Below are 288,358 nucleotides of genomic sequence, written 5' to 3'. Positions count from 1 at the left end.
TTTTTTTATTTTCTGTAGAGATAGGTCTCACGGTGTTGCCAAGGCTGGTCTTGAACTCCTGGCCTCAAGTGATTCTCCTGCCTTGGCCTCTCAAAGTGCTGGGATTACAGGCATAAGCCACCATGCCTAGCCTTATTTTATTTATTCTTTATGTAATTTCAAATGTTCCTAATATACGAAAATGATAAACGTTTTAGATGATGGGTATTCTAATTACCCTGGTCTGATCACTATATACTACAGTGATCATTGAAATGTCACTCTTTACCCTATAAATATGTGCAATTAGCAATTATTATGTCAATTAAGAAAAATGAAAAGGAAAAAATTGTTTTAAAGCTTAAAACTTTATGAAAGATTACAAAGAAATTGGGCTATGTGTTTTAGACATTCTGATACAATAAACTTGGTAAGTTATTAGGCAAATTAAACACAATCATTCATAATTTTCGTTTCTTCTCTAAAAATACATTCATGACAACATATGTAAGAAAAATGAAGGATCTAGTACTGAAAGGCTGGAAGAGTTACGTGGAATCTCAGAGGAAAGCCTGTGTGTTTTGCCTCTAACTTTGTAGGTCACCTGAACCCTATGTGTTCTTAGTTATGGGGTTGCATACTTTTTTCTTTAAAAAAAGGGAAAAACAATTTTCTTTTGGAATATAAGACTGAAATGTGCTACATCCTAAGAATTAAAAAAAAAAACAGTAAAAATAAATCTATGATTTTCTAGTACAATCCCCATTTCAAATGTTTTGTCTTGTATCCCTATAATTCACTTTTATTTCTGAATAACTATTACATGTTAGCATTGAAACTATAACACAAACTTTGTTGATTATACATGCAAGTGGCAAAAAAATACCTTGTAATGTGCTATGTCCACATTTCAAAAAAAGTATTTTTTATAAAAAGTAATTCCAGCAAAAACACATTACCATGACATATGAGAGTCCTGCAATGGCAAACATATATCCTATATATATATATATATTTTTTTTTTTTTTGAGACAGAGTCTCGCTGTTGCCCAGGCTGGAGTGCAGTGGCACGATCTCAGCTCACTGCAGGCTCCGCCCCCGGGGTTCACGCCATTCTCCTGCCTCAGCCTCCCGAGTAGCTGGGACTACAAGCGCCCGCCACCTCGCCCGGGTAATTTTTGGTATTTTTAGTAGAGACGGGGTTTCACTGTGTTAGCCAGGATGGTCTCGATCTCCTGACCTTGTGATCCGCCTGCCTTGGCCTCCCAAAGTGCTGGGATTACAGGCATGAGCCACTGCGCCCGGCCCATATATCCTAGATTTATTTAAAGTTTAATTTTGTAAAATCTGTCCTATCATTGGACTATAATTCAAACTAACCCATCTATTCTGAAGGTGGAAAAACCAGTCATTTTAAAACTGCCTAATTTTTAAAGATAAATTTTAAAATTCAACTGCCTACTTAATCTTCCTAATCTTCACTATCAGTAAGTGGTTTTGGCAAGATGGTTACTTAAAATAATATGAAAAACTTAAAATGCTAGATATGTATAAATAACTACATCAATCATTAAGTGTGAGTGGATTAAAGTCTCCAAGTATGTGACTAAGATATTAGAATAAATTAAAAAAAAAAAAAAAAAAAAACTCAAGGAGGCAGATAACTCAAGCCTGGGGTTCGAGGCCAGGCTGGGCAACATGGCAAAACCCCTCCTCTATTGAAAAAAAAAATTTTTTTAAAACAACTATATGCTGCTTAGAAGAAACGTACTATAAATATGAGGACTCGGAATGATCAAAAAATAGAAAATGACACAGGTTGAGTATCCCTCCCTTATCCAAGATGCTGAGGACCAGAAGTGTTTCAAATTTCAGATTTTGGAATATTTACATATACATAATGATATATCTTGGGGATAGAACCCAAGTCCAGATATGAAATTCATTTATGTTTCATATATACCTTATACACATAGAATGAAGGTAATTTAATACAGTATTTTACATAATTTTGTGCATGAAACAAAGTTTTGACTGAGTTTTGACCACAATCTGTTATACGAGGTCAGGCATGAAAGTTTTCCACTTGTGGCATCATGTTGGTGCTCAAAAACTTTTGAATTTTGGAGTACTTTGTATCTTGGATTTTTGGATTACAGATGTTCAATCTGTATCTGCAAACACAAACAAAAAATTGGATAGATTTTTTTAAAAAAAGTAAATGCACATCTGACAAATGGTGCTGGAGCAACTGGACATTCATAGGCAAAAAAACTGACCAACACAGACTTTGTAATTTTCACAAAAATTAACACAAAATGGATCACAAATATACATGTAAAACACAAAATTATAAGACTTCTAGGAAATAATATAGAAGAAAATCTAGATGACCTTGGACTTGATTAATTTTTATATGTAACACCAAAAGCATGATCCATCGAAAATAAATGTGTAAGTTGGACTTAAAATTTCTGGCTGGGCACAGTGACTCACACCTGTAATCCCAGCACTTTGAGAGGCCGAGGTGGGTGGATCACTTGAGGTCAGGAGTTTGAGACCAGCCTGACCAACATGGTGAAACCTCACCTCTACTAAAAACACAAAATTGGCTGGGCATGGTGGCGAATGCCTATAATTCCAGCTACTTGGGAGGCTGAGGCAGGAGAATCACTTGGAGGCAGGAGAATCACTTGAATCCAGGAGACAGAGGTTGCAGTAAGCTGAGATCGCGCCACTGCACTCCAGCCTGGGCAACAAGAGTGAAACTCTGTCTCAAAAAATATATAAAATAAAATAAAACAAAATAAATAAAATAAAATTCCTGCTATGTGAAAGATACTGCTAAGGAAATGAAATGACAAGCCACAGACTGGCAAAAAATATGTGCAAATACATACCTGGTAAAGGACTTGTACCCAAAATATAAAAAGAACTCTTAAAGTTCAACAATAAGATAATAACCTAATTGTTGTTCCCAACACAAATAAATGATAAATCTTTGAGGTGATGGATACCACAATTAGCCTGATTTGCTCATTGCATAGGTACCTCATACATACGTACAATTACTATGTATCAATTAAAAATTTAAAAATAAAACAATAAAAAACATTACAGTTGTTTTAGAATGGGCAAAAGATTTGAACAGACACCTCAACAAAGATACACAGATGACAAATAAGCATATGAAACGATGTTCAACATCATGTCATTACAAAAATGCAAATTTAAAAAATGGGAAACTATTAGCTACCTATATACCTATTACAATAGCTAAAATCCCCAAAATTAATAAAACCAAATGCTAGAGAAGATGTATAGCAACAGGAACCTCAGTTATTGCTGGTGGAAATGCAAAATGGTACAGCCACTTTGGAAGACAGTTTGCTAGTGTCTTACAAAACTAAACATTGTTTTACCGTATGATCGAGCTGTGGTACTCCTAGGTATTTTACCCAATTGAGATGCAACCTGTGTCCACAGGAAAACCTACACATGATGCTGTCAGCAGCATTACTCCTAATTCCCCAAAACAAGGTGTCATTTTAATAGATGAATGGAGAAACTAACTGTGGTACATCTACATAATAGAATATTATTTAGCAATAAAAATAAGCTATCAAATCATGAAAAGATGTGGAGGAAACTTAAATGCATATTGCTAAGGGAAAGAAGCCAGTCTGAAACGATTACATATTGTATGATTCCAACTGTAACATTACAGAAAAGGTAAAACTATAGAGACAGTAAAAAAAGATCAGCGGATGCCAGCAGTTTGGGAGGAAAAGGGAAGGACAAATATTTGATACTATTGTGTATGAGACTGTAATGATAAATAAAAAACATTATGCTTTGTCAAAGCCCAAAGAACTGTACAACACAAAGAATGAACCTTAAACTATGGACTTTGGTTAACTACAATGTATCAATACTGGTTTATTATTAAATGTCTCATGCTAGTATTAATACTAGGAGAAACTATATATCTGGGGGACATATGGGAACTCTCTATATGATTTCTGCTCAATTCTGCAAACTTAAAACTATTATTAAAAATAAAGACTATTAATGTATTTTGAAAAAGGTTAATGAAGATATGAGGTTGCAAGAAACAAAGAAAAAAAATCCCAGAGTTCAGAAAAAAGTGGAACTGAACATAAGAGTTGGAAAACCTTGATGTGATTATGCCACTGTCTGCTGTGTTTGTATACACAGCAGGTATGCATATAGACATATATAGTATCAAAAGGTTCTGCTTTGTTGTTAACATCCACATACAGGCTGAAGCCAAGATGCCTGGAAGGATTAACACTCACAGAAAGTGTACACAAGAAAAAAAAATTTTGCTCATCACTGTACAAGGAAACTTGTCCATCTTTGCCTGGGCTCTGAGGGGTAAAAATGTCCTCCTTACACAAAAAACTAGGACCATGGGGAGTCTCTTTCAGGTATGAAGTCTAAATTTGTATCACCATTCAGTCTGGCAACATGCAAACTGAGAAATTATCTAAAATTGGTTTTCAACGATCAGACCCCTGAAGTTCTAAGCTGAGGATAGAAAAAGTTACTCTGGATCTTCTTAGGCAAAAAAGAATTCTCATATAAAAACAAGCTTAAAGCCATCTAATGTTACAAATGACACAAGGAAACAAACCACTATTAAGAAAAAGTCAACATAAAGTAAAATTAGAATTTCAGAAAAGAGCAATTTGAAAACTATACAAAAATAGTATGTTTAAAATTCTAAAGATATAAAAGGGATTGAAATTCTAAAATAACAAGCTACAGTAAAAAAAGGGAAACATTTTATAAAGAACCAAACAGAACTTCTAAAGTTCAAATATAATCAACAAAAAACAAACCCAATAGTTGAAAGATTAAATATAGCCAAGGAAAGAATTGCTTTTTATAACCTACTCAAAAATTGAATTATTTTTAAGATGTACCATTATTTTATGTACCAACAAGAAACTTAAAATGCTGCCAACTCAATCAATTGTAACATGCTATCCCAATTTTGAAGATGTTAAAATGTAAAAACAAAACAGTATGTCTTAGAATTGATGAAATACAGTACAGAACTAAATGACAAACTGTAGAAATGACTCAAAATGAAAGAGGTGAAGAATTTTTTTTTTTTGAAGATGGGGTCTTGCTCTGTTGCCCAGGCTGCAGTGCAGTGGCATGACCTTGGCTCACTGAATATCCTCAATCTCCTGGGCTCAAGTGATCCTCTCACCTCAGCCTCCCAAGTAGCTGAGACTAGAGGCATGCATTACCACACCTGGCTAATTTTTGTATTTTTTTTGTAGATACGGGGTCTCACATGTTGTCCAGGCTGGTCTCGAATTACTGGACTCAAGGAAACCTCCTGCCTTGGCCGCTCCAAGTGCTGGGATTACAGATGTGAGCCACCACACCTGGCCTGAGAATTGTTTTTTTTTTAATGGGAGCATTGCAACATGCAAAGATATACAATGGCTAAGAAATCCTCCAGAATTAATGAAAGTCACACATCCTCAGATAAACCACCATAAGGCTTAGCAGGCTAAATGAAAATAAATGCAAACCTAGAAAAAAACCATACTTAAATAGCAGAACGACATAAAAATCTAACAGCAACTACAGAGAAAGGATAGATTACTTAAAAATATAGGGTAATAAGGAGAATTCTCAAAAGCAACAAGATTAGAAAGATTAGAATGCAATGGAATTATAGCTTTAAGATGCTGAAAGTGATTCTGTATCATTTAAGAGAGAAGGTAGAATTAACACATTTTCACACACAGAATCTACTCTTTGTATAACCTTTGCTGAAAGAACTTTGAAAGACTTCAGGAAAAACAAAGTTAAATCCAGAAAAGACAAGATCAAAGAAGCAATGGTGAGCAAAAAACCTAGCAAACGTGGCACTAAACAAGAAATGCCAGTATAAAACAGCAATTAATATAGAAGGTATAAGAAAAATAAAATGTTTAACAATAACATGTAAGAGATGAGATATTATTATTACCTAAGAGTTCTAAGTTCTCTGTGAATTATTTGGGAGGAGGGTAGAGATTACCTTTGACTTTTAAGGTGATATTCTAAACGTTTCACTAAAGTAAAAGAATGTATAACTTCTAAACCTGTAGCAAGAAAAAGAGAATAAAGCAAAAAAGTCTACTAGACTGGTAAATTAAAAGCAAAAAATAATATAGCAGAAATAAATCAGCTAGGTGTTATAATCCCAGCACTTTAGGAGGCCAAGGCAGGAGGATCATTTGAGCCCAGGAGTTGGGGGGCCAACCTAGGCAACATAGTGAGACCTCGTCTCTACAAAAAAATTAAAACATTAGCAGGGCATGGTGGCACATGCCTGTATTCTCAGCTACTTGGAAGGTTGAGGTGGGAGGATCACTTGAGCTGGGGAGGTCAAGGCTGCAGTGAGCCATGATTGTGCCACTGCAATCCAGCCGTGACAGAGCGTGAAAAAAAAAAATCTGAATTATCTCAGCTATCATAATAAAATCAAACTAATCACACTTCCCAGTTAAAGAGAAGCTTAGATTAAAATTTTTAGAAAATATAGCTAATAGGCCAGGTGTGGTGGATCACACCTGTAATCCCAACGTTTTGGGAGGCCAAGGCAGGGCAGATCGCTTGGCCCGAAGACTTTTAGATCATCCTGGGCAACATGGAGAAACCCTGACTCTACAAAAATTAGTGGGGTGTGGTAACACACACCTGTGGTCCCAGCTACTCAGGAGGCTGAGATGGAAGGTTCACTTGAGCCTGGGGAGGTTGAGGCTGCAGTGAGCCATGATCATGCCACTGCATTCCAGCATGGGTAACAGAGTGAGATACTGTCTTAAAAAAATAAAAAATAAAAAATAAACTAGCTATATATTCCTCTGTTCAAGATGCACACCAAAACACCAAAATAACTGGAGTAAATTGATGAGAAAAGATACATAAAGCAAACAAGTAACCAAAACAAAGCTATACTACATATCTGTATCTATTTTTCTCTCTACATGTTTACATAGCCTACCATACTAAATTTAACTATAATAAAATATAATTCAAAACTACAGTAATAAAGCTATATAAATATATATCCCAATACTAATAATACAGTATTAGTATGACTGTATATATATTTATATATACATCGTACCAGGAACAGAAGAAAAAATATTGATACATAAAATATAGCAAGAGTCCATTAATACAAAAGTCATGACATACAGCAAAGGATAGTCTAGTTTGCTGTCTTTTTGGAAAAGAATGAAATTAGATTCCTATCTCATGCTATATATAATTTTTAAAAAGAGAACATTTATGGGGATAGTGAAGGTATTTGTAAACCAGATACAAAAAGTATAAACCACAAAGGAAAAATACTGACTATAGCCAAATATTAAATTGTAAAAAAAAACTATCAGAAACAAAGATAAACAGACTAGAAAATAGGTGTAATCATAATAAACATCAACAAAAAAACTATAAATAACTCCAAAGAAATATTGACAATTCACAAATAAGAAAACCCAAATGGCTAATCAACATGCTAAAAGATGCCCAAATTTACTACCAAGCAGGAAAACATAAATAGGTATAATAACTTTAAAGAACTGGTAATCCTAGTGAGGTTGAAGACAAGACACATCACACAACCAAATGATTCAACTTCTAGGTATCTTTCCCAGGCAAACATATATACATGAGAAAACATGTACATGGATGTCCATTGCATACTGTTTGTAACAGAGAAAAGACTGAAAAACCTATCTATGAAGTAGGGGAATATATAGTCTATCGTTCATTCTACAACACAGAAATTATACATAGCATATTATGATGTTGGTTATGTTCTTTGTTTTATTAATATGGCCTAATAAATGTTAAACACTGGTTGGTTATCTAAATATCTCTAAAAATGGCCTTTAAAAATATTCATATAGAAAACATAGCATACCTATTTCATCTATAAAGATGATGGATGGTTGTAGCTTTATGGCAAGGGAGAAGACAGCAGCAGCCAATTTTTGAGATTCTCCATACCACTTATCGGTCAGTGTCGAAGGCTGAAGGTTAATAAATCGACAGCCTGCTTCTTTGGCTGTGGCCTTGGCAATCAACGTTTTACCACAGCCTGGAGGCCCATAGAGAAGAACACCTGGAAAGGAATATGTTATTTATTACCTTTAAGGGGATATTTGCTTTAATTTATATGATAATCAATAGAATATTCTTTCCACAAAAAACTTTCCCAATATTCAATTCTGCTTTTATTTAATCTTGTTTATAGTAGGTAAGACAGGAGAAAGGAAGATGCCATGTTCTAAGCTCAGTGTCAGTTAAGAGCATGTATTTGGGGATTACAGCATCCTGTGCCCTCTCCCTTCATGAAAAGGTTCGGTTTAAATGCTCACCTTGACATCCAAATTCATACCACTTTATCAACAGTTGATAAACAAAATCACCTAAGGCCCTCCACCTTCACAAGCAAACGAAGCACCACAGTGCTTTGATATTAGCCTACAGAAGGTAAACAACTTCAAAACAGATTGTGGCAAACACTGTTTTGCTGTTGCTCACAGATTAAGTTTTAGCCAAAGGACATGTGCCTTTTTCCAAACAAATAATCTTTTCCTAAAAGAAACAGAAATTATCAGTCACTCCTGTTTTAATTTCCAAAGAATAAAACTGTATTATTAACCTATGGTCTCCATTAACAGCATTTTGCTGCTAAATACAATTTAAGGTAACACTTTTAATACAAGGGATCTAGAGGCTGGGATCTTGAACATTTTGGGAACCACCATCAACTGTTTCCCAAGTAAAATGCGACAGCAATTTCTAAATTTAATAATATTAAATATATAATAACACTAAATGTATAATACTAAAATTATAATTTTACCAAATTACTAAATTCAGTACTACATGATTTGGCACCTAAACTTAGTACTAAGATGGTTATTAAAATAAACCATCTACAGACAGCCCTAACAAAAACTGTAATAGGCAGACCTCTCAAAATATTTGCTTAATTCAAAGCTCAACTTTTCCTATGAAACAGTATTTTTTAAAATGCCATCTATATAGATGGCATGCTAGGGTGAACTGGAAGGGATCTGGAGGAGTCCAAAATTTTCTTATATATAATAAAAATAAAATTCAAAATGAGAAGAAAAATAATTTTGTATGAAATTTCCCAAAAATATCTCAATTAAAAAAAAAAAGAAATCTGCACCTGATTACATAACTGTAGCAATTTTATTTTTCACATCAAACACTTCAAAATAATGTTCAAGCTCTTCCTCAAGCATATACAGAATTTTCTACTGGTCTTTATAATTCTTGAAGATTCAAGTTCTAACAGCAACTAATCCAAGTTTAATCATACGAAACTAAACTTTTCCAAAGCTGACTTTTAAATTTAAATCCATAAGCTTTACCAATACATGTTATTTGTATTTTCAAGCATTCTGCAAATTTTAATTAAGTTCACTTAGGTGCTTAAAATTTGGTTAAGTCAGCTATAATTTGAATCTTTTACTGACACTTTTCTTCTGGATGGCTCATATGAAACAATAAAGAATAGTAATCTAAAACCACTTGTTTGCAGATACTTGGAATTATCATTAATTTCATCATTTTGATCACATAATTTAATACAGAATGCAGAGCCATTATAAAACTTTTATACACGTTACTTAAATCTCCAGGTTTTTATATTGTTACACTTACTACTTTCTTAAAAACTAAATTAAATTTCAAGGTTTTTAGAACAAAGTATTTATGCAAAAGCCTCCATATTTTGTGGACTTTGCAGCTACTCTACCACTTCATAAACATATTCAGTGCTTTTAGAATGTTGTGTTTGTTTCAAATTATTCATTTATCACTTGGAATATTTCCCTTCTAGTAGTTCGGTTTTGTTACTTCTTAGCAGGATTAAGTTTTTCCTCTTCAAGGATTACAATTAGTGTTATTAACTGAGCAGTTACGAGTGTCTGGAGTGCCTAAAGATTCAATATGCAAAGAAAGGTTTTGGCTATCCTAACTTTCTGGGGACAGGCTGTAACAGAGAAGGTACACAAGCTGTCAATATTCCCTTCTTGACCTGGGTAGTAGTTACGTAAGTGTTAGCCTTATAGTTATTCAGTAAACTGCTTTATCCCCATTCCTGTGGCTCACGCCCGTAATCCCAGCACTTTGGGACGGCGAGGTGAGCAGATCATGAGGTGAGGAGATCGAGACCATACTGGCTAATACGGTGAAACCCTGACTCTACTAAAATACAAAAAATTAGCCAGGCATGGTGGTGCACACCTGTAATCCCAGCTACTTGGGAGGTTGAGTTAGAAAAATCTCTTAAATCCGGGAAGCAGAGGTTGCAGTGAGCTGAGATCACGCCACTGCACTCCAGCGTGGGCAACAGGGCACGACTCCGTCTTCAAAAAAAAAAAAAAAAGTTACACTAAAATTCACATTGCTTTGTCTGACAAATTATCAGTGAGTCTAGAGATAACATTATTTAGAGTGGCATCTTTTCTATATACTTTCCTAAAATGGTCTCCACAGTGATAATAATTATGATGGGTAACAAAATGAGTACTGCAACGAATGTGAGGCATTTGGCTTTTATTATTAGCTTTGCAACCTTTAAATTAGTTCTTTGAGCTTCGTCTGATACTTTTATAACTAATTTCAACAAATAAAAACTGTGTTTATTATCTTATGCTTCGTAGAGGCTTAAAAACTTAAATCTCTTTTTAAGATGGATGTTTTTGGTAATGGCTTTACTTAGTAAGTGCTATATGCAAACAAAAGATTTAGGAAGAGGCTGGGCACAGTGGTTCACACCTGTAATCCCAACACTTTGGGATGCCGAGGCAGGAGGATAACGAGCCCAGGAATTCAAGACCAGCCTGGGCCACAAAGTGAGACCCTGTCTCTACAAAAAATTAAAACATTAGGCAGGTATGGTGGTACATGCCTTGCAGTTCCAGCTACTCAGGACCCAGAGGCAGGAAGATCATTTGAGCCCAGGAGGCTGCAGCAGTGGGCTACGGTTACACACTCCAGCCTGGTGACAGAGTAAGACTCTGTCTCCAAAAAAAAAAAGGATAAGGAAGAAAAAAAGTATTGGGATAAACAAATCTAAATTTGAGATAATCCTCATTTGTGACAAATATTCCACCTTATTAGTGACTATTTTTCTTCTTTGGGCAACTGTTTATTGGCTTCCATATAAAATTTGTCCAAATGGTGCAAAAATACACATCCATATAAATTAAGTCTACTTAAATATAAAGTACTTGAGAAGAATATGGGTCTTTATAACAGAAAATCTATTTTTAAAATTATTTTTTTCCTTAGGTTATTCACAATTTAAAGAATGCACCAAAACATGAAGTATAACATTCACAAATATAATAAAATTTATATACCAAAATAACAATACAGAATTCAGAAAGTTTACAGAGGAAGCCATATGGTGTTCAGATGGATTTTGTTGGAATTTTAACTGTTGTAAATTTTTAGATGTTTGAGGGAAAAAAATCACTTTTTTAATATAACCATCAATATCTTATGTGTGCCCCCATTTCCCTGTCATCAATTAGCGGCATGATGGTGTGCATTAACTTCAACTTTGTGTCTATACACAATAGTTACATATGACCTCATGCACTGCATGGATACTGCACAGTCACTCTCCAATTATCTTTTTGTAGTCTATGTGAAGCAGTGATCACTTTCAGCTCGGATAGCAATAAACTGTCTAAGGATAACATACAATTGCCAATAACTCTAACCTAGGTAACCTAGTTCCAGTCCCAAAATGGAACAAATAAGGATGCACCTAATTTTACACTCTGCTTCTATACACTAATATCCAACTTATGTTGAGGATCAAAAAGCAAATTAATGATCTTCAAAACTGTTATTCTTGATTAAAAATCATCCAAAAACATAAAGGTGAAAAAGTTCAAATAGCAAAACTTTATATAATCAGAAAATATTCATGTAACTTTTAAATTGGACAATGCTTTCAAATAAGAAGCAAATTTACATATAACTTTTGAAGTATTTCCTGCATAATTTGGTATCCACTCTGCTAAATGGGTCTTTAAACTAAGTCCAACTGGAGAAATCACCCAATTACCTGGTCTAAGATAACACTGATAAAAAAAGAAGCTTTCTCTAACAGCATATAAAGGGTATTTTACTTTCCTAAATTCACTAGCATTGTCAAATTGAGAACTAAAAATGCAGAAAAGTCATTTTTTGTTCAGACTACAAATAACCTGGAAGAGGGTAGTAAAGACTTAACTAAATAATCCAACTATGGCCATACATTTTTGATCTGGGCTCAGATAATCATTGAAAGTTTTTTGGGGGGTGGTGGGAATCACAGTAAACTAAAAGTGTTTTGTTAGGAAAAACTATAAGCAGTGTTGTTATTTCAGAAAACAAAAAGAAATACCTAATAGCTTTGTTGTTTTAATAATAAAAGAACATGTCATTTTTGCTGTTAACTGTCATCCTCCACTTACCAGAAACAAAAATTATGTAGTTCATAAAAATGCACAGGTATAGGCTTCAGTTACCTTTGATATGTAAATTAATGTGCTTTATTGATACAGCTGCAAATTTAGAAAGATTATAAGCATTATAATTTAAACATACATAATGCTATTTTGATATTTTTAAAGATCCACTTTTTTGAAAAATCAATGTGACTAATAATTTGAGTTAAGTCTTGACTAACAACATATCAAACCCATATAGTTTTGGCAATACATTAGCTAAGAGCTTCCGCTAGATGAAAATAAGCTATCTCGTGAAATTTGGATCTGAACGCCATAGTAACACACACACATATCTCTCACTGTAAATTATGTACACTCCATCCGAATCACCTTTAACAAGTCTTAATTAAGCATGACAGAAATATTTGCACTAGCTGGGCACAATGGCTCACGCCTGTAATCCCAGCACTCTGGGAGGCCAAGGCAGGTGAAGAACTTGAACTCAGGAGTTCAAGACTAGCCTGAGCAACATGGTGAAACACCATCATTACCAAAAATATAAAAAAAGAGCCAGGCATGGTGGCACATGCCTGTGGTCCCAGCTACTCAGGAGGCTCAGGTGGGAGGATCACTTGAGCCTGAGAGGCGGAAACTGCAGTGAGCCAAGATCATGCCACTGCATTTCAACTTGGGTGACAGAGTGAGACCCCATCTCAAAAAGAAAAGAAAAGAAAAGAGAGAAAAGAAAAAAAAGAAATATTTGAATAAACAAGAATTACACTTAATGATGCAGTTATGAGCACATTCTTGAGTTCCAAGACTTTCAAAGTGATTTTTGAATAAGCAAATGTCTCCATCAAAGTTACATATTTAATTTCTAGTTCATCTGCAGATCAATATTTCCTGAAAAAGAATCATTACATTCTAAAAATAAGATTGTTGGAGTTGTGAAACAAGAAAAAAATGTCTTGGCTTGAAAACAAAACAAAAAACTTGTATTATGACTTTGAATCTTTATTTAATCTTGATTTTCCAAATTTTAATTTACTTGGAAGTAAGAGAAAAGAAATTGAAGGAGATTATTTTAACAAGTATTTTAACACGTAAATACAGGGAAAAAGTTTATCTCTATTTCAGAAGTTGAAGAATGAGCAATTATTTTAAGAAACTGTTCATCTAGATCTCAGCATCCTCTTGAGAATCTGATTTCACAAAAACTAGTTCTACGATGGCAGAAAGTTTCAATGTTTTATAGGATTTTAATGCTTTAGGCGAATATATATCTTTACCATACCTTTTGGAGGCTGCAGAAGCCTGGAATTCTCAAACAAATGTTTCTTTTTGATAGGTAAGATGACTGTGTCTTTCAGATCCGTAATGACATCATCTAAACCTGCTATATCACTCCAAGTAACCTGGCAAAAGTTAAGGTCAACATGAACTTTACTACAAATGTACGCTCACTAAAGTAAAAAGAACCCTCCCAAAATGGCAAATGTTAATCTGATAATTATACATAAATAAGTTAAAATCATATATTAACATGAGTAAAGACTTTTCCAAGCAGGAATGAAATAAACTGCTATAAAACTGGAAAAAGGAACTTAATAGTCAACTATCTACTATTAAAAATCTGTAAGTCAGGTACTCAAAAATCGGCAAGGGTCTAATAAGCTAAATTCATTCCACTTATAAGGAGGAAATACTCTGCCACAAGAATATTGAGAACCAGCTGAGACATAATTTAGCACCGGCTGATGGGAAAGAGCTCATCAGGAATGTACCTATTTTATACAGGATGTTGTCAAGCATCACAGAAATTAACTTTAGAAATAAGTTCTTACAAAACATGGCTTCTGAATTTTATCCATCAAAAGTAAGCCTACGGGCCAGGCGTGGTCGCTCACGCCTGTAATCCCAGCACTTTGGGAGGCCAAGGTGAGAGGATCACTTGAGGTCAGGAGTTTAGGACCAGCCTGGCCAACATGGTGAAACCCCATCTCTACTAAAAATACAAAAAAAAAAAAAAAAAAAAATTAACCGGGTGTAGTGGTGTGTGCCTGTAGTCCCAGCTACTTGGGAGGCTGAGGCAGGAGAATTGCCAGAACCTGGGAGGCGGAGGTTGCAGTGAGCCAAGATCACGCCACTGCACTCCACTCCATCCTAGGTGTCAGAGTGAGACTCTGTCTCAAAAAAAAAAAAAAAAAAAAAAACTAAATCTATGTTAAAACTTAAGGAAGTATCTTTATAAATAAAAACAGGGCATACATATTTTCAAAATAGACAAGAAAAACCTGATTCAACTTGTCCTGAAAGGACTGGCACAGTAAAGGAGCTGGAGTTGGGGCCAATCAGAAGCAATACTTTACAACAGATTCATTTCCTTCATAATGTAAAAAAAAATGATAAAAAGGGAAGGTGCAAACCAGCAGCCAGATCTGGGAAAAAAAACAAAAACTTTCATTGTAACTGCAACAAAAAACTAAGTCTGTTAGTACAGATTTATTCAGAAATTAATATAGGCAGGGTTCCAAGAAGGTACCATTGTAAATCTATAAATCAAATTCAAATGCAGGCTTAATTCTAGGGTGTGTGTATGTCTCTGTACACACAGATATTAAGACATTGCAGACTTTAATTTTCTAGATTTGGAGATGGGGCTATTTCATTCTACCTATTTATAGTAATATAACGTTAATGTATTAGGCAAATATTTTCTATTTATAGCACTTATAAATGTATACTTATTGTTACAAAATATTCATATAGGATCTTATACATTACATCAATCTCATCCTCAAAATAATCCTTATGAAGTAGGTAAAGCAGGTATTATTATCTCTAGATTATACATGAGGGAACTGAAACTCAAAAAGGAAATCATTTGCCAAGACCATTAATGGAAAACCTGGGATTTAGTATCCTGTGTTATCATACCATATTATGAAAATCTAGGTTTAAACTCTATAAAACAAACATCCACATGACAAAGCAGTACGCTTTATATACCACAAAGGCAAATATATCAAAGTTTTACTAAACAAATACGTACAGAAAAGAGTTAACAAAGTAGGCCTGAGACTGTTATTCTTAGAAAGGCATACTTGCAAGATTTGCCCTTGGCTGGCATGTGGGAACTTAGATTTCAGGAGAGTGCCACAATTTCTTGACAAGAACAGCTCAGTGTGCCTAAACTGTTTGTGCAAACAATATGGTTTATGGTGAAACATCTATTTTCCTTCTGGGAGTCTAGAATTTTGGTACATTTAAGGGAAGAGGGAAGCTATAAAACCAGCCCCCAATCAATATGTTGGGGACTGAGTCTCCAGTGAGCTTTCCTGGTGACAACACTGCATGTGTTGTCACAACTTGATGCACTAATTAAGCACTGTGTGACTGCACTTGGAATCTTGTGCCTGGCTTCCTTCAGAATTCATCCCATGCCCCCTTCCCTTTGCTAATTTTGCCTTGTATCTTTTCAGTGTAATAAATCATATGCAGGAATACAACTATATGCTGAGTCTTATGATTCAGCCTAGAGAATCAATGAACCCAGCCATGATCTTTAGGACTCCTGACACAAAATGCTAGAATCCACCCCCACCTCTAAAAAAATCTTAAATAAGATTAAAGATACATACATGCATATTAAGAGGGTCTACAAGATGAGCAGCAATACTCATTTCATATTCTGAGAGCTTCACATTTTTCACACCAATTTGCTTCATTAGTTTTTCTGCCTAGAATGAAAAGAACAAACAACCTGCTTTGATTTGATATTTAGATACTGGCACTTCGAAATAGATATATGTGAAGTCTAAAGAGCAATGAACAGATATACAAGAAATTTCCAAGGATATTCTAGGCCCCTCGATCTTAGCCTTCTCCATTGTAAGCCCTCAGGTAACGATTTGAGGCTCTATTCCACAGATATCAGGGAAATTTAACCACCTTTCAGGAAATGAGAATACGGGGTATGTGACTGAAGAGATCTTGCACTTCCAAGAGAGGCTCCCATTGTTTCAATGAGACTCTAGGATACAGCTTAGTTTCTCATTCCTAATAGGACTATCACGACGGGTAAAGGTAAAATCTCAAGATGAAAGACAGAGGAGTTAAGGAGGGCAAGAAATGTATAACTGAAGTTTCTTTAAACTGAATATCTGAAACAGATGTCCAACTTCCTTCAAATTAATCCAGGTATCTACAATAGATGGCCATACATATCCCATTTTAAATTGCTCTGATATGCTGTCCCTTTTAGGTAGAAGTCAATTCCTGGGACTAGGCAACCAGAGTTATAATAAAAATAACTCTAAATTGGCCGGGCGCGGTGGCTCACGCCTGTAATCCCAGCACTTTGGGAGGCCGAGGTGGGCGGATCACGAGGTTAGAGATCAAGACCACGGTGAAACCCCGTGTCTACTAAAAAGAATACAAAAAATTAGCCGGGCGTAGTGGCGGGCGCCTGTAGTCCCAGCTACTCGGGAGGCTGAGGCAGGAGAATGGCGTGAACCTGGGAGGCGGAGCTTGCAGTGAGCCGAGATTGCGCCACTGCGCTCCAGCCTGGGTGACAGAGTGAGACTCCGTCTCAAAAAACAAAACAAAACAAAAAAAACCTCTAAATTAGAAGTATATTTGCGTATATTCTCAAAGCAGGGCACAACCAGCATTAAACCTATGAGTTCTAGCAATACAACAAAGCTTTCAATTAAAATAAAGATAATGAAAAACATTTACTGAGTGTGCCAAATATTATGCCAAAATACAGTAAAAGGATTAACTTGTTGAATCCTTAGAGCCAATACTATGAGATAGTCATAATATTTTCCCAATCACAGAAAAAGAAACTGAAGTTTAGCATGATTAAGTAATTTGCCTTTGGTTAAAAGTTAGCCAAGAGAAGAAACAGGATATTAATTCAAGGAGTCCAACACTAGAGTCCATACTCGACTACCACACATATTTGCCCTGATTTCTTCAATTTTAAGATTGGAGTTTATAACCACGAAAGAGTCTTTAAAAATCTATACATAACAAATTCAAATTTCAATTAAGTGAACATTTTAGAAATGAAGGGACTCTGGTAAATCATGTTTACCTAAGTTTTGGTTATTACATTTTCCTAAAATGCTTTTGATTATATAGAATCTTGCTGTCTGTCCAGGGTTATGACTGCTCTAAAAGGAAATTCACACCACACAGCATCTTAGTTATAGAATGGCTAGGAGGTTAGGATAAATGTGTTTAATAGCTTAAAAAAAAAAAAAAGTACCATGGGGGCCAGGAATGGGGGCTCACACTTGTAATCCCAGCACTTTGGGAGGCTGAGTTGGGAGGATTGCTTGAGCCCAGGAGTTTGAGACCAGCCTGGGCAACACAGATGCCATCTCTACAAAAAATCAAAACTTAGCTGGATATGGCAGTACACGCCCATAGTCCTAGCTACTCTGGAGGCTGAGGGAAGAGGATTACTTGAGCCTTGGACATCAAGGCTGCAGTGAGCCATAATCATGCCACTGCATTCCAGCCTGGATAAGAGAGAAATCTTGTCTCATAAGAATTTTTAAAAAGTGCTATGAACCACATCACATAACCAAATAGAATAAATCTCCTATTTATCTTGCCACTGTAAAATTACTGAATCAATAATTTTTTGTAGATTCCTTTGTCTCTTGTAAATACCTTCTCTTTTACTGCCGTAAGTCGTTTACATGTCAGTTATAAAAGGTATCCTATTTTAGCATCTGAATAACATTTACTCTTCATTTTCATTATGCTACAGTAAATGTGAAACCCTCCCACATGTGTTCTTTTTAAGCAATGCTCGAAGACAGTGGTTTTCCCAGGGGACATTTGGCAAAGTCTGGAAATACTTTTGGTTGTCACACTTGGGGGTAGGGTGATACCAGCATCTAGTCAGCAGAGGTAGAGATGCCACTGAACATTCTACAAGGCACAGGACAGCCTCCCTTTCCCCATCCCAAATAATTATTGGCCCAAAATGTCAACAATGCCTGATCTGAGAAACCCTGTTTTATTCCCTATTAGTTAGTTGCCCTGAAAATTTTACTGTATGCCTAAATAAAGCTTTTAAAATTGTCTCTTGATTTAAAGAATAGCCTTTATTTCTATCTGGAACTTCCTAAACAAAAATGACAAATGAATAATGTTTATATAGAGACAGAAAATGTTATCTTGTCAAGTTTACCTAAGATCTCTTTCCTGCAACAGCAGTCCCACTTTAACAATCTCTTCAGGTTGTATTCACAATATATCATTAAAAGAAAAGGGAAAAGGAACTAATGGTTTTATTGAGCACCTACCATATCTAGCGCTGTGCTAGGTAATTTACAATCAACCCTTAAAATTAACCTGAGAAGTAACTATTATTATCCTTATTATTTAGATGAGGAATTTACAGGTCAGAGAAATTAAAAGATATGTCAGGATTATACAGCTAGGAAGTGTCATTAACAGAGCTCAAATACTGATTTGCCTAATTTTGAATCCCATATTTTGCTGAAACACTAATATTCTTCATTTGGGAGAGCAGAACATGGCTGGCAAATAAATGAAATGCACCAAAAAACACATCAAAACTGCCACCAAACAAACTGTGTCCTAGGAAGAAGTTATACAATTGCCTAGTTTTGAGACTTTTAAGTGAACCACTAGATAAGCAGAAAAACAAAATAATGATTAGACTACTGTAAAAATGGCTTATGTTTATGCATACTTTCTTGTTTACAGCTTAATGAAAGTTATATTTTCTGATCACCATGGTTTGCTTGCTTTTTTTTAAAGTAGGTCTCTCCAAGTGGTTGTTGTTTCTGTGGAGGGAAAATGAGTTGGATGGGGTGTGTGTGGGGGCCAAAAGAAGGAGGAAAACATACTTTTTACTGCATACCCATTTTTTTTGACTGTTCCATATGATTTTCTACCCTTTCACACGATTTTTTACCCTTTCATGCTATTTCATTTTTTTCTCCATGTAAAGTATTATTTTTTCAAAAAGATTAAGAAGTGGAACAGGAAATATTAAAATAATATTTTTGCCTGGAGTGGAGAAGGAAGAAATGAGGAAAAGCAGCAGCAAAGAAAATACTTATGAGCTAACACTCATTTCATTCAGGTTCTAAAAGATTCATAAAATTGTCCTTTTGGAAGAATCAGTTTAGAAAGTTGGACATGTCATTAACAAGAGTGAAAAATCAGAGACGAATGAATTAAACTTAAGTTAGAAACAAGGACAACCTCTGATCTTTTTACCGAGGTCACAGCTGAAGTGTTCCAATTTAAGTGTATGCAGACGAATCACTGATAGAAAGCTTTTTAAAAATGCATTTAAAAGGGAACTAACAAGGATTCTGAGTATGTAATTATCTTTATATAATAGGTATAATCATTTATTACAAACTTACACTAAAACTCTGGAAAAACATCTTCTTCTACACATGTGGAAACAGTGATCCTCTTTTAGGGTTAGTGTACTAGTATCTCTTTCCTCTCATTTTACCATTATGTATTCTGAAAGTTCTTGGGTAAGATGGCTTTGTACTGTAAAAGGAAAATAAATCTTGGGGACCCCAAATCACTAAGCTAAAGGGAAACGTGAAGCTGGGAACTGCTTAGGACAAACCTGCCTCCCATTCTATTCAAAATCACCCCTCTGGCTCATTGGGATAAATGCATATCTTACTGCCTCCTTTGGAGAAGCTAATAAGAAATTCAAAAGAATGCAACCATTTGTCTCTTATCTACCTAGGACCTGGAAGCCCTCTCCCTGCTTCAAGTTGTCCTGCCTTTGTTTCCAGTTCTGGACAGAACCCACTGTTCATCTTACATATGTTGACTGATGTTTCGTGTCTCCCTAAAATGTATAAAACCAAACTGTGCTCTGACCACTTTGGGCACATGTCGTCAGGACCTCCTGCGGCTGTGTCATGGGCCCGTGTACTCAACCTTGGCAAAATAAACTTTCTAAATTAACTGAGACCTGTCTCAGATAAGTGGAGTTCACATTTTGGTGACCATGAAGGGATTCTGAGTGGAGGTGCCCCGACCTTTGACAAATCTCCTATCGGTGCTTGACGCCAGCATGAGCTAACTTTATGGCTCAAACCAATAGTACTATTTGCTGATGTCTGTGAGTACCCCCGCCAGATAACACCTCATCTCCCAAAATTTGGTGGAGACCTAAAGTTTATTTTGCTATACGACTCCCTTTTTTTTGGAGTTCCACTTGCTTCCAACAAGGAAAGCAAGATTTCCTGCTTCCATAGCAATGGAGGGCAGGTAACTCCTTTACAGAGTTTGAGCTCACTCCTAGCAGGGAAGATGAGTTTGACTTTTTTCCTGCTTCTAGGATGTAAAGAGCAGTCTTCAGCCTGAGACCTATCCCTAGGTAAGTAGCTGAATTGGAGTTTTGTCTTGGCTAAAGTTTAACAACTAGCTGGTCTTAATTTCTCCTTACCATTAGAGCAGTCAGTGATCATATTGTTGGGTTTTTTTGTTGTTTGTTTGTTCTGGTCTTTCTCCCATCAGATTTGACAAACTTTACTTGACTTGGTCAAATCCAAGTGAGAATTCCAAATTATGGGTAACAAAGCCTCTCTAATTTGGCTAAAATTCCTCGCAGCTGCAAAAGAGGAAAGAAAAAAAAAAAACAAAAATCCATGCACTTGGTTCTGTGTTCTTTCATTTACTTTTCTTCCACCCTATACCTCCTTCCCCCTTTGCTATCTGTAGTACCAAAAAATCTAGAGAAGGTTTCTAATGACTTGAACCCATTTAAAGAATTCAGAACAAAGGCACCACTCACCCCTTTTAGAGTGTTCTGTTTTCCTTGTGGAGTTTCAAGAGTCATGGGCAGATTCTTCTTAAGTCTAAACCTCTGTCTTCCTGTATTCCATGACCTGACTTCTTTGGCTTGGGGGTACCAGAGATTACCTTGTACCATGAGAGGATTTGACCTTGGTGTGTGTAATGGTGAACGACAGCTACAAAGTTAGGGGTGGCCAAGCACAGTTTATAGGAAGTGGTCTTGGCTGTTTTTTCTCCTAGGAAGTTGTTAAGGATCCCAATTCTACTTCAGAGATGCATTCTAAAGGGTCTTCTCTATTGCCTTTTCTACCAAAATTAATCTTGATTTGGCTTTTCTGTGCACATTTGCGTGAGGAACTGAACTGTTGTTTTTGCAGGTAAATGACAGATTGAGTTTTCTCAGCTCCAAAGAGAAAGGGTGTTTTGCTCCCCCCAGCCAAAAGGTACCCCTGGGTGACCGGGGGCCTAATGGGAGTGTACAGGGGGTTAACCTCCCTCGACGTGCAGTGGCCTTACAAGAAAATCCTCAACAAAAATTAATTTTTAAAAAGGCTCGTCCAGGAAACACATATAAGGCCTGATCATCCCACGTTTTGAGCCCTCTCGGAGGTCATGGACCTCTGGAGAGAGAAACCGAGACACGTTAAGAGGGCAGAAACGACTCAGTGGTGACACACAGCGGAGTCCTGCCCACAAGCAGCACACATCGATCCACACATAAAACCCTAGGCCACAGCTCAGTTCCTCCTTTTAAGAAAAAGTGGGAAACGATCTAAGAATGAGAATGATCCCCTTTCAAGCACTCCATGAGTTTTATAGCACCACTACTTGCCAGAGTTTATGTAAAATGGAAGTAACATGGTCTTTGTGCACATTTACATTAAGGAAAAAGAACCCTAAGGTCGACCAACAAACTGCAGAGTTGCTACGTTCTCTTTTTCTGTCTTTCTTTCCTGGCTGCTTTAAATCTGCTGTTATTTTTCTACTAAGATAAAAACCACTGTTTGGATTGAACAGTTTTTTTTTTGTTGTTTTTTGTTTTTTTTTTTGCAAGCCAGTGAATTCTTATTTATCTCATGGCTAAAGTTCCAAAGTAAAAGCTATAGGATCTTTGCGTGTGTGTGTGTGTGTGTGTGTGTGTGTGTGTGTGTGTGTGTGTGTTTAAAAGGCCTTTATAATTTCCATAGCTTTATGTTTAATTGGCAATTAAATCCATTTTAATTTCCCTCTTAGCACACTAGACTTTTTCTTTCCATACTTTATGGTGTAAATTTTGCTATCTGATTTTCACCTGAGTTGTTTCCTTTAATATGCAAATTAAAGGCTATTTAGCTGACAACTGCCTAGGATAGTGAAAAAGGTTATTAAGAATTTGAAGTCTAAGGTAGGAAAATAAAAGTTTTTATGAATCTATAATATGTACTTCTATCAGCATGCCTAATATGTCTATGTATTTATGTGTTGTGTACACAATGTTTCACTACTGAAAATATATAAAAGAGCTCTAACTAATTGGCTTAAGAAAATAAAAGTGCTTGAATCAAATACTTTATCAGGAAAAAAGAAGGCTCGTCAAATGCTTTTTCAAGTTTACACAATTTAATAAAATCTTTAATAAATAAGCTAGCTTTAAAATTACTGGTAAAGTAATATTAGAAATATCTTAAGAATCGCCAACATATATTTTTGTTTGCATTTATTAATCAAGCAATTTCATACTTATCCCTGCAAAATACTATTAAGATGTCAAAATTTGGCATAGGGATTGAAAACTATAAACCCAGCCCCAAACACAATGATCTTTGCTTGCATAATTGTTAATAAATAAGACATTGATACTGGTTTAATGAAAATAGCTACATCTTGAAGTTAGTAAGATTATCATAACTTCTAATCTTGTGGCTTTAGGCAGTCTAGTCCATAGGCAGTAAAGTTTGTTTTGGGAAAAGGCTGTTATTGCCTTTGTTTCAAAGCTAAACTATAAACCAAGTTCCTCCCAAAGTTAGTTCAGCCTATGCCCACGAATGAACTAGGACAGCTTGGAGGTTAGAAGCAAGATGGAGTGAGTTAAGTCAGATCTTTTTCACTGTCTCAGTTATAATTTTGCAATGGCGGTTCTGTAACTTTAAATGATGACCATTGCAGTTTTCATAAATAATCTAGGTAAACAATTAAAATAATTAGGTAAATGCAATGGGATAATTGTAGACAGATGCATCATAATTTAGAATCTAAAGTTATACTAAATTAAATAATAGATATTTCAATAAAATATATTGTAGAAAAACATTTTTTTCTAAAAAAAAAAAGTGTGTCCTTTTTAAAAAGGTGAACAATTTTTGTCTAATTCAAAGCTTATTTAGGTCATGTATAAAAGAAGGTAAAAGGAACCAGGAAGTAAGAGACATGTAAAGAAAGTTGTAAAAATAAAGAGGGTTGTTTTGGTAAGAACGCTTAAAAAGAAATAATGAGAAAGACTCTTATATGGTAAATTTAGTCCTACAATAAAATGACTGGTTAAGAAAGAGGAAGGTCAGGACAAACTACAGAGTCCAAGCATGTCATGAATGGTCTAAGTCACAATAAGAGGATTTATTTAAATAAAAACAAACAAAAAAACTTTTATATAATTAAAGGGAAATTAAAATGGTCTTTCTGGAGATGACTGGACTTGATGTAAAAAAAAAAAAAAAATATATATATATATATATATATATATACACACACTAAATCACTGGTTAAAACAATGAAATTTTCTTAAGGGATTGATTTACTCTTAATAAATTATAAGAGATTTTAATTTTTTTCTAACCCAAACTTCAGCTTTTATTGCATCTCGCCGTTTTCAGTTTTCTCTCCCCTTTTAAAGGGTGTGAAATTGTAACACTCTCTTTCAACTCATTTTCAGCTCATGTAAGTTTTTTTCCTCGAGTTCTGTTTGTTATGGCCTGATGCTACAATGTTTTCATGAATGTCCAAAGGAAATGTTTTCTTCCAACATAATATTCTGGCAGTGCAGGTCTTTTCTGTTGCCTTTTATTAACTGGTCTAACAGATTTTATGGCTTATCGAAACAATTCTATGCCATTATGATTAAGTTTGGTTTGCTTGGGAAAAAAACTGAAATTAAAAAAAAATTTTAAATTAAGGTTATTAACATTCATATATCTTTCTATACGTTCAAAGTACCTGTGCCATTGAGTTACATGGCTTTGACTTCTGGGTCTAAAAAGGACACCAAGTCCTGCTAAATTGTAAACACTGACAGCAATTAAAGCCTCATCTTCAGGCTCCATAGAAAGTGCAAATCAAAATAAACTGCGTTTCTAAAACACAAGGCCAGAAATTAAAGCTATTCAACTCCTCAAGGCTCACGGGCTATCATAGAAGAGGCGGGCATGTGAAATTGGAAAGGCCAATTTTGAGAGAGAAAATAAGTTCAGTTTCTCTATAAATTAATCATTCATATCAAAGGCACACTAATGCAAAACCAACGTATGGGCCCCTGTGTCAGATTAACAAGGTTTTGTTGAAGCATTAACTGACTCCTTAATAAAGGTTATAAAAGCTGTGAAAGGCTTATGGAAGTTATATCTTATGGTCAAGATTAAAATTTTGGAGACTTTATAAACTTTAAAAAACAAATTGAATTGGCTTCATGCTGTTTTTATTAGGGCTTATCGTTTGGAGAATTAAGTCTCCTCTCTCAAAGAATGAAGGTTTTCACCTTTTTTTGAGTTATCACTTTGGTGAAATGAATGACTTATTTTACAATGACCTGTAGTATCAAGTTTTTTAAACCTTTGATATTTGACAAACTTTCCAAAATCAAATAAATTATGTCTTTTTTTGACCTAATTAATCCTTTAAGATATTAGGTTCCCTAAAGTACAAAAAATGACATAATTTGGCTTATTTAGTAAAAAATTTACACAGGAAACATTGTCAAATAAGAAATGGTGTTTGGTTTTCTTGGTCTGTATTTGTAGAGATGTTATTAGTATGTGTCCTAAAATTATGAGAAACTCCTATAATTCTGATATGACTTAACGTACATTATCAATAATAATTATAATTATTGTGTACCACAGAGTTAACAAATTTCCTTGTCAACTGTGTCCTTGACTATGGCTACCCTAAAACTTTTGTCATCCATGGATAATTGTTATCTTCTTTTGGTCCTCTTTAGAAGGTGGTTTTATAATCAGCTATAAAACTCTAATGGGTGCTCTTGAATGCATGTTTCTGATTGGAGATTGTGACATCAAAATAGAAGAAAAACTTTCAGGACTCACAGAGAACTGAAACATCCATGAATATCAAGCAGAACAGGAATTAACTGCATGGACTGAATTAACAGAAGACTGAAGTTATCTTTTTGATTTTTTGCTTAAAATGCTGCTGATCCTTTGTTTTGTTTTTTTCAAAGAAACTTTTCTTTTGCACTGTTGACAGCTTCTAACAATTCAGTAGACTCCTATGGACAAAATTTGGAGTATATTTGTTTCTCTCTACCTGATTTCTCTAGAATTTGAAAACTATTTGTGAGTATTCTTAACTTATGGCAATACAGTTACTTGCATAAGTGCAATAAGAATCTGTTTTCATTTGTTTCAGGACACAATTGGAGAAACCAGTTATTTTACCAAGGCTTTGACTGGAATGGTGTGCTTTCCTTTAAGGAATCAAACTTGACTTACAGAGCCAATGAAAGCCCCTTAGGAAAACTGGCCTCATACCTTGTCTACACAGTCCCTGTACAGGGTTTCTGACCTGTGGTAAGTAAAGAATGTCACTTTCTCACAGGCCCAGGAGCCCCAGGTTTATCTTGGAATCAAGAAGAGAGGAATTCACCCAATTCATAGGTATTTGATGGTACAAATCCACGGCTGGGCTTGGCTTTAAAAAAGTGTTACCTGAGATTATTTCTATGGAACAAAGTTCCATCAAAGCCAATTAAAAAGCCTATGTAGGCAGGGCGCGGTGGCTCATGCCTGTAATCCCAGCACTTTGGGAGGCCAAGGCAGGCAGATCACCCCTGAGATCCTGCCACCACACTCCAGCCTGGGTGACAGAACAAGACTATGTCTCGGAAAAAAAAAAAAAAAGCCTATGTAACAAAATAATTATTCTTGCTGCACTATATACAAATAATCAGGCCAAGTATAAGAAAGCAAATCAGTCCTACCACAATTTGCCTTTAGTGAAAATGAGAAACTGGAGACAGAAAAATTATGTTTCAAAAACTATAGTACACCTGTTGTTAGATTCTAGTCCTGCCTAATATTTTTCAGTTTTTATTATTTTCTATATTTTAGACTGAATTCAAACTTTTCTTGGCTACAAGTCTTCAAAATAATGTTTTCAATTTCTTTCCCTTCTTTTTTCCCCCATTTTTGCTAATTTGGAGTCACTGAAAACTAAGCTGTGCTTTCTTAATGCCCTAAGAACTGAAGCTAGACATTAAACTTCAGAAGAAAAGAACAGCAACTTACTTACATACATAAGCCACTTTCATACCTGCCTACCGACATATGGACTTCAGGTAATGTGGCCTATATAAATTTTCCAGGATTTGTTTTTTGTTTGTTGTTGTTTTTCTCCCTTCCTCCTCCTATTTTCTCTTCACAGGACGTGAGACTTCACAACCAGCTAAAAATGAGCTTTCCTAATAACTCGGGACCTATCCCTCAAGGAATAAACCATCCTAGCCATGAGAGATCAGATGAAACTTGAGACCAGAGACTCATTTTCTTCTAAATATGCTTTCTCCAAAAGATTTTTAAAAAGAAAAGGGAGGAAATGTGAAAGGAAAATAAATCTTGGAGACCCCAAATCACTAAGCTAAAGGGAAAAGTCAAGCTGGAAATTGCTTAGGGCAAACTTGCCTTCCATTCTATTCAAAGTCACCCCTCTGCTGAGATAAATGCTATCTGCTTGCCTCTTTTGGAGAGGCTAATCAGAAACTAAAAAGAATGCAACCATTGGTCTCTTATCTACTTATGACCTGGAAGTCTCCTCCCTGCTTCAGGTTGTCTCACCTTTGCTTCCAGCTGGACTGAACCAATGTTCATTTTACATATGCTGACTGATGTCTCATGTCTCCCTAAAATGTATAAAACCAAACTGCTCTGAACACCTTGAGCACATGTCATCAGGACCTCCTGAGGCTGTGTCATGGGTGCATGTCCTCAATCTTGGCAAAATAAACTTTCTAAATTAACTGAGACCTGTCTCAGATATTTGGGGTTCGCAGTACTATGGTGCTCTTCTACTAAGCTTGTGCAGAAAACAATACTGCAGAGTTTTTTCTCCTCCGATTTCCAGCTCCTATTGCTTTTCTTTCCTCATCACTTCTATCTACTCCCTTACCTACCTAGGCAACACTAACTGCTTGTTCCTTATTGACTCCTATCTCCATTTTATTTACTTCAGCTTCTCAGTCTTGTAAGACTCAGCTCCAGTAAAACTTGGGATTAAAAGCCACTTGACTGGCAATGGAGTTCACAACAGCTTTCTGGGGTTAACAAATGTTAGCTCTTCCAAGTTGGCATTCTGTGATAGCTGCTCTTAAAATTCCTGGCAGTTGAGAGTTCCAAGTTTTTAAAGTTTTTTCAGTATACTCCTTCACCGAATACTTCAGCTCTTACTTCTCTCAAAATAACAGAAATAGTTTTCAAGACTACAGTGTGATGATAGGACTAAAAATAGGAAGACATTAAGTTAAATAATTAACCTCATAGTATGTCACTTTCTGTGTATAACTCTGTGTATGAAATCTCTCCTGGCCCTTGACTACTAAACCACAATTTCAAGAAAATTATATAATCTCATTATTATTATTTTGAGACAGGGTCTTACTCTGTCACCCAGGCTGGAATGCAATGGTGAGATCTCGGCTCACTGCAACCTTCGCCACTACGGTTCAAGCAATTCTCCTGCCTTAGCCTCCCAAGTAGATGGGACTACAGGCACCCACGACCATGTCCAGCTAATTTTTGTATTTTTAGTGGAAACGGGGTTTTGCCACGTTGGCCAGGCTCGTCTTGACCTCCTGACCTCAGGTGATCCACCTGCCTCAGCTTCCCAAAGTGCTGGGATTACAGGTGTGAGCCACCATGCCCAGCCTATATAGTCTAATTAATATGCTAAACAAAATACTGTATTTATAAATTCCCAAGACAGTTAACACATATTCATCCTGCACTTTAAATCTATTAAAGTACACATCTCAATTAACTTAACCCACCCTTTCATCAAAAACATAGCTTATCAAAACTCTTCTACTACATCTAAATATGATCCAAGCAGCAGTATGTGCCCAGAAAAATCCCAGTCCCTGTACAACGCCATGTTGAAACCATCTCCTCTCTCATTACCAATTAAATCTCCTACCTTTCACAAACTGAAGGTTTTCCTGGCTTCAAGTCTAGAAATTTACAAATATATTGTTTAATCCAACATAACAGTATACTTCCAGGATACTGTTTCTGATTTGATGCAACTATGTCATCTTCTACCTCTCATATCAAAACCATATTGCCTTTAAAATCACATGAGGCCCATTGATTATCTGGTATACTCAAAGTGTTCTACATCTAAGCTTTTAGATTCAATGCTCTCTCATTCTGACCACAAAAGTCACACCTTCCTCCTTCCACATTCACACCTGATCCTTGCCCTTAATGTGTATTCTAATTCCTTAATTCTTTTCTATTCTCCAACTAAATTATCCCCCATCTGGTAATACTTAACTTTCTAAATGGCCTGAATCACACAGTCATTACTTTAATGATGTGCTCCTTAGAAATCCTTACACTTCTTTTTATACTAGTCAGCTCCATCCCCAATGCCAATTTAACACTACCATTCACTCTATCTGCCATCAAGTTGCTGAGTAATGCTTGAGAATAGTAACAACTGAGTTCCCAATAAATTCATGCTTTCTTCAACCATGCCCTAATGTTTCAAAATCCACAATGATTTAATCTCATTAAATACTGATCACATATTTACCTAAATAGGCCTCCAACCTCCTCCACTCACTCACTTTTAGTCATAATCTCTCCCCTTCATGCTACTAAAAATAAAACAACTCTACCCTAAAAATGTTCCCATAACTACTTACCCCAACCCCTCCTGATTCTTCTGGGACCTTCTTCCATCTATTAAATATCCTTTTAGGCAGCCCCTCTCTATCTCCTCCTCCTCCACTAACCTTTTCCCTTTTTTTTTCTTCTTTTCCCCCAACTCTAGAATGACCATGTTCTTTTACCTCAAATTATACTTGCTGCCTTCACCAAATGGAAATTACTCTCTCCAAGCTTAATTTCACTAAATTTACTAATCACTTTCTTAGATCATATTCCTCATGACCTCTTTCTTCTCTTTGACCATTCTATAACACGTTTACAATCAATTCTCTTTTGCAACCTTCTCCTTCTTTGGCTATGGTGACTTTATGCAAGTGATTCCCCAGACAGTGGGAAAGAAGTGAGAAGAGGTATAACCAAATAATCTCTGAGGTTTTAAAAAATTATATTTGCCACCCACCAACTTCCCCAAATTCTTATTATATCTTTGCAGAACATAGTGTTTCAGTTGACAGTCACTGCCACAGTGAACCACTATGACTGTCTGCAGTACTCTGTATACTTCAAGTGTATTCAGGTAGAAAAGACTATCACCAGTACCCTACACATCATCTTGGTTTTATTCTCACTCCTCTGGTCATTTTTTTTTTTTAAGTTCTTACAGTGGTTTTACTAGTAACTAGGTAGATAAAATAATATCTTAGACTGTTTAGATGAGGTATAAAGAAACACAATATAATCAACACCAATCCAGGTTTAAGAACAAGAACATTATCATTATCTTTCAAGTCCTTCTGTGAGGCCCTCTCCAAATACAGATCTTCTCGTCTCCCAGAAAAAAAATCACAATCCTAAATTGAAATCATCTCTTGCTTTTCTTTAACTTAACCATGTTTGATTCTCTAAGGTTTAGTTTTACATGTTTCAGAATGTCTACATGGGATCACACTATATGTACTCTTCTGTGACATTTTCTTCTATTTCTTAGAGTTGTTGAGCATCTGTATTTCATTCACTTTTCTCTGCTGAATATTATGCTCTGGCATGTGCAGATCAAAGTATGTCACTTTGGCATAAGAATTATTTTGAGTTGAGGGAAATTTAGAAAAAAACAGATACAAGAAAAGCTGTCTGCCCTACTCCTACTTGCCTAAAAGCAGTAAATTCACAAAAGTGTCCCTCCTCTTCTGTTTACCAGGAAGGACAAAAGTTAATCAAAGGAGACAACTTTAGACACTTAGCCAGAGGAATCTACATTAACAAACTTTACCAACTAGTCTTCATCTACCATTAGTTTCCCACAGTTTGCTGCCCCCAGGGACTCCTTTTCTTTTGTCTGATCACTTCTTTAAAAATTTGTTTCTTTGCCAAGATACTATATACACTCAAGTTCTAACCAAACTTTTGAGTTACTCATCTCTGGTACTCCTATTGGTTGCATGCTTGACACATGTTAATAAACTTGTTTGTTTTTCTCTTGTTTATCTATCTTTTGTTATAGAGGCCCAAATGAGAATTCAGAAAGGTAGAAGGAAAAGTGTTTTTCCTCTCTTATATGTGCATATACCAACATTTATACAAATATTCAGACTGGTTCCTGCTTTTTTCCATTACAAGCAGGGCTGCTATGAGCACTCTTGTATGTATCTCCTGGTTCTTGGATATATGCCCAGAATAAAACTTGTGGGTCACTGACTATGCACATTTTCAGCTTTACTAGATAATGCCAAACTATCTTCCAAATGGTTATACTAATTTATATTCCCAACAGCAATACTTTTGTTCCTATTGTTCCACATTCTCTCCAGCACATGATATTGACAGACTTAAAACTTTACAACTTGGCAGGGGTGAAAAGGTATATCAATTTGACTTTAATTTGCATTTCCTTGATTCCTAATCAGTTTGTGCATCTTTTCATATGTTTATTGACCACAGGAGATTGTTCTTTTTTAATGTGCCTATTTAAGTTTCTTTGCCCATTTTTCTATTATTTTTTTCTTACTGATTCATATGCATTCTATATATGTCCTCAGTACAAATCTTTTAAGTTACAAAAATAATAGGAAACACTTATGCAGCACTGTTATATTTTACATTATATATTTAATTTCAATAGCAACCCAACAAGGTAAGTGCTATTATTATTTATTTTACAGATAAGAAAACTCAAGACCCAAAGTAGTTAAATAAAACTTTGTTTTAGGATTGCCTTCCCTATTTATAGACTTTTGTTCTTCCACATGAATTTCAGGAAAAAATACAACAAAACAAAAATCTGCCAGTATTTTTTTACTGATGTTGAATTTAACTAAACTTTCAATAGTTTTACAATTTTCTCTATGAATGTGTTATATGTCTTGTGTTTGTCCATTGTTTTATATTTTTGATGCTACTATATAATCTTTTTTTAAATGACATTTTAAAACATGACGGGTATACAGAAACAGCTGATTTTTGTATACTAGTTTTATTCATATATATTTTAAATAAAGCAGACCCATCAAACTCTCATGACTCCTGATAGCTTGTAAACATTCTTTGGCTTTCTATGTAGATTATCATACTATCCATTAATAACGACTGTTTAGTTTCTTCTTGTCCAATCCCTACCTTTTTGACTTAGGCAGTGGCTAGTAACTCAGTAAAATGTTAAATAGAAGTAAAAGTAAACAAAGAAGTAAACAAAGTAAACAAAGAAAAGCCAAAAAAAGTAATGAAAGTAATGAAAAGTAATGAAATACAACAGGCTTGCTCCTAAAGAGAATGTTTCCAATTCTTCACTATAAAATACATTTGTTTTAGTAAATTCATTTTATCAAGTTAAAGATTGCCTGAACCTGGGAGGTGGAGGTTGCAGTGAGCCAAGATCATGCCACTGCACTCCAGCCTGGGTGACAGAGCAAGGCTCCGTCTAAAAAAAAACACAAAAAACAAAACAAAACAAAAATAACACTATCTTCTGTTCCCATTTTATTAAGAGCTTTTCTAAAACCATGAATGAATGCTTAAGGCCTTTTCTGCATTTATTGGGAGAATCATATAGGTTTTATTCTTTCATCTGTTAATGTTGCATATTATATTGATTTCCAATCCCTTAAATGAAGCCAGGCTTAAACTCTGGGATAAATCCAACTGGTCACATTATATTTTTTCTATATTGCTGAATTTAACTTGCTGACATTTAAGATTCTTATACCAATTTAGAAGGGAGAGAGAGAAATTACAGACTACTATAGGTTTTAGAACTGTAGTTACGCTAGCCTCACAAAAAGGTTTGTAAGTGTTCCCTCTTTTTCTATATTCTAGAAGAATTTGCATAAATTGGTTATTATTAATTTGTTCCTTAAATACTGGCAGAATTTGCTATAAAGTTCTATGGGCCTGAAGTTTTCTTTATAAAAAGATATTTTCACTATTAACTTATTTCATAGTTATGGAACTAACCATGTATTCTACTTCTTAAGTCAGTTTTAGAAATGCATATTTTTCTAAGGGTTTACCCATACCTAAGTTCTCAAATTTATCGACATACAGTTGACCCTTACACAATACAGGGATTGGGGTGCTGACCCTACCACACTCAAAAATCCATAGAGAACTTTTGACTCCCCACAAAACTGAACTACTAAAATAGCCTACTGTTGACCTTATCACTAACAGAAACAGTTAATAACATAGTTTGTATACTGTATTCTTGCAATAAAGTAACCTAGAGAAAGTATGTTATTTAAAAAATCATAAAGGGAAATACATTAACTTCATCCTTGTCGTCTTCGTGTTGAGTAGCGTGAGGAAGAGAGGCTGGTCTTTCTGTCTCAGGTTGGCAGACGTAAAAGAGGTGAAGGTGGAAAGAGTGGCAGAAGAGATGGGCACACTCTGTTTAACTTTCATTAAAAAAAAAATCTGCTTATGAGTGGACCTATACAGTTTAAACACGTTGTTTGTTGTTCAAGGGCCCACTATAGTTATGAACAGTCCTTATTTTACTTATTAGTTTTACTTATTTATTTTGAGATGGAGTTTCTCTCTTGTTGCCCAGGCTGGAGTGCAATGGCGCAATGTCGGCTCATTGTAACCCCCGCCTCCTGGATTCAAGCGATTCTCCTCCTGAGTAGCTGGGACTATAGGAACGTGCCACCATGCCCGGCTAATTTTGTATTTTTAGTAGAGACAGGGTTTCACAATGTTGGCCAGGCTGGTCTCAAATTCCTGACCTCAGGTGATCTACCCACCTCAGCCTCTCAAAGTGCTAGGATTACAGGTGTAAGCCACCGTACCCGGCCCTTGTTTTTAATATCTACTGCAATATTATGTCTTTTTTGTTCCAGGTAGTATTTTATTGGTAACTTTTTTCTTGTTGGTTTGACAAGTCTTGATTTTATGTCTTTTCAAAAAAACAATTTTGGGTTTTATTGATTTTTCTCTACTGTATATTCACTTTCTATTTCATTAACTTATGTTATTATTTCCATTCATTTCATTATTATGTGCTTTCTTTTACCCAGGAGTCATTTTAAAATATTTTATACTTTCCAAACTTATTTTTCTAATCACCGCTACTGTACTGCACCATAGCCAGGAATGTAATAAATACACTACCAATATTATGAAACTTGAGATTTGCTTTATTATCTAGTATTTGGTTTATTTTCACAAATCATATGTGCTTGAGATATGTATTTTGTATTTATTTTGGCACAATATACTATACATGTCCATTTTTTATTTAAGTCTTCTATATCCTTAATTTTAAAAAAATCTGAACAATTATTAGGTGTTAAAAATCTCTCACCACATTGATGGAGATGTCTATTTTTCTCTGTAGTTCTACGAAATTTTTGCTTCATATATTTTCAGGCTACATCAATAGTTACAAATAGAACTGTTATATTTATTGGTGAACTGAATCTTTCATTATTTATGTAGCAAACATTTTCTCCAATATCTTTGCATTACAATTTCTTTTTGCCCAGCCAGTTTTCTTCTTGTATTTGTGTGGTATATGCATTTTCCATCTTTTTACTTTCAACCTTTCTGAATCTATATTTTAGATGTGTTACTTCACCCAGCATATGGCTTAAATTTCTCTCTTTAAACTATTCATCTTTAAAATATTATGTCTTCATCTTTAGTTGAAATACTACAGATAGCCTTTTGGGGTTCTAGATTTATAGGAGTATCATCTATGAGACTACCTACTTTAGACTGGCCTTATGTTTTGTATACTGAGCCCCTCTGAAATCATAAAAACAGAATTCAGCAAATTCTCTCAAGGTAAAGGCTGCCAATCAAGCTCACCTTATCTTTCTGAAATTTTTGCCTTAAGTTTTTAACCTGCATTCTTTACTTTGTTGATAGCTCATGAATGCCTTTAAGATTTTTAGGCCAGGCACGGTGGCCCACACTTGTAATCTCAGCAGTCTGGGAGGCCAAAGGGAGTTCAAGACTAGCCTGGTCAACATGGTGAAATCCTGTCTCTACTAAAAATACAAAAATTAGCCAGGTGTGGTGGCATGCTTCTGTAATCCCAGCTACTCTGGAGGCTGAGGCAGGAGAATCGCTTGAACCCGGAAGAAGCAGGGTGCAATGAGCTGAGATTGTGCCACTGCACTCCAGCCTGTGCAACAGAGCAAGACTCCATCTCAAAAATAAATAAATTAATTAATAAATAAAACAAGATTTTAAAAAAATTGTCAAGATTGTTTAGCTGTTTTCAGCAGGACTCAGTCTTGTTACCCATATTGACCTATTCATTCTTCACTGGCTGCACATCATACCTTTCTACACTCTAAATGAAGGAAATGTATCAAGGCTTATTCTTCAGCTTACCAATTACGTTGCATTATACCATCTCTTTTGGAGACTTCATCACTCTTAGTATAGTCATTACCATTTATTATAGTGACAATTACATTAGAATTTCTCAAAAAATATATGTATAAATCTTGATGGTGGTGAAGGGAGATGGGGAATAGTTTGGGAAAAGTTCTACAAATGATATATACACATACAGGAATAACCATATAACCTACTCTATCCTAGGTGAGACTCACTGCTCTAATGACTTCAACTACTTATAACCATCGATAAGGAAATATACCTCTGGATTGACCTTTTTTCTGAGATTCAGACCTGCAACTTCAATTGCTGTATGAACATTTCCTCCTGAATTCCTACCACCAACACAAACCCAACATGGCCAGATCAAACGTCATCTTCTCATAAATTTGCACTACCTACCAGTTTCCAAACCTCTATAAAAGATACTATGAGTCTTTGAGGTATCCAGACAAATCTTTGGTTCATTTTTAAGATGTCCTTTTTCTTTTCCCATATCATCACAAAGTCCTTCCTGCATTCATTTGTGTTAGTCTATTTCACTCATTTCATTCCTTTTGTCACCCTCTTATTCTAAGTCTTTGCCAGGACTGTTGCAGTCTATCACCAACAGATCTTGCTTCTAGTCCCTCTTGACTCCTATTCCTTCTACATACTACTATAAGGTGAATTATCCTTAAAACATTGTATATCACCCACCCATTCAAATATATTTAATGAGTTAAGACTGCCTGCTGAAGTCTTCAATTGGTCAACAGCATATTTATTTATTTTTATTTTTTTTTTGAGACGGAGTCTCTCTCTGTGGCCCAGACTGGAGTGCCGTGGTGTGATCTTGGCTCACTGCAACCTCTGCCTCCCGGGTTCAAGCAATTCTCAACCTCCCGAGTAGCTGGGCGTGCACCACCACGTCCAGCTAACGTTTTGTATTTTCATTAGAGATGGGATTTCACCATGTTGGCCAGGCTGATCTCGAACTCCTGACCTCAAGTGATCTGCCTGTCTCAGCCTCCCAAAGTGCTGGGATTACAGGCATGAGCCACCACATGGCCAGTCAACAGCATGTTTAATAGCTGGCCAGAGATGTAGGGAAGAGAAGAGGAGGAGTAACCAAAAAGCTATAGCCGTTGGCCAAGCAAATCCCATTTCATCCTGAGTGTTTTAAACACTAGTAAATTACTGTGGAATGGGATAATGCTAGAAGCAAAAAGTATCCCTCCTTTTCAGTTGATGATAGATTCTAAAATGCTGTGTATTTTTTATCAGCCTGAGTCCACCCAACAAAACAAAAAAGGACCAAAGAAGGAAAAAGTAGTGCATTCTATTTAAAACTGTCCTTGCCTATCCTAGAGGCCAAGATCTTTCATGAAGCCATCTTCAACTACCTCAATCACTGGTGACTACTATTTTCTCTAAGAGCCACAGTTTCTGTCTACACTACTCAATAAGCAACTGGCATATGCTACTTACTATTATAATTTATATTATCATGAACAAGTCTTTTCTCCCTATCATGGGCACTATGAAGGACATAGTATCTAATACTTCATATACCTGATATTTAGAATAATACTATACACATAATTTTCAATGAATGCTTGTAGTACTTAGCATCTATATTTAGCTTTCTGTATGTCTTCTATACATGTATTCCAGGAGTTCTTAGAAGCCAAGGGGAAAAAAAAGACAAAATTATCTTTAAAAGTCACACCTGGCTGGGCGCGGTGGCTCACGCTTGTAATCCCAGCACTTTGGGAGGCCGAGGCGGGCGGATCACGAGGTCAGGAGATCGAGACCACGGTGAAACCCCGTCTCTACTAAAAATACAAAAAATTAGCCGGGCGTGGTGGCGGGCGCCTGTAGTCCCAGCTACTCGGAGAGGCTGAGGCAGGAGAATGGCATGAACCCGGGAGGCGGAAGTTGCAGTGAGCCGAGATTGCGCCACTGCACTCCAGCCTGGGCGACAGAGCGAGACTCCGTCTCAAAAAAAAAAAAAAAAAAAAAAAAAAGTCACACCTCTGCTTTTTAAAATGCTGAAACGATGTAACTTATATTTTGACATCAGACTTAAACTGACTTTCATGATTCAGGTTGGAGAAAAAAACCTGACACTTAGGTTGACATATGGACATACTCAAATTAGTTTTTCTTTTTTTTTTTTTTAAATCTACCCTGGTTAGACTTCCCAGAGACTTACAAATAGGCTGATAATATAACCCAGAACTTCAGTCAACTATTTTATAATAAAATTCAAGGAAAAAGTTCAGAATTCTCCAAAGTGCCTTTCAGATATATACTTATTGCAGTGTTTATAAAATTGTGGTTTTCACTTTTTACTGATTTAAGGGCTATGCATAACATTGTAAAACAGTCATTTATTTACATCCCTATTTCCCACAATAGCCTATAGCATTTTGAAAGACCAAGATTTATTAATCTTTTTTCTTTGGTACCAAGCAGTTGCTAGGAGCTCAATAAATGTTTATTGAATAAATCTGTCACAACTCACAGGACGGATCTAAAAATCCATGAACATCTTATTCAATTATTTTAAGATAAATTGTTATTATACCATAAGATATTCAATAAGACATAAATATTTTAGTTATTAGTGTTTAAAAAAAAAAAAAAGAGCCAGAAGGGAAAAGCCACCTAACAGCACAAAAAATTTGTAAGACTCCTTTAAGGTTTTTATGTTTTGATGACAAACAGAAACCAAATATATCACCTTTAAAAGGAAATGACCACAAGAGGCAGCAGATGAAAAGTTAAAAACTACAGCTTATATTAATAATCAACAACTTTTAGAGCAATTCATTAATTAGATTTTAGCGTAGCTTATAAGTTTAAGACTGAGAGCGTTTCAGTATTATCCACATTTCAGATGTCATACACAGCAAAAGGCTTATCATTACTGAAGATAAATATTTTGGGTTAGCGTAAAAAATTTTGTCTAGATCCTACCTTTAAAGCTGACAAAAATATTCTAATGAAGATGTTCACAATATTATATTGTTTATTCATTTTTTTCTTCTGATAAGTTGTTTATATAGTAAAAAATGACTTCAATTAATGTCATAATAAACTAGTACTTTGTAAGAGTAAAAAATTATGAGTACCAATACATTTTCATGTGGGTCTTGGAGAATTTCTCATCAATTTGTTAACTCTACCAAATTTTTAGTTTGAGGGGAAAATATTTGTTAGCCACAAGAAAAATGATCTTCAAACATTTCAATCATACCTGTTTCTGAGCTTCTACTTTTTGCTTTCTGGTTGGATCAATTGCATCTACCATCCATTTGATAGTAAAGTATGTCACTGCACCAAATATTGTCAAACGGAAAATTAAACCAACAACTTCATTCCGACTCAGAGGACGAGAAAAGGCTTCAGCATGTACCATCTTGATTGTTAACCTTAAAAAAAAAAACAGAAATGTCACTAGGTAATAACTATACTTATTAAAATTGGAAGACTAACAAAGTAGCTTAAACTAAAAAAGAAAAACTAACTTCTAGTCAAATTAAAATATTACCTACCTTAAAAAAAATGTTTCATTTTAAGGAGAAATGGATTTTTAAATGTTAAGTAAACAAATACATTTAAAGCTCCTCTTGCAAACTAGAAGTAAACTAGAAACTAAGATTTATTTGGTAGTAGAATTAATCATTTTATTTGAAAAGTACAGTAAATATCTTAAGGTATTTACTCAAACAGCTTTAAAGAATTATTTCAGAGTCTATGAAAGTATCGACTATATCCAACTGAAGAAAGACAGCCCAACAATACTACTGTGATGGTAAGAATTTCTTCTATTAACTGTAACATATACCAGGTAATTTCTGAGTGAAATTCAAATTGTGAACTGACTCACTTTTTCCTCATACCTACTTTTAAAAGTTTTCAAGACCTGCTTAAAGTTAAACATGACATTTTCTCAATAATGAGTGGTATTACATTTTTTGAGCCACACTATTGCTCCGAACAACCCGGCTAAGTAGGAAGCAATAGAACTTGGAAAAATCCTGAACTGAGACAACTACTACAAAAATACAGCACTCACCCAAGCTAAAGAGAAAAAAATGAGGTAAATGTGCCTATTTTTGCATATATCCCTGAACAGCTACATCAATCAAAGCTAGGCTTACAGAAGACATACACCCCTCTGTCAATGGCAATAACTACCCAGAAGAATAAGCTTGTTAGGGATGATATGACTATCACATTTTGGGAGATAAGATCTTAGCTTCAAATACTGCCATTATACTCTCAGCAAAGGAGTGTGCTGAATGCTATGGGATATATAAGAAAAAGAATATATATTTGCACTCACATAAACATGAAAAAAAACAGAATTTGTATGGTCAGCAGATAAAAGTTAGGTACTGCATAGATCAATATCCACGGTCCTTCGAGCTCTAAAATCCTCCTCTCACTACTATTAAAGAGCCTCTTCACCTTCCTCCCTCTAGAATAGCTCCAAGAATTTTTTATTTCCTTTTATACACCTCACCTCCACTCAAGGATATATACTGCTTCTCTCTAATCAAAAGACTCCAAAGTATTTCCTTTATACGTTTCTCAAGCATTCAAAACTATTCTAATCGAGAATCTAGCTCCAGAGTCAATTTTAAGCATTTTCTCTTTCACCCCTTTTCAAAGGGACTCTATAAATAGCTGGAGTCACTACCATCTGAAAATCCCACATATATTTTCCCTTCAGCGTATCTGTCTAGTACGCTGCATGGGCCATTTACTCTCATTCACCTAGGATTAGTCAAATTCTATCCTAACTTCAAAAATCAACTTTATCTGCTCCATAAAGCCTTTCAAATCACATGAAATCTTCTGTCTTATTAATTTTGCCCTATTACACTATCTTAAAAAATGTCTTGCTTTTCATTATTATTGACCTTTTGAGATACCTACTCAATTAGAGTTTAAATCCTTATAAACAAGATGTACATCTTATCTACCTTTATAACTGTCACACACAAAACAGACGTTTATAATTGCCACACACAAAACAGAGGCTATTCAAAAATTATCTGTTCAACAGATAAATTGCAACTGAAGAAAATCTCCCATTCAATCATTGCAACAGTCACTTCTGAAGAATTTCCAAAAGGTTCCACATTTCTCCACTAGGAGCCATTCACTTCACAATAATTAGATTTAATTTAAACTTAACAACTAAATAATTGAAAGCCTTCATTTTGGAGGAAGAAACTTTGGCCTAGGGATGTTAAGTGACTTAATTCATTCAATTAGCACTTACTGAACATCTATATATGACACCCACTATATATTGGATATACAATAATTGTTAAGATATCACCACTCTATTCAAAGAACACACTGTCCGGCTATTATATTAATTATAAAGAAAGCAAAAGAAGCCACAAAGTTGAAAATGCAGTTGAAACGTGTTATATCACTACGTGGGGTATACTCACAGAGGAAAATAATTTAGACAAGATAAGGGTTTTATTAACCTGATCTGTGAAAGGCGGTGGCATTCCAGTAAAACGTTTTCGTTTGTTTAGAGTTGGTAGTGATAAAACTGTCATCTATTGAATATTCATTGAACTACATGAACAAATTAGGGCTGTTATGAACACATCCCAGTCATCAAGATAGTAACAACTTTTAATCCCATAAAAGGTCAAGGCACAAAACCCGTTTATATCTTTCCCAATTCTGAGATTTTTAACGTAGTAAAGACTTACGTCTACTACGGCCACTTGTAAAATAGTAGTCGATCTTTTCGAATTACTTCAAAATCCTTCAATGAAACTGAAACTTGTTTTGTAGACTGTAACTATATATACTTTATTGTACACTCATGTATCATTCATTTGGTATTGATATATCTGCAATGTAAGGCTGTTACAGCAGCACCACCATTACAGCGAACATACAATAAAAGCTGCATGTGCACACAACAGCAGGGAGTGTATTTCAATCCTGTATAAACATTAGGTTCAACAAAATGAATACACAAATATGTACATATACGATGATAGTGCTGTATGCAACTAAGAAACATCCTAAAACACTATAACCTAGAGTTATTTGTTAGGCAAATATGGTATCAGGTCGTTTCATTTTAAGTTCCCCATTTCCGAGTGGAAAACTGAAATCATACTATCTCGTCTATGAGCAATTTATTGACATGTATAGCATTCATAGCATAGCATTCACTGTAGTATTTCTCTCCTAATTCATTGCAGTATTTCACAAATGGTTTCTCAAACTCAAAAGTCCCAGTTTTGCAGACATAAAGGCCCTACGAATACAGCCTATAACAATGAAGGCCTGCCAATCTTCACAAAGAGGGCAGGTTATTATTAACATCACCATATTCTGTGAAAGCGTGCCCAACCCTGATGAACCACCTTCGATTTTGCACAAGGTGGTGGCCGCGCCTGTGCGACAATCAGACCTGGTTCATTCCAGCCGCCTTCGTCTAGGTTCGCCTGATTCTGAAGTCTTCCGGGACGACCCCAAACCCCCACAGTGACCAGGATGCCGACAAAGATTCCCTCGGGAATGGCACGAGTCTTGGGGAAGAGCTAAGCAGACCCTAAGAGCCCAGGCCGGGCAGGACGCCAAGGCGAGGCCCGGGACGCCCTTGGAGGTTAATCCTCTAGATACTAAGGGCTGCGGGGCGCTTGGGGACGGCACTGAGGTGGGGCGTGGGAGAAGACCGGGGTGACCTTTCCTCCGGGGGTTCCCAGGTCCGAGACGGTCCTTAAAAGACCTCAGAAGGATACGACAACCATCCCACGAGGCCCCCACGAGAACCAGCTACTCACGTAGGAGCAGAAACAGCGGGAGCAAGTGCCCTTAGCCGGCCTCACACAGGAAGGAAATGCAACCTGGGAGAGAACGCTTCCGGCGGAGCCGCGGCCCACGCCCTCGCACGGAGCATGCGCGACCCGCGGTCGCCGGCGAGGAGGGGGTGTGCTTCCAGGCTTAGAAACTGTGAGGGAGAGCAAATTCGCGCACCCGATGCTTGCTTAACCTGCTACCTGCTGGAATGAGACTTTCTGCGAAGCCGGCGTGTCTGCGAGCAGCACTCGCTAAGGCTCTGAGTTTAACAGACATTACATTTGGGAAGGCGCTTATCACAAAAAGTCCCTGCCCTTTTCGCGGGCTGGGGGCGCAACCCTGACAAATCGGGCAGCTTTCTTGAGAGTGCAGAAATGCTCTGCGTACCCAGCAAAGACATTGTCTCCTTCCCGCTACTGTGCAAACCCTCACGCCGCGGCTTTGTGTCTGTACTTTAGCCAAAACGCAGAAGCTCATGGCCACCCTCCACTCCTCACCCCTCATCCCTCACCACCTGCCTTTCAATTCCAGGGTGAGCTCACCCTCCTCCCCCATCTCTGTGCTGACAAACACCTGGGGGTGGCGCCTGACAATCTCTCCGCGAAATGATTTAGCAGCCCACGCCAGCAGACCCGGTAGTTAGGACAGAATAGGGCATCTGGTAACAGATTTTGCATTTTGGTGATTTCCCTTTTTCTTTTACCCCTTTTCCTTTCCAGAAGGAGCGACGTGACACAAGAGGTCCCAAGGGAGCAAACCTGAAAGCCAGAGCCTCCTGAATACACAAACTGCTGTTGGGCCAGATGACATTAGACACTCCTGAGATACGAGAAGCATCACTTCCTTCAGATAGAGTCGGTGAGACTATAATGTATTGAGAGTTCTCCCTGTGTTCCTCAGGAAGGCAGTTTGTGCCTTTCTACTTGAGGCATCATCTTTGATGGCTAAAGAATTCTGCAGCTTGGCCAGCGCAGTGGCTTTTGCCTGTAATCCCAACACTTTGGGAGGCCAAGGCGAGAGGATCACTTGAGGTCAGGAATTCGAGACCAGCCTGGACAACATAATGAGAAATCGTCCCTACAAAAAAAAAAAAAGACACCTAAAAATTAGCTGGATTTGGTGGCGCATGTCTGTAGTCCCAGCTACTTGGGAGGCTGAGGTGGGAGAATCGCTTGAGCCGGGGAGATCAAGGCTGCAGTGATCAAGCCACTCCACTCCAGCCTGGGCGACAGAGCAAGCCCCTGTCTCAATAATAATAACAATTTTGCAGCCCGATTGTTAACGAATGTTACTAGTTACAAACTTGTAATAATGTGGTGAAGATAATACCTAGTGAATGTCTGCTGGGGTGGGGCAATAAGCTTCTATGTGCTTTACATGCATAACCTAAATATCTCCCCCAAAATCCTCTAAAATAGCTATCATTTTCTCCGTTTTTACAAATGAGCAAATTTTAAAGCTTAAACTTTAGAGAAAATGTTCTAAGTTCATATACTTGGGAAATAAAGGCAACAATTTCATTGGAACATAGGTCTAATTCAAACCTTGTACTTTACGTTTTTTCTTTGAGATGGTAATTTAATAACCAGCTAAACTTTAAAATCTAGTTCAAAGTAAGACCATGAAATGCCAAAATCATAAGGCTTTAAAGGATGGGATGAAAGGGATGCATGAATGTTGAAAACTATGATTAAGTTCATGGACAGGAATCAGAATGGAATTTAATACACCCATGCCGTTTTAGTATTTAAGGCTTTATATATGTGCATGCCTACGTTCCTAATTTAAAAAAAAATTGATGTGAAGCTAGGTTTGGGATTTCTAGACTAATTATTTAGAGAGATAGACCTTTGAGAAGAACAGAAAGATTATGAGACCAGGACAATGTTCATTAAAAACAAACAATAACAACAACAACAACAACAAACAGAGGCTATCAGTGCTCAGCAGACTTTCAAGAGACTCTCCACTGGGTCCTTGGATGATCCCAAGTTGAATCATTGCTTGGGAGGCTCATGGGCACATGGTTTGACAGGGCTAAAAGGGGGCAGGGTCACTAAAGGAAAGAAACAGGTTTTGTGCCCCAATAGGGTAATTATATCCACTGGTAAGGAAAATGAGCTGAGAAATTCAAGATAGTAATGGATTTTCATTCATTTACTGAGTGAAATTGGTTCAACTAAGAGCCTCACCTGCCCTCTTCTAAGGACCAGGGTGACCAACCTACCCAGTTTCAGTTTGCATGAAACTAAAAGGTTTGCTGGGATATAAAACTGGCTGACAAAGTCTCAGGCAAATCATGAGTCACTCTACTAGAGACGTCCTAAATGAATCCTACAATGAAATGGAGTTCCCAATATGGTTACATCTAATCTCAATTCATCTGCCTAATATCTGAGGGATGATTGCACAGGAAAGGAAACTGTTGAATAAAGTCATCGAGGCTGACCATAAAGAGTCTACAAGCCCGAAAAGTGCTACACCTCACTCTGTTTCCAGTGGTTCAGCTATAAACCAAATGCCTACACCTATATGTTTTGGACCTAATATTTTCATTTAGCAAATCCTTAAGAAACCTTCCATGTCTGGGCCTAAGACTTCAAGTACATTCATTTTCAGCAATCATCAAATCAATGAGGTTTTTCCAGAATACAGCAGAGTGAACATATGCTTTTCATTCCAGGATAGCTTTATATAATCCCTGGCAACACAAAATACCATATTTGGCCCACAGTAGGGGCTCAATAAATAATTCATTATATATAATATTGATCAGGAAATTAGAGCAGATTGTAGACTTTCTGGGCCTTTGCTCTTTGTTAGAATCAAGATATAAAAATAATTATTACTTTATTCTAGAAAGTTTTTGGGTTTTGTGTGTGTGTGTTTTCTGTATCAATAACTCTTAAAATAGTTATGGCAGTTCTCCCCCAGGGTGTTGAATTTTCCATTTTTGTTATTAAATGGAGTGTAGCTAGTTTGCTCTGCAACCAAGGTTAATGCACTAGATACCTGGTGGGAAGAAAGGATTCCTTAAATTAGGTGTTCTCGGCTGGGCGCAGTGGCTCACGCCTGTAATCCCAGCACTTTGGGAGGCCAAGGCAGGTGGATCACCTGAGGTCAGGAGTTCGAGACCAGCCCGGCCAACATGGTGAAACCTTGTTTCTACTAAAAAAAGTACAAAAATTAGCTGGGTGTGGTGGCGGGCGCCTGTAATCCCAGTTACTTAGGAGGCTGAGGCAGGAGAATCGCTTGAACCCGGAAGGCAGAGGTTGCAGTGAGCCAAGATCATGCCACTGCACTCCAGCCTGGTCAACAGAGTGAGATTCCTTCTCAAAAAAAAAAAATTAGGTGTTCTCAAATTTCGTTGTATGTAGATTAACTTGGCCAACTTGGCAAAATGCAGATTCCTGGCTCCCAGTCTTCAGAGACTCCCGTTCAACTACTGTAGGTTTTGGCCTAGAAATCTGAATTTTAAAATAAGCATCTGGGCTCTCTGCCATGTGAGGATGCAAGAAGGTGTCTGTCTGCAAGCCAGGAAGGATACCCTCACCAGACACAGTGTATGCCAGTATATTGGATTTCCCAGCCTCCAGAACTGGGAGAAATAAATTTCTGTTGTTTAAGCCTATCAATAAATCAGTAAACAAACATCTGAGCTGATTGGGATATAGGTAGTTTTGGACCCTATTTTGAGAAACTCTGCCCTAGTGAATGAAGACTGTGGATGTATTTTTGCAAAAATCTCTACCACCTTAGCCTAAAAGGCCTATCTGGTCAGCTGAACCATTAACCCAGCTGGAACACATCAAGAAATCAAGGCAAGGAAGCCTCATGATGAGATTCAGGATAGAACCCCTTTGGAAGGAAAAACAAATCTGAAATCTTTGAATAAGTAAACACAGTAAACCTGACTCTATTCATTGCTCATTAGAAATAATTCACTTGACAATGATTTAGAAAGAATAGAACTTCAACAAATAGGTAAAATTATATAACAGTAATTATGCCAGTATAATTCACTTGGTTACCTTGGTTCTTTTAAAAATATCATAAAAGAATAATTTCAATTATCATTTTTTAATTTTTTAAGTCATGTCTTCTGAATCATATGAACCATTATTTTGATAAGGTAAATTAAGTAGAATGGGTGGAGAAAGAAAAGTAAAACAAGAATATGAAGCTATACCTGAAGCTGTACTTGAAGCTCCAATAGAAAGAATAATATAGAACACATGGAGTACTATTCAGCCATTTAAAAAAATGAGATCCTGTCATTTGCAACAACATGGACAGAACTGTAGGACATTATGTTAAGTGAAATAAGCCAGGCACAGAAAGACAAACTTTGCATGTTCTCACTCATTTGTGGGAGCTAAAAATTAAAACAGTTGAACTCATGGAGATAAAGGATAGAATGATGGTTATCAGAGGCTGGGAAGAATAGTGGTGGGGGGTAGGAGGGAAGTGAGAATGATAATGGGTACAAAAATATAGTTAGATAGAAAAAATAAGATCTAGTATTTGATAACACAGCAGGGTGACTACAGTCAACAGTAATTTATTGTGCATTTTTAAATAACTAAAAGAGTATAATTGGAATGTCTGTAACAAAGAAATGATAAATGCTTAAGGTAATGGATACCTCATTTACCCTGATGTGATTATAACACATTGTATGCCTGTGTCAACATATATCATGTACTCCATAGATACACACACCTACTATGTACCCATAAACTTTTTTAAAAAATGGAAAAAAAGCTAAACTAAAAACTAAAAATAAGAAAGAATAAGATAGAATCAAGGAAAAAATAATGGAAATTTAAAATTTCAAAAGATTGGAAGAAGTAGAAAGATGAACTGATAACTCCATTCTGTAAAAAGAAGAGAACTTAAAAAAAAAAAAGACAACAGCAAAGTTCAAAGAACATATTGCTGTAAATCTACTTTCCATGCTTTTATGTTTTTAAACTTTACACATAATTTTAAATGAGTGTATATAAAAAGAAGTTATATATAATTTTCTTGTGTTATCAGGGTAATACTAATCCATAGTCTGCATTTCTACGTAACCTTTTTCTCAAGCAGCATTGCCAAGTGTACTTTTTAAAAACTTCTACCAAAAAATGTTTTCTAGAACTTGGAAATTTACAACCTACAATATTTTATTTAACTTTAATACAGTACTGTTCAAATAATACTATCTGTGAAAAATCAGGATTGAGCAAAACCAGAATTGCCTCAGATGTCTAACCCTACTATAGCCTCATTAGCAGAAGTTTTAAGGTGTAGATGAAAGAGTGATCTCCTTAGGATTAAATTGGGACCTTCATAATGCCCCTGCCTATTGTTTCTTAAATGGAGAGGAGGTGGGAAAGATTGAGTAAGAATAACAAAGATATAAATGCATTATTTAAAATAGAAGAAACAATAGTTGAAATGTTAATTCTCAATTCCTGTAACAACAGATTGATAGATGAGGCATAAAACAAGACCAGATGCTGTGGTTTTCAGGATGCACTTGGCTTCCCATCCTTTATAACCTAGAGCAATTTTTGCTGTAAGTAGGTCACTTGCCTGCTCTCATTTACCTAATACTAGGAAAATGCCCTTGAAAGTATTTAGAAAATAATAGGTACTGGTACTTAATATTTTAAAAATTAAGATTGCATAAAACCTTCCTCCTCCCACCCATTTCTCTAATAGCCAGAATAACTGATAACCTTGAAACATATGTGAAACTAAAATGAACGAGAATAATTTGAGGTCTTTTATCTTGTAAGCACAAGTACACTAAGCTCTGTGTCCATTCTGTTAGTTCCCGTAATTCACTTTGCTTAGCACTGGCATAGTACTCAGCTCACAGAATTATAGTTGAAGTCTTTATTTTCCTATAAGATATTATCATCTTGAAAAAAGAGGATACCTAGAACATAGGAGAGGCTTAACAAGATTTAACCTGACTAAAGAGAAAACAGGATGTCTAGGACGTAGGAGAGGTATAGATTTAACCTGATTAAAGAGGAAAAAAAAGGGAAGGGGAGAGAAAAGACAGGTGGTCCAAAGGTATGACATATGATTCAAACCATTTTACTGATGATAATTATATGATTGCCCTATCTTGATGTTTCTATCAGAAACTAGTCCAATCGGGGAGTCTTGGTATCTATAGGGTGTAAGAACGTGGACTTTACAGACCTGGGTTTGAATTTAAGATCTACAGTTTACTGACTGTGTTAATTTGGACAAGTTACTTATGTTCTCAAGCCTCAGTTTCCTTATATTTAATATGGGAACAGTAATAGTACACATGCCATGGACTTGCACTAAGAATTAAATGAGACAATACATGTACAGTGCTGAGCTCAATGCCTGGCACTTAGCAAGTGCTCAGTAAACATGCTGGTGTAATACCTAAGATGTTATTTTCATTACACAATGAGGTGATATTCTCTCATTCCTAGATTCTGTAAGGACGATGATCTTTTCATATCTCCTCTGTGTTTGCATGAGGACCTTACCTCTTCAGTTTTCAACCATGGCATCTTGTGTGAAATGTTTATCTTCTCTGACATGTGAAGAGGCTGTGCCTCTCTGTCCTGCTGACCTCTTGGTTCTCACATTCCCATTCTTAATACACCCCTCTGGCTGAGTCTTACTGATCAGTAGTCTATAAAACATTTATGATAGTTACATAAAACCTGTAAGATTTCATCCCTACGACCCAAAGATAATTAAGTTTAACATATTTGTCGATCCATGAAAATAGCTGTATGGATATTTCTCAGTTCACTGAGAAGACCATCATTAATATTGGCTGTTATTCCCATCTGTCAAGTAACAGTCATTTATTGAGTATACATTCTTTGCTTTTATGAATTTCTAAAGATTGAAACATCTTATAAAAATGCAAGTCCTCCTACAGCTGTTGATTTTAAGTTAGAGTTTTGCCCTATATTTCATTCCTTCATTTTTTGCTTACTTTTCCTTACTCAGATTGATGAGTGGATTTTGCACAAGAAAAATAATTTAGTAGATGAAAGCCAGACGCTGAACAAGCCTTGAGATTTGAGAAGTCAAAACTTTGCATGTCTTATCTTTTCTCTGCAAATCTTAACCTTTTTTTTTTTTGAAACGGAGTCTTGCTCTGTCGCCCAGGCTGGAGTGCAGTGGCGCGATCTCGGCTCACCGCAACCTCCACCTCCCGGGTTCACGCCATTCTCCTGTTTCAGCCTCCCAAGTATCTGAGACTCTAGGCGCCCGCCACCACGCCCAGCTAATTTTTTGTATTTTTAGTAGGGATAGGGTTTCACCGTGTTAGCCAGGATGGTCTTGATCTCCTGACCTCGTGATCCGCCCGCCTCGGCCTCCCAAAGTACTGGGATTACAGGCGTGAGCCACCGCACCCGGCCACAAATCCTAACCTTCCTATTAACCTCAGGGACAACTACAGCATCAGAGCTGTTATTCTACATATAACATTTAATTCATTTGAGCACAACACTTTTTTTTTTAACTTTTAGAGACAGGGTCTCGTTCTGTTGCCAGGTTGGAGTGCAGTGACTGGATCATAGCTCACTGCAGCCTCAAACTCCTCGGCTTAAGCAATCCTCCCAGCTTGGCCTCCCAAAGCACTGGGATTACAGGCAGGAGCCACCATGCCCAGCCAAGTACAACACATTTTTTTTTTTAATTTACTATGGGTAATTCATAGAAACATTCCCAAAGTTGAGGGAGCTTTACTGAGCAAAAGAAATGATATGTCCTGTTCAGACACTGAATGCACTTCTTCCAAAGGCCAGGGCAAAGCTGGCTGATTTTATGTGTTTAAGGATGAAATATCTACTAGGCCTTCTTTCACCTAGAGGGGCCCAGAAGCAGTTCACTGGCAAGCTGATGTTAAAAATCTCCCATCTTCCCCTTTTATTGTCATTGTTTCTGGAACCAGAAAACAGCAGCAGCAACAACAAAGGGGAAAAAAATCAAAGCCTATAACTTGTTTTATAGAAGTACAGGAAACTAAGTATACTAAATTGGCAGGGATGAAAGTCTCATTCAACTTCAAAATAGTATACCTGATAGATTTTCACAAACCTTTCTACTTTCTAGCCTGCTACTTATTCAGTTGAAATATCAGCAATTCTGAAACCTTTGAATGCCCAAGTAAGGCCCAGTGCCAGAGGCATGCCCCTACCCATTTCTTTATGCCTTCTGAGTTCTCAGGTTAATGAGAGATCAGAAAAGGGGAGAGTAAAGGAGAGTAGACAAAGAGGCTGACTCCCCAATCATGTTTCCTTCTTCTATAGTGTTTTGTAAAAAGCTGAAGAAATGCTAATAATTCTTAGCTGGCTAAAAGCAGCTTTAGAATCCTGTCCAGATATTCTTGAACCTCTGGCTGGACCGTGTGCCACCTTCCACATTACAGTCCCTCCATCACTTAATCCTACTTATGTTACATAAAATAGCTTTCCATATATAGTCATCATAATGTCCTCACAGGCTAGTATTTAAGAAACCTCTTCTGTCCCTCTCTCACCTCTTCCTTGGGACTCTTGGAAATAAACAGGTGAAAGAGTTTAAATGAGTGATGTCTAAAGCCATGAAATACAGTGATTGTATTTTGTCTTGTTTTTGATGACTGATCATATTTCTTCAGTTGAATCAATCATAAGGATTTGCAGCACCTGAACACACACTCATAGGCCAAAAAGAGAAGACAACTAAAAGTCTCTCTAGTGGTACCCCATTTCTTCCTCATTCTACAGGAAGATGGGATCCATGATACTTCATTTTAATTATCATTCTCAAAATCTGTTTCTGAACCCGACACAGGAAATGTATCAAGCATAGAGTGCCAGGTAGTTGAAGAACAAATATAGTCTCTGCCAAAGTAGTTTGAAGCATGCAGGATGCAGATTATGGCGGTTTTATTCAGTATTTAATATACTATTATTTACTGTTACTAAATATCATGATACTATTTATATAATGTCATAATGCTAAATATTTAATAATTTAATAAAATTATGTTGCAGTATTTATGCAGTATTTGAGAAATTCTAAATTATGACAGTACTCAATGAGAGGTACCAGCTCCGTGGCCTGTCACATGTCAGGTAGCCTTTCTGGGTCTCCTCCTCTGAAATGAAAATACAGGCATACCTCATTTTATTATGCTTCCCTTTATTGTGCTTTGCAGATATTATGATTTTTACAAATGGAAGGTGTGTGGCAACCCTGCATCTAGCTAGTGTGTCAGTGCCATTTTTCCAACAGCATGTACTCACTTTGTGTCTCTGTCTAATTTTGGTAATTCTTGCAATATTTCAAACATTAAATTATTATATCTGTTATGGTGATCAGTGGATCTTTGATGTTACTATTGTGATTGTTCTGGGCACCACAGACCACAGCCATGTAAGGCAGTGAAATTAATAAATGTTGTGTTCTGACTGCTCTACCAACCAGTCATTCTTCTGTCCCTATCCCTCTCCTCAGGGCTTGCTTTTCCCTGAGACACAACAATATTGAAATTAGGCCAATTAATAACCCTACAGTGGCCTTTAAATGTTTAAGTGAAAGGAAGAGTCACACATCTCTCACTTTAAATCAAAAGCTAGAAATGATTAAGCTTAGTGAAAAAAGGTATGTTGAAAGCTGAAATAGACCAAAAGCTAGGCCTCTTGAGTCAGACAATTAGCCAAGTGGTGAATGCAAAGGAAAAGTGTTTTTTTATTGTTTGTTCGTTTATTGGTTTTAAGAGACGGGGTCTTACTCTGTTGCCCAGGCTTGAGAGCAGTGGCATGATCATAGCTCACTGCGGCCTCAAACTCCCAGGCTCAAGCAATCATCCCACCTCAGCCTCCCAAGTAGCTTGGACTACAGGCTCACACCACTGAGCCTGGCTAATTTTTTTTTTTAATTTTTTGCAGAGATGGGGTCTCATTTTATTCCCCAGGCTGGTTTCAAACTCCTGGTCTCAAGCATCCTCCCATATTGGCCTTCCAAAATGTTGGAATTACACGCATCAGCAACTGTGTCTGGCCTAGAAAAGTTCTTAAAGGAAATTCAAAGTGTTACTCCAGTGAATACATGCATGATAAGAAAGCAAAAACAGCCTAATGGCTGACATGGAGAAAGTTTTAGATGGTCTGGGTAGAAGATCTAACCAACCACATTCCTAGAGCCTAATTCAGAACAAGTCCCTCTCCAATTCTGTGAAGGTTAAGAGAGGCAAGGAAGCTGCAGAAGAAGGATTTGAAGCTAGCAGAGGTTAGTTCATAAGGTTTAAGGAAGGAAGCTATCTTCATAACATGTAAGTGCAAGGCGAAGCAGCAAGTGCTAATGGAGAAGCTGCAGTAATTTACCCAGAAGATCTAGCTAAGATCATTGATGAAGGTGGCTACACTAAACACAGATTTTCAATGTAGACAAAACAGCCTTTTATTGGAAGAAAATGCCATCTGGGACTTTTAAAAGCTAGCGAAGAAAAGTCGATGCCTGGCTTTAAAGCTTCAAAAACAGGCTGACTCTCTTGTTAGGAGCTAATGCAACTGATGACTTTAAGTTGAAACTAATTCTCATTGGTCATTCTGAAAATCCTAGGGCCTTAAGAGTTACTCTGTATCTACTCTGCCTGTGCTTTGTAAGTGGAACAACAAAGCTGGGATGACAGCACATCTTTTTACAGCATGGTTTTCTGAATATTTTAAGCTCATTATTGAGACCTACCGTTCAGAAATAAATGATTCACTTCAAGATGTTAACTGCTCATTGACAATGCACCTGGTCACTCAAGAGCTCTGATGGAGATGTATAGCAGAACGTTGTTTACATGCCTACTAACACATCATCCATTCTGCAGTCCACGGATCAAAGAGTAACTTCAACTTTCAAGTCTTATTACTAGAGAAATACATTTTATAAGGCTATAGCTACCACAGATAGTGATTCTGCTGATGGGGAATCTGGGGAAAGTAAATTGAGAAACTTCTGGAAGGGATTCATTATTTTATTTATTTATTTATTTATTTATTTTGAGACGGAGTCTCACTCTGTCTCCCAGGCTGGAGTGTAGTGGTGTGATCTTGGCTCACTGCAACCTCTGCCTCCCCGGTTCAAGCAATTCTCCTGCCGCAGCCTCCTGAGTAGCTGGGACTACAGGCACGCGCCACAGTGCCCAGCTAATTTTTTGTATTTTAGTAGAGACAGGGTTTCACCATGTTGGCCAGGATAGTCTCGATCTCCTGACCTCATGATCCACCAACCTCAGCCTCCCAAAGTGCTGGGATTACAGGCATGAGCCACCTCGCCCGCCAGGATTCACCATTCTGAATGCCATTGAGAATATTCATAATTCATGGGAGGTCAAAATATTAACATTAACAAGTGTTTGGAAGAACTTGGTCCAACCCTCCTACATGATTTCTAGGAGTTCAAGACTTGAGTGGAGAAGTCACTGCAGATGTGGTATAAATAGCAAGAGAACTAAAATTAGAAGTGGAGTCTGAAGATGTGACTGAATTGCCGCCATCCCCTCATAAAACTTGATGAGCTACTTCTTATGAATGAGCAAAGAAAGTGATTCCTTGAGATGGAATCTACACCTGGTGAAGATAATGCAAACATTGTTGAAATAACAAAGGATTTAGAATATTAGTTGATAAAGCAGTGGCAGTGTTTGAGAAAATTTACTGCAATCTTGAAAGAAGTTCTGCTGTGGGTAAAATGCTATCAAACAGCATCACATACTGTAGAGAAATATTCTATGAAAGGAAGGGTCAAATGTTGCCTCTACCCCCAACCCTCCGCATATGCTGAGTGGGGAATAACAGTAGGACACTGGACCTAAAGAAAAATCATGCCCTTCATTTGTGGAAGGATCAGCTGACCATTAAGAATGTTGCCAAGGCTTGCAAATGTGATATACTAGTGGGAAAGCAAATGCAAGCAGCATGAAATAGCAGTATAGTTAAGGGCCAGATCAAAAGCTGAAAAAGGAAGTGTGGTTAATATAAATACATCCTATCTTTCACACCAATCATGATTTTTCAGAAAATGAGCTCATGAACAGCTGAAGGAGAAGATTCTTTTCTGCTTTATTACCAACTTTCTTGCTTTATTATCTTACGAGTTCCATATTTTCTTGAATTTTGTCAATGGAGGTTTTACCTAACATGGCACCTTTTAGGAACGTAATCATCCCCACTCTCAGTTGGTGAGAGATTACTGTAACAAATTCTGAAACACTCACATAGATTCTTATGAATCATGTTATTTTTTTCCCCGTCTTATGGTGCTGAATGAATCATGTTTAATTGAGAATTAGCTAAGGGGAGAGTAGAGTGGTAAGGACATAGATTTATCTCTATTTGTATTTTCATTTACTACTTTTATCAAGAATAATAACATTTTACCTCTTTTTTGTTGGTTTTTAAATACCACTCTCTAGAAAGTAAATTCAGGAGTAAGAAACTCCTTACCTATTCAGCATAATCCAATTTATTATTAATTCCATTGTCTATTAACATAGTAAATAACGTGTTGGCTTGTAGCACTTCCCTCATAGAAGTAACGAACCAACTTCAAATTTAAGAATGATGCCTCTTTTTTCTTGAGAAAGATACCTGTTCCAGTGGATAGAAATGGCTAGGGAAGATCTATATCTATATTTAGAAAGATGTAATTTCAGTAAATCACAGACTCTCAGGATTAAAAGGAATACTGAATGTTATTGAGTCTTTGACCAAAGGCAGTTTGGATTAGAAAGAATGTTTGCTGTGGGATTAGAGGTCCTGGATGAAATCACAGCTTTACCACTTAATGACTGCATATTTCGGGTGATTTATTTAACCTCTCTGAGCCTTGGTTTTCTCATTTATAAAAAAGGGATAGTATCTACATTATAGAGTTGGGGAGTGGATTGGAGATAAGCTACGTAAAGGAACTAGGACAGACACCATAAACATTTTAGAAATGACTGTGTTTGTTGTCATCATAATTATCTCACCAAGTGGTCATTGAACTTATTTAAACATTCTGGTGACATAGGATTCACTAACTGCTCCAGTTGTCATCCCATGTTCAGAGAACCCTTCAGTGTTACGTCTTCCCTTTACTGAGCCTAAATATTTTCCCCTAGAACTTTTATCCACGATTCTTATTCTTGCCAGTGAGGCTGCACAGATTAAGTCTACATAACTAAATTAAGTGTGAAACTAGAATGGAATATGTGCTTCAAGGGTAGTGTGACCAGTGTAGATACTATAGATTTCTCATCACAATTTAGGATCAAACTATTTTCCTTTTGCTAGTAACCACCCTTTTGATACCTATTGAATTTGTTGTTCATAAAGCCTATTCTTCACTAGAGTTTGGGTCCTGCATGCTGTACCAGTCACAATTTTGAGGGAGAGACTCAAGTGCAGAGCCTTACAATTTAATTCGTATCATATTTATCAATAAATGTTAAATTCCCTATGATACAACAAATAATTTGGCTATTTAACCACTTATAATGTCGTATGGCATACCCATAAGTTAATGTGACTGACAAGTGGTTAAGAACCTGGTACATTTTATTTAACAAACACTTGATATAGTATTTAATATATGCCAGCTACTGTTCTAGGTGCTTTACATATATCAACTCATATAATTCTCATAACAAACCTGTAGTAAGTACTATAATTATTCACAGATAAGGAAACTGAGGCACAGAGAAGTTAAGTAACTCATTCAAGGTCAAATAGTAAGTACTAAAGCCAGAATTGGACCTGGGCTGTCTAATTCTAGAACCTGTATTCATACTCATTATGCTCTGTTCCCCAAATTTTGTTACATGGATTGTTATGCCCTTTTTTTTTTTTTAGACAGGGTCTTGCTCTCTCACCCAGGCTGGAGTACAGTGACAGTGACCACTGCAGCCTCCACCTCCTAGGCTCAAGCGATCCTCCGCTTCAGCACCCCCATACCAGGCAACATAACAAGACCCCCATCTCTACAAAAAATTAAAAAAGAATTATCAGGGTATGGTGACCCATGCATGTAGTCCCAGCTACTTGGGAAGCTGAGGTGGGATGATCGCTTGAGCCCAGGAGTTTGAGGCTGCAGTGGGCCATAACTGTACCATTGCACTCCAGCCTGGGCAACAGAGTGAGATCCTATCTCAGAAAAAAAAAACAAAAAAAATATGGCTGCAGTAGGCCGTGTTTGTGTGGGACTGTTTCTGGGCTGTTTATTCTGTTCCACTGATCTTAAGTGTCTACCCTTTCACCAATACTAGATTATGTTGATTAATCTAGCTTTATAGTACAACCTAAAATCAGGTAGTTTGATTCTTCAACCTTATTTTTCTTTTTCAAACTTATTTTGACTTTTCTAATTATTTTAAATTTCTATATTTTAGAATAAGCTTGCTATATTTTAAAATTTTTAATTATAATTTATATAAAATTTAAAATACAATTTAAAATTGTATTAATTTTAAAATCAGCTTGCTATATTTTACAAATTTGTTTTGTGAGTTCTGTTGAGATATTTAGTGGAATTGAATTAAACTATAGATTAGTGTGATGGGTTGAGTCTTCAGTTTTCTTTCTTTCCAGAGTGAGAGTCTTGCTATGTTACCCAGGCTGGAGTGCAGTGGCTATTCACAGGCATGATTGTGCTACTGATAAGCATGGGAATTGTGACCTGCTCCCTTTTCTACCTTGGCTGGTCCACCCCTCCTTAGGCAACCTGGAGTACCCCACCCCTAGGAGGTCACCATATGGATGCCAAACTTAGTGCCAACACCCAAGCAGCATAGCGAACTACAGCCCAGAGCTCCTGGGCTCAAGCACTTCTCCTCCCTCAGACTACTGAGTACCTGGTATTCTTCCAGTTCTGAACATAGTATATCTCTCCATTTATTTATAGTTAGATCTTCTTTGATTGCTTTCATTAATGTTTTGTAGTTTTCAGCATACATATTCTATTAATGTTTTGTTAAATTTGTGCCTTAGTATTTCAGTATTTTTGGAGCTATTGTAAATGGTATTGTTTAAAAAATGTTAGTTTCCAGTTGTTCATTGCTGGTATATGGATGTAAAATTTTGAATGTGTGTTTACCTTTTGTCCTGTGACCTTACTAAAGTCAGTTCTAGGAGTTTTTTTTTAAATCACTTATTTGGTTTCCTATGTAAACAATCATGTCATCTGCAAATAGAGACATTTTTATTTCTTCTTTCCCTATCTGTATGTCTTTTATCTTCTTGCCTTATTACACTGAATAAAATTCCAGTATAATGTCAAATAGCAATGGTGAGTGAAGACATTCTTACCTTGTTCCTGACCTTAAGGGGTAGAATTCAGTCTTTCACCACATGTAATATATTAGATGTTGGCTTTTTGTACATGACCTTTATGAGGTTGTGGAAATCCCCTTCTACCCTCGTCTGCTGAGAATTTTTTTTTTTTTAATCTGAATGGATGTTGAAGTCTGTCAAATGTTCTTTCTCTCTCTCTCTTTCTTTCTTCTTTTTTTTTTTTTTTTTTTTTTCATGGAGTCTTGCTTTGTAGCCCAGGCTGGAGTACAGTGGCACGATCTCAGCTCACTGCAACCTCCCCCTCCTAGGTTCAAGCAATTCTGCTTCATCCTTCTGAGTAGCTGGGACTACAGGCATGTGCCACCACACCTGGCTAATTTTTGTAGAGATAGAGTTTCACCATGTTTGCCAGGCTGCTCTCGAACTCCTGACCTCAGGTGATCTGCCCGCCTTAGCCTCCCAAAGTGCTGGGATTACAAGCATGAGCCACCAAACCTAGCCTGTTAAATGCTTTTTCTGTATCAAGTGGCATGATCATGTAGCTTTTCCTCTTTAGTCTAGTAATCTGGTGGATTACATTGATTGATCTTTTGAATATTGATCCAGCTTTGCATTTTCAAGATAAACCTCATTTTGGCATGGTGTATAATATTTTTATATACTGCTGAGTTCAATTTGTTAATATTTTGTTGAAGATTTTTGTGTCAAGGTCCAAGGCAGATATTGGTGTATGGTTTTTTCTTGTCCTGTCTTTGTCTGGCTTTGGTATCAATAATGCTGATTTTATAAAAATAAATTGGTAAATGTTCCCTCCTCTTCTATTTTCTGGAAAGAATTTGTGTAGAATTGGTATTAATTCACCTTAAAATGATTGATAGAATTTGACAGTGTAACCATCTGGGCTTGGAAAATTTTTTGAGAGGTTTTAAACTATGAATTTAATTTCTTTACAGGTATGGGATTCTTCAGGTTATTTAAATTTGCTTATGTGAGTTTTGATGGTTTGGTTTTGAGGAATTAGTCTATTTCACATAGGTTGTCATATTTATGTGTGTTGAGTTGTTCATAGTATTTCCTTAATTTTAGAATACCATTGCATTTGTAGTGATATCTTCTCTTTCATTCCTGATACGTTAAGTTGTGTCTTTTCTTCATAATCTTGCAAGAGATTTGTGAATTTCATTGATCTTAAAGAACCAGTTTTTTGTTTCACTAATTTTTCTCTATTGATTTCTGTTTTTAATTTCATTCATTTCTGCTCCTAGCTTTTAAAAATTTTTTTCCTTCTGCTTGATTTGGGTTTATTTTATTATTATTAACTTTTTAGCTTCTTAAAGATCAGTGACGTGAGAACTTTCTTCTTTTTTAATGTCAATATTTCATGTTATAAACATAAATTTCCCTCTAAGGATTGCTTTAGCTGAATCCTAGTCCACAAATTTTCATACGTTGTGTTTTCATTTTCATTCAATTCAAAATATTTTTTCCTTTTGGCTTCCTCTTTGACCCATGGATTACTTAGAAGTATAATGTTTATAAATGTTTGGAGATTTTACTTTTATTTATTTCTAAGTTTATTCTATTATGATTAGAGAGCATATTTTATATGATTTCAATTCTTTTTTTAGGCTGGATTATGTTTTGATGAATGTGCTGTGCCATGTACATTTAAAAAAGTATGTATTCTGCTATTGTTGGGTGGAGTATTTTATAAATACCTATTAGGTACAGTTGGGTTGATGGTATGGTTCAATTTTTCTATATTTTTGCTGATTTTCTGTTTACTACTTCCATCCATCACTGAGAGAGGAGTATTGATGTTTCCAAATATAATTGTAGATTTGTCTGTTTCTCTTTTCAATTCTATCAGGTTATGAATCACACATTTTATAATGCCCTTCTTTATCTCCAGTAATTTTCTTTGTTCTGAAGTCTACTTTGTCTGATATTAATATAACTATTCTTACTTCCTTTTGGTTAGTGTTCACATGGCATATATTTTTCTATTTTTAACATGCCTATATAAATGTATTTTGAATTGAGTTCTTTTTTACAACACATACATAGCTCAGTCATGTTTTTGCATACATTTTACCAGCCTGTTTTAGTGGGCATATTTAGGCTTTTTTCCATTTAATGTAATAATTGATATATTCAGATTTAGGCCTACCATTTTATTTATTTGTTTTCTATTTGTTTCCTTTATTTTCTTTCATATGTCTGTTTTCTCTTTCCTACCTTCTTTTGGGGCATTTGTATATTTTTTAAAATTCCATATTTTTGTTAGTTTTTGACTATATGTGCTTGTTAAAAAAAGTTTTTAATGATTGGGATCAAAATATAAATATTTAATTTTACACAACCTACTTAGAATCAATATTTTAACACTTCAAGGGGGATATAGAAATGTTATAATCATTTAGATCCCATTATCTTCCCTCTTTATGTTGCAGTTGTCTTATGTATTGCATTTACATACACTGAAAACCCCATTAATCTTATCAGTTTTGCTTTCAAACATGAAACAAATTTTAAGGAACTTAAGAGGTGAATTGTTTATTGTATTTACCTAGATATTTACCATTTCTGTTTTTCCTTCTTTATTCCTTGTTTTTGTTTTGTTTTGTTTTTTTAGAGTCAGAGTCTTGCTCTGTCACCAAGGCTGGAGAGCAGTGGCGCAATCATAGCCCACTGTAACCTCAAACTCCTGAGCTAAAAGTGATCCTCCCACCTCAGCTTCCAAGTCGCTAAGACTACCACCATGCCTGGCTCCTCCTTTATTCTTGATGTTTCAGGTTACCTTATGATGTCATTTCTGTCTGTCTGAAGAACTTCCATTAGTAATTCTTTAGACCAGGTATGCTGACAACAAATTATCTTTGTTTTCCTCCCCCAAGAATGTGTTTATTTCAAATTTAATCATGAAGGATATTTGTGCTAAATATAGAATTCTGGGTTGACAGGTTTTTATTTTTAGCCCTTTAAGTTGTTCTACTTCATTCTAGCCTCCATGGTTTCTGATGAGAAATCTGCAGTCATTCACACTGTTTTTCCCCTGTAAATAATGTATCATTTTTTTCTACCAGCTTTCAAGAATTTTTCTTGTTTCAGTTTTTAGCAGCTTGATTATGATGTGTTTGGGCATGAATTTCTTTGGTTATACCCTGTTTGGTGTCTGAGTTTCTTGAATCTGTAAGTTTATGTTTTTTACCAAATTTAAGAAATTTTTAGTTATTCTTTCAAATATTTGTTACTACATTGTATTCTTTCTTCTCTTCTTTTAGATCTCCAATATCATAAATGTTAGATCTTTTGGTGTTGTCCCACCAGTCCCTCAGGCACAGCTTTTTGTCCCCAGTATTTTTTCTCTCCATTGTTCACATTGGATAATTTCTGTTGCCTCATCTTCAAATTCACTGACTGTTTACTCTCTCATCTCCATTCTGTAATTGAACCTATACAATTAGTTCTTTATTTTTGTTATTATATTTTTTAGTTCTGAATTTCAATTTCTTTTTTTTTTTTATTATTTTTTGCATTTCTTTCAGGAACTTTTTTTTTTTTTTTTTTTTGAGACGGAGTCTCACTCTGTCGCCTAGGCTGGAGTGCAGTGGCACGATCTCGGCTTCTCAGCTCACTGCAACATCTGCCTCCCAGGTTCAAGCGATTCTTCTGCCTCAGCCTCCCAAGTAGCTGGGATTACAGGCACATGCCACCATACCCAGCTAATTTTTGTATTTTTAGTAGAGACGGGGTTTCACCATGTTGGTCAGGCTGGTCTTGAACTCCTGACCTTGTGATCCGCCCGCCTCGGCCTCCCGAAGTGCTGGGATTACAGGCGTGAGCCACCGCGCCCAGCCCTTTCAGGAACTTTTTAATCTTACGTTCTGGTACACTTTTCTAATAACTGTTTTAAAGCTATAGTCAGCTAATTCCAGCATCTATAGCATCCTGGCATTGTCCTCTATTGTCTTTTTTTACGTGAGCTGAGACTTTCCTGGTTTTTGTACGCTGACTAGTTTTGAATTGTATCCCAGACATTTAATATATTATAAGACTGGGTTTTGTTTAAATCATATGGAGAATACTGATATTTTTGTTTTGGCAGATAATAGATCTGTTTTGGTTCAAGTCAAAAGTTCAACCAACCTTCTGTCAGTTGTAGTTTCAATGTCAATTCTGTTTTCAAAAAGAATATTTTGCTTTCCATGCTATTTGGATCTATCCTCTATGTGTACTACCAGTCAGTAGTGGTAGGGTGGTGGACTTGTGTGGTAGACTCTCCTTTAGTTCAGTCTCAAAGTCTTTTTGGTACATATCCATCCTTGTGCAACTAGAAGGTGAGTCTAGGAGGTTATAATCAACTTAACTACTACTTCCCTGAGTTCCTCCCTCTTCATGGTCTCTAGTACTTTCTTATTCCTGGGACTTCCTCTTTCGGTCCCACAGCCGGAAATCCAGTGCTTTAGTTACCCTGCTATGGTATGTACTTTCTGGGACTACACTATGTCCAGGGCTCAACAGTGGAAGGACAGAGAAGAAAAAATCAACTGGTGTTTATCCCACCCTCCTGAGGCCCCAACTTCTCCATAGAAGAAGGTTCCCCTCCCTCAGAGATATTGGAGCCTGTCGCCACCTGCTGACATTGCAGTCATTACCACTGCTTGGTTGGCAGGATTTCTAGGGGCCTGGGGCACTAGAGAATGGAGAACAAAAGAGAAGAAATTGGCAGATTTCTCCCACGCTCTCTGAGTATTAGGAAATGCTTTTCCTGCTCCTTAAGCCAGAACTGGAGGGCTTCTCCTGGGGCTCTGTCTGTCTGTGCCTATTCTGAGTTTCAGACTGCCCTATTTCTAGACTGAGGTTCTGATAGGGAAAAAACAAAAACAGAAAACTCACTGCTTGTTCAGTAGTACTTTAAATTCTAGTCTTTTTCCCCAATTCACTTGCTACTTTTTATCTTTCAGTGTCCTCAAGTAGCTGTTTCATGCATTCTATCTAGGTTTTATAACTATATTTAATGAAAAAGACAGGGTGGGCTGGGTGCGGTGGCTCACGCCCGTAATCCCAACACTTTAGAAGGCCGAGGTGGTCGGATCACCTGAGGTCAGGAGTTCAAGACCAGCCTGGCCAACATGTTGAAACCCAGTCTCTACTAAAAATACAACAATTAGCTGGGCATGGTGGTGCACACCTGTAGCCTCAGATTGTGCTACTGCAGTCCCACCTGGGTGACAGAGTGAGACTCTGTCTCAAAAAAAATAATAATAATAAAAAATAAAAAAGACTGGGTGGAGTGTGCTTACTCCTAGAGCTGGAATGGAACATTGTTTTTAAATGGCTGTTATGGATTGAATGTTTTTGTCTCCTCAAAATGCACAAGTTGAAGCCCTAACCCTGAATGTAATGGTATTTAGCAATGGGGCCTTTGGGAGGTAATTAGGATTAGATGAGGTCATGAGAGTGGGGCATCATGATGGGATTAGTGCCCTTGTAAGAGGAGACATCAGAGAGCTCATTAATATTCTCTCTCTCTCTCTCTCTCTCTCTCTCCTTTTTGTGAGGACATAGCAAGAAGGCAGCTGTCTGTAAGCCAGAAAGAGAGGCCTCACCAGGAATTAAATCAGCTGGCGCCTTGATTCGGGACTTCCCAGCCTCTCAAACTGTGAGAAAGTAGATTTCTGCTGTTTTCGCCATCCAGTCTATGGTATTTTGTTTTGGCACCTTGAGCAGACAAATACAATTGCCAACATATTCATGAAAAAATTCTTGGCACTACATATTGCCCCATTCTTCCCAATTCAGTCACTGCTTTTCCTTATAATTCTACCTGTACATGTTTTCTGCAAGATTTATAACAAATTATACTTAGCTGAATTTCTAGACAGAAATAGAAACAAATCCCCCAAAACTAGATGGATAGCTTTAGATATCCAATAATTTTGTGCCATGTAGTTGTAACACTTCAAATATATATATTTTGGTATGTCTTTTTTGAATTAATTTATTGCTTAATTGTTTGGTCTTCAGTCACCTTGACTAAATTTGCCTGATGTTTCTCTGTAAATAATCTCAAGGCTAGGTGACTTAGGTCCTGTTTGGGCCAATTATTTTTACTTTTATCTCTGAGAAGCTTGCCTCAAAGAGAACTTATGGTTAGGAGCCAACAGTCCATTTCTTTCACATACATCCGATTAAACTATAAGAAACGAGGATCGTATTGAATAAATATGAGTAGAAGGAAGATAAAGCAATTTGCTTGTCTTCTGCAGATAGTAGTTTTAAATACATTTTTATCTAATAGTAAACAGAACATGAGTAATTCTTGACCATCAAAAGAGAAGGACAAGTCGTTATAATTGGAGTGGAACTGGACTAGAACTAGGCTATTGTCTCAAGTGGGACGAAGACTCTAGAATAGATCAGTGAGCTTTGTACCTAAGGCAATTTCATGTTATGCTCTATTGCTCTCTACCAGATGGGCTTCTTTCTTTCTTCCCCCCACCCCCCAGTAATCTTTTCCATCTCATCCATTCCCTTTTCTTTTTCTCTTCCTCACAGTTTTTCTATCTGTGAACCTGGATGAATTAGTAGATTTAAAGAAGTAGTGGGATTGTAAAAAGCTGCTGATCTTGATCCTTTTTAAAAATCTGTCAACAGCTCCTATCTTTTCCTTGTATGCTGCCTTCCTATTCCTGTTCCACCTTTCCATATTGTCCTTCACTTCATGGCCAGGCTTTAGCCCTGCCAGTGGTGGCCAGAGACATGAATTAACTCTGTTTGAGTCACTTAGGAATAAAAAGATTATTACTGAACTCAATTCTAGAATAAAAATACTGTAGTTTTTCTCTCCCACACTATAATTTTACGAAAATCTTACATTGTCCCAGAGTTAATCAGGATACTCTGTGAAATTAAACATTAATTGTGATTTGGCTACTTCCATCTTAGAGAAAATTAAAAGAGAAATATTAGAAAATGATAATTTCAGGCTGGATGCAGTGGCTCATGCCTATAATCCCAACACTTTGTGATGACAAGGCGGTAAGATTGCTTGAAACCAAAGGTTTGAGACCAGTCTGGGCAACATAGAGAGACCCCGTCTCTAAAAATAAAAGTAAAAAAATTAGCCGGGTGTTGTGGTGTGCCCCTATAGTCCTAGCTACTTGAAGGCTAAGGTGGGAGGATCACTTGAGCCCAGGAGGTTGAGGCTGCAGTGAGCCATGATTGCGCCATTGCACTCCAGCCTAGGTGACAGAGTGAGACCCTATCTCTGAAAAAGAAAAAAGAAAATGATAATTTCATCAGAACTTGTTTGAAAGAGAAACGTTAGTTTCTTGAAAAAAATTAGGAGTGCACATTTGAGGGAATTTTGGCTACTTCTACTGCAACTGAGGAAACGGGTATATTACTATGTTTGATTTGTAATTAACTAGGCCTCGTAGCCCTTTTTTCCCCCCTTCAGGAACAGAATATTTCTTAAGTTTGACATTTCCTCTGTTGATGTTCCCTTTGGAACATAAAATATAAATAGTGATTAAGGTCTTTCCAGATAACGTCCCATACCAAAGTGTAGAAAGAACATACATAATGTCCCATACCAAAGCGTAGAAAGAACATAACATGACATGATAATGTAAAGTAATATATGATGATATTTTTATCTCAGGGCTATATTATATCCAGCTGATAAGTTTTATTTGTATGTTTGTTTATAATTGAAAAAGTATGTAGTCTTTTAGTCATGGAGCTTATCAGTACTTAACTGAGCATCTCTCTGATACGTAAAAAAAACTGCTAGCATTATGAGAAGTACAAAGGTACAAAGATTTACCAAGTAATTTTTTTTTTTAATCTCTAAGAAACCAGTGGAAGCAGGACTGCTTCCACTGAAGTGAAAGCTAAGATGTAGTTAGGAGTTGTCAAGCTTTACACTAGAGCCTATATGAAGTTTTGATTCTAAGTGTTACTGTACCTTCTGACAACTGTGAATGAACCTGGTTCTTGGGGAGCCCGTTCTGGTTTTCTCTTTGCACAGTTAAGCTGGGACTAGCATCATTCTAGTTTGCAGGTGACATTCTCTGGGAAGCTAGTCTACGGGGGAGATGACATCTTCTGAACCTAGTCCCCACAGAGAACTTTGAACAAGTGGAATCAAGAGGTTGCGTGCATTCTTGCTCATGTCACAATGCTGGACATGTGACTTCAGAGAAGCATGTGCCAGGTCAATATGATTGGGCTGTTCTCATAATACAAGGCCTTGACCATAGAGTGATTCAGAGGCAAATGCAGCCTTCTTAGACTCTTAACCAAAACATTGGTATGACATAAAATTATAATTAATAAAAGATATAGTTATTTCAAAAGTACTGTTTTATTGGGACATCTCAAAGGACTAAGAAAATCTTTATTTTCTTATCTCCTGTCTTTTATTTGTTGATAGCTGTTCATCGCTCATTCAGCCTTTACTGAAAGCTTATCATGTATCAAACAATATGCCAGGTGTCAGAGAGGGCAGCAAAGAGAGTACAATTGAGTTAGACAGAGTGCCTGCACTCAATAATAATAACGGCTAACACTTATATAGTGCTTTCTGTGTGCCAGGCTTGTCCTAAGTGATTTTACACACACACACACACACACACACACACACACACACACACACTCTCCCTCACTCAATCCTTATACAAACCCAATGAGAGGCCAGGTGTGGTGGCTCATACCTGTAATCCCAGCAACTTTGGGAGGCTGAGGCGGGCAGATCACTTGAGGTCAGGAGTTCAAGATCACCCTGGCCAACATGGTGAAACCCCATCTCTACTAAAAATACATAAATTAGCCGAGCATGGTGGCAGGTGCCTGTAATCCTAGCTACTCAAGAGGCTGAGACAGGAAAATCACTTGAACCTGGTAGGTGGATGTTGCAGTGTGCCGAGATCATGCCACCACACTCCAGCCTGAGCAACAGAGTGAGACTCTATCTCAAAAAAAAAAAAAAAAATTAAAAACCCAATGAGGTGGCTGCTGTTATCATCCCCACTTTACAGATGAGGACATGGGTACATAGAGATTAAGTAACTTGCCAAAGATCTCACAACTGGTAAGTGGCAGAGCAAAATTTGAAAACAAACAATCTGGTTCCAGAAACTGTACTTTTAACCTCATGAAAGCTTCCTGAGGAATTTATGATCTAAGTATACATAGTAAGTACCTCCCCTTTCAGGGTAAGGCAGTAGGTAATGGTGAACAGGGAAGCAAAATGTGACTCAGGTTGAGTAAAACAACCCCAAGCATATCTGACTCAAGGAATGCTTCAGAGGCCAGGGGTGCATGCCTGTAATCCCAGCACTTTGGGAGGCTGACGCAGGAGGATCACTAGAGCCCAAGTTCAAGACCGGCCTGCACAACATGACAAAACCCTCTCTTTACAGAAAATGCCAAAATTAGGTGGGCTTTGTGGCGCATGCCTGTAGTTCCAGCTACACGGGAGGCCGAGAGTTGGGAGAATCACTTGAGCCTGGGAGGTTGAGGCTGCAGTGAGCTGTGATCATGCCACTGCACTCCATCCTAGGCAACAGAGTGAGACTCTGACTCAAAAAAAAAAGAAAGAAAAGAAAAAGAAAGAGAAAAAAAGGAATGCTTCAGTCTGCTCCAAAGCAAAGAATGGAGTAATGTGAAGTATTAAATGTAGCAAGAGGCCACTGCAGTAGCTCACACCTGTAATCCCAGCACTTTGGGAGGCTGAGACGGGAGGATAACTTGAGCCCAGGAGTTCAAGACCAGCCTGGGCAACATAGTGAGACCCCATCTCTTAATAATAAAAAGTAAATAAAAATAAATGTAGCAAGAAATTGGAAATCTTTATCAACAGATGGCAATCCAGTTTAATGTTATGTGCATGGCTACAACCCTTATTCCACTACATCCTTCTTTCACATATATATTATGAAGGTTAATGAATACAATCATTCTGGTAACAATTTATTTTCTCCCTTTCTCCCTCCTCTGGTAGAGTACTCACATAAAGGCTGCATTCACTATTGAGGTTAGAACTTGTCTAGGCATGTCTAGTGAGCAATGGGAGGAGTCTGCTGGGAAGGTACTTTCAGAATACTGGAAACCTTAGGGAGAAAACTCCTCCTGAAGGTAGAAAATTGCAGAAATTATAATAAAGCCTCAGCTGCTATAGGAGAAGGATAGCTTTAGTACTTTTGGTAGAGAAGCAGTGTAGCAGCAAATTTTAAGAGATATATGAGAGGTATTTAAGTAGATCATGCCTGTAGGTCATTTAGTAGTAGTATGCAATCAATAAATATTCATTATTACTTGTGTGACAGTGCTCACTCCACACTGTCCTTTATAGAAACATATTTGCAGAGACCTGGGGAGAAAATTCAAACATGCCAGAGGGCTTCATAAGACCATACATACCCTTTAATGACTCCGTTAATTGTTATCAACAAATGTTAGTAATAATAAATATAGTTATTATCATTATTGTTCTTATTACAGCCTCATTTTATGTTATTACTGATTTTTTAATGGGGTCAGTGAGAAAATAAGACTTCATTCTCAAAATATTCAAATATCTAGTCAGATCCTGGCAGCAGCTGCAGCAGCTCTCCTTGCCATCTCCTTTTCACTTCTGGAAACATGGGCTCCCATGTGGCTGTCTTTGATGATGTCATCAAGGTGTTCAGTGACATGAAAGTGTGCAAGTCTTCAACACTAGAAAGGCGAACAAGCTCAAGAAGTTGCTGCTCTTCTGCCTGAGTGAGTACAAGAAGTACATCATCCTTGTGGAGGCCAAGAAGATCCTGGTAAGTAATGTGGACCAAACCATTGATGATCCCTATGCCACCTTTGTCAAGATGCTGACAGTAAGGACTGCTGCTATGCCCCCTATGACGCCACCAAGGACAGCAAGGAGAAGGACCTGGTGTTTATCTTCTGGGCCTCTGAGTCTGCATCCATTAAGAGCAAAATGATCTATGCCAGCTCCAAGGATGCCATCAAGAAGCAGCTAGGGGTCAGCACCGTCGTCTTCTTGGAGGGCAAACTTTGTGATCCCCTGCAGCCCCCTTCCTGGAGAATCTACTAGTCCCAGACCTGCCCTCAGGGATTGCAGGCTGCCCCCTTCCTGCCAGACTGGAGGGGCTGGGGGAATCCCAGCAGAGGGAAGGCACTCCCTTCACCCTAATTGCCAAACAGCCCCCCAACTCCCTGGATTTTCCTCCTCTCTCCATCCCTGACAGTTCTGGCCTTCCCAAACTGCTTGGATCTTCTGATTCCTCTTGGGTTGAAGCAGACCAAGTTCCCCCAGGAACTCCAGTTGGGAAAGGCCTATATAAATATTTTAAAAACAACCCAGCTCTCCACCTGTTCCTTCCCTTTCCCATGCTACAACTTCTAACCACAACAGTGACTCTGTGCTTGTCTGTTTAGTTCTGTGTATAAATGGAATGTTGTGGAGATGGCCCCTTCCCATGCCAGCTGGTTCCTCTCCCTTGGTTATGGCCACTAATGGAAACCAGACTAGTAAGCGACCTTTAATTTTTAAAAAAAGAAAAGACAATAAAATAATACTCAAATGTTTAAGCAGATTTCCCGAAACAGAGTAGAATAGAATTCATATGAATAAGCAAACAATTTAATTGTTACTACTGGGCATTATGTTATGGATTTTGCTTTCCTGCAGAAAATAACTCCACAACTGATTTTATTAGTATAGAATTAATTTCTTGCTAAGAGTCATTTTCACTTATCTCACCATTGGATATTTGTGAAATCACTAATATTTCTTTTATCCATCGTTCATATGTAAGTAAATAAGTACCTTACTTCCTCTTTCCAGGCAAGTAGAGGTTCCAAATATAGCCATGTGTCACATAACAGGGATTTGTTCTGATAAATGAATCCATAGACAATTTTGTCTTTGTGCAAACATGATAAAGTGTACTTGCACAAACCTAGATGGTGTAGCCCAATATACACCTAAGCTATGTGGTATAGCCTGTTGCTTCTAGGCTACAAACCTGTACAGCATGTTACTATACTGAGTACTGTAGGCAAGTGTAACATAATGGTCAGTATTTGTGTATCTAAACATACCTAAATATAGAAAAGGTACAGTAAAAATATGGTATAAAAGATAAATGGTATACCTGTATAAGGCATTTACCATGAATGGAGCTTGCAGGACTGGAAGTTGCTTTGGGTGAGTCAATGAGTGAGTGGTGAGTCACTGTGAAAGCCTAGGACATTATTTTACACTACTGTAAACTGCATAAACACTGCACACTAGGCTACAATTTATAAAAAAATTTCTTCAATAATAAGCTATTAAATAACATAAAGTTGTAAATAATAATAAATTATTATTACATATCAATAATATTTTCTTTCTATCCTATAAGCTTTTTTCTATTTTTAAATTAATTTCTTAAAATTTTTTAAACTTATTTTGTTAAAAACTAAGACACAAACACCCATGTAAGCACAGGCCTACACATGGTGAGGACCATCAGTATCACTGTCTTCCACATCCACATTTTGTCCACTGGAAGCTCTTCAGAGTTAGTAACATATACGGAGCTGTCGTCTCCTGTGATACTGAAGCCATCTTCTGGAGTACCTCCTGAAGAACCTGCCTGAGGCTGTTTTACAGTTAACTAAAAAAAAATAAGTAGAAGGAGTACATTCTAAAATAACAATTAAAAGTATGGTATAGTAAATACATAAACTGGTAACAGTTGTTTATTATCATTATCAAGTATTACATAGTGTACACAGTTGAATGTGCTATACTTTTATATGACTGGTAGCGCAGTAAGTTTGCTTGCACCAGCATCACCGCAAACTGTGAGTAATGCGTTACTCCATGACGTTAGGATGGCTAGGTTCACAAGGCGATAGGAATTTTTCAGCTCCATTATAATCATGGGACTGCCTTGGTATATGCGGGCTGTTGTTGACAGAAACGTCATTATGTCACGCAAGACTAGATGATGAGGGAATCCTTTTCCTCCTAATTGGTTATTTGAGCCGTTTAATCTCCCTTCCACTCCCAGCAAGTGTAGTCATTAAAATACCTTACATAACTATGGAGGCTTCATGATTAGAACTGCGATATGATCATGTTACATACCCACTCAGAGTTCTCTGCTTCAGGGCCAAAGTTTGGGCAATGTCACACCTATTATACTTTTTGGATGGGTTTCTCTGTCATGAGAAGAATGGGAAATGAAAGAAGGATGAGCCCAATGTAATTCTGAGAATCAGATTTAACTAGTATCTGATAAAGCTTGCAAAATTTCCATGTTGATAAGTTGATCTAATTTATTTGTTTAACCTGCTGTATAATGTTTTATCATATGAAAATATCACATTTGATTTATCTATATGGAACATTTAGATTCTAATTTTTTGCTGTTTTAAATAATATTTCCATGAATTTCCCTATACATGTTTCTGCTTTCAATATATGAAAGTTTTGCTAGAGTAAGGGTCTTAAAACTTTTTTGTTAGCTTATCCCACAAACAGTTTGGAAAAATTTTCCCTCCATACACATGGTAGAGTTAGAATTGAACTTTTTTATTGTCAGTTTAAGTAGGTGGAAAGGAAGTAATTTCCTAGTTATGTAATTTTTTTTTTTTTTTTTTTTTTGAGACAGAGTTTTTGCTCTTGTTGCCCAGGCTGGAGTGCAATGGCGCAATCTCAGCTCACTGCAACCTCCACCTCCTGGGTTCAAGCGATTCTCTCCTGCCTCAGTCTCCTGTGTAGCTAGGATTACAAACACCCGCCACCATGCCCTGCTAATTTTTTTTTGTATTTTTAGTAGAGACAGTGTTTCACCTGTATGTTTAGTAGAGACAGGTTTTCACCATGTTGGCCAGGCTGGTCTCGAACTCCTGACCTCAGGTGATCCACCCGCCTCGGCCTCCCAAAGTGTTGGGAGTACAGGCGTGAGCCACCATGCCTGGCCTATGTAACATTTAAAGTAGAATTCTTAGGTGTATCCAATATTCATAAATACCATAGTAATTTGTTGCCATTGTCCATCAAAACATTAAGAAAATGAACAAGCTTTTTTTACAATGGGAAATTTTACATCATTCTTTTTTCTCTTTGAACTTGAATTTTTTTCCAATTCTGATACAGATTTTTATTTGGATGTAATATATATTATGTGTGAATATCTTTTATTGATGATGACTGTATCATATTTCCATGCAATAAATTTTATAAAAATTTAAATTGTGTTAAATCTTCTGGACCATAATGCTCCTCAGTGTTAAAAATTATTCCAAATTATCATTAGTATTTTTGTATAATCAAGTAAATACTTTTAAATTTTGATAATTATTAAATATAAAAAAATCAACTGGGCTTAAAAGTTGGTTTATATATCATAAATGAATTTTACATATTCCTAGAAGGAGACAAGTTCAGCATTAGATCAGTTATCCCTAGTTTTTGCTTTTATGTTGTAAACACTGAATAATATTATTCACATAAGTAGATGGTGAGTGAAAGGAATCGTTTTAGCAGTGTTACTCATTTATTTGAAAACTTCCTAAATTATATGTCATACATCACTTAGTGATCTTTTTTTTAATGATTTTTCAATGAATAGTTTCAATAGGTTCTCCTTCAATTTACCAGAAAAAAAATTAATGTTAAACAGGTTAACTTTTAAAAGGGTTTGTTAGTAAAATTATTCAGCTACTTAGCAACAATATCATTATTGCAGATGATCTCTTTAGCTCCTTGCAGGTTTTTACACTTTCAGGCAGTACATCGTTTTAGCATTCAGATGGAGAGGGGTATTCCGTTTTCTTTTAAAGTGGGATAAAGAGCACTGTGAAAGGGGAGATGGGGACAAGGAACTACTAGGTCCACTTGACTACACTAGTTCTGAGGCACATCAGATTTAGGAGAAAGTGTATATGGAAGTTATGGAATTGATTCTCTTGAAACTAAGAACCTTATTTCTCTTATTTGAAGACCTCTACTCTGATGTTTATACCCCAAAGTGGAATTGCTTGTGTTGGAGTCTCCTAAGCTGTGTAACTGTTTCACCGAAGCCACATCACTGAGGACATTGCTGTGCCTCTCAAGGACTCAGGAACAGTCCCTCTGAAGGTCCATATATGTAAGTCACAGGAATCTTCTAAACTTGGGAAAATCCCTTGGTCGCCTTATTTAAATAACTGGTGACCAATGAGTAGTAATCCATCAGTGTTCTATGAGACACCAAATTTCTTTCTATAATGTGGCTTTTGACAACTTCTGGAAGTATTTTTATTCATGATTCCCACATTTCTTTCTTTAAAGGGCATCATTAGTCTACCATCAACCAAGATGTTATACAAAGACAGCATTGTAAGTCATTTACATTGAGTGCCCTGAAGCACAAATGCCTTTAAGGCCTTCTTTACTCTCTATTAATTGCAAAATAAACAGATGTCTAGTGGAGAAGGTTATTAGAAATAATTTGTGCAGTTTGGGAGAACTAGGGGTCAGGATTGCTTGACTCAGCTTCTGAAACAAACTCAAGCCCACTAAACCACCAAGGTAACTACATCCAGAAAACTGCAAACCAGAAAATGTTTGCCCTGAATAAGGTAAAGGACAAAAAAGAATAAGTGCAAACATTTTCTGGTTTGCAGATTTCTGGATGTAGTTGCAAAGGACAGTACATTTCAAAAACAGAATAATGGCCATTCTCAAGCAGGACTCAGTTTAATTCTACTTGAAAAGAGTGAGAACATTTAATGTGCCAAATTCAAGTCATAAGGAAAAGTTGACCAGTTAATAGGACAAATGCCACAACATTGTAAAATAAACAAGATTTGAAATGCAGAAAATCCTATTTTACAATGAACAAGTCTACAAGAACATAAGAATAAAGCACATCTTAATTAAGTCCTCCCTCTTACTTGTTTCAACAGGTGATATAGGAAAACAGTGGTCCCATGAGTGGCAGCAGCCAATGGCCTGGGGCTGCACCCTGGGAGTTAGCCAAGACAAAGATACCATGTCCAGAAAAGAAATTTCAGAAATGACTTATGGCTCAGAGCCATGTATGTAAATGAGGTTATTTTTTTTTTCTCTGAAAATGGTCGGTTTCTATCCATTAGCTTTCTCCCAGTTCCCTGACTTCATAAAATTTATGTTAAGGATTTGAAATATTCCCAAATTAATTTTCAAGTACCATGACTTTAGTTACAGACTTCATTTTTCTTTGGGGTTCCCTGCAATGCAAACCTGTACCTTCTTTAATAAATGTAAACATTTAAGCCGCGTGTGGTGGCTCACACCTGTAATCTCAGCACTTTGGGAAGCTGAGGCAGGCGAATCACTTGAGGTTAAGAGTTCAAGATCAGCCTGGCCAATATGGTGAAACCCTGTCTCTACTATAAATAGAAAAATTAGCCTGGCACAGTGGTATGCACCTATAGTCCCAGCTACTTGGGAGGCTGAGGCAGTAGAATCGCTTGAACTCAGGAGGCAGAGGTTACAGTGAGCCAAGATTGCCCCACTGCACTCCAGCCTGGGCACTCTGTCTCAAAAAAAAAAAAAAAAAAAAAAGTAACACATTTAGTACAATTAAATAACAAAAATCTACAAAAGAGAACTGTTCTATCATATTTAGAAAAGATAAAATTTCCCTCCTAAACTAGTTCTGACATTAGGTTTTTCTATGGTATTCTTTCTGAAGTTCCTACAAGACAGAAAAATCTAAATCAGAATAGCAGTATTTTTTGAACTTATTCTATTGATCTTAAAACATTGTTTAATAAGAGACTTATAACTGGGCAAGGTCTAGAACTGCTTTACTTTATTATTTAGTGTAACCGTGAAATTAAACAGTGGTCTACCATTGGGGACCAAGGTCAGATTCAAAAAGATTAAATATAAATTAAAGCTACTACACATTTATGTGGTTGAAAAATCAAAAGGTACAAAACAACAGCATCACATATGATATCACTTGTGGCCCTTGCAGTTGCGTAACTTGGCAGTCCTGTATATATCACCTTCCCACGGGATCTCTCAGCCATATCAGTTTCTTGTATATTAATAAGGGGAATCTTGAAAGATAGAGGTCAAGAGGAGAAAAATAGGGATTGGAAGAAAGAATGGCAAGACAGGGCAGGAGAAAGGAGAGTGGAATGATGGATGTAAAGGGAAAGACTGAGGCCTTATACAAAGGATTGGCAACTTTCTCCCAGCCCTCTCTTGCAGTTGTCCTTGGTGTGTGTGTGTATATTTGTATATGAATAGAAGAGGAAGAAATGGAAAGCTGGTGGGGGCAGGGGGAAGCCACTTAACTGAGGAAGGATAGTGGTGAGCCCTGGAGAATTTTTAACTTAGTGTATGCATTACTTGAATAAAGTTCCTTGTATTGCCTTTTCTGATATCATTTTTATCTAGACTCATCCAAGAATATGTTAGTATTTTGAGATTTAGGCTTTGGGAAAAAATTCAAAGCTAATAAGCATAAATATTTGTGCAAGAAAGAGAAGCAGATATGCAGACCTCTACCACTTCTTACCAGAGACAAACTAACCTTTCTCCAGCACACATTGGCCTGATAAAGTCTAGAATTAAGCTTTCTCTCAGCACTGACCTGCCTCAGACTGCAAAGAGGTTTTCTAACTGGTTTTGAGCCATGATGAAGGTGCTGACTGTAACTGCATGGCAGCATTTTCATTGACTCCAACTCTTCAGCAGGTGGCAGCGTTCTCCTTGCTCCCTGTGGGTTTGGTGTTTCCTTCTTTTCAAAAGAGCACGGGCCTCACAGTCCCTTTTCTGTCTGCGGTCCACATATAACGGCTGCCTCCTTTATATTCTTGTCTGAAAGACACTCTCCCAGTAATCTTAGGAACTGAGGAGGAGAAACAAATTTGCAACACGTGGCTATTCATGTTTTAATGTTTGATCCTTAAGGTATTAAGCGTCATGGGCTAATTTCAAGACATTTAAGTTTAGAGAGTGAACATCAGGAATCATTCATTCACTTATCCCTGTTTTTCTCCATCCCAAACTCTATTTATCATCTCTATTTAAGCAGTCCCCTTGTTTTCTTTGTTCACTCTTTTCCAAGCCTCGAAAATGTCATTAAAAACCATCTCTAGTCAAATTTCTAACTAACTCGTTTAGGTTTCTATACAAGCTAGACTTTCTTACCATCTTTATTCACTGATAGGGTGTATCAGGGAATTCTCCAGGCTCCAACTGAGGATCCTTCACTGAGTTGCTATGTAATCTGGGGCATGTAAACCTTTTGGGCCTCAGTTTCTTCATTTGTAAAATGAGATTGGTAAACTAGTGGATCTATGAAGTTTTTTCTAGCTCTTATGCACTGGATGATAAAGCAGTCTGCCACTCTCTTGAATGGAAGAAGATGGGGGTACTGTGCTGTCATATGATTATTTTTGGAGGACATTTTCTTTGAGCAGCAAAAGTTATTAAATAGTACAAAGAATAAAAAATAGATCTGGTCAAGACCGTTGATCTGGGGAAGAGAGGGTATTCAGGATAAGATACAGCCTGTCTACCATACATCTCTACTATGTACCATTTATGGCAGATATTCTCATGTATTTCTATGGTCCAGCAAACACCAAACAGACCCTTATGCTTAAATTCTGGAAATTCTTTAGGGTGCTCATTTATTTTAAAATAAGATTAGAATCGAGCTTCTTTCCTGGTTAATATTCTCTTGATAATAGACATATATTTTTAGTTTTAATTCTAATGGATGAAATCACCTTTCTACCTTATAAATATAATAATCATTGTAAAGAACCTTTGAACCATATAAAAAGCAATAAATAAAAAGAGAAATTTATCTCCCTTGGAAGTCTTCCCTCTCTATCCTGCCCTCAGAGATAATGTGTTATCTCATCTCTTGTTTATTCTTCCAGATAATTTGTATATATTTATGCAAACACATGTATATATATGTATTATTACTTTAGTTTTATTTCATTGAATTTTAATGAATCTTTTGGGAAATACATTAGTCCTAGAGTAGAATTATGCATGTAAAATAGATGAGTAAGCACATTAAGAAACTAGAAGATTAAGGAGCAAAATAGAAAACAACTGAAAACATTCCGTTGCTAATCAAATTATCAGCTGACAGGATTCTTAAATGACAGATATTCTAGGCAGAACTGACCTGAGAGAAGGACCATGTAAAATGGTTTGTTTTTGGAGGTTATTTATAGGGGATAGGACTAGGGTCATTGTGGAAGATGGCCACCAACAATTCCTCCATGCCGCTACGCGCATGCCACCCTTCCCACCAAAAGGAGATGGAGTGTGTTTCCCCTCCCTTGAATCTTTTCTCAGCTTCCCCAGTAGCTAGAACTACAGGCACATGCCACCATGCCCAGCTAATTATTATTTTTTTGTAGAGACTGGGGTCTTGCTAGGTTGTCCTGGCTCTCAGGCGGTTCTTCCCTCTCAGCCTCCCAAAATGCTGGGATTATACGTATGAGCCACCATGCCTAGCTAATTTGGTTTTTAAATATTTTATTTTAAAAGAATTTTTTTTTGAGGCAGAGTCTTGCTCTGTTGCCCAGGCTAGAGTGCAGTGGTGCGATTTTGGCTCACCGCAACCTCCACCTTCCGAGTTCAAGTGATTCTCCTGCTCCAGCCTCCCAAATAGCTAGGATTACAAGCATACGCCACCATTCCCGGCTAATTTTTGTATTTTTATTAGAGATGGGGTTTCACCATATTGGCCAGTCTGGTCTCAAACCCCTGACCTCAAGTGATCCGCCTGCCTTGGCCTCCCAGAGTGCTGGGATTACAAGCGTAGGCCATCGTGTGTGGCCTGGAAAAAATTTTAGACTTAGAAAAAAGTTGCAAAAATGGTATGGATTTTTTTTTTTTTTGTCTGACACAGGGTCTCACTGTCACCAGGCTGGAGTACAGTGGTGCGATCACTGCTCACTGCAACTTCGACCTCCTGGGGCTCAGGTGATCTTCCCACCTCAGCCTCCCAAGTAGCTGGGACTACAGGCACACACCACGATGCCCAGCTAATTTTTGTATTTTTTGTAGAGATATGGTTTTTCCATGTTGCCCAGGCTGGTCTCAACCTCCTGAGCTCAAGCAATCTACCCACCTAGCCTCCCAAAGTGCTAAGATGACAGGAGTGAGAAACCATGCCTGGCTTGGTGTGGAGTTTGTGTATACTTGTTATCCAGCAGCCCTAGTATTGATAACTTTTTTTTTTTTTTAAAGAGATGGGTGTCTTGGCCAGGCATAGTGGCTCATGCCTATAATCCCAGCACTTTGGGAGGCCGAGGTGGGTGGATCGCTTGAGGCTAGGAGTTCAAGACCAGCCTGGCCAATATGGCGAAACCCCATCTCTACTAAAAATACAAAAATTAGCTGTGCACGGTGGCACACGCCCATAATCCCAGCTACTTGGGAGGCTGAGGTAGGAGAATCGCTTGAACCCAGGAGGTGAAGGTTGCCGTGAGCCGAGATTGCACCACTGCACTCCAACCTGGGTGACAGAGTGAGATTCTGCCTCAAAAAAAAAAAAAATTCCCTGCTTTCAAGAGATGGGGGTCTCACTATGTTGTCCAGAGCAGTCAGAAAATTGCTATCGCTGGAAGACCAGTGAGAAAATTGCTATTGAAGGTTGGAGAAATGGTGTTAGTAGTGGCAAGATGTTTGACAACCCTTGTGGCCAGATGTATGGTAAAACGTAGAAGACAGAAAGTGTACCTAATAAACTTGTGGATTTGGCAACATTCAGGCTGAATGTTCAGAATGACAGTTGGCTTCTTTTAGGGATGTACAAAGATACACAAGTGATGTATGATGATATCACAAGAGACAGAGATGTGTTAAAAAAGGAACTATCTCATTTTTAAGCAGAGTCTCTTTATGCCAGAAAGACTCTCAAAGTAAGAAATGGCCTCAAGGGCCTGCCTGTACAATTGGCCTCAAGGTAAAGATCTTATCGAGACTTGGTGCTAAGACCTCTAAAATATTTAAGATATTGCCTCTCATCTAGACAAAAGGTCTTCTAAGAATCTTAAATGTTGTCCCACAGAGCACACCCCATAGATCACAGCCCCATTCTACACCCCACAGAGCACAGCCTGCACCCTACACCCTACAGAGCACAGTGCCATCCTACACCCCACAGAGCACGGCCCCATTCTATACCCCACAGAGCACAGCCTGCACCCTACACCCCACAGAGCACGGTCCCATTCTACACCCCACAGAGCACAGCCTGCATCCTATACCCCACAGAGCATGGCCCCATTCTACAGGTCCACGGTAGAGAGAGGTTTTTAAAATTTTTAATTTAAATTTTTAATTTTTTTCAGAGACAGAGTCTCGCTATGTTTCCTAGGCTGGTCTCAAACTGCTGGCCTCAAGCAATCCTCCCACCTTGGCCTCCCAAAGTGCTAGGACTACAGGCAGAGAGGTTTGTTTTTGAAAGAATTATAGATGTTGCTTTGCAGGCAAGAAGTGAACCCCAGTAACAGTCACAAAATTTTAAAGAGAGTTATATGGATAAAATTGCACCAGCTTGGACTAAGGAAGAGACAGTTCAAAATGAAAAAACCTTCCAAGCCCCCAACTTCCTACAGGCAGGAAGCAGGCTGAGAGAGTTATTTAACTGTAAAAGGAAGGAAGGCAGTTTCTTTTCTTTTTTTCTTTTTTTTTTTTTTGGTGGTGTTAGTAACTTTTATTGAAGCGGCAGTGTACAGCAGCAGAGGTACTGCTCCTTGCAGAGCAGGGCTAACCCACAAGCGATGTGCCCTGTGTAGCTGCTCAAAAGCAGTTCTGTGCTTATATTTATACCTACTTTATTTTTTGTTTTGGTTTTTTTATTATACTTCAAGTTCTAGGGTACATGTGCACAACGTGCAGGTTTGTTACATATGTATACATGTGCTGTGTTTGTTTGCTGTACCCGTTAACTTGTCATTTACATTAGGTATTTCTCCTAATACTATCCCTCCCCCATCCCCCTACCCCATGAAAGGCCCCAGTGTGTGATGTTCCCCGCTGTGTGTCCAAGTGTTCTCATTGTTCAATTCCCACCTATGAGTGAGAACATGTGGTGTTTGGTTTTCTATCCTTGTGATAGTTTGCTCAGAATGATGGTTTCTAGCTTCATCCATGTCCCTACAAAGGACATGAACTCATCCTTTTTTGTGGCTGCATAGTATTCCATGGTGTGTATGTGCCACATTTTCTTAATCCAGTCTATCATTGATGGACATTTGGGTTGGTTCCAAATCTTTGCTATTGTGAATAGTACCTCAATAAACATACGTGTGCATGTGTTTTTATAGTAGCATGATTTATAATTCTTTGGGTATATACCCAGTAATAGGATTGCTGGGTCAAATGGTATTTCTAGTTCTAGATCCTTGAGGAATCACCCCACTGTCTTCCACAGTGGTTGAACTAGTTTACAGTCCCACCAACAGTGTAAAAGCTGTTCTCCACATCCTCTCCAGCATCTGTTGTTTCCTGACTTTTTAATGATCGCCATTCTAACTGGTGTGAGATGGTATCTCATTGTGGTTTTGATTTGCATTTCTCTGATGACTGGCAATGATGCGCATTTTTTCATGTGTCTGTTGGCTGCATAGATGTCTTCTTTTGAAAAGTGTCTGTTCATATCCTTTGCCCACTTTTTGATGGGGTTACTTTATTTTTTCTTGTAAATCTGTTTAAGTTCTTTTTAGATTCTGGATATTAGCCCTTTGTCAGATGGGTAGATTGCAAAAATTTTCTCCCATTCTCTAAGTTGTCTGTTCACTCTGATGGTAGTTTCTTTTGCTGTGCAGAAGCTCTTTAGTTTACTTAGATCCCATTTGTCTATTTTGGCTTTTGTTGCCATTGCTTTTGGTGTTTTAGTCATGAAGTCCTTGCCCATGCCTATGGCCTGAATGGTATTGCCTAGGTTTTCTTCTAGGGTTTTTATGTCTAACATTTAAGTCTTTAATCCATCTTGAATTAATTTTTGTATAAGGTGTAAGGAAAGGATCCAGTTTCAGCTTTCTACATATGGCTAGCCAGTTTTCCCAGCACCATTTATTAAATAGGGAATCTTTTCCCCATTTCTTGTTTTTGTCAGGTTTGTCAAAGATCAGATGGTTGCAGATGTGTGGTGTTATTTCTGAAGCCTCTGTTCAAGGAAGGCAGTTTCTTATGAAAAAGGAAAATTGATTCAGAGTTCCTAGTCTAGACCCCAGAGGGTGGAACTAAGAGCTCTTGAGAACAATGCATTGGGAAACTATTCTGAGGGAGGCCAACCTAGGCACTAATGGAGAACCTGATCCTCAGAGACCTGGTAACAGTGCTTGGCTGGATTTCAGAATTGCTATGGACTAATGACTGCTATATGCCTTCCATTTCTGCCATTTTCAAACAGGCGTGTCTACTGCAGTTATCCTGTCCTTTTTTCAGCATTGTATGTTGTGTATGTAACTTGTCTTTTAGTTAACAGGTCTCCAGATGAAGAAAACCTGCATCTGAAATGCCTCATCCACATCTGGGCCTAGTATAGATTACTAGATCCTGAACTTTAACACTGATGCTATATAGAATAATAGTTTTGGAGAAAGGGAGTGAGTGTATTCTGTATGTCGTGTGTGTGTGTGTGTGTGCATACATGTGCATATGTATACTGTTGTAGCTGGAGGATGGATTGTGATAGACTATTCCCCAAATTGACTGGCAACAATTTCTCTTATCCCAGCTGCTACTTCCATCAAGGAGTATCTTTCTCTTCCTTTTGAATCTGGGCTGTCCTTGTGACTTGCTTGGCCAAGAGAATGCAGTGGAAGTGACACTCTGGGACTTCTGAACCCAGGATTTAAGAGACCCTGTAGTTTCTGCTGTCTTCCTCTTGGGATCCAGGCACTGTGTAAAGCAGCCTGGGTTGGACCACTGAATAATGAGCAACCACACAAAGAAAGGAGGCTCCTAACCATTTTTAGCTACTCTAGCTGAGGTCCCAGACATGTGGTAAGCTATCTTGGACATTCTGGACCCAGCCAAATTCACAGCTGAATAAAGCATGTCTGACCCTAGCTAATGCCATCGGGGAGATGACCTGTCCAGCTGTGCCCTTCCCCAATTGCAGAATTGTGAGGAAATAAATGGTGGTAGTTGTTTTGAGCCACTAAGTTTTAAGTGGCCCCCATGGTATCAGTTCAGGTCAGACATGTGCTTTATTCTGCTGTGAGTTTGGCTGGGTCTGGAATGTCCAAGATGGCTTCCAACATGTCTGGGACCTCAGTTAAAGTAGCTAAAATGGTTAGGGACTCCTTTCTTGCTGTGATTGCTCATCATTCAGTGGTCCAGCCCAAGCTTCTTTACACAGTGCCTGGGTCCCTAGAGGAAGACAACAGAAAGTTTTAAGGTAATTTATTATGCAGCAATAGATAATTGAAAACAATTATCCGGCCAGGTTCAGTGGCTCACGCCTGTAATCTTAGCACTTTGGGAGGCAGAGGTGGGCAGATCCCTTGAGGCCAGGAGTTCAAGACCAGCCTGGCCAACATGGCGAAACCCCGTCTCTACTAAAAAAACAAAAAATTAGCCAGGCATAGTGGTGCATGCCTGTCATCCCAGCTACTCGGGAGACTGAGGCAGGAGAATCGCTTAAACACCTCGGGAGGTGGATGTTGCAGTGAGCTGAGATTGTGCTACTGCATTCCAGCCTGGGCAACAGAGCGAGACTGTCTCAAAACCAAAACAAAATAATTATCAAATGTCAGGGTATTTTCTATTGCTTTACCTTTACTCTGTGGGCTGGGAAGAGGTTGTAACAATGTCAGCCATTGAAGTCAGGTTTTCAATGCAGACTAAATTCCATGACAGTGAACACTATATGCCATAGTAGTCACTGCTCTGTCCATAGAGCTTAGAACAGTACTGCCACTTAATAGGCTCCCAAATATTTGTTGATTGAATCATTAAATAAATGAATTGAGATAAGATCCCCTACCCTCAAGAGGATGGACAAAAAAGATTCTTTAAATGGAGTGTGGAGTCTTAATAAGGGAAAAGAAGTAAAGAAAAAGCAGATAAGCTCTAAGTCTGCCTTTTTTCATGGTCCAGGGCTATTTGTCCCGTGTATTTTCTTTTTGAAAAAGGTGCTGTTTTTTCTGATGCCTCAGAGGCCAGAAGGATGTTTTGAAGGGGAAAATTATAGGAGTTAGGCAGAGCAGGCTTTTGGCTCCTTCTCAATGTCCCTCTACCTAGACAAATTCGGGCTATTCTGCAGAGGCTGCAGTGAGCCATGATCACGTCACTGCACTCCAGCCTGAGGAACAGAGGGAGACTCCGTCTCAAAAAAAAAAAAATTCGGGCTGTTCTGTGAAGCACCTGATAGGTGTCCCAATATTTTCTTAGGTATATGGGAATTACCTTTTTCTATTATTGGAAGGTCTAAAAAGCAAACTATGTGTTCTGTATGGCTAGAGTTAGTATTAAGGGGACCAAGTAGAATAACTGGTAGCTAGTGTTAGCTTGGAGACTAACATAGTCAAAGCTGTCTTGTCATGTTAGGTCTTTTTTATTTGTATTGCTCCATGGTCCAAGACAAAATTTCTGAATGCCACTTGGACACAGTGAATACCTGGTCTGCTCTGTGGTTCTCAGGGGCAACCAACTCAACCCTTATTTCACTGAGAATGATGATTTAATACAGCACGTCTCTCTACCAAGATGTGAAAGATGACACCATGGCATCTGAAATAGCTTCAGTAGAGATTTGGGACACGGGAAGCTTGTAGACAATAATGGAAAATTCTCTTTTAGAATATAGTTACTTGTATGACCCACAGTAGTGCCTTTTGGAGAACGTCTTAAAATTATCTTTATTGAAAGAACAATAATGTTTGTTATTAGGATAAATGAAATAAAGGGAAAACCTCAGACTCTTGGAACAATGGGTTTACATTCAATCCAATGATTATTATGTTTTTATATCCTGTATTATTTAGAAAACAGTAGTTAAACAGACAGAAATAGAGAAGATTGTTTAAAAATTAAAGCTATTGAGTTAGATCCTTTTTTGAAAGGTCAGTGTATAGGAGATGAGAAAGGCACTATAGAGATCAGAGTGTTTACACAAAAGACATCTTAGCAGAGGACCTACAAAGAGCACATCAAGTATTTATATCATCCACATCAAGTTGCTGGTCATTTCGCTTATCAAAGAAAATAAGAAAGATATTTTCTTTCGACGTTATTTTGGTGTAGTAACAATAGAGTTTTGGAATCAGCTGTTAGAAACGATAATTAAAGCTGGTTTATCATGCTCACTAATCAATCTACATAGTCACCCTGAAGCTTTATATAATTGTCCCTTTGTTACAAGCTTCTACTTCTCCATATGGTATTCTGGTTCTGAATCTAGACAGGTAAAGAACTAAGGCCGGGCGCAGTGGCTCACGCCTGTAATCCCAGCACTTTGGGAGGCCTTGGTGGGCGGATCATGAGGTCAGGAGGTCGAGACCATCCTGACCAACATGGTGAAACCCTGCCTCTACTAAACTACAAAAAATTAGCCCGGCATGGTGGTGTGCGCCTGCAGTCCCAGCTACTCGGGAGGCTGAGGCAGGGGAATTGCTTGAACCCGGGAGGCAGAGGTTGCAGTGAACCGGGATCATGCCACTGCACTCCAGCCTGTGAGACTCTGTCTCAAAAAAAAAAAAAAAAAAAAAAAAAGAAGAAAAAAAAGAACTGAAGCGCTTGGAGACCAGTGTATTGTAATATCTGTACAGCCAAGCAGGTATTTTCAATTGAACTTTAAAAAAGTACTATTTTTGAAACTTTCTTTAGTTTAGACAGGGCCAGCCATTCGGGTAGAAAGGTAAAGAAAAAAATTTGGAAAAGGATGCATCAGTATTTCTTTCAGAAACAACTTAACACTAGGAACAGAAGGAGGATTTTATTCAGCAACTCCTAATAACCACCTGATGTTGCTGTCGGGCTAGCCAAATATCTGCCAACATTGATGATCCTTTCATTCACCACTAGAGAGAAGTAAAGGGACCTGATGTTTAGAGAAGCAGTAAAACCCATTTCCCATTTTCTTTCTTCAGCCAGATGGAAGTACTTGGAGGCTGGTCTCATATTCCAGCACTTTAGTGCTGGTGATGCAGATTGTCTCTGCTCCAGAGTAACTCTGTGCCATGGAATCCAAGAGGATTCTGTCGCACCAGGGACAGGAATGCACCCTTGTTTCATTTGCTTCCATGAAAGCAGATTTCAGAGATTCTCAGATGCTATGAGACTAATTGTCACTTAGGGTAGGCTCCAGGGGAGGGACAGAGTAGGGCAGTGCTAATAACAGGGACTCTGGAGACAAGATCAGCAACCTAAGAAACAAATGTGAGACATTTTACCCCTCCCTAATCTACTCCCCTTTTAAAAGTTCATCTTCATTCCCCCTTTTTCTACCACGCAGTAATTGATAATTAAACACAGCTCTGGTTTTTACCATGCAATCTAGTAGAACACCTAGACATCAGGAACTCCTTATCCTTGGTTATTTATAAAATAATGAAATCTGTAGTTCACCCTAGGCTGTGTGGACAGTATCTGCATCTCTGGAAATCAACTGGAGGCCTTTCTCTTATTCTTTTCCGGTTGCTTTCCATTTCCTTTTCCACTGTGGTCCTTGCCTTTCCCAAGCTGACCAGAACTATGCACAAAACCAGCCTTCAATAAATATCAACACTGAAGCTTCAGCAGGTTGTTAACTCCTGCAGAGCTATTTTAAATGCTGTATATAAGTGCAAAGTTTTACGGAGCCTCAGAGATCTCTAAGAACACTGTAAATATCCCAGGTTTAATTAGTAGTCCCGGAGTTAGGTAATGGCCTGTGGCTTTCTGCGCTAGGTCTCTTGGGGTTTCTAGTCTTCAGAGGTTGCCTGCAACTTTGATGTGCACATATACAGTACTCTTTCTCAAATACAGCATAAATCCTCTTTAGACTTTGCTAGGCACTTACAATTATTGAACACACATGCAGATTGATTCTCATTCTCTCAAAGTTTGAAAAACAACTCAGTACTTCAACCTAGGTCTCGTTAGATATTTTTTGACTCAAATTGTCGTCTGGAGTTCTACTTCCTAAGGGAAATGAAAAAACAATAAATTCTCAGACTGGTGTTGATGCTCATTCTCTTTAAGCGGGGCGACTACTTGCTTTGTAGATCCTTGACGGGTGGGGTGCGGGGTAGGAGTGCGATCCAACTCTCAGCATTTCTGAATCAGCTATCTCACGGTGACAGGTCAGCCCAATCGGGGCTGTAAGCAGACTTGACAGGTTTGTTCTGGGCTGACGGCCATCGACTAGGTTCTCAGACCAGATAAGTCACTTGGCTGAGTCTACAGTAGGTGGGGCGCGCTCACCAGCTCAGGAGTAGTGACTGGACATTTGTTGCAACATCGGAGAATGCAAGCTCTGGGCTGCAGCAGGAGATACCTGCAAGCACAGAACCAAAAGGGTTCACCCTAAGGGGCAAGGCATCAGCGAGGGAGAGGCCCGAGACCCCTAGCGCCCAGCTCCTTTTCCCACGTTTGGGAAAGCGCAGAATAGGTCGATGTAGAGCAAGGAGTGAGTCTCAGGTCTCGGTCCTTTGGCTTGCTCTTAGAGTAGCAGGCGAGGAGTGGCACCAACTTGGGGACTCTCTCCCCGCGTTCCGTAAGAATCGGCGGCAGCCAGCAGGCGGGGAGGCGGGGGCACGTGTTTGGATGTGGGTGCTTGTGTAACCAGCTCCCCAAGCGCCAGCCCCGACAGCGCTCCTTCGGGAGGCTGGTCCGAGCCCCTGTTTCCGCCGCGGCGTGGGAAGGGTTGGGGTTCCGCTGCCTGCACCAGGCAAGAGCTCCCCGAGCATAGGAAGAAGACTTGCCTCCGGAGCTATCACGGGGGAGTGGGAATTTGGAAAGTTCCCCAACTAGGAACACACGTGACCTCCCTTGGAAAGTAGTTCCGACTGTGGTCCGTGTATCCTTCCACCTCCTTTTGAACCCTCCTAGATCTCCTCGCCCCGCCCACTCGCTGGGCTGCAGCTTCCTACCATTCCGTACTTTACACTCAACCCGGTAACCCCAAACGTGCACGGTCCGGCCGGGGCGCGCGGAGCCTGGCCCCGGGAGATCCATCCTGCCGGGTTTTCACGGAGGCCAAGGGGGGGGCGGGGCTAGGTGGTCTCTAAGAACCGAGCTTGACTCCGACGCCGCGAACCGACTTGGAGCCCGAGGGGGAAAGATGCTCGACTCTCTTGGGGGCACCGGAGCGGGCGCAGGAGATGGCTGCGGGGTGCGTCCCACTCACAGGGATCCTCTTTCAGTTCATTTAGATAGGTGCCCTTTGGGCCCTTGAAATTCAACAGCTATGTGTTCGCGTTCAGCACGCTCGGCTGAGAGCTTTCATTTTTAGGGCAAACGAGCCGAGTTACCGGGGAAGCGAGAGGTGGGGCGCTGCAAGGGAGCCGGATGAGGTGATACACGCTGGCGACACAATAGCAGGTTGTTCTTTGTGCTAAGACTGACACCATGAGGACACAGATTTGGGGGAAGGGGGAATCTCTAGGCAAAGGTTGCTACAGTCAAACCTCTGCGAACGATTGTGATCCGACAGCAGTGCAAAAGGAAAGAGCGAATGCGGTCCACGCCGCGGAAATCTAGGGGTAGAGGCAAGGGGGGAGGGTATTCCCCTTGCAGGGACCGTCCCTGCATTTCCCTGTACACTGACCAGCGTGGTCACCTGGTCCTTTCACCTGTGCACAGGTAACCTCAGACTCGAGTCAGTGACACTGATCAACGCACCCATCTCAGCTTTCATCATCAGTCCTCCACCCCCGCCCCGCAACAGCCTACCCTGCCTCCGGCTGGGTTTCTGGGCAGAGGCCGAGGCCTAGCTCCTTATCCTCGCCTCGCGTTGCTGCAAAAGCAGCCGCGGCAAGTGCAGCTGCAGGCTGGCGGCTGAGAACCGGCCCGAGCAAGCCCCAGGCAGCCACACTGGGCATGCTCAGTAGAGCCTGCGGCTTGGGGGCTCTACGCTCGCACCCGGAGCTACCGCTCTGCCTCCTCCTACCGACCCTGCCCTGCCCTGCCCTCCCTTCGCCCGGCGCGGTCCCGTTCGCCTCTCGCTCGCCTCCCGCCTCCCCTCGGTCTCCCGAGGCGCCCGGGCTCCCAGCGCGGCGGCGGAGGGGGCGGGAAGGCCGGCGGACGGTGATGTGGCGGGACTCTTTATGCGCTGCGGCAGGATACGCGCTCGGGCGCCGGGACGCGGCTGCGCTCAGTTCTCTCCTCTCGGAAGCTGCAGCCATGATGGAAGTTTGAGAGTTGAGCCGCTGTGAGGCGAGGCCGGGCTCAGGCGAGGGAGATGAGAGACGGCGGCGGCCGCGGCCCGGAGCCCCTCTCAGCGCCTGTGAGCAGCCGCGGGGGCAGCGCCCTCGGGGAGCCGGCCGGCCTGCGGCGGCGGCAGCGGCGGCGTTTCTCGCCTCCTCTTCGTCTTTTCTAACCGTACAGCCTCTTCCTCGGCTTCTCCTGAAAGGGAAGGTGGAAGCCGTGGGCTCGGGCGGGAGCCGGCTGAGGCGCGGCGGCGGCGGCACCTCCCGCTCCTGGAGCGGGGGGGGGAAGCGGCGGCGGCGGCCGCGGCGGCTGCAGCTCCAGGGAGGGGGTCTGAGTCGCCTGTCACCATTTCCAGGGCTGGGAACGCCGGAGAGTTGGTCTCTCCCCTTCTACTGCCTCCAACACGGCGGCGGCGGCGGCGGCACATCCACGGACCCGGGCCGGTTTTAAACCTCCCGTCCGCCGCCGCCGCACCCCCCGTGGCCCGGGCTCCGGAGGCCGCCGGAGGAGGCAGCCGTTCGGAGGATTATTCGTCTTCTCCCCATTCCGCTGCCGCCGCTGCCAGGCCTGTGGCTGCTGAGGAGAAGCAGGCCCAGTCGCTGCAACCATCCAGCAGCCGCCGCAGCAGCCATTACCCGGCTGCGGTCCAGAGCCAAGCGGCGGCAGAGCGAGGGGCATCAGCTACCGCCAAGTCCAGAGCCATTTCCATCCTGCAGAAGAAGCCCCGCCACCAGCAGCTTCTGCCATCTCTCTCCTCCTTTTTCTTCAGCCACAGGCTCCCAGACATGACAGCCATCATCAAAGAGATCGTTAGCAGAAACAAAAGGAGATACCAAGAGGATGGATTCGACTTAGACTTGACCTGTATCCATTTCTGCGGCTGCTCCTCTTTACCTTTCTGTCACTCTCTTAGAACGTGGGAGTAGACGGATGCGAAAATGTCCGTAGTTTGGGTGACTATAATATTTAACCCTGGTCAGGTTGCTAGGTCATATATTTTGTGTTTCTTTTCTGTGTATTCAACCTAGGATGTGTTTGGCTAGATGGAACTCTTGACTGGTTGCAAGTGTCAAGCCACCGATTGCTTTCTTAGGCTATATGGTCTCTTCCTGAGGGCTATTGTCCGTTAATACAGAATACAGTACACTGTTAGTGGATTAGCGAGCTCGGTAATCCGGTCTCCTAAATGAACAAAAAAGTAGAGGCTTTTGAGGTTAAGCATATTTCGATTAAATCTTGGCTTAGGCCCTAGATCAAGGGTTTAGATCAGAATAAAATGAAAATTAGTGTTGCACGTACGCATATTGCATCAGAATCTTGCAGTGATTGTTTTAGTTTCCTGAGTTGCATTGATAGATTCTTTTAAAATATGACTGATTTGCATAACTTTAGAAGCAGAATCATTTTCAGTATATGTGGTGCACATTGAGGGCAAAAAGTAGTTTTGTTAATGTTTAAACTTGTTACTTACAACTTTGAACTGTATTTAGAAGTTTTGTAGTTTGAAATCAATAGTGCTATAATATACCTTATAAGGCGTTCATACTAGACCCTTGTTATATTTACCTTTTTCTCTCCCTATGGGGTGATGTAGGATAGTGCTTGAAATCTGCACTTCAGTAGCATTTAATGTTCAGTGCTCTTGTCATAAACATAGAATGGATATTGAGTAGTTTTTGATCCCAGATGATAATGTGTAGGTTCAAGGGTATTGTGTGTGGCAAGTGAAGATTGCAGAGATAAAACTTCAGTTCATGCTTGAAATTTAAGTGTTGTGATGCCAGAATTGCTGCTCACCGTTTTTAGGTTTCAGGTCCTCTGACACCTTTTGGTATTGCTAATTTTACTGATTTGTGTAGAATGTCAGGTGTATTTTACCAGCTAATATCTAGAAATGCTGTCAAGAGGGGTTTACTCCAGCTTTAGATTGTAGGTATGTTAGCTTTTTTCATACCGTGTATTAAATTTACTGAGTCAGCTTGCTGAATAAGACAGAAAGCCCAAGAATTTTAACAGTGTGTAGCTTTAGTTGTCTAAAAGTTAGGCCTTCGGGCTTCAAAAGTTAGTGGTCATCGAAAACCATTAATCTTTGCAGTTTCGGGTACAACAGACTGGTTTTGAATAGGGACGGGGATGGGGCCGTCTTTTTGCAGAATGGAAAGTATTGACAGGAATTGAGAGCTATTGGTAGGCCAGTGTATAAGGTATGTGAAAACAGAATTAAGTTATTGGTCTGAAGTGACTGAAGCATTTAGGCTCTTTCAAGGCCTAAAATTTGGTAATATGAGTTTGGTAATGCGAATTGTGGCAGTGGACAATATTTAGTTAAAATTATGTAATTGCATAAGTACTAGCACAGTATTTTTAATAAAAATTATTTCTTAGCAAATATCAGTTGCATTTTGTCTAAAGGTAGAGTGACACTACAGTGTCTATATGTCCTGCTAAAAATTGTGGGGAATATATTTTTTTTAAGACAACGTTTATATCAGGAGAGGTTTTATTCCCTTGGATTATGTTAGCTGCATATAAATGTGCACAGTTAATTTTGCCCAAGTTTTTGTTTTGAAATGAATATAAAACTTACCGAAGAAGTAGCTTCCCAAAATTTAGTTTTCTGTTAAGTCAAAAATATTATTTTAAAAGAGTATTTGCAAATTTTGAAGTTGGCATTAATTGAAAATGTTACTAAGGCTAAACTGGACCCGCTTGCCTAGAAGATAATTATGGAAAAATTCTTTTGTGACTTCCAAAGCAGTCTACTATTAGCATGAATTACTGACAGTCATCCAAATATATAGGAACAAAAAATTAAATGTTTATGTAACTTTGAAAAAAAAGCCTCTGAGAAAATAATTGAATGCTGTCTGGGAGACAGATTTCTTTCAGCACTTAAAGTACATACACACTACTTTTACTTTTCCCACTTAATTTAAAATTACCAGGGTTATTAAGATCTTAAAATTATTTTACCAGGTTTTTATATGTGAGCTGTGACATGACTGGCATTTTCTTTGATTTCAGCGTATGTGGGTCTCTACACATGAAATTTATGTGACTTAAAACTTTCTCTAAAACTGTACTTTTAGTTATGATATGCATAGAAAGCAGTATCAAATATTGCGTCAAATGACTAATAACACTTAATTTCTAGAGTTGTGGTTTTATTGAGCCAAAAGTTGATATGAAAAAAAGTCAGTAAGGAAAGTCAGTGAAGTGCTTGCTTTTTTGATAATTGCCCTCCCAATAATTTTGATATTCCAACGTACTTGGTTTGCTTGTTTTCACATTAGTGTTTTCTGTTTATTGGGGTGGGAAGGCATTAAAATGGTCATTGAAGACTTTGTCTTTGGCATGTTGTAGTATTTATTTCAGCAACTAACCTGTGAAAAGTTAAATTCCTTTATGAAAGTAGTGATTGGAGTATTTTTATCTGATAAAGAAGGATTAGTAATGAAGTTATTTCTCCGAGGAAAATTGAGGACAATAATTCAGTTTTAAAATATTATCGCATTATCGTAAAATTAAATTATTCTAAAAATTTGTTAGTAGGGTTATATACTTAATATTAGTCTGAAATATAGTGCTGAATTTGAGACTATAGAAAAATTTAGTGTATTTAGGGTATGTGGAAACTTTAGGCTTCTGTTGTATTTTTATTGTTTGGTAGATTTGCCTCTTTTCAAATAAATCTTCACAGAGAATACTTTTAACTTGTAGAGAGTACAGTGACTATTGAAGTTACCTAAATTACCTCAAGGTAAGTGATTACTGAAATTAATCATGAGGGTTTAAAAAATACTTTATTCACAACATTTATTTTACATTGTTTTGTATCTGCTAAGTTATATTTCCTGAAAAACATAACTGGACCACCTAATTGCTATATGATAACTTACAAACTTCATTTTTCATAGTGCTTATTCAAGTGTAAAGCACAGCTGAAAGGAGTAATGTACAGTTTATATGAGGAAAAAGGAATTTTATTGCTGCCAGTGTAAAAGTTTGCACAGCAGTATAGTCATCAATGCAGATTTACATTGCTTATAATATACTAAGTAAATACTAAATGATTAAAGATAATAAAATATGGTGAGGTATAACCACCTTCATTTTAAACTTAGTTTTAGAACATAGTAAAGAAAGGTTTCTTTATTACCTTCTTAGAATTTTATTTTTAATAACATGGGAAAGGCAACTGGTGATATTTTAATTTTTGTATGGAACAGTGTATCTGCTTTCTCATAGCCACATAAAATACATAAACTTCTTAGTGTTATGAAATGGCTTACTTTTTGGAAGTGAAGAAGTCTTCAATTCTTATTTTCTAATGTTATTTTGAAATTTGCCTCCATTTGCTGTTTTTTCATTTGGTGATAGCGCAACACTTAAAAAAATATTTTAAGCCACTTCTGAAGTAATCGCTTCAGTGACTTTTAATGGAGGAGTATTTGTTATGGGAAATTCACTTCACAAAGTTTTAACATTAATTCACTTGAAGTAAACGTTCTATTTTTAAATTTTCATCTCATTCTTTTTAGTAAGACGAAAGCTTAGGAAATCAATTTTATTATTGATACTGTGTGTGACTTCAGAGTTTGTAAAGATAATTGTAGAAGTGTTGCATGCATATGACAATTTTCTGCTTAATTGAAATGTGAGGCCTCTGCCATACTACAAGGATTTAGCTTCCAGAAAATGTAATATTAACATAGCTTAAGAAATGTATTTTTTTTTTTTCTGTAGAAACCATTGGGTTAAACAGTTCTGAAGTTTTATTACATAGAACCCATTAGTTCTTACTCTTGTTACCTTTTTCTTCATTTTTTCTGTTAAACTTGATTTTCACAGTCAGCATTGAAGAATTCATCTTGTGGCCCAAATTCATTAAGAAAAGATGTTAGGATTTGTTCTGAAGATAGTGACTTAGGAAATTTGTGAGACTGGGGTCAGTCAGTTCTGTTTTACAATTGCTTTCTATCTGGTAGCTTTGAAATTAATGCAGTTGCTTATCAGAGAGAATAATGTTGAGGTTAGACTAACTTAAATTGGAAAGGCATTGCTGAGCAAACTGATAACTGTAAGTCTTTTATAGGATGTTTTACTGCCACATACATGTTCTTCCATAGGTGATTAAAAGTATATTGGTCTGTGGTGATTCTCTTTGTACATATTGAATATATGCATTCACTAATGTAAAATAATTTGTCAAGAAAGGTGAAATTAGTATATTGTACTTGACTATTCACCTTTCCCCTAGTTTTTCGAATTTTTTTCATTGGTTGCAGAGGAAGTATTAGCAATTTCATTCTTTTAAAATAGTTTGCACTGGAATAAATAAGTATTGGCAAATATTAATATAAGAAGAGTAACAATTTAGGGGTGAATTAATTTTATTTGGGAAGTTTTAGTTCTGTGTAAGGCAGACTCTTCATTTGCAACAGTTGACATTGGGACATGTGTGGACATCTTCAAGGTATTAGGACATCTTCAAGGCATTACGTTTTGGCAATGTTGAGAATTTTTTTTTGAGATGGCATCTCACTCTATTGCCCAGGCTGGTGTGCAGAGGCAGGATCTTGGCTCACTGGAACCTCTGCCTCCCAGGTTCAGGCGATTCTCCTGCCCGAACCTCCCAAGCAGCTGGGATTACAGGTGCATGCCCCACACCCAGCTAGTTTTTGTACTTTTAGTAGAGATGGGGTTTCGGCCACCTTGGCCAGGCTGGTCTCAAACTCCAGACCTCAAGGGATCTGCCTGCCTCGGCCTCCCAAAATGCTGGGATTACAGGCGTGACCACTGCGCCCGGCCAGTGTTGAGAATATTGAGAGATGGATATTGTAGCTGTACCTGCCATCAAAAGAATTTTCTTGACCTCCACATAGTGTGAAAAAGAAGACTGTTTACGCATTATATTTTAAGTAATTACACACATAATTATTATCAGTACTCATCACTTCAAATATGAACAGTGAATCTAACCAGTGTTTGATTTCTGTGTGTGTGTATGTGTATACAAAGTTAGCAAACCTTTTATCTTAATATTTATTAAACGAATTTTCGTTTCTTTAAAGAAAAGACTACCTTGGAGGATATTGTTCTATAATTTTTAAATATGGTCAGATCTATTTTAAATTACGTTTAAATTTTGAGTATTATGTTTATCTATACTTTTAAGCGTATATGCATTGTTTCATTTTAGATTTTAGGGAGGCAGTGTGGGCTCTGGAGCCACACTGCTTGTTTTGTAATCCTGGATCTTCCATTTAGTAGCTGGATGACTCTGAGTAGGTTATTTAGATTTTCTCAATCTATTTTATCTGTAAAATGGGGATGATAATGGAACCTACCGCATACGTTTATCTTGAATAGTAAGTGAGATAATAATAAGTAATTCATTTAGCATAGTACCTGCCACATTGTAAATACTTAAATGGTAGCTACTGCCCTGAAAAACTGTAATTTCAGGTTATGTATGTAGGGAAATTATTTGTATTTTCATTTATGGTGTATGATTGTAACTGAATTTCCTCAGTTTGGGCCATGTTAGGATTTTAATTGTTTGAAGTTATAAGTGTTTTTAAAAATAAGGGTATTCCTTTAGGAAGTCTGGGTATGACATGTCTGCGATTTTGCTGTTTCATCACAAATGGGAAATAAATTTCTGCTAACTCAAACTGTTAACCAAAGTAAAATTAATTATGCCAATCAAAAACTATTTGCTTTAAAATATAAAAGGCAAAAACTTCCTATTAGCATAATGAAGTAGAATTTTTAAACTTTGTTATAATCTTAAATTTTCTTTAGTGTTGAAGATAGGTCAACTTAACTATCATACATTTTTATTCATATAAAGTAAACCCTGCCTCAAATGCAATAAACTTAATATGAGTTATGTAAACTTTGGTCAATAGAGGTATATTTTTTAGCATTTCCTTTTGAAAATTTCAGCTTTTTGAGGGAGTCTTGCAACTGAACGTCAAGTTACATTTATTACAATAAAATTTACACTTAATATAATCTGTAATGCATTAACATAATATGGGAACTTTTAAAGTATTCAATCTCTGTATTACTATGTCCTATTTTCACATTTGGCCAGGATTCTCAATATCATTTAGGCCCAAGACGTGGGAAGAAAGAACTAAAGAACTAAAGGATTTTTTTCTTCATGTTTTTTTTATTGAATATGGGGAAAGATGGAATAAGCTTATTTGTCCAGTAAAGGCCATTATGTGTACATAGGGATTATTTTTTTTTCCCCCTTGGGCTGTACTGATTTCCCAGATGTACCACAGCACTCTTAGTAGTGAAGCACTTGACTTCCAGTGAGTGGATTTTTTGTGTGTGTGTGTTTTATATTGCAGAGTGAATACACTGTCTGATACTATGTGACTGTCTGATTATGTGATTTTTATGCATTTTATGTGTTTTGTAAACTAGCTATATTTTTGGTCCATGTCTAGGTTGTAGAATTGAATTGTGCATTTTGGCATCTGAGCACAGCTGAGTTTTCTAAATCAATCTCTCTCCTTGCACCTAGTTTTTGCTTTGGATCACTACCTAAAACTTACTGTTGATTTAATATTAGAGCACTTAAGCATAGCTTTGACTTTTATTTCCTTTGATTTTTGTAGATTTTCAGGCTGAAGTACAATAAGGTTCTCTGTTCTTTACTAGTAATTGCAAAGATTATATTCTGTGAATTTCGTTTAATACTTTTGATATTTTGAAGAGGATGTAATTATTTAAGGTATTATGAAATGCATTGTGATTTGAATTAGATACTCTTTTGAGATGGAGTTTTGCTCTTGTTGCCCAGGCTGGAGTGCAATGGTGCGATCTCGGCTCACCGCAGCCTCTGTGTCCTGGGTTCAAGCAATTCTCTTGCCGCAGCCTCCCAAGTAGCTGGAATTAACAGGCATGCGCCACCATGTCTGGCTAATTTTATGGTTTTTTTTTTCAGTAGAGATGGGGTTTCTCCATGTTGGTCAGGCTGGCCTCAAACTCTTGACCTCAGGTAATCTGCCTGTCTCAGCCTGCCAAAGTGCTGGGATTACAGGCATGAGCCACCGCGCCCGGCCTCAGATACTCTTAATTAGATGCATTTAAAAATTTAACCCACCGTTGCTGGCATGAATAGATGTATTTTTAGAGTGATTCATAAATATCATATACATGTTTAAAGTTACAAACTTTTTGCTTATTTCAAAATGCAGGATTCTTTTCCATTTAAAATTCCCTCTCTTTGTGAGACTTCTTTTTGAGTATTCTGGTTACTCTAAACTGATTGGAGATGAAATTAGATAGAATTGAAAACTGTACTTTTAAAATGAAATTTTGGGGATGTCATTAAGCTTGATATTTTAGGTTTTTTTTTTAGTGTGTATTATAAATTATTTTACACTGTCAGCGATAAAATGGAATGCCTGGGATTTTTTAAAATTTATTTTGTTCATTTTTATAAGGTAAAAACAGTGTTTTGCTAGGCTTAATATGACCATGTTGTAAAATTTATTGTATACCTTGAAAGAATCGTTTATGAAAGATACTGAATTAGCTAATACATACTCTGTCTTATGTAGTTTTTGATTAACAATACACTTTTTAAATCATGAGCTCATTTAATTTTGCAAAGAACAGGTAACCTAAGAGGCAGACAGAACAGGCATTACTTTTCTTTTTCTTTCTAATTTTTTTTTTTTTGCACCTTAGGAATTGTAGCTCCAGTGGAGTCAGTATCTTGTTAATGGCTAGTGAAAGATTGAGTCTGAAGAAGGATGCAGGACTTTTTTGGTACTTGGTGCAGTATTCGTCCCGTTATGTTACATGAGTGGTTCTTAAACTTCAGTGTGTTAGAACAACCTGAAGGGCTTATTAAGCTATGGATTGCTTGCTCCACCCTCAGAGTTTCTGATTCAGTAGGTCTGGATTGGGACCTGAAAATTTTTATTTCTTAGAAGTTTTCAAGTGATACTGATGCTGGTGGTCTGGGGATCACACTTTGAGGACCACCGATGAACATTATCTCCCACCAAGCAAACCCTTAACATGTTATGCTCCTTTAGGTTATTAGCGTTTATACATGCATTATTTCATTTGACCTGTAAACTCTAAGTAGCTTTGCATGGAAAATGTTATCCTGATTTTATAGATGAGATAGTGAGTTTAGAAAGGCAGTATGGTGGAATGGAGCATAGATTTGGAGTTGGCTAGACCTAAAGTCCAGATTAAATCTCTGCTCAAGGCTGGGCGTGGTGGCTCACGCCTGTAATCCCAGTGCTTTGGGAGGCCAACGTTGGTAGATTGCTTGAGTCCAGAAGTTCGAGACCAGTCTGGGCAACATAGGGACACCCTGTCTCTACAAAAAAAAATACAAAAATTAGTTGGGTGTTGTAGTGTGCACTGGTAGTCCCAGCTACTGAGGAGGCTGAGGTGGGATCATCTGAGACTGGGACTTTGAGGCTGCATTGAGCTGTGATTGGGACACTGTACTCCAGCCTGGGTGACAGAGTGAGACCCTCTCTCAAAAATAAATAAATAAATACATCCCTGCTCAGCCACTTATCAGTTATGTAGATAACACTGCCTAACCTTAGTGAACCCTGTTTCGACAACTCCAAAATGGGAGTAAAAATCGTAAACTTGTACGGTGGTTTTTTAGGTTTGTTAAAAGTATAGGTGAGGTTTTTTTCAGAGTATTGGTTGCCATCTGGGAGTGATCCCCTTTTCACCTCCTCTAGGACTTTTAGCATTTTCTGGAGACATTTTGGTGGTCACAGCTGGGGTGGTAGAGTGTGCTATTGGCTAGGGGCTTGAAGCCAGTGATGCTGCTTAACATCCTATATGGCACAAGACCCCTCCCCGTCAACAAAGAATTATCTAGCCCAAAATGCTGTGTAAAATCTCTGGTATATAATAAGTGTAATATTTGATGAAAATCAGTACCTTTGCCCCCAGTTTTGATATTTAAGATGGTCAACTTACTAAATCAGTGATGGAGTTAGTCCTAACATCTGGGTTTTCTGACTGCTGCTAGGCCAGTATTCTTTATATTATAATAAGAACTTTGTCCACAGAAGATATCCCTAATAACAAAAAAGGTTTATTTGAAGAGGACTCATGTGTTCTTCGGCTGATTGTGAAAGTGTTGCTTTAAACTTCTGTTAAAAAAGGTTGAAGATGTTTTCCATAAGCGTTTTTAATACTGTACGTAGTATTCAGAAGGATGTTTAAATTTTTTTTTAAGTTTTGCTAGTAGTTTTTAAAGTAATCCTTTTTCCTTTAATTATGTAGTTGTTGAACTGTTGGGAGTTACTTTTCTCTTACTGTTTTGTTATTTAATGTATTCTTTGACCTTATGCTTTTTTATTCTAAAGCTTTTATTATAGTCAGATATGATGAAGTTAAATGTACGATGTAAAATTGCAAACTTCCAACGAGCTATACAAACTTAAATATTTTCTAGGTAAAGAAAATAGGGCTGACTCTAAGGTTCTCTGATCCATGTGTTGCATTCTTTTCTAGGCCCTAAATTTGCTATGCCAGCCTGTTGAATGAAAGTGCTTTATTTATCGAAATTAGAAACTTGTATTAAAGTGAAGTTTTAGAAAAAAAGAAACAAAAACGGAATGGAGTTTTAGGTTAGCCCAGAGATGGGAAGATGCCAAGGGGGTAGCTTTAGTGCATTCTGAATTTTTTGATTTTGTTTTGTTTTTAGGGCAGGCAAATATAATTACGAAAGTGTTCTAGGAATAGATTGCTGTGATTTTTTTTCTGTTTGCATGATTTTACAATTTGCTTTGCCTCTCACTTTTGAATGCAGAATAAAATGTCAAGGCCTTATTTCTTTTAAATTCTTAAGAAATTTAAGATTTGACTGTTAATTCTTTTTGAAATACAGGGGATATTTTGAGATACCAATTATTTAAGACAAGTAGGACTCATTGTTACAATTCAGTTGAATAAGGCTTATGATGTTTATTTCAGTATATGAATGAAAACTCTATGTGCTTATTGTACTTAAGAAAATTTCTTTTATTAAAAACATGACTAAAGAGAATTTTAAAAATCACCCATTGTCCTACTTCTCTAAAACTTAATGTTTTCATATTAGCTTCCAGTTTTGTTCATATGCATATACTTTAAAACCTAGTTCATGGTGAACTTAAGATGGTGTTCTTTTTAAAAAATAATTTCCATTGCACTTTGTCGTTGCCTTAATTAAATGGTGAAATCATCAGAAATATTTATTTTCCTATACTTATACACTTATTAAGCTTGTTGCCATTTTTTTATTTTCTGATTTTTTAAGTGGATTTAAGATAACCTAAACATAGAGAAGATTTTCATGGTTTTGACTCATGAAATTATAATGTTATACAAACCTAACTGAAGTGTTAGAGCCTTGAAGCATTTTCCCCCTGAATTACATATGGTAACTCTACTTGTATTTAATACTGAAAGCATATTTTACTTATTTAAGTGAGACAAAGTAAAATTTAGCTGAATACTTTAGATCTATCAATTTCCTTTTCCTGTTACGAGAACATTACATTGTGTTGAAATTAAAGTGGATATAGAAGGTAATTAGAATAAACTGCCGCATCATTTTTATAGTAAAGTGGTAATAACACTATTGCGTTCTGTTTTTTTAATCAGAAGGAGTATTGGCTTGTAATGATGTTACTGTTCCCCCCAGCATATTTTGAATGATACGGTTTATATTTGCACAGTTGCCCAGGTAATCAGTGTGATATTAATTGATCAATTTGCTATTTATTTGCATTTTTAATCAGTACTAGTATTTGTGCTTAAAAATTTTGCATATGTTTTATCAGATTTGATTTTTAAGTGTCAGATACTAAAACAAATAACCTTAACTTTATTAAATTATAATTTTTTATCAATGAGCTGGTATTCATTTATTCATATAGTTAGAACAAAAAATATTTAAAGTATTGAGGTAGAAACAAATTAGTCTCTTTTTAATTAAAAGCCAGATTACTTGTTAGAGTAACATTTTCCCAAATGAGGTAAAATTGTTTCGACTGTTAAACTTAAGGAAATTTTGATCTAGGTGTGGTATATACCTTCTTGTGGGGTGCTAATGAAAACAGGGATGGCAAAAATATTTTGTTTGTGAGTGTATGGATTTATGCTTTTTGACAACCTAAGAAACACTCTTACATCTGAATATCTTTCATGGACTAGCTGTAGGAAATCTATATAAAATAACTTAGTATACTGAAAGTATGACACAGTTTTACATATCTAGATTGTGGTTGTGATTATATATAATACTATAAAATATGCTAACATGCTGGTTATTAATACTATTTGGATTTTTTTAATACTGAAAAGGTCACACAGATTGTGATTATTGTGTAGTGTCCAAGAACTAAGGCCTACCATCTGTTACTCAAATGTATGAAAAAATTAAGATAATTTAGTGATATAAGTGGTTTTGACACCACTGTTTTTGGAATAATCTAATTATGATTTTTATGAAGACTAATATCAAATTTTAAACATTTGCAAAAATGAAACCTAATAGTTATACTGTTATTTATATTTATATTAAAATACAGATACTGGCTGAGAACTAAAGATTGTGTAATAAACGCCTGGCCTTCAGTCATTTGGTTTTTTTTTTTTTTCCCTCGATTGTTTGGATAGTTAACTGCACATCATGTTTTAATTTGAGAAATTAAGTTATACAAGATTTTGGTATTTTAAACTAGTTTTCCTAACTGGTTGAGATATATAAGAATTCAGTATTACAGGACTCAATCAGGGAACTGATTTAATAAGAATTTCTTAAAAATTTGTTTACATATTTTTCAAGTTCTTTGCTTCATCTTCTACAACTTAATTCTTGTCTGTATGCAAATGAGCTTCCCCATTTAAAATTTTGTTGTTGCCTTTTAGGCCACTATAGAAGTTGTGTCTTTAATTTTCACCCACAAGAATTTGGTCTTACCAAATTGTGTAAGTCTTCAAAATTGTGTATTTGGCCTAATATTATAGAATCTGATTGATTTTAATCTACCTTGTTTAATTTATTATGTTGACATTTTCTTGAGAAATTTGTTATTCCAGATGATTAACATAATATTTAAGTTTAGATATGATTTTGAATTTACATTTTCAAATGCAACTTTGTGTCTGTGGCCTATTTTTTTTTTTTTTTTTTTTACAAGAAACATCTTGCCAATTTTTAGATTAATCTGTGAGGAAAGTAGATTGGTTTACTAGACTCAGTTTGTAGACTTTGGTGAGAACTGAATTGTAGGCCATGAAAAAAATACTTTTTGAGCCTTTCTGAATAGACATATATATATAAATTATATCTCTTACATTAAATGAGGCACATATGTAGGTGAGATTTTTACCTGAATATTAAAAGTTTAAAAGTCATTACCTATTCTGTTTACTTAATAGTATTTAAAGGGTGTGAGAAGTGTTATGTGTTTCTGTCCCTTGTTTCTATCCCTCCCATCTAACTGTTGGTACTTTTATCTTCCCAGGTATTAAACTTGTATGTTTTAAAAGCTTATTTACCGGTTGAAACGGTTAACTTAGTTTTTTCTTTGAAGTTTCAGCCTAAATATTTTCTGTTTTTTTATATGTCCTTTAAATATGAAAATTCTACAGCTAATCATAATTAGTAATTTTACTTTTTCCCCTATTACAGTAACTGGTTTCATAATAAAATGGTATCCCTTCAATAACAAGCATTTATAGGTAGTTTATTAAAACTAAGGGTGTTATCTATTCAAACCAAGCAATGCAGACTTACTCTTGACTCTTAATATATTTTAAAATTTCATATTGTTAAAATTTAAAATACGATTTTGACTAGTATTTTAGTGTATGTTATTTTAGATATTTTAATAATTCACTACTTAAGAATGAATTGTCAAGTATGATTATAAAGTTGATATAATAGTTAAAATAACCTTCAGTGGGAATGGGAATCATTTAATATTGTTAGATATTTATATTATTAGGACAATCTTCTATGATTCTTACTCATATAGTAGTGAATGACAATATGTTGGCTTTCATATTTAAAAATGCACATGCATTTCTAGTTTATGTTTTTCTTCAGACTAAAATTCTGCAGCACTTAGGCAAAGCTATTTTTACCAGTTGGAAAAAAAAGTAAATCATTTCCAACCAATTTCCTGGCTTGCAGTACAGAATAAAGAGACTTGATTTTATTACATTAAAGCCAAATATAAAACGATGCAATCTAGCACACACTTGTTTGGAACTTTTCTCTTTTAAATATTCAAATTAAGAGGACTTCGAAAGGTAAATTTTGATTGTTATTAGCAACTATAAAAGTTTTGCAGTTGGCTTATTGGAAAAAGAAAACCTCCTTGCTGGAGACACATTTGTATTAGAACTTTGTGTTCTGAGTACCTTACCTATAGTAGATTTCAAATATTGGTGAATTAGTTCATGGTTAGGTCTGCATAATTACTGCATATGGAAATTCTGGAATCTTATTTTTTCAAAATGCAGCTAATGTTGAGAGAATATGCACTAAATGTTACTAGATCTTTGTTTTTCAAGATACTGTTATCCCTTAACATCTTCTGCACTTTACCTGTTTGAATATCTTTTTTGCTGTAAAAATTAGTGGCCTTATGTCTTTCTGCATAATTATAGAGTAGCCAAAACCTGTTTTAGGGTAATCACCTCTGGCAAAATAAATGATAAAAGCATAGCTTTTGTAAGCAGAATGATACTACAGAAGTAACTTACAAATCTAAGAGTATTAAAGACACTCTTAGGAACTTTATGGTAATGCTGGGTCAGCATTACAATTTTAACTTTTTACAGTTTTTCATATGCTTTTTTTGTGATTTTGCTGTCGAAAATTAACAGTTGGCATTTGGCTTAGTTCAAGTATATAATGCTGTTGACAAGTATGTCTGACACATGTCATTGAACTAATAATATTTTTGAAAGCTGATTTGTAAGTTATATCTGTATTTTGTTTCATTCGTCATTAGTGATCAGTCTTAGATGTTTTTAGCGAGAGCAAAACTGTAGAGGAATATGTGTCTGTGTGTGTGTCTGTGTGTGTGTTTGTGTGTACTTTAACAGCAGGAGAGTTCTGAAACAGGAAGCCAGTCTTATCCTATTCATCCAGAGACCTAGGAAGAAGGTAATTGTTTGGCATACTCGTTAAAACCAGTTAGTTGGGCAACTTAAATTTTTAAAGGATCAAAGATGTAGGCTTGAGCAGTTGTAGATAATGTCTTTTTTTTTTTTTTTTTGAGACGGAGTCTCGCTCTGTCACCCAGGCTGGAGTGTGGTGGCGCGATCTCGGCTTACTGCAACCTCTGCCTCCCAGGTTCAGGCGTTCCTCCTGTCCCAGCCTCCTGAGTAGCTGGGATTACAGGCGCATGCTGCCATGCCCGGCTAATTTTTTGTATTTTAGTAGAGATGGGGTTTCACCGTGTTCCCCAGGCTGGCCTCGAACTCCTGAGCTCAGGCAATCCACCCACCTCGGCCTCCTGAAGTGCTGGGATTACAGGTGTGAGCCACCGTGTCTGGTGATAGATTATTTCATAATTAACACCTGCTATGAAGAAAAATTGATTAAAATAGTTGAGAAGTCTAGTACACTCTCAGCTAATACACTAAATTATACTTTGGATTTTAGAGTATTGCTGACATTATCAGTGACTTGATATCTTCCTGAGGTTCTAATTTGCTTAACTTTAAATAATTGGGGTTCAGAGCACCTTGGTTGTTCCCTTAAAATTAAATTTTGTAAAACTGTGTGTAATTTTCCTGTATCTGGTTTGGATAGCTTTAAAAATGGTTCTTAAGTTTAATGAGTTCAATTGGGGAAAAAAAAGTTAGTTCTATTTTAGATGTGTGTCCCTGGAAATTATCTTTCCCTGTTTGTTACATGCACATTATTACAAAGTTGTAATCAATGTTTTCATACTGTTCTCTGGTCTGTTTTTTTCACAAATACTCTTTATTTGTCACCAGGTACTTATTTTTAAAGCTATAGAGGTAATATTTCATCAGGTGAGGCTAACTACCATGGTTTGTTTGCTATACTGTGTTAGGGTTATTTTCATTTTTTTCTTTTATAAACAGTATAGTTGTGAATATGTTTATATAGTTTACTTTTGGTTTATTAGAATATATTGCTAGAGTGGGATTACTGGATTAAAGAGTGTACAGTATTTTAGGTTTTTTTTACAAGTTGCAGATTTGTTGCCAAATGAACAAGTTTGTAGTATTGCTAACAAGGAGAAGAATTACTAGCAAGTCTTGATGTTACTTTTGAAGAGTGTGATGATTCCATTTAGGAAGATAATCTAAACTTCTATTTCAAAGCAAAAGTATGTGCAAATTTCTTACTCATGACAAATTCATATAACATAAAAACATGAAAGTTGCGAGGTCAGGTTGTTTGGAGAAGTAGAAAACTTCAATAGAGTTTATAGATAGTCTTCCTTTCTGGTTTGGCACTGACAGCAGATTAACTAGAAAGTGTTAGAAGGAACCTAAAATTTGTGCTAAAGTCAATTTAAGTTAATTAATATGCCAGAATTCCTTCTTTTACAATTTATTTATAAAAATACCACATTGAGTTGCCTTGTAATGAGACATTTAAACTAAATTTAAATAACAGAATTCATGCACCATCTAATAACAACACCTTATTTACAATTATAGAGTCCTTTGCAATTTTATAGATATTTTCATGTATCCCGTTTGGTCCTTGAAAACAATTAGTGAAGAAGTTACAGCAAGTGGTATTATCATTATTTTACAGAAGAACAAAACAAAAATATATGTGGCCCAGAGATTGAGTGATTTACCTGAGGTTATAGGCTTTAGATTGCATAGCTGGAAGTAGAACCTTGTTCTTCTATATTAAATGACAATATTCATTAAGTACTTAGCACAGGATTTGGTACCTAGTAACTATTTAACTGTTCCTGTGTTATTCCTGACTATTCCTTCTTTATTCTTAAAATCCCATTTTTTGAGCACTCTTAATATTTATAGTTCAAGCTTTGTACCTATGTACCTTTTTCTCTTTAGAAAATAAGATTTTAGGCTGCATTAATTTGATCTGTACAGGAATGATTATATGTTTTATATATTGGGACAAATTGCTCTTTTTTTATATACCTTAAGTTCTAGGGTACATGTGCACAACATACAGGTTTGTTACATATGTATACATGTGCCATGTTGGTGTGCTGCACCCATTAACTCATCATTTACATTAGGTATATCTCCTAATGCTATCCCTCCCCCCTCCACCCACCCCACAACAGGCCCCAGTGTGTGATGTTCCCCACCCTGTGTCCAAGTGTTCTCATTGTTCAATTCCCACCTATGAGTGAGAACATGTGGTGTTTGGTTTTCTGTCCTTGCGATAGTTTGCTCAGAATGATGGTTTCTAGCTTCATCCATGTCCCTACAAAGGACATGAAGCTCATCCTTTTTTATGGCTGCATAGTATTCCATGGTATATATGTGCCACATTTTCTTAATCCAGTCTATCATTGATGGACATTTGGGTTGATTCCAAGTCTTTGCTATTTGTGAATCATGCTGCAGTAAACATACGTGTTCATGTGTCTTTATAGCAGCATGATTTATAATCCTTTGAGTATATACCCAGTAATGGGATTGCTGGGTCAAATGGTATTTCTAGTTCTAGATTCTTGAGGAATTGCCACACTGTCTTCCACAATGGTTGAACTAGTTTACAGTCGCACCAACAGTGTAAAAGCTGTTCTCCACATCCTCTCCAGCATCTGTTGTTTCCTGACTTTTTAATGATCGCCATTCTAACTGGTGTGAGATGGTATCTCATTGTGGTTTTGATTTGCATTTCTCTGATGGCCAGTGATGATGAGCATTTTTTCATGTGTCTGTTGGCTGCATAAATGTCTTCTTCTGAGGTCTCTTCATATGCTTTGCCCACTTTTTGATGGGTTTGTTTGATTTTTTCTTGTAAATTGGTTTAAGTTCTTTGTAGATTCTGGATATTAGCCCTTTGCCAGATGGGTAGATTGTAAAAATTTTCTCCCATTCTGTAGGTTGCCTGTTCACTTGTAGTTTCTTTGCTGTGCAGAAGCTCTTTAGGACAGATTGTTCTTAAATAATGAACAGTTGGCACTTTTTCAACTGGAAAATTCAAGGAACTGCTCTTTCTGCTCAATATGAATCTTCAGTTTAGAAATGAGAGTCCATCATTAACAATTCAACATAGCATATTAATAGGAAAAAAAACCTATTAAGAAATGTAAAATCTTTGATTAAATGAGAAAGTCATAGAAGTTCATGAGATTTGTATTTAAAGCATGATTTCATTAAAAAAGTTGATAATATGGATTTAACTGTGACATAATTGGAAAATACTTGTTTAAACTTAAAATTTTGACAAGAAATATAAATGTGATGTAACTTATGAATCAGTGGCTGAGTTTCTTTTTTGCTCACAAGAACCCTAACTGCTTTATTTGAAAGCACTGATGGAAATCAGGGAAAAAGCTCCAGAAGTTCCTAGGAAATAAAATTAAATGATAAAGTCCTGGTATCTGCTAACTTGCCTTCCATTCCTGCTATCTTCTCTTCTTAGTCTGACTTCATTAATTCTTTCACCCTGGCTACAGGTTTAGCTCAGTATTTTATGAGCCAGGCAGCTTCAGACTTTGCTTTTGATGCTCTTTGTTCATTACCTCTAAAGCTGTATTATCACTTTCTATTTTATCATTAATGTTTCGTGTATATGTTATAGCTTCATATTGTTACCGCAACTTTTACTTAGCTATAATTTAAAAAATATCTGTGATCTGTGGAAAAAATTTTTCTATGGCAGAAAAGTAGTAACTGCATTTTACTTTATAAGTTGTTTAAGGATAAGCATACCTATATATTAAGCACTACAAAGAAACTTTTTACAATGGCTTTACTTTTAGCAAACCATCATAGTTAAAATAAGATTTAGTGTACATGTCAGGAACACAGTCTTATGAAATAAGGTTTAGGGAGCTATTTTTAGTTACCATATCCTACTGAAAATTGTAGTTAAATTTCTGGCATATACTCTGTTAATTTAGGTGCAAGTACAGATTTGAGATAAGGTAGATATATTATTTGGATGTCAACTCAGAAGTTGTTCAAGAAAAGGTATTTTGTTATTTAGATGTAACTTGGAACATATTTCTAGTGTTTCAAGTCATGATTGGATGCCTAGAACAGACAATAAAAATTTACTTAGCTGGTAAAATAGCCACATTATTTCAAATATAGTTTAGTTATATTATGGATTAAATTGATTTTTTGTGGACAGACTTTAGAACTTAATTACTATTAATTACATTTTTTCTTTGGGACGGTATTTATTCTTTGGTGAGAAAGGATTCTTGTAACACCTAAATCAAGACTGTCCAAACACGGCATATGCAGTTGACCAGTCAAAACAAACTATTCACTTAAAATCTGTGTATTTTGTTTTATTTGAATTATACCTCAATTAAAACAAATTTGGCATGTTTACACAAAGGTGGGGGGAAACTGTCTAATATATTTGAGATATCTTGGAGCTGTGGTGACCATCCAACTTAGGCAAGATAGCTAGTACCATGTATGCATTTCTTTTACCTTTCTTATTGTACATACAGTAATCACTGATATTATGAGAAAAAAGAACTTTTTAATAATTCAGGAGATATTTTATCGCTAGTATATATTGAGTGCTTATTATGTGCTTTATATACATTGGACTCATTTAATCCTCAACACAACAACCCTATGTAGTTCATACTAGAATTATTCCCATTTAAAGATGAGGAAAGTGATGTTTAGAGAGGCTAAGTAACTTGCCCATGGCCAAAGTATTAGAACTGGGATTTGAACACAGGTAGCCTGATTCCTAAGTAAATGACCACTAACATTAAAAAGACATAAACATAGAGGTGTTTGTTGCAGTGTTAGTCATAATACCTAAAAATTGTTAAATGTCCAATAGTAGTAAAATGGTTCATTAACCATGGTACACCCATCAATATGATGTTATATTGTCATTTAAAATTGTATTCCCAAGTTTTGTATCAGGAAAATATAATAAATTTTTGAAAAATGTAATGGGATATATTGTATTTATAATACAGTAATCATTACGTAACCAACATTTTTATTTCCATCAAAAATTAGTTATAAAGAAATAGAAATCTAAGAAGTTTAATAGATATTACCATTGAACACTAGATTTGTATTAGTATCTTTTATATTTATCTCTCGCATTTCCTATATTGGCCATGTTTACTTTTAAAATAGTAACAGTCATAAGCTCTATTTAAAAAATAAATGTTAGTTTATTAACCCATGAATAATAGCTAACTATAAATTCATATTTGATAAAATAAAAAGATGACATTCATCATAAGGGATACATACCTATGCTAGCATGTGGCATTTTTAAAATCACATGAGTAATTTGTAATCATCATAGAAATATTAGAAGATACAAATAAGCAAACACACACACTGAAAATTTAGTGTTCCCAAATCTAAAATTCAGAGATACTGTTTTTTCTTTTGGGATTGTATTTTAGATATGTTCTTTAGTTATAGTAAAATAAATACTTAAAAGGCAAATTGATACATTAAGGATTTCAAAGAGTAAAACTTTTTGTTAAGCTTTGTTGTTCTTTAGAAAGATTAGATTATTCCACAAGTCACTGTCATTGAAAGAAAAGTAGTTACAGTGGGGTCTTATGGGATAAGGCATTACCATTTGTTCCGTTGAGAGACAGCTATCACTATGTTTTAAGCATCGTTCATATATTAGCTCATTTAATCCTCATAGCAACCTTATACGATAGGTACCTTTATTAGCCCCATTCTACTTAGGAAGCAGGCACAGAAAGAGTATGTATTTTGCCTAAGGTTGTACAATAAGTGAAGCTGGGGTTCAAGTCCCAGCAAGTTGGTTCTAGAGTGTGTGTTTTTTTTTTTTTTTTTTTTTTTTTTTGAGACGGAGTCTGGCTCTGTTGCCCAGGCTGGAGTGCAGTGACATGATCTCGGCTCACTGCAAGCTCCACCTCCCGGGTTCACGCCATTCTCCTGCCTCAGCCTCCCGAGTAGCTGGGACTACAGGCACCCGCCACAACGCCCGGCTAATTTTTTGTATTTTTTAGTAGAGATGGGGTTTCACCGTGTTAGCCAGGATGGTCTCGATCTCCTGACCTCGTGATCCGCCTGCCTCAGCCTCCCAAAGTGCTGGGATTACAGGCGTGAGCCACTGCGCCCGGCATAGAGTGTATGTTCTTAACCATTATGCCATACTGCCTGCAAGTAGATCTCTAGATGTCAGAAATACTCATCTTCCTCTGGTTACCTGGTTGTTACAAATCTTTATGCTTAATACTTATGTCATTATATGTAAATTTCATATTAAACACTCAACTTATTCAGAAGAATATCAGATAAGTGTAGGTTAAGGCTGTTTTCTATCAGAAATCATTATATGTATACATACATTCCTCAGTTCTTATGTTGTTTAGTTTTTCTAAAATGTCAAATTTTATAATATATGGAGAAGTATAAATGTATATTAGAAAGATTTTGTTTATTTGTGTAATTTGTGGCATAAGAAATATTTGCCTCAAGATTCGGTGCTTGTTTAGGTAGTTGCTGGCATCACTATTGGAAATGTCAGTAAATTTTCATACCGTCTTGGAATTTTTTCAATTTTAACATTTTATTAGTAAATGTAATTACAGGTTAGTAAATCACTTTTATTTGAAGTTGTTTCCTTTGAAAGTTTTATATTTTTATTTGGAAATAGAAAAACCTTAATCTCTTATTGGGCAGTATGGTGTAAAAAGCTTGGGCTTTGGAGCTTCATATATAATCTGGGTTCAAATTATAACTTACAAGTTACTAACTTGAGCAAATTACCCAGTCTTTTTGACTCTCAATTTCTTTGTCTATGAAATGTAATACTATTTAGGATTGTTCGGATTAAATGAGAATATATTTGGCATACTGTCTGGTACATGATACTTAACAGGTGCTAGTTGTCTACATCTTTCTAACTTATGATGGATGCCAATGTCTTGGGTAAAATCTCAAACTTTATGAGTAAGGAGGGTGAGAATCTGAAGAAAATGAAACCTTAAACAGATTGAATTCTTAGACTGTATTTAAAGGAATAAATAGGTCATGAACAAGACTTGCTGCTCTGCAAAGTCTTCCATGTTGATCCTGGTCTTTGACTCCTTATCTGTCTGATTAAATTGAATTTGCTGCCATGGCATCCTTAAAGCTGGACCTTACCTTGTCAGTCCTGCTTTCTCCATGTTGCTTTGTGTGTAAGCTTCATGGGACTGTTTGCTTTTTGCTGAATATTTTACGTATTTCCATATGTCTACTTTAGCCTTTGCTTGGAATGTTCTAACTGCTCTTGTTTCTTCCTCTGTTTACTGGTTTCTGACTTAACTCTTAAGGATTATCTAATATATTACCTACTTGGTGAAGCTTTATCTGTGTCCCCACAGAATTAATCCTTCCCTCTTTAACTCTTAAGCTATCTTATTTTTTATCTAATAGGGCCTTTGGCACAATTATAGGTCTGTGTGTCTGTCTTCCCTAATAGAATAGGAAAGCCTTGAGGACAGTAGTCTTTGCTTACTTAGCCTTATATTCTCAGTGCCCCTTGTACAAAACGTTCACTATATGTTTGAATGAGTATGTGAATGAAGGAGGGGGCCAGCTGAGTTTACTTTAATGATAATGTAACACCCATTTATGTATAGTTATAGACTTGTCTGAAATGAGTTAAATCCTTTGCAACCTTTGCTGCTATGCTTTGAATGTCTCTTACAAAACTCATGTTGAAATTTAATTGCCATTGTGATGGTATTAAGAGGTGGAACCTTTAAGAGGTGATAAGGTAATGGTGTCTCTATCCTTATGAATGGATTAATGCTGTTTGCATGGTAGTGGATGAGTTATCTTGGGAGTTTGGCCTCCTCTGTCTCACATACCTCCTTACCTTCTGCCATGTGGTAACTCAACACAAAGATCCTTGCCAGATGCTGATGCCGTGCTCTTGGACTTCCCAATCTCCAGAACCATGAGCCAAATACATTTCTGTTCATTCTAAACTACCTGTTTTGTGATATTCTAGTAAAGCAACATAAAATTTACTAAGAAAACTGGTGCCAAGAGTGTGATTGTTGCCATAACAAATACCTGAAAATTTGCAAATGGCTTGGGTTCTGGCTAGAGAAGGATGGAAGAGTTTGGATAAACAGGCTAGAAAAAGCCTGTATTGCTGCAAATAGAGCATTAAGGACAATTCTGATGAGGATTCAGAAGAAGAGAGCTGTAGGGAAAATCTGGAACTTGTTAGAGATTATTTAAGTTGTCATCAGTTGGTAGAACTGTTAAGTGGTAAAGGTCATTCTGATGAGATCTCAGAAATGAAGAACAAGATACTGGACACTGGAATAAAGGCCATCCTTGTTAAATAGTTGCAAAGAACTTGATGAAATTATTTTCATATCCTAAGACTTTATGGAATGCAGAATTTAAGAGTGATGAACTAGGATATGCTGCAGAAGAAATAACTAAGCAGCAGAGCATTTAGGCTACTGGATGGCTACTTTTAACCACTTAAACTAAGCTGGGGGAAGGGAATGACTTAAAGACAGAATTTATAATTAAAAGAGAGGCAGAATGGAAATATTTTGAAAATTTGCAGCCTGGCCATAGTAAAGAATGCAAAAGGTATGTTTAGGAGAGCAAACCAAGGGTGTGGTCCAGGAACCATTTGCTAAAGAGATTAATATGCCTAGAAGAGACCCAGGGGCTATTTATCAAGACAGTGGAAAAAGACCCCAAAGGCATTTTGGAGATCTTTGAGGCTGCCTGCCCCATCACAGGCCCAGAGCTCTGGGAGGGCAGAATGATTTGTGGCTCAGGTGGTCCTTCACAAGCTTGCTGCCCAGGGCTACCTCAGCTCCCCATATTTCAACCCAGTGGGCCTTGGCTGTCCTAGGTCTGGTTCAAAGGGGCCCAGGTGTGGCTTAGGCTACTGGTGAGTACTCAAATGGTAAACCTTGGCAGTGTCTATATGGTGCTAATTCCGCAGGCTCAACAGGATGAAAGAGCTCTGGGAGACATGGCTACCACCACCAGGATTTCAAAGGATGATGGGGATAGTCTGGGAGAGACTTGTCACAGGCTTGGAGCCTCTGCAGAGTAGAAATGTGGGTTGAAGTCACTACAGAGAGTCCCTGCTTGGGCATTGCATAATGGAGCCATGGCAGCAGGCCTACCACCGAACCTTCAGAACTGTAGAGCTACCAGTATGCAGTGCCAGCCTGGGAGAACTTTAGGGTTGAGACTCTAACCTGTGAAAGCTGCATGGGCTCAGTCCAGCAAAGCCATGGAGGTGGGGTTTCCCAGAGTCTATTGGGATGAAACGAATGTATTTTGTAGGTGAGAAGGACATGAGTTTTGAGACCCAGGGGCAGAATGTTACAGTTTGGATGCTTCCTTCAAAACTCATGTTGAAACTTCATTGCCATGTGGCATTATTAAGAGGTGGAACCTTTCAGAAGTGGTTAGGTTATAAGGGCTTTGCCTTCATTAATAGATCAATGCCATTATTGCAGGTGTGGGTTAGTCATCTCTGGAGTTTGGTCCCCTTTTTTCTCTATCATGTGCTCATGCCCTCTCGCCGTGTGATGCATTCTACCATGTTATGATGCATCCAGAAGACTCTCACCACATGCAGCCCCTTGATCTTAGATTTCTCAGCTTCTAGAACTGTGAGTGAAATAAACTTCTTTTCTTTATAAATTACCCCGTCTGTGGTATTGTATAGCAGCAGAAAATAGACATCAGCCTGAAGTTCTCCCAGGCTGGCATTAAATACTAATTATTAATTAGTAGTTATAGTGCAAGGATAAATTCAAGTTTAGCCCTGGTTAGAATGACCACATTTCAAGGGAGGGGCTTTGTACTTCTGTGCATATCTGTAAGGATAAAAATCTTAATACTATTCTCACTGAAATTAATGGTTTAGGTTAGGTAAGATTGTTACTGCTAATAATTATTTCTTTTAATAAAATATTCTTAGTTGCATTGTTCAAAAAACAGATTATTTGAATTTATATTTTTTGACCAAAATATATTTATAATTTTGAGTAGGAATTCCCGAGTATTGGTAGCTGTAACCACTTTGGGTTCCCTGCCAGTGCTTCTGGTGCTTCATTTTTTCTGACGTCTTCCATTTTCTTACATTTGTCTTCTAAGGTGGAGTTAAGATTATTCAGTTAAGATTGTTTCACTTTAGGCCTCTGCTGTCTTCTGCTTTTTTTTTTTTTTAAATGAATGGATATAATATTCCAATACATTTTGATAATTGAACAACAGCTACATTTTTAAGTGAGGCTGCTTTCTTCTTATTTTTTAAATTTATTTTTCTTAGTTTTTTAAAAAAATGTCAGTGATTGGCTAAGAGTTGGGGCAGCTTTCTTATGTGAGAATAGTAGATGACAGCAAATATTTGTGATGTTAAAATGATAATCCTAATAGTTTTCTTTTAGAATCTTTATAATAAAAACCCTTTGAGGCTGAGGGTGAATTTATATGTTCCTAAAGAGACAACAAATGTTCTTGGGGCATAGTAATTTAAATCTTAGATGCTTTTATTAGTATAATTTTTGGGTAGAAATTTGGCATTAAAAAATGCATATAGAGCTTTTTCTAAGTCATATAGGGCAAGACAGCATTTTGTCATGGCAATTAGTAAATAGATAATTATAAAACATCTAATTTAAAAAATTTGTTACAGAAACGGTACAGGTACATTGTGGCAAAAATAGAAGATACAAAACAAGCAAATATGAGAAAAAATATACATGCCACCACCTACATGTTACTTTTAGTACTTTATGATCTTTTGTCTATATATGTCTATATGGATATATATGTATTCTTTTTATCCAAATGGTATTACATTGTACATTCTGTTTTGAAACCTGCCTTTTTTAGTCATTTACATCTACTTTTCCATTTCAGTAACTTTTCATCTTATATAATGCCCGGATCACATTAAAATGTTTCCAATTAGCTCAAAAATGTCCTTTATGGCTGGTTTGGCTAAAACAATATCCAGGCCAGCATTACATCTATGAAATTGGCTGTTAGGAACCTTATATCTTTAAAAATCCAGGGCAGCAACCCATCCTCCCACTTCCCCCACCTCCCACCACTGCCCCACCTTTTTTTTTCTTAAAGATACTGGCTTGTTGAGAGAATGGGTCATGTCCTACAAACTTTCTGAATTTGTCCAGTTTACTGTCTCGTAGTGTCATTTAGCTTGTTTTATCCTATGTATTTCCTACAAATTAAAATTTGTATCTGAATCTTTGGTGGATTTGAGTTGAAGATCCTTAACTATCATAGATGATGCTGTGTCCTTTATATTGCATGTCAGAAGTTACATGATCTTTACTTGATTCATGATGAGGAAATGGCCACTGAAATTGGACAATGAGTCTTTTCTGCCCATTGTTCAATTATATTCATCTCTTTACATTAGAAAGTATTTTGGGTAGTAGTATTTTGGTGCTGTAAGAAAGTTCATTTTCTCATCAACCACTCAACTATTGGTTTAACACCATTTGTTGATCTTTGAGTATATCAGTAATTTCATTAGGGTTTGCAAAATAAGACTTTAAATTCTATTGTTTTACATTATTAATTGATGTTTTTTGGTAAGATAGAACTTGTGAAATGGGACTATTTGGTTGTCTTTAAATACAGTCTCTATAGGAAAGACAAAATAAATACTTAAATCTCACTCTTTACCATTTTTCAAAGTGAAGAACTATTCCATTAACCACCTCAAAAGATGATAAATAAAAAGGGCATTTTTAGTTGTTTTAACTTTTTTTTTTTTTTTTTTTTGAGATGGGGTCTTACTCTGTTGCCCAGGCTGGCGTGCTGTGGTGCAATCATGGTACACCGAAGCCTCAATCTCCTTGGGCTCAGGTGATTCTCCCACCTCAGCCTGGGACTAAAGGTGTACACCACCATGGCCAGCCAATTTTTTGTATTTTTTGTAGAGATGGGGTTTTGCCATATTGCCCAGCCTGGTCTCAAACTCTTGGGCTGAAGGAATCCACCCACCTCAGCCTCCCAAAGTGCTAGGATTACAGACGTGACCCACAATATCTGGCCTTAACTTTTTTATTGTGAGTGTCTTTTAGACTGAAGGACTTTTATTTAATTCAGGGTGTTACTGCCATTTAAATGTTTTCTTTGATGCTCAGATTATCACAGCTAGTCATTTGAACCTTCATACCACCTCCTGTGTCCATTTGATATAGGCCATTAATCTCTATAAGCCTTCCTTCTCTTGGAATGAAAAGGTATCCCAGGCTCACCTGTACCTTCCCTACTCCAGACCTGGCATTAAGTCTTTTTCCAAGGAGTTTGGTACCTTTTAGTTTATTATGATATTAGAGATGAAAATCTGTGTTCTAAGAATGTTTATTACTGCTAGAGTGATGTTGCTTTTAGGCCATTTCAGAGAAAAGACCTAGAAAACAGATTTTTACAAACAGGAATTCCTACTGATATTTTTAGTTTTTTACATGATTTCTTGATTTTGCAATATTATCTCTGTTTTCTTACACTTACAATTATGAACCTTAAAGTCGTTAGCATAACTTCTTTGCTTATTTCTACAACATAAAGAAAATAGTCCTGGTGCGGTGCCTTACGCTGTAATTCCAGCATTCTGGGAGATTGAGGCAGGTGGATTGCTTGAGCTCAGGAGTTCAAGACCAACCTGGGCAACATGGTGAAACCTTGTCTTTACAAAAAATTAGCTGGGCATGGTGGCATGTGCCTGTATTCCCAGCTACTCAGGAGGCTGAGGTGGGAGGATCACCTGAGCCCAGGAGGTCAAGGCTCTAGTGAGCCATGATCATGCCACCACACTCCAGCCTGGGTGACAAAGTGAGACCCTGTTTCAGGGGGAAAAAAAAAAGATAAAATAGTTTGAGGAGGCTGAATGTAGTGGCTCATGCATGTAATCCTGGCACTTTGGGAGGTCAAGGTGGGAGGATGGCTTGAGCCCAGGAGTTTGAGACCAGCCTGTGCCACGTCATGAGACCTGGTCTCTATTTAAAAAAAAAAAAAAGAAAATAGTTTGGAGATCAGTAATGATATTACTAGAATCAGTAAAACTACCAAAAGAAGTTTAAAGTTTCTTCCTAGTGTTTTTTTGTTCTTAGAATACTTCCTACAAATAAGTGCAGTAAAAGTGCAGTGTCCAAATAGCCCTTGTAACAAAACCTTTCTCTTTCTCCTGGGTGCCAATTTGACATTTAATCAGTTTTGGTTCTAGCAGTGTTCAATTTATGAGATTATGTCTTTTTCTTTATATTATTCTGAGATCAAAAATACATAAAGCTATACATAGGAGTCCTGCTGCTACCTGTTCTTGCTATGCTTTTCCCCTTTTCTTCCCTTTCTCTATGAAGCAACCATTTTTATTAGTTTCTTGTTTATCACTCATGCATGTGTATGTGTATTGAGGATGTTGACATTCAAGCAAATATATGTGTTAACATTCTTTTTGTCATCCCTATACGAAAGATATGCCCAATATACTCTATTGGGTGTTTTTTTTTCCTTAAAATATTCAGTAGATCTCTCCAGTTAGCATATATATAACCTTTTCTTAAACTATACTATTAAAATAATAGCTTTCAGTAACTTGATAATTATTTTTGGATTGAAAATACTACTGAAATCAACTCAATCATGTGAAAGCTGCAGAAAGAAAAAGACCTAGAAAAGGGCATTGGATTAGGTCAACTTTAAATTTTATTTGGAAGATAAATGAGTCCAGAAGTGAGTGGGCAGAGATTATTGGAGTTGGCCTTGAAAGGAGGCGTTAGGCAGATTGACTGGGCTGGTGTGAAAGGTCTGTCAGAAAATCATGAGATTAGGTTGATGTACCTCAAAAAATGAGAGCTAGCATGATAAGTGGGTAAGAATCACAAAAGTGTAGAGTGTTGATGATTTTTATAGTTTATAGATGGTTCTTGAGTGTAGAGGTTTGTTTTTATGCTAGCTATAGTCTGTAACATAATTGACTATAATGGGCATGCTAAATATCCATGACAGTTGACCCTTGAACAACGCAGAGGGTAGGGGCGCCTACCCCTGTGCAGTTGAAAATTCACATGTAACCTTTGACTCCCCCAAAACTTAACTATTAATATTTAGCCTATAGTTGACTAGAAGTCTTACCGATAACAAGGTTCATTAATACATATTTTATATGTGTTAGATAGCATATTTGTATAATAAAGTAAGCTGCAGAAAAAATATTAAAATCATAAAGAAGAGAAAATATACTTACTATTCATTAAGTGGAAGTGGATCCTCATAAAGGTCTTCATCCTCATTGCCTTCACTTTGAGTAGGCTGAGGAGTAGGAGAGAGAGGAAAGGTCAGACTTGCTGTCTCATGTGTGGCAGAGGTAGAAGAACGTCCACATGCAAGTGGTCCCACACAGCTCAAACCGGTTTTGTTCATTGGCCAACTGTAGTTTGATTGAAAGTAAGAATAATAAATGAAGTTTCTACCTCAGTTCAGTGTTATCAAGTCACAGATAGCAAGGGCTGGAAGAAACCTTAGTAGTAATCTCTTTGAGTCTAATTATCATGTACAATAGGAAATTGCGGTCTAGAAAGGTTAAGTGACTTGTCCAAATTACACAACTAGTTAGAGACATAGCCAGCTCCTAAATCTGACTTCCAGATTTTCACTGTGTCTTCTTTTTTCTACAACGTGTTGCCTTTTTTAGCCATGAAAAATTAGAAGTTGAACTCTTGTCTTTTCAGGCAGGTGCCAATTTTGGGGTTTTGTTTTGAATTTTGGTTTTTGACATTAACATACTTTAGTTCTGTGATTTATAAAGCACGAGGTTTCTGTTTTTCTCATATCCCTGAATACTGTCAATATGGAAGTTACCTTTTATCTTTACCAATATTATACATAAATGGTTATACATAAATACATTGACCGCCTTTTATTACTCCAGCTATAGTGGAGAAAGCTTTCTTTTCATAACTAGCTAATGTTTTAAAATGTATGCTTTTAGTTTGATTGCTGCATATTTCAGATATTTCTTTCCTTAACTAAAGTACTCAGATATTTATCCAAACATTATTGCTATGGGATTTCCTGCAGAAAGACTTGAAGGCGTATACAGGAACAATATTGATGATGTAGTAAGGTAAGAATGCTTTGATTTTCTATTTCAAATATTGATGTTTATATTCATGTTGTATTTTCATTTAGAAAAGATTTCTAAACCACAGAAAAAGATACTTTGTGATGTAAACTTTATTATTGTAGTGCTCTATAATCATTTTTTGGCTTACCGTACCTAATGGACTTCAGGGGGATACAGTTCATTTGATAAGAACTGACCTTATACATAATCAGGTACTTACGTGATACCATTTCCTGGACTCCATAAAATGCCTGTCACCAGTTTTAATGCCTGGATTCCATTACAGTGTGATTTTTGTCTTATTTCATAATTGGGGATTAGGCTTAAAATCCTAGAGTGGATTTATTCAGTTAAATTTATTCACACTAAGATGTAGATGACTAATACTGTATATTTTTATGTAGACCAAATTTTAAGGTACCACTGTGCATATGTATACCAAGTACCTGAAGAAGTATTTGGTTGGTACAAGAGATATAGAAAGGAATCGCTGGGTGTACCAAGGCTAATCAGTTTTATAATTTTGCATAATTTTCTAACTGCGATTATCATTTAGTTTAGAACAATTTATTTCTCAAGGCCTATGTAAACATTGTTTTTAAAATATGTGTCTTAAGAATTCATGGCATATTTTATGAAAGGAGGAATTCATGTCTGATGTGCAAATAGTCTTAACATATTTTCTAATTTCAGAGCAAAAATACATATGTATGAATAAATTAACTGTAAATTGTCAGTAGGAACCTTAAGAATTCGTGGCATATTTGATGAAAGGAATTCACGTCTGATGTGCAAATAGTCTTATTTTCTAATTTCAGAGCAAAAATATATGTGTATTAATAAATCAACTGTAAATTGTCAGTAAGAACCTTAATGGCTTTAAAAGTTAAAATTTCAGGCCAAGCATTGTGGTGTGCTCCTGTAGTCCCAGCTACTTGGGAGGCTGAGGTGGGAGGATCACTTGGCTTGAACCCCCAGGTACAGGGTAGAGGCCAGTCTGGGTAACACAGCGAGAACTCATCTCTTAAAAAAAATGTTAAAGTTCTGGATTATTTCCTTTACACTCTTTCATTAGTATCTTTCCTGGAGACTTTCAATTTAAATACTTGGTGGTTATGACAATTAGATGTTAAAATGGATGGGAAAGTACTTTGTAACTTATAAAGCATTATGCAGATGCTTTTATAATAGTTGTGTAAGTATATAAGACACCCTACATTCTTTTATGAGTTAGCCATAAGTTTTAGCAACTTGCTTTGAACCACAGTAGATTTACAATTTTTTGTAGTATTGAGTTGTATTCATTTAGAATTTTGTAATATTTATATTCAAAATCAAATTTTTGTACCTACAAAAACTACAAAAAATCCCCCTAGTTTTTATAGTTTATATTAAAATTATAGCTGGTACATAGGGATGCCAGAAGGACTGTTTAAGAAGCTGAAAATAGAGAAATGAATTTATCTTCTCATAGTTAGGCAGGGCACAGTAGAAGGATGCTTAACATTGCAAGCTGATGGGAACAGCAGGTTGATAGAGCTTGTGATAACACTTCTAAAGAAAAAGCAATGAGCCATAGAAAAAAGAAAAAGATACATTTTGAGTTAAGGAAGATGGTGAATCTGGGAAATGAGCAGTACAGTCACCAGACGTGTATCCTCTCCTATGGTACAGAAGTGTTTATCAGGCCTCTTTATGGCCTGCATGATATATCCCACAAGATGACCTGCTTCACATTACTTTAATTCTGTATTCAAATAAGCACTAATTCAACCTAGCCAGATTAGTACTCATACCAAAAAAGAGTGAATACTCTGAATACAGGGCAGGTTTTCTGATTATGGTGAGAATATCTTTGTGGTAAATTAATCTGGTATGCTACTTTATACGTTGGTCTCTTCTCAGTGTTAGTCACTGAGGCTGATTGATCATCTTTTAAGTTACTGATAAAGTTCCTGTACAGCTGATTATCAGACCTTAGATTGCAATAACTTCACCAAGAAAATACTTCACTGGGAAGCATTTTGGTCCTTCCATTTGATTCATAACTCTTACCTTTATGCCTCTGAATGAAAAGATTCACACATTCAGTTTGTAATTAGTAATCAAGGCTGAGGTTTAGTCTGTCTAGCTTCACGATCTATCTAGTTTGTTTTGTCTAGCCATATGATTTCTTCAAATATGCTATTTCTAAAAAAATGTTTTATGTATCCGGATTAATATTTAGCCGGTGGTTCTTTTAGCCAATGGATCTTGTCACCTCTTATGATACTATTAATAGCATGTCAACATGAAGAATTATCTGCTGAATATAATAGCTATGCTGTCCTTGTTTCCTTTTGTCTCATTCTTTTTTGATTGGGGGATAATTGGCCAATAAAGCTTTGATAGCCTCTATTGCCCAGGCCCCTCCTCTTCTTTTATGAGAGAAAGGATGAACAGTGACCAGAAATAAAGGTATTGTTTTTTTCTATCAACTAAAATGGAAATTAATAATTCCTAAGTAATTTGCCTGTTAGGATTAAAGTCTCCAAGAGAATGGCTGTGCCTAGTACCTAAGTGATTAATTTCCTTGATTGGTTCACGTTATATTGAGGATATTAGTAATCAGTAGTGATTCCTTTTTTGGTTCAAAGATGATAATGTCACAGTGAAAAATGTTTTTAAAACTTTTGTATACTTAATTTTTCTGTTAATGAAAGTATTTTCAGTTGGATTTTTGTTTGCCCTCTCTATTAGAATACCCAAAGAATATTTAAAATTTTCCTTTTCTCTTATACTGCGTATTTTTCCTGTGATTTTTCCCCAAATGGAAAATACTCTGCAGAGATTAGACTTTGTTATTGTTGTACTACATCATTGCTTTGACTAAAATAAACTCAGATTGCAAATGCCTTCAGGCTTACATTGCTCAATATTTTTTTTTCTTTTTTTTGAGACGGAGTCTCACTCTTGTCGCCCAGGCTGGAGTGCAGTGGTGCCATCTCAGCTCACTGCAACCTGTGCCTCCTGGGTTCAAGCGATTCTTCTGCCTCAGCCTGCGGAGCAGCTGGGATTGTAGGTGCCCGTCCCCACACCCAGCTAATTTTTGTATTTTTAGTAGAGATGGAGTTTTACCACGTTGGCCAGTCTGGTCTCGAACTCCTGACCTCGGGTGATCCACTTGTCTGGGCCTCCGGAATTACAGGTGTGAGCGGCCACGCCTGGCTAAATTGATCAGTATTATTTAACTTTGAGGGATATGATTTGTTATGGAAATGTGAAATTTTATGCTTGAGGTACTCAGAGTCCTTTTGAGACAAATATTTAACTTCTCCTTTTGAGGTTACCTCCTACGATTGGGAATTAATGTAAAAAATAAGCCAAAAGAAAGTGAGGGAAAAGTGAACCAAGCTGTAATTTTTTTACTCTTTTTTATTGTTGTTGTTGCTGTTCTTTACTATCTTGATTGCAGTTGTTTTGCTTATGTGTACAGCATTTGGAATTGACAGTAAGAAAGCCACATCTCATAGAAGCTAACTATTCCCAAATTGTTTTTTCTTCTTTTCTTCTTACTACTGCCGTTTTCCTCCTTTCTTGCTGCTAAGCCCTTGTCCTGACATGCTGGTAATATGAAACAGCGTTTCATTCAGATAATTGATTATTCTGTAATATGTATGTTAATCTTTTTTTATTGTACTGTAAGTAATAGGGTACATGTGCACAACTTACAGATTCGTTACATATGTATACATGTGCCGTGTTGGTTTGCTGCACCCATTAACTCGTCATTTACATTAGGTATTTCTCCTAATGTTATCCCTCTCCTAACCCCCTACCCCAGGACAGGCCCTGGTGTGTGATGTTCCCCGCCCTGTGTCCAAGTGTTCTCATTGTTCAGTTGCCACCTGTGAGTGAGAATGTGCGGTGTTTGGTTCTCTGTCCTTGTGATAGTTTGCTCAGAATGATGGTTTCCAGCTTCAACTATATCCCTACAAAGGACATGAAGCTCATCCTTTTTTATGGCTGCATAGTGCTCCAGGGTGTATATGTGCCACATTTTCTTAATCCAGTCTATCATTGATGGACATTTGGGTTGGCTCCAAGTCTTTGCTATTGTGAATAGTGCTGCAATAAACATATGTATGCATGTGTCTTTATAGTAGCATGATTTATAATCCTTTGGGTATATACCCAGTAGTGGGATTGCTGGATCAAATGGTATTTCTAGTTCTAGATCCTTGAGGAATCACCACACTGTCTTCCACAATGGTTGAACTAGTTTACAGTCCCACCAACAGTGTAAAAGTGTTCCTATTTCTCCACATCCTCTCCAGCACCTGTTGTTTCCTGACTTTTTAATGATCGCCATTCTAACTGGTGTGAGATGGTATCTCATTGTGGTTTTGATTTGCATTTCTCTGATGGCCAGTAATGATGAGCATTTTTTCATGTGTCTGTTGTTTACATAAATGTCTTCTTTTGAAAAGTGTCTGTTCATATCCTTTGTCCACTTTTTGATGGGGTTGTTTGATTTTTTCCTGTAAATTTGTTTAAGTTCTTTGTAGATTCTGGATATTAGCCCTTTGTCAGATGGGTAGATTGCAAACATTTTCTTCCATTCTATAGGTTGCCTTTCCACTCTGACGGTAGTTTCTTTTGCTGTGCAGAAGCTCTTTAGTTTAATTAGATCCCATTTGTCTATTTTGGCTTTTGTTGCCATTGCTTTTGGTGTTTTAGTCATGAAGTCCTTGCCCATGCCTATGTCCTGAATGGTATTGCCTAGGTTTTCTTCTAGGGTTTTTATGGTTTTAGGTCTAACATTTAAGTCTTTAATCCATCTTGAATTAATTTTTGTATAAGGCATAAGGAAATGATCCAATTTCAGCTTTCTACATATGGCTAGCCAGTTTTCCCAGCAGCATTTATTAAATAGGGAACCCTTTCCCCATTGCTTGTTTTTGTTAGGTTTGTCAAAGATCAGATGGTTGTAGATGTGTTATTTCTGAGGGCTCTGTTCTGTTCCATTGGTCTATATCTCTGTTTTGGTACCAGTACCATGCTGTTTTGGTTACTGTAGCCTTGTAGTATAGGTTGAAGTCAGGTAGTCTAATGCCTCCAGCTTTTTTCTTTTTGCTTAGGATTGTCTTGGCAGTGCGGGCTCTTTTTTGGTTCCATATGAACTTTAAAGTAGTTTTTTCCAATTCTGTGAAGAAATTTATTGGTAGCTTGATGGGGATGGTATTGTGTCTATAAATGACCTTGGGCAGTATGGCCATTTTCACGATATTGATTCTTCCTATCCATGAGCATGAAATGTTCTTCCATTTGTTTGTGTCCTCTTTTATTTCGTTGAGCAGTAGTTTGTAGTTCTTGAAGAGGTCCTTCACATCCCTTGTAAGTTGGATTCCTAGGTATTTTATTCTCTTTGTAGCAGTTGTGAGTGGGAGTTCACTCATGATTTGGCTGTTTGTCTGTTATTGGTGTATAAGAATGCTTGTGATTTTTGCACATTGATTTTGTATCCTGCGACTTCGCTGAAGTTGCTTATCAGCTTAAGGAGATTTTGGGCTGAGACAATGGGGTTTTCTAAATATACAATCATGTCATCTGCAAACAGGGACAATTTGACTTCCTCTTTTCCTAATTGAATACCCTTTATTTCTTTCTCTTGCCTGGTTGCCCTGGCCAGAACTTCCAACACTGTGTTGAATAGGAGTGGTGAGAGAGGGCATCCCTGTCTTGTGCCAGTTTTCAAAGGGAATGTTTCCAGTTTTTGCCCATTCAGTATGATACTGGCTGTGGGTTTGTCATAAATAGCTCTTATTATTTTGAGATATGTTCCATCAATATCTAATTTATTGAGAGTTTTTAGCATGAAGGGCTGTTGAATTTTGTCAAAGGCCTTTTCTGCATCTATTGAGATAATCATGTGGTTTTTGTCTTTGGTTCTGTTTATGCAATGGATTATGTTTATTGATTTGTGTATGTTGAACCAGCCTTGCATCCCAGGGATGAAGCCAACTTGATCTTGGTGGATAAGCTTTTTGATGTGCTGCTGGATTCGGTTTGTCAATATTTTATTGAGGATTTTTGCATCAATGTTCATCAGGGGTATTGGTCTAAAATTCTCTTTTTCTGTTGTGTCTCTGCCAGGCTTTGGTATCGGGATGATGCTGGCCTCCTAAAATGAGTTAGGGAGTATTCCCTCTTTTTCTGTGAATTGGAATAGTTTCAGAAGGAATGGTATCAGCTCGTCTTTTTACCTCTGGTAGAATTCAGCTGTGAATCTGTCTGGTCCTGGACTTTTTTTGGTTGGTAGGCTATTAATTATTGCCTCAATTTCAGAGCCTGTTACTGGTCTATTCAGGGATTCAACTTCTTCCTCATTTAGTCTTGGAAGGGTGTATATGTCCAGGAATTTATCCATTTCTTCTAGATTTTCTAGTTTATTTGCATAGAGGTGTTTATAGTATTCTCTGATGGTAGTTTGTATTTCTGTGGGATCGGTGATGATATCCCCTTTATCATTTTTTATTGTGTCTATTTGATTCTTCTCTCTTTTCTTCTTTATTAGTCTTGCTAGCAGTCTATCAATTTTGTTTTTTTTAAAAAAACAGCTCCTGGATTTATCGATTTTTTTTTTTTTTTGAAGGGTTTTTTGTGTCCTATCTCCTTTAATTCTGCTCTGATCTTAGTTAGTTCTTGCCTTCTGCTAGCTTTTGAATTTGTTTGCTCTTGCATCTCTAGTTCTTTTAGTTGTGATATTAGGGTGTTGATTTTAGATCTTTCCTGCTTTCTCTTGTGGGCATTTAGTGCTATAAATTTCCCTGTACACACTGCTTTAAATGTGTCCCAGAGATTCTGGTACGTTGTGTCTTTGTTCTCATTGGTTTCAAAGAACATCTTTATTTCTGCCTTCATTTTGGTATTTACCCAGTAGTCATTCAGGAGCAGGTTGATCAGTTTCCATGTAGTTGTGCAGTTTTGAGTGAGTTTCTTAATCCTGAGTTCTAATTTGATTGCACTGTGGTCTGAGAGACAGTTTGTTGTGATTTCTGTTCTTTTACATTTGCATAGGAGTGCTTTACTTCCAACTATGTGGTCAATTTTGGAATAAGTGTGATGCAGTGCTGAGAAGAATGTATATTGTTGATTTGGGATGGAGAGTTCTGTAGATGTCTATTACGTCTGCTTGGTGCAGAGCTGAGTTCAAGTCCTGGATATCCTTGTTAACCTTCTGTCTCGTTGATCTGTCTCATATGGACAGTGGGGTGTTAAAATCTCTTGATATTAACTGTGTGGGAGTCTAAGTCTCTTTGTAGGTCTCTGAGGACTTGCTTTATGAATCTGGGTGCTCCTGTGTTGGGTGCATATATATTTAGGATAGTTAGCTCTTCTTGTTGAATTGATCCCTTTACCATTATGTAATGCCCTTCTTTGTCTCTTTTGATCTTTGTTGGTTTAAAGTTTGTTTTAGCAGTGACTAGGATTGCAACCCCTGCTTTTTCTTGCTTTCCATTTGCTTGGTAGATCTTCCTCCATCCCTTTATTTTGAGCCTATGTGTGTCTCTGCATGTGAGATGCATCTCCTGAATACAGCACACTGATGGGTCTTGACTCTTTATCCAATTTGCCAGTCTGTGTCTTTTAATTGGAGCATTTACCCCATTTACATTTAAGGTTAATATTGTTATGTGTGAATTTGATCCTGTCATTGTGATGTTAGCTGGTTATTTTGCCCATTAGTTGATTCAGTTTCTTCTTAGCATCGATGGTCTTTACAATTTGGCATGTTTTTGCAGTGGCTGGTACCAGTTGTTCCTTTCCATGTTTAGTGCTTCCTTCAGGAGCTGTTGTAAGGCAGGCCTGGTTGTGACAAAATCTCTTGGCATTTGCTTGTCTGTAGAGGATTTTATTTCTCCTTCACTTAGGAAGCTTAGTTTGGCTGGGTATGAAATTCTGAGTTGAAAATTCTTTTCTTTAAGAATGTTGAATATTGGCCCCCACTCTCTTCTGGTTTGTAGAGTTTCAGCCGAGAGATCTGCTGTTAGTCTGATGGGCTTCCCTTTGTGGGTAACCCGACCTTTCTCTCTGGCTGCCCTTAACATTTTTTCCTTCATTTCCACCTTGATGAATCTAACAATTATGTGTCTTGGGGTTGCTCTTCTCTAGGAGTATCTTTGTGGTGGTCTCTGTATTCCCTGAAATTCAGTGTTGGCCTGCCTTGCTATGTTGGGGAAGTTCTCCTGGATAATATCCTGAAGAGTGTTTTCCAGCTTGGTTCCATTCTCCCCGTCACTGTCAAGTACACCAATCAAACGTAGATTTGGTCTTTTCACATAGTCCCATATTTCTTGGAGGCTTCGTTTGTTTCTTTTTACTGATTTTTCTTTAAACTTCTCTTCTTGCTTCATTTCATTCATTTGGTCTTCAATCACTGATACCCTTTCTTCCACTTGATCGAATCAGCTGCTGAAGCTTGTGCATGCGTCGTGTAGTTCTGGAGCCATGATTTTCAGCTCCATCAGGTCATTTATGGTCTTCTGTACACTGTTTATTCTAGTTAGCCATTTGTCTAATCTTTTTTCACGGTTTTTAGCTTCCTTGCGATGGGTTTGAACATCCTCCTTTAGCTCAGAGAAGTTTGTTATTACTGACCTTCTGAAGCCTACTTCCGTCAACTCGTCAAAGTCATTCTCCATCCAGCTTTGTTCCATTGCTGGTGAGGAGCTGTGATCCTTTGGAAGAGAAGAGGCGCTCTGGTTTTTAGAATTTTCAGCTTTTCTGCTCTGTTTTCTCCCCATCTTTGTGGTTTTATCTACCCTTGGTCTTTGATTATGGTGACCTACAGATGGGGTTTTGGTGCGGATGTCCTTTTTGTTAATGTTGATGCTGCTCCTTTCTGTTTGTTAGTTTTCCTTCTAACAGTCAGGTCCCTCAGCTGTAGTTCTGTTGGAGTTTTTTGGAGGTCCACTCCAGATCCTGTTTGTGTGGGTTTCGCCAGAGGAGGCTGCAGAACAGCAAATATTGAAGAACAGCAAATATTGAAGAACAGCAAATATTGCTGCCTGATCCTTCCTCTGGAAGCTTCGTCTCGGGGGGCACCCGGCTGTATGAGGTGTCAGTCGGCCCCTACTGGGAGGTGTCTCCCAGTTAGGCTATAAGGGGGTCAGGGACCCACTTGAGGAGGCAGTCTGTCCATTCTCAGAGCTCAAACACTGTTCTGATAGAACTACTGCTCTCTTCAGAGCTGTCAGACAGGGATGTTTAAGTCTGAGGAAGTTTCTGCTGCCTTTTATTCAGCTATGCCCTGCCCCCAGAGGTGGAGTCTACAGAGGCAGGCAGGCCTCCCTGAGCTGCGGTGGGCTCCACCCAGTTCTAGCTTCCCAACCACTTTGTTTACCTACTCAAGCCTCAGCAATGGTGGATGCCCCTCCCCCAGCCAGGCTGCTGCCTTGCAGTTCAATTTGGAACTGCTGCGCTAGCAGTGAGCAAGGCTCTGTGGGCGTAGGACCCGCTGAGCCAAGTGCGGGATATAATCTCCTGTTGTGCCATTTGCTAAGACTGTCGGAAAAGCGCAGTATTTGGGTGGCAGTGTCCCAATTTTCCCGGTATAGTGTGTCACGGCTTCCCTTGCCTAGGAAAGGGAAATCCCCCCCGACCCCTTGCGCTTCCTGGGTGAGGCGTTGCCCCACGCTGCTTCGGCTCGCCCTCTGTGGGCTGCACCCACTTTCCAACCAGTCCCAGTGAGATGAACCAGGTACCTCAGCTGGAAATGCAGAAATCACCTGTCTTCCCCGTGGATCATGCTGGGAGCTGCAGACAGGAGCTGTTCCTATTTGACCATCTTGGAACGCCACCCTTTTTTTTTTTTTTTTTTTTTGGGTGGGGGCAGTTTCTTGCTCTGTCACCCAGTCTGGAGTGCAGTGGCATGATCACTGCTCACTGCAACCTCTGCCTCCTGGGCTCAAGTGATGCTCCCACCTCAGCCTCCCAAGTAGCTGGGACCACAGGCATGCACCACCAGGCCTGGCTAATTTTTGTGTTTTTTGTAGAGATAGGGTTTTGCCGTGTTTCCCAGGCTGGTCTCAAACTCCTGCGTTCAAGCGATCCGCCTGCCTCAGCCTCCCAAAGTGCTGGGATTACAGGCATGAGCCACTGCACCCGGCCAATATGTATGTTAATCTCACCCCTCAAGCTAATACTGAAGTTTTCTAATTTATGTTATTTGGTATAAATCTAGGCAGTCTTTAACAAAATTGGTGCTTCATGTGTTTAAGAGGCATAACTTAAGAATTGTTCTGTTTCTAATAAATCAGGAGAATGGAGGTTTAATAGAGGTGAACTGTCTTTCTCACTGCAGAACCTTTAATATGCCACTATGCATTGTAAATCTCCCAAGAGTGAGATTCTAGTATGATGCTTTTCTTTTCCTTTTCTGTTCTTTCCCTTTCCCTCTACCTCCTTTTTCTTTTCTTTGTTGGTGGCATGAGTCTTATATTATAAGGAAATGCTTTTAGAGTACAGTCTTCTGATATATAGTGAGTTTTGAAAAAGATTTATTTATTATCTTGTTCACTGTGAGCTTTTTTCCCCCATGTATAAGCAGCTGTGTAATAGATTCAAGAGCACCCCCTGCCCCCTTTTTTTTTTTGAGACAGAGTCTCGCTTGGTCACTCAGGCTGGAGTACGGTGGTGCTGTGATCATGGTTCACGGCAACCTCAACTTCTGGGCTCCAGCCATCCTCCCACCTCATCCTCTCAAGTAGCTGGGACCACAGGCGTGTGTCACCGTACATGGCTAATTTTTGTATTTTTAGTAGAGACAGAGTTTTGCCATGTTTTCCAGGCTGGTCTCGAACTGCTGAACTCAAGCAGTCCACCTGTCTCAGCTCCCAAAATGCTGGGATTATTGTTGTGAGCCTCTACTCCTAGTCTCAAATATTCTTTTGAAATATTTGAAATATGTTGATCTCTCGGTCTATCAACCTTAGTTGTATGTTGATTTTCAATAAAAAGGAAGTATTTGTTGCCCTAACATCAGTATTGGCTATTCAGTTTTAAAAAGGAGTTAAAGAGATATTATTTATAGGTAGGCTTCAAAAGAGGAAAGAATGATCAGTTTCATTCTCCCTTTCTAGCATTTCTGATTCCTTCTCTCATATTACCTCCTTTTTCCCACATTTTTTCTTTAATGAGGTGAAATTCACATAACAGCTAACCATTTTAAAGTGTACATTCTGTGGCATTTATTACCTTCACAATGTTACCTATACCTTTATCAAGTTTCAAAACATTTTATCACCCCAAAAGAAAGCCCTGTTCTTATTGAGTGCCTCCTTTTTTTTTTTTTTTTTTGAGACGGGGTCTTGGTTTGTTTCCCAGGTTGTAGTGCAATGGGGCGATCTCATCTTATTGCAACCTCTGCCTCCCGGGTTCAAGCAATTCTCCTGCCTCAGCCTCCCGTAGCTGGGACTACAGGCATGCGCCACATGCCTGGCTAATTTTTGTATTTTTAGTAGAGATGGGGTTTCACTATGTTAGCCAGGCTAACCTTGAACTCCTGACCTTAGGTAATCTGCCTGCTTTGGCCTCCCAAAGTGCTGGGATTACAGGTGTGAGCCACCGTGCCGGCCACCTCCTACTTCTTTTGTTAGTCTTAATTCCTTAGTGGATTTGGCAGTGTTTATATTATCTACACCAATGCATTTTTTTATGTTAATAACAGATAACATTTATTGGGCATTTATTTACATACTTATTTGCACGTATAACTGTTGTATAGCCAGTTTATATATATAATCTTACTAAATCTCTACAGTAAATCTATCCCCATTTCATAGATGGTTTAAAAGAAGTTAACTTCCCCAAGTATTACTTTTAGTAAGTAGTGAGACTGAAGGTTGAGTTCTGGTCTGTCAGATTCTGAAGTTGTTTCCTTAGGAACCATATTATCTTGTATACAACTCTTGGGCTAATCTTGTTAATATTTTTTATTTGACCTAACACTGTTGATTCATACCATGTTTAAAATTGAAATACATTACCTATATTTAAAAATTGAGACCTCACATAAAAAGCTATATTTCTAGCTGCTTTTGAAATTTCGAAGCATCTTCCAACACTTGGCTCACATTCCTGCGTGACAAAAATCAGCTGGAGTTGTGTAATGTCCGACCTGTCTCTGTCAATGAACAGATTATTCATTGCCATTTCTTATCTATTTTTGAGATTGTAACTTTGATTCTGTATAATTCATAGAATTAGTAGTTAGACCTATATATGTTAGTTATTACATTATTCATATATGTACAGACTGCTTTAGACAATATTGTAGAGTGTTTTATGTTAATTTTATCAGTTAAAATGTGCTATAGGATCATTGTAGAGATCTTGTCTCTAATTAACAGGATTCATAAAGAGAAAACAAAGGAGAGAAACATCCAGATTGAAAAGACCTACCTAGTGCCAAGCACAATAAAAGAAATCCTATACTAGGCAAATTATTATGAAATATGTTTTAGGGCACCAGAAATAAAGAGAATATCTAAAAACTTTTTAGAATCACTTGGGAGGGATTAGGAATATGAATAGCATCTAACTTGTTGGCAGTAGAATTAAAGGTAGAAGGTGGTAAAACATCACCTTGAAAGTTGTGCATTCAGCCTAGAATTCTGTATCCAGTTAAACCATCAATCAAGTGTGAAAGTAGGGGGAAAAACTCAAGGACTAAAAAAATGTGCTCATGAAGAACAGTTTTTTTGGACATTACTAGAAGATGTGGTTCAACAAAACAAGGGAATAAACCAAGAAAGGAAATAAAAGAGCTTCAGTAAACAGGGAATCCCACTCAGAAGCAACAAAGAAGAAAGTCCCAGGATGACAGCTGTGACACATGCTGAGAGGTTACCAGTTTTGCTTGGAGTAGGAGATTAGAACTTCTGGGAAAATAATCAAACTGATAGATGGATATTGAAATATTTGGAGAAAAATGTAATGGATTCTTGCAAAACTGAACAAATTAGAAAAAGGAAACAATTATTAGCATTGGTTGGTTGAGTTAACCCAAAATTGTGATGTTGCTATTTTAGGGGAATTAAGATAAGTGAAACATGGATGGAATACTACTAGTTTTGTAAGTCTCCTTTACCATTGCAGGAAATCTGTAGTTAATAAATCTGTAAGAAGCAGTATTAAGAATAATATTTTAAAATACCTAATTAAATAGGAGGAAAAAGAATCAGAGTAGTTGAGGGTGGTTGCATCTGGAGAGAAGCAGGAATAAAGGTTTGAAGATAAATAGGGCCAGAGATGAGTAATTTTGTTACTGTGATAATATATTTTGTATATGTGTGTGTGTGTGTGTGTGTGTATATATATATAATACACATATTTTATATATATATATATATAACATACAGTTCAGTAGCATTAACATTTAGCATTCAGTACATTTACATTGTTGTGTAGTTGTCACCACTGTCCATCTCTAGGACTTTTCATTATCCCACACTGACATACCAAACCCATTAAATAATAACTCCTCATTGCTCCTTCTCTTAGTACCAACCATTGTTCTGCTTTCATCTCTATGTATTTGACTATTCTAGGTACCTCATATAAGCAGATTCATGCAGTATCTTTTTGTAACTGGCTTATTTCACTGTCTTCAAGGTTCATCCATGTTGTAACACATGTTAGCATTTCCTTCCTTTTAAAAGGCTGAATAATATTCCATTGTATGTATATACCACATTTTGTTTATCCATTTATTCATCCGTGGACACTTTTGGCTATTGTGAATAATGGAATAATGCTGCTATGAATATGGGTATATAAATACCTGTTTGAGTGTCTGCTTTCATTTCTTTTGGATATGTACCCGAAAGTGAGATTGCTGGATTGAGTGGTAATTCTATATTTACATTTTTGAGAAACCACCGTACTGTTCGATATAGTGGCTGCCCAATTTTACATTACCACCAGCAATACGGTAGGGTTCTGAATTTGCCACATCCTCACCATCATGTTGTTTTATGTTTTTTTTTTTTTAATAATAGCCATCCTAATGGGTGTGAAGTCTCATTGTGGTTTTAATTTGCATTTCCCTAATGATTAGCGATATTGAACATTTGCATGTGCTTATTTGGTCATTTGTATATCAGCTTTGGAGCAATGATGTCTCTTCAAGCCTTTTGCCCATTTATGAATTGAGTAGTTTGGGATTTTTAAATTGTGTTTTAGAAGTTCTTTGTATACTCTGGCTGGGCACGGTGGCTCGTGCCTGTAATCCCAGCACTTTGGGAGGCCGAGGCAGGTGGATCACGAGGTTAGGAGTTCGAGACCAAACTGGCTGGTATAGTGAAACCCCATCTCTACTAAAAATACAAAAACTAGCTGGCGTGGTCCGACGTGATGGTGCACTCCTGTCGTCCCAGCTGTTGGGGAGGCTGAGGCAGGAGACTCACTTGAACCCGGAAGGTGGGGGTGTTGCAGTGAGCTGAGATTGTGCCACTGCACTTAGCCTGGGTGACAGAGCGAGACTCTGTCTCAAAAAAAAGAAAAAGAAGTTCTTTGTATACTCTGAATATTAATCCCTTATTGGATATGTGATTTGCAAATATTTTCTCCCATAAAGAATGGGTTGCTTTTTCACTCTGTTGATTGTTTCCTTTGCTGTGCAGGAGCTATTTAGCTTGAAGAAATCCAACTTGTCTGTTGTCTTTTGTTGCCTGTACCTTTGGTGTCACATTCAAGAAATAATTGCCAAATTCATACCATGAAACTTTCCCCCATGGTTTCTCCTAAAGGTTTTTATAGTTTTAGCTCTCACATTTAGGTGTTTGATCCATTTTGAGTTAAATTTTATATATAATGTTACGTAAGAGTCCAGCTTCACACTTTTGGATGTGAATGTCTAGTTTTCCCAGCATTATTTGTTGAAAAGAGTGTCTTTTTCCACATTGAATAGTCTTGGCACTCTTGTTGAAAATTATTTGACAGTAGATGCAAGGGTTTATTTTGGGGCTCTCTCGACTATTCTGTTGGACTATATGTTGGTTTTTTTATGCCAGGACCACACTAATTTTAGTACTGTAGCTTTATAGTAAAATTCGAAACCAGGAAGTATATGTCTTGTGTATTTATTTATTTATTTTTTGAAATAGCATCTGGCTCTGTTGCCCAGGCTGGAGTGCAGTGGCACAATCTTAGCTCACTGCAACCTCCACATCTGAGGTTCAAGCAATCCTCCCACCTCAGCCTCCTGAGTAGCTGGGATTGTAGGCACATACCACCATGCTCAGCTAATTTTTGTATTTCTTGTAGAGACAGGGTTTTGCCATATTGCCCAGGCAGGTCTCAAACTCCTGAGCCCAAGCAATCTGCCCTCCTCAGTGTCCCAAAGTGTTGCGATTACAGGTATGAGCCACCGTGCATGGCCCCATCTTCTTATATTTCAAGATGGTTTTGGCCCTTCAGGGCCCTTTATGAGTTTTAGGATGGATTTTTTTTTTTTAACTTTTAAGTTTAGGGGTACATGTGCAGGTTTATTACATAAGTAAATTTGTGTCAGGGTGTTCTGTTGTATAGATTATTTCATCACCCAGGTATTAAGCCTAGTACCCATTAGTTATTTTTCCTGAGCTCGCCTCCTCCCACCTGGATTTTTTTTTTTTTTATTTCTACCAAAAACATTGTTGGGATTTTGGTAGGGATTGTATTAATCTGTAGATTGCATTGAATAGTATTGACATCTTAACAATATTAAGTCTTTAAACGCATGAACGCCAGATGTCTTTCCATTTATTTACGTATTCTTTCGTTTCTTTCAGCAATGTTTTGTAATTTTCAGTGTACAAGTGTTTTACCTCCTTGGTTAAGTTAATTCCTAAGTATTTTATTCATTTTGATGATCTTATAAATCTGTTTTCTTAATTTCCTTTCCTAATTGTTCATTCTTAGGGTGTAGAAACACAACTGATTCTTCGCACGTTAAATTTGTGCCCTCTTTGTCGCGGATTTGTTTATTCTTTTTTTGTGTTTGAAATCCTTGAGGTTTTCTACATATAAGATTATATCATCCGCAAGTGAGATAATTTTACTTGTTCCTTTCCAATTTGAGATGATTTTTATTCTTAATGCTCTCTCATACATTCAGTACTATGTTGAATGGAAGTGGTGAAAGCAGGCATCCTGTCTTGTTTCTGACCTTATAGGAAAAGCTTTCAATTTTTTGCCGTGACTATCATGTTAGCTATGGGATTTTCTTTTTATTTTCCCCAGACGGAGTCTCGCTGTGTCGCCCAGGCTGAAGTGCAGTGGTGCGATCTCGGTTCACTGCACCCTCCTCCTCCCCACAGGTTCAAGTGATTCTTCTGCTTCAGCCTCCCAAGTAGCTGGGATTACAGGTGTCTGCCACTATGCCCAGCTAATTTTTGTATTTTTAGTAGAAAGGGGGTTTCACCATGTTGGCCAAGCTGGTCTCGAACTCTTGGCCTCAAGTGATTGACCTGCCTTGGCCTCCCATAGTGCTGGGATTATAGTGAGCCACTGTGCCTGGCCACTGTGGGATTTTTATATATGGCCTTCATTATGTTGTGGTAATTTCTTTTTATTCTTAGTTTATTGAGTGTTTTTAATCATAAAATCTTGTTGAATTTTTTCAAATATTTTTTCTGTGCCAGTTGAGATGACCATGTGATTTGTTTTCTTCTTTCTATTAACATGATATATTGTTTTTCATATATTGAGCCATTTTTGCATCCCAGGAATAAATTTTACTTGGTCTTCGTGTATAATCCACTTAATAAGCTGTGGAATTCAGTTTGTTGGCTCTGTTTTGAGGACTTTATATCAACGTTCATAAAAGCTACTGGTCTATAGTTTTGTTTTGTAGTTTCTTTGACTTTGCTATCAGGGCAATGCTGGCCTCATTGAATGTGTTAGGAAGTGTTTCCTCATCCATTTTTGGAAAAACTTTGGGAAAAAACTTTAATGTTTGATAGAATTCACAGATGAAAAAAAATCACATCTAGGGCTTTTGTCTGCAATTTTTTAATTGTTATTATTGATTCAGTCTTGTTACAGGTCTATTCAGATTTTCTTTTTTTGTGTGTGATTCAGTATTAGTACATTTTGTGCTTCTCGGTATTTCTCCATTTAATCTAGATTATCTAATTTGTTGGCATACAATTGTTCATAGTACTGTCTTCTCTTTTTTTTTAAACTTCTGTACAATTGATACTAATGTCCCCACTTTTATTTCAGATTTTAGTAATTTGAATCTTCTTTATCTTAATACAGGTAAAGCTTGGTCAATTGTTAAAATTTTTTCAAAGAACCAGTTTTTGGTTTCATCGATTTTTCTCTTATTATTTTTCTATTATTTATATCCTCTCTAAGCTTTGTTATTTCCTTCATCCTGCTAGCTTTGGGTTTATTAGTTTGTTCTTTTTCTAGTTCCTTAAGATTTGAAGTTAGATTATTGATTTGAGATCTTTTTCAATGTAAATGTGTACAACTACAAATTTCCCTCTTAGGACTGCTTTTGCTGTTCTGTGATTTTTGGCATGTTGTGTTTTTTTGTTTTCATTTATTTCTAAGTATTTTCTAAGTTCCCTTGTGATTTCTTCTGCATTTAACAGTGTATTTTTAATTTCCACAGTTGGTGAATTTTCTACTTTTTCTTCAGTTATTGATTTTCAGTGACATCCTGTTGTGATAGGAGAAGATACTTTATTTGGTTCCTTTATTTATTTATTTATTTATTTATTTTTTAAGACAGAGTCTTGCTCTCTCACCCAGGCTGGAGTGCGGCGGTGTGATCTTGGCTCACTGCAACATCCACCTCCTGGGTTCGAGTGATTTTCCTGGTCTCAGCCTCCCCAGTAGCTGGGATTACAGGTACACGCCACCATGCCCAGCTAATTTTTGTGTTTTTAGTAGAGACAGGGTTTCGCCATGTTGGCCAGGCTGATCTCGAACTCCTGACTTCAAGTGATCCACCCGCCTTGGCCTCCTGAAGTGCTAGGATTATAGGCGTTAGCCACCTTGTCTGGCCCAGATCCTCTATTTTCTTACCTATATTCTGACTGGGTGTTTTTGTCCATTATTGAGAATAGGGTATTGAAGTGTCCAGCTGTTATTTCAGAACTGTTTACCTTCAATTCTGTCAATTTTTTGCTTCATATAATTGGGTAGTCACTTATTAGGCGTGTAAATGTTTCTGATTATTATATCTTCTTGCTATGTTGACACTTATTGATGTGTAATATCTTTTTTGTCTCAACCTCTTCTTGATTTAGTTTGTCTGATATTAATGTAGCTACCTGCACTCTCATTTGGTTATTACTTGTATAGAATGTCTTTTTACATCCCGTATTTGTGTCTTTGGATCTGAAATGAGTCTCTTGTAGACAGCATATACAATCTCTTGTAGATTGTGTTTTTCTTATACATTCTGTCAAACTCTGCCTGTTGATTGAAGAGTTTTATCATTTACAATTAAAGTAATTATTGATAAGGATTTAACTGCTGCCATTTTGCCATTTATTTTCTATATGCCTTACAGCTTTTTTGTCCATTTCCTGCCTTACTGGCACTTGTGTTTAGTTGATATTTTGTAGTGAAGTGTTTTAATTTCTTTGTTATTTCCTTTTGTTTATATTCTGCTATTTTCTGTGTGTGTGTGTGGTTGCCATTGGGGGTCACATTTAATGCCCTAAAGTTGTAACACTGCAATTTCAATTTATACCAATTTACTTTCAATAGCATACAAAAATTCAGCTCATAAGATTCAGTCCCTGCTCCCTTCAGTTATTGATGTCGTAAAATTACATTTTTATGTATTGTGTGTCTAAAAGCGTAGACTAATAATTGTTTTTTAATGCAGTAGTGTCTTGCTTATGTGGAAAACAAAAAGTGGAGTTGTAAACCAGTGTTACAATAATGCTAGCTTTGGTAATTGCTCATGTATTTATCATTTCTCAGGATCTTTATTTCTTAATACAGCTTCAAGTTACTGTCTAGTCTCCTTTTATTTCAGCCTGAAAGACTCAGTTCAGCATTTCTTGCAGGACAGGTCTGATGATAATGAACTCTCTCAGCTTTGTTAATCTGGAAATGTCTTAATTTCTTCATTTTTAAGGACGTTTTTGCTGGATATAGTATTCTCAGTTGACAGGTATTTGTGTTTGTTTGTTTGTTTGTTTCCTTTCAGGATTTTAAATATATCATCCCACTGCCTTCTGTCCTTCAAGCGTTCTGATGAGAAATCTGCTGATATTGAGGATCCGTTTGTATGTTACAAGTTGCTTTTCTCATTCTATGTTCAGGATGCTCTTTGTTCATAGTTTGATTTTAATCTGTCTCAGTTTTTCCTACTTGGATCTCTGAGTTTTTCCTACTTGGAGTTAATTGGGCTTCTTGAATACTTATATTCATGTCTCATCAAATTTGGGAAGTTTTTGATTAGTATTTCTTCACATAATCTTTCTTGCCCCTTTTCTCTCTTTTTATGCTGGGATTCCCAGAGTGTGTGTTTGTTGGTTCCACTTGATGATGGTGTTCCACAGGTCTCTTAGGCTCTTGTCTTCAATTTTCCTTCGGTTTTTTTTTTTCTGTTCCTCAGACACATGGTATTTTCAATTGTTCTGCCTTTCAAGTTTACTGATTCTTCTGCCTGCCCAAATTGGCTTTTGAATTCCTCTAGTAAATTTTTATTTCAGTTTCTGTACTTTTCAGCTCCAGCATTTATTTTTTGATTTTTTTATGTTTTCTCTTTATTGATATTTCAGTTTTGTTTTTTGACATTATCCATATCTTCCTTTAGCTTTTTGAGCACCTTTCAACATTTGTTTTAAAGTCTATGTCTAGTAAGTGTCTGCCATCTGATCTTCTCAGGGACAGTTTCTGTTAATTTATTTTTTTCCTTTTGGCCTATACTTAATGTTTTGTTTGGGGTGGGTTTTTTTTTTTTGTATGCCTTGTGATTTTTGTTGTTGTTGTCAAAAACTGGAATTTGAATCTTAAAGAGTGGTAACTTTGGAAATTAGATTTTTCTCTTTAAGATTTGCTATTTTGTTTTTTTATTTGTTGTAGAGTATTTCTATGCTGAGTGTAATCTTAAGATCTTCTCGGCCTGTGTTTTTCCCTGGGCATGTGTAGTGACTTTCTAAATTTCCCTATGTATGCAGTTCTTTTGCAGTAGTATCCTTGTTAAATGTTTGGCTCCTAAAAGGCAAAATAAATAAATAAATAAAAATAAAAAATAATAAATCAAAGGGGTGAAAGAGCTCTGGATCTTTAAATCCCCGGAGAAATTTTTTCAGCCAATGGCAGTTAAACGATGATAGTCTGCCTTTGTGTCACATTTTGAAGAGAAGCAGCAATTAGCAATCAGAACACAGATTACTGATATTTGGAGGGCAAGGTCTTTATTGCCAACCTTGAGTCTTACAAACTGTGTGCAGGGTGCTCTGGGAACATGTACATGGTTGCCTGCTATGAGAGTGGGTGATGGCTAGCCGCAACGGCACAAAGAGCTGAAATTGACTCAGACTAACTGTGATTTACCATTCAAGTCTTTCCGTAGAAACTGAAAACCTGAATAGACTCCAGAGTTCCAGAGTCACAGATTCTGCTTACAATCGTCTAGGTGGGGAGATAGTTCATGGTACTTCTTATTCTGCCATCTCTCTTTGACTAATTTTTTTTTTTGTTCTTGAGATGGAGTCTTACTCTGTTGCTCGCCCAGGCAGGTGTACAGTGGCATGACCTCGGCTCACTGCAACCTGTGCCTCCCGGGTTCATGCAATTCTCCTGCCTCAGCTTCCCAAGTAGCTGGAATTACAAGCATGCACCACCATGCCTGGCTAATTTTTTGTATTTTTAGTAGAGACAGGGTTTCACCATGTTGGCCAGGCTAGTCTCGAACTCCTGACCTCAGGTGATCCACCTGCCTCAGCCTCCCGAAGTGCTAGGATTACAGGTGTGAGCCACTGTGCCCAGCTCTTGGACTAATTTTTTATTCCAAACTTTTTAAATTTTATCATTTGAAAGGTATATGTTTATTATTTTGTCAAAAATAATTTTAAAATGTATTCTTGAAGCTTATTTAGATCTGTTTCATAGGAACTGTGAAGAAAGTAAAGAATTTAAAAAATAAAGACAGATTTTCTCACCCTGCTTATGGGTGCATCTCATGCTAGCCTTTTGCAAGTGTCAGCAAGTGTAACCTGCAGGAGGCATCAGGGCTTTGGGCCTGCGTGGTCTGAGTGCTACCCCGTGAGTTTCAGAAGGCGCAGCAACCTGTATACCTGAAAGCCATCTCTGCTGGGGCAGGTATCTAGTGTCCCCGCCTACCTGGGTCATAGGCCCAGGGCAAGCCTCCTATGCTGTTCCTTCCCTAATCCCTCAGGGATGGGATAGAGAGCATAGTGGCCTCCCAGGGAGGTAGAAGTTGCTCCAGACTAACAATCATAGCTGCCAGTTCTTAATCCCCAAGACCGCCAGTCTTCACAAGGACATACCGAGGTCTGTGCTGTCAATGCCTCACTACTACACTCCCTTAAGTAGCCCCACATTCTTGTGCTTGTTTCTTTTTTCTGCTCTCTTTCCTTGCCCAGGTACGAGGTCTGCCCATAAGAGATATTTTGCAGCATGTGAAGCTTTTTAAAAAGTTAGGCTTATTGAAGTATAATTTACACACAATGAAGTACAAAAAAAAAAAGAGTATGTTCTCAAATCTGTGAGTCATTAATGGGTTTAGATGTTTATATATCGAAATTATTTGAAGTAAAGTATGTTTATATTAGAAAGATTTGTAGTCTAGATTATCCAAGTTTTGGGAGTATTACCTCTCTGCTTTTGTTTATCTACTTTTTTTGTCTCTACTTTCCAAGTATCTATAGGCAAATTTTCCCATTTCCCTTTGGAAAGTGCTGTTTTCTTGCTTTTTTTCCGCCTTTCCATTGTGTCAGACTTATAAGGCAATCAGCCAACTGTGGGCATGAAATCCTTGGGAGGAAAGAGAAGGAAGTGGGAGGGGCAGCCATGGTGAATGTTTCCCTAAGTAATATTCAAGTTCTTTCAGAGAACATAACCTCATCCCCTTTTTAAAATGTTGTAATACTTTCTTTTAAATAGATTGTTTATTCTCCTGCAAGTTGCTCACAGTGGTAGGTAAGAAATCACAAAGTTCAAATATTAAAGGGAGCTCACAAAAGAGCGTGGTTTCACCAACCCTCACTCAAAACCAAATTATGGGAAAATGCTGTAAAAGAAACCAGAATTCTTGGTTGCAAATGATAGAAAGTGACTCTGATTTACCTAATCAGAAAGGAATTTTTAAAAAAGTATTAGGTAGGTCATAGTTTGAGAACAAGACTTGGAAGACAGGTGGAAGCTAAGGGAAGCAAGGCATGGCCACAAGGTTTCAACAGGAGCAATCTGCTTAGGACTTTGCTGCTCGGACACTTGGTGTAATAGGTCCTGCCACTATGCCTCGAAACTGGTGACTCTGCTCATTAACTCACCTCATCTGGTGATCTCTAGGAATAATCTCTGACTCTCCTGTACCTTGTCCTCACTAGGATTAGGTATCCACAGCAAAAAGACCTATTAATAGTAGGTATCAGGCCTGTACATGTGTTAAGAAAAAGATGAGGAAAGAAGTATCTGCTTCTAATCTCTTGAATTTTTTTCCAAATTGGAATGGTATTTTGGTTGCCTAACAGCCTGAAGATGACAAATGTCCCCTACAAATTTCTCCTATTTTACCCTCTTCCTAACTATATCTATAATTTAAAGTTTCACATATTCTTTTGAAAATTGTTTTCATTGTTTACCCACTTTTTAAGAAAAGCAAATGGGAACATACTACCACTGTTCGGCCCCTTTCAAAAATTTTATATCTGAGGAATCTTCCATATTGTTGTGGACATCTACCTACCTGATTCTTTAACTACCTTTTATTTCATTTTATGATCATGCTATCATTAATAGACCCCTATGATGAATATATAAGTTGTTTCCAGTTTTTTTTTGTCATTGAGACCAGTTCACATATGTATCTTGTTGTCTTTTCCAAGTATATCTTTAAGGCAAATTCTTAGCAGTGGAGTTGCTAGGTCCATTGCGTCTATGGTTTAAACTGGTGCCTTCGAAAATGGTATTTTATATACTCACTGTTTAAAAGTGCTTCTTCCTTCTATCCCCACTAACTTTGGCAAACTGAATAGTTTCAAACTTTAACTTTTTATAGCTTGTTGGGAAAAAATGGTATCTTGTTATTTGATTGTGTTTTTTTAATTGCGAGGTTTAGCGACTTTTTGATGTATTGGTCTTATGTACTTTTTGGTGTGTATGTATGTATATACTGACCCTATTTTCAACTTATTTTTCTCTTGGGTTGTTTGTATTTTCCCTAATGATTTTCAGGAAACCAATTTTATTCTTTCTTCAGACAGTTGTCTAATGTTCTACCTCTCTTGCCATTTGAATTTTGTGACTACAAAATTCAGATGAAACAATAATAGCATAAAGAACTTGGTGGGTTATCTTTTGTTTTGCATTATTTGTTGTTTATTAAGAAATATTCTTTAAAAGTCACCTTGCTTAAATTAGCAAGTAGAAAATGCTTTTAATAAAGAGAACTATCATGTACCCACTCCTCCTTACTTACTGAATCATCTTCTCTTGGATAGAGAAGATAAAAGTGAAAAGGGAATTTAAGAGTTCCTGCCTTTTTCCTTGTCTTTAGCATTATATAGCTGTTTAATGTGCGGAAGTCTAACTTCTTTTTTCTTTTTTGAGACGAAGTCTCACTCTGTTGCCCAGGCTGGAGTGCAGTGGTGCAGTCTTGGCTTACCACAACCTCTGCCTCCCAGGTTCAAGCAATTCTCCTGCCTTAGCCTCCTGAGTAGCTGGGACTACAGGCATGTGCCACCATGCCCGGCTAATTTTTGTATTTTTAGTAGATATGGGACTTTACCATGTTGGCCAGGCTGGTCTTGAACTCCTGACCTCTAGTGATCTGCCTGCTTCGCCCTCCCAGAGTGCTGGGATTACAGGCGTGAGCCACTGCACCTGGACTAATTTTTTTATTGTTCTTTTTGGTGTGAACATTCTCCCCTCCTCCAAGCCTTTTGTTTTTACTATTTTCATGTTCCTTTATATATGCTGCTGTTTTGTTTCATCTTAATTATCTCTCATCTCCTTTTTTGGCTATTATAATATATATATATGTACCTTTTAAATCTGAGCTTTGAAGGTAAATTCACTGCAGCTGTGTTGGTTGATTTTAGATAATTTCTGTATTTCCTCCTTTTGTCTTTTTTAAACTGGAGTCATTTGTAGTTGTTTATACAGAATTTTAGTTTTTAAAACCACAAGTCTTTCAATATAGGTTGAGTTATGAATTCATAGCCTGTTATTTAAATGAAGCTTTTGAAATCTGTTTTACTGATCTGTATCATATCTAACTAAACCAGTATTTCCTTCCTTGTCTGACGTGAACTCTAAAATTATGTGAACACTTTCTCCCTGTTTCCTGGCATTTCCACTCAAACTTGTTCCTCATTCTTAGTTAGAAATATATCCAGAATTGTAGTTTCTTTCTAATCTAATGACAAGCAGATTAATCAAGCATAGCAAGAATATATTGGAAAACTGCATGTAGTTGAAAATATGTTTAGTATATATTTTGACAGCTGTGAAGTCTCTAATTTTTACTGTATCTTTTCTCTGTTCCAATTTTATGCTCTATTCTAAGGATGTACCCATTTCTACTACCTGACTAGGGAGCATGTGTATTGTATCCCAGTAGATTTTTTTTTTCATAGATAGATATCTTTTAGATATCTGTTATCCAGTGTAGGTAGCCACTAGCCACATGTAGCTATTTATGTTTAAATGTAAATAAAATAAAATAAATTTACTCAGTTGTTTTTGCTAGCTACATTTCTTGTGCTCAGTAGCTACATGTGGCTTATGATTACTGTATTAAGACAGCACAGATACAGAACTTTGTCATTATTGCAAGAAGTTCTGTTAGACAGTGCTATTCTATACAGTGTCATTCTGCCTCTCATTCTAAAAAGTTCTAATTCCTGAAGATGATGTATTCCTTTTGTTGCTATCCTCTAGTTTAATCAAAATAAATTTGAGTCTTTTTAAAGGTAGGTTGCATTTTACATATTGATATTTCTAAATCAGAGGCTATTTATATTACTTTTTTATGTTTTAAAAATTAGCTTTATTGGAGTATAATTTATATGCAATAAAATATACCCATTTTAAATGTACAGTTCATTGACTTTTGAGAAATACACACACACACACACACACACACACACACACCCCCCCACACACACACCTTCTTGTAAACACAACAACCAAGATTTAGAACACTTGCTTTATAAAAAGTTTCCCTCATGCGCATTTGTAGTCAGTCCCCAAACCTGGTTTCAGGCAATCTCTGATCTGCTTTCTATTACCATAGATGCTTTTGCCTATACTAGGATTACATATAAATAGAATCATATAGTATGTATTCCTTTTTGTGTCTGGCTTCTTTCTTTTAGTATAATATTTTTGAAATTTATCCCTGTTGTTGCTTGTATCAATAATTTGTTCTTTTTTATTGCTGAGTAATATTACATTGTATGGATATAACATTTCTTTATTGTGGTGGGCATTTGAGTTGTTTTCAGTTTGGGTCTGTTATGAACAAAGCTGCTGTAAGCATTCATGTGCAGGACTTTTGTGGACATATATTTTTGTTTCTGTTTATTTAATACCTTTGAGTAGAATTGTTGGGTCACATAATGTAGATCAGTTGAACAGAGTAGATTCCAGAAAAGCTCACATACACATTTCTTGACAAAGGTGCTGAGATTATTCACGGGAAAAGGATAATCTTTTAAACAAATAATACTGGAACAATAGAGAAAACAAAGTGAACCTTGATTTTTCCATCTCATCATACACAAAAATTAATTTGAAATTGATTGTCGACCTAAATGTAAAAGTGAAATTTAAAAATATAAAACTTCTAGATGAAAACATAGGAGAAAATCTCTGTGACTTTTGGTTTAAAGATTTCTTAGACAGTACATATAAAATTAACTATATAAGAAAAAAATGGACAAATTTGACTTTATCAACATTAAAAATTTCTGCTCATTGAAAGACTCAAGAAAATGAAAAGGCAAGCAGTTTTGGAGAAAATATTTGCAATACATATATCTGGAAAAGGACTTGAATGTATAATATATACATAAAGATGCTCTTACAACTTCATAATGAGAAAATAACCCCATAAAGAGAAGGGCAGGCCGGGTACAGTGGCTCATGCTTGTAATGCCAGCACTTTTGGAGGCTGAGGCGGGTGAATTGCTTGAGCCCAGGAGTTTGAGACCAGCCTGGGCAACATGGTGAAACCCAGTCCCTACAAAATAAAAAAATACAAGAAATTAGCTGGGCATGGTGGCATGCACCTGTAGTCCTAGTTGTTTGGGAGGCTGAGGTGGGAGGATAGCTTGAGCCTGGGAGGCGGAAGCTGCAGTGAGCTGTGATCGCACCACTGCATGCTTGCCTGAGCAACACAGTGAGATCCTGTCTCAAAACAAACAAACAAACAAAAAAAATGTAAACAAATTTTACAAAAGAAGATATATAGATGTCCAGTAGGCATATGAAAAGATGTTCAAAATCAGTCATCAGGGAAATGAAAATTTAAACATACTGAAATATCTCATATTTACTGGAATGGCTAAAAAAGGGCTTACAGGAATTGGCAAAGACATAGATTAACTGGAACTCTCATGCATGTTGGTTAAAGCACAAAATGATACAATTTCTTGGGAGAAATATTTGGCAGTTTTTAATATTATTTTTGATAGCCTTCTGAATTTCTTAGTGAGTTATAGGTCAATTCTGCCACCGTTTCTTTCTTTTCTTTCTTTCCTTTCTTTCCTTCCTTCCCTTCCTTGCCTTCCTTGCTTGCCTTGCCTGCCTTGCCTGCCTTGCCTTCCTTTCTTCCTTTCTTTTCTTGCTTTTCTTTTTTTTCTTTTGAAGGAGTCTCGTTTTGTCGCCCAGGCTGGAGTGCAGTGGCATGATCTCGGCTCACTGCAACCTCCACCTCCCAGGTTCAAGCAATTCTCCCTGCCTCAGCTTCCCCAATAGCTGGGATTACAGGCGCGTTCCACCATACTTGGCTAATTTTTGTAATTTTGGCAGAGGCAGGGTTTCACTATGTTGGCCAGGCTAGTCTTGAATGCCTGACCTCAAGTGACCTGCCCGCCTTGGCCTCGCAGAGTACTGGGATTACAGGCATGAGCCACCGCACCTGGCCTGACACTGTTTATTTCTTTTCCCTCCAGCTTTATACCTATTTAGAGAGATTAGATTTTCTTGAGTACTAGGAATCACTATTTTTGAGCAGAATTATTCAAAGCTGTTGTTTTTTCTTTAACTTGAGGCAGTGTAGGAGAAAGCAGTACTGTGGAGGTAAAAATACAAACAAGAACATTTTAAACAAGATAGTTACTTTCCATGTATTGGATACATAACACAATTAATTCTAATAACCATCCTGAAGATGGTCAGGAGGCAGTAGTTAAGAATTGAAATGTTTGGAGCTTGCCCGTGTTGATGGGATTAAGGCAGGGATGATTTATGTGTAAATTTATGTATTAGTAACAGCAGTAACAGCTGTAGTTACACTAGGGTTCTAAGAGCAAATGTTGATTAAACATGAATGCAGCAGGAGTGATAAGGTTTGGCTCTGTGTCCCCACCCAAATCTCATGTGGAGCTGTGATCCTCAGTGTTGGAGGAGGGGCTTGGTAGGAGGTAATTTGATCATGGGGGTGGTTTGTAATGGTTTCAGTACTATCACCCTAGAGCTGTCTCGAGAAAGAGTTCTCCTGAGATCTGCTTGTTTGTAAGTGTGTAGCACCTCCCCCTTTTGCTCTCTCTCTTCCTCCTATTCCTGCCGCAGAGACATGCTTGCTTTCCCTTGGCCTTCTGCTGTGATTGTAAGTTTCCTGAGGCCTCTGATTAAACCTTTCTTCTTCTAAATTACCCAGTCTCAGGTAGTTCTAGCAGTGTGAGAATGGACTAATACAAGGGGAGATATATATGGTTACCAAATAGCGAATTAGCCTTGGAAAAAAGTAGCAAATAAATAATTATTTTGCTTTTTCAGATGCTAATTTTTCTTTTTCGTTTGTTTTAGGATTGGTGGGAGCTGTCCAATGTCCTTAGACTGTTTTCCAAATGAGATACCAAAAGCTAGTTCTCCATTGGGTTTCTCAGGCTGCTAGAAGCATTCATTATTATGGTTGTCATTACTTCGAGTTCTGTTGCCGCTATGCCCACAGTAGTATTTGTTACATAACAGGTGCTTGATAAATATTTGCTAAATGAATTTTTGGAAAATACAATCTGCCACACCTTTCTTCTGCAGTGTACAATCTTCTGTTGAGATCATCCAATAGATTTTTTTTCTTAGATATAGTACTTTTGAGGCCTCAAATTGCTGTCTTTTTTATTTTCTATGTCCGCCGAGACTTTCCATCTTTCACTCATTGTAATCATTTTTTTTTACATCTTTGAACAACATTTATAGTAACTGTTTTAAAGTCACTGTCTGTTAATTCAAACATCTGGTTCATCTTGGAGTCTGATTCTATTGCCTGCTCTTTTTTCTTTGTAATATGTCATGTTTTTCTGCTTTGCCTGTCTAGTAAATTTTAATCGTATGTTGAAATGTAGGGAGTTTGGATTATTACTTCCTTTAAGGGTGCTGAGTTTCATTTTGTCAGGCATTTAAATTGACAGTTGATTTAGTATTGTCAGGTTTGGTTCTCTTTGTTAAGGCAGGCGTTTTTCAGATTTGTCTTTTGTCCTAGGGCATGGTTTTTACTTCAAGGTTGCCCTTTCTAGTGTCTCAGCTAAGTATCTGGGGTGTTCCATGAGGTCTCTTCCACTCTGCCTAGGCCAGAACTCCAACTTCTCCCAGTATTATATTTCGTTACCTCTGGTGTCATCTCCATTATGCTTTCAGATCCTGCGCATAGACAGCCCAGCCCCCAGCCAAGGACCTGAGATGAAATCCATATAAAATTCTTAGTCCCTCGCTCCACAAACTCCAACAGCCTTAGCAGTCTAATCTCTTCCTGTTTACCTCAGTGAAATCTGTGTTCCACTTGAGTTCCATTTCCCTCTGTATCAGAGAAGAGCCACTATGCTGAAAGCAAGGGGCACTATGTTTCTTTGTTTTTAAGGATGGTAGCCTATCTGCAACAACTGTAGTGTGATATAAAAATATATAATTTATGTTGGTGATAGTTACAAATACTACTTGCACTACTGTGTAACATAATTTTTCAGATTCAAGTTCATATACTCTTTTTTTCCACCTCACCACACACATATTTTCAGACTTCCTCCTCATCCTTCTTCTTGCCAGTAGTTGTATTGTAACTCCTGCCAGTAGTTACATTATAATTTTGGTTATATCAATATTGAGTTTTTATGGGATTATAACTAGATAAATGCCATTCCTAGTTAAGCGATAGAGTATATTGTGACCTTTTTCCTGCATGTTTTGTTTTTTCTGGACTTTACAGTTGTGTCTCTTTTTTTTTTTAAATTAGTTTTCAATGTTCTTAGCTTTAATTCATAAACTTACCCCTAATTGTATAAATCTCTCAACATGTTTAAGCACATTTGGCATTATATCAATTTTGTCTTTTCCAGGTGCCTTCTAATCTGTCCCAGTCTGGACTAATTGTTCTTCCTGGCTTGCTGTATGGCTGTCTACTCAAGATGTCCCTTCACCATCATTCTAGGGATTCTCTTTTCCTCTCTTGTGGGTTAAATTCTTCAGTTCTTGGAGACTGTCATCTTCTTTCATGGTTTCCCACTCTTGTTTTGGCAGAGCACATGTTTAGTAACTTCCTGACAAATTGTATGGTTTGAGATTTTGCTGATTTTAAAATGCCTTTATTATATAGTCACACTTGATTTATAGTCTGTCTTGGTATAGAATTCTAGGCTGAGAAGAGTTTTCCCTCAAAATCAGAAGGTTTTGCCCAATTGTTTTTTAGCTGCTAGTATTGCTGTTAAAAAGGATAATGTCATTTTGATTCTAGATTCTTTTATGAAACCTGTTTCTTCTCTGGAAGCTTTTAGGATCTTCTGTTTCTTTGATATTCAGAAGTTTCATAAGATATGTATGCTTCTATTTCGGTCTTATTTTCATCTGTTTTGCCAGGTACTCATGCACCCTTCCAGTTTGAAAACTCACATCCTTCACTTTTGAGTATTTTTCTTGAGTTATGTCTTCGGTTTCTTCTCAGTGTTCTCTGTTTCTGGAACTCCTAATATATATTGAACATCCTGAACTCTTAGTTTTTGTTTAGTCTTCTGATTTTCATTTGTCTTTTTATTCTATATATTCTGTTAATTCCTCGGCTTCCTGGTATTCTAGCCCTTCTTTTGCCTATCTTATGGGGTTGAGGATTAAACAGTTTATATACCTGAGGTGCTTAGGATATGTCTGTCGTATAGTAAGTACTTGTGTTAGCTGTAATTGTTGTTTACTTTCATAACTGTCTTGAGGGAAAGGTCTTTGGTCTTGATTCTTTGACTTCTTGGCTGTACATGACCTTGGACGAGTTCTGTAGTCTCTTTGAGACCTACCTCCCTCTTCTGTATAATGTTAATAAGCTCTATCTCTCAGACGTTTGTGAGGGTCAAGTGGAATATATATGTGAAAATGCTTAATACCTTTGTACAGAATTAATAGTTAATACATGGATCTTTCAAATACCAAAAGTTTTTAGTTTGATGGGAAAATGATGTCTGAATTTTCAGGGCTATTTTTAAGTGTACTTGATTATGACTGTCTTGTAAATCTGTATGAGCTAGGTATACTTGCACTAAATGCTAATGCTTTTTAAAGAATTTATGTCTTAATAATTCAGTCTCATTATGTTAGGTTGAAGATAGAAGATTATGAGAATATTCTCTGAAAAGCTCTGGTTTTACTTCAGATTGTATAAATCTGTGTAATGTAATAATTATTTAAGAATGACATGATTACTACTCTAAACCCATAGAAGGGATATTTGTTGGATTATTTATTTTCAGTTAAATGGTATTTGAGATTAGGAAAAAGAAAATCTGTCTTTTGGTTTTTCTTGATAGTATTAATGTAATTTCAAATGTTAGCTCATTTTTGTTAATGGTGGCTTTTCGTTTGTTTTGTTTTAAGGTTTTTGGATTCAAAGCATAAAAACCATTACAAGATATACAATCTGTAAGTATGTTTTCTTATTTGTATGCTTGCAAATATCTTCTAAAACAACTATTAAGTGAAAGTTATCTGCTTGTTAGAGTGAGGTAGAGTTAAAGATACATTTTAACAGAATTGTATTCCTAAACCAATTAATTCAAGAAGTCTGAGAGCATTGTTAGATCATTTAGAAAGTGTAGTGATGAGGTAAAACAATGTTGGCACAGATTCATGTTACTTGATCTGCTTTAAATGACTTGGCATCTAGCCCATATTTGAGCCCATAACCGTGTGGTAATTTGAAGTGTAATTCACAGCAGAGCTTCTGTTAAAGCACTAATAGCATCTTCCATGGAGGTATACTTTAGAGTGAATATAATTTTGTTTATCCTGTGTCTCTAGAGCTATTGACTGAAAAAGCTTTAGGGCATTCTCTAACTGTACATAACATAAGTTATTTAAAATTGCTGAATTAGGTGGCTTGTCTTGTCTAGGACAGAGTTTTAAGGACTGTCCACCTGATTGATAGAGCTAGTTGACCTTATCTTTAACTTTTTGTTTTTCTTTTGACTTTGGGAGTAGAGATGTGAAAAGGTAAAAAGGAAAGAAGGAAGAAAAAACTTAACTCTTTTTGCCCATGAAGACTGTTTTTCCTTCTCAAAATATTGACTATTTTCTGATTTTTAAAAATCAGCACATAAAATGTCTTACTTTTCTACTTGACTTTTATCTTTCCCATGTGATATCTATAAATTATAGATAGGAAAAATTTATCTGTAATTTAGTGATCTTTCTAGTGTGATAAAACGTCAGAAGTACTGAGAGTGAAGTGGACATTGATATTGTTATTCTCAGTAAATTTTCACTGATTTTTCTCAGATTCACGAAGGAACAAACATTTGTTAAGTCCTTATCACTTATTAGATATCACAAAACATGTTGGGGGGTGTGTACAGAGGTGAATAAGATGTAGCTCCCATTCTCAAGTAGCTTACATTCTAATGTAAAAGGTAGACAAAGCATTACAGAAGAAGTAACTCTTGTATAGAAGGTTGCAATGAAGAGAACATTGGAAATACTAATAAAGAAGGTTTCCTAAAGGAAGGCAAGTTTGAGCTGGGGTGAAAAGGACCAGTAAGGATTGACTTTCAAACCAAGGAGAGGAGGGCAAGTGATATTATAGGCCAAAGGAATGGCATTGTAAGAAGCTTGTTGGTATTAAAGTGTTTAGAGTATGGCAGCGAATTCATTATCATCGGATTGTGGTGTCTGTATGTTGGGGTTGGAAGAGAATTGTGGTGGCAATAGGCAACAAGATAATAGAAAGTAAAAGGTGTTATGGAAACTTAATGGGCCCAGCTTATAAATGATCTATGCATTTAGGGGTCTTTCTCTTTTCCTGATAAACCTCTCCTACAAAGAGCCTTGTTGCAGATACCATAGTGTTTCTTTGGAGGAAAATAAAAACTACAAAGCTTTGTATTTTTTGCACAACTGGATTCAGAATCTAATAAAAAAGGACAAGAACTTTCAAAAGCTGGAAGCCATTAAACTGAGTCACTTCAGGGTTAGACTATCAGAATTGGGGATTTAGAGAGTCTCAGACTGGAATTCGAAGGACACCAAAGACAAATTCTGCCTTTTTCAAAGTTTTATTCTAATTTAACATATTCAAAGAAAGAGAAGGAAATTCTTTTCATTCCTGTGTATAGTGACTTCCTGCCTCAAGAACTTAGGACTTCAGCTGTACTATCAGTATTGTAGGTCACTTAACATTATTGTGGTTAAAGTTGGCATTGGAGAGAGCCTAGGAACCTGACTGCCTGTTTGTTTTTATATTTCCAAACATTGGATTCCCAAGTTAATGAAGTCTCTTTATTAGTTGAGGGTAGCTCTTAATGCATATATTTTAACGCCCCTTCCCCACATGGAATCATAGGCTTTCAGAACTGGAGAGTACCTGAAAGAGATCATTTAGTCCAACCTTCTCATTTTACAGATGGGGAATCTGAGGCCTAGAGAAGTTAAGTGAGTTGAACAAGGTCACACAGGTACATATGGTAGCAGACCATCCACTGTTTATGCCAATATTCCCTTTATGTTTTGCTTTTTTGCTTGTTCGTTTTAACCTCTCCAAATTTTACTGACTTTAGAAGTTTCTAGAACTACTAAGTTATAGCATGTTCTGAGTTCTAATGTCACTTTCCAATCTTCTTTACCTTTTTTCTACCTCCATTTATATTTCTGGTTCTGGGTAAGTGAGTCTGGCAAGCAGCAGGTGTTCTATTTTATTTCTTTTATTTTTAGGATAGTATTACATGTGATATATATGTCTTTGCAAACATACATAATTTGAAGATCTTAAAATATTTGCACTAGGCATACCCACATTTAATAGTATGTTAAACCTTTTATAGCAATTATGATATACATGGATGAAGAAGAGTTCTTAATATGGACTTTCTGATTAATTGTGTCTGTTTATATCTCTTCTTCAGGCATTCATAACATTAAGCAAATTCAGATGTACTGTTACTTAATTGAATTAACCAGTTTTTGTACAAGTGTATTTTATTTTTGTTACTTGCTGTATAATCTGGTAGGAATGGGGAAGGGGAGATAGTGAATAAAGAGATGTATACTTCTTGCCTTTGAGGAATTTAAGTGTTCACTGTATACTAATTTTTTAAAGGTATTTACTGTATTTCAGTGCATATTTTATTTGACATACTTTATCATTTTGTGGTAAACCTTTAGCTTTACTAATTTTCATCTATTAAGTTTTCTTTTGTAAGATGGTGATAGCTTCATCGAAGAGAATAAAGAAGAGACCTGCCTACCTAGCTGATTCTATGGCAAGTCTCACTTCTCTGGAAGCTTTTCCTGTTAATCTTATTCCTTTCTTCAGTTTCTGCCTCTTGTTTCATAAAAACTCATTCTTTAAATGCTTACTCATTTCTCTTGTCTCATATAAACGAATATGAGGTACTGGTATCTTTTGAGTTTTAGTTATAAGGAAGTATAAATGGTTAAATTTAAATGGTTAAACGCCATTTGCCATTTGTGTATCTTTAATTTTAGTTTGTTGAGAGACTTATCACTCACTACCAAACCACAAAGAATTTAAAAGAAACTGGGTAGTTGGTAGGTGGAAGGAGGGCATTTATCAGAGATTTTAAGAAGAAAGTCTTCATCCTTATCCTACCAACCCCCATTCCCTGAGCATATTTATTATTACCAGTCCCAGCATATTTGCTCCCATGTTTCCTATGCTTACCTGTGAAGATTTTCGTAACTTTTTCCTTGCTTTTTACTGTCACTGTTGGTTCTGTGATTTATGACAGATACTGCTCTTGTAGGAATGCTGGCTTTGACTGAAATTTGTTACTGCTTCTGTATTTAAAACTTTGTTTTTTTATTATAAGTAGAATTATGGAACAGTAGTAGAAAAAGTTTGACTTTTGTAATCAGAGATACTGAGATTGAGTTCTGGCTCTTTCGTTTGTATACTGTTATTTGGGGCAAGTTTTTTTAATGCTCTTAAATCTTAGCTTTCTCATATATAAAATGGAGATAATCTTAACAGTTATCACGTGGTTGTGAGGATGAAACAAAAAAAAAAGTGGAAACTCTTTGTAAGGTGTGTTCATCTAGTTGACACTTAGTAGCCATTACTTCCACTTTCCGTCCATATAGTCCTCTTAACAGTAATATTTGAGAGCCATTTTTATTAAGGCAGTCTTAAGGAGTGTTTGTCAAACCACGTGTTCTGGGATCCTGAGAAAGTAGGGGAAGTTTAGAGAACTGAAGCTGCACAAAACTAACGTTTATTTTCTGTTGTGTTGTCATGAGACCAGCTTCTTAGATTCTGTTTCCTAGTCCTACATCTCTGATTCCTTATAAAATACTCCATTATGAATTATTCACTATTGATAATTTCTCCTCTTTTATCTGTACCAAAGAAAGTGTAAAATGTGACTGTCTTCTTTGTTAGTCCTCTTCTTCCTGTTTTTCATGTCAATGGGTATGAAATTATTAGCAAGGATACGTATATGTGCATATGTCATTACTAAATGCATTTTCTTTCTAGAAAAACTCAATATACTAAATGGGAAAAGCTTGTTTTGTTTTGAGTGGTAATATAAAAGTTGTTTTATTTTAGGTCTGACCAGTTAGAAACCAATGGATTGCAGTTTATTTATAATTAGTTAAACCTTCATGTGAATTTGGTTTTGAATTACCTTTAAAGTAGAGAAACTATATAGATGTTTTTCAGGGTTTCTAAATGTACAATACAGGTTCACAATCACTTACTTGAAACTTTTGGGGCCAGGTATGTTTCCATTTTCAGAAATTTTAGTTTTCAGAAGGTAACACAGATAAATGTACTTTTACATAAACACCCCAGTGGGGTGTGGGTCAGTACCTGAAATGAAATATTTTACTCTTCACTCTAAGTGTATTAAATATTATGTACAATCTTATTATTTCAGATCAAGATTTGCTGTAGTTGAGTTTGCCATAAAACTTAAGAGAAAATTTTAGATGTTTTGAACTTTAGGGATATTGAAATTGCAGGTTAAGGAGCTCTGGACCCTTATTTGTTTTAAAATGCTAAGATTTTATTTTAAATAATATTTTAAAAATTTGTTTGGCATAGTAGTTGGAGTTACCAGGGTACTGCTAACCATACTGTTATGTAAGATCTCTTTCTGAGCCTTTTATTGTTTGTAAACATGGCCTGTTAATTATTAGAAAGCCAGTACATACTAACAAACATATCACTGCTATTAAGACAAATATTAGCATACTCTAGTAATGACAAGTCAGCATTTTACTATTCTGTATTGATTTTACTTATTCTTTCATTACTCTCATACTGTAATTAAGACTTGCAACCTGAGAGACTGTTGAAAAAGGTGATCATTGGCTTTTCAACAGGGAGTAAGGTCTGGTTTAAAAAAAAATTAGTAAGCATTTGTCCAAGTAGATTAACGTCATTCGGTTTTTCTTTACTGTCCTTATGCTTTTATTATTTTTAACATATATCTTTTTGAAGAATAGTTTGAGAATTATGTATGCTTAACTATGAGATACAGATACTATTGAAACTAGTCAGTTGTTTATAGGTACTTGTAAAATTAAAAAAAAATTCCAATAGCATGCAGATTTTTCATAGAGGAAATTTGAAAGCATGGAAGCACCTGAATTTACAGTACTCTATATTAGTGGCATCACAGGTTTTTAAGCAAATGTATTAGCTCTAATTGCATACACTTAATGTTTTAAGCTTTGGTTTTATTATTATAATATGGGGGTGATAACAGTATCTACTTAATAGAATTCTTGTTATTACATGAAATAATTAATGTTAAACACAGCATAATATGTGTCACATTATAAAGATTCAGGCAATGTTTGTTAGTATTAGTACTTTTTTTCTTCTTAAGTGAAAAATATAACTTTATATCACTTTTAAACTTTTCTTTTAGTTGTGCTGAAAGACATTATGACACCGCCAAATTTAATTGCAGAGGTAGGTATGAATGTACTGTACTATGTTGTGTAACTTAAACCCAATAGACTGTATCTTACTGTCATAACAATAATGAGTCATCTAGATTATTGAGTGAGATACATATTTATCTTAAGAATTATCTTTAAAAATTTCAAAAACTTTAATTTTACTGTTGTGTTTTAGGAAAAAAGTATTGCATAAAGCTATTAATATTGTCAGGAAGACTAAAGTGCATAGTAGACTAAGAATTAGGAAAATTCCTAGACTAAAAATAGTATAAGGAGAGGGTTTACCTACTGTTTGAGGCAGTTGGTCTAATAGTAAGCAATTATAGGGAGAAAGCAGAACTACTTAACTCTTCTGTGTTGAGGAATGACATAAAAGGTAGGAAAAGATATAACAAATGTTGATAAGAGGAGCCTGATGGATGAGAGGAGGGAACTGCTTTAAATGAGTTCTACTTCAGACATAAGTTAATTCTCAGAGCCCACAAAAACTTTCACTTTTATTTGTGAAATACAACTCAGTTCTCATGGCTCAACACTTTAAACCATGAGAGAACTGAAGAGTTGAGAAGCTTGGCAGATGGCTGCTGTGATAGTCAAAAAGAAAGTGGGTGCCATGAGCTACTATTGATGTATTTGCCATTGATCCCTCCTGAAAATCTAGAATGGACTTTCAGACAAATGGTTTGGAAATTCTAAATCACTAATGATTGAGATTTAGTATAGATTCACTAAGAACGGTTTTTTTTTGTTTTTGTTTTTAGTGGATTTAGGCTGTTGCTTACTAGGCAAAGCAGGCTTTAGTTGAGGTTTATCTTGCTTTAAACAGACATTTAACAGATTTTCCTGGAGGTTTCTGTGTACCACTGGGAAAATGAAGTTAGACAGATGACTAAGTGAAAGCTGTCCTGCTGACTCCCTATAATGATAGTCGTTGTCTACCAGAAGAGCTCTCCTGTCACACCAAAGGATAATTGATTGTATCCTGTACCATATTATGAGTCACTTGATTGGAGATATAAGACATACTTCTCACATATTTACATGACACAGGATAGTACGTTGAATATCAGCCAGGGTTTTTAAGGATCTTAATAGAGTGGAACTAAGGTAGAAACTATTAAGAACAATTAATAGTGATATATCTATAGTCCTGTTTCTGAACAAGTTTTTTTAAAAACCTCAACTCTGACTATAGTGAACAGAGAAGTCTTGGACTCTTACAATTCATTTGAGAAGACCTGAAACTTTGATAACAATTATATACATTTTGTAAGTAATTTCTTTGGTGTATGCCTTCACATATCTCTGGTATGTGACCTATGCTACAGTCCATTGAGCGTAGATTCCCAGAATGTATTCTCCTGCAGAAAATGGAGGAAAATAATACTTGGCTTCCTTAATGATTATATTTAAGACTTATCAAGAGACTATTTTCTATTTAACAATTAGAAAGTTAAGCAATACATTATTTTTCTCTGGAATCCAGTGTTTCTTTTAAATACTTGTTAAGTTTGTATGCAACATTTCTAAAGTTACCTACTTGTTAATTAAAAATTCAGGAGTTTTTTTTTCTTATTCTGAGGTTATCTTTTTACCACAGTTGCACAATATCCTTTTGAAGACCATAACCCACCACAGCTAGAACTTATCAAACCCTTTTGTGAAGATCTTGACCAATGGCTAAGTGAAGATGACAATCATGTTGCAGCAATTCACTGTAAAGCTGGAAAGGGACGAACTGGTGTAATGATTTGTGCATATTTATTACATCGGGGCAAATTTTTAAAGGCACAAGAGGCCCTAGATTTCTATGGGGAAGTAAGGACCAGAGACAAAAAGGTAAGTTATTTTTTCATGTTTTTCCTTTCCTCTTCCTAGATCTGAGAATTTATTGGAAAACAGATTTTGGATTTCTTTTTTTTTTCCTTCAGTTTTATTGAGGTGTAATTGACAAGTAAAAAGTATATATAAATGCAATGTATAATATGATGTTTTGATGTATGTATATACACATTGTGAAATGATTACTACAGTCAAACTACTTAACATATTCATCACCTCACATAATTATTCTTCTCCCCCCAGGGTGAAAGCATTTAAGATCTACAAGCTACAATTTTCAATTATACAATGTTATTATTAACTGTAGTCACTATGCTGTCCAGTAGAGCTTCAGATCTTGTTCATCTTGTGTTCCTCCCTCCCCACCCTCAGTCCCTGGAAAACAGGTTTTAAAGATAGTTGCTAATCCTTATTTCTTCTAAATTTTTAAATCAGTTGCTGCCTCAATTTCTATATGAGAAATGACTGATTCATTTCATTTTTCTGTTCACACTACCATTTTCATATCATACTAGCACATGTTACCCATTAACTATATTGCAGATTTGGTCTCACAAAATTCTTCTAAAATAACATTTTTAAAAAGCATATTAATCAAAAATAAGCTTTATATTTCTGAAGCTTGTCTGAGCATAGAATGCCTTTGGATAAAATACCATTACCTAGTAAAGTGTGAACTTTTATAATACATAAAAATTATTCTTTTATAAGAATATTCATAAATGTAGTTAGATTAATAGAGGATTCTCGATTCTTTGATCAGAAAACTAAGCACTATATTGAAAAATCAGTGACAAATTTAATTCTTACATCTGAAAGAAAAAAGAAAACTCTTAGGAGAACTTTCACAGTGATTTAATTTTGCTGTTGATGTATTTCTTTGGGTGGTAAGTATGGCAAAACATGTTAAAATTTAACACAAAGAGATTTTGTACATTTTTCCATCTCTAAGAAGGACAAAGCCTAAGCCCCTCCAGATAGATTGAAAAACTCATTTAGAGAGTTCTCCTTCATGTTAAGCTAATTGCTTAATTCAGCTGTAAAACAGAAATAGAATGATTGTATTAATCATTTAAAGCTGTGTAGTTGCATTGATTCCTTGTTCCTTTACCCGTCTCTTATGTCTCGTTTCTTATCCTTTGTGACTTTTTTTGCATTATATATAAGGATGCCGAAATACTGTTTATTGTTGATAGTTTACAAAATTGAATCTTACATTAGTGCATAATTTTGGTGAATGTTGAAGATTATGGTAGATTGCCTTACATTTCTGCATATTGTTTGCACCCTGAAACGATAGCACTGGCATGAATTATAGAGCTGAGGATCTAAAGATTTTTACTTTGATTTACCCCATTATCATCTGCAGGGAAACAATTGCTTTTACTGATTAAAAATACAGGCTGGGCGCAGCAGCTCACACCTGTAATCCCAGCACTTTGGGAGGCCGAGGCGGGCAGATCACAAGGTCAAGAGATCGAGACCATCCTGGCCAACCAACATGGTGAAACCTCATCTCTACTAAAAATACAAAAATTAGCTAGGTGTGGTGGCGCGCGCCTGTAATCCCAGCTACTCAGGATGCTGAGGCAGGAGAATCACTTGAACCTGGGAGGTGGAGGTTGCAGTGAGCCGAGACTGTGCCACTGCACTCAGCCTGGTGATAGAGGGAGACTCCATCTCAAAAAAAAAAAAAAAAAAAATTAAAATGCAGTAGAAAAAGCGATGGTAGAAATTTAAAACAGAGTTGATGAGCAGCAGATATTTTGGTAGTGCAAAAAAAGTCAGGTAAAAAAATTTTTGTAATAAAATAGAAAAGTTTTGTAATGTGGAGGTGCAGAACACTAGATTTAAGCCAGGGGGTCTTAAATTGTGTTACATTCCTTTTAAAGTCTGATGGAAGGTATAAATGTTCTCCCACCAAAAAATGTGCGTAGTGTACATGAAATTTTGCACATAGTTTTTATTACATTGTAATATATTCTTTTAGACAGAATGTAAACCTTCATGAAAACTGTGTCACTTTTTGTATGCAAAAACCAGTGGCTACTATCTGAAAGCAATGAATAAATCTCAGTGGTACAAAAATTAACCAAAATTAAGCTTTAGTTCTGTTCAATACTGAATTTTAATGAAAAGACTGCTATTTAACTTTTAAAATAACAAGTTGAAACTATGCTCTTTGACTTTGACTTTGCAACTTTTATATAATCTTTGATATCCAGTCAGTGTTGACTTTGGTAAAAAGTGCTGAAAATGCTATTTTACAAAAGAAAGAAGAGTAAATGGAATCTGTAGATTCTATTGCCTGATGAAAGTAGATGTGTCAAGAAATAAGAATTCTCCAAGACTCTTCAGATAAATTCATGTTGCATCATTTTCTTTGCCTTCAAGTTACTGAGATCATTTTTGGCAAGATCTGTATCATTAATGCTGTGTTAGGAAGGAAAAGACTATGACTCCACATTTTACTTTCAAGGTTGAAGAGTTAAACTCTTTAAAAAGAGTGTATGTTATCCTGTAAACAGCAGTATCAGGCTGTAGAATTTGTCTTCTGAAAGCAGTGAACTTATATATAGCAAAGAACTTCATAGCGCTCCCATTTCTTGACAAAACCTCTCGAGAAGCTCTTTATTGAAAGTCTTGGCTTTCATGAATCTGGCAACTTTCACAATAGTAGATTTTTCATGACAAATCTTGTTAAACAGGGAATTATTCAAGGGTTGGTACTTGAAACAGTAGAATACTTTCACAACAAGAGATAAGATTTCTTTCAGGATTGATGACAGTCTTGCACCCTAGTGCATACTGATGAAGAGATTAGTGGGTGACCATGACATGGAGAGCTTCTGTCTTTACCAGTGCCCCAATATCAGATGTGTTGTCTGGCAGTAAGTTGTACTATCTGCCTACAGAATACTGAGGTTTCTTCAGGAGAAGTTTTTTGGTAAAGAAACTTTACCATTTTGAAAGTGTTAATGTTTTCTGAAGCTTCCAAAAAGGATTCCAAAATGGGAATGTTTCCTTGATTGTGTCACTATGCTTGCATTTGATGAAAACTAGTAGCCGGCTATACTGAGAAATCATATCTGAAGAAAGGTGGTACTTCCAATCTTTTTGTGACCTACTTTATTATTATTTTTTTAATGTCAGGGTTTTTTTTTGGAAGAGATAAAAGTATTTGATAGAGGTATTGCAACAGTCTTATTCTTCTTCATGCTACAAGTATGTTTGACTCTAAGATACTTGCCTTCACTGTTCAACTGTGTGACATTTTTATTTGTTTAGCATTACAATCAATATCCTAGTAGGATGATTTAATCAATGATTTTTAATTGGAACAAATAGTTTTTGTAATGGTCTAGGCTTTTCCAGCTTAACTGTGCTGTCACATGTGGTCTCTTTTTCTCCCTCTTTCCTCCTTATACACTCCCACCCACACACATATGCATACATACCTTGTCTGATGTATTTGCTTCTTCAGAATAGTTGGCTGTGCTCTGCTGATGGTGAGAACTTGCCGTTTAAGAAGGACTTAGGATAGTCCATGTCATCATGTTCAGGGATAAAAGTAAAACTCAAGGATATTTAAACTTCATTGTATTTTATTTTCTGTTTCCAATCCAAATTAAATCCAAGAGAAGGCTCCATAATCAAAAAGTAAGGACATATTTTAAATTTGCCAGTGGGAAGATATTCTAGTCATTACAGTCTGGTAATACTATCAATTCTGTTTCTCTTCAGAGGTGAGGAGAGACTATTTGATGAAATCGTAAGTCCTGTAGGGTGTTGTGAAATAGGGCCAGAATGAAAGATAGCAAGAATAGTGTTATGAAAATAAAATGCAAAGTTTATAGTATCATGTGGTAAAATGTAATAGTATTTACTTCATCAATAGAACTGCTCTAGTCGCCGTATATTCTCCATCCTTGTATAGGTTGGAATATCCCCCAAGTGAAAAGAGATTGATGGGCTAATAGTAAATAGAAAGTGGAGATCTGTACATACAGTGTTAAGAATGTAGATATTAAAATTGTTATATTTAGCTGTTACATAATATTAAGACTCAGAGGTAAGTAATTTCGCTGAAGTTGATTGCTTTTTGTATCTTGGAGTCAAAATAAATAACTGAAATCTACTATACTTGGCTCATGCTTAATTAATATACTTAGACCATATTTCGGATGAATTATTCACAGGATCTAAAGGAGTATCCTAATGTGTTCTTACCTTCTTTATCCCTGTGTTTATTTAAAAAGGCAAAAAGAAATGTAGGAGCAGATGCTGTTGACCATATTTTACTAAACAGTAGCATTTGTGTTTAGGTTGAAACAGCATTAGAAAACTAGATACGGATTAAAGTCAATGGTAGGGTTTTTTTTTTTTTTTTATTCCAGGTATGTTTCTTATAGATGATCAAACAGGCCCAGGAAGGGGAAGTGTTGTGATCAATATTATCCAGTTAATATTAGCATTCAGAGAAAAATTTGAGTCCTCTGATACACCGTTAAGTTTCTTTCTATACTATCAAGTCCACAAATCCTGGAACTGCAAAAGAACTTTGAGACTGTTCAAGATAATTAATCTCTGTATAGGGTCAGGCTTTCCTGCAAGGTTATGAAATGCTGATAAAATTGGTCTTATTTTGAAAGGCTCCTCAGCTTATACCCTTCCTTACAAATGCTTCCTTACAAATGCTAAAGCATTTAATGACCCCTGACTTAAAGAGAATTTGGACAGATTGAGGTTGTTGGTCTTGGAAATATAATACTGCAGGCTCCTGTAAAATACTTGAAATGTAATTGTTTTAAAACTTTCAAAGATACTACTTGTTTGCCTATTGATTAGAATACTAGTGAAATAATTTTTAATCTTTTGTGAATAACTAATTTCATCATAAGAAAACTTAGCTAAGCATGGTAAAGCTGTTGTTATACAATTGTGGAATTCTTCCTGAGGAGTAACTATCTTATAATAAATGTGATTGATTATCTAAAGTAGTTTTATTCTTGGAATATCTTGTAATAGGTTTATTCTCTTCTTGTCAGTATTTCCTTGTAGATTGAGCCTGTGGATTTGCATTTTTGTAATTGTGAATCACCATTATAGGAGATACATACATTTTATCTACTTTTCAGTTTGTATGGGGTTAACTTTATTACAATTATCTTTAATGTTATTTTGCTTATATCCTTAATTTTAATTTATAGACAAACATTAAGAAGCTGGAGAAAATTATGTTCTAGTGACATTTATATAGAAGAAGAATCTTTTTTCCCCCTTTCTTTTTTGAAGGGAGATGAGGCAGTCATATTTTGGTAAAGAATTTGTAGACTTTGCAGAGGTCTCTTCAAAATAATCTGGCTCAGAGTCTTGACATATCCTCAGCAGACATGGTGCAAATTAGATGGCAGAGTGGTGGGTACAAGTTGACCATAAAATAAAGCATTAGGTTAGTAATGCCCAAATAATACTTCGGGTTTTGAGTGTTGCAGAGAAGTCAGACAACTGATACTATCAAGAAAAATGTTCTGAGAGTGAGGTAACCGCTTGAGGGAAGGAAGGCTCCATCTGTGTTATTCACTAATTTGCAAGAAGACAATTGTGTTACACTTCCTTAGGAGTCATTCATTTGTATATTTGACACTTTTGCTTTATGAACATGTGAAGATTATTCGAAAGTAAGCTGTTGGTGGTTTTTTTCTTCTAAGAAAGCATGCCACAGGGCAACTTCTAGGGTTGGTTCTCATCTAGTCCTGTGCCCCACACTATCTGCATCTGCACTTAAGTTTCAATATTAGATAACTCGCATGTTTAAACTGTGAAGAAAGAGTTAAAATATCCTGAGAATGCTAGTAAGTATGTATTTTTGAAAGGACTCCCAAACTTTGAGTTTAAAGAGGTAAACTCCTTTTACATGACAAAGTTACTTAGAATCACTACTGCTGTTTCCCTCTCCCTTGCCTTCTCCCTGTCCCATGCATACCCCCAGCTGTGTTCCAGAATGATGGCACATAAAGTAAACATTCATATTTATTTCCCTTTTTTTTTTTTTTTTGGAGACAGTCTCAGTCACCCAGGCTGGAGTGCAGTGGCGACATCTCAGCTCACTGCAACCTCTACCTCCCGAGTTCAAGCGATTCTCCTGCCTCAGCCTCCCGAGTAGCTGGCATTACAGGCGCCCACCACCACGCCTGGCTAATTTTTGTATTTTTAGTAGAGATGGGGTTTCGCCATGTTGGCCAGGTTGGTCTTGAACTCTTGACCTCAAGTGACCCGCCCACCTCGGCCTCCCAAAGTGCTGAGATTACAGGCATGAGTCACTGTGCCTGGCCTCTTATTTTTTCTTTGGTTAAACTTTTAGGAAAAAAGTTTGAGCTGCTTTTAATTTTCTTTTTGTTTTTAAATAAATTATTAGAGATAAAGTTTCTCTATATTAGGAGCTCTGTGTACATGAGTTCATTGAGCTTAATAAAGACAAATCTTCTAGAAATAATAGTTGTAACTTTAAATGATCTCAAAGAAAATTTTTGGTTTCTCTGGGGAATGAATTTTCGTGACCTAATCTTAAATCAGGTTATTTTTTCTAGCCTGTTTACTAAATTTCTACATGTTGTAACCTAATGAAATTTTCTTACTTCCTCTTTATTTAAAACAAACTATAATTACTGTCTTTTTAAAAATTTTCCAATGTAGCGTTCTTATTTTTCTTAACATATGAATTTTCCTGGGCCAAACTGTGTTACTATGATACACATTATTTAAGGCTGTTATATAATACAATAAAATTGTAGAACTTTCATACCTTGAAGGATCTTAGCAATTATTTAATTCAAACCCATTCTAACATAGATGATAAAACAGATTTGCAGGGTTGGGCATGGTGGCTCATACCTGTATTCCCAGCACTTTGGGAGACTCAAGCGGGAAGATTGCTTGAGCCCAGGAGTTCAAGACCAGCTTGGGCAACATAGTGAGAATATCTACAAAAAAATATTTAAAAAATAGCCAGGCATGGTGTCACGTGCCTATAGTTCTAGCTACTTGGGAGGCTGAGGTGGGAGGATTGCCAGAGCCTGGGAGATTGAGGCTGCAGTGAGCCATGATCACACCACAACACTCTGGCCTAGAGCCTCCCTGTGTGGCAGGCTCTATACTTCAGATAGGCAACAGATCGAGACCTTGTTTCACAAAACAAACAGATCTGCAAAGATTAACCTGTCCTAAGTTATGTAATCTCTTTGTGTAATAACTAAAAACCCCGTCTTCTAACCTCAAACCTGGTATTTTTTTCTACGAAACTATGTTCTGCAGTCCAAATTATTTTTCTTTATTATTTTGAATCCTAAAGTAGAAATAGAAACTTAGAAAAATAAAAAGCAACTCCTTTATAACATATGAGGACTTTTTCAGTTTTAAATAAGAAAAACCCAACTCAAAGTAGCTTAAATAAAAGGAGACATTTTTTGACTTACATAACCTAAAAGCTCTGGCCTGGATCTAGGTGCTCAACAAATCTCAAGAGTATCTCTCTCCCTCCCTTACCCTCCTCCTCTTTTCTCTCTTCTGTATATATGTTATTTTCAAATAGGCTCTCACAAGTAGTGGCAAGATAAAGTTCCTAATAGCTTCAGGTTTGCATTCTACCTACTTTAGCAACTATGATGAGAAGAGAGCTACAATTTGAACAAAAATTTGTAGGGTGAGTTCTGATTTCCCTGGATTGAGGCACATGCCTATTCCTGAACCAAATATTCTGGCCAGGGAATGGAATTCTCTGGGGCATGTATCTAAGGCTGAAGTATACAGCCTGCCACACAGGGATAATAGTTTTTCAAAGAAAAATCAAGGAGGGGAAAGAATGTTGGAAAGAGAAAAAAATACCAGTTATCTGCTTCACATTTATTCTCAGTAATTAGTTTCATAGAAGTGAAATACTGTAACACCCTAAACTTTAGAGATGCTTTGTAGACAGGAAAAATAAGAACTCAAAGAAGTTGTGACTTCATTCAAATCACATAGTTTGTATACATGCTATTAGTAAAACCGACAGCTTGAGTACAAGTTTTACCCTTATATTCACCTTGAGGTCCAGATCCTGGTTTTGAATGAGATAATTATGTGCAGTCGGACTGTTTTCTTTTTTTTTTTTTTTTTTTTTTTTTTTTTTTTTTTTTGAGACGGAGTCTCGCTCTGTCGCCCAGGCTGGAGTGCAGTGGCGCAATCTCGGCTCACTGCAAGCTCCGCCTCCCGGGTTCACGCCATTCTCCTGCCTCAGCCTCTCCGAGTAGCTGGGACTACAGGCGCCCGCCACCACGCCCGGCTAATTTTTTGTATTTTTAGTAGAGACGGGGTTTCACCGTGGTCTCGATCTCCTGACCTCGTGATCCGCCCGCCTTGGCCTCCCAAAGTGCTGGGATTACAAGCGTGAGCCACCGCGCCCGGCCTGTTTTCTGATCCTTAAAATAGAGACAATAATATCTATCTTGTAAAGTTGTGGTAGTGTTAAAGATATATGAAATGTTGGCAAGTACCTTAATATACGATAACTACTGATGTTGTCATTGGAATAACAGCCATATTTCGTCCTTTGTTGAATTGCTTTCCTGTAGTAATCTTACTGTGATCATCCTGAAACATAGATTTCCGAGCTTCAAGCAAACACTATTATGTTGAAAAATCTACATTATTTCTAAGTTTAGCAGTGCCAGTGGAAAGTTTATTGAAATAGAAAATTACTTTTTTAACTGAGGAGTGTAGATTGTGAATTCGTGATTCATCTTCTTAGGAGATGATCGGAGTATTGATAAATATTGATTCATAGAATATGAACAAAACATTACGTATCTTGTGCTGTGATATTAAAGTAGTATTCTGTTCTGGTAGTAGTATGGCAGTATTTTAGGTCTGAAAGATGTATATAATCTGTACTTTTAAGTTTTTTTTTAAGAGATTAATCACAAGAGATTTACATAAAACAGCTAAGGTTAAAAATGGTGGATTAGAGATACATCAGGCAAATTTCAATTTCAAAAGCAGATGACAGAATCTCAGTATCAGAGTAGCATTTAAAGCAAAAAGCATTAACTGGATCAAAAATGTCATTTTACATTAACACAGGGTACACTCCAGGTAAAGACTTAGCAGTTGTGAACGAATGTGCTAAACATAACATCAAAATGTATTAAGCAAAAGCTGAAAGAAATGAAGAATAATTGGTAGAAAAGCAATGATAGGAATCTTTAATGTATTTCAAAAGGCACGAAGTAAGAAGGTACAGTCATGTACCACATAATGATGTTTGAGTCAACATCTGACCTGGTATACGACAATGGTCCTATAAAATTATAATGGAGCTAAAAAGTTTCTATCACCTAGTGATGTTGAAGCCGTTGCAATGCAATGTATCACTCACGTGTTTGTGGTAATGCTGGTGTAAGCAAACTTACTGTACTGTCAGTTGTGTAAAAGCATAGCACAGTTATGTTCAGCACATAATACTTTATAATGATAAATGAATATGTTACTAGTTTACATGTTTACAGTACTATTATTTTAGCATGTGCTTCTGCTTATTAAAAAATGTTAACTATAAAATAATCTTTAGGCAGATCCTACAGGAGGTATTGCAGATAAAGGCATTATTGTCATAGGAGATGGCAGCTCCATGGGTGTTATTGCCCCTTAAGACCTTCCAGTGGGACAAGATGTGTAGGTGGAAGACAGTGATATTGATGATCCTGACCTTGTAGAGGCCAAGGCTAAAGTATGTGTATATTTATTAGTTTTTAACAAGAGTTTAAAAAGTAAAAAATAAATAAATTTAGAAATAGAAAAAATCTTACAGAATAAGGATACAAAGAAAAAATGTTTTTGTGTAGCTGTGTAATATGTTTTTGTTTTAAGTTAAATGTTACAAAAGAGTCATAGTTAAATTTTTTTATGTTTATAAAGTGAAAAAGTTATAAAATTCTAAGGTTAATTTACTGAAGAAAGAAAAAATTTTAAAATAGATTTAGAGTAGCATGTTTATGAAGTCTACAGTAGTTTACAGTAATATCCTAGGCCTTCACATTAACTCACCACTCACCCACTGACTCACCCAGAGCAGCTTCTAATCCTGCAAGTTCCATTCGTGGTAAGTGCCCTATACAGGTGTACTATTTTTATAACCTTTATACCATTTTTACTGAACCTTTTCTGTTTTTTAGATACACAAATACCATTGTGTTACAGTTGCCTATGATATTGAATACAGTAACTTACTGTACAAGCTTGTAGCATAGGAGCTGTATCATATAGCCTGGGTATGTAGGAACTATACCATCTAGGCTTGTGTAAGTATATTGTATGATACAGTGATGAAATCACCCAGATGCAGTTTCTCTTAAGCAACACATAACTGTATATATATATATATATATATATATATATATGTGGCTTGAATAATAAAATAATGAAATGTATTTCTTTTTTTCTGTCATTGACAAAACAATTACCAGTCTTACTAATTAGACCAACTACAAAACAAAATCTCACTCAAAAATAAAAATATATGTCCCGTTCCTTGATTACAATTCATTAGAACTGGACATTTTTTAAAGTGTTTAAATTTATATGGAAATATAAAATCGTTTTAAATAATTTTTGATTCAATGAGGAAATGTAAATTTACATTAGAAATAAAGATTAATAGGTAGAGATTTATAAAGGCAAAATGTTAATGAATTAGGAAACAGTAAACCATTTGAACTAATAAATCTAAATACTGATTGCATGAAAATGCCAATAAAATCAATACATATTTTTAAAAGCCAGTCAAGGATAAAAGAAAAGAGGGAAACTAAAAATGAGACATTAAGTACGAGAAAGGAGATAAAACTAAAGTATGGAGGTGATGTTAAAATTATATTCGGGTCTGTGCTAATCATTTTGGAAATTTCAATGAGAAATGGGCAATTTTCAGTGAATATGTCATTGTAAATGCATTGAGGGGAGAGACAAAATCTGAATAGACCCTGCAATAATGAAAATGTCTAGGAGCCCTCAAGAAATACCTGGTTTAAATTGCATTTCAGGTGGCTGATTATCAAACCTTGAAATATCAAGTAATTATGTTATCTAAATTGGACCAGGTGTTAGAAAGTAAGTAAGACTTCACAGGTGGTTGCTTATGTAGCCTTCATACCTTAATCTGATAAAGGTAGCATATATTTAAAAAGAGAGAAAACCCGACGGTACAGTTTAGGGAAAATTAAATACTTCTCTTTGGCCAAAGTAAGAGTACATTCAAGGGAATTGTGAGAGGTAAGAGTGGAAAAAGAGGTTGGAGCTGTATTTTTATGCTGTGATTGAATTATAGTGTGTGATAAATTGCTCTTACTTGGGTAGAATACCATGTAACATTTTGAATTAATTGGTAATTGGTTTAATCTTAACTTTTAAAAAATTAATCTGAGAGTGGTATAAAGGATAGATTACAGAATGGATAAAGGGTGATAAATCAGTTGGCTATGGCAAAATTGCAGGAAGAAACTGAAATAGGCCACAGAAAACTGAAACTGACATTTTGAGTAGTATTTCGGAATCAAGATCTGGATTTTGGCAACTGAATAGATGCGTAGGAATCAAAGATGAGTATACTAAATGAACTTAATCTATGATTTGTCTCTCATTTTATTGTGTACCATTAGTGTGTATGCATGTATGTATGTGCCAGGTAGTTAATATGCTGACTGTGTCTCTTAGCTCCACTCTGCTGCCTGGGCCTTTGCCATAGTGCTGGAGTTCCCTCACTTCTCTTTTCTGTAACCCTATTATATTACTGCTGCCTCTCAGCTGTGTTTCCTTCCTCAAGCAGAAAGAAGATGGGAGGATCATACAGTAGTTGACTAGAAGCTGTGGAGTTTGAGTGCTGGGATTATATCTAGTTCCATTACTTACGAAGATTATATCTAGCTCCATTACTTCACCTCATCTATAAAGTGGTTTACCAATAGTATCTACCTTACATGGTTTTATGAGTATTAAATTATGTATTTCTAAAGACATTTAGAGCAATACAAGGAATATAGTATGGGCTCAATAAGCAGTGGTGGTGTTAGTTATTAGAAGGCCATCAAGTGCTGGAGAAAATAGTGAATATCATTGATGGAAATAAAGGAGGTTTTCCACGTTAAAAAGCTTCAGTTTTTGGAAATGTGTGTTTTAAGTATTTCTGAGATTACCAGGTAGAAATTCCAGCCAGATGTTGGAATTCTGCACTGGCAGTTGGGAATAAAGTCATGTTGAAGGAGATAAGTTTTGAAGTTACTGTGTAAAATTGGTAAAGCACTGGAATAGATTGGATTGACAGAGAGAGGGGAAACTCTTTTGAGATAGTCCTGTATTTAGGGACAAGAGAAGAGACAACCAATAAGGGTTGAAAGAAACCTTAAGAGAGTAAGTCCTATGACAGAAGCAGGGAAGTTTCAGAATGATTGCAGAAAGATCAGCCAGGCTCTTCCTGTTCTCCATCATGGTGCAGGATCAAGGTGAAAAGGATTAACCCCATGCAGGAACTTTGCATCTGCAGGCTCTGCTTCAACATCTGTTTAGGATAAAGTGGAGACAGACTGACCTGAGTAACCAAGGTTTTGGAGCAGCTTACAGGTCAGAACCAGGTGTTTTCCAAAGCTAGATATACTGTTAGCCCCTTTGGCAACAGAAGAAATGAATAGACTGTTGTCTGCTGCACAGTTCGAGGGGCCAAGGCAGACGAAATCCTGGAGAATGATCTAAAGGTGCAGGAGTGTGAGTTAAGAAAAAATAACTTCTCAGATACTGGAAACTTTGGTTTTGGGACCCAGGAACACATTGATCTGGGTATCAGATATGACCCAAGCATTGATGTCTACAGCCTGGACTTCTATGTGGTGCTGGAAAAGCCAGGTTTCATCATTGCAGGTAAGAAGTGCAGGACAGGCTTCATTGGTGCGAAATAGAATCAGCAAATAGGAGACCATGCGCTGGTTCCAGCAGAAGTATGATGGGATCATCCTTCCTGGCAAATAAATTCTCATTTCTACCCAAAAGGCCAATAAAAAGTTTTCAGTGAAATGTTAGAAAAAAAAAAAAGATCAGCCAGCAGCCAGGATGGGATTGTGAAAACAGTAGAAAATTAGTTGTTGAGAAAGCATTAATGACCATTAAGAAATCAGCCTCGGATGGGCATGATGGCTCATCCCTATAATCGTAACACTTTGGGAGGCCAAGGCAGATTTCTTGAGTCCAGCAGTTGAGACCAGCCTGGGCAACATAGCAAAACCCTCGTTTCTACTTAATAAATAAATAAATGAATAAACAAGCAAGCAGGGCTTGGTGTTAGGCGCCTGTACTCCTAGCTACTCCTAGGAGGCTGAGGGGGTTGAACCTGGGAGGCAGAAGTTGCAGTGAGCCAAGATTGCACTGCTGCACTCCAGCCTGGGTGACAGTGAGACCATGGCACCCCCCTCCCCTCCAAAAAGAAATCAGCCTCATAATCAATTTCTCTGGATTAAGGAGTAAGAGCGTCTCAAGATTTGCTATTTATAGAGAGGGAGTCTGATAGTTTGAGAGAGATACAGAATCTAGGGAGAGTTGTTTGCCAGCCTTGGATAAAGAATAAAGATTTGGGAGGCCGAGGCGGGCGGATCACGAGGTCAGGAGATCGAGACCACGGTGAAACCCCGTCTCTACTAAAAATACAAAAAAATTAGCCGGGCGTGGTGGCGGGCGCCTGTAGTCCCAGCTACTCGGAGAGGCTGAGGCAGGAGAATGGCGTGAACCCGGGAGGCGGAGCTTGCAGTGAGCCGAGATCGCGCCACTGCACTCCAGCCTGGGCGACAGAGCGAGACTCTGTCTCAAAAAAAAAAAAAAAAAGAATACAGATTACTTGAGCATATTATTTAGAAACAAGTGGAGAGAATAAAGGCACATGCCAGATAGGAGATAATTAATAAAGCACTTGCCCAAAATAGAACCTTGTTGAACAGGAAGAGACGTCAAGCATAAAGAGATTTTAAGATGGAAGAAGGGAATTTTGAGTGTTCATATTGGATGACCTCAGGGTTCCCAGTAAAACAGGAGCTGAATTCATCGACAGTGATGTGTTGGTCAGGATAAAAAGAGAGGTTGGGAGAACAAAGTGCTAAAATCATTGCGGTCAAGAGTTTAAAAAGTATATACCAGAAGAGTTATTGAGTGGTATAGATTTGAAATAGACAAAGCTGAAGGAAAGGGAGCTGGAAGGAATATTAGGAGGAACACTAAATGTACTTCTAAGTCTACCTCCTGGTCTGTGAACGTAAAGGAGTTGAAAGAGTAATGGCTGAAGTTCTTTAGTTTAGCTAAAGTTTTTTCGCTGAAGCTAGAATTGTTGAAAGTTGTATTTGAGGAAAAAAGGTTAAGGATACAGTTGGCCATTCGATAATGTAGCCCACTGTTGACCAGAAGCCCTACCCAACATAAACAGTCAATAACACATATTTTGTATATGTATTATATAGTATATTCTTACAATAAAGTAAACTAGAGAAAAGAACATATATCAAGAAAATCATAAGGAAGAGGAAATACATTTACAGTACTGTACTGTATTTATTGGTACCATATATTTATGTTGCTGTTTACAAGATGAAGCATCTGTCTGAAATGGCCAGCAGCTACAGCTGTACCTATCTACTGTACATATCAAGCAAGTCACTTTATTCTTATAATGTCTGTGACTTCTCTCTACTTCTTGAAAGCACTTCCATCATCACTATTGGCACTTCATATGGGTCTCATGATGTTAAGGTTTATGGCATTGCACTAAGCACAGTGAAAACTACACAAGAGGGCCGGACACGGTGGCTCACGCCTGTAATCCCAGCACTTTGGGAGGCCGAGGCAGGCGGATCATGAGGTCAGGAGATTGAGACCATCCTGGCTAACACAGTGAAACTCCGTCTCTATTAAAAATAAAAAAATTAGCCAGGCATGGTGGCACGTGCCTGTAATCCCAGCTAATTGGGAGGCTGAGGCAGGAGAATCGCTTGATCCCAGAAGGCGGAGGTTGCAGTGAGCCGAGATCGTGCCACTGCACGCCAGCCTGGATGATAGAGCGAGACTCTGTCTCAAAAAAAAAAAGAAAAGAAAAACACACAAGAACTGTGAGAGAGATAGCTTTTGAGTGCAATACACAATTTACTAGAGAGATGAGCTGATCATACAGAGATGATTAGTGTCACATGGTGTTTTAAATAGATTCTTGCAACCCTTGGGTTCACTGCAGTAGCAACAGAAGTTAGCTATGAGATTTTAACAGTAGTATAGTATGTACTACAGTTAATATTATGTAGCTATGATTTAATGCTGCATCTTTGCATTTGTTTACATTTATCTTGACTATAAGTGGTGTTATGTCTGGTCTTAAGGTTTGTATGCATATGTTTTGATGAATTTTAACTTTTTATAATAGGTTTATGTATATTTTATGGCAGTAAATGATAAAACAGACTAATAATATACATATATTTTATGTAGGCATGACATAAACCTATCTTTTTCTTAGCTTTTTGGTATTTTTAGTCTATGTGTTTCATCTGCAGGTTTTTTCAAATTGTTGAAATCTCTGAAAAATTTTATTGAAAAAAACCCATATGTATAAGTGGACCTACACATTTCAAACCTGTGTTCAAGGGTCAGCTGTGTAAATAATTTTCCTCATAATTAAAGTGGAAAAGGAGAGTTACTACTAGTAGAAAGTAGAACTATATCCTTGGGGTGTGTGTGTGTGTGTGTGTGTGTGTGTGTGTGTGTGTAGTTACGGATCAATTTAACTTAAAAGTTCTTGGTTAGAGAATAAAACAGGCTCTTATTAGCCTTAAATTACATGAAAAATGAAAAATTTTAGGCCAGGCACAGTGGCTCAGGCCTGTAATCCCGTAACTTTGGGAGACCAAGGCGAGTGGATCACTTGAGGTCAGGAGTTCAAGACAGCCTGGCCAACATGCTGAAACCCCTTCCCTACTGAAAATACAAAAGTTAGCCAGGTGCAGTGGCCATCCCTACAGTCCTAGCTACTTGGGAGGCTGTGGCAGGAGAATTGCTTGAACCTGGGAGGCAAGGTTGTGGTGAGCTGAGATCGCACCACTGCACTCCAGACTGGGTGGCAGAACAAGACTCCATCTCAAAAAAAAGAAAAATTTGAAAAAACAGAGTATTTTTTAATCTGCAAGAGCTTTACAGCCTTTTATTCATATGTATAAGCTTTTAAAGATGAGTAAAATTTTAGTGTGGACTTTCCACTCATTGGAAATCCTATATTGCAGGTGTTAATTCAATTTTAGTGAGTGTGCCTCATGGCCCAGAGAGATAGGACTAGAATGAGGAGGTCACATTGGAGACTCTGAAACAGATACATGTGAGCCTCCCAACTTTTAAATATTTGTTAATCTAGAAATATTGAATTTTGGGTGCTGACAAGGCAGCAGGTAGATAAGAATTGCAAAGTTAAGAAAATAGACTGTGTAATATTGATGGTCAACTAATTGATTAAATTTTAAAATGTACTTTTCCATGTTTTTCTTTGAATTGTCAGTAATTTTGTTTCAACTGGTATTCATACATAGATTATTCACCCGATGTTGACAACTAGTAGATTTATATATTTTTTATGTTGCCTATCGTTTTTTGGGTAAGGATTAACAGAATGTATAATCACCTACATTATAGGTACACTACTAATCACTTGCTACTTGAAAAAACCTAAAGCTTTGAAATCTTTTTATTATTGCACACAAACTTATGCCAAAAATGGAGATAAAGAGAAAAATGTCATCCACTAAACCCCAACAAATAATGTTGACAATGTGGTCTCCTCGTAGACTTGCATTGACTTAATTTTTTTTAATCTTATTGCATATTTTGACTAGATAATAAATGCATATGGTTAAAATATTCACATGGTTCAAAAAAGTACCCCTCCCACTCATCTTCCATGTGATATTTCTTTTCTGCTTAGCAGTTCTGTATTTATCTTGCTAAACATGAATGACAGTTGTTTGCTGAAATTACATTAAATGTGATGTCATAAATCATTGTAAGTTTACATTTTTTAACTTTAATAATTTTTAATGTTTTAATGAAGAGTAGTAGTACTGCTCTTCAAAGTACTACTACTATACTTTACCTTTTACTGTTTTGTTAAGAAAATTATATAGAAATACAATTCCAGCTATTCCAAAACTGTACCTTAAATACAGGTACAGAATTGCTAAAACTGTGTATCATTTTGTAGTTTTAGCATGCTTTCGTGTAACTGCATCTGGTGTTTAATCCTCATGAGAACCCTGTTAAGAAGGAAGGGTACATATTATTATCCTCATTTTCCTTCGAGAACACATCGGAGTTTGTATTTTGACTGTCAGCATTCAAATACAAGTCTTTTATTTATAAAATTGTGGTCTTTATACTGTGGCCAAAATCTTAAATCACTTCTCATGATTTGAAATGGTTTGTGCCTATTTTTTTTTTTTACATTTATACACATACACACATATTTTTAAATTGTCTATAATAAAATGTTCATATTTGAAAAAATATTAGGAGTACTACAGTGGATACCTACATACTTGCTATTCAGCACACCTGGTTTTTTGTTTGTTTGTTTGTTTGTTTGTTTGTTTGTTTTTTGAGACAGTCTGTCTCTGTGGTCCAGGTTGGAGTGCAGTGGCGCAATCTCAGCTCATTGCAACCTCCGTCTCCCAGGCTCAAGTGATTGTCCTGCCTCAGCCTCCCAAGTAGCTGGGACTACAGGTACACACCACCACGCCCAGCTAATTTTTTGTATTTTTGGTAGAGACGGGGTTTCACCATGTTGGCCAGGCTGGTCTCCAACTCCTGACCACAAGTGATCAGCCTGCCTCGGCCTCCCAGAGTGCTGGTATTACAGGTTGTGAGCCACTGCACCTGGCCTGCTTTTAAATTCACATAAATATGTTTTGTATTTTTCGTTAGGGAGAAGAAGGTTGTGTCCAGAATTTTTAAGACATTGGGGAGATTTAGATGCCAGTAGTAACTTAAAGAGAAATAATTGCTAATTCTTTTTCCTCTTGAGTATACTTTCATTTAAAGTACAGTTTTCTGTAAGTTACTCTTACCGTTAAACTTCTTAATGTTGCTTATTGTTTGTCTTATATTTTTAGGTTGGATTTTTCTTAAGTCACATGTCTAATAAAAAAATCCTTAAATACCTTATTTATTCATCTTCATTAGTGAATGCATTATTGTACATATTAGATTTTTCTCTTTAGATAATTCAGCTTCCCCTATTAAGTGCCACATGTATTACATAATTTTATTTATGTTTTATTGTTTAATAAACTCTTGAGAACTAGATATATTTTAATCATTTGTAATACTTACATTTTCTAAAACACTTCATTTTTCCCTAGTTTCTTCAACAAAGAGATGCATGTAGTACAAGGATAGCTTTACCTCTGTTAGAAGATTGTTGCACACATTTACATCAACTGCATAGTCCTGTTTTTGTTGGGCTGTAATGCCAGCATCACTTTTTGCTACTGCTGTTTCTGCCTTAAAGGCAGTATGCCTCTATCTAGTTTGCTGATTCTGATACTCTTTCCCCTGGAAAGTAGGTAATGAAGTTTGTGAGGAACTGTGTGTTTAAGGAGTCCATAAATCCTTGTGGGGAGCCCTAGGTGTAAAGAGCATAGCTGTAGGGCAGAGGCCTTTGACACTTATTTTGGATATGCAGTGGCCTTTGCCTATGGAGGTCATGGGTCAGAGCGCTGTTGTGACCTTTGAATAAATGGGGTGTTACAATAATTGTTTTAAGGGAGGAGAGTTATTCTGATATCCTTTGTATTGATATTGCTCTTATTTATTATTGAGCTGGATTTAAGTATTAATCATTTAAGGTCAAATTTCTAATGTATATATGTTCTTAAATGGCTACGACCCAGTTACCATAGCAATTTAGTGAAATAACTATAATGGAACATTTTTTTTGAATTTGGCTTCTCTTTTTTTTCTGTCCACCAGGGAGTAACTATTCCCAGTCAGAGGCGCTATGTGTATTATTATAGCTACCTGTTAAAGAATCATCTGGATTATAGACCAGTGGCACTGTTGTTTCACAAGATGATGTTTGAAACTATTCCAATGTTCAGTGGCGGAACTTGCAGTAAGTGCTCGAAATTCTCATCCTTCCATGTATTGGAACAGTTTTCTTACCATATCTAGAAGTTTATATAAAAATTTAGAAAGAAATTTACCACATTTAAAATTTATGCAGGAGACTATATTTCTGAAGCATTTGAACAAATTAATTAGCTTTGTTGTTCAACTCATTGGGCTAAAGAAGCCAAAAGCAATGGGTTTTAATGTAGTCGAAGCCAAATTATGTTTATGAAAGAAATATTCTGTGTTATAACCACCAAATACAGCCCAATTCTGACTAGATGATGGAAGAACCTGTCCCATCAGAGGTCCAGCATGAGGTCCAGCAGAGGTCCACCAGAGGAGTTCAGCAATTTGCTGGTCTTAGGGCAGGGATCAATTCCTTAATATCTTAGGAAGACTAGGTATTGACAGTAATGGTGACAAAGCAATGAAAAGGAAAAGAAGAAGTGATAAGACATGGCAGCAGGCTGAAGTATGATGAGTAAAGAATAGGAATCAAAGTATGTGGAGTGTTAGAGAAAACCTGGATTTTCAGATCCAGATTCCAGTCCTAGATCTGTCATTAATCTATTGTGTAACCCTGAGCATATCATCTACCTCTCTTTGAGTTTGCTTGTCAATAAAATGAAGAGACTTTGAAATCTGAAACTTCCTGGATAAGTACTAAATACAGATTATGTCACTGATGTCTGCCTCTATTTATTTCTCCCTTTTACCCTAATCTCTATAAGTCTACCTCAGTCATCCTGATCCTATTCTACTTCTCCGATGTTGTTTATCAGATAGGTGTGATCATCCTCATCAGATCTTTTCTGTATTCTTAGAGACAGATAACTTTATCAAAGACCACAGATTTATTAGTATAGCATGTTAAAGTCTTCTAAAGAGTCTCATTGATGCTTTTTTCATCTCATTACAATTTTTAAAACTGCCGAATGTAGGGTACTGAGCTGTTGGAAGTGACTGACAAATGAATGTAACAGATTCATAGAAAAGGAAAAAGGAAGAAAAAACTCATGCTCTTCCTATAGTATTGATATCAGTGTAAGAGCCAAGAGAAAGGTATAAAGTATCATGGAGATATTAAGGGAAAGAAAACATTCACTTTAGTAATCTTTCCTAATTTTCTAGTTTCCTCTTATGTACTATGATTTAATACTGTAGTAAAGTTTTAATAAAATATGAGCTATATGTAATTAAGTGGGAGGTTGTGGGGCTAGGCACGAGGCTCACACTTGTAACCCCAGCGCTTTGGGAGGCTGAGGCAGGCGGATCGCTTGATCTCAGGAGTTCGAGATCAGCCTGGACAACAAGGTGAAACCCCATCTCTACTAAAAACACAAAAATTAGCTGGGCATGTTGGCGCACCCCTGTAGTCCCAGCTTCTCGGGAGGCTGAGGCAGGAGAATCACTTGAACCCAGGAGGCAGAGGTTGCAGTCAGCCGAGATCGTGCTACTGCACTCCAGCCTGGGCATCGGAGCAAGACTTTGTCTTATAAATAAATAAATACGAAATAAAAGAAATGGGAAGTTGTGTATATAAATTATAAATGCTACATTCAGAAAAGCTTTTGAAGGTTGTCAAACAGTTTCTTAAAGGAAGTTCACCAGCTCTTTATTGAACATTGAAGAAAACGTACAGTTTAGATTGGCATTAAAACTGAAAGAAGTGGCCAGACGCAGTGGCTCACGCCTGTAATCCCAGCACTTTGGGAGGTCAAGGTGGATGGATCACCTGAGGTCACTGGTTTGAGATCAGGCCGGCTGACATGGTGAAACCCTGTCTCTACTAAAAATACAAAAATTAGCCAGGCGTAGTGATGCGTGCCGGTATTCCCAGCTACTTGGGAGGCTGAGGCAGGAGAATCGCTTGAAGCCAAAGGTGGAGGTTGCAGTGAGCCGAGATTGCGTCATTGCACCTCAGCCAGGGCGGTAAGAGTGAGACTCCGTCTTAAAAAATAAATAAATAACTACTGAAAGAAGTATTACAGGCAATCGGAAATGGCTTGAGTTGAAGTGCAGCAGAAGGAAAAAGCTGGACAAGAATGTAGTGACAGAGAATAGGTATGGAACGTGTGACTGACTGTTAGAGGATCCTGAATGGGGATAACAGACTTGATTTGATAAATACTGAGATGTCATGATAATACTTGAGGATTAAACCATGTTTTAAGGACAGTGGTATGCAAAGTTATAATCGCAAGAGGAAAAAATAGTGGAAAAGAAACCAGTAATAAAACTTGTCTTAGTGCAGGTATGCTAAGACAATCAAATGGGATTTCATTAATTTTTTATTTGCCATTTATAGCCAAAGATTTTGTAAAAGTTTTGAGCCCAGTCAGGTGAAATAGTCTCAGAAAGAAAGAAAAGTGAATCTGAGACTTGGAGACATTAGTGTTGATATTTTGGTTTTAAACATATTTTAAATCTGGTAAAAGTGAGCTTCTCACATGACAATATTCAGTGGGTACTTGGGAGTATGGGTTCGAATCTAGGTAGGAGATATATCGGTATTTTGGGCAGCATCAGGAAAGGGAGAGTAGTTAAGCCTTTCATATAAATAATGGTGTGGAGTTTGGGCATGGGAAGGCTTGGAGAAAAGGAAGAAAAGGAGAGAGTGAGGACTGAGATAAGAATGGCAACTTGGGTTTAGGAAGAAGAGGCATCAATGAAGAAAACAGATAGTGCTGAAAAATACAGCATCTTCTGTAGGGATTGGCAGCTTTTTCTTACTTGATTTTTGTCTTAATATTTCTAAGTGATGGAAAAAGCTGCTATATTCTAGACATTTAACAGGGTTAAAAATGTTACTAAAAGATGATCAATGTGGTTTTCATTCAAGACTAACAATATGTATATATCCAAGGAAATTTAATTCTGACTTAAAAAAATGGTTTTGCTTGTATAGATTTAGGGACACAAGTGTAATTTTGTTACATGTATAGATTGTATAGTGGTCAAGACAGGGCTTTTAGGGTGTCCATCATCTGAATAATATACATTGTACCCATTAAGTAATTTCTCATCATCTCCTCACCCTTTCAAGTCTCCACTATCATTCCATTCTCTACATTCTGATTTTCATTTACTAGGTGTATTAGTCTGTTTTTGCATTGCTTTAAAGAAATACCTGAGACTGCGTATTAAACAGGTTTAACCTGTTTTCTTTATAAATTCTTCTTTAATTGGCGCATGGTTCTGCATGCTGTACAGAAAGCATAGCAGCATCTGCTTCTGGGGAGGCCTCAGGAAGCCTCCAATCATGGCTGAAGGCAAAAGGGGAGCATGGTGAGAATGGGAGCAAGAAAGAGAAGGAGTGGTGGGGAGAAGGTGCCACCCACTTTTAAATGCCAGCTCACTTATCACCAAGAGGATGGCCCAAGCCATTCATGTGGGATCTGCCCCCATGATTCAAGCACCTTCCACCAGGCCCCACCTCTTCTAGCATTGGGGATTACAATTCAACCTGAGATTTGGGAGGGAAAGATATCCAAACTATATCACTAGGTCTGGATCTTGTTATTTATTTTTTGGAATATATTCAGTCATATCCGAGGATATATATTGTAGAAGTCCACAGAACCACACTAATATTGGACTTCTGCTTAGTTAGGTCTTATCTATCTGAAACATGATATTCATATTGCAGAGAAGATTATTTTCTTTAGTGATTGAGGAAATCTTTACTACTTACAAATTTTTTTATATAATACTAAAATATTTGAAGATGTACATTTTAGATGTAGTTTAATTGAAACCTGGAAATACTATTAACTTGCTTTTTCAAGTCCTAAAGTCAGGATTATCAGATTCTGAAATAATGGAGTTTAAATTAAAAAGATTATAAGGCAGTTTTGCAGTTTTATTCTGGTTAATTTTATCACAGCCTTGGAATCCTACTTTATTTGCTTCTTCAAGTTAGATTTCCCAGTGAAATTTCAGTATCACATAAAGTCTTATGAAATGGCTCATTGCACTTTGAACTTTGAGTCAAGGAAGTGAAATTTATTGATAGATTGTTGGTGTAATATTTCTCCTGTTTGTGGTAGCTCTTTCAAATAATAAGTGTCTTAGAAGACCATGTTGGAATAACCCGCATGCTTTTATCAAACATATTATGTGATTGCTGATATTGCTTTAGATATTACATAGAAATAGTAGGTGTTTACTAAACTGGAAATTTCATTTAACTTGGTTTAGCTTTTGCCTTGTTCTCAGTCACATTGATAAAAATGTAAGACTTTTGTTTATCTTTTAGAATAATGACACCTTTTGGTGCTGAGCATTTTTTGTTATATATATATACGTAATATAAATATGATATATTTAAATATATATAATATTTCTCATACACTTTATGTAAGTTTGTGTTTCTGTTTCTCTATTATCTTGGCATGTTTTCTTCAAATGGCACTTCTTAACCTCCTAAGGTTAATAAATTTCTTTGTAATGGACTTTTGTTTTCTAATTCCTCAGCGTATGACAAATGAATTATACTTTGTCAAATTATTTAGGTATCTTTAACTTTTTGAAGTCCTGGGATCATAACATTCATCAGTCTTTAATTTCTGTCATTAAGGTCATTAGCTATAAATGAATTTATGAGTAGATTTAAAAAATAAAACATACAATCCTTCCCTTAACACACTTTCCCACCATTTGGTTGAATTGCTAGTGTAAAAGCATGATGAATTTTGAGAAGTTATATTTTACCAGTTACTTTATTTTTTACCAGTTATTTAAAACAGACATGAGCCAAAGGCAGAATACTTGTTAATGAAAATGAGGTGTTTTGGAGGAAAGGAAAGTTGTGCTGCAGTTTTTACTTGAAGTCTGTTACATTTCTTTACAGAAATTTCAAATCTCTTGTTTCCTGTTTCTTATGATGGTGGCATTATGTACCTTTAAAATGTGAGCGATAGGAAAATGAATGATAGTTAATTTTTTAAATAAATATTTAGACTTGTTTTTGAAATTTTTTATAACATTGTTTCAGGTTTCATCCTCTTTCTCTTGTGAACATGTAATGATATGTATTTTGTGATCACTTCTCGGCCTTTTGGCTAAGATCAAGTGATCTTTGCCACATGCTAGAGACTTAAGGATACTAAGCAAATAGCTGTCTTCTTTACATTTAAAAATTTTTCCTGACTACTGCCTGTTGATATCTGTCTTAAAAGTTACTTTTGATGTAGTTCACAAATGTACCAGATAATTATTTCATCGTTTTTAATGCTTAAAGTTTTTATTTGTATTAGGATTTTTAATATGATTTTAATGTTAAAGTTTTGAAGTTACTCTGCTGCTAGAGTCTTGGGACTTACTATTCATGAAATAGGAATTGACTTTTAATACAAATAATAGGACCTTATTTTGAAGGTTCAAACTGGAGAAAATCTTACATTGTTTATATTTTTATTTCATTTATTTCAATTGATTTGCTTTAGATCAAGATTGCAGATGCAGAATCCATATTTTGTGTATATTGTTGATATTAATCATTAAAATCGTTTTTGACAGTTTGACAGCATTTCCTGTGAAATAATACTAGTATGTATTTAACAATGCAGATCCTCAGTTTGTGGTCTGCCAGCTAAAGGTGAAGATATATTCCTCCAATTCAGGACCCACACGACGGGAAGACAAGTTCATGTACTTTGAGTTCCCTCAGCCGTTACCTGTGTGTGGTGATATCAAAGTAGAGTTCTTCCACAAACAGAACAAGATGCTAAAAAAGGTTTGTACTTTACTTTCATTGGAAGAACTATCCAAAATAAGGACAGATTAAAAGCTATATTTTATTTTATGACATGTAAGGAACTATAATTTGTTTTCTATTAGATCTGCAGGTGTTTTGCTTACTCTGGCATTGGTGAGACATTATAAGGGTAAATAATCCTGTTTGAAGGAAAAGGCCTTATGGTATTGTAACATGAGAGGAATTTTTCTTAACAAGGATGGTTAACTGAGAAGAAATTAGCATGGGACCAGTATTTTAAAAATTTTGGTCTATAGGTAGAAATGAGATCTGTTCCGTGGTCTTATGTAGTGACACAAACCACTTTTTCTCCATTTTGGCTTATGTTTCTTTTTCTTTCCTTTTTTTTTTTTCCTTTTTGTTAGAGACAGGGTCTTATTCTATTGCCCAGGCTGAGTAGCTAAGACTACAAGCATGTGCTACCACACCCAGCTAATTTTTTTTATTTTTATTTTTGTAGGGACAGGGTTTCACTATGTTGCCCAGACTGGTCTCAAACTCCTGGGCACAAGCAATCCTCATGCTTTGGCATCCCAAAGTGTTGGAATTATAGGTGTGAGCCATCATGCCTGGCCTTACGTTTCTTAAGACGATTATTTTCTATTTAGCTTCTGTGGATTTACTGATTAGTTTTTTAACTAGGAGAGAAAACAGTATGAAGAGGAAGTAATAAAGAATGAAAACATGGTATTTAAATGTGCAGGTTTAGAAAGTTAATGAAGTTTGAATTTGATTGATCTATATTTAGAGAAGGCAACAACTTATTTTAAAACCAACTATTAGCCCTGTGTGGTGGCTCATGCCTGTAATTCCAGCACTTTGGGAGGCTGAGGCCGGGCAGATCACCTGAGGTCAGGAGTTCGAGACCAGCCTGGCCAACATGGTTAAACCCCATCTCTACTAAAAATACAGAAAAATTACCCAGGTGGGATGGCAGGTGCCTGTTATCCCAGCTACTTGGGAGGCCTGAGGCAGGATAATTGCTTGAAACCGAGAGGCGGAGATTGCAGTGAGCCAAGAATGCACCATTGCACTCCAGCCTGGGCAACGAGAGTGAAACTCCATCTCAAAAAAAAAAAAGAAAAAAAAAAAAAAAACCAACGATTTTCATTTAAAACATTAAATGTGAATATTTAAAGTGAGACCAAGCTGCAACATTTTTAGATAGTAATGAAGAAAAGGACTAACTTTGTAGTGTTGCTGCCTTGTTAAACGTACTAGATAGCATATTGCCAATCTTTAAACATTCTCAATAATAGGATTTATATAGTTTTTCTGATATTTAGCTTTTCTTTTGAAAGAAAATAAGAGGAAGTTTCATTTACTGCAGAATTTTAAATGCTGCTTTGACGTATCAATAGAGATATAATTTTCCTTTATCCAGAATCCAAGTAGCTGGAAAAAAAAAATCAAAATATGCTGAACTTTTTTTTTTTAACTAGAAACCCATTTCCTATCGTCTGTACAAATAAAAGTTAAATATATCTCAATAACTTTGAAAAATTATTTTTTGATAATCCAGGAAGTATTAGCAACTGTTTTAAAATTAAGATGACTAGTTTATTTTGCTTTCAAAAATAGGCTTCTACATCATCATCTCTGCATACCTTTAGGAATTTACTAATTCTTATTTCCCATCATCTGTACTTTAACACATGCAAAATTGAAGGTTAGATTAAATATTTATGATTTATTTGTTTATCCTTGACTACATAAATTTCCATTTTATTGATTTTCCCTGCCTTAAGAATATGCTGTGATTAAAACAGACAAAAAGTTTTAGCCTAATCCATATATATATAGAATTCACCTTTTGTTATTTAAATATTATTGGCTTATTTTCTTCTAATTCTAAGTAAAATGCAATTACTGGCTAAAATAATTGAAATAAGCAAAAAAAAAAAATTTTAAAGACTTATATACAAGATTACTTTGCCAGGTAGTGTTAAAAGATGCAGTGACATTTAAGATGTAACATCCTTAAAGATCTTATTTTCTAGGGGATAAAAAACTTTAAGATAAATTAGAATAAAAGATTTAAATGGCATTTTAAGGCACCAGATAAGATGTCACAAGGCTGTACATCATTAATTGCCAAATGATTTATACAGGCCAGATTTCTTTGTTGGTCAATAGAGGTTTAAAGTGATGAACTTCTGTTGTGGTTTTTTATTAAGAAGGTATTATCTTATTAGTAAGAAGTGATTTTTTTTTTAAGAACAAGCATTTTATAACATCAAAAGAAATCAGTAGTACTCTTTCCTACCCCTTTATGTTTATTCTGAAAGTATTCAAGCATTATATTGTCATGTAAGAAACTGGAGCTTCTCATGTTTGTGTTGCTGTAGAAGTAAACATGTATTTGCCATGTGTCATCAGGGAAGTTGCACTCACCTTCCAAGAACTTTTGTTAAAGTAAATCTTGGAATAGGTAGCTCATTTGAAGTGTAGAAAACATTAAATCCATATCTGAATTTTGTTTATATGTATGTACACATAAACTAAAAACATATTTAAAGCTAGTATTAGACTAGAAAAGAGGTTTTTTTACTTAAAATTTTAAGGTAAAAGTAGTTTATCTTAGATCTTGTGAGATTTTGTTTTTAGTTTAAAATTTGAGTGAAGAAAAATCATGTGAATGAAAATGCAACAGATAACTCAGATTGCCTTATAATAGTCTTTGTGTTTACCTTTATTCAGAGTATCAAATGATAGTTTATTTTGTTGACTTTTTGGCAAATGTTTAACATACGTGACAGATTTTCTTTTTTTAAAAAATAAAACATCATTAATTAAAATAAATATGTCATTTCATTTCTTTTTCTTTTCTTTTTTTTTTTTTTTTTTAGGACAAAATGTTTCACTTTTGGGTAAATACATTCTTCATACCAGGACCAGAGGAAACCTCAGAAAAAGTAGAAAATGGAAGTCTATGTGATCAAGAAATTGATAGCATTTGCAGTATAGAGCGTGCAGATAATGACAAGGAATATCTAGTACTTACTTTAACAAAAAATGATCTTGACAAAGCAAATAAAGACAAAGCCAACCGATACTTTTCTCCAAATTTTAAGGTCAGTTAAATTAAATATTTTTTGGGGGTTGGTGACTTGTATGTGTGTGATGTGTGTTTAATCCTAGGAGTACAGCTGATGAAGAACTTGCTTGACAAGTTTTTAACTTATGTATTATTTCGAAGCAGTGTTTACATAGCAGTAACATGAAAGTTTCTAATAAAATACCCAATGTACACAGAGTCAAAAAAGCTGCATTTTTCCCTTTCCCAATTCTTTGTTGTTTGCTGAAATCTGGGGCAAAGGTGCGGGAGGGGGCTAAATGACTGGGATATGAAGTAGGAATGGGAGAGGAAAGAAATGGATAGGAACTCAGTCATTTGGGAATGATTCATATGGAATGTTTTTATTGCTTCCACTTCTGTCTCCCTTCCAATTTATTCTCAACCCCTCAGAGTGATCTTAAAAATGGACTTGATTGTGTCACTTCTGTTTACACTTTATAAAGACCTTGTGGTTTTTTTTTTTACCGTGACCTACAAGGACCAGCATAATTTAGCACAGGCCTACGTCCTACATCAGCACTAGTCACCTTCTCTCCTTGCTTCTTGAGATTCAGTCATACTGGTCTCTCTTCAGTTCTTCAAAATGCTAAGCTTCTGCCTCTAGTCTTTCTAGTTATCTTCCTTCTCCCTGTACCTTTTCATCTCAGCCTTTTCCCCTGACCTTCACATAGCTATCTTCATATTTCCAGCCTTAGCTTCAATCTCATATTCTCTGAAGGCCTCTGATTGTCCACCCCTGTTATTCTTTTTTTAAAAATCCTATTTCCTTATATTGTATCTTAGAATTATTTGGTTTGTTTCATTTTTGTCTATATGTGATATATGTATTTATACATAGGTATATATATCTACTTATAGACAAGAATTCTTCAGATGAAAAAAATCTGATTTGTAAACATTCCCAAATGGTTGTTTACCATTTTTTTCTTCCCCCTTCCTATTTCTTATTCTATCTGATTTTCCCTTGTTCATTCACCACACTCTTTTCTGTCTCTTTTTTACTCTCTCTTAATTTTTCATTCAATTTTTATAACATGTAACAAATCTAACTGTAGCTTCTGAGTATTAAGAATATTGCTAGTAGGCCGGGCATGGTGGCTCACGCTTGTAATCCCAGCACTTTGGGAGGCTGAGGCGGGCGGATCACGAGGTCAGGAGATCGAGACCACGGTGAAACCCCGTCTCTACTAAAAATACAAAAAATTAGCCGGGCGTGGTGGTGGGCGCCTGTAGTCCCAGCTACTCGGAGAGGCTGAGGCAGGAGAATGGCGTGAACCCGGGAGGCGGAGCTTGCAGTGAGCCGAGATTGCGCCACTGCACTCCAGCCTGGGCGACAGAGCGAGACTCCGTCTCAAAAAAAAAAAAAAAAGAATATTGCTAGTAGTACTTCACCTGTAATCCCAGCACTTTGGGAGGCTAAGGCAGGCGGATCACTTGAGGCCAGGAGTTTAAGACCAGCCAGGCCAATATGGCGAAACCCTATTTGCACTAAAAATAAAAAAATTAGCTGGGCATGGTGTCGCACACCTGTAATCCCAGCTACTTGAGAGGCTGAGGCACAAGGATTGCCTGAGCCTGTGAGGTGGAGGTTGCAGTGAGCTGAGATCACACCAGTGCATGTGCACTTCAGCCTGAGTGACAGAGCAAGACTCTGTCTAAAAATATATATATATACACACACACACACACACACACACACACACACACACACAATTACTACCAATATACATACATACATACATACATACTTGGGCCCCTGCATGTTTTAAGTGAAAATAGATCTAATATTAAATGTCTTTAGCTCTTACATTTTTTTAAGTGTTCAGAAGTTTCCCTTTTAAAAAAGTTTTAATATGTAATAATTGTACATATTTATGGGATACAGAGTGATATTTTCATGTATGCAGTGTGTGATGATCAAATCAGGATAATTAGCATATGGATCACCTCAAAGATTTGTCATTTCTTTGTGTTGGGAACATTCAAAATTCTGTCTTCTAGCTATTTGAAAATATACAGTAAATTATTGTTGACTAGTTACAGTTCTATTGAATACTATAATTTATTCCCTGTCTGTAATTTATCTTTTAACCAACATCTCCCTATCCTCCCCTCCCCCTCCCTTTGCCAGCCTCTAATAACCACACTCCTATGAGCTCAACTTTTTTAGCTTCCATATATGAGTGAGAACGTACAGTATTTATCTTTCTGTACCTGACTTATTTTACTTAACATCATGTCCTTTGGGCTAGACATTCTCTTTAGAATCCACAGGTTTCCTTTCTTTTCTCTAAATCTGCGTTTTGCTCAGCCATTAACTTTTAAAATGTCTTTTTCCCTCTAGTTTTATTGTTTTCTATTTTAGTATTGCCAGACGTTTTATATTTGTGATTACAAATAAAAACTCTGTTATTAGTAAACAAATACAATGTCATATAGTAGTGAGTGCTATAAAAAATAGACAGGATAGAGAGTAATCTTGGTTTGTATGTTTCTTATTTTTTAGCTAAGATGATTAGAGAAGGCCCAACCAAGCAGATAACATTTAAGCAGAGGCCTAAATTATATAAGTGAGTTATACAAATATCTGGGAAAAGAGGGAAGAGTAGAGATGCAAAAGCCCTTAGACAAGAGAATGAGCTTGGTCTATTTAAGAGTGGATAAGTCATTTTGACTGAAACAGAGTGGACAAGAAAACTAGTCCAAGTGTAAATATACTAGTGTGTGTTCAGCATAGGAAGGATGTAATCTGAATTTTGTGTTTCATATTCCCTCTGTTCATGCTTTCAAAATATAGATGAGTGAGGAAAGTAGGGAGAAGGGGTAATGATGGAAGCTGAGAGATCAGTTAAGAGGCACTTGAATAGTTTAGTAAAGATAAGAGAAGATGTTTGCTTCTTGTTGCCCCTTGCTGCTTAGAATAGTGGCAGTGAAGGGTAACAGAAGCTGTCAGATTAACTTAAAGAGTTTACTGATGCAGTGGATGTTGGTTGTAAGAGAAGAAGAATTGATAATGACTCTTGGATAATAGGGGAGGGAGGGGCTGTCAGTATAATATAATGAGGAAGGGATTTGAAGTCATTTCTGATTTAAATCTCACATCCACTACCTACTTTTAATAGATACGTAGCCTTTAACAAGTTCCCTAACCTTTCTGGGCCTTAGCTACCTCCCCTTGGAAATGGAAATACCTAACATGTAAGGTTGTTTTGACAGTTAATTTTCACTAGGCATGTAAAGGCCCTTGGCTGTCTGTTATAGACCACTGTATTATGTTAATGTCCCTCTCCTTCCTCCCTTTAGGTAAAGTTTTTAGGGCTAATAAATCCCAAATATCAATGTTGATCAGTAGTTTGTGTTTGTGTAGTGTTGTTTATATCAAAAACTACATTGAAGCCGGGCACAGTGGTTCACATCTAAAACCCAACACTTTGGGAGGCCAAGGTGGGCAGATCACCTGAAGTAAGGAGTTTGAGACCAGCCTGGGCAACATGGTGAAATCCCGTCTCTACAAAAAATATAAAAGCTAGCTGGGTGTGGTGGCATGCACCTGTAGTCCCAGCTACTTGGGAGGCTGAGGTTGATCCTGGGAGTTTAAGCCTGCAGTGAGCTGTGAAGATGCCACTGCACTCTAGTCTGGGTGACAGAGCAAGACCCTGTCTCAAATAAAAAACAAAAAAAACACACACAAAGAAATACATTGATTTTCACATAGGTAGTAAGAGAAACATTCTTTTTGAACTCAGCCATTTGTGAATTGAATTTTATAATTCAAAGGCTATATTATGTAAACTGTTGATGACTTTCAATCTGCATTTATTTTGTATAATTATTTAGTTAATATTTGCCGCTTATATTCCTTAAAAAATAAAATTGAGGTTGGGTGTAGTGGCTCATGCCTGTAATCCCAGCACTTTGGGAGGCTGAGGCAGGCAGATTGCCTGAGCTCAGGAGTTTGAGATCAGCCTGGGCAACATGATGAAACCCCATTTCTACTAAAATACAAAAAATTAGCTGGGCATAGTGGTGCACACCTGTAGCCCTAGCAGTTCGTGAGGCTAAGGCATGAGAATTGCTTGAACCCGGGAGGCAGAGGTTGCAGTGAGCCAAGATCATGCCACTGCACTCCAGCTTGGCAACAGAGCAAGACTGTCTCCAGAAATAAAAATAAATAAATTGTATTAACATCCTGATAGTTTATCTGTTCAGTACCTAGCAAGAAAGAAAATGTTGAACATCTTAATAAGAAGAGGGTCATTTAAAAGGCCTCTTAGAGATCATGTTTGTTACAGTGCTTAAAAATTAGTATGTTCATCTGCAAAATGGAATTAAAAAATTAATCTGTTAAAAGTATATTTCACTAAATAGTTTAAGATGAGTCATATTTGTGGGTTTTCATTTTAAATTTTCTTTCTCTAGGTGAAGCTGTACTTCACAAAAACAGTAGAGGAGCCGTCAAATCCAGAGGCTAGCAGTTCAACTTCTGTAACACCAGATGTTAGTGACAATGAACCTGATCATTATAGATATTCTGACACCACTGACTCTGATCCAGAGAATGAACCTTTTGATGAAGATCAGCATACACAAATTACAAAAGTCTGAATTTTTTTTTATCAAGAGGGATAAAACACCATGAAAACAAACTTGAATAAACTGAAAATGGACCTTTTTTTTTTTAATGGCAATAGGACATTGTGTCAGATTACCAGTTATAGGAACAATTCTCTTTTCCTGACCAATCTTGTTTTACCCTATACATCCACAGGGTTTTGACACTTGTTGTCCAGTTGAAAAAAGGTTGTGTAGCTGTGTCATGTATATACCTTTTTGTGTCAAAAGGACATTTAAAATTCAATTAGGATTAATAAAGATGGCACTTTCCCATTTTATTCCAGTTTTATAAAAAGTGGAGACAGACTGATGTGTATACGTAGGAATTTCTTCCTTTTGTGTTCTGTCACCAACTGAAGTGGCTAAAGAGCTTTTGTGATATACTGGTTCACATCCTACCCCTTTGCACTTGTGGCAACAGATAAGTTTGCAGTTGGCTAAGAGAAGTTTCCGAAGGGTTTTGCTACATTCTAATGCATGTATTTGGGTTAGGGGAATGGAGGGAATGCTCAGAAAGGAAATAATTTTATGCTGGACTCTGGACCATATACCATCTCCAGCTATTTACACACACCTTTCTTTAGCATGCTACAGTTATTAATCTGGACATTCGAGGAATTGGCCGCTGTCACTGCTTGTTGTTTGCGCATTTTTTTTTTTAAAGCATATTGGTGCTAGAAAAGGCAGCTAAAGGAAGTGAATCTGTATTGGGGTACAGGAATGAACCTTCTGCAACATCTTAAGATCCACAAATGAAGGGATATAAAAATAATGTCATAGGTAAGAAACACAGCAACAATGACTTAACCATATAAATGTGGAGGCTATCAACAAAGAATGGGCTTGAAACATTATAAAAATTGACAATGATTTATTAAATATGTTTTCTCAATTGTAACGACTTCTCCATCTCCTGTGTAATCAAGGCCAGTGCTAAAAGTCAGATGCTATTAGTACCTACATCAGTCAACAACTTACACTTATTTTACTAGTTTTCAATCATATACCTGCTGTGGATGCTTCATGTGCTGCCTGCAAGCTTCTTTTTTCTCATTAAATATAAAATATTTTGTAATGCTGCACAGAAATTTTCAATTTGAGATTCTACAGTAAGCGTTTTTTTCTTTGAAGATTTATGATGCACTTATTCAATAGCTGTCAGCCGTTCCACCCTTTTGACCTTACACATTCTATTACAATGAGTTTTGCAGTTTTGCACATTTTTTAAATGTCATTAACTGTTAGGGAATTTTACTTGAATACTGAATACATATAATGTTTATATTAAAAAGGACATTTGTGTTAAAAAGGAAATTAGAGTTGCAGTAAACTTTCAGTGCTGCACACACAAAAAAGACATTTGATTTTTCAGTAGAAATTGTCCTACATGTGCTTTATTGATTTGCTATTGAAAGACTAGGGTTTTGTTTTGTTTTGTTTTGTTTTGTTTTGTTTTGTTTTTTTTAATGTGCAGTGTTGAATCATTTCTTCATAGTGCTCCCCCGAGTTGGGACTAGGGCTTCAATTTCACTTCTTAAAAAAAAATCATTATATATTTGATATGCCCAGACTGCATATGATTTTAAGCGGAGTACAACTACTATTGTAAAGCTAATGTGAAGATACTATTAAAAAGGATTTTTTTTCCAGAAATTTGGTGTCTTCAAATTATACCTTCACCTTGACATTTGAATATCCAGCCATTATATTTCTTAATGATATAAAATTCCATTTTCAATAACTTATTGGTGCTGAAATTGTTCACTAGCTGTGGTCTGACCTAGTTAATTTACAAATTCAGATTGAATAGGACCTACTAGAGCAGCATTTATAGTTTGATGGCAAATAGATTAGGCAGAACTTCATCTAAAATATTCTTAGTAAATAATGTTGACATGTTTTACATACCTTGTCAGTTTCATTCAACAATTTTTAAATTTTTAACAAAGCTCTTAGGATTTACACATTTATATTTAAACATTGATATATAGAGTATTGATTGATTGCTCATAAGTTAAATTGGTAAAGTTAGAGACAATTATTCCTAACACCTCACCATTGAAATTTATATGCCACCTTGTCTTTCATAAAAGCTGAAAATTGTTACCTAAAATGAGAATCAACTTCATGTTTTGAAGATAGTTATAAATATTGTTCTTTGTTACAATTTTGGGCACCGCATACTAAAACGTAACTTTTATTGTTCCAATATGTAACATGGAGGGCCAGGTCATAAATAATGACATTATAATGGGCTTTTGCACTGTTATTATTTTTCCTTTGGAATGTGAAGGTCTGAATGAGGGTTTTGATTTTGAATGTTTCAATGTTTTTGAGAAGCCTTGCTTACATTTTATGGTGTAGTCATTGGAAATGGAAAAATGGCATTATATATATTATATATATAAATATATATTATACATACTCTCCTTACTTTATTTCAGTTACCATCCCCATAGAATTTGACAAGAATTGCTATGACTGAAAGGTTTTCGAGTCCTAATTAAAACTTTATTTATGGCAGTATTCATAATTAGCCTGAAATGCATTCTGTAGGTAATCTCTGAGTTTCTGGAATGTTTTCTTAGACTTTTTGGATGTGCAGCAGCTTACATGTCTGAAGTTACTTGAAGGCATCACTTTTAAGAAAGCTTACAGTTGGGCCCTGTACCATCCCAAGTCCTTTGTAGCTCCTCTTGAACATGTTTGCCATACTTTTAAAAAGGGTAGTTGAATAAGTAGCGTCACCATTCTTTGCTGTGGCACAGGCTATAAACTTAAGTGGAGTTTACCGGCAGCATCAAATGTTTCAGCTTTAAAAAATAAAAGTAGGGTACAAGTTTAATGTTTAGTTCTAGAAATTTTGTGCAATATGTTCATAACGATGGCTGTGGTTGCCACAAAGTGCCTCGTTTACCTTTAAATACTGTTAATGTGTCATGCATGCAGATGGAAGGGGTGGAACTGTGCACTAAAGTGGGGGCTTTAACTGTAGTGTTTGGCAGAGTTGCCTTCTACCTGCCAGTTCAAAAGTTCAAGTTCAACCTGTTTTCATATAGAATATATATACTAAAAAATTTCAGTCTGTTAAACAGCCTTACTCTGATTCAGCCTCTTCAGATACTCTTGTGCTGTGCAGCAGTGGCTCTGTGTGTAAATGCTATGCACTGAGGATACACAAAAATACCAATATGATGTGTACAGGATAATGCCTCATCCCAATCAGATGTCCATTTGTTATTGTGTTTGTTAACAACCCTTTATCTCTTAGTGTTATAAACTCCACTTAAAACTGATTAAAGTCTCATTCTTGTCATTGTGTGGGTGTTTTATTAAATGAGAGTTTATAATTCAAATTGCTTAAATCCATTGAAGTTTTAATTAATGGGCAGCCAAATGTGAATAAAAAGTTTTCAGTTTTTTTTTTGCCTGCTGTCCTTCAAAGCCTACTCTTTAAAAAAAAAAAAAAAAAAAAAGGGATAGCCTGGGAGTAGAGTATCTGTCTACTCATGTTTAATTAAGAAAAAACACTTATTTTTAGGGCTTTAGTCATCACTTCATAAATTGTATAAGCACATTAAATAGCATTCTAGTCCTGAAAAAGTTCAAGATTGTGCATATTTTTATTATGACAGATGTTTGAAGATAATTCCCCAGAATGGATTTGATACTTTAGATTTCAATTTTGTGGCTTTTCTCTATTATTCTGTACTCTACCATCAGCATATGGAAAGCTTCATTTACTCATCATGACTTGTGCCATATAAAAATTGATATTTCGGAATAGTCTAAAGGACTTTTTGTACTTGAATTTAATCATGTTGTTTCTAATATTCTTAAAAGCTTGAAGACTAAAGCATATCCTTTCAACAAAGCATAGTAAGGTAATAAAGTGTAGTTTGTACAAGTGTTTAAAAAATAAAGTAGACAGTATTACAGTGAGACTTATTATTTCAAGTTTACATTTTCTCCATGTAATTTTTTTAAAAGTAAATGAAAAAATGTGCAATAATGTAAAATATGAAGTGTATGTGTACACACATTTTATTTTTCAGTATCTTGGGTATACATACGGTTGAAAACTATACTGGAGTCTAAAAGTATTCTAGTTTATAAGGATATTTTGGTGATATTTGAAAAATAGAAATGTGCTAGTTTTGTTTTTATATCATGTCCTTAGTACGTTGTAATATGAGCTGGCTTGGTTCAGTAAATGCCATCACCATTTCCATTGAGAATTTAAAACTCACCAGTGTTTAATATGCAGGCTTCCAAAGGCTTATGAAAAAAATCAAGACCCTTAAATCTAGTTAATTTGCTGCTAACATGAAACTCTTTTGGTTCTTTTATTTTTGCCAGATAATTAGACACACATCTAAAGCTTAGTCTTAAATGGCTTAAGTGTAGCTGTTGATTAGTGCTGTTGCTAGTTCAGAAAGAAATGTTTGTGAATGGAAACAAGAATATTCAGTCCAAGCTGTTGTAAGGACAGTACCTGAAAACCAGGAAAAAGGATAATGGAAAAAATCTTTTAAAGATGAAATGTTGGAGCCAACTTTCTTATAGAATTAATTATATGTGGCTATAGAAAGCCTAATGATTGTTGCTTATTTTTGAGAGCAAATTATTCTTTTATGACCATAATCTTGCTATTTTTCCATCTCCCGAAAGATCTTCCAATATGTATATCGTAATGTGGGTAGCCAGTCAGACAAATTCATATTGGTTGGTAGCTTTAAAAAGTTTGTAATGTGAAGACAGGAAAGGACAAAATAGTTTGCTTTGGTGGTAGTACTCTGGTTGTTAAGCTAGGTATTTTGATACTACTTCCCCATCACAACAATAAAATAATCACTCATAATCCTATCACCTAGAGACATAGCCGTTATTAATATGTTAGTGACTATACAATCATGTTTTCTTCTGTATATCCATGTATATTCTTTAAAAAATGAAATTTATACTGTACCTGATCTCAAAGCTTTTTAGCTTAGTATATCTGTCATGAATTTGTAGGATGTTCCGTCGCATCAGAAAACGGACAGTGATTTGATTACTTTCTAATGCCACAGATGCGGATTACATGTAGTTATTGAGAATCCTTTCGAATTCAGTGGCTTCATCATGAATGTCTAAATATTGTTGACATTAGGATGATACGTGTAAATTAAAGTTACATTTGTTTAGCATAGACAAGCTTAACATTGTAGATGTTTCTCTTCAAAAATCATCTTAAACATTTGCATTTGGAATTGTGTTAAATAGAATGTGTGAAACACTGTATTATTAGTAAACATCATCACCTTTCTACTTCCTTATAGTTTGAACTTTTCAGTTTTTATAGTTCCCAAACAGTTGCTCAATTTAGAGCAAATTAATTTATCACCTGCCAAAAAACGGCTGCTGTTGGCTTATCAGTTTTCTTTAAATTCAAATGCTCATGTGACTTTTATCACATCAAAAAATATTTCATTAGTCGTTCACCTTTAGCTCTGAAAATTACTGTGTTTAGTAATTATAGTGGGCTTATAAAAACATGTAAGTCTTTTTGATAGTTACTTGAGAATTTTGGTGAAAAATATTTAGCTGAGGGCAGTATATAACTTATAAACCAATATATTGATATTTTTAAAACATTTTTACATATAAGTAAACTGCCATCTTTGAGCATAACTACATTTAAAAATAAAGCTGCATATTTTTAAATCAAGTGTTTAACAGAATTTATATTTTTTATTTTTTAAAATTAAAAATAATTTATATTTCCTCTGTTGCATGTGGATTCTCATCTGTCCTTATAATGGTTAGAGATTTTATTTGTGTGGAATGAAGCGAGGCTTGTAGTCATGGTTCTAGTGTTTCAGTTTGCCAAGTCTGTTTACTGCAGTGAAATTCATCAAATGTTTCAGTATGGTTTTCTGTAGCCTATCATTTATTGGCTATTTTTTTATGTACACCTTTAGGATTTTCTGCCTACTCTATCCAGTTGTCCAAATGATATCCTACATTTTACAAATGCCCTTTCAGTTTCTATTTTCTTTTTCCATTAAATTGCCCTCATGTTCTAATGTGCAGTTTGTAAGTGTGTGTGTGTGTGTGTGTGTGTGTGTGTGCGCGCGTGTGAATTTGATTTTCAAGAGTGCTAGACTTCCAATTTGAGAGATTAAATAATTTAATTCAGGCAAACATTTTTCATTGGAATTTCACAGTTCATTGTAATGAAAATGTTAATCCTGAATGACCTTTGACATACAGTAATGAATCTTGGATATTAATGAATTTGTTAGTAGCATCTTGATGTGTGTTTTAATGAGTTATTTTCAAAGTTGTGCATTAAACCAAAGTTGGCATACTGGAAGTGTTTATATCAAGTTCCATTTGGCTACTGATGGACAAAAAATAGAAATGCCTTCCTATGGAGAGTTATTTTTCCTTTAAAAATTAAAAAGGTTAAATATTTTGACTATTCGGTTTTAAACTTTTTATTCAACAAATATCAAGTCCCTGCTGTATATATGGGTTTGGAATAAAATAGTGATCAAGACACACACTCTATCCCTGCCCTTGAAGAGTTTACACTCCAGTAGAGAAAACAGAATTTACATTAACAATTATAAATTGTGATACATGCTGTGGAAAGTGAGGTGCATGTGATAATGGTTATCAAACATTATGCTCCCCAGAATTTCCATCCCCTTGCAGTTGAGGCCTATGTGACTAGTTTATTCTAATGTAATACAGAAAGTGTGACACTCCACTTTCTGTGGCAATGAAAAAAATTTACCATCCAGTTTATCTCTTCCCCTACTGCTGTGATTAAGGATTTTGCATGTTCTAGATAGTGCAGCTCTGTCAGCCTGGGTCTTGAGTGATACTGGAGCAGAACTCCCTCAAATTCTTCCTTCCGCCATGCTAAACTTGTTAGATATTAGCATGAATAAGAAATAAACCATTTAGACTGATACTTTGGGACAATTTTTTATCACAGTGTAAGTTATATCCTGACTGTGCTTTGGAAACATCAGGGAAGGGTTTCTTGAGCTACAAGAGGGAGTTAAGAATGAAGCAAAATGAAATATGGCATCTTTAAATGACATGATGCAATAAACTCTAAATTGCAAGTTATTCAATAGTTACTGAGCACCAGATATGTGTCAGACACTGTTCTAGATGCTTGGGATACAAGTAGGTGAACAGCAGGACCTTGCCTTCATGGAGCTTACATTCTAGCAAGGGAAAATGGTCAACATACTATATGTAAGGTAATGCGTGCTGCAGCAGAAATGAAAGTTAGGTAAGGGAGCTCAGGATTGCTGGGTGGAGAGATTTCAGTGTTGAATGGGGTAGTCCAGAACAGGCCTTACTGGGAAGGTAAGATTTGAAGATTGCTGAAATAGTGGCATTAGGATTTTCCTTCATTCTTTCAACCAGCGAGGTACACTCAGAACCCTCTATACAATTTTATTCTCACTTTATACAACTCTGTACACTAGTTCTGAGTTTTTAAGATTATTATTGGCATATCTAGGGAGAATTTTTAGGAATACCACCCAAAATAGTCGCAATGTTCTAAAATCATTTTGTTTTCTAAATTGGTTTGGCAAACTCTATACAACAGTCTGTTCCTTTTCATTCTCCAAGTTGAGTTTTTAAATTTTTTTCTTATACTCTGTGCATTTTGACAATATTTACCACTTTTCAGAAGACATTAAAGTTCTGTTATGGCCTTAAAACATTTCTGTAAAGCTGAAAGGAAATATCATTTATGATTTATTGATGGGAAACAGTTACAAATTTTGAGTTACTTGAAAAACAGAAGGGATGAGATTTATGGCCTAGTGTTGTGTTTTCATTCTTAACCCATAAGCAAAAATCTCTGGAAAAGTACCAATATCTAGTAAAAGAAATATTTTTTCACAAAAAATATTTTCTATTTTCTCCTCACTTCTTACCTCATCTCACCTCAAAGTTCAAGAAGCTTAAATTTGTGATCAAAGGTAAATAGTATAATTGAATATTTGATACTATAGAAATTTGCAACTATATAACGGCATTATTAACGTTTTGCTAGTGATCAGTTTCCTATTAGGGCAGCCACATAAAATTAGGCTTGACACTTTAAAAGAAAATGTTGACTCTTTTCCTCCTTTAATGTTTAATTTTAAAATAGATTTAAGCAACTTTAAAGACATTTTCCTGAGCAACTGCATTTTGTTTTCATTCTGAATTTAATGAGACTTTTTTCTTTCACATTTCAGTTTGCTTTAGAAAGGATTTAAGGCAGCTGAATGTGTTTCCCAGTGTGAGAAAAATTGTCATGTAAATTTAGAAAAAAGTATTGTAAATGTCCCTTGATTTTGGCTTAAGAGTTAGAATTTACTTAGGATGTTTCCTGACCCAACCTCATTGGAATTTGAAAGTACATTCCAATAGTATTGTGAGCTGCTCCTTTAAACATTGATAAGTAGGCTTCAAACTTAATTTTCAAGGAAATAAGCCATGCTTTTACTGTAGGGTTTATTAATCTGAAATACCTGAGAGTGAAAATGGTTATATGTTCCTATCTAATAATATAAACAGTTAAATGTGACCTGTAAATATTGTGAAATTTAGCAAAAATATAACCTGTAAAAATAATCTCTAGTAAGCTAATATTCTCCCAGTAATAAAACTTAACTAAAGTAGCCCAATTAACTGACATTAGAATAGATCGTGATATGTGAGGGAACTATTAGTGAATTACAGTCATGTTTATATTTCTCTTTTCAATTATAATCATGTCTTTGAAATGAGATCTCATTTTCCAGTCCTTATTACCTATAAGGAAGAGAAATGTATGTAAATTTCACAAATGCATACGAAAATTACCAAACTTCTTAAGTGTTATTGGGTATTTCTGCAGAGATATCATTAACAGGACAGCCCAACATTTTACATGGTTATCTTTAACAATGGAAGTACAGTGGTTGTTTAATTAATTAGCTAATACTTCATTTACTGTGTATAGTCATCATAATTCATATGAATAATATGTAGGTCTTTTAGGATTATTAGTACTGTATATTAAATAAATGCTTGAAAGGGAAAATACCTTTTAGTGTTTGGTAAAAGAGTAGGCATAAGGTAAATTTTCCCTTCTGTTAGCAGAACTATTCAATGTGTTTAGCTGTCCTTGGAGAAGACTGAGCCATTGATGCTGTAAAAATCCAATAGGGTTAAAACAAAAATATCACTTTGAACATGATTTACTTGGCTAGGAGATACTTGAAAGCTTTAAACAACTCAAATCTTTCTCCAGAAAATTAAACACAGTTCTATCTCAGAAAACTTGAAGACATTGACAATTCATAGGAATTCTGTGATAAGTCAGCTCACCTACCTAAAGACCAAGGTGAAGACGCACAGCAAGAAAGGAAGCTGAAGTAAGGAGAGAAAAGAAAGCAGAAGGAAAAGCATGGTAAGAGCCCAAATTAACTCTGACTACTGGGGGCTGCTACAGGGAATGGGAAGAGAATAACATTGTTCTGAGCCCACAGTGTGTGCCATGCTGCAGCAGTTAGTTCACAGGCTTGACCCATCCTTCAATGATTTTATCTCATTTTATGCACAAAGACTGAAAGGGAACTTAAATCATCCAGGTGTCTCTCACAACTAGTAAATAGAGAAGTGGATATGAACCCACAGCAGTCTTATTTCTACCATATTATGCATACTACTCCTTAAACAGAATCAAGTTTACAAAGCAAACAAGGCTGGCCAGGTTTGGTGTCTCACACCTGTAATCACAGCACTTTGGGAGGCTGAGACAGGAGGATTGCTTGAGCCGAGGAGTTCGAGACTAGCCTGAGAAACACAGCAAGACCTTGTCTCTGCAAAAAAATTAAAAAATTATCCAGGCATGGTGGTACATGCATATAGTCCCAGCTATTTGGGAGACCGAGCTGGGAGGATTGTTTGAGCCCGGGAGGTTGAGGCTACAGTGAGCCATGATCTGTGCCTTGCACTCCAGCCTGGGCGACAGGGTGAGACCTCGTCTCTTGAAAACAAGTCTAAAAACAACTCACAGGTAACGGAGTCATGACAAAAAATTTTTTTTGTTTGTTTACTGACACAAGAAAAGCAAGCTAACACAAGGCATAAATACTGCAAAATGAACAGCAAAGAAGATAAATATTTAACAGTTGTTCAAGCTACAAATGAGAAAATTATGTATCTTGCAACATTCTTGACAGGTAAGATGGTAAGATGTTGGTATATATTTTTATATCAAAACCCAGAATTAGAGTTCTTTGATTTGCTAGTTTGGTATAAAATCCATTAAATAAATTTGTGCTTTATTTTTGCTTGAACTAGAATGCCCAGACTGTTTAAAATGATTGGTTCTCAGTTAAATAGGCCAACTGGCCACCTAACAAGTATTTGCTGCATGCCTGCTGTGTCAAGTTGGAATACCATAGTGGAGAAGTGAGAAAAGGCCATAGATTTTACATTTTAGAGTGGGGAAACAGATTTTATACAGAGAGATGAGCAAGCATGATGGCTTGATGTAGGAACAAACTTGGTCACTTAGGAAAGCATAAGAAGAGAAAGGCTAGAGCAGAGTAAGTGATGGGAGATTGATGTAAGATAAATTTTGGAGAAGTAGGCAGGAGAACTGGTTTCAGCCAAGGTGGAATAAAACCACTAAATTCTGTCCCCTACTGATGACAACCATCAATAAACTTTTTCTACACTGTTTTATTCAAACTCATTAGTTTATCTTATTCTTTGAATAGATCTTTTATCCCAGCCTGATTTTGTGACATCATCGATGAGTCATTTGGAAAATACAGGTTCACTGAGTTTTGTAGATTTTCCAATGTTGACACATTTCATTATGCAATGCAGAAAAATCACATTTAAAAAAATATCACAACACTTTTTTAGAGCTGACCAGAATAGTCTTTAAATATTTGGAGGAAGGCAGATTATGAAAGAGAGTCAAAACTTGGAAAAGCAACCTATATTAGGGATGTTTCTTTTCTTCTATTGTCTTAACAGCTTCGCCCCAAGGGTGGGCCCCACTTGTGGAGCTGCACAGCCTCGGTGACTTGAGCAGCCCACACTGAGAGAAATCAAGCTTTTTGGCCACAGGAACCAGAAAAAGAGTCTCCTGTGGGCCAGTGGCCATGGAGTATGAGGGTGGGGGGAGGGTTGGGGAAATCCTGAAGACGAGAGAGCTGGAAAAGGGAATCCTCTAATTCTGAGTTTGAGCTTCTGCAAGTCCTGGGCCCACTCCTGAGCCTGCATGCACAGGACAGACCAAAGAAGCATAGCAAAGGCTTTGAAAATGAAACAGATTGGAATTATCACTCATAAACGATGAGACAAAACTTGCAGCCTGAGCCTAATCGAGTGGATTGCCTGAATCAACTGATCAATCAATCATCAATTAAACATTTTCAGAAAATTTTAACAGGACCCAGAGTCTATGCAACACAGTATCCAACATTACTTAACTAGGAAGAACTGGAAAAATGTGACAAAATCCCAGGGAAAAAGTCAATCAAGAGATGGTAACCACAAAATAACCCAGATGTTGGAATTATCAGATGTAAAAACAGCTATTGTAATTATGTTTCATGAGATAAACACACTTGGAACGAATGGAAAGGCAGAAGTTCTCAGCAAGGACACAAATTATAAAAGGAACCACATGGAAATTTTACAACTAAAAGGTACAATATCTGAAAAAACACACTAGATGGGCAATAGAAGAATGGAAATGACAGAAGAGTCAGCAAACTTGAAGATAACTTTATAAATATCCAATTCTAATCATGGCTTTAGAGTCTTAAAGGTGGATGAAACTTTGAAAAGTGAAACGTATCTGATTGTAATAAGCCTCAGGGAGCCTGAATAAAATACTAATCCAAGTGTATTTACGTGGCTCCCACAGATACACTTGAAGAAGTTCCTGTTGTCAATTACATTAAGTAAAGGAATTAGCATTATCACAGGTCCAAACATGGTGATTATAAGAATTTGCTATTATGGTGTTACACAGGATTAATGTGTCAAAACAGCCCAAGGTGATATATGCACTGACGAAGTTTTCTGGTTGGGTCCATTAAGTGTATACCTGCAGTAAAAAGCAATTTAAAACTTAGCAAAGTCATCACTAGATCACTGACAAACTCATCCTTAGAGACAGTGCATGGTAATTGCTTCGTTTACCTGCTCATATTAACACTTTGATTCAGCCTAACTCTTTTGATTCAGCCTTTGCAACAGCACTTTTTCCAAACGTGATGTTATTACAGAGATGTCATACAAAAATTGACCTATCATGTAGGCACAATGCATGCTTTTCAATATTACAGCAGAAAAAAAAATGTGATGTTTAATGCTGCTAGTGCCTAGGAATCTGGTATGAGAAAACATTAAGGTGAGTTTGGAGAAAAACTGAGCTGGTATTATGTTTGGAGAAATGACTTCCTGATTCAGAAAGAGAATTTCAAGACTTTAGAATGCCTCGCATTGTTATATTAGAATCATATTACTCGTAAAAGGTAGTATAAATTTTTGTAATAGTGATAATTCTGGGTTTAATAGTTTAACAAGTGTTGACATTTAATTCCCATAACATAGGAAGTACAATTATATCCATCTTATACACAAGGAGCTATGGTACAGAAAGGTTCAATAACTTGTTGAATATAGCAGATCTAGTAAATGGCAAAGTCAGGATTTAAATCTAGGTCAATTTGATTGCCAAGCCTGGGCCATTTACTACTGTGTTATATATGTTACTTCCTATAAAAACTTAGTAAGAAGGTCTTTCATTTTCAAACCGAAATGGACAGAACACTGGTGTAAGCAGTGTTCTGAAGCTTTTGGTCTCAGGATTCCTTTACGCTCTTAAAACTTACTGAGGATCTCAAAGGGCTTTTGTTATTGATATTTACTACATAAGAAATGAAAACTGAGACATCATCTGATAATTAAAAAAACAAGCTAATCATATGATAATATAAATAACATTGTAGTGAAAATAAGCATATATTCTAAAACAAAAATGTTAGTGATGAGGTTGTGTTTTGTTTTTTACATTTTTTTGATTTTTTTTTTTTTTTTGAGACTAAGTCTCTGTCACCAGGCTGGAGCAGTGGTGCGATCTCGGTTCACTGCAACCTCCACCTGCCAGGTTCAAGTGATTCTGCTGACTCAGCCTCCCGAGTAGCTGGGATTACAGGCGTGTGCCACCATGTCCAGCTAATTTTTGTAGTTTTTAGTAGAGACGAGGTTTCACCATGTTGATCAGGCTGGTCTCAAACTCCTGACAGGTGATCCACCCGCCTCGGCCTCCCGAAGCGCTGGGATCACAGGTGTGAGCCACCACCCCCAGCAGACATTTTCATTATACAATGCAAAAAAAGTCACGTTTTAAAAATATCACCACCGAGCTCACCAGGATAGTCTTTACATATTCGGAAGCTGTTAAGTTCATGGTAGCAGGTATAAGATTTTAAAAATACTAATTTTTGCTTAAAAGCTTGAATTTTATCACTTATAACCCACAGGGGTCATGGGCCACACTATGAGGATCATTGGTGTTAGAGGTTTGGTTCGAGAGATGCAAGTATGAGAACATTTCCCTAACAGGCCTAAACACATTCCTTTTCAGAGTGCTAAAGGAATTTGAAAATGAGGTCTCAGAATTACTAGCAGTAATTCCTGATAAACTGAGAAAAATGGGAGAGAGTCCACAGACAAAGACATGAGAAAAGATTGCTGTAACTCTCCAGAAGGATGGATTCTGGGTAATGAAGGCCAGTATGTTTAACACTGATTCCCAGAAAAAGACTTTAATATATTCAGTAGCAGGTAGTTTAAGAACATTAGAAGATAATTTGGTGATTACCAGATGTCAATGAGGGCTAGGTAGGTCATTTCAAAGCCCTCTCAAATTTCATTTTTTCTTTATGATCACCTGCCACAATGCTTTACGTGATGTACATACGAAAATGTTCGCATAACTGTATAAAACAGTTGAATAATAATTGTATAGCATATTGCTTATATAAACTGTACAAATCTCATTTGAATAAAAACCATTTATAAAGTACTTGCAGTATGCAAAATGTGTTAGGCAAAGGGCAGGTCTGAGAGGCACACACGAGGAAAACTAAAACAGAACAGAAGCCTAATGGTATTTTCAAGTGTTATAAAATATGTGAAGTCTGCCTTGTGAGAGAAGGTAGCGTTGGCTTGTGGAAAGAGCATAGCACAGGAAATTAGAACATCTGGTTGTTCATCCTGTCTTTACCATCAACTTAATGAATGACCTGGAGTAAGTTACTTCACTTCGAGACCTATGCTCTATATCTGCAATATTGAAAATGCTGGATAAGATAATCTCTAAAGCCCCAGAAAAAGATGGAGTTGTACTCTTTCTTTCCAAGGAACATATACTGGAACTTATGAGTAGAACTTTGGAGAGACCAAGTTTGCCTCACAATGAGAAATATTCTAGCTCTGCGCTGTCGTATAGTGACTCCAGTCACTAAGCTACATGTTTCTATGGAGCACTTGAAATGTGACTGGTTCAAAGTGAGATTTGCTATAAGTATAAATTACACATCAGATTTTGAAAACTTAGTATAAAAAGTAGAAGGCAAAATAGCTTGTCAATTTTTTATATTGATTACCTATTGATAATATTTTTGATATAGTGAGTTAAATTATATATATATGATTTTTTTTTTGAGATGGGGTTTCACTCTGTCACCCAGGCTGGAGTGTGGTGGCGTGATCTTGGCTCACTATAACCTCCACCACCCAGGCTCAAGCCATCCTCCCACCTTGGCCTCTCAGGTAGCTGGGACCACAGTTGTGCACCACCACACATGGCTAATTTTTTGCATTTTTGGTAGAGGTGGGGTTTCACCATTTTGCCCAGGCTGGTCTCAAACTGCTGAGCTCAAGTGATCCACCTTCCTTAGCCTCCCAGAGTGCTGGGATTACAGGCATGAGCCACCTCCTGGTCTAAATTAATATATTTTTAAAACATTTCACCTAGCCGGGCACGGTGGCTCACGCCTGTAATCCCAGCACTTTGGGAGGCTGAGGCAGGCGGATCACAAGGTCAGGAGATCGAGGCCATCCTGGCTAACACAGTGAAACCCCGTCTCTACTAAAAATACAAAATATTAGCTGAGCGTGGTAGCGGGCACCTGTAGTCCCAGCTACTCGGGAGGCTGAGGAGGAGAATGGCATGAACCCGGGAGGCAGAGGTTGCAGTGAGCCGAGATTGTGCCACTGCACTCCAGCCTGGACGACAGAGCAAGACTCTGCCTCAAAAAAAAAAATAAATAAATTTCACCTGATTTCTTTTACTTTTTAAGATATATATGGCTGATGGAACATTTAAAATTACATATATGGCTCATATTATATTTCTATTGGACAGGGTAATTTTAGCTAATAGAGTTTCCAACAAAATCATAATAACTTGAAGAGGAACCTAATTTTACTTTTCATTTTGCATTTTGAGGTACACAAGCAGAGACCAGGTCATAGTTCTGACAAGAGGACCTCACAGAAGACTCCATTTGGTGTGTATTTGATCTAAATTTGTGTTCTCAGTCTGTGCTCAGATGAATGCTTGGGCTCCAGCAGCACCCAGATTTGTCATAGGGGAAGGAGGAGGAGGACAAAGAGGTCTTTCTGTCTTTCCTTCCTCTTTCAGAGAGCTGATCAGTATGTATTATTGAATAAATGGATGAGTGTACAAAATATATGTATGTATTTCCGGTAAAATGGATGAAGTTTAGGGTTCAGGCTTTGGACCAGGTCTGGCAGCTGGTTTATTTCTTGGTGCCACTGTATACTAGCTCTATGACCTTACTTACCCCCTCTGTGCCTCAGTTTCTTCATTTGTAAATGTGGGGTTTGCATGTACAGTTTTGAATACAGTATAGTATATTTCCCTAGAAACATGGCTTGCTCCTAAACATTTGGCAATGCTATTGCATAAATTAATCTTGCAAGACAAAACTACACACGACAAAAAACTCTTATCTCACCTGTAAACAGGTTGTTAAACATGTTCTCACTTCCTTGCCTTCTGTCACCACCTGTACAGCATGTTTTTGAAGGAATTCCACAGTGCTTGTGATTAAAGCAAATTTGTACACTGCCTGGACACCCTTAGCAACTTGATCTTATGGTAGGAGAACAATCTGTGGAGAATTGGAGACTTCATATTCAATAAGGACCTGTTAGGGGCAAAGTGATACAAGGTGCCTTCTCTTTACTTTTGCCTTTCCCATCCAAACATGACCCTGAACATCTGGCAGCATGAAAAGGGGACATGCTTATCCCATACACCTGCTAGCTGACTGCCAGGATTAAACTTAGGTCCAAATGGTGAGTAGTGTTTGCTTTTGTAATCTAACACTAGTTGACATCCTACTCTACTCCTCTCTGGCCAGTTCTCTTCCATTCCACAGACTTCCTTATTTATTTATTTATTTATTTATTTATTTATTTATTTATTTATTTATTTATTTTTGAGACAGAGTCTCATTCTGTAGCCCAAGCTGGAGTGCAGTGGCATGATCTCAACTCACTGCAAGTGTTGCCTCTGGGCCTCAAGTGATTCTCCTGCCTCAGCCTCCCAAACACCTGGGACTGGAAGTGTGTGCCACCACACCCAGTTAATTTTTTTTAATTTTTAGTAGAGACAGTGTTTCACCATGTTGCCCTGGGTGGTCTTGAACTCCTGAGCTCAGGCGATCCATCTGCCTCGGCCTCCCAAAGTGTTGGAATTACAGGCATGAGCCACTGTGCCCGGCCTCCACAGGCTTTCTTTGCCCTGCTTGGTCCAACTCTCGTACCTCTTTTATTCTCTCAGAAACTTCCATTACCTTCTACTGAATAGAGAAAATTAAGGCTATCATGCTGCCTGGACTGCTTCAACATGCTGTCCTTCTTTTTTCTATTATCAACCAACTCTCTACCTCCCTTGACCTGCCTCCCTCTCATTTTAGAGGAAAAAAATATTTCCCTTCTTGTTTTTTTTTTTGTTTGTTTGTTTTTTGTTTTTGTTTTTGTTTTTTTTCCCGAGAGGGACTTTTGCTCCTGTTGCCCAGCCTGGAGTGCAATGGCATGAGTTTGGCTCACTGCAACCTCTGCTTCCCGGGTTCAGGTGATTCTCCTGCCTCAAGCCTCCTGAGTAGTTGGGATTACAGGCGTGCAACACCACACCCGGCTAATTTTTGCATTTTTAGTAGAGACAGGGTTTCACCATGTTGGTCAGGCTGCTGTTGAACTCCTGATCTCAGGTGATCCACCCACCCCAGCCTCCCAAAGTGCTGGGATTACAGGCGTGAGCCACTGTGCCCGGCCTCCCTTCTTGTTTAAAGCTAACTTTTCTATTGTGCTCTTTCTTTCCCAGGACAAAGATGGTGTTTTATTGGATTATCTCTTTCTCTTCTTATTTTCAACATTTGACTGTCTTTTGGATCATTTCTTGGAGTTGAAAAATATTCTTAAATCTCTCCATTTTTATCAATAAACAGAAAAAAGAAAGCTTTCTCTATCTTGTATTCTATTCAGTTATTACTCTCCTCTCTCTTAAAACTCAAGTGCAAAAAGGAAAATCTACCCTTGTCTCTACTTCCTCACATCTCATTCATTAATTTTTCTATTTGTAATATCTACTATTTTAATTTAGTTACAAATGCACATATGTGAAAGAATATATGTAAAATAATATATTTAATATCGATTTGGATATATTCTATACCTCCCTGACCCAATCATTTCCACTGACCTTTTCCTTCCCTCCACCCCAATCATCAGCTCCCATTGTAATAGGCTTGATTCTGCCATTTCCAATTAGCAAAGATCTTGCAAACCTGTGTTTTCCAGCATCCACCTCTCTATCACCTCCCGCATTTTCACTCACTTATTTTTATACTACTTCTACTTCAGCATATTTAAATCTCATAAGTCTTAAAGTCAATTGAACCTAACTCTTTTTCATTATTCATTTCCCCTCTTCTATCCTTACATATGTTCATACCCATTTCCTGGTTCATCATTATAATCACTCTCTTATAGCACATTATTAATTTATTTGACACTCTCTTTCTCACTCATTTGCCTGGCAAATCTGAAATTGTCTATGTGCTACTGTATGCCTACACCGCAGCAGGGTGAAACACAACTGTGCTTTTTGGTCTCACTGGATGTTAATCCCCAAATATCAAAAACAAACATCACCACCACACAATAGTCTTACTTTTTCCTGATACTTTTCCTGGTACATTTACTTTCGCATTCTCTAAGATAACAATTTTATGACTTCTTACTCTTCAAACTTCCAAAACTGTGATCAGTGACTCAAACTTACATTTTATACACATCACCATGGAAATTATCACATGGAAACACTCACATCTTCTTACCACAGAATCTACTAACCTATCAGAATCAGTACCATGCTCTGTGCCTTTCTTCTTGTTACAGTCAATGAGTGATTTTACTCATTTCAAAGACCAATCTCTTCATATTGAATTCTATCTCTTCTAGTGGTTTAAAACCTTTTTTAATGCAATCATTTTCTCTAATTAGCAATTCTTTTCTTTATACTTGCTCATTCTTATTACCATACAAGCTCAAGTACTTCTACCACATAAACTCCCAAATCCTTAATACACCATACAAAACCTTCCATCATCTGGCTGCTCTTATCTTTCCATTTTCATCTCCCTGTATCCTACTTTTCAGTTCCCATACTATTTGTCAAATGATTCTTCTGCTACGTGTGTCTAGGCCTTTGGTTATGTTCAGTGCACAAGAAGCATGAAAATATGACCATAATCAGGAGGACAAAACAACCAATAATCCATTCACGATAATGCCCAGCAAACTAGAAATAGAGAGGAACTTCCTCAACTTGATAAAGAACATCTACAAAAAACCTGCTACTAACATCATACTTGATGGTGAGAAACCAGATGCTTTTCTGCTAAGATCAGAAACAAGGCAAGGATGAACTCTTTCACCACTGCTTTTAAATATCATCTGGAAGTTCTCGCTAATGAAATAAGAAAAAAGGAAATAAAAGATGTGTAGACTGGGAAGGAAGACATGAAACTGTTTTTGATTGTCTGTGTAGAAAATCTGAAAGAATCATTAACAACAATGATAATCTTCTGGAACTAATAAGTAATTTTAAGAAGGTTGCAGGACGCAAGGTTAACATACAAAGTCAATTGCTTTCCTATATACCACCAATAAACAAGTGGAATTTGAAATTAAAAACACAATACCATTTACATTAGCACCCCTGCAAAATAAAATACTCAAATATAAATCTAACAAAATATGAACAAGATCTCTGTGAAGAAAACTATAAAACTTTTATGAAATAAATCAAAGAACTACAAAAATGAAGAGATATTCCATGATCATGGATAAAAAGTCTCAATATTGTCAAGATGCTAGTTATCCTCAACTTGATATACAGATTCAATGCAATCCAAATCAAAATCTCAGCAAGTTAATTTGTGGATATTGATAAAATGATTCTAAAGTTTATATGAAGAGGCAAAAAATCCAGAATAACAAACACAATGTTAAAGGAGGGAACAAAGTTGGAGGACTGACACTACCTAACTTCAAGATTTACTGTAAATGTACAGTAATCAAGACAGTGTGGTATTGGTGAGAGAACAGACAAATAGACCGATGGAACAGAATAGAGAGCCCAGAAATAGACCCACATAAATATAATCAACTGATTTTTGACAAAGGAGCAAAGACAATGCAATGGAGAAAGAACAATCTGTTCAGTAAATGGTGCTGGAACAACTGGACGTCCACATACAAAAAAATAAATAAATAAATCTAGACATAGGCCTTATATTCTTCACAAAAATTAACTCAAAATGAATCATAGACTTAAATGTAAAATACAAAGCTATAAAACTCCTAAGATAAAACACAGAAAAAAAACTAGGCCGGGTGAGGTGGCTCACACCTGTAATCCCAACACTTTGGGAGGCTGAGGTGGCCAGATCACTTGAGGTCTGGAGTTCAAGACCAGCCTGGCCAACATGGTGAAACCCTGTCTCTACTAAAAATACAAAAATTAGCTGGGTATGGTGGCATGCACCTGTAGTCCCAGCTACTCAGGAGGCTGAAGCAGGAGAATCGCTTGAACATGGGAGATACAGGTTGCAGTGAGCTGAGATAGCACCACCACAGTCCAGCCTGGGTGACAGAGTGAGACTCTGTCTCAAAAAAAAAAAAAAAATCTAGGTGACCTTGGGTATGACGATGGCTTTTTAGATACAACACCAAATGTATACTCCATGAAAGAAATAATAAGCTGGAATTTATTACGTTAAAAACTTCTGTTATATTTTTACATCTTCACATAAACATATAAACAGTCAAAAGAATGAAAAACAGTCAAAGAATGAAAAAACAAAGCCACAGAGTGGAGTAAAATATTTGTAAAAGGCACACCTGATAAAGGACTATTTCCAAAATATATAAAGAACTACAAAGTTTCAACAATTAAAAAAGAACAACCCAATTTAAAATGGGCAAAATATCTAAACAGACACTTCATCAAAGAAGATATACAAATGGCAAATAGGCATATGAAAGGATACTCAACAGCATATGTTATTGGTAAACTGCAAATTAAAACGAGATACCACTATAACCTATTAAAATGGCAAAAATAAATATCCAATGCTGGTGAGCATGTGGGGCAAAAGGAATTCTCATTCATTGCTGTTGGGAATGCAAAATGGTACACCTACATTGAAAGACAGTTTGGAAGTTTCTTATAAAACTAAACACACTCTTACCATAACCATATAATCCAGAAATTGTGCTCCTTGGTATTTACCAAAATCAGTTGCAAACTTATGTCCACACAAAACATACACATGACCCAAATGAGTTGCAAACCTATGTCAACACAAAAGCTCACTCATGAGTCTTTATAGCAGGTTTATTCATAATTGTGAAAACTTGGAAGCAACCAGGATGTCCTTCAGTGGGTGAATGGATAAATAAACTGAGATGCATCTAGAAAATAGAGTATTATTCAGTGCTAACAAGGAATAAGCTATCAACTCAGGAAAAGACATGGAATAACATTAGATGCATATGACTAAGTGAAAGAAGCCAATCCAAAAAGACTACATACTGTATTACTCCAACTGTATGACATTTTGAAAAAGGCAAAACTATGGAGGTAGCTTAAAGATCAGTGGTTGCCAGGGATTAGGGGCGAGGAATGGATGAATCGGTAGGGCACAGAGGATTTTCAGGGCAGTAAAATTATTCTGTATAATACTATAATGGTAGATACATCATTATACATTTGTCCAAACCCACAGCATATATAACACCAAGAGTGAATCCTAACATAAACTAAAGACTTCGGGTCATAAGGACGTGCCAGTGTTAGTTTGTTGAGTGTAACACATTTATGACTGTGGTGTAGGCTGTTAATAGTAGTGGAGACTATGTGTTTGTGGGAGCAGGGCTATATTAAAGCTTTCCGTTCAATTTTGCCATGAATCCAAAAACTACTCTAAAAAATAAAGTCAATTATTGAAAAAAATCTACCAATTAAAAGAGACAGAAATAACAGATAATATATTAAAGAATATTACATAGTTATTATAAATCTTATATGTTAAAGGATGTAAAACAAAACATCAAAATAATGAAGAGAAAAATGGAACAGATAAAAATACAAATAGAAGTTACAGAGCTAAAAAATAAAATATCTGAAATAAAAGTACTGAATGAGGTTGAGGTTAAGAGCAATGTAGACACTGCAGATGAAAGATTAGGAAACTCAAGGGCATGGAAACAGGTGTTATCTAAAATACAGCAGAGTGGGAAACGAGTGAAAACAAAAATGACTAGAGCTTCAGTGAGTTGTGGGACAAAATTATAAAATCTAATCTACAGGATTGTTTTCACAAAAGGAGAAGAGTAGGGAGAACTGAAATAAATATTCAAGGAAGTAATAGCCATAAAACTTTCAAATGTGATAAAAATTATAAGCCCATAGATTCAAGAATAAACATAAAGAAGACCACATCAAGGTATATCACAATCAAATTGTTGAGAATCAGTGATGAAGAGAAAAACCTTAAAAAGAAGGTGGGTGGGGTGGGGGAAAGGCACCATCTTCATCTGTTTTATGATGTTATAGCTGAATACCTGAGATGGGGTATAATTTATAAAGAACAGAAATTTATTTCCTACAATTCTAGAGGCTTCCCAGCCTCTAGACCTCTTGGACTTCCCAAGAGAAAGGTGGTGGCAGGTTTGGTGTCTGGTGAGGGCCTCGTCTCTGCTTCCAAGATGTTTTCTTGAATGCTGCATCCTATAGAGGGGAGGAACTCTGTTTCTCACATAGCAGAGTTGCTTAAGAGAGAAAACCCAGCCAGGCGTGGTGGCTCACGCCTGTAATCCCAACAGTTTGGGAGGCCGAGGCAGGTGGATCACCTGAGGTCAGGAGTTCGAGACCAGCCTGACCAATATGGTGAACCCCTGTCTCTACTAAAAAAAATACAAAAATTAGCCAGGCATAGAGGTGTGTGCCTGTAGTCCCAGCTACTCGGGAGGCTGAGATGGGAGAATCACTTGAACTAGCAAGGTGGAGGTTGCAGTGAACTGAGATTGCACCACAGCACTCCAGCCTCAGTGACAGAGCGAGACTCTGTCTCAAAAAAAAGAGAGAGAGAACCCATTTCCAGAACCCCTTTTATTAAGGCATTAAACCCACTCATGAGATCTCTTAAAGGCCCCACCCATCAATACCATTACATTGGCAATTAAATTTCAACACGAATATTGAAGGGGACAAACACTCAAAGCATAGCAGATATCTTACAGAGAAACAATGATAAGAAGAAGAGCAGGTTTCTTGTTGTAAACCGTGTAGGCTACATGACAGTGGCATGATATCATTTTAGAGCTAAAGGAAAAAAGGTCAACCTAGCAATCTAAATCCAGGGAAAATATCGTCAAAAACGAGGGGAAATGAAGACTATTTCAGAATAAAGGAAACTAAAAAATCAATTGCCAGAAAACTTGAAGAAGGAAAAGGATATCATATTTGGATCTACACAAAGAAGTAAAGAACACCAGACATAGTAAGATTGTAAGTAAATATAAAATAAAACTTCTCTTATTTTTTAGCCATCTTAAACGTAATTGTATTAGTCAAGATTTTCCAGAGAAACAGACCCTGCTGCATGTGGATCGATGGAGAGATAGATATAAATTTGTTTTAAGGAATTGACTCACAAAACTGTGGAAATTTGGTAAGTCCAAAATCTGCAGGGTAAGCTGGAAGACTAGAAGCTCAATAAGGAGTGACAATTTTAGTCCAAAGGTAGAAGCTGTAATCCCAGGAGAGCCAGTGGTATAGTTCTAGTCCAAGTTTGAAGGCCTGAGAACAAGGAGGGCTGATGACATAAGTTCTAGTTCAAGGGCAGGAGATCATTGTCCCAGCTTAAAAACAGTCAGGTAGAGAGTGAATTCTCCCTTACCACTAACCCTCCTTCCTTGATTCTATTCAAGACTCCAGTGAATTGGATGAGGTGCATCCGCATTGAGGAGGTCAATCTGTTTTACTCAGTCAACCTATTCAAATGTTAATCTCTTCCAGAAACACCGCCAAAGACCATGCAGAATAATGTTTAATTAAACATCTGGACCCGCCCTGCCGCCATGGCCCAGTCAAGTTGACACACAACATTATTACAAGCAGTTTGCTGGCAGAATTCCTTCTTGCTCAGGAGAAGTCAATCTTTGTTCTATTAAGGTCTTCATCTGATTGGATGAGGCACATCCACATTATGGTAGGTAATCTGTTTACTCAAAGTCCACTGACTTAAATGTTTGTCTCATCCAAAAAACACCTTCAGAGAAACACATCTAGAAGAATGTTTGACCAAATATCTGGGCACTGTGGCCCAGTCAAGTTGACGTGTAAAATTAGCCATTACAATAATTGACTATTTAAAATAATAACAATGTACCATAAAATTTGTAACATATGTAAAATTGAAATTTGTAATTTAAAATTGGTAAAAATGAAGCATGACAAGCAATAGAAGGAAATAGAAGTATACTGTGGTAAGGTTTTTACACTATACTTGAGGTGGTATAAAATTATTTGTAGGTAGACTATGATTTGTTAAAGATGTATATTATAAATCCCAGGGCAACCACATCAAAACTAAAACAAAAAGGTGTAGCGGAACGCCAGGCATGGTAGCTCATGCCTATAATCCCAGCACTTTTGGAGGCCAAGGTGGGAAGATCAGTTGAGCCCAGGAGCTTGAGACCAGCCTGGGCAACATAGCGGGACCCTGTCTCAACAAAAAATGCAAAAATTAGCTGGGCATGGTGGCATGCACCTGTAGTCCCAGCTATTCAGGAGACTGAGGTAGGAGGATCACCTGAGCCCCAGGAGGTTGAGGCTGCAGTGAGCTGAGATTGCATCACTGCACTCCAGCCTGGGTGATAGCATGAGACCTCATCTCAAAAAAAAAAACAAAAAAAAATGTGTAGCCATTAGTGAAGATAAATGCTATCATAAAAAACAAATAATCCAAAAGAAAGCAAGGATGGGGGAAAGGGAACAAAGAACAGATGGAACAAATAGGAAATAGCAATAAGATAGATTTAAATTTAACCATATCAATAATGCATGATGTATAAATGGTCTTAATACTCCAATTTAAAGGCAGAGATTGTTAGATTGGATAAAGAGAAAAACTATACTCAACTATGTGCTATAATGCAACTAATATTTCATATAAAGACACAGGTTAAAAATTAAAACAATGGGAAAATATATACTATGAAACTACTTATCAAAAGAAATCTGGAGTGGCTTTATTAATATGAGGCAAGATAAACTTAAGAACAAGGAACATTACAAGAATTAAAGAAGGGCATTTTCTAATGATAAAGGGGTCAACAAGAAGCCACAGCTATTTTAATTTTGGATGCAGCTGATAACAGGGCTTTAAATATATTAAGCAAAAGCTAAAGACCTGAAAGTACACATAGAAAACACTACAGTTATAGTTGGAGATTGTATTTGTAAATATGAAGTTAACTAAAATTAGGCAAAATTAATTTAATTTTCATTTATTTCGAATGTGTATTTCATTCATGGTTTAAAATCAGAAGGATATCTAGTGAAAGTCTTAACTACACTGTCACACATTTCTTAGCCAGTTCTCATTGAAAACAACCACTGTTACCATTTTTAAAATATTGCTTTAAGATATTTTATGTATATGTAAAAAAATTTTATTCTTTTTCTTTGTTTTCTTTTTTTGACAGAGTCTCACTCTGTTGCCCAGGCTGGAGTGCAGCGGCGTGATCTCGACTCACTGCATCCTTCGCCTCACAGGTTCAAGTGATTCTTGTGTCTCAGCCTCCTGAGTAGCTGGGATTACAGGCACGTGCAACCACACCCGGCTAATTTTTGTATTTTCAGTAGAGATGGGGTTTCACCATGTTGGCAAGGCTGGTCTTGAACTCCTGACCTCAAGTGATCTGTCCGCCTCGGCCTCCCAAAGTTCTGGGATTACAGGTGTAAGCCACTGCCCCCGGCTCTCTTTTTTTTCTTTTTTAAAATTCAAATGGTAGCACACTATTCACATTTCAGAACTCCATTTTATTTTACCACTTACTAATGTTTTGATTCCATTACTGGCACATAAAACTCTAAGTAAGCTTTAGGGCTTGTCACTTTCTGCATAGCTCTGTGAATTCTTCTTTTGTATGCAATTGTGCAAGCTATGGTTTGAAATTTTTAAACAGGTTTCAGTGCCCCAGAGAGAGTGTATTCATTTTTTTTTTAATTGAGATGTAATTCACACACTGTAACATTCACCTTTTTAAAGTGTACACTCGTGGTTTTTTGCTATACTCAGAAAGTGGTGCAATCACCTCCCCTTTCTTTTCCAAAATATTTTCATCCCTGTATCCATTAGCAATCATTCTCCATTTCCCTTTCCCCTATACTCTGAAACCAGTAATCTACTTTATGTCTCTACAGATTTGTTTTCTCTGGACATTTCATACAAATGGAGTCATATGATAATAGCCTTTGTGTCTAGCTTCTTCACTTAGTATAATATTTTCAAGTTTCATCTATGTTGAATAACTTCATTCCTTTTTGTGGCTAAATATTTCATTTTGTGACTATATCATTTTTTGTTTGTATTAAAATTTGAAACATCCTTCTTAAGAATATACATCCTTGTATAATTCAATCAGTACAGGACCAGGTGGCACTATCTAGTATACATTACAATAGAAGCCCCTTTAGGTTGTGAATTTGAAAAGGCCTATTTTCAGTATATTACAATTTGATACTTTTTATAGGGATATTTAGACATGAGTTAAGCACATTTAGGAGAATCAAGAAACCTTGCCACAGGTTTCTGGGAAAGATGGCAGTTTACGTATAAGTTTCTGAAGCTTTTCTCAGAACTGGAAGTGGCCAAGAGACATTCAAAAAAACAAAATGCTCCCAACTAATTTGTTTTGAAACCAGGGGATGTTGCCAACCACATTCCACAAAATTCAAAGAATTTCTATTAGTTATGGTGCAATGAGCCCGGACTGAAGAGACAGAGAAAGGAAATCCTGGAAACCTAACTGGAACCCCTTAATTTAGAGAGAGGCTGAGGCAGAGTGGGAAATGTGGCTGTAAGAGCACAGCTTATACTGGGCCGGGTGCGGTGGCTCTCGCCTCTAATCCCAGCACTTTGGGAGGCCAAGGCGGGCAGATCACGAGGTCAGGAGATGGAGACCATCCTGGCCAGCCAACATGGTGAAACCCCGTCTCTACTAAAAATACAAACATTAGCTAGGCGTAGTGGTGCACGCCTGTAGTCCCAGCTACTCGGGAGGCTGAGGCTGGAGAATCGCTTGAACCCGGGAGGCGGAGGTTGCAGTGAGCTGAGATTGTGCCACTGTACTCCAGCCTGGGCGACAGAGCGAGATCTGTCTCAAAACAAAACAAAACAAAAAAGCAAAACAAAAAAGAGTACAGCTTATAGTAAAAAAAGTAAATTGAGTATTTTCTTTGATTCGTCTTCTCAGTAACTTAGGGCTTCACGTCAAGGAAAAGAAGGACTTTCCCAAACAGAACTATCAGTGCTTACTTTCCCACCAAGAGAAAGGAAATCTGTATCAAATGGTGGTTGGACCAAGAGCGAATATCAAACCGAAGAGCAATGGACATGGGAATCTACCTTTCTATGAGAGAGAGTGAAATATGGAAGTCAAATAATAAAGATTATTTCCTCTTCCTTACCTGATCCCAGGCAGGCCTGGCCTCAGCTCTCTCCAACGTTCTTTAGATTTCTTTTAGAACAGTTATGAGAAGACCATACATCATCAGCCCTCCAATTGGATCTAAGAGGCGATTTTTAGGTGGCGCCTAGGATTAATAAGGAGGCTCAGGAGAATACATACACACTATTTAGGGTAAATATTCCAGTCCCGTGTTTACCTCCATATTTCTAAATACTATGTCAATACTCTCTTTGCTTTTTAACTTTAGAGATTATATTGGCTTCTCATTTTGGTAGTTGCTGTTTAGCACACATATCTCCCAACCCCCAACTCTTATCCCTTTTTAATCCTCTGGAATAGTTAGTTATATCACTGTTTCTACTTAAATCACTATTAAACATTTTTATTAATGGACTAAATTAATACTGCTCTCAGCTTGGCCAACCGGTGTACTGATTGTTTCTTTTTCTTATTCAACTTTCTGTTTTTCCTGTACATAGTAATTGCCTGATTTATTTTCATTTGTTCAATTCCTTGTACCTTGCAGCCTTTGCTAATTTTTCTTCCTTCTTTCAGTATGATGTCCGACATGGTCAAATCTGGCAGGAATCTGTCCATTTCATTTATTTTTCTGAAGACCATCCTGTGATCTTCACTGATTACCCTCTAGGCCTGCTATCCAGTTGTCATTCTAGGACTTTCCTTTGCTTTTCTCCTGTGTTAGGTTCCTGCCTACTGTATCTTCTTTCTTAGTTTAATCCCTATTTTCAGTGATGCTTATAATTCTGGGGCTTCCTGAGAAAAGGTGCAGAGGAAGTTAATTTTGGGGGCGACTTTGCATGCCTGAAAATATGTTTTGTTTTGTTTTTTTGTTTTTGTTTTTGTTTTGCTCATTCCTGTAATCCCAGCACTTTGGGAGGCCAAGGTGAGTGGATCACCTGAGGTCAGGAGTTCAAGACCAGCGTGGCCAACATGGAGAAACCCCACCCCTACTAAATATGCAAAAATTAGCCGGTGCTAATTACAGGCGAGCACCTGTAATCCCAGTTACTAGGAAGGCTGAGGCATGAGAATCACTTGACCCTGGGAGGTGGAGGTTGCAGTGAGTCGAGATCACACCACTGCACTCTAGCCTAGGTGAAAGAGACTGTCTAAAAAAAAAAAAAAGATGCTTTTTTCTATTCTTATACCTATTTAAGAGTTTTAGTTAGGTACTGACTTGCAAATGGCAGCTCATTTACTCATTTACCCTCAGAATTTAGAATACTTGTTCAACTGATCTTCTCTAAGTACATTTAGAAAATACTTAAATCACAAATATTAGGTACCAGACACTGTTCTGAGCGCTTATAAATATGAACCTACCTTATCCTCATAACAACACTATCATTGCTCATAGAGTATAGAGTCAGGATTCAAACCCGGCAGCCAGGTTTCCAACCTTTCCCCTATACTGCTACCTCTGATACAGCTGTTGTAAAGCCAAATACCATTTGGATTTCTGTCATTTCTACGGGACCTGTTTTTCCGTCTGGAAGCTTTTAGGATCTTCTTATTTTTGATGTTCTAAAATTTAATGATAATGTGTCCTAAGGATCTTTTAATATTCATTGTGTATAATTGTGAATCCTTTTATTTTATAGTTTTATGTCCTTTAATTCTGAGAATTAAGTGTGTGTATATAAAATAATTTCCCTCCCATTATTTTCTCTGTTCTTCTTCTTCCTTTCTGGAACTCATCTTCTGGATTGATCCTGTTTTTTTCATCGGAGCTGCTGGCATTCATTACCACTCAGATGTTCCTACTAACAGGCTTCATCAGAGGCTGGACTGATAATTTGATTGCGAAAATCTTTCTCTTCTTTTTCTAAATTCTGGGAGGAAGTTTTCTTTATTATTATTAACAAGTCCTTAATTTCAAAGAAAAGTGAGGGATTTTCTTGATTTGTATCTTCCAATTGCTCTGTTGATTTTTAAAAAGTCATTGCAGTTGTATTTTTATTTCCAAGATCTCTTTCTCGTTCTCTGAATTTTTCTGTCTTTTTTTTTCTTTTTCTTTCTTTCTTTCTTTTTTTTTTTTTTGAGACAGAGTCTCACTCTGTTGCTAGGATGGAGTGCAGTGGTGTGATCTCGGCTCACTGCAACCTCTGCCTCCTGGGTTCGAGTGATTCTCCTGCTTCAGCCTTCCGAGTAGCTGGGACTACAGGTGCGCACCACCATGCCCAGCTAATTTTTGTATTTTTTAGTAGAGACGTGTTTCACCATGTTGGCCAGGATGTTCTCAATCTCTTGACCTCGTGATCCGTCTGCCTTGCCTCCCAAATCATTGGGATTACAGGCGTGAGCCTCTGTGCCTGGCCGAATTTTTCTTTTATGTGGCTTCCTGTTGCTGATTTATACACACAATATATTCTTATCATTCTGAGAGGAGTAATTACAGTGTTTTAAATTTCAAGATTTCTTCAGCTTTTGCACTTTTTTTCCTCTTCAAGTTCCTTTTTTCAGTTTGTTTGAATCTCTATTTTCATATTACTGTAAATGTCTGGAAATACTTGGTTGCCCATTCATATTGTGGAGCAAGAGATCCAAAATCCCAAGGCTCCATTTTCCATTTTTCTCCTCTTTTTATAGTGCTGGATAACTCCATTTTCTGTGTCTTTTCAGGGTTAGGCAGAGTCAATCAACTTTCTTCTCATACAGTATCTCTCTGCAAGCACTTGTTTCACTTTCTACTGTTCCTATAGGTAGTTACTATCCTTCCACCTCTTTCCATCTTCATATTTTTGTTGGCTACAAATGTCTCTAGCATTCATTAAAGTTGGAATTTGTGTTTCTGTTCTCATTCTCTTTGTTGTTTGAAGGAGATTTCTGAGAGAAGTGTGTAGAAGTATCTTCATTTTGCCATTTTAAATGAAAGTCGACCACTGTTCTTGAAACACCTTTCTTTCTTGGCTTCTGTGACTCCACAGTCTTTGGGTCCTCCTCTCACCTCTTTCTTCTCTACTACATGTCTAAACTTTGGAGTCCCTTAGGTTGTAGTGTTTGGCTACCTACTCATCTCCCTCTATACTTCTACCCAAGGTGCTCCAATCCATTCATGTTAAATACCTCTGTATCCTGATGACTTCTCAAGTTTCTATTTCTATCTACTATTTCTCCACACAGTCTCCATGTTATCTATTTTGCACATGCATCTCAAGCTTAACATGTCCAAAACTGAATTCTTGATTTTCTGCCCTAACCCTGTTCCTCCCCTAGTCTTTCACATCTCAGTAAACAGCAGCACTGTCCATCTGGTTGTTCAAGCCAAAGGCCTACTATTTTTTTCTCCTTTATTTAACAACCTTCTCTCCACCACATTTAATCCAATCCATTTAATCTAAGATTCTCATTCCAAAATATAACTTTAATCTTTCTCTCTTAATCCAAACTGCTATAATTTCTTACTGGGATTACTGACAAACCTTCCTAATTGGCCCTTGCTTCTCCTTTTTTCTTTCAATCCCATTCTTCAGACAACAGTCCTAATAAACTTGAAGCATTGATCAGACCATGTCAGTCCTTTCCCCTAAAGATCCCAATAACTTCTCATGGCATTTCCAAGAATGTTCAAGCTTGTACGACACTGGGAATGACCTGGTTTTTTCCAACCTCTTTATCTCCTGCAGAGTGATTAGGGTGGAGAGGAACTGGAGTGTTTCTGATCTTAGAGCTTTGCATGTGCTGGTATTTTTACCTTGTTCATTGTATTTTTTTTGAGACAGAGTCTTGCTCTGTCCCCCAGGCTAGAGTGCACTGATGTGGTCTTGGCTCACTGTAACTTCTGCCTCCTGGGTTCAAGCAATTCCCGTGCCTGAGCCTCCCAAGTAGCTGAAATTACAGGCATGCACCACCATGTCCGGCTAATTTTTTGTATTTTTAGTAGAGATGGGTTTCATCATGTTGGCTAGGCTAGTCTCGAACTCCTGACCTCAGGTGATCTGCCCACCCCAGCCTCCCAAAGTGCTGGGATTACAGGCGTGAGCCACTGCACCTGGCCTAAATTTTATCTTAAATGGTGCTTCTCAAGAGGTCTAGGGAATCACCCAAACAAAAGAGGTTCCCCAAAGTATTCCTTCTGATAGGACTTCCTTTTTCTTAAATGACTTTCCCCAATTCACATTGGATATTTCTTTGCTTACTTGTTTAAAGATTTTTCACACTAGAAGATGAAACTGCAGGCTAATGCTAAGATTTTTTTCTTTACATTTATCTCAATAAATATATTTTGAAAATTATTTTATTTATCTATTTAAGATGGGATCTTGCTCTGTCACCCAGGCTGGAGTTCAGTGGCATGATCACAGCTCACTGCGGCCTCCAACTCCTGTGTTCACGCAATCTTCTCACCTTAGCCTCCCGAGTAGCTGGGACCATAGGCACATGCCACCACACTAGGCTAATATTTTGTTTTTAGAAGTGATCTCAACTGTATTGCCCAGGCTGGTCTCAAACTCCTGTACTCAAGGGATCCTCCTGCCTTGGCCTCCCAAATTGCTGAGATTACAGGCATGTGCCACTGCACCCCACCTTATTTTTTAATTTAAATGAATGATTTCTAAAGTAAACAGCAATGAAACAAAACAAAACAAAAAAAGGGATATATAAAATATTCTGCCACATAAAATTAGAAGATTACCTTAGCATTCCCCAAACCAAAGGCTGAACAGTTCAGTTTTAGGGAGCATTTGCTTAGCAATTTCAGGACACTTAAATAAATTATGATTTCTTTGAATAAGAGACAGAAGATGTTATGGTAAGACAACAGAATGAGAATAAAAAAGAAATGTAAGACTAAAATGTAAGAGAACAAGTAAGACCACAACAGACATTATAATGGCATATGAAGCAATGAAGAGTGGAATTACCACAGCAGAGAATCAAGCCAGTTAAATGAGATGAGTATAAGAAGCTTTGTAAGAACAGAGAGGAAATAGGCAAGAAGACTAGAGAATTAGAAGGAATATAATAGATACAGGAGACAAATAATAATGGTGTAACATGTAGATAATTGGTGATCCTGAAAGGGAGAGAACAAATAAAACAAAGATGTTTCTGAAAAAAAGAATGATCCAGATATGCCTGTGGCTAATGTATAATTAATGACAAAATGAGCAACACCTAGAATTGTCTTGGTGACTTTCTTGCCTTTAAAGTTTTATGGAATTATTCATTCAAAATTTAAATATAAGTAAATAAAACCTCCTGAAGTGAGAAATCGTGGTATGGAAGAGCTAGTGATAGTAATGAGCCTTGAAACTATTCAATTTAGAACAGGGTACATAAACTATGATAAACATCGTATATTAGGCCACTCTTGTGTTGCCATAACGAAATACCTGAGACTGGGTAATTTATAAGAAACGAGGTTTAATTGGCTCATGGTTCTGTGGGCTATCCAGGAAGCATGCTGCTGGTATCTGCTCTGCTTCTGGGGAAGCCTCAGGAAGCTTACAATTATGGCAGATGGTGAAGCGGGAGCAGGCACATCACATGGCACAGGCAAGAGCAGGAGAGAGAGAGTTGTGTGGGGGAGGTGCCACAACTTTTCAGTGACCAAATCTCATGAGCAGTCACTATCATGAAGACAGTACCAAGCCATAAGGGATCTGTCCCCGTGATCCAAATACCTTCCACCAGGCCCCACCTCCAACACTGGGGATTACAATTCAACATGAGATTTGGGTGGGGACAAATATCCAAACTATATCACATGGTTACATAAAAGATTGCAAAAATCACATTATTAAAAACTGCAGGTCAAAATCCCTGATGAACTTCAATGCAAAAATCTTCAATAAAGTACTGGAAAACTGAATCCAGCAGCTCATCAAAAGGCTTATCCACAACAATCCAGTTGGCTTCATACCCAGATGCAAGGCTGGTTCAATATATAAAAATCAATGAACATAATTCATCACATAAACAGCACTAAAGACAAAAACCACATGATTTTCTCAATAGACACAGAAAAAGCCTTCAATAAAATTCAACATCCCTTCATGTTAAAAACTTTCAATAAACTAGGTATTGATGGAACACACCTACAAATAAGAAGAGCCATTTATGACAGACCTACAGCCAATATCATATGGAATGGGAAAAAGCTGGAAGCATTCTTCTTGAAAACTGGCACAAGACAGGATATCCTCTCTCACCACTCCTATTCAACATAGTATTGGAAGTTCTGGCCAGGGCAATCAGACAAGAGAAAGAAATAAAGCGTATTCAAATAGGAAGAGAGGAAATCAAACTGTCTCTGTTTGCAGATGACATAACCTTATATCTAGAAAACCCCATCATCTTAGCCCCAAATCTTCTTAAGCTGATAATCAACATCAGCAAAGTCTCAGCATACAAAATCAGTGTGCAAAAATCACGACCATTCCTATACACCAACAATAGACAAGCAGAGAGCCAAATCATGAATGAACTTCCATTCTCATTAGCTACAAAGAGAATAGAATACCTAGGAATACAGCTAACAAGGGAAGTAAAGGACCTCTTCAAGGAGAACTCAGATCACTGCTCAAGGAAATCAGAGTGGACACAAACAAATGGAAAAACATTCCATGCTCATAGGTAGGCAGAATCAATATCATGAAAATGGCCATACTGCCCAAAGCAACTTATAGATTGAATGCTACTCCCATTAAATTACCATTGACATTCTTCACGGAATTAGAAATAACTACTTTAAAATTTATATGGAACCAAAAAAGAGTGCATATAGCGAAGACAATCCTAAGCAAAAAGAACAAAGCTGGAGGCATCATGCTACCTACTTCAAACTATACTACAAGGCTACGGTAACTGAAACAGCATGGTACTGGTACCAAAACAGACATATAGACCAATGGAACAGAATACAGAACTCAGAAATAAGACTATACATCTACAACTATCTGATCTTCAACAAACGTGACAAAAACAAGCAATGGGGAAAGGATTCCCTACTTAATCAATGGTGCTGGGAGAACTGTCTAGTCATATGCAGAAAGTTGAAACTGGACCCCTTCCTTACACATTATACGAAAATTAACTCAAGATGGATTAAAGACTTAAATGTAAAATCCAAAACTATAAAAACCCTAGAAGAAAATCTAGGCAATACCATTCAGCACGTAAGCATGGGCAAAGATTTCATGGTGAAAATGTCAAAAGCAATTGCAATGAAAACAAAAATTGACAATTGGGATCTCACTAAACTGAAGCACTTCTGCACAGAAAAAGAAACCATCCTCAGAGTGAACAGACAACCTACAGAATGGGAGAAAATGTGTGCAATCTATCCATCTGACAAAGGTCCAATAACCATAATCTATAAGGAACTTAAGCAAATTCACAAAATAAAGCAAACAACCCCATTAAAACTTGGGCAAAGGACATGAACAGACACTTCTCAAAAGAAGACATTTACGTGGCCAACAAACATATTTAAAAAAGCTCAGCATCACTGATCATTAGATAAATGCAAACCAAAACCACGATGAGATACTGTCTCATACCAGTCAGAATAGAGATTTTGAGAAAGTCAAGAAACAACAGATGCTGGTGAGGCTGTGGAGAAATAGGAACACTTTTATGCTGTTCATGGGAATGTAAATTAGCTCAACCATTGTGGAAGACAGTGTGGTGATTCCTCCAAGACCTAGAACCAGAAATACTATTTGACACAGCAATCCCATTACTGGGTATATACTCAAAGGAATATAAATTATTCTGTTATAAAGATAAGGCACACATATGTTCATTGCAGCACTATTCACAATAGCAAAGACAGGAAATCAATCCAAATGTCTGTCAATGATAGACTGGATAAAGAAAATGTAGTACATGTATACCATGGAATACTATGCAGCCATAAAAGGGAATGAGATCATGTCCTTTGCAGGGACATGGATGGAGCTAGAAGCCATTATCCTCAGCAAATTACCGCAGGAACAGACAACCAAGTGGCACATGTTCTCATTTATAAGTGGGAGCTGAATAATGAGAACACATGGACACAGGGAGGGGAACAACACATGATGGGGCCTGTTGGCGGGATGTGGGAAAGGGAGAGCATCAGGAAAAACAGCTAATACATGCTGGGCTTAATACCTAGGTGATGGGTTGCTGGTGCAGCAAACCACCATGGCTCATGTTTCCCTGCGTAACAAACCTGCACATCCTGCACGTGGATCCCAGAACTTTAAAACAAAAACAAACAAACAAACAAAAAAATCCATCACATTATTGAAAAAGAAGGTTCACTGTGCAAACAATGGTAATACTCTAAACATATACAGTGTTAACATTTATAATAATTTGCTAAAGTTAGAAAATAGTAATAAACATTTAAAAACACAGAACAACACGACAGAAGTAGGACCAAGTGTATATTACTTAAAAAAAAAAATGAAGTAAAATCACCTATTAAAGAAACAAAGTACCACACTGGGTCAAACACAAAATCCAATAAGGTAATACCTAGAAGAGACATCTACAAGGAGTAACAAGGAAAGTGTAACCACTATTTATTGATTCAGTAGATCAATGAATCAAATTATTGCATGCCTACCATGTGCCAGGCACTGCTCCAGATGCTGGGTTAAAAATGTAAGAATTAGCAAAACATGACATACAAATACAAACAAAAATAAAGCAGGAGTCCCAGTTTTGACATAGGAGTATTTTATGTTCTTATAAAAATCAACAAATAGGACAAAAGGATTACTGTTTTATTGTTGACATATAGAAACCTCAATAAATACCTAACTGTAGTGAAATTATATACAATAAACAACAACATAACGATAAAATACATAATGCAAGATCTGTTTGCGATGTGTGATGAAAAAAATCTGTGGTGGGAGAACATTAGCATATTCCTGTGAGTCATTAACTAATCAAAGAGAAAAGAATATGCATTTCACTAGAGAAATTGAATAATATAATTAATGAGATTTATTTGAATATATAACAAATTTTATTGTTTGCCAAAAAACCTTCCTCCTTTTTTTTTTTTGAGACGGAGTTTCGCTCTTGTTGCCCAGGCTGGAGTGCAATGGTATGATCTCAGCTCACTGCTACCTCTGCCTCCTGGGTTCAAGTGATTATCCTGCCTCAGCCTCTCAAGTAGCTGGGATTACAGGTGTCCACCACCATGCTTGGCTAATTCTTGTACTTTTAGTAGAGACGGGGACCATGTTGGACAGGCTGGTCTCGAACTCCTGACCTCAGGTGATCCACCTGCCTCGGCCTCCCAAAGTTCTGGGATTATAGGCATGGGCCACCATGCCCGGCCCAAAACCTTCCTTTTTAGTGTCCACAGGACACTAAGTGACAAATTCTTTTTTTTTTTTTTTTTTTGAGAGGGAGTCTGGCTCTGTTGCCCAGGCTGGAGTGCAGTGGTGCAATCTCGGCTCACTGCAAGCTCCGCCTCCCGGGTTCATGCCATTCTCCTGCCTCAGCCTCCCAAGTAGCTGGGACTACAGGTGCTTGCCACCATGCCCGGCTAATTTTTTGTATTTTTAGTAGAGAAGGGGTTTCACTGTGTTAGCCAGGATGGTCTCGATCTCCTGACCTCATGATCCACCTGCCTCTGCCTCCCATAGTGCTGGGATTACAGGCGTGAGCCACCACGCCTGGCTAAATGACAAATTCTTAATAAAAAATGACTCATGTATTTAATTTTATTTTAAAAATCCGTATCTGTAAACAAATATATTCATATAGATAAAAATAAAGCAAGATGGAGACTGCAGAATTAATAGTACTTTTGCTGGGTGGTGGTATTTCTAGTTATCAATATTTTCCTTTTATTTATATGCATTTTCTAATATTTCTGCAATGAAGATGTATATAATTATACATCTTAAAATTATATTTTAATTATAATTTAATTATAATTTTAAAAAGATAAAGGAGACAGCTGGCAAATCTATGCTAAATGAAGTATTAGAAGAGAGATGGACTGTCACAAGAGAAAGGTGATTAGTAGGAAAGAGGAAGTGTGCACAGAGGCAAGAAACCTTTAACGTGTTTTGGGAAGCTTTATTAAACTACAAGAACTGAGAGAAATCCAAGAAAAATGCATTGTTAGTTCATATATGGAAAAGGAAGCCAAAGTGGTATATAACTAGAATGGAACATCTTATCACAGGCAGAGCACGTTCCCGGAGCATACCGCAAAGTAAAGAACAGAAAGAGAAATAGATCTCAAAGGACTATAGATATTAAAATTAATGCTAACCCTGGAAGGATTATGTTACTATGCTGTTGATTTTGGAAAGTGAGGGAAATTTCAAGCCTCTTGAAATTATAAAAGACACAGTGGTATATTAATAAGAACCCTGTGGAATTGACATACTTGAGTCAGAATTCAAGGTTTGCCACTTAACCAGCTTGTAACCTCCTTAAAGGTCTCTTGCCCTCTGTTTTCTTATCTATAAAATAGAAACATATGCTTTCTTTGAAGGACTATACCATTGAATCATCCAAAAAACATATATACACATACATGTATGTACATATATATGAATATATGTATACATACACATACATGTATGTACATATACATGAATATATGTATATATACACATACATGTATGTACATATACATGAATATATGTATATATACACATACATGTGTGTCCATATACATGAATATATGTATATATACACATACATGTGTGTCCATATACATGAATATATGTGTATATACACATACATGTGTGTCCATATATATGAATATATGTATATATACACATACATGTGTGTCCATATATATGAATATATGTATATATACACATACATGCGTGTCCATATATATGAATATATGTATATATACACATACATGTCTGTACATATATATGAATATATGTATATATACACATACATATGTAGCATCAGGCATAAATGAATCCTGAGATGGTTAGGAAAAGCTTTCAAAAGAAATGGATTTGGATCTTGAAAGATTAATTTACTAATTAATATGTATTGAATACTTACCACAAGCCAGGCACAGGGGCTACTGAAAGAAACAATAGGAACAGCCACTGCCCTCAGGAAGCTTCTATTCCAGTGATGAGTAAGACTTTTTAAGGCAAAGAAGGTGCATCCCTGAGCTAGAGAATGGTGGAAGCCGGATTACATTCTATATATCAAATACTGTATGTATAATTATAAAAACCTTGACCCAAATTGGTCTTAATTATTCACTGAAACCTTTAAATCACCCATTTACCTAGTATAGCAGTTTATGGGCAGAAAAATGTATTTACTCAACAAACAATGGCATGCTTCTATAAACTCAGTACTCTGAGAGTCCTTTAAAGATAACATAATAAGAGCGTGCGTATGATTTCTTTAAGAAACTTGTAGTGCAGTAGGAAAGTTAAGACATATGGAGCGATGTCTACAATGTAGTGCAAAATATTAGAGAAGGGACTCAGGTGGTGCATGAGAACAGAAAGGTTATGTTGGACAGGGAGGCATCATGGGAATTCCGTAGAGGTATATTGGCATTCAAAACAGACCTTGCAGGAAAGCCAGAATCTGGACATACTAATCCCTGGGCAGGAGGAAGTGTGATAGAGTACACTCCTGAGATATGAAAAGGGATGAAAAAAGGCCAGAGAAGAAAAATAAGTTATCAATAATTGAATAATTGGATTTGATTAGATTGATAATAATCACAGCATCTTTTGTTTTCTTTCTACATAATTTCAAAGATTATGGTTTGGGCAGTAATAATGCAGGCCTATAGAACTGAAAGGGTAATTATGGGACGTTGGTAAAGATCAAATTCTTAAGTGTTAATTTCTTACTACCTGTGATCAGCATTTCTTAAGACGAGTGGGAAATTAGTACCCACATGTTGAGTAAGATGTTCATGAGAATGTCAAGGAGGCTTGTTGTCAACCTTGATGGACAACTGATGTTAAAAAGACAATAAAGTAATTCTCATAATTTAATGGAAAGAGATTGCTATTTAATGGCAGAAGAGGAAGAACTAATATATGCAAAGGCCTGTAGAAATGAGGAATATGAACAAAATAATCCCCTTTTTGTTTCAGGAAAATGTAAAGTAGTGCCCCAGGGACTGTTGGCAAATATTATCATCTTTGAAAGCTACTGCTTAACACAAATTCCGGGAAGCTGGAGGCTTCTGGGTAACGTGAATCACAAGGAAAGAATGCCCATTTTGTGGCTGAAACTTTTAAATGGGATATTGGTTGATCTCAGTAAAGAAGGCTGGGGGTCAGAGTTAGTTTGGAAGAATTTTCAGCCTGTTGCTGTAGAGGCTGCTACATAAGGGCCCTGACTTGGTTTGCTTCTTTTTTGACCTGTCTGATTAGAATGTTCCATGTGACCATCTGCTGTGGGAACCACTCACATCTCTAGGGACATGATTCTTTCTCCTCAATATATAGAATTATAACTGTTAAAAATTTTGCTGAAGATGTAGCTTAAGCAGGCACATTGGCTCACACCTATAATCCTAGCACTTTGGGAGGCTGAAGCTGAGGTGGGTGGATTGCTTGAGCCAAGAGGTTGAGACCAGTCTGGGAAACATGATGAAACCCCATCTCTACAAAAAATACAAAAATTAGGCCAGGCATGGTGGTGCATGCCTGTAGTCCCAGCTACTCGGGGTGCTGAGGTGGGAGGATCGCTTGAACCTAGGAGGCTGAGGTTGCAGTGAGCCGAGATCATGCCACTGCACTCCAGCCAGGGCGACAGAGCCGAACTCTGTCTCAAAAAACAAAACAAAACAAAAAACACAGTATAACAGGGTTCTACTCATTCTTTTAAATGAATATTTATTAAGCACTGATTGTATACATGGTCCCTGCCTTTGAGAATTTTTATTTCATTTAGTGGCAAAATACACATATTTCATATTTATATATATTGTGCATTTCACTGACTGGATCTTGAAAGAGAGAGACCTAGATAATATAAATACAATATTTAATAAATATAAAATATAAATTTATAAATAATATATAAAATTCAATAAATATAAAATATAAATATAAAATTTATATTATATATATCCTGATATGTGTGTGTATATATCCTGATATATATATCTATGTTTTTTATATATTTTATAGATATATATATTTTTGAGACAGAGTCTCGCTCTGTCGCCTAGGCTGAAGTTCAGTGGCGCGATCTCGGCTCACTGCAAGCTCCGCCTCCTGGGTTCACGCTATTCTCCCACCTCAGCCTCCCAAGTAGCTGGGACTACAGGCGCCCGCCACCATGCCCAGCTAATTTTTTGTATTTTTTAGTAGAGACGGGGTTTCACCGTGGTAGCCAGAATGGTCTTGATCTCCTGACCTTGTGATCCACCCGCCTCGGCCTCCCAAAGTGCTGGGATTACAGGCGTGAGCCACTGTGCCCAGCCATATATATTTCTTTAAAGTAAAAATCCTGGCCACTGCTAACTCATCATCCTACTTTAAAGTAAAGAAATATATATGTATATTGGGGTTGATATTTCTTTATATATTTATAAATATTTCTACAGAAATAAACATACATATATATACACACAAGTATCTAGTCAGTGAAATGCATAAAAAATGATTATAATGTGATCAGTGGTGAAGTAGCTCTCTATAGTAAATGCTATGGGAAGAGGCTGTATGAACCTCTGTGTGCTGGAGATAGTTTCAAAAAAGATATTATCTGAGCCTCTTTGTGAGGAATGGGAGGTTGATGGTAGGAAAAGACAGGGTGAAGGGTAGGGGAAGGAAAGCACTTTGGGAGAGAGGGCAAAAGACTTGGATGGGCAAAGGCTGACACTATAAGGTCAAGGAATTACAAACAGCTCCGTGGGGTTAGAGCATCAATGAATGGGAATAATGCAGGACATGAGGCTGGAAAGAATTTGGGACCTGGCCAGGATCAGCCTTGTGCTTAGGATGAGGCACGAGCATTGGCCAGGACTGGCGAGAGTGTCATTGACAGTTTCTACACAGATCTACGCCACGTGAAAATGTATTGAGCAAGAGACTGAAGAGAGGGAGGAGAGTTAGGAGGAGTAAAGAAAGGAGAAGGGCTTGACTTGCTACTGCATAGAACACAGAGGGCAGGGGAACCTAGCAATGCCAACAGTATAGAATGTGTAGGATTTGGGGAACTAAATGTAAATGGTGAGGGGAGATAAGGTAATTCCCAAGGCGCCTGTTTGAGTTGAGTAAGTTGAGTAACCAATTGATAATGATGGTGCCATCTACTCAAGAAAAAGAGTAAATTTGGTATTTTTCTTTGTGGTTGTCCCTATATGTTGATTTTTATTTTTGGCTGTAGTTCCAGAAGGGGATGGAATTCAACAAGTTGATGAGATTCAAAATGGAAAATGTTAAGCCTACCTAAATGGTGGCTGCACCATTGCTGATAGGGAGAGAGTAGATGGCACACCAATTGCTTTCTCCATTAGCAGCTTGCTTCCCAGAGAGACACAGATTACGCAAGAATAGAGTAACAAGGCAAAGTGACAATTACAGAGTAGAGGTTGCTGAGCTAGGGGAGGAGTTAGCTTCCAACTTTGCTGGAGATAGAACCTGAGGTGGAGTATTGCTAAAGGCTTCCTGTAGAAAGGGACTCTTTTTGTTTAATTACAATTTTTTGCTTATAATTATTATTGGTACATAATAGTTCTATATATTTATGTAGTACATGTGATGTTTTGATATAGGCACACAATGTGTAATGATGAAATAATGATAATTGGGGTATCCATCAGCTCAAGCATAGATAAAATTTGCTTCATGAACAACCTAAATGTCCATCAATAGACAAAAGGATAAAAAAAATGTGGTACATATACACAATGAAGTACTATTCAGCCATAAAAAGAATGAAATCCTGTCATTTGCAACAACATGAATGGAGCTGGAAGTCATTAAGTTACGTGAAATAAACCAGACACAGAAAGATGAATTTTACATGTTTTCACTCATATGTGGGAGCTAAAAATTTAAAAAACTGAATTCGTGGAGATAGAGAGTAGAATGATGCTTATCAGAGACTGGGAAGAGTACCAGGAGTGGAGGATAAAGTGAGGATGGTTAATGGGTACATAAATACATTTAGAATGAATAAGTTCTAGGGCCAGGTGTGGTGGCTCATTCCTGTAATCCCAGAACTTTGGGAGGCCAAGGCAGGCAGATCACTTGAGGTCAGAAGTTCTAGACCAGTCTGGCCAACATGGTGAAACCCTGTCTCTACTAAAAATACAAAAAATTAGCTGGGCATGGTGGCCTGTGCCTGTAATCCCAGCTACTCGGGAGGCTGAGGCACAAGAATTGCTTGAACCTGGGAGGCAGAGGTTGCAGTGAGCTGAGATTGTGCCACTGCACTCCAGCCTGGGTGACAGAGTGAGATTCTGTCTCAAAAAAAAAAAAAACCCCTCAAACATGAACAAGATCTAGTCTTTTGTAGCATAATAGGGTGACTTTTTTTTTTTTTTTTGAGACGGAGTTTCACTCTTATTGCCCAGGCTGGAGTGCAATGGCGCTATCTTGGCTCACCACAACCTCCACCTCCTGGGTCCAAGCGATTCTCCTGCCTCAGCCTCCCAAAGGGAGCTGGGATTACAGGCATGTACCACTACGCCTGGCTAATTTTGTAATTTTAGTAGAGACAGGGTTTCTCCATGTTGGTCAGGCTGGTCTTGAACTCCCGACCTCAGGTGATCTGCCCACCTTGGCCTCCCAAAGTGCTGGGATCACAGGCATGAGCCACTGTGCCTGGTCAATAGGGTGACTATTGTTAACATAATTTATTGTATAGCCTGAGCAACATAGTGAGACCCTGTCTCTACAAAAAATAAAAAAAATTAATTGGGCATGGTGACATGCACCTGTGGTCCAAGCTACTTGGGAGGCCAATGTAGGAGGATCACTTGAGCCCAGAGATTGAGGCTGCAGTGAGCTGTGATCATGTCACTGTACTCTAGCCTGGGTGGCAGAGTGAGACCCTATCTCAAAAAGAAGAAAAAATTTATTGTATATCTAAGTATAATTAAAGAGTGGAACTAGAATGCTCCTAACATGAAGGGACTCTTGAGCTGAGGCTTGAGGGATACGTGGAAGTTTTGCAGGTGAAAAAGTGAGAAATGTACATGTAAAGACATAACATATGAGAAAATATGGCTTATTTAAGCAATGACAAATGGTCCAGTTTCATTATTACTAGTATGAGATGGGCAGAATGACATGAAATGAAGCTAGAAAGGTAATCAATAGCAGAGCAGTAAAGGTAAGAAGATACCATTTTTACCCTATAGTTGATGAGGAGCCATTGGAGAATTTTGAGGAGGATCTTGATAGCTGATCTGATCACTTGCTCATTCACTCATTCACTCACTCACCAAATATGATCTAGGTTCAATGTTGGGCCACTCTGGTAGCAATGTGAAAAATGAATAAATAAAAGACGTTTGGCGGAGAATACCAGCTGTTTTCACCAAATGTACTTCTGCCTGGATACACAGCCAGACCACACATGTCAATCTCTCTTGCAGTTAGGTGTGGTCATGTGACCTTAGTCTAGTCTATAGAATGTGTGCAAAAGTGAGTTGTGTTGTATTCTGTCAAGGCCCATTAAAACCTCACATGTGCTGGGTTTTATGCTGGCTGACTGAGTTGAGATCTTGGAAACCAAGTCATGGAGATACTAGTGCTGCCATCAGAATAGGCCTCCCTACTGTCTTGAAACACATGCTGGACTGTTATGTGGACCAGAAGTAAGCATTTATATGTTTACTTATAAGTTGAGTCATTGTGTATTTAGATCTGTTGCCATTGCTCAGCCTATCCTAATAACACAGAGTGACATAAGAAATTGGGTGAAAACGTGAATATCTCAGCTGGGGGCAGTGGAAGTGGGGATAGTGAAAAGTGGGGGAGATAATAACTTGCTGTTTAGGACATAGAGTCAACAGCATCTGAGAGGTGGTTGGCTGTAGTTGGTGAGATTGGAGGCCAGGTCCAGCATGACTCCAAGGTTTCTGACTTGGGCAACTACACCAAGAAATCCCACAAAGACTAACATTATATCTTACCTTTACCATTTTGACTTGTGTTATTATTATTTAAAATTTCATAAACATTTTTTTTGAGACTGGGTCTCTCTGTCATCCAGGCTGCAGTGCAGTGGTATGATCATGGCTCACTGCAGCCTCAGCTTCGTAGGTTCAAGCAACCCTTCTGCCTCAGCTTCCCAAGTAGTTGGGACTACAGGCACACATCACCACACCTGACTCATTTAAAAAAAACTTTTTAGTGGAGACAGGGTCTTGCTATGTTGCCCAGGGTGGTCTTGAACTCCTGGCTTCAAGTGATCTTCTGCCTAGGCCTCCCAAAGTGCTGAGATTACAGGCATGAGCCACTGCACCCAGACAGTATAAACATTTTTTGATTCAAAGGATGTAATATTCTTACTAAAAATATCTAGCTAGTATACCATTTACATTTATAAACTATTATAAATCAGTTAATATTTATGTTTCCTTATTTAACGATTTGAAATATTTTAATTATTTTTGTATATGAAAATAGACAGCTTTTCACAGCTGACATTATTATAATTTTACTTTTGTAGTAATACATATTTTTCAACTAACTGATAGGATTTCTGCATATAGTTTTCAAGATTTTCACTCTGTTACATGTCAAATGTTTATATTTGAAAGTGAGTATTTTGATGTTAACAATAAATCTGAATGACAGATTTTTTCCATACTACTGTGATATGATCAAATATGATGGAAACCTACGTGATCGCATGGTTGTCAGTATGCACAAGTTCAGGGATGCCAGAAGTAACAATGAAGTTGGCATTCAGTTATTTGGTCTTTATTTTTATTCATTTATTTATTTAGAGACGAAGTCTTGCTCTGTCGCCCAGGCTGGAGTGCAGTGGCACGATCTTGGCTCACTGCAACTTCCACCTTCCGAGTTCAAGTGATTCTCCCGCCTCAGCCTACCGAGTAGCTGGGCTTACAGGTGCACACCACCATGCTTGGCTAATTTTTGTACTTTTAGTAGAGATGGGATTTCACCATGTTGGCCAGGCTGGTCTTGAACTCCTGCCCTCAGGTGATCTGCCTGCCTTAGCCTCCCAAAGTGCTAGGATTACAGGTGTGAGCCACCGCGCCAGGCTAGTTATTTGGTCTTTCAAAGCTGAGCACTGAGGTAGAAGGACACTGAGAGAATGTCTAGATTAATATGAGAATGAGAAAATAATAACTAATTAATTTAATAAATATTTATTTAGAGTCCATTATGGGTCAAGCACTGTTCTGGGTATTGGGATATGTTAGTGAAAAACACAGACAGATCTTTGTCTTTATGGAGCATATATATTCTTATGTGATGGAATCAAGAAAAGTGAGGAAGAGAAAGCTTCAAGGAGGGAGATATGATCAACAATTTCAAGTCTAAACAAATTAAAATAGGACTGAAAAATGTCGGTTGGGTTTGGCAGTTAAGGAGTGAAGCTGCTGGTCTAGAGGAACTATTGTATTGGAAGCCAGATTACCATGGGCTGAGTGTGAATGAGAGGTGAAGAAGTAGTGTCTTAGTCCATCTCTGCTGTTATAACAAAATACTCTAGGCTGGGTTATTTACAAACAACAGAAATCTATTTCTCACAGTTCTGGAGGCTGGGAAGTCCAAGATTGAGGTACCAGCAGATCTGGTGTCTGGTGAGGGCTCATTCTTGAGAGATGGTGCCTTCTATGTGTCCTCACAGAGCAGAAAGGGCAAGGCAACTCCTTTCAACCTTTTGAAAATAAGGGCACTAAGCCCTTAAGACTTAGTTACTTCCTAAAACGTTCCACCTCTTAATGCTATCACATTGGGTATTAGTATTTGGTAGAGTTTGGCTGTGTCTGCACTCCAATCTCTAATTGTAGCTCCCGGTGGGAGGTAATTGAATGATAAGGGTGGGTCTTTCCTGTGCTGTTCTTGTGATAGTGAATATGTCTCATGAGATCTGATGGTTTTATAAAGGTGAGTTCCCCTGCACATGCTCTCTCTTGCCTGCTGCCATGTAAGACATGACTTTGCTCCTCATACACTTTCTGCCATGATTGTAAGACCTCCCCAGCCGTGTGGAACTGTGACTCTATTAAACCTCTTTCCTTTATAAATTACCCAGTCTTGGGTATGTCTTTATTAGCACCATGAGAACAGACTAACACAGTATTCCAACATATAAATTTTGAGGGGACATGTACTTTCAGGCTATTGTATAGGAGTCATTTAGAAGTTCAGCTATTAAGAGAAGGGGAAAGGTCAGTAGCTAGAAGAAAGGCTGAAAGGATATTTGTTGTAACCTGGGAAAGGCTTGAGTGTGTTATGCTGATGGTACAAATGAGTGTCAACATCTGAAAGAATAAGGAGAATTAGTAAGAGGTCAGTGGTCAGGGATGAGGTGGGTAGAAGTAGAGAGTTCTTTGAAAGTGCCAGAGTCAATGGGAAGGAGAGCTGTAGGGAGAGAGTCTCCTTAGGTTGCTGGAATGACCTTAGCAATATGCTCTCCACTCTCACCAATGGGAAACAGTGACACACACAGCACTTATTTTCAAGAGCCACAGCAAGAGATGATCTCCAACTCCTGGGTCCTTATTAGGATCCAACCTGCCTAAGCACAGTGCTTCCTTCCAAATCACAGAAAAGACAATCAGAAGTGGTGGGGACCCCACTCAAACCTGAAGCCACCGTGCAGGAAACTTAGGCCTTAGGAATGAGGAAATGGCAGGATTCCTTCTGCTTCATTTTGGTTTTCAGAAAATTAAGAGTTCTGCATAGGAACTTGGAGTGACAGACTCTGAGTGGTAGGATAAGGTCAAGCAGATTGTTCACTGTCGAAGGGCACCTGGGCTAGGAAAGAAATGGGGACTGAAAATCCTCTGTTCATCAAGCTCATGCCTGGGGCATAGGACTGCAAGGAGACCTCTCTCTCTCTCTCTCTTTTAAAGAGACAGAGTCTCACTATGTTGCCCAGGCTGGTCTTGAACTCTTGGCCTTAAACAATTCTCCTGACCCAGCCTCCCAAAGTGTTATGATTACAGGCATTAGCCACTGCACTTGGCTCATTATTGTTATTATTTTCTAATTCATACAGACTGCTAGCAGCAATTCTGGCCAAACTCACATACTACTATAGAAGCTCTACCTACTGACTCAGAAATTATTCCTTATGTTTAAGGAGCTTAATTCCACACTCTTGAACACCCAGAACACAATTCTGTTCCCAGGGTGTAGTAGGGACTTCTTGAGTGGGTATTTTTAAAAGTGCTATTTTTGATAACCAAGTAATCATCCACAGATGCATCACACAGCAGTAATGTGAATATTAAAGAAACACATGGGAAACATCTACAACCTCATTAGAAAGCAAAGAAAGTAGAATAGAGCAGCCTCGAGGCAACATTTTATACATAATCATATCAAAATTGAATGATTATGCCCTATGTGGGGAAGTGGGTGATAAAACTTACACTCACAGGGCAGCTGGCATCATTTGAGGACAAACCTGTTTGGAAAGCAGCATGACAACATGCAGCATGAATAATAAAGATGTCCCTCTTCTTTTTCCACACGAAGTTATCCCATGCCTGAACATTTATCACATGTTACTAATTCAGAAAAAAGCTTTATATATATGATATGAAGTTGTTCATTGCAACATTATCTATAGTGTCAGATAAATAGGAACTCAAGAAATAAATCATGCACTGATCAAGGAACAAATGAATAAGTTCCGCGAAAGGAACATTCCACATAGGGTAGCTTCATAATAATGGGATGCTTCTAGAAGCCATATGTGCAAAATGTGTGCCACTCAAATAGCATATACAAATTATACAGTGGTGTCTTTTGTTTTCACAAGTAATCTTAAAAATTTTTTGCAAGGAAAAAAATCTAGGCATTGTTTAAATGCTTCCAAGAGAGTAGTGAGTAGTGGTTCTCAAACTTAATTGTGTATCAGAATCACCTGGATCATCCCCCACTGCCCCTCAGAGATTCTGATTCAGTAGGTTTGGGTTTGGGCCTGAGCATCAGCTTTTTTTTTTTTTTTTTTTTTTTTTTGAGATGGAGTCTTATTCTGTCTCCAAGGCTGGAGTGCAGTGGTGCAATCTCGGCTCACTGAAACCTTCACCTCCTGAGTTCAAGTGATTCCCCTGCCTTAGCCTCCCAAGTAGCTAGGATTACAGATGCGCACCACCATGCCCGGCTAATTTTTGTATTTTTAGTAGAGACGGGGTTTTGCCATGTTGGCCAGGCTGGTCTCGAATTCCCGACCTGAGCTATCTGCCTGCCACAGCCTCCCAAAATGCTGGGATTACAGACATGAGCCACTGCGCCTGGCTGAGCATCAGCATTTCTAACACATTCCCAGGAGATGCTGATGCTGCTGGTCTTGACACTTTACTTTGAGAAACACTAGTTTAGAATAACTAGCTTTTGCCCAGGGAATCACAATTATCATTAAGCATCTAAGTAGAAAGCAAAAACAAAGACATAAATTCCTTGAGGTCACAAATTGTGTCTTGCTTATCTGTGCATCCCCAGCAACCTGACCCCATGCAGTGTCTACATAAATACTTTTTGAATTGAGTTGCATCCATAGGCAGAAATTTCAATAAACAGTGGGGATTTTCACTTTGCAATTTCTTGTTATCAACCGGGTCGTAGTAGCGTTCATGTTGAAGCCATCACGGTCAGCACAGGCACTCTGAGCTGACCCTTGGAATAGTCAAACTGCTGCTGAGACTGGGCAATGAAGCAGGTGATGAATTTTGCTGTTGTTGTTTTCTGTGCCTCTTAGAACACTGAACTCTTAGCAACAGAAGCTGAAAAATCAACCCATTGGCCTAGCAGTGAGGAATGGTAAAGAGAAGTGCCTATGAAGTCAGCAGACTTGAGTTTATAAAAGAGATGTACTACAATTAAATAAAATACTTCAATTACAATTAATATCTTTATACAAGCTTCTTTGTATTTCCTGAAATTGTGGAAATGCTAGTCACATGCTTTCAAATTGCTGTGCAAAAGGATTTTGCCAGGGATTTTAAATTTTACTTCTAGTAATAAAGTTTCTTTATAACTTTGCTGATATTGGATGCTATTAATCTTTTTATTCTTTATATTTTAGGGAAAAGTTATTTTTATTGTTTTAAGTTGCATTTCTTTGACTCTAGTGAGGTTAAGCAAATCTTGTATTTAAAGCAAATCATCTATTTGTATTTCTTGTGTGACTCGATTGCTCTAATTTTTTGCTTATTTTCAATGGAGTTGTCTGTCTTTTCCCTACTTATTTGTAATTAGTTTTTCTGAATCGTGAGTAGTTATGCATTGTTGGTTGTATGTTTTCTCAGTCTGTTGATTGTCTTTTAACATTTATATGGTGCTTACCAGACACACATTTAAATTTTTATACAATCGATGCCATCATTTTTGGTTTTGGCTGCTGAGTTTTCTGACCCACATGAAAGATCTATAAGATTAAAAAAATACTTTTTGTATTTTAACCTTAAACTTTATTTTAAAATATTTTGTTCTTTAATCAATCTGAAATTTATTTTTAGTGTGGCACAAGGTAGTGATCTAATGAATATCCATTTTTATAATATCATAACTATACTTTCCCCATGAAATGCTACTTTATTTACAGTTTTGTTTTTTTTTTTTTTTGAGATGGAGTCTCACACTGTTGCCCGGACTGGAGTACAATGGCGTGATCTCGGCTTACTGCAACCTCCACCTCCCAGGTTCAAGCGATTCTCCTGCCTCACCCTCCTGAGTAGCTGGGATTACAGGCACCCGCCACCATGCCTGGCTAATTTTTTGTATTTTTAGTAGAGATGGGGTTTCACTATGTTGGCCAGGCTGGTCTCGAACTCCTGACCTCATCATGATCTGCTTGCCTTGGCCTCCCAAAATGCTGGGATTACAGGCATGAGCCACCACGCTCAGCTTACTTTTATAATATTTTAAGCTCCCATAGATATGTAGCATTTTTGAATATTTTGTATCAGTGGGCTAACTCTTTATTCATTAGCTAATACTACCTATTTTAACCTTGGCTTTTTGTTAGAGATTGTGGTGAGCCGAGATTGCACCACTGGACTTCAGCCTGGGGGACAGAGCAAGACTCCATCTCAAAAAACAAAAAAAGTTTTCCCTTACTGTTATTTAAAAAATTATTGGCTTCTCTCATTCATCTTCTTTTTAAAAATTAAAATTAATTAATTAATTCATTAATTTTTAGAGACAGGATTTTGCTTTGTCTCCCAGGCTGGAGTGTTGTGCTCGATCATAGCTCATTGCAGCTTCTAATTCCTGGGTTCAAGCAGTCCTCCTGCCCCAGCCTCCCGAGCATCTAGGACTACAGGCATTCTCCACCATGCCCAGCTAATTTTTTTATTATTTTTTTTTTGGTAGAGGTAGAGATGAGGTCTCACTGTATTGCCCTGGCTGGTCTCAAACTACTGGCCCCAAGTGATCCTCCTGCCTCGGCTTCCCAAAGTGCTGGGATTATGGATGTGAGTCACCATGCCCAACCCTCATTTTCTTTTATATAAAATTTAGAAGAAGTTTGTCAACTTCCGGAAAAGTTTGTGTTGGAATTTTGATTAAAAAATGTATATTTCTGTTTTGCAGTGGGCAGATCTATGCTAACCTATCCTAAAGTTCAGGGAAGCTGAGAGGCTGAAGAAAGAGGCTGACAAATCCAGTTTCTCAGAAAGAAACATTTAATAGGGATTTAGGAACAGAAGGCATGTCTGGGTCTCAGACAGGGCAGGATGAGATGGTGAGTTCTTTGTGCCATTACCCCCCAGGCCCAGGGCTTATATACCATAGGAGAGGGGTGGTTTGGAAGAGACGTGTAGCACAATTGAAGTACGAGAACATCAAGATTGTTTGACCTACAGGCAGGATTTATAGTAGTAAGTACCTGCTTTTATGCAAGGGACAGTGTAGAGAAACTGGAAATCTCAGAGCCCTCTTGGAACTGGGGTTAATCAGAGGCCAACTTGGTGAAGCAGCATCCAAGGTGAAGTTGCTTCACCTGCCACAATTTCTATTTAAAACAACAGTATATTTCATTTATTTAGATTTTCTTTTATGTCATTCATATTATTCTTGAATGTTTCTTCTTGGGCTTATTCCAAGTTTGTTGCTTTAGGAATAGTACAGTATCTTTTTTCTTTTAACTTTCTAACTGATTATTATAGACAATTAGATATTCTATTAAATTTTGTGGTCTTATACTAGCCATATTTACTCTTAGATGAGTTTCAGAAATTTCTTAGTTTATTCCCCTAATTTGTTACTTTATGTAGACGATTATATTATCTACAAAGAATCATCACGTCTTTTCCTTTCTCATATACATATTTCATTAAAAATTTTTTCCTATCTTATTTAATTTGTTAGTATGGCTAGTAAAATATTTATTGATTGCAAGGATGGCAGGTTTTCTGCTGCTTTGTACTATTTATTTGTTTGTTTATTTTTGAGACAGGATCTCACTCTATTACCCAGGCTGGAGTGCAGTACCACTATCACAGCTCACTGCAGCCTCAACATCCTGGGCTCAAGGGATCCTCCCACCTCAGCCCCGCAAGTAGGCTGGACTACAGGTGTGCACCACCCTGCCCAGTAAGTTTTTTATTTTTGTAGAGTCAGGGTCTCACTATGTTGCCCAGGCTGATCTCCAGCTCCTGGCCTCAATCAATCTTCCCACCTCAGTCTCCCAAAGTGCTGAGATTACTGGTGTGAACCACTGTGCCTGGACCATATTTTTTACTTTAACGGGAATTTTAAAATGTTTTGGCATTAAAATGGTGCTTTCTATAGGCTTCTGCTATATTCCCTTGCAACTTTTGTTAAGTTAAAGAAATGTCCTCTTATTCATTTTCTAAGTTTTTTTCCTTTTAAAATTGAAATGTGTATTGAAATTTACTGAGTGCTTTTAAGCACTATTAAAATTTGTATATCATTTACTTTGATCTGTTATTGTTATGAATTATGTAAGTATACCTGTATTCTACATAGAATGCATAAAATAAATTCTACATATTTTACTTAGAATACACAGAGTAAATTCTACTTTGTCATAACATTTTATTCTCTTAATATTCTGCTGGATTCAGTTTTTCAAATGCTCTATTTGTATGAGCTCATTAGTGAAATTTGCTTATGAAGTATTAATCACAAATTGATTGACCCGAGGCACCTTCCAGTCCTTGTGTCTATTCAATCTCAATTGAGGTTGTTGTGTGCTCTTCTAGTCTTTATAGTATTTTTCTCTTGCATATGTTTCTATTTTCAAACAATTACTCATGATTTCTAGTCACTGATGAGACTTTCTCCTATTTTCGAGGGCTTGTTGGGCTTATCCTTGTAATATTAAAAATATTTGGATGGGAGGGTCAGCAGTCATCTGTGTTCAGTCTATTATCTGGAACCAATTCCAATATAGTTGCTGCTGTATTTAAGAAAAATTTTATGCCTGTTTTATAACTTTCTGCCCCATTAAATTATCTTTTTTTGGACAAATAGTTTTTTATTAATTGTTTTGAGTGTTTTAGAAAGGCAATGACATTATATAAAAGCAACTTTGGGCTCGGTGCAGTGGCTCACACCTGTAATCCCAGCACTTTGAGAGGCCGAGGCAGGGGGATCCCTTGAGCCCAAGACTTTGAGCCTAGGCAACATAGCAAGATCCTGTCTCTACAAGAGAATGAACAAAATTAGCTGGGTGTGATGGCATGCACCTGTAGTCCCAGCTACTTGGGAGGCTGAGATGAGAGGATGGCTTGAGCCTGGGAGGTCAAGGCTGCAGTGAGCCGAGATCACGCCACTACATCCAACCTGGGTGACAGAGTGAGACACTGTCTCAAAACAAAACAACAACAAAAATTTGTATCTCTTTTCCGAAAACGGTATCTTTTTTTTTTTCCCTTTCCATGGTCTTATTTTATTGGCTAGAGATTTCAGACCATGTTAAATGTGTATGGGGACAGAGGGTATCCTTATTACTAAAGTTAATAGGGCTCAATTTTGTACATGTATAAAATATTTGCTGCTGGTTTTGTAGACAGTCTTTATCTCATTTGAGTTATATCTTTGTTCGCTTTATTTCTAGGTTACTAAGTAATTTTTAAAAAACTATGTATTGCTGTTGAAGTATTATAAAATTCCTTTTTGACCTTTATTCAGAAGGTCTTCCTTCACCCCCCTTGACTTATTAAAATAAATAGATTTCCTAATTGAGGGAGATCACCATCATCCTTTTCTCCATGGTTTTCTTTCATCATCACCCTATTGTCTTTGCAGTGCAGGATGAACAGCAAGACCCTGACAAGCAATAGGGTGTCTTCAGTGAGTGAAGATGGCAAAATGGATAGACAGAAGTGTGCTTTTCTAGTTTTTTTTTTTTGTCTTTCCCATCATGTTAAAAAATTTTCATCACTCTCCAAAATCCCAATCCATCCCCAAATAAAACAAGGTCCTGCAGAGAGTCAGCTTTCTGGCTAGAGTGCAAGGTACATGCTGTAGCCATTGGACAAAATGAAGCCAACTGGGTAACAGGATAGAAACCATGACCCTGGCTCTTTATCGACGAAATAACCAGGCACAGACATCACAGGTTTTCTCTTTGCCAGTTCAAAATGCCAAAAAGGGATGCAGGGGAAGAATTAATGAAGATTATCTCTGATGTAGCTTCTGTACTCCCTCCCCATAGTGTGTGTTTGCTGTTTGAATAGGGGATTTGATTCTGAAATACACCATACTTGGCAATTTTCTTTAAATCTTAAACTCTTAGAACTAAGTCTCAGGATTTTCGATGACCATGGGCAAATGCTTTTTTTGTGGATACTGTTTGATGAATGTCCCCAGTTGACGCCTATGCTCACAATTTCCACAAGGAACATCCTGAACCTTTCTAACTAAACACAAGGCTAATGAATTATGTGTAGGAAGCTCTCTCTACCTCTCTCTCTCTCTTTTTTAAGTATGTAGCAGTCATGGAAGTTGAGCCATCTTTCCATGAGTACATGATTGCAAATGTCTTTCTTAGTATTTAACTGTAGGATAAGACAATGGCCTAAAAACTAGGCCCTAGAGATGAGCATAGCAGGCTAGGTTCCCAAACTGTGAGAGAGTATTCAGGATGTTCTTGCTACCCAACAGTATATTCCATGGAAGTAGATCTAGGAAACTCTGGTAAGACTTCTGGGCTGCCACACTCAAGACCTCCAGCACCTTTGCCACTTGGACCAGAGAAGAGTCTCACAGCCTGCCCTAACCACAGCTCCCTTCTGAGAGGAAAAGCTGCTCACAGTGAGTGGTCATAGTATGGTATTTATCCCCATTCCTACTGCCCCATCACACATATACATAACAAGCTAACTTAAGGGTGACCCAACCATAGGCTAGTGACCTTCCTCCAAATGCTTTTATTTATTTTATTATTTTTATTTTAGAGGCACAGTCTTGGTCTGTCACCCAGGCTGGAGTGTAGTGGCATGATCTCGGATCACTGCAATCTCCACCTCCCAGGTTCAAGCAATTCTTGTGCCTCAGCCTCCTGAGTGGCTGGGATTACAGGCATGTGCCACCATGCCAGGCTAATTTTTGTATTTTTAGTAGGGACAGCGTTTTGCCAAGTTGGCCAGGCTAGTCTTGAACACCTGACCCCAAGTGATCTGCCCACCGCAGCCTCCCAAATTGTTGGGATTACAGGCATGAGCCACTGTACCTGGCCCCCCAAATGCTTTTAAACGAATCACATTGCTCTCTCAGCAAGGAAGAATTGGAACACTGACAGACTAAGCCAATTAGGTATCACAGGTGAAGTTGGGGCAGGCTGGATCTTAAGAGACCAAGTACAAGTTAAAGTTTTGAGGGAGAAAAGACTCTGAGAAAGCAGAGGACAGTGGATGGTAAGAAAGAGAAGAAAACAGGTGTGCTGAGAAAAACAGAGAAGTCCTAAGATATTAAGTGGCTATGGTTCCTATTTGTTCCCAAGCTCCAGTTCTCATGAGGTGGCACCAGGATGTGTTATAGTTTACTGTCTTTGAGAATCTATGAGATTCCTATGTATTCTCATAATATTAATCCTTTGTATGTGTCAACTTGAGTGTTCTTGCAATCAAAAGACCTGGCCTAAGATATGGGCAATGTGGGAAATCCACATTTAGGCAGGCAGTGGAAACTTTAAAACTCTGTCTTTAGTGCCAGCCAGTTACTTTTAATTTGTTTTCCTCGTCATAGAAACCTTATAGAATTGGAGTGTGAATTTCTTGGTGCAGGATGGGAATGCCCAGAGCTTGAGGATTTAGGGTTTACTAGCACGGCTGAGATCTCTTCACACTCCTACTCAAGAGGCGTGGCTATCTTCCATCACCTCAAGAAGGTTTTAACTAATGCTTTCAAGATGTGAGTGATTGGTAATTTACAAATGATGCTGAGTAGACTGTCTCTGACATGTTCACTTGCACCTCCACAACTCTTTATATGAGCGATACTCACTTCTCAGTTCATTTGTTCAGTAAACAAAAGATCAAAGGGAAAAAAAAGGTGAGAATTAACAGTAGGAAATGAGCATTTTAGAGAAATGTCTGAAATTAGCTGAGTGCAGAAAGAGAAAGCTTGAATGTGATAGACATCAGCTCTAGAAGTTTTCTGAACACTCTAGGATTCTTATGAACCTGCAGCCATCCTTCAAAGCCCAATTCATGGAGTATTCTTTTCTTGAATTGGAAATTGAAGGGTGGATAGGATTTAGATATGCTGACTTGAGAGCAGTGGCATCCCTTGTGGAGAAAATAGCATGAGTGAAGATCTGGAGAGGGTGGAGGCCACTATGTGTGGAAAACTAAGGACAATTCAGTCTAGCCGGGGGCTAAGGGTACACAAATGGAGGAAGATGCATGTTAAACCAAAAAGGTAAATTGCGACTTAACCCCTGTAATGGCCCCTAGGCAGGCAAAGTGAGTATCAGAGTTGCATGAGTGAGGGAGGGAGTGATTCATTAGCTGCCTTTAGGAATATTAACTTGGAAACTCTGTGTTGTGAGGATTAGAGTGAGGAAGGAGTGGACATTGGGAGATCTGGCGCAAGATAAGAAAATAGGCTGGGTGTGGTGGCTCATGCCTGTAATCCCAACACTTTAGAAGGCTAAGGTGAGGGGTTCCCTTGAGTCCAGGAGTTTGAGGCCAGCCTGGTCAATGTTGTGAGACCCCCCCCATCTCTACAAATAATTTTTTTTTTTAATTAGCTGAGAGTGATGGCATGTGCCTGAAGTCCCAGCTACATGGGAGGCTGAGGTGGGAGAATGGCTTCAGTCCAGGAAGTTGAGGCTGCGGTGAGCTATGTTCTCACCACTCCACTCCAGCCTGGGTGACAAGAGAAACCCCATTTCAATCAATAATAATAATAACAATAATAATACAGTTTTAATAAAAGTAGAACAGGAAGAGAGCAGATGAAAAAGAAATTAAATTACAGAGAAATGGCTCAAGTAGGCCATGAAAAGAAGCAGTCTGTTACCCTTGGAAGTTGCCTGCTTGTGTTGTTGGCAGGATAATGGTACTTTTAGGAAAGTGGAGAATGCCAAAGAAGGAGAAGGAAGTGAGGAGGAGGAAGAAATAGGGGAGGAGAACTCATTCTTGAATCACTTTAAGAAGCTTCAAAGACTCAATTGATGAGTGAACATCAGATTTAAATACACCCTGTCTCCTTTAGGGAGATACCCAGAAAGATGCACTATGTCATGGCTAAATTAGGCTGAGTTTCATGTCTGCATGAAGAGAAGTGTATTGGTCTATGTCTGTAACATATATATCACTAAATTTTTCAATGTGTTTGTAATTTGTATAAAACTCTCAAAAAACAAACTAGTCTTTTTTTTTCCCCAAGGGGATTAAGCTATCCTATGGCATATAGCCTTGGGTTTTTATTTCATTGTAATAACTTTCTAGTCACTTAAAAAGTTCTTGCGTATTTAGAATTTATTACTCCAAATTTGAAAAATCTAAGGCTTTCTGTCTTAGCACGTTGCATCTCTGTTAAGACATTCTTTCCACAAAGACATTAGAAGGATCTCTGGAGGTGACTGATGAAACAATAATTTTGAGTGGATTTAGGGTTTTAATTACTGTTTTATTTAATTGTGAGTGGGCACTGTGGAAAAAAATCCATCAACAAAGGAAACAATTGTTCCAAAGAATTACATCTGCATTTATTCTCTGTCAAAAATTTCTCATTAAAAATGTGTTTCTTTAAAAGTAACTCAAAGCAGCTGATGAAATACAAGAGCATGGAAAGTTTCAAATCCCAGTGCAAATTGGATTCATCAAAGATCATTTGCCAGAGACCTGACTCCATGGTAAAAGAGCTTCTCACCATTTCTCACATCCATTAACTGGGTTTCATACTTACGCTCAGATGCTGGCAGTTTTATTTCCATAGGTGGATATTTTCCACTTAAACACTTCCTTTTCATAATACTTTTGATGTCTCTAGAGAATTAATACTGTTTCACTTTTCTGTTTAGTGATGACTCTGACTTGTGTTTTTTTTACTTTAAGAGAGTGGTTGAAGAAAGAAAGAAGCCATAGGCAGCTCTACTAAAGAGGTGAAAATCCTAAAGACCATTCCACAATGTCTGAACCACCATCACAGACTAGTGTGTGAGAAATGACAGTTACTGAGATTATTCCCAAACCATTCTCTAGTTTTTTTTGAAAGATCAGGCCTGCATGAAAGGCCACTGGGGTAAATCTTACAAAAAAATAAGACTGTAGGAAAAAATAGCACTACCATTTGATCTAGCTGTCCCTCTTTTGGGCATAAACCCAGAGGTAATGAAATCACCACCTTTTTAAGATATCTTCACCCCCATGTTCACTGCAGAATTATTTACAATAGCTAAGATATGGAAACAACCTAAGTGTCAATCAGCAGACAAATGGATAAAGAAACTGTGGTGTGTATATACAAAGGAATATTATTCAGCCCTAAAAAAGAGCAAGATCTTGCCATTTGCCACAACATGGATGAGCCTGGAGGATATTATGCTAAGTGAAATAAGCCAGACACAGAAATACAAATACTGCATGATCTCATATGTGGAATATGACCTCACATGTAGAATATGCTCTCACATGTGGAATCTAAAAACAAATTCACTGTTGGCCCTGTGACTCATGCCTGTAATCCCAGCACTTTGGGTGGCTGAGGTGGGAGAATCACTTGAGACTGGCCTGGGCAACATAGTGAGATCTTGTCTCTACAAAGCAAATTTAAAAGATAGCCAGGCATGATGGCACCCACCTGTAGTCCCAACTACTCAGGAGGCTGAGGTGGCAGGATAGCTTGAGTCCAGGAGGTCGACGCTGCTGTGAGTCATGATCATGCCACTACATTCCAGCCTGGGTGACAAAGTGAGACTCTGTCTAAAATAAATAAATAAATAAATAAAGTAAATACATTGAAAATATTTAGAGATAGAGAACAAAACAGTGGTTACTGAGGCAGGGGTAGAGAGTGAAGAGGAAATGGGGACATGTGGGTCAGAGGATAGAAAGTGGTAGATATGTAGGACGAACGAGTCTAGAAATCTCATCTACAACATGAAGATCTTAGGTAATTAAATTGTGCTGTGTATAGAATTCACTGTAAATGAGTAGATTTTAGCTGCTCTTGCCATGGGTAACTATGTGAAATGATGACTATGTTAATTTGCTTTCACTATAATAACTTTTTACTATCTCTGTATATCCTTTAACATGTTATATACCTTAAATATACATAATAACATTTATTTTTTTAAAAAGATTACAGAAAAACATCTCTTTGAAGCTGGCACTGCTGATGAAAACGAAAGCAGTAGATGGAGAAAAGAGGACGAATAAAGAAAATTTGGGCTGATGTTCTCCAGAAAAGGAAAGGGTGACCACCTTGTCAACGGATTTGTTGAGCACCCATTATGTGTGGGAAGGGATTACCAAACGCTACAGAAATCTCTGTCTTGAGGTCATGTAGCAGTCTATTGAGGGAACAAGGCACATATATACCAAAATGATTTAAATAGCAAGGTAAGAGTAACATAATAATTATCAGCAGCTACTGAGCGTTGTATAGACATTGCTTATTTAATACTTACCAAGTCAGCCCAAGAAGTAGATGGGTTTGTTAAAATGGATTTGCTGACTGGCAACAGAAAAGCCAAAAAATATATACTGGCTTAAACAAGTAAGGAGGTTATTTACATCATGCTACAAAAACCTAGAGTTTGTTGCCCTGGTTAGGGCCACCAGGGACACAGGCTCCTCTATATTTCTGCTCTACAGTCCTTAGCTCCACGGTCATAGTTGCTGCCCTTTCAAGCATCACATCTGTGTGTAAAGCAGGATGAAGGATGGAGTAACGGGTGTGGGGCACTTATATAAGAAGAGGAATGCTTTCCCAGAAATTCAAGCTTACTTCCTCTTATGTACTATTAGCCAGAACAATGTCAGTAGGCTACCATCAGCTTTATGGAAGCCAGTTGCTTGAGCACTTTAGCTGGGCACATTGTTACCCTGAAGAAAACTGGGGCTCTATAAGAAGGAAAAATGAGGAGAGAACTTACATTGAGAACATAAACAGCAGTGTCTGCCACGGTGGGTTGACTATGTCATTTTACAGATAATAAACTGAGGCTCAAAAAGGTTAAATGGTTTGCTCAATTTATCATACAACCAGCAAATAGCAGCGCCAGGGTTAAAACCCAGATGTGAGTGAATCCAAAGTTTTTACTCTGAACTCCCATTCATTACTGTCATGTGGCGCTTCAAATGAATGATATAAATAACTTGATGTTAAATGCAGGGTGGGAGTAGATCAATACGATTTTGGTAGGTAGAAAATAGGCAGTAGAATCATTCAGAGAGAAAGATTTTTCCTACTGTTGGAGGCCTTCGAGGGACAGCAAAAGTCCAAATTGATTATCATAGAGTTATTGTTAGGGGAGAATGGGAAGAAAGCTCAGAAAGAAGTGCTGGGACACCAGGCTTCCGTGATAGCTCCCAAGTAACAAGTCCAAAATGGAATTTCTGATTTCTCTGTTCCCTAATCCATTTTATTCTCCATCTTTTCCCTTCTCAGTAAAATTCACATTTATATGCCCAGCTGGTTAAGCGGAAAACCTGAGGGTTGACATTTATCCCTCTGTTGCCTTCACTCTCACATCTGCAAGTCGTGACGTATTTACCTCCAAAATATCTCTCACTATGTCCTTTCTGTCACTGCCTCTGCCCCTTGCTCATCCAGCTTGCCACCAGCGTGTGCTTGAGAATGGAAACAACCTCCTCCTAATGGGTCTTCTTGCTTCTTCTCTTGTCTTCTTTAGCCAGTTCTCCACTTGGCAAATCTTGAATGAACTTTAAACGTTGTAAGCCAGATCACATGACAGCATCCACTTAAAACCCTCCTGTGGTTTTTGTTGCACTTGGAAAGGACCCCAACTATGTCTTTGGCTTAGACCCCAGCTTTGTTTGTGACCCTGCACAGTCTAGTACTTCCTTACCTTTCCAATCCCATTTTGTGCCGCATTCACTTTTGCTCGCTCTTCGGCTCCAATTACAGTAGCTTCTTTGCAGTTGTTGAGATGCTTCTTCCCTTGCCCAAGATCCTTCTTTATGGTTTGGAGTACTTTACCCCTGGTCAACTCCTGTTTCTTCATATTTATGCTTAAACATCATCTCCTCAGGCAGGGTTCCCCACGTGCTCTCTCTAAACCAGTCCCTCTTGTTCTTCTCTATCAGAAACTTAATGATTTCATTTTTTTTCACATTCAGATTACTTTCCTACATATGTAATTATACATTTATTTGTTATTTGTTTACCTTTTTCTGGTCTGTCTCCCCTGCCCCTTGTTAAGAACAATGAGGGCAGAAGCTGTATTTGTTTTGTTGCTGCTATATATCTGGTAACACAGTGCTTGGCACAGAGTAGGTGCTCAATAAATGTTTGAATGAATGAATGAGTGAATGAATAAACAACTGACAAGATTGACTTGGCAAAGTCTCAAATGCCGGTAGAATGTGTTGCATACACAATTAGAAATAAAGCTTGTGGGCTGGGCATGGTGGCTCATGCCTGTAATCCCAGAACTTTGGGAGGCTAAGGCAGGCGGATCACCTGAGGTCAGGAGTTCGAGACCAGCCTGGCCAACATGGTGAAACCTTGTCTCTACTAAAAATACAAAAATTAGCTGGGCATGGTGGCAAGCGCCTGTAATCCCAGCTACTCGGGAGGCTGAGGCAGGAGAATCACTTGAACCTGGGAGGTGGAGGTTGCAGTGAGCCGAGATCATGCCATTGCACTCCAGCCTTGGGGACAAGAGCAAGACTTCGTCTCAAAAACAAAAACAAACAGCAACAACAAAAAACACAAAAGAAACAAAGCTTGTTAAAGCAATGTTTGACAAGAAGGATTCATTTTATTTACGAGAATCAAATCCAAATGGCAGGTGGGGGATGTCTCTATAGCAGTTGCCAGGATGGTCTCTGATAATTTTATGGAAACACTAAGAACTACATGTATTTAATTCTATTTTAATTTAACCATTCTATATTCAGGGGGTAGAATTTTGATGATGACAACTACTTCCTCTTCCCTGGGGCACTGTTGAGAAACATTGCCTTGTGTGGCCCTGGGGAGCAGTTTCTGTTCTGGCCTGATCTGGATTCCTCTTCTCCCAGCTTCTGCTGACCTCCTTCTGACTCTGATGCTGGTCCTTAACCGACACTTGTCCTTAACCTACACTGCCTGCTCAGGAATCAGTCACTTCCTTCTTTCAGGGCCTTTATTACTTACTATTTGCGGATGATTCTTGGTGTCTGAGATGTGATTGCTCAAATTTCACTTTACATAAGTCTGCACCAGTTGATATTTAGAAAAGTTTTACTTCCCTCTAGTATATGCGCAAAAAACTGCCTGCTTGTTCAACATCTATACCTGAGTTCTTTGCCTCAGTAATAACGAGGATGATATCTACAATAGTAACATAGCTTCTACTATTTAGTACTTACCATGTGGCAGGCATTGTGCTACTCCTTTGAGTAATTAACTTTATCTTTGCCACAGGTGAAGAAGCTGAGGTATACAGCATGTATTAAATAGAGTGTGATAACTACTGTAACACACAAAGCCTTATTTTATTGCTCATGTCCATGTACTTTAGTGATCAAGGGTGTCTACTCCACATAGTTATTCACGGATTCAGGCTCCTTTCATATGGGTCTAAGAATCCTCCCTTAGGTCCTCTGAATCTGGTGGCACTGACAAGACAAAGGAGAGAGGAAGTGGAGATCATACAAAAGGGTTTAGAACCCAGGCCTAGAAGTGGTATATTCCTTCTGCTCAAATTTCACTGGCCAGGAATCAATTACATGTCTCTGTTGAAATGCAAGGGGGCTGGGAAATGTAATCTTCTTATACACCTAGGAGAAGAGGAAACAATTTTGGTGAGTATCTAGCCAGTCTCTGCCACACAGAAATTAAACAACTTGTCATACAATAAATAAGTGCAGATCTGGGACTCAAATACATATTGGTTGGACTAGAAGCCTAAGCTGTTAGCCACATGTCTATCCTCTCTTTACCTGTATATGTACATTTTTTAATATAAAAACTTTTATATATATATAAAAATACATTTTTAAAGACTGTGCTGCAGCCACATGATGAAAGGAAGTTTATAGTCTGCTCTTTGTCAGGAAGACTCACTCCCTGATTAAGGGCCAGGCTGAAAATGTCTTCTTTGAAGAGACAGAAAAATGCATGCTGTGACACTTCCTGTGTGAAGCCATACAACCTTCCTTTTCATGTCGGCAGCTCAGGGATCCTGTTCCTGCTTAACCTATTCTGGCCAGAGATCATGAGATCACATTAGACTAAGGACTTTGGACCTTATCCTGTGGCCAGCCTGCTAATGAAACTCTTAACTGGATGCATTTAAAATGCAAGTGATAATCTCTCTTTGCTGTATGGGGAGGGCCTTATACAGTGTAATGGGTGTAACTTTGTTCTATAAGTTCAGGTGTGTAAAAAATGTACTTTACATTTTCCTTTAACTCAAATTACCGTATTTTATTAATTCCAATACATGCCTTTTTGTATGCTAACATCTCTGAAATCTGGATCTAATAATTGATGGCATGTTTGAATTGCTATTTGCTGGGTGGCAGTGCTGATATATTTGCCACTGTCTGTATGTGTGTGAACATGGTCATAGGTATTTAGATATTGTTACCTCTTTAGTTGAATAATGTGCACTGTTGGTATTACCCAGGCAGAGTTTAGTTGCTGTTTGAAATATTTTCAGAAAGATTATCCTGAGTTTCAGCAATGAAATGAAAACTTATAATGAACAGAAAGGCTCAGAAACAGTAGTGGAGTGTAAATATATTAGTAAAGCAAAAAAAAAAAATTATAACAATCACTTCAAAGCTACAGTGTCATACAGAGTAAGAGAATTAAATTACTATAAGTATACGAAACTGTGATACAGAGTTATGTTAAAAAGCATTGCGTATTAGTACATGCCAAGCAAGAATGCACTCACATTAAACCTTTTTTCTTTTTTTTTTTTTTTGAGACGGAGTCTCACTCTGTCGCCCAGGCTGGAGTGCAGTGGCACAATCTCAGCTCACTGCAAGCTCCACTTCCCAGGTTCATGCCATTCTCCTGCCTCAGCCTCCCGAGTAGCTGGGACTACAGGCGCCTGCCACCACACCCGGCTAATTTTTTGTATTTTTAGTAGAGACGGGGTTTCACTGTGGTCTCGATCTCCTGACCTCGTGATCCGCCCGCCTCAGCCTCCCAAAGTGCTGGGATTACAGGCGTGAGCCACCGCACCCAGCTCACATTAAACCTTTAAGAATGGGTGACAACATCTTGGAAGAAAACCTGGAGTCAAGAGTGGGGATACTAGTAAGAAATGTTTCATCACCAACAGAGAAAAATAGTGAGGAGAAAAATATAAACAGTGATGTGGAAGAGTTAGACTCTGAATGAAGAGATATGTTTAGGAATGTCTTAACACATTTATTTTCTTTTTTATGTGTACAGGAGTGACATGTAATAAAAGTCTACGTCCCAACAAGTCTTAAAGGGCTTCTCCAGCAAGTGTAAAATAAAAATTTGAAACAAAGAGAAAGCATTGTTTCATAGATTAATTGGGGGCATCTTTCTTTCTTGGTGGCACACAAATTAATGATGTATTTTACAATCGATGGCATTTTAGTATCAATGAAATAGCTAATCTCTCATTTGCACTCCCATTCCTTTAAGTATTGGAAATTAAATTTCAGTCAGTTAAGTACCACCTCTCCCCATGATTACCTTGCGTTTCCTGGGGGCTTACGTATGGAAGCCCCTGAGATGACCATCATTCGGCCTGGTTCCTGGTCCTCAGGCAACAGAGATCATTGCTAGGGACATTTTGTTCTCATCTCAGAGCTCTTTCAAAGCTGAATGGCTCTTTCTGCTACTTCAGTGTCCCTCTTGGATGCAGTTCCTTGGACACAGGAACTTACTAAGGCTGATAAGGCCCTGGGCTTATCAGTGGGCCCTTGGGAGCATAAAAGGTATTCTGTCCCTCCATGTCCTGCTGGATGGCTGGGTAGCTGGGTACTGGTACAATTCACTCCTCCTGAGTGCTCTTAGGCATGCAGGAATCCAACCTCTCTTCTGCATCATTTTGGCATGGGGAAACTTAGTTGCTTTGGGCTGCTTAGATCTCACATGGCCACATTTTCTCCTATGACATCTTGCAGCGTCCCTGACTTTACCTGGAGAAAGGGGCACACATATCATCAAGCCTGCATGGGGTCTGAGGCACTTCCCTTTCCATTCTCACAAGGTCAGTGGGTTGGGCCAGGCTGCAGGATCCACTGTGGGGGATCCACCAGTGTCCAACTCTCTTAGCTTGCTTTCCACGTCTCCCTTTCATCCTAGTCTGGGCAATGTTTTCTAATATGGAGGGTCAGCTAGACTTTCTCTTTATGTCCCAAATTCTTCTACTCCTCACTAGCCTTGGGCTCTAAAACCCAGGCCAAGAACAGAATTGTGGTTTTCCTTTCTAAGACAGGGTCTCATTTTGAGATAGGGTCTTAGGTTTTCCCTTCTTTTTGAACAAGTGGTTCTGAATACACAGCTCACTGAATGGAAGAAAGGTCCAAGTGAAAAGAAACATGATAAAACCACACTGAGGAGCATTTCAAAATACTTTCCTAATGCAAATTCTTACAGTGCCTACTCTTTCACTCTTATCTTAACATGTTCTTTTTGCCCAGTTTCTTACATTGCTCGTTTTCTATATTAGCAACCTGGTGGCTGATTTCAATGATCCATCAAGGCTCCTTCCATTTATTTTCCCTAATCACCTCAGTAACCAGGGTGAAGGTATAGCCATTCTCTTCCTCCTCTTCTCTCTCTTTTTTTTTTTTTTTGAGATGGAGTTTCACTCTTGTTGCCCAGGCTGGAGTGCAATGGCGTGACCTCGGCTCACGGCAACTTCTGCCTCCCAGGTTCAAGCAATTCTCCTGCCTTAGCCCCCGAGTAGCTGGGATTACAGGCATTCACCACCATGCCTGGCTAATTTTGTATTTTTAGTAGAGAAGGGGTTTCTCCATGTTGGTCGGGCTGGTCTCGAGCTCCTGACCTCAGGTGATCCACCCGCTTCGGCCTCCCAAAGTGCTGGGATTACAGGAATGAGCCACTGTGCCCGGCCCCTCCTCCTCTTTTTATTTTTATAATATAAGATTTGTAATTTCTATTTCATTAAAAGAAATGAGTAACATACAGACAAGTAGAAGAAAGGGAAAAAATACATAAAACTTCACTAAGGCATCCCCTGGTTGGTGACATTCTGTTGTTTTTCCTTCTAGTTATTTTTTAATGCTTACTTGGCATGTGCATGCGTGTGTGTGTGTGTGTGTGCGCGCGTGTGTGTGATTAGCATTACATCAGACATAGAACTGTAAATCTGGTATTGTTCATTCAACACTATGACTATTTTTCCTTATTATTATAAAATCTTCAGAAACATTAGTGAGTTGACGCAACAGAGTTTACTCAAACCATTTGCCTAGTATGGAGCATTTAGCTTATTCTCACTGTTATGAGAATATTTATACATAAATAATAGCATTATGATTGATATCCTTGTGCATGAAGTTTTTCCTACATTTCTGCTTATTTTCTTGAGTTAATCTCCCAGAATTGGGATTACTAGGAAGACTACCATTATAAAAACATGCTATGTCCCTGGACTTCATGCAGTATTTCCTCTCCAAATACAAAAATCTTTTACCTGGATACCCTATATCACAGGCTGTACTTGATGTTTCCAGTGGGAAAAAAATCTAACTGCTGCTGATGCAAGAACATTGTATATCCTCACAAAGGTGAGACTGATGATACAAAAAATATAAAGCCAAAAGCTTTGTCTGTTCTTTCCCCCTTTATTGATAGTTATAATAACTTCTCTGAGAGCAGTATATACTATTTGAGTGGAAGATTTCCACAGGCTTCTTTTGTTCACCTCCAGCTTCCTTAGATCTCGACGGCTTTTTCCGATCTCATAACAATAATTTGGCATTTATCCATAGGAGGAGATGTTCTGTACCTACAAGTAGAAAGTCTGACACAAATAGTTACTTCTAAGGTTGTATTATTTTAACATCTAAACTGAAATTCCATGGTGGATTTAACTTTGAAGAAATACCCAAAGCCAATCCATTCAAAGCATTGTGTTCTCCAAGCAGCTACTGTAGGTGGCTGAGCTCATACTCCAACAATGTGTCATCACTCCAGATGTCTTAGGCCTCCTCTTCTGAAACTACTGTCAAAGTCTCTGGCACAGTTTTTGAATATCCTCAACGAAGAAAAATCTTAATCTTTTTTGAGGAAGAATTGGACCTTTTGAAACTTTCAGTGGTTTTCAGAACCTGAGTGAACAATGAGGTGAGTGGGAAAATGGGCAAGATTTAAAAAAATAAATCACCACAGTACTATTACAAAACCATGAAGCTGATTTTCTTGTGTGACTAGTAAATAGCACAGAATATGAGAACAATTCTCCCAGAGTAAGGAGTCAGATTTTAAGTTGCAGTAGATCATTAGGATATGCAGATTAAGGAACCTGATGGCCAGGTTGAGACACTTATACTCTGAAGTGCATGTGTGTGTATTTAATTTAGGCTCATTACTTATGAGTGATGCCATTTAAATGAAAACATGTGCATATTTTTAAAGAAAACTCAGCTTGAGATAAAGAAATAGGCCGGGCGCGGTGGCTCAAGCCTGTAATCCCAGCACTTTGGGAGGCCGAGGCGGGCGGATCACGAGGTCAGGAGATCGAGACCATCCTGGCTAACACGGTGAAAACCCGTCTCTACTAAAAATATAAAAAATTAGCCAGGCGTGTTGGCGGGCGCCTGTAGTCCCAGCTACTCGGAGAGGCTGAGGCAGGAGAATGGGGTGAACCCGGGAGGCGGAGCTTGCAGTGAGCCGAGATTGCGCCACTGCACTCCAGCCTGGGGGACAGAGAAAGACTCCGTCTCAAAAAAAAAAAAAAAAAAGAAATAAAACAAAATCTATGTATTGACATTCATGGGCTTAATTAATTATAATAGTCCAGGGAGGACTCTGCCTCTTTTAAAACAATGTCATTTTATTCATTTAAAATAAGTAATACATACTTTTTATACAGAATTTGGAAAATCCAGAAATTTCTTTACTCAGAGCTATTCCATCATAATATATATGTTTTTATTAGACTTAATTTTTTAGAGCAGTTTTAGGTTCACAGCAAAATCGAGCAGGTCAGAGAGTTCCCATATACCCACTTCCCTAACACGTGCAGATCATCCCCCATTATCAACATTTCCTGCCAGAGTAGACATTTGTTACAACTGATGAACCTGCATCAAGACAACATTATCATCCAAAGTCCATAGTTTACAGTGGGGTTCATTCTTGTATATACCGTGAGTTTGGACAAATGTATAATGAAATGTATCCACCAAAGTATGACATAGAATAGTTTCATTGCCCCCCAAATCTACCACGTTCCATCTCTTCATTATATATTGATCTAAATATATCTTAGATTGGGTTTTCTGGAAACAGACTCTGAGAATTGCCTGCTGAATGCTTACTGGGAGCATGCTTTCAGGAGATGCTCCTCGCAAGAAAGTAAGGAAGGACCGCGCTGTGCAGAGGAGAATCTGACTCCAGAAGCAGTTGCAACTGAGACTCAGCCAATCATGGAGGGAGCTGTGGAGCTGGGACGGCCCTTTAGAATTGACCCAAAGTAAGGTAACTGGCCGGGCTTTTGTATCCTTGCATCAGTGAGTCATTGGCCCCCTAGAGGGGCTAATTCGGGATAATTCTATTTTTTGGGGCCAAGGACAATTCCCAATAGGGGATGCAGCTGTGTGCTATCAGCAGTGATATTCCCAGCAGCTGGAGAGGGACGTGTACTTCACAAAGGGGAGTTGGGCAAAGACTGCATTCGGTATCCACTGCAATGTCATGTTAAAATTGGGATCATACAGTCCATGCAACTTCTCAACCTACTTTTTCACTCAACATTATTTGATGAATTTTTCCCATTTTGTTAACCTCTCTTTGAAATCAACATTTTAAATACCTGATTATTTTATCATATGAAAGTATCATTTATTTAACTGTTCTCTTATTGTTGAACAATTAATTTTTGACACATTTTCACTATAATAAATAATATAATGAACATCTTTATATCTTTGTAATATACATGATACTAATAAAAATAAACTGTATTTAATTGAGAATGCTTACTATTGACTATGTCAGGCCAATATCTTTCTTGCCTTCCTTGTGGAGTCTTTATGAGAAATGAGAGGCTGGGTGCAGTGGGTCATGCCTTTAATCCCAGCACTTTGGGAGGCCAAGGCAGGCAGATCACTTGAGGTCAGGAGTTTAAGGCCAGCCTGGCCAACATGGTGAAACATGGTCTCTACTAAAATACAAATATGAGCAAAGCATGATAGTGCGTGCCTGTAATCCTAGCTACTCAGGAGGCTGAGGCATGAGAACTGCTTGAACCTGCGGGTGGAGGTTGCAGTGAGCCAAGATCGCACCAGTGCTCTCCAGCCTGGTTGAAAGAGCAAGACTCGGTCTCAAAAAAAAAAAAGAGAGAGAAAATAAATGTAAATTATGTTGCACTTTTAAACTCATTTGATGTTAACTTTGTGATGCAGAGACCATTGTCATCTCCATCTTTCAGATGAGGAAACTGAGGCACAGAGGTTAAGTAGATCATCTAAGTGAGCATTAGAATAGTACAGGCACTATAAATCCAGAGTTTGAGCAAAACATGATACTATTTCCCTCATCCTGCTTTTCTGGTGCTTTTCCTAAGTTTATAACCTTAGAAGGAGAATTCCATAGTCAAAGGGCTTGACTTACTTTAAGCTCATGATAAGAATTGCCAGGTTATTTCCCAGAAGCAGTGAGAACTTCCACCAGCAGAGTATGAGGGTTTTATTTCTCCATAGTCAACAACAAAGAACCCAAATTCTTAATTAGAACCATGATAAAGAACAAGTAATCTATTTTCTTGTCTTCCATCAGGCATTATGAACATTGATTGTTCTTAAACAGGCCTTTCCCTTGTTTGTTAGCATGCTCAATTATTTCAAGATCATCTTCTAAGTGTTCACTAAAATGGATGACCTACATTTCAGAGAAGAATTTTTTGTTTGTGGAACGAATGCATGAATGAGGACAAGGAGGGGCCTGGATCACAATCTTGTACTGGAATATCAGGAGTTGTGTAAAGCAAGGAAGCGGAGACTCTGCAGAACAAAGCCCCTCCAAGACAGGGAAGTGATTTGTGACAATTGACCATTTTTCACACACTCTTCATTGGGGTCTTTAAAAATCTCAGTTGAATTCCTTATGTAATAAGCACTCATTGCAGTCCCTTTACCTGCCAGACTCTATCATGTGCTTGGAAACATTGATGTTTAATTCTGGAAGGAATTCAGGGTCATGTGGTGCCATCCCTTATGACACAGAGAGGAGCTTCAAGCCAGTGCCACCTCGTTGGGGCCTTTCCCTCCCTTGGGGGTGGACTGTGGGAGCTGTGGGGAGGGGAGGGTGGTTCTGTTTTCCTCCATTCAAGGTCAGAGGAACTCTTCAGAAATGTCTTGGAAGGCAGTCAGAGTTATTTTGTATTATTTTAGCATTGACTTAGACTGATCTTACCCTTACGTAGCTCCATAGTTCATTTCTGAATTCTGAGAGATTTCTTTGGAAACCCACAGTGTTTCACTCACTTCTAACCTTTGGCAACCTCTTTAAGTTCATTTACTTGCCATTCCCTCTTCCATATAGGTTGTTGTGAGGCTGAAATGAACCAAAGTATTTAAAATTCTTAGAGTAATACTACAAACAGTAAACAATTTATAAATATTGACTTTGGTTTCCTCCCTTCTTCTCTGCTCCCCGTTTTCCTCCTTCCCAGAATGGTGTATAGCTGTGAGATATTTCTGAACCTCAACTTCCTCATCTAAAAATCATAAATTATACTTTACTATATATTCACCACACAGGGTTTTAGTGGGGATCAAATGAGGTAATCCATCTAAAGCAACTTTCACAGCACCTGGCGCAGAGCGGGCAGTCAATAATTTGTAGCTGGGATTACTTTAAAACCTGTTAATGTGCTTTAAGTCAGTTATCGAATTTTCTGGGCTGTCTAAAAGAATGAATCATATGCACTTGATTAATTTTCAGCCCTGTTGAATTTATTTCTTTTCTGCTCAGCTTTCCTGAGGTACAATTGACAAATTAAAATTGTGTATATTTAAGGTGTACTATGTGATGTTTTGATATACAGCAGTTCCCCCTAATTCATGGTTTTTCTTTGCATGGTTTCAGTTACCCACAGTCAACGGAGGTCTGAAAATCAGTGAATATAGTACAATAAGATATTTTGAGAAGGAGCGAGAGAGACCACCTTCATATAACTTTCATTATAGTATATTGTTAGAATTGTTTTATTTTTTTGCTAGTTATCATTGTTACTATCTTCCTGTGCCTACTTTATAAGTTAAACTTTATCATAGATATGTATGTACAGGACAAAACATAGTACATGTAGGGCTAAGTATTATCTGTGGTTTCAGGCACCCACTGGGTATCTTGGCACATACTCCCCTTGGATAAGGGGGGACAATTATATGCATAGGTTTGGAGTGATTTCACAATTAACGTATCTTTCACCTCATACAGTTATTTTTTTGTGTGTGATTAGAACACTTAAAACCTGCTCTCTTGGCAAGTTTCAAGCATACAGTGTAGTATTATTAACTGTAGTTACCAGGTTGTATATTAGATCTACAGAACTTACGTCTTTTATGACTGAAATTTGGTACCCTTTGACCCAAATCTCCTCCCTGTGTTGTATCCTGCATCCCCTGACCACCTTTCTACGCTCTGTTTCTATGAGTTCGATTTGTTTAGAATTCATATATAAGTGAGATCATGCATTGTTTGTCTTTCTGTGTCTGGCTTACTTTACTCAGCATCATGTCCTCTGGGTTCATCCATGTTGTCTCAAATGGTAGAATTTTCTTTGTTTTTTCAGTTAGCCCTGTTGAATTTAAATAAAGTATAAAATTGATATAGAACGAGCATAACATAGATTTCATGGATGAGGTGTTAATTTCAGCCCTGTTATCTTCAATTTCTGTGTTTTTCTCATCTCTTTATTTTTTTCTTTCCCGTTCTCTTAGTCTCTATTGTTTTCTATTCATGATAACTGAAGTTCCCTTTTCCTATGGTTCAGTTTGAGGAGTAACTTGTGCCAGTGATAAGCAACTGAAATGACTGACACCAGGCCATTGGCCTCTTGGTTGCTAAATATGTCGGATTCATTCTCCTGGCGTCTGGACACTGCTGGACCTTCTTTTCCTAGGCCCGAGGAACAGCATTCCCTCTTTTTTTTTTTTCCTGTCTCTCCTCTCTGTAAAAAGGCCCCTCAGGGGCTTTTCCTCTTCCTTTGCTACTGCTAAGTTCTGAAGTGCCCTGAATTTCCTGTGCAACTGTCTTCTCTCCTCACCTCCTACTGTTTCTGGGTAAGCTTCTCTCTTCCTGTGAGGGCTTCATCCGTATTGTGTTAAGCCTCAAATCTATGCCTCTGACCTAGACTTCTCAGCAATGTTTAGTGAGTGGACATCTCGTCTTGGGTATGCCACTGGCCAGTCCAACTCAATGGGTAGAGAATGAACCCGTCATCGTTTTCCCCCAAACCAGCTCTACAATTCCAGCCCACAACCACTCTGCAACCACTAGTGCAAAGGTTGGTAGTTCAGAGGACACAATAGAGGGAATAAATGATGTATTTTGACTTTTCCAACTAGACTCTCACTTTAAAAATGTCATCTTCTCTATAAATACTGATTCAACCCATAATTCTTTTCTCTGCACGTATCTGTGTTATATTATAGAATTGATTTTATTCTATTGCTGTGCTTCATTTATGTTTCTTTTCTTCTAGACCAGGGGTCAGTAGAATTTTTTGGTAAAGGGCCAGAGAATAAATATTTTAGGCTTTACAGGCCATATGGTCTCTGTTGCAACTACTCAACTCTGCGGTTTTAGTGTGAAATCAGCCATAGACAAAACAAACCGATGAGCGTGGCTGTGTTCCAATAAAACTTTATTTACTGAAACAGGCAGTGGGCTGGATCTGGCCCACAAGCCAAGAGTTTACCGACCCCTGGTCTGGACTGTGGACTCCTAGGGAGTTACTTAATAAGAATTTAGAGTTTAGAGAGCCTTTTACCTGCCAGATGATGCCAGAGGTCTGAGAATCTAGAGACAAATTCTCTTCAGTTCCTGACCTCAGGGATCTCCCACGGAGACTAAGCATGTGCTGTGGTTGAGGTGCAGATTAGTCTCCTAGGGCTGTCCTAACAAAATGTCACAACTGGGAGGCTCTAAATAATAGAAATGTATTCTTTCACAGCTCTGGAGGCTAGACGTCCGAAATCAAGGTGATGGCAGAGTTGGGTCCTTCTGGGTGCTGTGAGGGTGAGTTGGGCCCATGCCTCTCTTCCAGCTTCTCGTGGCTCCTTGACTTTGTAGATGCATCACTCCAATCCTCTACCTATACCTGGAGTTCTCCATGTGTTGTTCCTTTGTACATCTGTCTCTGTGTCCAAATTTTCTTTCTTTCTTTTTTTTTTGAGATGGAGTCTTGCTCTGTTGCCCAGGCTGGAGTGCAGTGGCACAATCTTGGCTCACTGCAGCCTCCACTCCCTGGGTTCAAGCAATTCTCCTGGCTCATCCTCCAGAGCAGCTGGGATTACAGGCATGTGCCACCATGCCCAGCTAATTTTTGTATTTTTAGTAGAAATAGGGTTTCACCATGTTGGCCAGGCTGGTCTCAAACTCCTGACTTCAAGTGATCCGCCCACTTCGGGGCCTCCCAAAGTGCTGGGATTACAGGCGTGTGCCACCACATCTGGCTAATTTTTTATTTTTAGTAGAGACGGGGTTTCGCCATGTTGGCCGAGCTGGTCTCGAACTCCTGACTTCAAGTGATTTGCCCTCCGCGGCCTCCCAAAGTGCTGGAATTACAGGCGTGAGCCACTGTGCTTGGCCTCCAAGTTTTCTTATTTTATCAGGACACTAGTCAGATTAGGGACCACCCTAATTACCTCATTTTAACTTGATTACTTCTGTAATCTGTGAGATTCTGTTTCCAAATAAGGTCACACACAAAGGGTCAGGACTTCACAGTATCATCTTTAAGGGACACAATTCAATCCGTAATAAGGTGTATATATTAATATTTACCATTTGTATGCCAAGAGAACTGAGGTGAGGAGGATTCATCCTGCTAAACAATGGGGGAGAAGAAAAGAGAGGGCACAAAAACCAACACGACATTTGGCCTGGATGGATGACTAACATCTTGCTAGACTACAGAAATAGGAAAGGAAATTCCAGATTGAGCAAACAACTTGAGCAAATGCAGGAGGGCAGGATCATAAGAACAAGAAATGTCTTTTGAATAATTCCCCTGGTACAGCTGCAAAATGGTGAGGTTGGTGGAAGGGGCTCAAGTTGATTCTAGAAAGATAAGCTGGGGCGAGAACAAATGTGTGCAGGCTTCAAGAGCTGCTTGCATGATGTTTGTTGACTGAATGAAGTATTGAAGTCGAAAATGGGAACAGTGGTTGTGACAAATTCTCAGCTACAAATTCCCTTTCGTTCAATCTCTGGGGGCTCATTGTTGCAAGTACTTGTCAGCGTCTGGACCACTATCCTGCAATCTCTTTCACCAGTGCACTTGGGTTCACAGCTCCCTTATAATTTTTGTGCTTCCATATGTGTTAGAAGAATGAAAGGACAGTATAACTGAAGGTCTAGCCCATAAGCAAATATTCTCTGATGGAAATATGCAATATGTTTTTCTTTTGGTAATAATAATAGCTAACATTTGTTAAATGTTTACTCTGAACCAGCCACTGTTATAAGCATCTCATGTATTAATTCATTTAATCCACATGCTCCTGCATGAGATTCTAGTATCTCCACTTAATATACCAAGTAACTGAGCTTCAGAATGGCGAACTGGCCAACGTAACCCAGTTGGCAAATAACTATTCTCTAACCGCTAGATTATATGCTTCCTTCTCCCTTTGGCCTTCCTGTCCCCTCTCTCTCTTGCCATACTTGTCTTCCCATGGTCCCTCTTGGGTCATTCAGTTTGCTTTTGTTCACCTCCAATCATCCATCAATTAGTGTCTGATGTTCAGATTCTTCTTTGTCCCTTACTTCCTGTTTTCTCCTCTATTCTTATGCTTTTCCCCATTTTTTGATCTTTCCTTCACTGTCCCTGCATTGGCTTATTAGTTCTTCCTACTTCTGGTGTCAGCAATAGATCCAGTTATTTTAAAGGACCTTTCCTTTTTCTTAATCCTCATTTCTAAATTCTTTCCAGCTGCATATAAAAACATAGCCCCGGCCAGGTGCGGTGGCTCACGCCTGTAATCCCAGCACTTTGGGAGGCCAAGGCAGGAGGATCACAAGGTCAGGAGTTCAGGACCAGCCTGGCCAGCATGGTGAAACCCCATCTCTACTAAAAATACAAAAAAATTAGCTGGGCATGGTGGTGGGTGCCTGTAATCCCAGCTACTCGGGAGTCTGAGGCAGGAGAATTGCTTGAATCCGAGAGGCGGAGGTTGCAGTGAACCAAGGTCGTGCCACTGCACTCCAGCCTGGGCAACAGAGCGAGACTCCATCTCAAAAAACACACAAAAAACCAAAAAACCAAACCAAACAAACAAACAAACAAACAAAAAAAACATAGCCCCTGCAGACCTCATAGCTAACACAATCCCTGTTTTGGAGAGGTGGCGGATAGTCAATGGGCTGCATATTCCAACGTAAAAATAAGAAATGTCATTGTAGCCATGTAAGTCTCATTAAAGAGGATTATGGAAATGCTGACAATAATAAATTTGTAGGACACGTAAGAGTGTATAAAATACTGCCGCATCTTGTGCTAGTAGCCTAATTTCTGGATTACTGTTTTTCTGACATTTTACACAAGGCTTCATTTTACCTAGTTCAGTATTTAAGATTGAGATTTTTTCCCTAAATGTGTCATTTCTGATTGCATCGAAGGAGTAAGTTTAGAGAAACCTCACAGCTAATCATCCAACAGTAGCTTGCCGGAATAAAGGTCATGACGTCTTGGAATTTTAGAGGACTGAGTCTTGAGACCAACTCTAGGATGGTGGTGAGAGGGAGGAGGGGTAGACAATGGGGCCATTTTCAAAATCATTACACTAGAATAAGTTAGATTTTTCCTATAAGCCTCCCTGAGGTGCCCTCGTGTTTTTTAATCTGGCAACTTTCTTGGATAGAAAATAAACAGAGGACTTTTGGCTCCTGTTCACCGCTTTACCTACAGAAAGCGACTTTTTGGAACTTGCAAGCAGCTTATGTGTGCATGAGTGTGCGTGCAGGAATTTTCTGGAGAGGCATGAAGCACTACTTTAATTCCCATGGATGCTGTTTGTTCCCCAGAACGGAAAATGTTCTATTTTCGGCCACAAGATATTTGAGGAAAAAAAAATGTTAAACAAAGCATGGCGACAAGCTCGTTCATGTCGTCGTCTGAGTTTCAAGAAGAGTTTGGTGCGTTTCGGGGAAGAACTTCTTCGTGGAGGCAAGGGGTTGGAAGTGATAAGAGAAACTCTTCAACTTGGAATCCTGAGATAGGACTTGGGTGTATGGGCAGAGGTTGCACAGGTGGGTGGGTCCTGGCTGTGAAGGCTGCAGCCTGGCCTTTGATTGCAGGTGGCGGGTTGACAGGTGCAGAAAAAAATTCTGTTGCACCTGAAAAAGGTAAACACTTGAAGATAGGTATTCTCTGCCCAGCTGCTTAGAATGAACTTATCTTGGGCTACAACCTAATATTTCCCCCAAAGCAAGAAAGCCCTGTTGGCATCCCTGCCTTAGCATTCCCGTTGGCCACAAGCCTTTGTGGGGAAGGACTTCTAGGGGCAGGTTTCCAGCATCCTCTGATCTCCAGATAACTTGACGGGGCCAGTCACATAGTGAATGAAATCATTTTGGGCCCTTCCCCCATCAGACACTTTTCCAGGATATAGCTTTTTGCTGCCATGACCTCTTTTGCTGCTGTTTGATATCCTTGATATGAAAAATGTGAATGGAGACGAGCACCCCATTAACCAGCAGCTCTTAGGCAGCATTGCTTGTTGGAGGTATCTTTTCACGGAGGTGAGCCGGCAGCGCCCTGGGCATTATGGGAGCATCCTGAAGGTACGGGGCCTGGTGCTGCAGCCATTGGAGTGGCTGGCAAGAGTGATCACAGAAACTGTAAAGCCCTAAGCCCGTGGAAAGGGAGCTGCGCCCTGCGGCTCTGATTAAGGCTTGTGGAGAGCGAGCTGTGTAATTGGATACCCTGAAGCAAACCTCGAGCAGAATCCTGTAAGGCAGCCTGGGATTTTCTCTCCCCAATGTGCTGTTGAAACATCCGTGAATTCCAGTTGGTGGTTGTTTTCATCTGCTTCAAGCCTAGCCCTTGGGTACAGATGCAGCCGTGTTTCTGGGTAATGTTTCATTCTTGGTAGGAAGGGCTGTTCCCTTCTCGTGAAGTGATTCGATATCTTTGGAGTTACGAAATGAAGTGCTGGTGAGACCTGTTGTTACTTGTTGTTCCTCGGGCAGAGCGTTTCTGAGGAGCCCTGTTCTTGAAAGCAGCACTGAATTGACGCCTTGCGAGCTTGGGAGTTTTCTTCTTGGTTACAGTCTTTTGAAATATGTACTTGGGATTCAGGAACTTGCATTGCACGGGTTCAGAAATGTATCTGTCCTGCATGAGCTCTTTTACTTGGAAGCAGCTGGATATCTTGTGCCTTTATCCTCATGTATTCAACAAATATGTATCAGGCGCCTACTATGTGCCAGGCACTAGGGCAACTACCAGGCAGTCTTGCTGATGGGGGAGACAGACCATACATAAATATCTTCCCATGCTGGAGAGTACTAAGAACAGAGTCAGAGAGAGAATAGTGGTGGATATATTTCTGGAAAGGGTGGGCAAGGATGTTCTTTCTGGGGTGTGTGTGTGAAATTTAAGGTAATATCAAAAGAAGTCAGTAATGTGAAGAAAGGGGGATGGGAATGAGACTTTAGGGTAGAAGAAACAGCAAGTACAAAGGCCCTGAGGTGAGACAGCTACACCTGCCTGAGGAGCGTAATAGCACCTGTGAAGCTGGAGCACAGAGGAAAGATGAGAAATCCGAGATGAGTTTGGAGAAGGAGCCATGGGGCTGGATCACATAGTGCCCTGTGGGCCAAGAAGGGAGTGTGAATGTTAACCTAAGAGTGTTGGAGGGCCTCTGGAGGGCTTGAAGCAGAGGCGTGACATGATCTTCCTACAGTTTAGAAAGAACAGTCGCTGCTGTGTGGAGACTGGATGGGGATGGAGGCAAGAGTGGATGCTTTAGAAGGCTCTTCCCAATGTCCAGGCAGGAGCTGACAGTGGTTTAACCCTGGGCCAGAGGGGTGGGGTGGGATGGCAGCAGCTGCTTCCTATCTATGTTCATTCTGGTCTCCTTCCATGTATTGTCCTTCTCACCATTGTTTTCTGCGGGAAAAGCTGGCCTTCTTTTACAAGAGCTTCATGGTGGACTGGTACTTTATTTATTTATTTATTTTGAAACAGAGTCTCGCTGTGTTGCCCAGGCTGGGGTATAGTGGTGTAATCTCGGCTCAGTGCAACCTCCGCCTTCTGGGTTCCAGCAATTCTCGTGCCTCAGCCTATCGAGTAGCTGGAATTACAGGCACGCGCCACTATGCCAGGCTAATTTTTGTATTTTTAGTAGAGACAGGGTTTTTCCATGTTGGCCAGGCTGGTCTTGAACTCCTGACCTCATGTGATCTACCCACCTCGGCTTCCCAAAGTGCTGGAATTACAAGCATGAGCCACCATGCCCCACCAAGACTGGTACTTTAGACTCTTCCAAAGTTATTTAAGTAAATTGATCCATGTGATTATCTCAGTAACACTGTGAGGGATACAGGGAGCTTAGGATATTGTCCTTCTGTGACAGATAAGCATGAGGGAGGTTCTGGAGGTTATAGAGAGTTCCTAGCAGAACCACCTTCCTGCACACCCAGCCCAGGCCTCTCTGCTGCTCCATGGGACCTACCCTGTAGACCTTTTGGTTTTGTACTGTCACTGTGGATTATGACTTTTATTTTTAAAAAAATTGTTAAAAAGGTAAAATCTGATTCAGGGAAATACAAAAGAAACACTTTTTTTTTTTTTTTTTTTTTTTTTTTTGGAGCCAGAGCCTCTTTCTCTCACCTGGGCTCGAGTGCAATGGTGTGGTCATGGCTCACTGCAGCCTCGACCTCCTGGGCTCCAGTGATCCTCCCATCTCAGCCTCCCAAGTAGCTAGGACTAAAAGCCTGTGCCACCAAAGATTTTATTTAATTCATTCACTAATAAGGGAACCATTAAGATGGTATACCCTGTTCAAAGACTAAGAAGTGAGGATATTTATAGGCAATTTAATAAAAAAATTGTTAGGGTAAGATTGCTGGGTTAGATATAAACTGGTTAATGTCCAACAGGCCACAAATCTTTGAGGTTATATGTTCCAGCAGACAGAAATGATCAGTGTCTCTACTGGACAAAAATGTACAAGATAATAGATAAATTCACTAAGTCAGAGACCTTTAGTCACTGGCAAGCAATGAAATGAACTAGGTATATTCTCCTGGAAAATTCTTTGGAGGACTTGGAAAGGTGTGCCACTCACCATTTTTGCCTTATTTCCAAGTTTTAACTAATTTTTATGACACTGTTACTCAGAGCAGCAATTCCCTTGGTATAATGCCTTTAAGATGATGTTTATGGGAACCCTGGGGATTGATGTCAAAAACCAATAAGGAATGGATACATTAAAATACAACTCAAACTCCCCCAGAGTGAGTTGGGACTCAGTCATTTATCAGACATCTATTGAGTCCTGCTCATGGGTATGCAAAGCCCTGTGCTAGGCTGTGGGAGCACAAAGCTTAATACAAAACAGTTCCTGCCCTATGGACCTCATAGTCTAGACAGGGAGACAGACACGTAAACGGACACATTCCAATTCGTTGTGATAAAAGCCAAGCAGAGATGTGGGGATTGTGTGGGCGCTGGGAAAGAGAGTGGTGCCCTCACCCTGAGAGAGACAGGGGGACTTCACAGAGAAGATTTGGTTTGAGGGATGGGCAAAGGGTTGCCAAGTTGAGAAGGGGTGTCACAGAGAGGGCCATTTGCGCAGGATGTCAATGACCACCCTGATAAATAGCATGTATGTGGGTAAACAGATTTACATTTTTGGTATGGCAGATATTAAAATTTATCCTCAATTCTCACAGCTAGTCTTAGAATGCTAAGATTCTGGGGGGTGGGGAGGGAATGGGAGTGGAACAGGGAAGGAGAAGTTGGAGTCTCTTGGGCAAGCTTGCAAAATTTTCTTCAAATATTAGGTCAAATTCTCTATAAAAACCCTATTTAAAACTTTTTGAAAGACTTTGAAGTCCCAAAGAAGCAGGAAGTTAATTAGAGTGGCTTTGATATCTTAGGGTATGTTTTAACAGCTGGTTAAGACAGTTTAAACAATAAGAACTTATGTGGTTTGGGATGCGTCTGTGATAGTCAGCCCCGGCCAGAGTGAAATATCATTGCATCTGAGAGTTAACAGCAGTTGGCTTTAATTTTAGAAAGAGTTCAAGCCAAAAAGTTCTCTAAAACCCAAGAGAGGAACTTCTAAAGAGGAAGATTGCTCTTGAAGAATGTGTTTGGGGGTCAAAGATGAATTGAGTAGGGAACAAATGATCTTAACTTTGTCCTCGCAGGAGCACAGAACATGCCCGTTTCTGAGCAATTCTCTTAAGTTGTATTTAACCAGGGACATTTGTTGGCAGCCGCCATTTGCAAAGGGGTCCAAATGAGGTGAATTAACATCTGTAAGGAACACTTGAATAACACAAAGGGTGTCCAACCAATTTACATTTCCTGGGAATTGTCATTGTGCTTGAAGTAGTTTGTTTCCCTCCTCAATACCTTCAGCCTTCTTCATTATTTAAGATGTTTTTGGCATACTGTTTCTTAGCCTCTTCCCCAGGTTGGATATCCTCTATGCTGGAGAAGAACATGTTGAGAAATACTGTGATGAACAGTAAGGATCTGCCTGGGGAACAGGATTTCAAGAGACAATGGGACTGCTTGCTCTGGTGGCCCTATGTTGCTGCTGCTGCTAGGATGCTGATGACGGCCATGATGATTGTGGTGGTGGTGGGTAGTTGATAGTGATGATAATGATGATAATGATGTTAGCTAACATTTGAGGCTAATGTTTATATGATAGGCACTGTGCTGAGCATTTTATACTCATTCTCATGTGGTAGGTATATTTCCCCCATTTTACAGATGTGGAAACTGAGGTTCGGAGAGTGCCAGTGACTTGTCCATGCGTCCTTCCATCCATCATATATTTGGCTTCCATTGAGTTTCCTACTTCTCCACAATTTACACAGTAGTATATTGCAGCCTCTACCTTCATATGCAAAAATAGACTAAAAACATAAAAGTGGTTTGTAATAATACCACATGTTCCCACTTATACATAGGAGCTGAACATTGGGTACTCATGAACATAAAGATGGCAGCAATAGACACTGGGGACCACTAGAGGAAGAAGGGCAAGGATTGAAAACTGTTGGGCACTGTGCTCACTAACAGGGTGACAGGATCATTCATACCCCAACCTCAGCATCATGCAATGTACCCATGTAAAAACCTGTACATGTACCTTCTGAATGAATCTAAATTAAAAGTGGAAATTATGTTTTTATAAAAGTGGATGTAGAGAGGTACTTTTGGTAATGGGCCAACGACTGGCTGACAGATGACTATATTATTCCACTCAAGAGAGACAAATCTATTTTCCAAAAATACTTCCTTGGGAATATCATGCCAATCTTCCAAGGATTTCCCATTTTCCACAAAATAAACATGAAATTCTTCTGCCTGGACCATGCGTCCTGGCCACTCTGGTGGGATATGAGTCTGGGGCCTAATTGAGTCCTTGCTTGCTGCTGCAATTGGGGAGTGTCTTGTGAAGGCTACTGTTTGTTTCTTTAAAAAGTGCCATCAGCACATCTTTTCTGAAGAAAAGCTTGGGTTTATTAATAAAATGAAATGAAAACTACACAAGACCACATTTTGGCAGCACACACCCTCACGCTGAATGGACTGAGGAAAGATTGGCATGGGTCCTTCCACAAAGGTAATGTGACTGTTTTTAAAAGTCTATCTTTGGTAGTAGCCATGTGAAGAATTTTAAAGTAGTTAGCTTTGTGAGTAGGGTGCATTTGTAAATGGGGAAATTCATAAAATGTCCATTCATAGACAATTCTCTCCCACAATTAGTAAGTTTTCTTGGTAAACTGTTGACCTCAAACTGTTTTTCTACTTTTTTTTTTTTTCAATTCCTTCCTTCTTCCTTTCTTTTCTTTTCTTTTCCTTTCCTTTCCCTTTTTTTCTTTCCCTTTCCCTTTCTCTTCCCCTTTCCTTTTCCTTTCTCTGTCCTTTTCTCTTTCTTTTTCCTCCTCTATAGACAGTTACAAAGTGAGTGAATGGGCTGCTCAAGTTCAGTGACGGAAAGGGTATAAAAGATGCATAAGGAAAGTTTATATAGAAAACATAAAGGGAGTCATCCTTTCTTAAAGGAGTAACACTTCCCATATAAAGGAGAGGGCTATGACTAGGTGTTCTCCTGCTCAATGTCTGCCATAAACCAGGGGCATAAGGTACAAAAATAAGGGAGGTTCTTAATTTGGCAGCTTCTCTTTTGTCCTGTACTTACTGGAGTTTTTGCCTATTTCTTGGGAAGCCTTCAGTGTTCACTGTGTGGGGGATGTTCTTTGAGGTCCCTGTCTCCCTGATTTTACATAGTGTGGTAGGTTCTGATTCTTTCTTTGTTTGATTTACTGGGATAGGCTTTTCTCCTGACCTGTGATGCACAAATTTGGGTGGAAAATTTTGTCTAAAGTCTACACGTTATCTCTGGAAAACAGAGCTTGGTTCTTCTTTCCTTTTGGCTTTAAATTTGGCTTTATCTTGCTTTTATTGGTCCTTGAAGTTCTAATAACCTATAGATAGATGATATTGATAGTATGACATCACTTCATCAAAAGCAGCCTGAATTCCATGCACTGTAGTAAGCCCTCTGTAATTCATAATCTATCCTGTGTTTCTTGCTTGAGGGATTACATCAGCAATGACATGTTAGGAATCAGCTAGTGGGATGACTTGGGTAGGGACTGCTGCTGTTGCTTGGGAAAGCTAAAAGGAATGGGCTCTTGAGTGTGCAAATGGATGCATTTCATTATTACCATCTTGTTTAAGAATCCTGGTGTTTCCAGATTTTCAACAGGTATTAATCTTTGAGGATGAGAAATCAAAACTCCCAGGAATTCTTAGGAATTCCTCAAATCCTAAGTTATTCTTAAAATATTTCAACGTTCTTTGTATTCATTTCTTATTATGATGGACATCTAAGAAAAATGTATTTAATAAGTTAGAAACATTAATTTTAGTAGTACATGTTGAGTATCCCTTATTGGAAATGCTTGGGACCAGAAGTATTTTTTCAGATTTTGGAATATTTGCATTATACTTACTGGTTGAGCACCTCAAATCCAAAAATCTGAAAGCCAAAATGCTCCAGTGAGCATTTTCTTTGAGTGTCATGTAGGTGCTTAAGTAGTTTCAGATTTTGGAGCATTTCAGAGTTTGGATTTTTGGATTTGTGATGCTCATCTTGTAGTTACAAAGAACTTTAGTCTATAGTAAACATTCAAATGCTTGACAATGCCAGTAAACATTATTGGGTAGCATTTGAAATTGAAATCACCAGTTTAAGGGCTTATTTTGTTGCCAAAAATTTTTATTCTTTGGGACACAACTTATAAGATTTTTATAAAGTATATATGCATATAAATTTATTAATATCACAATTTTTTTCCCAAAACGACTCACCATTGTCAACAAACACAATCACAAACACACCCTTACAACATGGCCACAGCTGCAGGCAAGGTTGGTTAGGTTAGGGTGGCTTTCCTCCTATGTGTGCTGTACCAGTTCCTGGAAATGTCAACCTTAACCTTCAGCTGCAGGCTTTCATCTCGCTCCAATGTTAGTGGATTTCTTCAAACACGTGTCTTTGTATTGATTGTGAAGCTTTAATTCTTGCAGTAGAATTATAATACTTTTTCCTATTTTCCTGATTTCTTAATTGGCTTTTCTTGGGATTTTTGATTCTGAAAAAAATATATTTCCAGATACATATTGGGAAATAATTCTCTCATGGAAACATTAAAGTATTTAAGTTAGTTTCTATATTCCATCCATTTCAATATTACATATCCCGTCTTGGATAGGATCACTCTTTCTGGGAGTAACTCAGGACACCACTGTTCAAAATGAGAGGACTCACTACAGAAAGTTTCCACTAGCTGACCATGGACATCTACCACCGCCATTATTCGATAGTGTTTGCAAGGTCTTCCTCCAGCAAAGAGCTGCTTAAAAAATGTAAAAGCAGCCAGGCATGGTGGCTCATGCCTGTAATCCCAGCACTTTGGGAAACCGAGGTGGGTGGATCACAAGGTCAGGAGTTTGAGACCAGCCTGACCAACGTGGTGAAAACCTGTCTCTACTAAAAATACAAAAACTAGCCAGGTGTGATGGTGTGCACTTGTAATTCCAGCTGCTCAGGAGGCTGAGGCAGGAGAATCACTTGAACCCAGGAGGTGGAGGTTGCAGTGAGCCGAGATTGGGCCATTGCACTCCAGCCTGGGCAACAGAGTGAGACTCTGTCTCCAAAAAAAAAAAAAAAAAAAAAGTAAAAGCTGGACCACAGCAGGCAGGGAAAATTCATACCTGGAATGGTTTAGAAGAAAATATTGATCTGAGAGCCCTCTGGGCCTTTGATGAAAATGGCTGCATTGGGCCATGTTGGTTACCTCATTTTATTATGGAGAACAGAATAACTGTCAACAGTAAGAGTATCAGATCACCTGAATTAAATTACTGACACTAGTTGTGAGACACTGAGCACATGGCTTAACTTCTCTAGACCTCAGTTTTCTTGTCTGTATGGCCCTCATACAGTGGGTGTGGGGATTAAGGCACGTGATAACTATGCACTAAGAAGAATCTGCTGTTTTATTCTAGAAAATGACACATGGGATTACCGAGAGTGCATCTGACCAGCACTTTTTTTCATTATTCAGAGCTCTAAATGTTACTGGTGGTACTCACAGCTACATGGCATGCAGAGTCTGGCCATCTGACCTGGCACCATACATTTCTAAAAGGGTGTTGCCATGTCCAGGCTGAAGCCCTCAAACCAAATACGAACAATGGTGCCAGGAAAGGACCTTATGTTTGGTGACTTCTCGTCCTGACACATCACAGGACTACTAGAGGCAGCGTTGGACTTAAGTGTTGTCTGGAACACGTAGATGGAACAGACTGAATCGATGAATGGCAAGGCAGCCTTGAGACCAGCTGCAGGGCAGTGTGACCTCCCCTATGCCAGGGCGGCCTTTGAGATGTTCTGCCCTTGTTCCTCTCCACATTTTCAGCTGTAAGTGCAGGTTTTGTAAAAGAAAGAGTTGAGAAGAGTTTGTCTTCAGAATCTATCTCAAAGAGATGGAGGACCTTTCAGTTACAGTCACATAATCTGAAGTCAGAGTCCCTTGGCTGGTTTGGTTCTCGGGTAGCCAGTAAAGAGTTTACATTGGTTTATTGTAGAAAGGTTTAAATTAAGAGTACAAGTGCAAACTTTATTACACGTAGGTTTAAAACTACTTTCTTCTCCTACTGGCTCTGTGATTTCGGATGAGTTCATTATTATCTCTCAGGTTCTGTTTCCTTGGTTTAAAAAATGGGAATAATAATTGTACCAATCTCACAAAGTTATCTCAAGAGTTAAATAGAATAATATATGTAAAAAGCTCTCAATAGATTAGACCTTCAGTTTTAGAAGGTATAAAGAGTTATGAAGAAGGGTGGTGGTGGTGGTTATATAACATTATGAATATACTTAACACCATTGAACTGTTCGCTTAAAAAGGGCTAAAATGGTAAATTTTATGTTATATGTATTTTACCACAATAAAAAACTTGGAAGGAAAAAAGCTTTCAACAGAGATCCTAGAACACAGTGAACACTCAAAAAATATTAACTATTTTTATTATTACAGTTGAGTCAAGGAGGTGTACCAATACTCCTCAGCATGCTTTAATGTGGCATCCTTTGGAACATCAAAAGTGATTTTCTCATAAAAATCTGGTAAAGAAGGGAATTAGGTGAGTTTAGTCATCCTTGGGGACTGAATTGTCTATCATCCATGCCTATATTTGCACAATCTCTTGTTCTTGGATGTGAACAGCATGGGGGTGGGTGGGTAAAAAGAAGGGAGAGATTGCTATGGGAGAGGGCGAGACCCCCTGTGTTAGGTGATTAGATATGGAAGAGGTAGGTCACGAGACTCCTGCCAACACCACTAGAGGTTGACAGCTGGGAAATCTTTAGCCTTTTCCTGTCAGTTGTTTAACTTATTCCAACCCATTTAACTTATTTGAATCCTGGCCTTGTTAAATCACAAGATTATTTTTAGAGGCTCTTGAGTAGTCTTTATGAATAAGGCTTTTAAATAGCACCCCAATCCACCACTCGTCATGCCTTGATGGCAGGAACAGTCTTTGCAAAGACCAGGTTTATCTCGTCTTTGCAAAGACCAGGTTTATCTCATCTTTGCAAGGACCAGTGATAAGACTTCAGAAGATGCAAATATCACGTTTCAGTGGGACCAGGCAGAAAATTATTCCTCAGTGTTGCTCTGATCAAAGCCTGGCAAAGATGGATATTTCAGAAACACCTCTGATTTTCTGATCCATCCTTATATTTCTGATTCATTAGTTATTAAAATGAAATTAAAAAGTATGAAACCAGAAGCTTCCAGGGCCTCTTTCTCAGGCTACACCATGCATACTGCTGGGCTACTCCCACCCCACTTATAAAGCATGCACCATCAGCAGTCTCTGACTATACACAGCTCTCAGAATGTCTTCTCAGACCATGTCCCTATTCCCCAAATGGAGGGATGGATTCCCAGCACCTATGTATACTGTGTGACTTCCCCCTTCCTGGAATGATTTCTGATTTAGTGCTTGTATGATAATAGTCAACATCATAGTAATAAAGTAGCTGTTTTCAGTGCCTTCTATGTGTTAGGCACTTATATCACTAGATATAATATAATGATATAATATATCACTAGATGTATTGTATTATTTCATTTAATCCTCAAAATTGATTAAGTATCTCTAGCTTACAGATGAGGATATTGAGTTTTGGAGAAGACCAATGATTTGCAATGAATGGAATTGGAATTTAAACCTAGATCTGTTTGACTCAAGGCCTTAGTCTTTAACTGCTAAACAGTAGGTAAGTGGACCTGGGCATAGCAGCAATCCCTCATTTTGGAGGATTGGAGCTACATATCAATGTATACGGCTTAGGAATATCTCTTCTTGACACCAGCCACGCCCTGCCATTTGACTCGGAGTACATGTCTCTCTTGGCTTTCTTCCTAAGACAGATGTTATCTCCATATTTTTGCCCCCAGGCGTGTACTACTGGCAGCTCTTGCCTTGAGCTTATGATATACACTTGTTGGCTGACATTTTAGTCTGTGGTAATTAGCTAAGAACTTGACCCTGGAGTCAGATTCAAACTACAGCCCTTCTACTTGCTAGATCTGTGGCCCTGCAAAAGTTGTTTAATCTCTCTCAGTTTTCACATCTGTAAAATGGGAATGGTAGCAGCGTGTAATTCGTGGGACTATTGTGAAGACATGAGGTAAAGGCTTAGAATGGCAAATGGTTCATGGTAGCTGCTTAATACAATTATTCAAACTTGGGAGAGTTTACTGAATGTTAACTATAGCTAAAAACATGCTAAGAATTTACATACTGTCCACTACAATCTTTAATTCCTTGACTTTGGTGTGATTCTTTTTTAATTTTTATTTTTTGAGACAGGGTCTCACTCTGTTGCCCAGGCTGGAGTGCAGTGGTGCGATCATGGCTCGCTGCAGCCCTGGCCTCTCAGACTAAGAGATCCTCTCACCTCAGCCTCCCAAGTAGCTGGGATTACAGGTGCATGCCACTACACCTGGCTAATTTTTGAAGTTTTTTCTAGAGATGGGGTCTCCCTATATTGCCCAGGCTTGTCTCAAATTCCTGGGCTCAAAGGATCCTCCTACCTTGGCCTCCCAAAGTGCTTGGATTCCAGGCATGAGCCACCATGCCTGGCCTGATTTGATTCTTTAACAAATATTTATTGAGTGCTTATTACATGCTGCATACTGCACATATAGATGTCATGGATACAGAGAAGAATAAAACCCCAATTGTCCCTAATCTCAGGAAATGTGCTGTGCTGTGGGGTAGACAGTCCTGTTAGGACATACATTTAACTCAATGTGCTAAGAGTGCAGGCCTCATTAGGAGCCTGGAGGAGGGTACATGGATTAGCCTGGCTATTCAAGGAAGGAAGAGCAAAGAGTTAGTTACAGGTGGAAAGAAGGGAAAGGATTTCTATGCAAAGAGAACACATACTAAATATACAAAGGTGGGAAATGACCATGTGGTGAGAGGACCTATGAGTGGTTTCCTGATGTTGGAATAAGCATTTTACACCAGGAAATGAGGCTGAAGACAAATGTGGGCATGTGGAGCTTGGGCTTTATTCTGTAGGACATGGTGTGGGGGCACTAAAAGGATTTTAGTGGGGAAATTACAGTATAGAGTGAGGGTGCAAGGTGGTTGGAGGTCAAGATTGGAGCAGGGAGAGCAGGCAGGAGGCTTTTGACAGACAGAATGGCACAAACCAGAGCCGCCAAGGTAGGAATGAGCAAAATGAATGAGTGGAGAAATATTTAGGAGGTGAGACTGCAGGACCCATAATTGATTGGATTTGCGGGAGTGGGAAGGAAAGGAGTCTTTGATGATTACCTTTTGCTGTTGTAAATCCTGAGTTAATGTACCCCTTCCCTGGGAGTTTTCATTTTAGAGGATGCTTCTTATTCTATGTTTTCAGAAGGATCAGTTAGACAATTAGTTGCACAGGCTCCTAATGTTCAGTAGAGAAGCGACGTAAGGAGTTGGACTCAGTTCTAAGCAGTCAACCTAAAAGGCAGTGGAGATATTATAGCATTTAGTGTCTCTGTGTCTCAGTTTTCTAATCTGTAAAGTCAATGCTCGCTCCATTGGATCCATGTGAGGGCTAAATGAGACAAAGCTTTTATAACAGTATCTTCTGTAGAGCAAACCCTCAAAATAGGTGACTTACAGTTAGTATTATGCTTTTTACTGTTATTCATTTTATAGCATAGCCTCATGAATCTGATTACCTGGGTTCAAACCCAAGCTCTGGGTGAAATGGAAAAAAGTTACCTAATGTCATTAAGCCTCAGTTTCTCATCTGTAAAATGGGGAAATAACAGACAATAATTTTAAAAAGGGCCTATTGCATAGGCTTGTGTGTAGATGGGATGAAGGAATGCATACCAAACATGTAGCTCAGATCCTGGCTCACAGTAAGAAGTCGGGAAATGTAAGCTACAGCTCTATTCCTTGTTGTGTGCTAGGCACTTTTGTGTATGAGATACAATTTCATCTTCCCTGCATCCAGTAGAGTGGGTTATATGATCCCCATTTTATAGATGAGGAGATTGAAGCATGGGGAGGTTAAGCAATTTGTTCAAGGTCCACAGCCATAGATGAGCTAGTATAAGTTATTCCATTTAGAATGACTTGATACTTTTAGAATCTTTAGGAAAGTTCCTGTAGGCCCATAGGAAAAGGAGTTTATAGTTACACCTAGTTCATGACTATATTAATTTATATCAGAAGGGAATTAGAATCATCATCAAAAGTTAGAGCTGGAAGTAACTTTATTGAGTATTTGGAAAAATGAACTGCAACCTCATGTCTCCTGATGTGTAGTTTAAAACAAAACAAATTAAAGCAACAACAACAACAACAACAACAACAACAACAACAACAACAAAAATCCAATATACTACCAAACTTACGCCAAAACCCAACATGGAAAACAGGTAAGGTGGATCTATGCTGGCTGGAGGACAGGCAGGACAGTTTGAGCCCTTTCCCCCACCTGTTCTAAAAGGGTGTCACAAAGCCCCAAGGAACACTTTAAAAATCACAAATCAGAAAAATCCATGTTTGACTGATGAGGAAACTGAGGGTAGAGGAATAAAGTGACTTTCCAGTGTCACACACCAGGGACCCATTGGAGTCAAGGTTAGCAATTCATCTCTTTTGGTTGGCCCAGCTGTACAGTCACTGGTGTTGCCACCCCTTCCATGTGCTATGCAGAGTCTTGATGAAGGATGTTCCCTTTTGGACAAAAGCCTGTATTAATGTTCACAGTACTAATACTTAATTTCTTTTTTTATTATTTTTTGTGCTTTTTAAATTTTCTATAATAAATATGTTTTACTTCTATAATCAGAAGAGATAACTTTTAGTTTTTAATTAATTAATTTTTTTAAGAGATAGAGTCTTGCTCTGTCCTCCAGGCTGGAGTGTAGTTGTGTAATCATAGCTCACTGCAACCTCCAACTCCTGGGCTCAAGCAATCCTCCCACCTTAGTCTACCGAGTAGCTGGGACTACAGGTGTGCACCACCATGCCCAGCTAATATTTTATTTTCTTTTATTTTTTAGGGATGGGGTCTCCCTGTGTTGCCCAGACCAATCTCTAACTTCTGGCCTCAGTGATAATCCTGCCTCAGCCTCCCAAAGTGCTGGGATTACAGGTGTGAGCCACTGTGCCCAGCCAGAAAAGATATTTTTAAAAATACTAAATTGATGAAGAGATGATTTGTATGTCTGGCATGGAGCAATCCCAAGTTTTTGGACTTTTCTCATCTCTTGTGATTTCTCTGAGTGCTTGTTGTGATGACTTTGGGTTGGGTCTGGAGGCTGCTCCAGAGAGATATTATGTTGTTCTGTGATGGTGTGTTTGCTCTCTATTTGTTTATTTTTGATACTGCCCAAAGTAAGGCCCAGCATTAGAGACCTCCTCTCAACTGCCCCTAATCTTCCCTTCTAATATCATCTCTTAAGACTCTAGTCAAAAATGGCTAATTGACTGTCAACCACACCAAGCCAATTGGTGCCAATTACTGCCTTTCAGTTTTTACCCATATAGTTTCATCTAAGAATGCCTTTTCCCCCCATTCTCTGCTATTGAATTACTGATACTGCCTTTCAAAGGCCCATTTCACACCCATTTCACTCATTCACTGATTTATTAATCCCTTAACAAATATTTATTAAGGGCCTCCGTCTGCCAGGCACTGACTGTTCTATGCCCTTGGATTAGAATGGTGAACAGAATAGAAATGGTCTCTTTAATTACACAGGTAAATCTTCAGTGAGAGCCTGATAGTAAGCAAGTAAACATATGGAGTTCATACATCCATCTATCCATCCAATTTCAAAATGTGGTAAATGTGATGAAAGAGGATAACGAGTGGCCCTATTTCAGGATGGGTGGTCAGAGAAGGTCTCTCAGGAGAAGTGCCCTTTGAGCTGACACTTGAAGAATATAAGGGAAGGACTGTGGGAATGAAGGCAGAGGTCCTCAGCTAGAAGAGTTGGAAGAACTGAAGCAAGCCCAGCGAGGCTGGAGCAGAGTGGATGACTAATGACCACTCAAGTGCTAAATGTTTCACTGATACATTTTGTATATTATTTTTCTCCCTCTGCTAGAGTGCAAACTTCAGGAAGGAAGGTATTTTTGTCTGATTTCTTTACTACTTTATCCTCAGTGTCTAAAACAGTGCTTTGAGCATAGTAGGCACTCAGTAAACATGTTTGAGTGAATGAATGCATGAATGAATGAATAAGAGTGTGATGGAAGAACAGTAGAGAAGTAGGCAGGGATGACATCATACAGGGCCTGTGGGTTGTGATAAATGCTTGGATTTTATTTTCATGAAGTGGCAAGTAATAGGAATTTTAACGGAAGAATTACATGACCTAAGATAGCCTTTAAATATGTCCCCACCTGACTTTTAGGTGGAAAAAGGGTTGGAGGTTGGCAGTTGAAGAAGCAAGTTAAAAGTCTATTGCAGTAACTTGGCAGGAGGCATCATGATACTGTTGGCAGTGTGGATGGAGAAGAAGAGATGAATTCGTGATGGTTTTTGGAGTACAATAGCAGGATTTGCTGATGGATTTTGTGGTTGACCTTGTAGACTGATTTCCTAATATCCATTCTCCCTTTCTTCCCTATTAATATAATGTTATAGAATATAAATGATGTAACATTTATAATGTAAGTGTTGTTTGGGGGTGACAATGTGCCTAACTAAAAAGAAAATTCTGTATTTTCCAGCTTCTCTTGCAACGAAGGATAGTCATGTGATGTAGTTCTGACCAATGAGATGTAAGCGGGAAATGCTGCATAGGGGATTCTGGAAAAGCTCCTTAAAAGGAAGTGGATTTAACTGCCAAATAAATTTTTCCCTTTGCTCTTCCTCTTCTTCTTGCTTGAATTGCAGATGCCGTTTGGAGTAGCTACTTTGGGGACAAGACACAAAAAGCCTGAGGAGAAAGTCACCATGAAGGAAACAGAAAGATTAAAGAGCACGTGTGATCTTTGATTCAGAGTCCCCATCTCACCCTGGACTGCCTTCCTTTGGAATTCCCTTGTGGAAGAAAAAATTAAACTCTTATTTGGTTAAATCATTGTAAGTTAAATTTAGTTTCTATATCACCAAACTTATTTCTAACTGATTCAGATTGGATGTGGGAGAAGCAAGATAGGATAATTCTATTTTTTCCCCCTTCCCTCACACAACTGTTTAAATGGAAGACTGGGTGAGGAACAGATTTTAAATGGAGGTTGTGTGTGTCAGTATGTATATGTTTGTGTCTCTCTGTGCATGTGTGTGTGTGTATGAGAGAGAGAGAGAGAGAGAGAGAGAGAGAGAAGATGAAATCCAAGACTTCCATTTTGGATAGTTTAAGCTTGAGATGTCTGTTAGATATCCACATTGCAATGTTAACCAAACAGTTGGTTTTGTGACCTTGTCTTTCAAAGAAGAGTCTGGAATAAAGATAGAAACCTGGCAGTTGTCAGCATAGAGATGGTATTTAAAGTCATGTAAATGGCTGAGATTTCCCAGAGCAGGAGGGTATATAGATGGAAGAGCAAAAGGCCCATGGCTAAACCCTGAACATGTCAGCATTTAGAGGTGAGGAAAGGAAGAGTTGCTATAGAAGAAGAAGGAATAGCCTGTGGGGATCACCAGGAGGGCAAAGTTATGTCAAGACAGTGGGTTTCCTGGGCCCACCTCGTTTTTGCGTGGCACACTCACTCAAATGGACACTTTTTACACCCTGCACTGGATATTAGTTCTCTTCTTGTGTGTAGGCTGCTTTCCCTCTTGTTGAGATTTCAGGTCTCTAGGGACTGGGGTCATGTCTGTCCTTTGTAGTTCCCCAAACCAGGCACAGCACTTCACCTTGAGGTGATGCTTGCTAATGCTTGGCAATGGTAATCTGTGCCCGCTGGGGGCAGGGAGAAAAAAGAGGGAAACAGAAAGCTATTTTGGAAAATGAAAAAATTGGAAAGTATGCTCAATCCTAGGTTGAAAGTCTCCTTGAGCAGCAGAATGAGATACATTATCTGACTAGAGAGAAGGCTTTTTAAGAATTTTGAGAGCATAGGTTGACTATAGGTCATAGGGCCTAGGAAAAATCAGAAAGATGAAAGAAGAGATGGTGCAGAATCCAAGAATTTCATTGTGTCAGAGCTCAGGTGGAGAGAATAGCTTTCACCAGAAACACTAAGGGCTTATATTAGAAGTTGAGCAGGAAAGGACAGTGTGTTCCCAGGGCTGGGATGAGCTCATGATGGCTGCTGGGGTGAAATAAAGAGGAAGGAACAATAAAACCAAGACTACATGCTGACCCACAGTTATGGCATAGGCTTATTCTCGAGATTTCCTACAGTGGTCTTTGGCACAAAGTGCTGATGTCCTATTATGGAGGCCTAGGTTGTGGGAGGGAAGTGAAGCCCTGGGCTAGAAGGCCAAACTCCAAATCATTCATTTATTCCCACATTCATTCATATTTCGTATGCAATTACTATAAGCAAGTCCTGAGGATATGGTGGTGTAAAAGGCAAAACATATTCCTGATTTCATGGAACTCATATTCTAGGGGTGGTTTGTGTATATATGAGAACAATAACTAGAAAAAAATAATGAACAAGGTAATTTCATGTAACGATAAGAGCTATGAAGAAAATCATACATGACAATTTTCAGCTAGAGCTACCCAAAGCATGATCTTTGAGTCAACAACATCATATGAGCAATCAGTTTGTTAAAAATGCAGAATCTCAGAAGATGGCCCAGATCTACTGATTCAGAATCAGCATTGTAACTAACAGGATCCCTTTGTCATTTCTTTGCATGCTAATGTTTGAGAAGCACTGGGCTAGACAGTGGGAAATGGAAGGTTTCTCTGCCTAGGTAACATCTGAGCTGAGACTGGAGTGAAGAAAAGCTGTTCATGTATAGATCTGGGAGCAGAAGGATCCAGGCAGAGGAAACGGAAAGTACAAGGGGCTGGATGAGAGAAGAAGCTTGGCTTGTTCGCAGAACAGAAAGACCTGTGTCTTCATCATGGAGCGCCTCTTCTCCTCTCTCCTTACCTGGTTAGTCCCCATCCAGCTGTCAGACCTCAGCCTAGACCTCACTTCCTCTAGGAGCCTTCCCCGACCCTCAAACACCCTTCCTGTCCAGCCCCACCCACACAATTCTAGTCCTGCATGAGAATGGTCTGGCTGTTTTCCTCCCCAGCATGCTTGTGATCTTAGTACTGAATAGGTGGTATGTAATTTTGTTTAATGACAATTCAAATATAAATGAGAAATCTAGAAAGATGGAAGAGGCAGGCTATAGAAGCAGTTCATACCCCATCTTTTGTTTAGGGGCAATGTCGGTAACTCTTGAAACCTTGTAGCCGTAGCCTGGGCAGAAGTACCCCAGCCTCCTCTCTGTGGAGTCTTCACACACTCCCTTTCTTTTGACCCTCATTGCTCTGAGCTCTGTGGTCAGACACTCTGTAAATATTTCCTTTCAAGCAAGGATTCAGGGTCCAGCAGAGCATATGGACTGCTAGAAAGGACATGCCATTGAATAAGCTACAATGCAATATGCTGGTTGCAATCAGGTAGTGGAGAACAAGTAACTGTTGGAGCTCAGAGAAGGGCTGGGTACCAAATTCTGGAGAGATTTAGGAAGTTCCATTTGAGCTGGCTCTTAAGAGAGGAAGAAGAATTTTTTAAGTTCAAGGGGGTGGTGGCAAGGTGGCAGTAATTGGTGGTGAGGGTGATGGAGGGCAGTGATGGTGGTGGTGGTGACGCTGGCTTTGAATGACGTGGGTGGCGATGATGGGAGATGGTGGTGGTGGTGGTGATGACAGTGATGGTGGAGGTGGGTGGGAGTGGTGAAAAGGGTGATGGCATCAGTGGCCAGGTGGCTGTGGTGATGGTAGCAGTCATGGTAATCATGGTGATGGTGAAGTGTATTCTAGGCGGAGGTTGCAGCATGCCCATGAACGAAAGTCATGAAAGATCTCTTTAAGTCTAAAAACATGGTAGGGTGGCCACAGATGGACAGTTAGGTTGGAGCCAGATGTAAAGGCCTCATGGGCCAAGATGAACTCATTTTCATTAAAGTTGAAGTAGGTAATGAGCTTGAAGAGAACTGGCTGCACTGTGAGGGAGGAGGTGATGTTTCCTGTTATAATTACCTTTCTCGTTTTATTTATTTTTAAGATGGAGTCTTGCTCTGTTGCCCAGGCTGGAGTACAATGGCGAGATCTCAGCTCACTGCAACCTTTGCCTCCCAGATTCAAGCTATTCTCCTGCTTCAGCCTCCCGAGTAGCTGGGACTACAGGTGTGTGCCACCATGCCCGACTAGTTTTTGTATTTGTAGTAGAGACGGGGTTTCACCATGTTGGCCAGGCTGATCTCGAACTCCTGACCTCAGGTGATCTGCCCACCTCAACCTCCCAAAGTGCTGGGGTTACAGGTGTGAGCCACCATGCCCAGCCCCTTTCTTGTTTTATAATTGTCCAGTGGGACACCAATAGGGAAGGGTCAAAGGAATGTATGGAATATGCACAAATCTACTTCTTAAATCCAGCATCCTAGAAACTGGAAGAATTTCCCCTTTGGGGCAAAGTAATATTGAAATTATTCAAGAAAGATATTTAGTTATCTGCTTTGTGTGTTTTCATCTACTCAATCATTCATTAATTTCTTTACTCATTCAAAATGTTTTTATTGAATACTTGCAAAGTTCAATGCACAGGGTATGATGGCCAAAAAAACAAATAAATGACATATTCAGCGCTCAAGGAGATTACAATCTAGTGGGTACACAGGGGTAGGACTGGGCAGAGCGCACAGCATTGAGAGAGTCCTGTGTGCTGAGCCTGACTTTGCAGACCAGGGCAGCTCATTAACTTCTTCATTTGTCACTTTCTTCCTGAGTCTTTATTGTGTTCGTTCTACTGTATTAGAGAATAAGAAGATAAGCAAAATAGTTCTTGCCCTAAGAAGCAAGATGTTTACAGTCTAAGGGGGAAATGTCTCCAGACCTCTTTACTCCTTCCTCATCTATATTATTTATATATTTGTGTATAGGGGGAGGTTGACCAGAAGATTTTTAAGGTCCTTTACAAATTTAGTATTTTATGACAAAAAGATTCAAGATTTGTAGAGAGCACCTTCATTTTATATATAAACCCAAGTTAAAGTCTATATTTTATGCTAACTTTGCTAGATGCTCTAAAATTACAGACCTCCCCTCCCCATCCCCCACCTCCTCACACAGAGTAAGTTATTTTGAATCCTCGTAAAAAGCTTATGGTGGATTTATGCGGGGTTGGTAGTCAGTTTTCAAACCTAGGTGCAGGGCGCATGGCCATCTGAGGGAATTTCAGGATCCTGAAGGACGTGGCTTGGGACGCAGTCACGTAATGAAAGAGCTGGTTGTTCTGTGTTCATGCTGGGGAATGTGGTTTGAGTGGCTGTGGGAACTTCAACTTTGTGACTTTCTGTGTAACTGAAATCTCAACCCCCAAGTGTGTCGCAGTGACTTCTCTGACACAGCACATGTAACTCAGCTCTCTCCTGATGTCTGTTTTTCTTGCTCTCAGGAGAAGAAATGGCCTAAACAATCTTCATTGGCCAGCAGTTGAAAAAATATTTGTTTTGGTTTTGTTGAGCGCTTTCCCTGTTGAAACGTGAACATTTTGAGGGGAAGGGAGATCCCCATTGTGTACGTTTGATTCATTTATCCTTAGCAAATCAATTGTTTCAAGTAGAGCCTTTATGTCCAAGAAGGCTATAGAAAGCTTTACTGCCCTTTTCCTTTCAAACAGGAAGTTGCATTTGGCCAAAAGTAAACAAATGTGAACCCGGGAAGGTTTGTTTAGTTTCTAATGCTGACTTCAGGACCTGAGAATGGAGTCTGTGCTTGGCAAAAATGCCTTCTCTGGGATCTGTCTGGGCCAAAATATTCTCTGCTTATGACCTGGCCTTTGTGCTCTGGTAAACATCCTCCTCTTACCAGCCCCCAGAAATTCACTGCCAAAGTCCACAGGCAGTTTTGCTTGCTTATCAGAAATATTCTAAAGGTGATGGCAACTTGGAAACATACTTTCAGCAGGACTTAGCTTTCTGGAGAGTGGCCACTGTGAAAATGGCCTGTAGCTTGGAAATCTCAGGGGTGTGAATGTAATTTGACATTCTTTGTGCGCAGGCATGGGCTAACCCCTCTGGGTGAAAAAGCTTCCAGGAAAGTGACTGTTACTACTCAGCTATCAATGTAGTGCTGAGCACTTTGTAGGACTGAGCTCACGAAAGTCTCACACAAGTCCTAGGAGGAAGGTGCTATTATTATCTCCAGTATACAGATGAGAGAACTAAGGCTTGAGAAGGCCATGAAACTTGGCCCAAACTCACACAACTAGTCAAGTATCAGAACCCTCAGCTCTCTCTGCCTTCTGATTTAGAGATTTTAATTAGTGCAAGTTCAATATCTAAACTCTAGGAAGTTCCTAAGTATTTGGTGTAGAACTACATGATTCAGGTGATGATCAATGTATGACACTTTACTATGACAGGCCAAAGAATAGAGCAAGTAGCATTTAAAGTTTTTACTGAATGGGCTTAATGTCTTGTTCCAGGAAGGATTGAAGGCAGCTGATATAAACTGGGCAATATGTGAGTAGGTGGAGATGGTGAGCTCCGGAGGAATTTGGGATGATTCTCAGAGGAGGGACTCTGGCTGGACCTTGAAGGATGAGTGAGAATTAGGTAAGTAAAGGACATTTCAGATTTGGGGAATCAGAATCAACTCTTTTTTAGGAGGCTTGCGTTTGAAGCTACTCCATGAAAATGTTCTAAGTACACACAGTGACCTTCCTTGGGCTGTGCTCCTACACTTGCTGAGCTCTTATATTCTTGAGAGATGTTTTATCAACCTAAACATGCAAAGAAACATGTGGCCTGTGAAGAAATCCTTCACCAAGAGCACATGCCAAAGCTAGTCAATATTGGGCCAGAAATTCTCCCCATCCCACCCCACCCTGCTGTGTCATTAACCAATTCTCCCCACATCCTAG

General features: G+C 37.7%; 3 protein-coding genes, 1 long non-coding RNA gene, 1 other non-coding gene and 2 pseudogenes across 17 annotated transcripts in view; 4 read left to right on the top strand and 3 right to left on the bottom strand.

Annotated features, from left to right (window-relative positions):
• The window catches only part of ATAD1 (ATPase family AAA domain containing 1), an 86,531-nt gene extending 20,944 nt beyond the window's left edge, over positions 1-65,587 (bottom strand). For 2 of the 9 annotated variants that reach the window (XR_009212773.1, XR_009212772.1), the window contains exons 1-5: positions 65,393-65,586; positions 38,514-38,688; positions 16,151-16,249; positions 13,804-13,924; positions 7,943-8,143 (exon numbers count right to left, since the gene is read on the bottom strand). Coding sequence is in view for 5 of the 9 variants with exons in the window: in XM_058436241.1 (XP_058292224.1) it covers positions 7,943-8,143; positions 13,804-13,924; positions 16,151-16,249; positions 38,514-38,675 (583 nt within the window). In the remaining 4 variants the exon portion in view is untranslated. Of the gene's footprint in view, positions 1-7,942; positions 8,144-12,533; positions 12,624-13,803; positions 13,925-16,150; positions 16,250-38,513; positions 38,689-41,717; positions 42,058-42,090; positions 42,158-51,199; positions 51,218-65,392 lie in introns of those variants that run through there. The other 7 variants (XR_009212770.1, XR_009212771.1, XM_058436241.1 and 4 more) reach the window with 6 other exon arrangements.
• A 1,430-nt stretch (positions 65,588-67,017) lies between these two features.
• Positions 67,018-71,686, top strand: LOC116457922 (cofilin-1-like; annotated as a pseudogene).
• An 11,581-nt stretch (positions 71,687-83,267) lies between these two features.
• KLLN (killin, p53 regulated DNA replication inhibitor) lies at positions 83,268-87,641 on the bottom strand. Its single transcript, XM_032137427.2, has one exon. The coding sequence runs from the start codon at positions 86,606-86,608 to the stop codon at positions 85,973-85,975; it is 636 nt and encodes a 211-aa protein (XP_031993318.1). The 5' UTR covers positions 86,609-87,641; the 3' UTR covers positions 83,268-85,972.
• A 107-nt stretch (positions 87,642-87,748) lies between these two features.
• PTEN (phosphatase and tensin homolog) lies at positions 87,749-192,810 on the top strand. Of its 2 annotated transcripts, none has more exons than XM_032137403.2 (9): positions 87,749-88,666; positions 118,058-118,142; positions 149,409-149,453; positions 154,922-154,965; positions 156,556-156,794; positions 175,863-176,004; positions 181,574-181,740; positions 184,611-184,835; positions 189,260-192,810. In XM_032137403.2, the coding sequence occupies exons 1-9, from the start codon at positions 88,588-88,590 to the stop codon at positions 189,443-189,445; spliced, it is 1,212 nt and encodes a 403-aa protein (XP_031993294.1). In that variant the 5' UTR covers positions 87,749-88,587; the 3' UTR covers positions 189,446-192,810. The 2 variants fall into 2 exon arrangements, with proteins under 2 accessions (XP_031993294.1, XP_058292222.1); XM_058436239.1 differs by having other exon boundaries at positions 87,898-88,666; positions 156,538-156,794.
• On the top strand, positions 167,217-170,403 carry LOC116457911 (large ribosomal subunit protein uL5-like; annotated as a pseudogene).
• Positions 192,811-200,681: 7,871 nt separating the features above from the next.
• Positions 200,682-282,334, top strand: LOC131383052 (uncharacterized). Of its 4 annotated transcripts, none has more exons than XR_009212768.1 (5): positions 200,682-203,256; positions 204,990-205,050; positions 213,159-213,351; positions 248,724-248,984; positions 282,210-282,334. It is a non-coding gene; the product is annotated as an uncharacterized LOC131383052 (long non-coding RNA). The 4 variants fall into 4 exon arrangements; XR_009212766.1 differs by lacking the exon at positions 200,682-203,256 and adding an exon at positions 204,010-204,046; XR_009212767.1 differs by lacking the exons at positions 200,682-203,256; positions 282,210-282,334 and adding exons at positions 204,010-204,046; positions 258,116-258,251.
• LOC116466190 (small nucleolar RNA SNORD74) lies at positions 218,575-218,650 on the bottom strand. Its single transcript, XR_004247429.1, has one exon. It is a non-coding gene; the product is annotated as a small nucleolar RNA SNORD74 (small nucleolar RNA).
• Positions 282,335-288,358: the final 6,024 nt, after the last annotated feature.

Source organism: Hylobates moloch, unplaced genomic scaffold, assembly GCF_009828535.3.
Source record: "Hylobates moloch isolate HMO894 unplaced genomic scaffold, HMol_V3 SCAFFOLD_3, whole genome shotgun sequence".
Lineage (NCBI taxonomy): Eukaryota > Metazoa > Chordata > Mammalia > Primates > Hylobatidae > Hylobates > Hylobates moloch.
Note: the sequence above shows the minus strand (reverse complement) of the source record. Positions and strands in the feature narration are given on the sequence as shown.

Coding starts and splice junctions, on each gene's coding strand:
- KLLN (XM_032137427.2), bottom strand. CDS start 86,608: ATGGATCTCCCGGGGCCAGGCTCCGCGCGCCCCGGCCGGACCGTGCAC.
- PTEN (XM_058436239.1), top strand. CDS start 88,588: ATGACAGCCATCATCAAAGAGATCGTTAGCAGAAACAAAAGGAGATAC. Junction 88,667..118,057: donor ATTCGACTTAGACTTGACCT/GTATCCATTTCT, acceptor TAAAGTACTCAG/ATATTTATCCAAACATTATT. Junction 184,836..189,259: donor ACTTTTCTCCAAATTTTAAG/GTCAGTTAAATT, acceptor TTCTTTCTCTAG/GTGAAGCTGTACTTCACAAA.